Below are 212,710 nucleotides of genomic sequence, written 5' to 3'. Positions count from 1 at the left end.
CTAATTGCAAGGAGAGCTTTGGGGAAAGGTCCGCTACACTGTAATTCAATGGAGGTCGATTAAGGTTAATCGTCTGTTCAATAGCCGGAAGGTCAGTTTTTGTGTTGTTTGAATGACACAAACGACTGGACGTCGCTATTGTTGATCGGGGGTTAATTGCTCGTTATTACAGCTCGAGGATACGACCTTCCGTTTCACAGTTCATGACTTACTTTTCTTTTTGATGAACCCGCTTTAGTCTGACGCTCCTTGTCCTCGTTTTGCTCTCGTATAAATAGACCAGCTTTGTGAATATATTTAGAATATGTTTCAAGGGCGGTCAGCTCCTCAATTTTCCTCAAAGTTTATTGTCTTATTAGACTAGAAATCTCTTCTTACCTTTTTCATGTTCTTTATCAAACAATTTTTATTCCAGTCAAAGCAATTGAGAACAAACAAAAAAGTGCAGACTTTACGACCGATAAGGTTAGTAAAACCCTTGGAAAGGAGAATCCGGATTGTGCTATGCGGGATGATCACAGTTATACTCAAATATTACCGAATTAGTTTTTTAATGATATAAAGGAACCAGCAGTGAATTAACTCATTAAATTCCATTGACGTATTTACACGTCTTTTGCCAGACATTAAATCTGAGGGACTCATTTACAGATTTCTTTTCAAATATTAGGATAAAGAACTGTCTCAAAATTGTTTTCCAGATACAGTAGATAGATAGATAGATCTAACAGCCTGTTAATACTCGATCTTGATAGATAGATAGATAACTTGGGATTGAATAGAGATTCTTTGAATATACATAAAATATGTTTTCGGGTTGAATGATTTAAGATATCTTGTCATAACAGGTGTATGTTCTTAACTATTACGTTACACATTTTGCCAAGCAGCACTTTGAAATTCAAGGTGGCAAAAATAACTACAGCAGACACTGGTGCAAAAACAAAAAACAAGTCTCAGGAAGAATACTAAAATGCCTCCTTATGAAAAAGTACCTACTGAAATGCATGTATGTAAATATATTTGAAAAATACTCTTTTATGCTGGATAGTATTTTGCTAAATTGTCACAATGGTCAAAAACAAAACAAAAACAGCGCTTTTACAGTGGTAGATGCTAGTGGTGGGAAAATGAAGCTTCACGAAGCACTCTAAATTTAAAGATAAAGGCTGGTGCAGTGGAAATGTATTCAATTTCCACTGCATCTATATATCAAGAGCGCCATCTAGGAGTCAAAAATATAGCTTCATTTGTTGAGGACAAAACTAAGCTAACTAGTGCGAAGCTAGCTATTGTACAGTCAGCTAGCTAATGTAGCGCTTGCTCTTCGGTTCTTCCCACTTCAACTGCTTGTTTTCTACTATATATATCTACTATACCCACTTTATCCATCATCCCCCCCAACTTTAAAAAAAAAACAACCAAAACCACCTAGCTTGTGAGAAAGCTAGTATAGCATGTTTGTATTGATTCAGGCTAATTGTTGAGTATCTGAGGGATGATGTGTCTGACACGGTGCAAGGCAAAAACAACAAAATGTATGAAAATGGAATTATCCAGGCAGGTTGGCATCGACCCTTACTAATTGGGACAATGACAACGAGCAGCACGCCCGTTTACATCCTGGGTCGACTTTATTCAAAGGAACCGAAGAACAAATAACCGAAAAAGACAGGGATCAGGTGCAGGAATCAAAACAGGCTTTATGAAAAGATTATGAACTCAATATGTTCTTGAAGTCAATAAAAATCAATCCACCGGGCTCCCCTAAACAAATGAATATGCCAAATATCACGGCGCCTTCCGTAGCCGGGCCCCCAGTGTGACTGATGACTAAAGTACACAAATGTGACACAAAATACACATTTTCAATCTGTGTAGGAGCTCTCCGAGTTATCGCTCTCCTGGCATCAGCGCTCTGCACATTGTTGTTGTTGTTGTTGTTATTCCGGTGTGTTCCTCTCTCGGGAAGCGCGTTGTCTATTTCCTGGTGCTTTTGGGCTTTTCTTTTTCCAGGGGAGGGATTGCAAAATCAAAATGCTCTTGAGCTCTTTTGTCTTATGTGCTTATCAAGATAAAATTTATCAGTATGTTTCAGGTGAATATAAGTACAGAAAACAAATGTTATATTCAGTAGGTGTTTTATTTCATTGTTTAAAAAGACAGATTCTCCCCCATACTTGAATGGTTTGACCCAACTTGTCACATGCCTCCACTCGTTACCTGTCAGGTTACTGATTTATTTTTATGAATAGATCTCTAGTGTAATCCCAAAAGAGGACGCTTTAAGATTATTATCGTTCTGTGGGTGAATATGTATTTGTTTATATCAGGTCTGACACTTTATTTTGATGATTTTTTTTTTGTCAACAAATATTGATTAATAACTAAGTTCTTTATTTTTGATAACAGATTTCTTCTATGATCCAAATGAGGACACTTTAGCTTGATTACTGTTTTGTGAACCAGTACAATAAAGTTTGAAAGGTTCTAAAGTTTTATAAATCAGACACTAATGACATTTTAATTTCTTTTTTGTTTTTTTAATCCTAAAATCCTTTGCACTGGTTAAGGGGTACTTGGCTGAAAACATAGGTGGTTCATGAGAACCACTGTACTTTACTATCCTATCCTATACTATACTATACTATACTATACTATACTATACAGTATAAATTTTCACGTAATAACCTGAACATTTTGTGTTGCACATATTAAACGTAATACTATTCCTTTCTGGAACATATCTATATTCTTTCCATGCTTTTTGTGGTGAACTTTAATTCAAACACAGTCCCGGATCTTTTTATTTCTCACCTTAGTGCAAAGTCTCACAAGGCTTCAACAGAGACATATGGAATGCCCTTTTGTTTGACTCTCCCGAGATTCGCCGCCCGGCTTGTCATTCTCGGCTAGCGAGGATGAATCCTTTCCATCGGAGGGTCTCCGGAGACACCTGAGGCGTCTTGAACTTTGCCTTACGCACTTTGAATAGATGGAGTCGGAGGTCGATTGCCGTCGCGCCTCAACCCAGATCGACCGAGTGAGATCATCCGCCGCTCCTTGGAGCGTTTGACAGCAGGATAACAGACAATATTTCTTCTCAAAGCGCTGACAATAAGAGCAAGTGCAGATTTGAGGTCCCGCTTGGAAAAAGCCTCTGGCGTTGCTGGCTTTCCCATTGGAGGAAGGCCAAAATCCGTCGTTGCTCACTGCCTGCATGCATCTTGAGGAACACTCCCATCAGCTGCTTTGCTCAGGGAAAATCTGCTGGCTTTTGGAGAACTCCTCTCAACTATTCCAAATGTTTGAGGATTTTCAACAATGCTATCATGCCGCCGCAGATGTGGAACTGCTGAGGATCTCCAAGTTTGCAGAATGTTGAAGAATCCCTTTCTTGAGTCTTTTTTTTCACAAAGAACAGAAGCATATTTCACAGCCACTGCAATACTTTTTAATGACTTGGTATAATTATTTTGTCGGCTTCTTTTGCTCTTGTTAAATGTTTATCAAGTGACTTTTTTTTTCTCCCCCCACTCGGATGGCCACCGAATTATGCCGCAAATGGAATAAATTAACAGCATCTTATTCAAGGGCACGGCCCAATTTGGACTGTGCACATTTCATTCCAGTCTAGACAATTTTTTTAATCTCCTAAAGCTGAAAATGAAATTGGGAGTTTTATAAAACTCAAACAAGAATCGTTAAGTAGCCTAAAAATGACTTCAAAGTTAAAATCAATAACGTGCCACATAGAGATAATTAGATTGCGCAAAATTAAATTCAAAGTAGCACGCGGCGTCGGTGCGACTTTTTAATGATCCATTATGTGTCTTTTTCGGGCGCGGTCACAAAGGCCGCGACGGGTCAGAAGATAATTTGACACGACGCGGCGCTTCGCTTGATCCGACGTCTGACCCGAGAAGACATAATTACCGTGACTACGCGCGAGCGTTCCTCCAATCGCTCTCAGCCATTAGCCAAACTCAACTGGCTTTTAAATGCCAGTCGTGGGCAATTTGATGACATTTTCCGAAGAAGACCTGTAAAAGCAACCCAGCCAACATATCAATTAGTAGCTGAAATTCAACGGTAATAAGATTTTTTTTTTTTTTTTCCAATTTGTCTCTAAGTGAATTAAGTGTAGTTTGAGCCATCTGATCTTTTTCATAATGCATGTTTTTCCTCTTCCTGAACTTCTGACTTAATTCCCCCAGAATTGTTTTTTATAACGCCGTATAAACTTTTAAGAATGAGGATAAAACACAGGAGACTTTGTTCCTGTCTTACTGATATTGTGCTATCACTTTGCTGTCGTTAAATGGGCAACGTACAGAATCTTGGCAGAGGATGAAGACTATGTCTTCCATTACGGTTGTGTCTCTGTGTGTTAGTTCACAATTTGTGTTCTAATCGCCACTGTTACCCCAAGATGTCATGTTCATTTTTTGCAAACATATTTGCAGTGTACCAACGTGAAATTATATGTGCCAATGTACTAACTGACCCACAAACAACAAATATGGCCGCCCCGGAGAAGTTCCACCCCCCATATAATATCATTTAATGAAAACTAGACCTATGATTATATTTTAAACATACTGTTGGTCATTAAGCAAACATTCATTTGCAAGTTTTTGAAATTTAAAATCATTTATTCTTTTTAAGGGAAAACGCTGTAAGATGGCTAACGGTAGCACGCAAGGTGTTTTTTTTGTTTTCAGTAAACTTTCATGTTGTGCTAGCTAGCTAGCTTGCGCTCCATATCAGGCTTTAGAAAGCTTTTCATTTTTCATTTAAAATCACCACCATACGCTGGCTAATGGCAGCGCTTTTTTTCACTTTTAGTAAACATTTACTCCATTCGCGTCACCTATGTTATGCTAGCTAGTGGCAAGCTAACAAACAAGGATTTCCAGCATCCAAGTTTGCAAGCTAACCTTTGTGGTTGTACTTTGTTTCCCTTTTGTGGTCCTGTGTTGAACTTTCTATTGTTGAGTTGTTTTTTTTTCCACGCGTTGTGCGCTATTCATAAAAAACTCTTTTTGTCATTTACACATTTGCTTCTGCGAGTCTTGCGAGGCTTTTAGTTCGTCACGGTCATGACAAAATAATGCCAGCTAAAACATGCACAAACTCTTCCTCTCTGACAACAATTTGCTATGGCACAATTGAGTTGAATGCGACGTTTGTTTCTTTCTAACAGTCAATTTGTTATTACCGTTTACGTGTGTTACCCCACCATTTGTGCTCAAATACCAGTCGCTTATTTCGATTCGATCTAGCCATGTGTCCAATGTGGTATTTTCGAAAAGAAGCAAACGGAGAGACCTGCACTAAAATGCTATCCTAACAAAATAAATTTAGGAAAACAAACGCCGAAATGATTGAAGTAGAATCCCCAACTATTATAATGTACATCCCAAGGCACCGCTTCATCCAGCTGCCATCTGCAGCTCCAATCTGCTCAGGCCAGCAGTATAGAAAGTGTATCAAGGCACAAGACCTCTCACCACTGAGGCTCAGTGACTCTCGGCACTGTGAAATAAGTGCAGTTCATTAAGGTGGAGGGGGGGGGGGGCGTTCTCCTGAAGCACACACCCCAGCGGACATGAGCCAGCTCCTTTCAAAAGAATTCAAAGATAAGGAAAAGCTGAGAGAGGAGGCCTCCTCCACACCTTTTCCCTGCTGCTGGCGTGGAAAGGCAAAAGAACCGGGAGTGATGCGGCGCATGAAAATAATGCGGGCGCAAACGGTGAAGGACATCTTCAAAAGGATTGAGGAGCAGGAGAAGGGGAGCTGGATGAACTTCAGCCGAATGACTGACTGCTTTTCGATAGATTCCGACCAAATGGCGCCGTTGGAAGAGAAATCTGGTGGAAAATGTCTTTTTGTTCAACAGCTGGCCCTCAACGTGGAGCGGCGTGACGACGAATGGAGCGCATGATCACTTTTTTTTTTTTTTAACTAGTCAGAAGGACATTACATTTCTCTCGAGGGATAAAAACAAATCAGATTCAAATTATTGTATATACTATATCAAACTATAGTTCTATTTAAATATGATGCATTTTTTTACAATCAGGATTGTATGAGAGATAAAATAAGGATTGGATCTTTTTTTATTTAATTTCAGAGATTTTGATGCACTTGGTTGTTTTTTACAGCTTTAGACTAACCTGTAACCTGTGCAAACGCTGTAAAAGGTAGTCAACAGTTGTTAAAAGTTGATATATATATATATATATATATATATATATTAATCTTATTTATAGTCGGTGTGGCAAGTGGGGGGTGCGACAGGTTTTCTCTTGATTTAGTGTCCAATTCACCTGCCATGCATGTTTTTGAAATGTGGGAGGAAGCTGGAGTGCCAATAGAAAACCCATGCAGGCTTGGGGAGAACATGCAAACTCCACAAAGGAAGGCTGGAGGGAGTGAGCGTTAGGGTTAACCCGCTGCATTACCGAGCCGTCCTCCCTTATTTCCATACACTTCAATTACAATTTTAAATCTTTTGTTTGCATCTCTGTCGAATATCTGTAATTTTTTTTTTTTTTTCCCAATAAGTCAAAACTAATCTCGCAAAAAACGCCTTGTGAAAACACATCACATATATTGGTATTTCAGGTGCCCGGGTCAATAATTCCCCATCCCTATTGAAATAATAATTATTAGTCCATGATGCAGAAGCTGATGGCCTCATTTTCCATCAAGAGGAGCTTGTGCCAGGAAGGCTTCTTCTTAATATTCAACAGCACACCACAACCGTTCTTGGAAAATAATCACAATTGGGACTAATTTCCTCCCCGGAATGCATATAATGTGATTTTCCTTATCAACATTTTTCCCTCTCACACCGTGGTGGTGTGAGCATGATTGGTTATTACTGGCGTATGCTTGAAACAAAATGTTGCTATGGCCGCGCTGAAGGAAGTCAAACCTTCTGTTTTCGTTTTGTGGAATAGATGAAAACATTATTAGGTCATCTATCCATAATTTAATAATCCATAATTTAATACACCATCCAGAGGGGCGAAAGTATCACGAAGCTTCGTTTTGCTGTCAATGGTTTCAAAGTAAGGTCGAGGCTTCAAAATAGGGTTTCAAACTTAAGTAGGTTTTCAAAGTTGAGTTTTAAAACATGATTAAGGCTTCAAGGTCCGGGTTCAAATAGTGGTACACAAACGAAGCTTCGTGAAGCACTTGCGATATTTTTGACTCCTTTCGATGACACTCTTGAGTTGAAGATGCAATGAAAATTTAATACAACATCCAGAGGGGTGAAAATCTCACAAGTGCTTCATGAAGCTTCGTTTCGCTATCAGCGGTTTCAAACTAAGGTCGGGGCTTCAAAATAGGGTTTAAAACTCAAATTTGGGTTTCAAAGTAGCGGTCGATGTAGTCAGCACATTAAAGTGTACTTTCATTAGAATTATTTGGTTCAATATTTTTTTTCATGGAGCTAATTTAAGACAATTATTGATTATATTATTCATTATATAATGTCTGACCTGTTAAGACATAATTACTGTGATTTAGCATAAGCAATCCTCGAATCGCCCTCAGCTATTAACCAAACTAAACTGGCTCATAAATGCCATTTGTGGACAATTTGATGACATTTTCACGAGATGACCTTTAAATACAAGCCAGCGCAATGAATTAGTTAGTTTAAAAGAAGGTTTTCAAACTAGGTCTAGGGTTTGAAAGTAAAAAAAATAAAATAAAGTAATAGTCACGTCTGTTAGCATTAAGCTAGCAGAGATGAGTTTAAGTGATTTCTTTGAATATTTTTGTTTATGTAAGCAACATTAGTTGAATTATTGTTTGTTTGTTTAACTATCTTTTTCAGAGATTAAATATTATTTTGGAAAACCCTTATTAAATTTGCTTTAGTTGTTTTTTTTGTGGAGGCTAGAAGCGATTAGTGAGCTCTAGAAACGAGAACAAAACAAACAGAGGAATCGCATGGCATTTATTTCCATTCTGCTTATCAGCGTCTGCACTATTGGATGAAAAGCCCCAATCAGCTGTACAAAATCAAACCTCTTGGCATTTCATTTCCGTCCCGTATTCAGAAAGCCACATTGTCTCTGCCACCAAGATAATATTCAATCAAAGGCACCCCCCCCCCCCCTTTTTTTTTTGACCATGCCGGTTGATCTCTAATCACAAGCGCCACGAATGAATCAAACCAATCAGACATGCATCAACACGACACGTTGTTTCGGCCCCGTCGAAATAATCGTTTGCTCCTCGCAGCGTGAAAAGAGAAATTTTACTGCTGTATGCTATGATTACAGCATCTAATATAAGCAATATCCAAAAGTGGAATGTAATAAGCGCTCATTGTTTCAGAGTCAATCACCTCCGCCTTTTTCTAATTTCCTCCTCTTCATTTCATCTTTTTATCTTATCTAGAATTACAGATTCTGATTCAAGTCATTACTCGCGGCAAAACTTAAACGAGGCGCTATTAATGAATCTATAGATTAAATATGATTTTTGAACTCAAATTCCCATGAAATATACAAGAACTAAAATACAGGGCGGCTGAAATTTTTCCTCCGCTACACTAGAGATGTCTGACAGGCGTGTTGATGCTTTGTATCAGTGCGTCTTGCGGGTAAGTATTACATCTGGCCGTCTTTGCCAAAGAGAGATTTATGGTGTAAATATAAACTTTGATATTTTATTTCATTGCGGAAAGTCAAGGCCGAGCAAACATTGAAAGCCCGAAATTGTTGTTGAAAGTTTTGTGTCTTCACTAAAGCTCGGTGGGCTAGTGTTCAAGGATATGCTTTGTTTCCTGACAAAGAATTCTCAAAGTGAGAGGACAAGTTTCCAAAATTAAGAAGTATATCATAGATGCAACGATGAATCAGTAACTGATTGAAAATCAGATGTTTTGATGATTATTTTTGATCATAGATTATTCGTTGAGAGACCTATAATTAGGGGTGCTCCGAAAAAACGTTTCCACTTCCGATACGATATCGATATTGCTTCCTTGAGTACTGTCCGATATTGATTTGATACGATATCAGCAGAGATGATTTTTTTGAATGAAACAATAGAACAATAGGTAGCAACAATTGATTGAGTAAATGGGCCATTTGTTCCAATTTTTTGCGTTGCATACGTTCAAGCTCAGGCGTGAGAACCCTGTGAAATAAATCAATAAATAAATAATAAAAAAAAAGAGATTTCACATCTAGAACGGTATAATCGGATACTTTTTTTAAAATTATTTTTTCATGCTGATATTAATGTAGGATTGGTTCAACACTGCAGAAGTATGGTGCCGATGGGCAGAACTGAACCGAGAAGTGATAAGGTCTGAGAATTGATTTTATGAGAAGACTTCAGGAAAAATTGCCTGAAACTATGAATCTGCTTTGGTCAATTGGTTCAACATTTGTATTTCACACCAATGAAAAACATTAAATGATTAAAAAAAGGTATTACAAGTCTTTGAAACAAAAGTTTTTTTTTTCAATGACTTTACATTAATTCCAAGCTTTTTCGTTAGAAGCTTTGTTTGAAATATTTGGTGAAAATGTGATTAATCTCAACCGATTTGTGATTAATCGCAAGTGATTAATTAATTGAAATGTTTAATTATTTTACAGAATTTGGGATGTGATTAATTTTGTGATTAATTAGTTTAAAATAATTGTATCACTTTACAGAACTAACATTTCTTCAATTAATCGGAATTTATTCTGCCTTATGCTCAAGCGATTGCGCGGCAAGTTTGAATAAAGGGAGCGCTCGTTTTTTACTTCGGCAGCTTACGTGGAAAACACACAATTTACTGTGATCGGCCAAGCGCAGAAGGGCGCGCGTTTTCCAATTCTCTATCCGCGAGGACGCCAAATTGAATCTACGGCAGACACCAAATAATGAGGCGGCGCGAGCCGTCCGCTCGATGAAGCGCCGAGCTGTCCTTCGGCCGCCGTCCAACCAAGAGGAGAAGATAACTTGCTCATGCATAAGAAAAGGAAGTTGGAAGCGTACTGTGAAGGGATAAGAGGAAACATGGGAATGGCGGAATCGGGCCCATTGTCTGGCAGCCAAGGAGCAAAATGAGCTGCGCTATTTGGACAGTTGCATGACAATAAGAAGAGCGCCGCCATTCGCACGCTCAATAACGGTGGGAAATATATATCCTCAGAATAATCATCTTTTTTACCTTCGATTTGCTCCTCAAAAGTTTTCTATCTTTTCATGCTTCCCCGAAAAAAATCATAAAATACTGTATAACTGCAGCATATCAGGCAGGATCGAAATGAGATTTGAATTTTTGGTCATATTGCGTCAAATGGCAAGCGGTATTCCAACGTTTCACGTTTTTATGAACAACTTGAGGCAATAAACCCTGCGCGTGTATTCGGCAATACTCGGGCAAGATATTTTGTGCTTGTTTATTGACTGTGAAAGAAAGCACCACGGGGCCAAGGAAAATATGATGAAATGGTGTTATTATGCTGCTTGATTTTATTTGGGGCTGATTTATTAACAGGATGTATTGCGCTGACATTGCCTGACTTTTGACGAGCAGAATGTGCCCTGAGTTGTGATAAACGCTTGAAACAAAACAAAAAAAACAGGATTATTTCAATGATTGAATTTTAATTTTTGAATAGTTGATGCATCTAACACTGAATAGCATGTTTTAACAACATTAAGAAAAGTTCTTAATTTATAGCGTAGAAATTGCAATTAGAATTCCTTTACTGATTCGGTCCTGAACATGTCAAAATAGGCAAATTGATGACTATTTATTTCCAAATTATTGTAAAAAAAAAAAAAAAAAAAAATCTTCATTTTAATAATACAAAAAATGGCAGCAACAAAATGGCAATACAAAAAATGGCAGCAACAAAAATTAAATATCTATTTTGCAACTGATTATCAAAAATAATGATTGATAAATCGACTACACAATTATTAACTTCTTCAATGCAAAAGACATTTTTTTTTTTGTTTAAGAGTCCAAACATACGATCCCAGGTACTTATTTATATTTTTTTTTTTTAAAGTTCGGGTTAAGGAGAGTCTAAAATTGACTGGTCATATTATTATATCATCAGAATAATGAGTTCAAGACTAGAGTAATCGATTACTTTAAGTAATTAAGTATTAAATCACTAATTTATACATGAAACGAATTGATTACTTAGGTACTTAAGTAACTAATTCAACTGATTTCTTTGGTATTTGAACACCTAAAATAATCAAAAAGTTAGCATTTACTTTAATACTTTTAGTACCCAAATAAATGATCAATTACTTTGGTACTTTTAGTACCTAAAGTAAGTAATCAATTAGACCTTTTTGTACTTCAAGTATTTTTTTTTCTGCAAGTATTTCATTTTTAACTTGCCTGCTTTAGCAAAATACTTGAAAGGTTTTACAAAAAAAATATGTATTTAGTACCTAGTTTTTAATATATGGAGGAAAAAAAAAAGTAGGAATATGTTTCTGGCATTGAATGAGTTTTTTTCCCCTCTCTTTTTTTCCTTCTTTGCAAGAAAAGAGTTCAAGATGACCTTTTGTGAGGTGATGCTCTGATTTTGTCGTCATTACCTGCTCCAGGCTGTTATTTGCTGCATTGTGCCGCTCAAAATGTGACACGAAATTACTTGCAATTCCCTTCTGCCCTCTCATCAACTCAAGCACAGAAGTAGTGTGTGTGTGTGTGTGTGTGCGTGTGTGTGCGTGCGTGTATTCGCCAAGGACCAAAAAATAGATAAGTCATCTTCTCCGGTAGAAAAGATTGACATTAAAGGGAATGGAGCGTTGTTTCTGAAGATAAATGGAACTCCGCTAGCAACGTTAATGCCTCATTTGCAAAAGTCATTTGAAACGACTGTTGGATTTTGAACGCTTTTGACAGCGCAGATCTAATGTTTAGGTGTGGCCAACACGCCCGCCCCACTTAATATGGCGGATTACTTAAATGAATATGACAGCTGCATTTGACATCTTAGTAGAGTTGATTTGCTTGTGATTGTCGCCCTGAGGTATTGCGCAATCGCACGAAGCGTCAGATAAGGTGTAGTGAGCAGGAAGGATTTCGAAAAACGTTTTTTTTTTCTCAACTAAACACTAACCAAAACACTGAATTGACAAGTTAAATTCTATCATAAAATAATCTGCCTGTCATTTTTTTGTGTGAATTCAGCCATTGATTTCATTGTTTTCTATGTGAGTGAGTCAAATGAATTGTTTATGTTAGCGCGCTAGCGCTAGCCATAGCTTGTAGTTGCTAATCGTTATTGTTTGGAGTGGGACTCACTCCTATCCTAGATTCGAATTTCTACTCATTATGAAATCATGATATAATCATTATTTATTTATTTTTAAAGAGTCCAGCATTCAGTTCCAGGTATTTTTTGTACAATTCTTTCATTCTTTTAAGTTACTACTTTACAATTACTTCCAGTAATGAATTAATCAATTGATTACTTGAGTACTTAAATTACTTTTGATAAATTAATGGAAAAGTGTAAAATTTTTGGTCATTAAGTATAAAAGTAAATTATTAGTTTAGGTAATTAAGTACAAAAGTAATCAATTCCTTTTGGTACTTCAGTAATTAGTACTTTACTGTAGGTGCTATCTTACTTGCTTATTTTATTAGATCAAGTAATCAAAGTACTTCTATGATTAGTTATTTAGGTACTAAAGTAATTGAATACTATTCAAGTATGAGAAAATTGACTGATTTCAGATTTAATTACCTAAAGTAATTGAAAACATTTACTACTTAATTTTTCTACCAGCCATGTTTAAATTCCAAATACTTGAATATTTTTTTGAATGGAGAGGCAATGTCAGGGCTCTTAAATGAAAAGATTGTGGCTTGATTGACTTTGAAGTTCCTGTTGAAAATTATTTGTTATTTACCAGCTCATGGATTTAGTAGCTAAGTAGCACATGAAGGAAATATACATTTTTATAGTGCTGCAATATTGTTGCATTGTTATTCATTTTAGATTTTCGGCATACAATTAAAATCTGAGTAATTGAAAAGCGGGGAATCAGTTAATGAGCACACATAAAGGTTTATATAGAAGCATGCTTCTCCACAAAAACATTTTTTATGTGTTTTTAAATAAGGAAATTGGCACCATAATTTTTAACATTAAAAGATAGTAAAGACAATCAAAACGCATAAAATAATAGACACAAAGAAGACTTTCACCTCTACTTTAAGTGCTTTTACAATGATACATAACAGGGTTATTGTTTGTGCACTTGTGTTGCTGCACCACTTGTGTTCAAATATCTGTTCCATAATACTGCTATAGATGCTATTTTTTAGCCCGTCTGCGGGATTTTTTTTCCGCTGCTAGTCCTAATTTATTTGCACATTAGCCTCTCTTGTTCAAACAGTTTCGTGTAAATGTAAATTCTGTCATCAAGTGGCAAAGCTATTAAAAAAACTTGGCGCGCAAGTCCCCTGTGATTCATGACACGTCGTCATCTGTGATTTATGAGCGCGGCGCCTCGTTCGGGCTAATGGCAGCCACATTTCTGCTCGTCCCTTCACCGACGCGGCCATCCCAGCCGTGGATTCGGAATTAGGGGAAGGCCAAAAGAAAGGAAAAGAAATGATAGACAGAAAGGTTTTTAATGGTCTCGACAGCGCGGAACGCTTCGCTCGTTGACACTTCCCGCTCGTTTTAAATTGGAAGAGAAAAGACTGATGAAAAGTGCCCGTGTTCCAATTAAGCATGTGTGATTTTTTTTCCCAAAATTGGTGTTTCAAATGATATTTCTGGCTTGAATTGGAGGACAAACTACCGTATTTTCCGCACTATAAGGCACACCTAAAAGACCATGCACCTTTAGATAGTGCATTAAAGGCGAGTTTTCCATTTTGGGGGCCGAAAAATAAAAGAACGCAATCCCAGCCACTACTGTAGCTTCTATTCTATGCGCCTTGTAATGCGGTGCGCCCTATCCATCACTTTTCAATCCGGTGTGCCTTATAGTTTAAAAAATACGGTAAGATGTTGTTTTCATGTGATTGCACAGCATTTACTCTCCCAAAAAAAAAATGCGGTGATACCTTGAGTGACAGGTTTAATTCATTCATTAATTCATGATAAAATCAAAATCACAGCTAAATTTAAAAATAATTGCACATTTACACCAAGTATTTTATTTAGTCAGAGTTGTCTGGACCCGCATGTATTTGGATCATTTAGCATCCATTGATCCCGTCATTAGCACGTTAAGTGCGCCGTCGGTGTTGGCATCTGGCATGATTGATGAGTTGCGCCAGTGGAGGATTCGCGAGCTACTTACTTTTTCACGCATGGCCATCTTTGTTCTTTCTCTGGAACCTCATCGACTTGGTTATACGCTAAAGCAAATACGGAAATGAGTCCAATTCAACTTTAGTTCTCCTAACTGTGGAGAGCTACTGATGTCATTTTGATATAAGTCTGAGATAGAGTTTGGATTTTTTTAAAATCCAATCAAAAGGCATATTTTGGAATAAATATTTATTTTTTGACTAAGAGTATTGTAATGGAAGAAAAAAAATCATAATTGGAACTCCTGATGTGCCATTTTGCAGTAAAATGCACATAAGGAAATACAAAAAAAAATCCACACTAAGCCACGGTATTATATATATATATTTTTTTAGTATTTTAAGCCCCACTTAAAATGCTTTAACTTTACAAAAAATTGACAGTGTACCTAATCAGGTGCACCTTATGTATGGATGTCAAATTGAAGTTTAATAGTGTGACTCATTTGCTGTATTTTTTTTGCGTGTGTCTTATAACCTGGTGTGTTGTGTATATAGAAATTTAGAAAAATATAAAAAAAAAATGTAAACTGCCCCTTATAATCTGCTTATAGTAAAAAAAAAGTTGTATTTTTTGCAGGGGATAAAGAATATATACTTATTGTTTGACTGTGCATCTACATGTGTTGCTCCACCGTTTGTGTGCCAATATTCCTTTCATTAAGCGTTATTGCACTGCCAATTTCATGCTCACAACAACAACAAAAAACCTCACGCTTTGTGACAGTTTTTGTCATCTTCACAACAGCACCATTCACCATTTTTTTTAAACCCCCAATCTCCTAAACATGCATTTTAAGCACAAATGTCCCCATCATCGGCAAGAGTGATTTTTTTTATTTTTTTTAAAGATCTATTTTTGGCCGGAAGCACAATCTGTAAAATGTTTTATTCATGTCAGCAAAGCTATATGTGAGCTGAGATGAGTGAAAATGAAACGGTTGAGGATGTGTCAAGCAGTCAGGAGCTTGATGAAACCATCAAGATGCGACGACAATGAGTCTGAGCTTCAAATGTCCTCCTCTTGCATCGCATTTCTCTTAAACCAAGTGAATTTCATTCCCCTGTACCTGTGCAGGTGTCATGACGATAAAGTGACCTTCTGACCTTCTTCGGAACTTCTAAATTTATAGCAAATTTTTGCAATTTTTCTTGAAAAAGTGTAATAGCCTGCCTCATATGACTGCAGTTTGAAATCAAAGTAATATATATTCAACTTGAATGCGTGGCATAATTCATCTTAGAAAACGAAATGCATTATGGAAAGGCAAGCTTGTGTCTATGATAAAAAAAAAAAAGCATCAAAAGCCATTCGGAATAAAGTCAAAAGCCACCGATAAGGGAATTATTAGGATGCGTTTACGCGCAGCAGTAAATACTTTTCCTATTTTTTTGCACAGTGTGCAGAAGACACAGAACGGCTGCATATATTAGCGCGCTCATTATTACAGCGCCCTGAGACAAAGGCTGCATGTAATTGAATATCATCCAGCCACTCGCTGCCTCAAATTGCCTTTACGATGACCGCCAATGCAAATGATGCATTCAGGTTCAACTGGCCGATGAATTAGGTTAACAGATGTCTGCAACAGGACAATGTCCTCTCTTTGGCTTGTTTTTTGGTTTTAATCGAGAGCAGTTTTTTTTTTTTTTTTCAGTTTTTAGCCAAGGACCCCCTATCTGGAAAAAACTTAACAAAATAAAGATTGCAAAGTCACAATTAACTAATTTAGCAAAAAAGTTGCTTCATATTACAATTTATTTGCTCTTAATTTGAAAAGAAACTCATGTATTCTTCCTCTTATGGCATTAAAAATTGATTGAATTTTCACCTTTGCGTTTGAGTTACATATGTATTTTTTACAATTCAAATATTAATAACACCTTGTTTGAAATTTTGATACGCTATATATGCTCCAATTTGAAGCTATTTAAAGGGAGTATATTTCAAGGAATATAAACTGTAAATTTTCCGAAAAGAGAGATTTCATAAAGTAAATCCAGAAACTGTTTTTAAATCGACAAAACCATATATTTTTATAATATATCAAATTAATAATTACCGGTATATAATTTTAAACTCTTGATTTGCCTTGGCACTGATCTGAATTGTCTTTTAATGTAATCAAGCGGATTTTTTTTCCTATTCTTCAGATAGTACTTTCCACAAATCATCTTCATTCTTGATTTCTGATTATCTATTAAAAAAGTTTGACTGACTTAACTGTTTAGTTGACATTCCCATTAGCGCAGCTCCATCTAGTGGATGCGTATTGCAGAACACAACCCTAGCTACTACTGTAGCTTCTATTCTTTACGCCTTATAATGCAGTGTGCCCTATATATGAAAAACGTTTTATAATAGGACATTCATTGAAGGCGCACCTTGGAGCGCGGAAAATACGTGAAATATAATTGAAAAAGAATCAGAAAAAGGTTTGGAAGCAACTTCACATGATCTCAAACGCATTGAGAGGTGCAGAAATTCAAGCTATTAAATGCACAGTTGAAATTTCAGGCAATTTGATGCACTTATTTTCGTTTTTTTTCAGTTTAAGACTAATCTATAACCTGTATAAACTGTAAAAAAAAAAAAAAGCAGTTAAAAGTTGATTTATATTAATTGATTTTGATTGTTTATTTTTGTTGTTGTTAATTTTAAATAGGATGCAGTATTTGTGCGGTGTTTGACGTTGGGTTTTACTGTAAACCTCAAGTGGAAGTTTCATGAAATCAGTTCAAGCCCGACAAATGTTCATATCTTAAATTTAACTCGTATGTCAAGGTACCACTGTAACATTTTACCTTTTGACACAACGTCTTCCAACAATCGACCTTACCAATAAGGAATGCGGCCATGCCTATGGCATCATGTTGCCGAAAAATGCCTCGGATGATTTGAAATTGCGGGAATAAATCCTACCTCTTAGGTGGGTTCACGCTCGGGTGTCTGTCTGTCTGTCTTCCTGCCTGGGAGCAAAGTTTAAGAGTCATTGCAGGATTCTTCCTTCGAGCACGTTGACTGACTGCCTGAACCAAGCAAATGATTTGACTCGCACGGAAGAAAGCTGGACTCTGATGAATATAAATCATCTGCGCCCGTGCATATTGTGTGACTTGACGAACAACTGAGCTGCCGGAAAAAAAAAAACAAAAAAAGTTGAACTCCTCGGTGATGAATGAGAGCGCCGGGACGCAGGCTTAAACGCATGAAAGATGTATGGTAGCCTAAAGTCCATGTCAGAATGTCAGAGGAACCTTTAATGAGCTTTAAAAAAATAAAAGAATACTTTTGTGAAGCACACCGTACGGATAACAAGGCCAAGCTATTTGAAGATATTTTAGATATTTTATCTATATTTTAGAGATTCTTGCCATCGTGCATACATGGTACCAATGCGGGACCTTTTTCATGATTTCTCTGCGAAATCAAAGGAGAAAGCATTGGAAAAAAAAAAATGAAATTCCACGCTGATTGGATAATCATGTTAAAGTTCAAACTACAACCATGCCGCAAATTCGAAACTGTTGCAGCTTGGCGTACTATATGATTACGACGCATATGTTCATGGGTACCAGGTTGGACAGACACACACTCATTATAATCGATGGATGTTAAACCTATGTGTTATATTGCATTTCCTGCGATTTTTGATTCAAGCGCTGTAGTTGAGCTAAAAAGTACCCCTGTACTCATATTTTGAGGTAAGCCGATAATGTATAATTTTTTGGCAATTTTCTGACATCAATAGAACCCTGCTAACAAAATTGTTTCTGTGTAAAAATGGTAGAAAAGTCGCAGATATCCCTTTTTTTTTTGGGGGGGGGGGTTAATAATTGATTAATAACTACATTATAACTTTGCATGACTCGTTGACTGGAATCAATCTCTCGTTTTGTCTTTAAATATCCATAAGTAGTCCGCCTATTCTTTACAGTTGTTAAATTGCTAGCTTTCCATCGCAAAGCGAAGTCTACGCTCTCATTGATCAAGCTCGTCTGTTTTGAAAATGAAAGCGAAGGGAACACGCAAATATAATCCACCCTCGAAGCAGCAACACACAGTGACTCATCTTCACACAGCAACAGCATTTATTCATTTTACATGTGAATATTTTTAGCCTGTTCCATCCATATGGATTTTTTGCTCACATGCGTGAGTCAAAAGCACTCACTCATTCCACTGTATGCATGCATGAAAGTGTAATGAGAAGCGTCTTGAAAAAAATATGAGTCTTCGCAAGAAGTTCCGAATGTAACACAAAGAATATTCCAGTAAGGTGCATTCAAATTCTTTGGCGGTTCTTTGCTTTTGGAGGAGAAAAAAAATCAGTGTAATCATAAAATAGTAGAAAACTCTGTCGGCAATCTGGGGCAAAACTCTTTCCCCAATCTCTTGGGGTAGTACTTTTTAGTTGTGCGTGAGATTTTAACATTGCAATTCTATTTTCAAATTAAGAGCAAACAAATTGGAACATGAAGCAACTTCTTGCTGAATTGTTACGACTCCTTTGTAAAATGTTGGTGTGTGTTTAAGTTTCAAACAAGGGAGCGTTGTTATTCATTAGTGGCATAGTTTTTCTGCAGTACATGAGTTAGCTTCAGGACATGCTGAACAAAACATACCTAGAGAAGCCAAAATGTCATGAATCAGACAAAGCACTCTGTTTTAAATGTTATTTTGTTCATATTCAAAAATGCTATACACAGGTTATGGGGTGGTTGGCTGAAAAAATGTGTCATTTGGAAAAAAACGGTTAAGAATCACCGCCTTAATCAACCAAAAACCAATTGCTAGAAAATTGTCACTAATAACAATGGGCATATATATAACATTTAACAAAATGCACTCATATATTGTCTTGCAGTTCCTATAACACAATTAAACAAAACGAAATTGCTTCATGTTCTAATTAATTTTCTCTCAATTTGAAAAGAAAAATGCAGTTGCAGTCACAGCATTGCTTTAACGGTAACCCTAACCATAGGGAGGAGCTTTGTGAAAAACGCTGTCAAATTTTAATATTCTAAATTGGCCACGCGAGTGCAAAGGACCTGTCCACACTTTTTTTTTTTTTTCCCTCTTTGCTCTTCCGCCTCCTCAGCATGATGCGCGTGCACTCGTGGCCGACAATGAGGCACTCTACTAACTAGGACTCAATCCATGGCTCGTTTACGACGTGATCGTCAAACACGTATTCAAAAACGAACCCCTGCTTTCAAGAGCACAAAATTCCATCTTCACGATTCTAAGACGGACGATCGCAGCTGGCCAAATTTGCAAAGGAAGTCATCCCGGGCCCGCGCTAAAGCCTCCTCGTCGACGTACGCCACGGGCCTCCTGGCCGTCACCACGTACTGCACCTTCCTCGGGCTCCAGCCCAGCACGTACATGAGCAGGCCGCATACGGCGGCCGTGGAGCGCCCCACGCCGGCGTTACAGTGGACGTACACGGTGTGTCCGTTCTCCAGGAGACCGTGGAGTAAGAAGACGGCCTGGGGAAGCATCCGGATCCGACCTGCGCCACCGCACAAAAATTACTTAATGACGTATACGTTCGTGCTGTGTTAGTTGGTCAGTTAGCCGCATTAGCCTGCTAGCATGTCAGTCTTCGCTACCTCTGGCAAATTGGGTAACAGTATTCCACACAGACAAAAGAAGCTTTTAATTGCGGCTTTGTTTTTGTCGAACTTGTCAAATAAAACTATAAATTGCGGTAATTACCTTATTGCGCTTCTGAATTATGACGTACTTTTGAGTCAAGGCACTGCTATTTTGCTGATTATGATTTTTTTTTAAATTTTCTATTTTGGTCTCATTCTAAGTTACGTTCGGTGTAATTGCGCTAGCTACCACTAGATGGCGGCACACTCATTTTAGAAATGTCAAAGAAGGAGAAGAATGAAACAAGAAGTACTTAATTTTAGTTTGTTAAAAATAATAATAATCATGGATTTTTTTAAAAAAACAATTTTATTTATTTTATTGCTTTGTATTGTTTATTTTTAGTCAGCAAACAAAATAATACTTATATATGTATTTATGTTTTCAAATTACATAATTAGCATTTTATTTTTAACTAAAGGAAGAAACTTGGAAAATCAACAAACCCATCAATAAATATTTTTCATAATTGATTTAATGTTTAAAGTCCTAATGCTCAGAATTTTAGCCTTTTTACTAGAAATATTTCAGATTTTGCTGTTGTTGTGTTGAATTAACGTAAGATCCACTTTGACATTTTTGCTGATCTTTTGTGGGGCATTACAAACCAGCAACTGAATCATCAATCACCCCCCCCCCCCCCCCCAAAAAAAAAAGAGGAAAAATCTGATTATTCAACCATTGATTAATCAAATAATTGCTAGTTTTGTCCATGAACTCTCTTTGGGCATTATTATTGATGTGTTTCATAAGTTTGTTAGTTTGGGTAAAAAAAAAAAAAAATGGATATAAGATGGATTTACCTAACCCGGGTTAGCGGAGGGGGTATTTCTGTACCCCAAGCGCTCCACTTACCCTCAGTGCTCATGTCAGGCGTGGGCAGCCACACGTACACCAGGCCGCAACGCTTGTACAAATGCATCATGGCGTCCGGCGTCATGTCTTGGCCGAGGTTCCGCCGGCAGCCGTGGCAGTTGCTGATCACGTCCCCCTCCGTCTGGAAGTTCATGACCGCGCTGATACCGAGGTCGTGCTTCATCTTGACGCTCACGTGTTCCGCCAGTCGAGGGCAGCTGCCCAGCCAAAGCCTCGGTAGCACTCTGGAGGCCGCAGACCTGGATGAGTTCCCAACGGACTCTCCGAGTCAACGTCCGAGTTCATTGTTCGCGACGCACCGTCACGCGGCTTTTGAAGAGATTTTTTTTAAACCGCAATTTGCTGTTTTCAGACTCTATAAGCAACATACCGTGTTATGTGTTGTCGAACCATAAAAACATGGAGGGATTGTCAAGGAAGACACAGAATGCTACAAAAGATCACTCATTACTAACTGTGGCCTTTGGAACTTGATTTGTCGAGACGGGCGAGGAACGATACTTGGGATCGGTATCGGGCTGATAACAGGCTCATTTTTTAGATATCCAAAAGGGGGTGTCCTTGTTATAACTTTTTCACTTTTGATATGAGACCAACATTGCAGCCCAGAGTATTGTCTGATACCAATATCAATACGAAAAGATATCAGCAGGAACATGACATCACTTTGTTTACCTTCTATTTTAATGATAAAATGTTGGAAGAATGTCTAGTCTGGATGGGCCTATCAGAAATTCTGAATGTAATCTGATACAATCCATTTTAAGTTAATTTTTTTTACTTTTTTTAAAAATGTTTTTAATTCATGTCATTGTGTTAAATTAAATTCTAAATTTCTGAATTATTAGGCGTGTCCTGATACAACCTATTCACCTCTGATTGACATTGCAAGCTAGAAGAATTATACAGGATTTCATTTGTTGTTATTGTTTGTTTTTTTGAAACGGTACAAGAGGCTTGATCAAGTGATACTATTCAAGAAAAATAGTAACAGTAAATATGAGCGAATATGAGAAATTTATCAGACAGAGTCCGGGAATGGACCGCTTGTGCTAATATCGGTTTTGGATGTACATCGATATAATCCAAAAACTGAATAGTTTTACTTGGTATCGGTCTAAAAATTTGATATTGAATCAGTCACCTTTCAAATGAAACCTCGTATGATCCTGGCTGGTCGGAGCAAAAACTTGTTACAAGAATACACCAAATTTTGCTTTCTTTGTGACCCATAAAAGAAGAGAGCGAGGTTTGTTGTGACACATTTTTGCTTTTTCCAAGGACGAAGGGGTTAGAATCACCAAGTGGACAATCTTGCGTCCCGTTTCTGACAGCAAACTATTCCCGGAAAATTGAAACGAGCAAGGTCGAAATCGAAAGGACACCAGAGGCTAAAGAGGCCAACTGAGTCTTTTTTGTTAGGAGTTAAAACTCACTCGCTGTCATAAAAGTACGCCTATGACAGCTTTGTAGGATGAGAAAATTGTCCGGTTCAACCAGCCGTTGAGAAAAATTGATGAAACGTCCCAGACGATGACTTCCTCACTTCAGCTGTTTGAGTTACGCCGCAGATAAAGCCAGCGGCAATTAGCTGAGTATTTAAAAAAAAAAAAAAATGGAGTTACTACTTGCCTAGCGCCATTCAAGGCCCATTAAATCCTCCTCTGGGCACTCGTATATGTTACATATTCATTCAAACAGGAAAATATTTGATGGTTTTACCGGGGATATTTGCCAGATAAATTATTCGAATGGCGCCGCGGTTGCTTAGTAACATCCAGCCATCCTTGTGCAGCGATGTTAAACGGTTTCAATGGACTCGCGAGGCGTTCTCCAGCGGGCGGGGAACTCTAGAACTTGCAGTTAGTTGGGCTATTTTGTTTCTTAATATGTTGGTGGTCTCCAAACAATAAGCAAAGAATTTGCATTTGGAGTTTTCACTTGGTGCCGAGGAACCGCGTCGAAGCGAGGCATTAAATCAGAACCCGCCAGTTGGACGGGCTGTCAAGTTGCGTTTGCTTGATGGAAGCTTTTCAATTCGCCGCTGGACTTTTATTTTATTACCTGGAGAAGTGCATGGCATTCTCACCCGCCACGCTAAAGTAGAAATTGGTGGTGTGCTTCATCTCATCCGTGTGGCCCGTTTCTTCAATCCAGTGGCCTATGGGGTGGCAGTAGACGCCATCCACCATGTTTTGCTCGTCGTAGGTGCATGTTCTGTCGTGGTGGGGACCGTTCCCTGCGCACAAGGACATGCAGAGTCTCGATTAGGAGTCGACAATCGATATTTGGAGTCAATGACTTAATGTAAAAGATGAAAAAAAGCATACAATGTTATATATATATATATATATATATATATATATATATATATATATATATATATATATATATATATGAGTACCGTATCGCCTCTCTCAATTCAGTCTCAGCACTTTGCTGCCATCGTGTGGTCAAAGGTTAAAATTACACCAGCTCAAGTTCCATCACATTTATTTGGTTTAAAAATGTGTTGTAGCCATGCGGTGAATATTGAAGTTTTTTTTTTTTTTATGTCGTGTACCTTCCCAAACATAATCGCCGCCCGTTCTTCGGATGAACTTGAACCACATCGTATCTTTAAAGGGAGCATTCAGCCGGACGTCACCGAGCCACAGAGCCGGTTCCCGGGTTGACACCGAGCTCCGGCACGATCTCATCCGAACCGCTTTGCTCGGATCCCAGTGGCCCATTTCCTCGCGCGAACCCAAAATAAACAGCTCGACGTCCGGCGAATCCGCAGTGACGATGACGCCGAATCGGAACAACATGCTCGACACGGCCATGTTGTCATTTAAAACGTAAACGCTTGCAGCTCTTAAAATAAACAATATATATTCGGGAGCGTGTTAACGGAAGTAAAGATCGGTTGAATAAAACAAGAAGCTCCCAACAGTATCGCCACCTGCTGGTATCTTTGTGGAAAAACACTAACTTTATACTGTATGTTTTTGAAACCTTTAGTAGTTTCTCAACAGTTTTACGCCAATTACTTCTTAAAAATAATTTCTTAACCCTCCAAATCACGACAACATTGAAATACATTCAGTAGGCATTTTCCAAAAAGTTAATTTACTGTTGTAAGCCAAAGTAACGTTGTCTAATTTGAGCTTTAAGTGTGCTTGAATATGCGACAACACAAAACTTCAAAATGCACATAAAAACATGTTTGAAAAGTTCAACTGTTTTTAACATGTAATTAAGTGATTACAACGTGAAATTCTAAATATATTAATTTGCAGTATTGTTCTTTTAGAAATGTACTTTTTCGTTTCAAATATATAAATGACGAAAACCATGTTACTAAGGTGATTAGTTAAAAGACAAGCAATTCACACCAGCAATCAACCTTTATTTTTAGGTATTACAACCACAATTCAAACTTTTCGATAACATGGGTTTCCTGACTTCAGGCTAAAATAGAGAAATTGCTCATTGGATGCATATATGGAAGTCTCAATACCACCCAAAATGAAAATTCTATGCTCTAGTAGAACAACAGTGATGATGACATAAAAATAATGCTGTCATTTGCATAGCTTATTCAGGAAACTCAAAGAGGAAAAAATAATAATTTTAATGCGGTGAGTGGGTAAAGTGTCAAAAAAAAAAAAAAGTCTTGCTGCATTGTGCCTGGTCTTATTTATTTGATGATACTGCTGTCAATTTGACCGGGGTCCAAATATGTGTACGGCACGACAAGGTTTGCGTTTCTGGCCTGGATGACTTGACTAAGGCTGGACAACTCTGCTTGAAAGTCCGTCATCATCTGCTTGACTTCAGGCTCTTGGAAACGTTCCTCGGGATAGGAACCCAGCAATACCTGTCAGCAATGCAAAACAACATCTGAACTCATTTACGGTCTTTTCATGAACTTGACATATGGTCACAATGACTTGTTAGGAATTTAATCCAAATGTCTTATGTGGTGCTCACACTTTTTTTTTTTTTTTTTAAGGATCCAAATCTAATGATTCGCAAATATGGGTACATGAGATTTGAACAGTGTTTTTGCAGGCATCAGCAAATCTAATTTTATGCTTTTTAACTGCCTGGTTGGAAGAGTATGTCATTGTTCTTTTCAAATTGAGAGCAAATTAATTGGAACACGAAGCAACTCATTGCTCAAAAATGTTCTCTCCTTTTCATGACATTAACACATTAAATTACAGTAGATTTGAATCTCATGTACCTTTGTGTTGTCTTGTACCCATATTTGAAAACCACTGATCTACAAAATAAAATAAATTTAAAAAATCACGTGTATAAAATGAGATGCGCATTTCCACTCTAAAGCAGGCACTCCAAGAATTGAAGAGATATATTTTTTGGGTGTCACTATTGCTAGCTAGCTAACTACAAGTCATAATTACACTAAATACGTTAGAAATTTTTATAAAAATGAACTGGAGCAAAGCAGATTTTTATGCTACTTCCCTACAATTGAGCCCGACAAAATGACTGCTCATTTTATTTTTCAAACATTCATTTTACAGGGGCTTTAACAACGCTCAACTTACAGTATCGGAGTAGTCCAGTGTAAGCACATATAGAAGGGCTGCCGTCTTGACCGTCTCGCCGATATTCGGTAGCGTCTCCAAAACCGTCTCCATGCTAGCCTGTCCTTTGACGGTTGGAGACGGCTTGCGCAACAATATGGAACCGTTGGCGATGAACGTCTGGTAGTCAAACTTAGAAAAAAAAAAAAAAAAAATGAAAGAAACGACTCCGTGGGAACTTTGAATACCGTTATTTTACCTGTCCATTATTGACAGCAGAATGTTGAGCTGAAACTGTGAAGATCACCATGGTGATAAACTTCACCACTTCGTCAACATTTTGGAAGGTCTCCGGACATCCTGTGGCAACAGTGCCAGGTAAAAAAAAAACAAAAAAAACACAGGGTCGTATCTATTCACTAGCGATGGGTAAATGAAGCTTCGTGAAGCACTATTGGTATTATTTGAGTCCTCTAGGTGTCAATTTTCATTTAAAAATGGTGTGGAAATTTATCATTTTTCGACTGCACAAGTTCCTATCTTTAAACTGGTGCTTCTCAATTATTTTTCTGCACATCCCCCTCAGGGAACGAGAAACAATTGCATTCATTGGCAATTGTATAAGCATACCATAACAAAAGAAAAAAAAGCCATTTATATAATTGTTCATCAAATGTTTACTTTTTACAGGGTTTATACAGGTTACATCTTATTCTGAATCTGAAAAAAAAATAGCATTAAGTGCATCAAAGAGCCCCCCGGGAAAAAAATATCTCAAACATTATTCAAACGAAAAACATTTTGACCAACTGAGATGTTTGATGCTCAAAAAAATGAAATGAATAACCAACAATCAATGTCAATCGATCTGCAACATTAAAGCCAATAAATTAAACATTTTAACCTGAAGAAAATGGTAAAAAAAAGATTATTTTCGAAATCACATCAAGGATTGATTTGATTTAGAAAAAAAGATTATGTTGAGTGTAATTGAAAATGTTTATAACTTCCGCACAGACTTTAACAATGAAAGCGCTACTGCACCACCTGGTGCTGTAGATGTGTAATTACACTCCACAGCCAAAGCAAAGCCTGGTTCCCAATGCCCCCCCTTGCCCCACCATTACCCCCGACCACCAAAAGGAGTAAAAAAAAAAATATATATATCCCAAGTGTTTCATGAAGCTTCATTTTCTCATCACTACTATTGAAATAAGGACAAATAAAATGACATTCAAACCTGAGGCCTTATTCCCCAAAAAGCAGCGAGTGAATATCTCTTGGATCCAAGCTTGCAACTCAGAATCTTTGAGCACCTCGCTGTCGGAAGGATAAAAGTGTCCCACTACCGCCCTGACGAATCTGCCAAGTGACAGCAAACCATTTAGCTAGCTCCAATCACCGAACGTCAATGACGTTTGATGTCGAAATAAAAAACAACCTGTTGATGATGTCCCATATTTTCAGGCCGTCATCTCTGTAGTAGAAGTTGGGGATGGATTCCACACCTCGAGCGCCAATGTCATCCGGGATACAGAGCGAGGCGTACGTTAGCTCGTTTTGCTCTCGGCTCATTAGCTCCAGCGTGCCCGCGATTCCAAGTGAGCTCTGGTCGGAGACGATTGCGGACAAATCCTTGGAGTGAGATGCGGAAAACCAGAAAGCCAAAAACGGAGCGAGTCATACCCATGCGAAGGATCCATAAGGTCCCAGTAAAACTTCACGAGCTTGAGCATCAATGTGTAGAATCCATCGGAAATGAGGGAAAAGCAACTGCGCAGAAAACCTCAAATTATCTTCAAATGAAATTAATATTCACAAAAGGCTATTGAAAATCGGTCACATTTTACAGACAAAAAGCAAGTGGATTTTGAGTTATGTAAGATCTCTCAACCTGGCACCAGTATTTCCTTGGTATCAATATCAAAATCACAAATTTCACACAACTTGTGAAAAGTGGGAGATATTAAGTGGACCAAAGCATTTTTTTTAAATCATATACTTCAGCACAGTACTGTATTTTCAAACATTTAGTTGTCTATATTGTTTAAATATGACATACATTAAAAAAAAATCAAATTTAGAGGGTGCTGGGATTCAATTGTCAGGTGCTTGAGCACCCTTAAAAATGGTCTCGAACCTTTAGCTATACCTTGTAAATGGGATGGATTACAGAGGTGTTCCGAAGAAGACTCATAAGCCAGGCCTCAGACAATAAGTGTGTGTTCTTAAGGTGGGACACGGCCTGGTGAGTCATCATATTAGCATTTTTCACGAAGATCTTAGCAAGGAGCCAGTCCGCCTCCGAGTCACTGGGCAGGAAAATTGGGTTCTCTTCCGAGGGTTGTTGTTGGACCTACCAAAACGTTGAACAACATGGTGGAAAAAAAAGGACGGCGATCGATCCATTGTGAATTTTTACACAGTGAAGCACCTGTATTGCAATGGGCATCAGTTTTTTCTCAGGGTTCAAGTACAACAGACAGAGAGGAGCAGGCACTTCCAGATGTTGACCTTGATAAAGCCTCCCTGGTATTCCGCTCAAAGTCTTCTGGTCAAGGAGGAATAGATTCCCTTTCTGCGTGACAGTGAGATGTTACACGACATAAATTTTCATTGTGAAAGCAAGTTTATCTTTACAGATACCTTCATTTCATTGTCCAGAGTGCTTCCGTTCTCCAGGAATGGCTTTACCATTTCCTCGGTGACCGGGAAATTCTGAGGAAGTTCTGAACAGCGTTTGATCAAACAGGGGTTAACGCCGTTCAGGAACTGGAACCCATAAAAGTCGTCTTCTTTCCAGTGCTCGGAAACGTACTCTGGAAGAATTGTAATTGTTGACTTACCATCAGGAATTTTTATTTTCAAATTAAGAGCAAAGTATTTGGAACATGAAACAACTTATTTTTAAATCGTCTTTTAGTATCTCCTTACTAAGCAGTGCCTTGACTTACCTGTTATATTTGTCTTACTTTTCAAATTAAGAGCAAACCATTTGGAACATGAAACAACTTATTTTTAAATGGCCTTATAGTATCTCCTTACTAAGCAGTGCCTTTTCTTACCTGTTATATTTGTCTTCCTGGTCCAGAAGATTCTTTTCATGTCTTCAAAGCTTGGCCAACTTTCTTTAGATCCAAGCATCCCCTTCAGCAGTAGTTCTAAAAGTCTGAAGTGGAGTATTTGAATGTAGTATATAAAGTCGGGAAGTTTTTTTGTTTTTTTTTCCTGAAACGTACCCAGTATACAAGGCCTTCTTCGACTCGATGATCCTCGACATTGACATGCGAGCTTCGGGCGGGACGCTTTGTATCGTGAAGTCGCTGTGGTGAGGAAGTCCCTCTCTGATTGAGGCCCATCTAGAAACAACAGAATCGTATTTCAAACCGTATTAAAATGTCATACCCTGAGGAAGAACTTACCGGAACTTAGACTTTTTAGAAGCAAGCTCATTTTTGCGGTGCTCTATCAACAATGGGTGCTCCTCTTCAAAAGCCTTCAAGGCTGTGGTGGGTTTAAAAAAAGAAAAAACAGGTGTGTATATATATATATATATATATATATATATATATATATATATGTGTGTGTGCCAGATAACAAAAACAAAAGAAACCAATAATATACCTTTAAAACTATTAGGTGCCAGCTATGTTCATAGTTTATATTACTTTGTTATTTGAAAAAACACGTACGATATTTTCCGCACTATGAGGCGCACCCAAGACTTATTTTTTTTTTTAAAAGCTGACTGTGCGCCTTATAATCCAGTGCGCTTTATCGTGTGCTGACTGCATAAACTGCTGACTTCTCTGATCATTGAGTTGATGTTCCCTTGAGCACAGCTCCATCTAGTGGATACATAACAGAATGCAACTACAGCCCCAGCCACCGCTATAGCTTTGACCCCTTATAATCCGGTGCGCCTTATACGAAATTTAACAAACAAAAAAATAGGGCGTTCGTCGAAGGTGCGCCTTAAAATCCGATGCGTAAAATACGGTACATAGGATTGATTATCTGGATTCTGAAAGACGTATAAATACGTCTTTGGGATTGAAGGAGTTTAGGAGAAAGGCAAACCTTTTCCTCCTCGGAGCTCCACCACCTCGTTATTGGAAATCCATTGGTAACATGGGAAAAGAAGAGTCTGTCCTTCTGGGGTGGTCACGGCGATTTTGGAGCAAAACCAATCTTGATCGGGGAGGAGAAAACGTGGGCATTTTTCTACCTTCACCAGGAGAAGTTTCCCCAGGGCAGAACTGGTTTTGATGGTGACCGTCTCAGACTAGAATTAAAGAAATGGACGTAAAAAATATAACAGTTAAGATGAGGCATTTTCTTGACATTACACACTTTGAATAACGTGCTTTTGAAGGTTTTTTTTTTCCTGATTTGCATGAAGGTAGCACAAGCCAAGTGTTATACAAATAATGCAGGGAATTATTTACTTATTTGACTTTTTAAGACACTACTTTTTTTTAACAATTTTATCATAAAATTGTGTGAAATTTATTACAAGAATCAACATATTGCAAATCTGAAAAATTCAATAAAAACACTAAGGTTAAAGATATTTCAAGTTATATGATGGATTAAGCTTCCTTGACCCCTGGCACTTGGAAAAAAAAACATATTCTATCTCTATCGAAAATACCGTATTTTCCACACTATAAGGTGCACCTAAAAGCCTCATTAAAAAAAAAAAAAAGCTGATGGTGCGCCTTATAATCAGGTGCGCCTTATATGTGGATCAATATTGAGATTGGTAGATTGACATTGAGTTATTATGCTATTGAGAGTTTAGTTATTGTTTGAGTTATTATTTTTATTACTTTGAGTATTACTATATTGTGATTGAAAAAGTTTTAAAATATGTCATTAAATGAGGGTGCGCCTTATAATCCGCTGCGGCTTATAGTGCGGAAAATACAGTACAGTACTTAGATGTGAACAGAAATTCATTTCAGGTCATAAATCGTCATTCACATCATTATGCTGACTAATATGTTTTGATGTACATTTTTAGTGTATCGTGTAATTGCATGTTTCTAAACTTTTGACTGGTTCTGCACCTCCCACACGCACACATTTTTGATGGTTCGACTTACCAGGCCAATCATAAAGTGGACGTTATTTACTTCTGTTTTCTGGCTCTGCCCTTCACTTCCGACCAAGGTGATGAAAATGCGGTGAAATGTTCCGGCGAAGAACTTTCCATCCGTCGTTACGTTCAGCTGGTATTCTGCCATGGTCGCTCAGTCGTCCAATGAAGGGAGTCCTCCAAACCTAGCTTAATGTTTGAAGTAATTTGGGACGTGCTTCCAGTTGTCTTCTTAAAACTGAAGACGTTCTTGCCTTTTTAAGCTTTACCGACTCGCAAATGGCTGAAAATATGCAGTATGTAAAACTTACCGCATAGGAGGATTTTATTATCAAATGAAGACGAGTTAAACGGACGTTTTCAATAAGCAAAATACATGCTGATGCTATGTATGTAAATTAAGTCGTAACTTGTCAAAACAGTCTTCAGCCAAGAACATATCGTCCCATTCAAAAATATTGAAACAGTCGGCGCGAAATAAAACTATTCCTTTATTGTTGCAGTAAACCAATAGAGATGTGATGATTTCTTCAAGTCTAATTTATTCAGCAGGTCCAGAAGTTAGAATGTGTGACATCATCAGTTGTCACTAATGCCAAAATGCATTTGTATAAAACTTAACAAACTAAAGGCATACAACGTCTTGCAAAGGAGTCAGTAAAACACAGGATATCAAAAAGTTGCATGTTCTAATTAATTTGCTTTTAATTCGAAAATAAATTTAATCAAAAAGCATTACATTCTTGCAGGAAACTTGCTCAAATCGTATGTGCCTTCAAGTAACCCCCCCCAGGGGTTCTTGTTGCCCCGGTTGAAAACCACTGCTCTAAACAACAAAAGCAGTATAAAAAAGCCCCAAAATAAAATAATGAAGGAGCTCATACGTTGCAAGCTTTTACACTGTCTGTCTCCGGATTTAAACCCAATAGAACATGCATTTTACGTGCTATCATAAATAACCTTTCTATGACTTGACCTAGTTAGAACGGTATTCAAGGCAAACACTAAAAACCAAACTTTATTGGGACGTATTCGACTTTGGAAACGAAAGGTTTACAGTCTGAAAGATTGATCTTGACGATTTTCACAATTCCGTAACCTTTTCGGTTGTATGGATCGCAACGAGCTACTGTTAGTTATGAAACTTACGCCATCTAGTGGAAGAGCCTTTAATAATTTTTTCTATTACTATCTACCAACAGTATTATCTGGAGTAAGTAGAAAACCATTTCCACACCTTTAAAGAAAATTGGTTAGGAACAACAACGGCAAGCGCTGATAAAATCAGGAAAAAAAAAGTGTTTTTTGCAGGCATTTCCTACAATTCCCAAGCTGTTTGGTTGAGCCCAATTACCAACACCAACTTAAAAGGGAAACGGCATCCAGAAAGAATCCCTAATTTACTTAATAATGCTGCTGTCTATTTGGCTGGGGTCCAAATATGCGTACGGCACGACAAGCCCGCCGTTTCTGGCCTTGATGTCCTGACTCAGGCTCGATAACTCTCCTTGAAACGACTTCATCATCTGCTTGACTTCAGGTTCTTGGAATCGTTCCTCGGGATAAGAACCCAGAGGCACCTGCCAATAGAAAAATGCATGAGATATAAAAGTTCAAAAGAAGTGAGCGTTTAGGCTGAAAATGTCCAAATTTGGCAAGCCGTAGCCCCTAGCTCGAATGATCTCAATTTCAGATTTAGTCTTGCACCATTGCCATCAAGTACAGCAAATGTAATCAAAAACCAAATCGGGGGATTCGACACGAAATGACCAAGTTTTCTTTGAAACGGTAACTTACCGAATCCGAGTAGTTCTGCGTGAGCACATATAGAAGGATTGCCGTCTTGGCCATCTCGTCAAGGTTTGGGAGCGTCTCCAAAATGCTTTTCATGCTGGACTGTCCTTTGGTGGTTGGAGACGGCTTGCGCAACAGTAAAGGACTGTTGGGGACGAACATCTGGTAGTCAAACTGAAGAATCAAAAGAATTCATTGAAACTCATGCGAAATGTTCACGATCCAAGAAATACCACTGAGGGTTTTTTTTTTTTTTGGTTCCAGATCTGATATTAATGGCGTTCACACCAGAAAACTCAAAACAACCGTTGCATTGTATCTGCGAATATTCTTTGAAGTCTAATTAGAACTGTTGTATTACCTGTCCGTTATTAACGGCACCGTGTTGAGCTGAAACCGTGAAGATCACCATGGTGATAAACTTGACCACTTCCTCAACACTTTGAAAGTTCTCTGGACATCCTGTGACAAAAATTTGAGAAAAATCAACAACGTAGCGGCACTGCACTGATACTGGACCGACAAATTCAAAGGGGTTTAATACCTGAGGATTTACGTCCTAAAAAGAAGCGCGCGAATATCTCGCTGATCCATCCTTGTAGCTCCGAATCTTTGACTACGTCATTATTTGAATGATAGTAGTGTCCCACCACAGCTTTCACAAATCTGTAAAGCAAAAATAATTCAGGATCCGTCTTTTGGATGACTTGGATCCACTCCTGTCAATTATGATGGTGAAAAAAATCATCCACCTGTGGATAATGTCCCATAATTTAAGGCCATCATCTCTGTAGTAGAAGTTAGGGATGGACTCCAGTCCTCGAGCGCGAATGTTGTCCGGAATACAGAGTGATCTGTATGTGAGTTCGGCGTGCGCCCGCGACATTAGCTCGATGGTGCCGTCGCGTCCAAGTGTACTCTAGTCAAGCAGAGTACAAGGCCCGCATGAAAGAGCAAATAACTGGAGAACTGTAGCTAGTCAAACATACTATTGAAAACGAGCCAGAAGGTCCCAACAAAGTGTCACGACCCTGAATGTTGACATGAAGAATCCACCGGAAGTGAGGGATCAGCAACTATACAGGAGAGGGAAAATCGCCACTGTTAGGGATCATTTGAATAGATCAAAGGCAGCCTAGAACCAGTCATAGTTCGGGCCCCGCCTATCCACAATTTTTGTCTCTATGGTCACAAGGACACTAAAGACAGTGTCACATTTTTACAAGAAATGAGTCGCCGTCACAGTCATTGTTGTGGGTTCAGTTCCCACTTGGTTGTGGTTTGAATTTAAGCGCAAATGGTTGTTTGCCTTCAGCGACCAGACCTCTACGTCGTCTGTTTTTCGACTGAGGTTGACCCAGCTCCCTGAAACCCTCCGCAGGATTGAAAGGTCGGTTGGTGTGTTGGTTGATTGTTTTGGATGAATGACTTTCCCTCATAGGATGCCTGGTTTCATCCGAGGATCAGACACAATCTCTTGAAGACTCTAAAGTTTAGAGACTCTAAAGTTTAGAGTCTTCAAGAGAATCAATGATTCTCCGTTTAGGGTCTAAACGGAGTCATTGATTCTATTCCTCGGTGATACTCTAGAATCACTGATCTTACCCCCGGAGACGAACCAGCTGAGATAGCTGATTGGGGTTTCTTTGGCAGGGTGTTCTAGGTATGTCTCAACAGAAGGAGACCTCAAGGCAGACCTGGAGAAACTGTCTTAGTCGGCCCGGGAACACCTTGGTGTCCCCGTTGTAAAACCAGCAAAGGCTTCTACGCTCGGACCCAAAATGACATCGGCTCAAAGAGACGGATGGATGATTGAAGTACCGGGTTCCGGCTGACCCTAAAATCCCTTGTGCTTCCGGGTATACTCGTGCTATTTTCTGTCAGGGAAGTAACAGTCCATCTTGAGGGCGCTCAAGAATTCCTATGCAAGCGATACCTTGTAAATGGGATGAATGAGAGGGAAATTGCGAAGAAGGCTCATGGCGCAGACTTCAGAGAGAAAGTGAGTGTTCTTCAGGTGGGAGATGGCCTGATGAGTCATCATATCTGCGTTTTTCACCATTATCTTGGCAAGTAGCCAGTCCATCTCTGGATCACTCGGCAGGAAAATTGGGTTTTCCTTTGACGGTTGTTGATGCACCTAACCAAGACATTGGAGAAGAGATTGCCAATCATCACTCAATTGTGAATTGACCGCTGGCACTTTGGTTCTGTAAAATACCTGTATCGCAAGTGGGATCAGTTTTTTCTCAGGGTTCAAGTACAATAGACAGAGAGGAGCAGGAACTTCCAGATGATGACCGTGGTACAGGTTTCCTGTTATTCCACTCAAGATCTTCTGGTCATAGAGGAACATATTCCCTCTCTGTGGGACGGTGAGACGTTATGTTCCAGTTAAGAATTTGGAATAGAATGGAATATCTGCTGGGCATAACTAAGGCGGGGCTTCATAGATACCTTGAATTCATTATGCAGAGGCATACCGATCTCCAGGTATGGCTTTACCATTTCCTCGGTGACCGGGAAATTTGGAGGAAGTTCCGAACAACGTTTGATCAAACCGGGGTTGATGCCGTTCAAAAACTGGGACCCATAAAAGTCGTCTTCTTTCCAGTGGTTGGAAACATACTCTGAAGCAATGATGAACGAAGGCAAATATGTATACAACTAAGTTAGAATGCACTTAAGTAGAGCTTCAAAGTTTTGTGGTTCTCCGGGGGGCTAATGAAGACAACTTTACGTACCTGATATTTCGGTCTTTCTGTCAGTGAAGAGTTTTTGCAGGTCTTCAATTGTTTGCCAGCTTTTCTCAGATCCAAGAATGCCCTTCCACTTGAGTTCTACAGCCCTAAGGTGCAACAAGATTGAAATATGTTTCAAAGTTAGGACACGATATTAAATCTTTATTTACTTACCCCGAAGATAAAGCGGACTTAGATTCTTGAAGTCTGGACTTTGACATCCGGGCTTCAGCGGGGACACTTGATAAGGTAAAGTTGTTGTGGTGAGGAAGTCTGTCATTGGTTGAGGCCCACCTAGAAAAAGATAGCGTCATCTTTTAGACCACAGGAAAATGTCTTCATCCTTACATCCTTTGGAAGAACTTACTGAAAATTACACTTTTTAGACGCCAGCTCATTTTTGCGGTGCTCGATCAGCAACGGGTGGTGGTCTTCAAAAGCCTTTGTGGCTGGGAGAAACACACACAAAAAAAGACAAATTCGTTCAATTCAAATAAAATCCGTAGTAATAGATACTGTGTATACATTTTCACGGCACTATCAACCAAACCTTTTCCTCCTCGTAGCTCCACGATCTCATTATTGGAAAGCCATTGGTAACACGGAAAAAGTAGCGCCTCTCCCTCTGGGGTGGTCACCACGATTTTGGTGCAGAACCACTCGTCGTCATTGAGCAAAAAACGGGGGTTCTTCTCGACCTTTAACAGCAGGAGTTTCCCCAGAGATGCACTGGTTTTGATGGTGTAAGTCTCACTCTGGAATCCAAGACACGAGAGCGAAAATTTAACGCAGTGGAGGCCGAAAAAAAACACACAATGTTCAATGAATTTACTTAATAGCTATTAGAGATAAACAGATTTTTTTTTTTCAGTGCTGATACTGTTAAAAATTATAAGTCAAGGAAGTTGATAACTAGCGAGGTGACTCCAGGCATTTTGATCAGTTTCGAGTTATTTTACTGACCACTGTGTGCAGAAGCAATTCTGTCTTGCAAGTGTACAATGCATGCACAAAATTTCAGATGGTTTTGACTCACCGTCCCAGTTTTGAAGTCAATCCCCCAGTTGTCCAAGTCTGTCTTATCGCTCTGCCCTTCACTTCCGATCAAGGTGACAAGTATGTGGTCAAAAGTACCCGCATCTTCCCTTCCACCGGTGGTTACTTCCAGCTTGTACTCAGCCATGGTTGCTCAGTCGCAAATCTGATGAACGTCTTCAAAGTTGACTTTGAAATATGTTTGTGGTTTTTCCAGAATTTCCAGGTGTCTTCTGAACCTGTCAGTGACTTCTCATTGAGGCTGAGGTAGGAAGAACCTAAGTTCTAGCGTGACGTGTTTTTTTTTTTTTTTGGTGGCTTAAAAAAAAAGTATGTTCCCTGAGCAAGCCAAAACACGTTTGTATGTCATCAAGCTCGAGTTGCCACATACGAGGAGCACTATATAATCGACAATCAGCCCTCGGGGACATAGTTTACTGTTTGTGCAGGCAAGTACATGAAAAACCTGTTTAACATGTTTTAGCCCTCAGTTTGTGAGCTGGAGCAGATTTTAGGTGAGGCACAGATCGTACCCTTGACTCATTTCATAATCTGACACATGGGCATGCTTGTATACCACCGGGAAAGCTCAGAAGACATTTTAAATTGCATTCATGGCCATTTTTCCACTTTCGTTAATATTTAGTTCAAAGCTTTTTTTAAAAAAAATAATACAGATCTCAGGGATCAGAATAAGAAAGAGAACAAAAATTCAAGATCAACCAACATTAAAACTTTATTGACCAGAAAAATATCATGCTCGTATCAAGGATGAGGTTAAATAGCCACGCTGTTTTAGATTTCTTTGGGGTTTAAATACGGATAAGGCAGTTGAAGCTCCTCATTCCTCTTTTCGATGGAATCGCCCAGTATGGATAACTCTGCTTGAAAATCCTCAATCATCCTCAAGACTGCAGGCTCACTAAAACGTTGAGGGCCCCCAATAATGTGACAGAAACACCCAAAAAAAGTCTTAGATGAGTTGAAGAAGTTGATTTTAACTAAAGTGGTCCTTTGCTGCCATCTTGTGGCAAGTATAGGCAGTCATAGTACTGCAAATACATCGGGGTGATATTTTGTTTGATCTAAAATATGTTTAAATATGTTTTTGTAGCAACACACTAATAATAGAAGTCATGTTTGGACCGAGGACTTAATCATAAGCAAACACACAATAGTTTTAACAAAAAGTCCCATCGGAATTATTTTTTTATTAATTCCACTGACCAAAAATGTTAAATGCATTTGCTAATATTACAACACAATCCTGATAACCATTCAATCAACAATACTCAGCCCAACATACATAGTTGCACACATTACAGTAAACGTCTGATTCATAATTGTGCTGTGCGTCACACAAAAATATAGTATAGTGCAGGTTTAGCAGTAATACAACTCTGTGAAATTTCTTACCACAAAATAAAGGAGTCACTCATTGGCAGTAAGGCATTATTTCATGAAAGCAATAAAGTGTACTAACACTGTGCACGAAAAAAATCGGAAAATTGTACAAATTAACTTGACATGGAATTTTGTGAGTGGTGCTTTTTCTTCGGTTGTTTTTAGTGACCGTTCTTGTGGTAATTACGCAGTAGTATTTGTGCGCCGCAAATATTGTGTTTCAGCCATTTTAGTGCGTCACAGTTTTGCTATTGGAGTGCATTTCAAGTGTAGTGCTTTTTAATCTTCTAAAAATCTTCTGAAGATAGATCTCTTCTACTGGCAAAAGCCCATGGGAAGGCGCACCGGCTCAGTCCGGTGCACCACTGTGTTGTACGGGCACTTTCTCAGGTGGTTTGACATGCTGGGAACGTCTGTGAAGCCCCACGTCCGCACCGGGCTGAACGCGGTACTGAAGCGCCAAACCTGGAGACAAACAGAAACTTTATTCGTATGAAGGACAAAAACATCAATTTTTTGATAAGCTACATCATGCGTGTCCCAACTCCAGTCCTGGAGGGCCGGTATCCTGCATGTTTTCCGGTTTTCGCACCCCGGCACACCTGATTCAAATGATTAGCTTATTTGCTAATTCGCTAGAAAATGATCCTAATCTTTTGAATCAGGTGCGTTTGAAAGACAGGGTTCGAAAACATCCGGGATACCGGCCCTCGAGGACTGGAGTTCAACTCCTGTGATATACACGGTATTTGATACGAATAACGAGATAATCAACAGTTAAGATGATTAAAATGATCGTTATTTGCAGCCTAATTAATAGCTATAAAGTGGAAAATTCTTAGTCTGAGATGAATAATTCTCACAAGTCAAATTTCTGAGATAAACGCAAGACTCCCGCCGACCCTTTCTTCCCTGGCGGAAATTCTCTTCCGTACCGCCGCGATTGAATAATGCTGAAGTTCAGAGTTCAGACTCACTTTGTGTTTAACCCGCCACGATACGGTCCTGCGATCGGCAGAGCGTTGCCTCCTCTCCCACCGCAGCTCCACGATGCCTCTGGACTGGAGGAGACCGGCGCACACCCGCCTCATGGTCCGAGACACCAAAGACAGCTGGCACAGGCTGAAGCTGTCCAGCAAGCCGGCTATGAGCGACAGGATCTCGGCTGGTAGTCCGCTCAACATGTCCGACCGGGAATCCGTGGAGCGTTTGGTCCCGGGGTGAGGCTGCACCCCGAAGGACCTCAGGAGCCTGCTGTGGACCACCTTGGCCCCCGGGGAGTTGGGGTAAAACCTCCGCTGCGAGAAGCTGCAACCGTAAAAAGCGAGCGGGCAGCGCTGCTCCATCCAGCCGTTGAGCCCGTCGTGGATGTCGCCGTGGACGTTGCAGGAATGCCAGGAAAACTCGTCCCGCCGGAAGGACTGGGCGCACGCAAAGGGGAACATGTGCTGTTCGCAATCGCATTCGGGGATGTAGCAGTAACCCGGGCGCGGCGCGTCCTTCAGAGAGTTCAGAACCTCCTGGAGCCGGGGGGTATGGTAGGGGCTGGGGCAAGAGATCCACGGGGAGGCGTGGACGCTGGGGGATGTCGAACCCACCACGCCGGCCATGGAGCCGGTGACCAGCACGGCCGCCGGGAACGGGAAGGTCTGCGTGCTGGAGTGGACGCGGCCGCCGTCGGCGCCGAGCGTATCCGAGATGCTCCTGTGATCTCTAGACTTCTTCGCGGAAAAGACCAGGGCGGCCATGATCAGGTTGATTTCTCCAAGTCTCCTTTGGTCGTCGTCCTGTTCCAAATCTGACGTGTCCACTGCTTTGTCCTCCGTCTCGATCCGTAGTCCCTGATCTCGCAGCGCCGCAAAGTCCTCTTGCGCAACTACTTCCACGCAACCGTTAACCGGCAAGCTCGTTTCTACTCCCTCATTTCTTCTACTTGTCTGCTGCTGAGCGCCTTGGGCGTGGCTTTCGGCTTCATTAGCACCGCAAAGCAGGTCCGAAAGAGAAGCGACTTGCGCTACCATCTCCACGCAGCCGTTTGTCCACATACTGGTTTCTTTCGTCGCCTCGTTTTGACGCTCTGCTAGTCTGTCCAATCTGCTCGCCTGCTTGGCCGCTTCTGCTCTCACACCTTCAGCTTCAGATGAGTTTGCGCCGTTAACCAGCTCCAAAGCGGAGGCTAAGCTCCTCGCTGCCTCCATAGTGGCCTTGAATAATTCGACGTGGTTCTGCTGGTTAAGTCCTTGCATCTCTTTGAGTCGCTCTCGCTCAACCCCGACTGCCGATTCTGGCACGACGCTCTGCAGGGTAGGTGCCACGCTCATAAACCTGAGGGACTCAAGTAGGGTGCACTGGTCCTGAAGGCCGAGGGCAAAGTACAGCTGATCGCTCTCCTCCGCACCTTGGCGCAAGCACTCATACGGGGAGTTCGTGCAGCTGACCGGCCAGCGGTTCCACTCCATGGTACAACAGACTACCCCGGCCGGACATACTTTCAAGTGCGCTGACATCTGGTGGCGAGCCAGGGAGGCAGGGCAGCCATAGGCGCTGTTCAGGCACGGCACCTTCAGCCGCGGGCACAGGAGTTGGTGCTCCTCGGTTTTGCACTGGTGAAACACTGCGCCGCACTCTTGAGGGCAGCCGGTGAGTTCGCAGGAAATGCCTCGCTGAGGTCGTTCCCTGCATCTGAGGTCAACGCAGGACAAGCAGTGACCATGCTCCTTGTCCATGCTGGTGACTTCCAGTAAGTAAAGCAGAAATTCCATGGACGGTTAAGGCTTCTGAGGAGAGAAAAAGAAAGTATTTGATGGTGTAGCCTGCTTTGCAGATATTATTTCGTCACTTGCGGCGGCCCCATGGGTGGATAGAGTAACAAACCTGCAACGTTTCAAGATTCAGTACACTTTTCTGTAATTAAAGACTAGTTTTTAACTGTAATATGGTTGACAGCATGTTAAAATTAAACAATAATGAATTGTAGTTGATGCCTCAAAAATCTCTTCTCACTGAGCAAGTTACCAACAGTAGAAAAAGCCTCAAATACCAGACCAAAAAAAAAAAGACAAGGCCTGTTACATCGTGTTCCTGAACTTTTTTTTTTTCCTAAGACAGAGTCAAGAGCGATGTAATAGATTAAAGATGCTGAGTTGTGCCAAGAGTCATCACAAGCCATTGTATGTAAATGCGTTTTCTATAATTACTGCCTGTACTTGAAATATTTTTTCAAGTACAGAGGTTGACTCAATACCTCAACATTAACCAGTCTTTACTTTTCTTTATTAACGCAACTACTTGTGATAATACACAAGTACAGGAAAAGCCAAACATTACTTCACATTACATACATTCACCTAAATAATCCACAACGGCGATCGCCATCTAACTTTTGCCGCTTGCTTGTTAAAAATGAAGCAAACATTTTGTTAATTACCTGACGCAACCAACCCCAAACTTCTTAAAAATACTTTTGACATGACTGTTGTAGCTAACATCGGCTAACAACAGTAGCATTGTGGAAAGTTAGCGATATTGAAAATAAATAAATAAACAAGACATCTATTTACTGACAACGCGAAGAGTTGCTCACCTTTTTCTTTGCAAAACTTTACGTTCGAATGGGCAAGAATAAACAGAACTGTGCGCGTAGTTCGAAGGATGAAGAATAAATACACAGCACTATCCCCACTTCCGACTTTTGAGCGAGTCGGGTCACGTGACCGACACTTCAGCCTAGCATCTGAAATCCAGCAAAAGTCCACTCAAAACTTTTTTATTAAACCTACTCGACCATAAATTCAAGTCCGCACGCGTTCGTGGTGACTGATAATCGTTTTGGTATTTTTGTGCTGTACGGTTAGTTTTGTCAGCATGTTGATCGTCACCTCCAGCTATAATGACACGTCTACGGAGCCGCCATATTTGTCGGGGCAAAGACGTATTTGTTTAGACAGTTAACTTTTTTTTGGTTTTGTGTGTGCGTGTGTGTGGCTTAGACGTCATAACAAAGGCATTTAACTTTCAACCACTCAAAATATTCAGTGGCATCAGACCTATCTATACATATCTAGATTTGAAAAAAAAAAAAAAACGCATATCCCCTTTATGGACAATAAAAGCATAATTATGCTAATAGAAAAACTAACTATGTTGTACTCATTCATATAAAAACAAAATATTTGTGGATCATTTCGGATGACATAGTTAGAGCATTGCATATATGAACAAGTTATAGCAACAGAATGTATTTATGCGTGCCCATTTTTTTTGACAAGGACAGTTTTTCATTCACCATGACACATCACCATGTTTGGGAAAAAAAAATAGCTCTGCTTTTGAAATGTCATCACAAAGGCACTTATGCTTTTGTTTTCACATTCAAATGCTCAAAAATTCAGTGACATCAGACCTATCTATACATATCTACATTTAAAAAAACGCTAAATGCTTAACGTTTTTTTGCTTAGCGTTTTTGGACAATAATAGCAGAATTATGCTAATACAAAACGAACTGTTTGTGACTATCTACATATGCTATATATGAATTTTATAATTTATACAATTGATTTTATACAATTATACATTTATATAATATATACTTTTTAGATGAATTTTATTTTATTTTTTATAATTTTTTAAAATAAAGATTGATAAGTCCCACGGACTAGTATACAAGCTTGAAAAATCCGCATTCAATAACATTCATTTTCAGTTATCCAGCCATCATCCATCAATCATTCATCCATCCATTTTCTACAGCCGCTTATCCTCACAAGGGTCGCAGGTTTGCTGGTGCCTATCCAGCAAATATATTTCAAATAATAGTACGAACTGGCAAAAAAAACAAAAAACAAAAACAAAAAAACCCCTTCAAGCATCAATGCAAAAACACACGGACATACTCCTCTTGCAATCCATATTGTGTTTATTGAATAAAATAGAGCTATAATATAAATATATAATAGCTAGATATAATAATATAAAGACTAGATTGTGGTGCCCTTTTGAATTTTGGCCTCCTTTCCAGATGCTGTGGAATTATGCTTTGTTAGAATAGGAAATAAAAAAAGAGTATTTTAAGCAATGTACCATTTTGTAATGAATACTATGCATCTAAATGAAAATGTTTTACATTGTATCATTTTTATTTTAATTAGTGTTTAAACACTAAAGTAGCTTCTTAAAAAAATCATGCAATGCTCTACAATGCACACGCGAGGTCAGTGTTGTGTCATGATTCGCAGGCGTGGATTTCTGAACGCATCCCTTAAAAGTAAGCCATATTTTGATCAATTTGGAAAGTTTTTTTTTACTTCTATGTATGGACACTGGGTGGCGCAATAACACCGCAATCTGCTGTCCTTGGTGCTGAAACCCTCTTGACTCCCCCACAGCATAAGCTGTCACCATTCAAACCCCTCAAGTCAAACTTAGGATGCAACATGTCAATCATACTGCTGACGTCATTATAATTGCTCAACGTATTAGTGTCACGATGAAACTGTTTTATATTAAGATGTGTTGTCTTTTTTTCCTTGCAGATATGTTAATGGGATGGGTGAGAGACCTCTGTGGAGAAAGATGTGCGAGAGAAGACGCAAAGATCGAGAGAGGGGGTTAGAGGAAGAGAGACAGGGAAAGTAGAGAGAGTGCAGGGGGGGGGGGGGGGCGAGAGAGCGAGAAAGAGAGAGAGAGCGAGAGCTAAGACCAGCGCAAGAGCAACACACGCTCAAGAAGACGAGCGAAGGAGGCGCCCGGCATGTCTCGTGGATTCAGGTAAGTTTCATGACATTCACATTCGGGGTACATCCATTGTACATGCATGGAAAGGCACATTTCTGTTTTGGGGGGGGGGCGCCTCATGTACGGCGGAGAAAGGAGCCGACGAGATGCGACGTGACATTTCCACGGACGGTCTTTTGCTGCTCGCATTGTCCACAGTGCTGGAATCCCGCTTGAGTGTCAATGGGGGAGTCCGCACCTCCTTTTCCAAATTCTCAGCTCTAAATGTGACGTGTAGTGTTTTACTCAAAACAACCGGAGGACAGATACAGGTGAGAATCCTGAATCAGTGGAATTGTGTTTGAATCAACACCAAGGCGCCTTTATTTTGAAATGTATGAATTATTGAACCTCTACAACTTTTGGAGATATATACACATGCATATTTTCATGCAAGTGGTATATATGTACATATATACAGTAATGCAAAAAATATAAATGAATAAAAATGATTGCATTTAGTCTGTTAATGTAGTTAAAAATGTTCTCACCCAAACCCTTTCCTAAATAATGTTCAGCTTCTTTGTCTGCGTTCAGCATATTTGAGACGCATTTCATCTTGCGGTATCCTGTACAGCAGCGTTTCTCAAATGGTAGTACGAGTACCTCTACAGGGGGTGCGAGAGATTTTAGCGGGGTTGATGCAGGCATCGGAAAATCTAATATAACGCTTTTAATACTGTGACAGGAACATTGTAGTTCTTTTCAAATTAAGAGCAAATGAATTGGAACATTAAGTAACTTAGTGCTAAACTGTTACAGTGACTCTTTGCCAAATGATGTATGCCTTTATTTTGGTATTTTTACGACTAACGCAGATTGTCATCAGTGATTTAATTTTTTTGGAAAACAAGTCGGATTGTTTTGTTTCTTTCTAAAAGTTGCTGGATGAAATACGGCAAGAGATACCACTATAAATTTCGGTGAAAGAGACATGGGTGGCAGAGCACCGTTTTAAGTGTTTTTTTTTGTTGTTGTTTTTTTTAGTTTTCATCCAAAAATGCTTCGTTCTGGTTTAAGGGTACTTTAAGGAAAAAACAAATTGAATATAGGTTTTTTCTTGTCATTACAGAAATAAATTGTTATTTTGTGTGTGGAGGGGGTGAATTGAGAGGATTTAAAGGGGGGAAAATGTTAATAATTTTATATTCATCTGAAACATTAACACAGGAGCATCAATACCTTAAAAAATGCAACCAGAAGAAAAAGCTATAAAACATAGTGCTGATTTTTTTTTTGTCTAAAGCACACATCAACTCATTCAATCCCAAAGATGTGTTTTATGTATTTGAGTTTTATTATTTTTTCAAGTAATTGAAGGAAGGAGGGTAGTAAGTAATTGATTACTTTGGGTAGTTAAGTACTAAAGTTATCAAGTATCTGGGTATGCAAGTATTAAAAGAAGAATTATATTTCGTCTGAAGTACTGAAGTAATTGATTATTTTAGCTAAAACTGATCAATTACTAAGGTGGTTCATTTGTTGACGGATTCATGCCATGCATTTTTAGACAGTCTTTCAGCCAAACCAAAACAAAATTTTTTTTGGGACGTCGAGACACTTAAAAAAGGTCCAAATATGTCTTCGAGGTAGAATGAGTTCACGTGAAATGACTTTGACAACGAGAGCACCACAGCACCCCCCGGTGCCTTGGATGTGCAGTTACACTTCACACGGCATAGGCAAAGCCTGTTCCCTGCGTTCATCAAAGAAGAAAAGCGTTTGAGAAGGACAGATCCACGCCGTCTTGTTTACGCTTGGATTTGTTCCGACTTTGACAAGCCGTTGCTCTTCCCGTCAAGGTGCGTGGACACGCGGCGCAGACGCGGCGTCCTCAGGTGGCTGGGATAAACGCTGACGTGACGGCAGCTGCTATGCGCGCCCCCTCGCCGCAACCCCGCTAAAGATGGCTGCCCTGGCGCTGCTCCTGCTCCCCGCCTTGCTCTCCCGCCTCCCCGCGCCCTGCCAGGCCGCCGGCATCCACGAGCGGGCGGCCGTGCCTCGCGCCGCCTCCCGCTCGGTGGCCCGCATGGACGGCGACGTCATCATCGGCGCCCTGTTCTCCGTGCACCACCAGCCGTCGGCGGAGAAGGTGGCCGAGCGCAAGTGCGGCGACGTCCGCGAGCAGTACGGCATCCAGCGGGTGGAGGCCATGTTCCACACCCTGGACCGCATCAACGCCGACCAGCAGCTGCTGCCCAACATCAGCCTGGGCTGCGAGATCCGAGACTCGTGCTGGCACTCCTCGGTGGCTCTGGAGCAGAGCATCGAGTTCATCCGCGACTCGCTCATCTCCATCCGGGACGACGGCTCCAAGTGGTGCGTGGACGGCCAGTCCCACTCCGGCCAGCCGCCGCCCACCAAGAAGCCCATCGCCGGCGTCATCGGGCCGGGATCCAGCTCGGTGGCCATCCAGGTGCAGAACCTGCTGCAGCTCTTCAACATCCCGCAGATCGCATACTCGGCCACCAGCATCGACCTCAGCGACAAGACGCTCTTCAAGTACTTCCTGAGGGTGGTGCCCTCCGACACCCTCCAGGCCCGAGCCATGCTGGACATTGTGCAGCGCTACAATTGGACCTACGTGTCTGCTGTGCACACTGAAGGTAAGACCGTCCATCTGGCTCCTTCGTGACCGGTCATCAAGAGGTCTTGATGTGGTGCATGTTTTCAAAATTCCCTTGGGGATGATGTGAAGCTTGGCTTAGAGGCGTGCTGGAGCACTATTTTTTTTCTTTTCAAAATGAGAGCAAATTAGGTGGAGTATGAAGCACCTTATTACTCATTTTCCTCCTTTACCAAGCATTTTATCCTTTTGTTTTATTATTCTATAATACGTTGCGCATTGTCATGAGCGATGCAATTTTTTTTTGCAGATGAGACAGAAATGAATGATGTTATTCTCAGAATGCTCACTAAGTCAAAATTGTGACGTTCCATTCAGATTTCTGGGAATAAAATCAACATTCTGACTTTAATGCAAGAATTTTCACTTTAAAGTCTGAGTGGTCAGAATTCAAACTTTATTGTGTGAATTTTGAGACACCCAGTCAGAGATAAAAATGAGAATCATGCCAATTTTTTTTTGTCTTCACTGGCCCCAATCATATTTCGTTTGCACCTAAAAGTTGAACAAGATCCACATTTCTTGAAGATGACTCTCAGGTGACCTTTACTTAGAAATAATTAGGTGCCACACTCCAACTCGCAGATGAAGCTCATTGAAGAATATCACGGCATTGAATCAAACCAGGAAAATAATCATAAAAACCAACCCTATTTGCACATTCATGAGAAATAATCACAGTTTAGCTTTATGACTCTGGACAATAATGAAGGCTTTCTCTGGGAAATTATAAATGCAGCTTGGTTGCCCTAGCAACTGTCGGCTGTGAGCCGGCTGTGAAAAATGCAAGTGAAGTACCTGCGCGGATGCTGATGCACTCGACCGGGCTGTCTCCTAAAATGCCCCCCAGCAACCCTCGGATTTAAATAATGCCATGTAAAGATTTGCATTTACCGTATTGTCCACACTATGAGGCCCACCTAAAATCCTTCCATTTTCTCTAAAGCTGGCATGAGTTTTCGTTTTTAAGGAACAAAAAATGAAATAATTGCAGGGTAAGTTCTTCAATTTTAAGTTCTGCGTCTCAGTTATGAATGAATTTTTTATCAGCACTCTTTTGATAAGATATTCTGTATATAATCCAATTTTGAAGCAAATTATATGAGGACAAGGCATAAAAACACACGTTTTTGTAAAAGAAAGCGCAATTTTTATAAAATAATCCAGAAACAGTTTTCAAATCAACCACACAATATATTTTAACCTTCAGTTAAGTTTAATATTTAATTGATAATATTTAATCGGTCTAGATTGATCTTCACAATCTTTTCTACTTTCTTCCCATTATTCAGATAATACTTTCCACAAATCATCTTTATTCTTCATTTTTGATTGTTTATTAATAAAATTTGATTGACTTATCTGATTGTCTAGTTAACATTCCTTTTAGCGCAGCTCTATCTCGTGAATGCATAACGCAACTCCAGCAACTACTGTAGCTTCTATTCTATGCGCCTTATAATGCGGTGCACCGTATATGAAAGCAGTTGTAAAATGGGCCTTATAATACGATGCACATTATCGTGCAGAAAATACGGTAAACGCTTGGCGAGTGACGGCGGACCATTCAGAAACAAGCAAAATCTTGACGTTACTCCCGTGTTTTTCATCAGCGGGATTTGTCCTGTTAATTTCTTCATGCCACGACACGCACGTTTGATTGGAAACGTGCGCGCGTATAATCCGCCGTTACGGCTTTGTGGTCAATCCAGACCGTGGCACGGCGGTCCACGTGGATGGAGAAGATTTAAAAGCGAGGAGAGGGAAGAAAAAAAAAAAACAGCTTTGCTGGGTTACTTGATTGGGATGCTGTGCCACAGAGCAGTCAAAGCCCGCCTTGCCTTTGATTGCAGTGGCTAAAATCCCCGACACTCATTATCACAGGATCACGTCGGGAATAACAACACTGAGCCAGAGGCCTTTTTATACGGAGGCGGGCATGTATCCATACATTATAATTAGGGATGGGCATTACATTACATTTCTTTGTTCAATAAGATTAACATTGAGTGGAAAATTAGGTGACGAACAATGTAACATCATGAGATATAGCAATTACACTATAACATATTTTTTATGGTATTTAATTCAAACATGTTCTCATAAACTCTTGAACTCACTCAAATTGACGACTAATTGGCAAAATTTCCTCTGAAATGTGTTTCTTGCAAGAGACACAAAATGCAAAAGTAGATTATTTAATCAGAAGTGCTTTTTGCTTGTGCAATCATCTCTTTAAAATGAGTTTTTTCTTGTTAAATTATTTTACGTTTCGAACGATAAACTGCAGCAGATTAGACGCCGCACCAACAAAAATTGCACAGCAAATGTAGTTTTTGTCATGTATAGATTGCACCAGACTATAAATCCCAGGTTGTAACATCAGATATTTACAAAGAAAGATGGTATATGGAAGTTTTATCTACTTATTTCTTACTTTTTTTCCAAATTGCCTGATTACAGCAACATCATGCCTTCCAACTCAGAACGATCATGCCTACACATTTAGAAATAAGAACAGCAACAACATAACATAAAAACAACACACTCTGATTGTAAAAATACTGCACCAACACAACAATGATATGCCCGATTATGTTTACTAGTGGAGAGTGTCACCTTGGTGGCGAGTGTAATCGCAGTTCAAGTTCAAAATCAATACTTTGATAGTGTCTTATGCTGTCTTCTTTTGTTTACCAGGAGAGTTCGACCTGGTGGGTAGTGAAAAAAACTGCAGATAAGACACGCTAGACTATAAGATACAGGGTTCAAAGCATGAGAAAAAAGTAGTAATTTATATTCTGAAATTTATGATGCACAATTTTCATCCAAAAAAAAAATCAACTGATGGCTTATCCATTCAAATGGATGTATCAACACTTTTTTCAAATAACAAGAACTATTAAATTCAGAGTAAAATGTGACTTTTCCTTGCATTTTTTTTTTAACTGAAATCACGAGAATTGCAATGCAGTGTTCAAACCAAAACATTGCAAGCATCAAAGATGAAGATAATATGTAGTATTATAACGCAAAGAAAATCCTGTGGCGTACCACAGGAGTCAACACTCGGTCCACTCTGCATAAACGTTAAAATAACTTTATTTAATTTTTTTTTTACCATACTCACTGTTTTTAAATCTCACTTTCTTACATTTATGGCTATCATTCTAGTGACTCTTTGCAGACAGATTTCACTGTAACTGCAGTTTAACTTTCTATGTTATACATCCTGCTAAAATATTCTCAGAATCCATTTGTAAAATGTAATAAGTCCACTGTGAAAGTATTTCAGAGGATCTCCCTGAATCACAAATTTTCCCTTGCCGGTGAGTCTGCAAAGTGTCCATGGTGATGAATGGGGACTCACAATACACCCAATTTATTTTTTTTTTTTTCTTTTTACAAAGTCAATACACGCCTAACGTGTTGTTGCGTTCCACAGGGAACTACGGCGAGAGCGGCATGGAGGCCTTCAAGGAGCTGGCCTCCCAGGAGGGTTTGTGCATCGCCCACTCGGACAAGATCTACAGCAACGCCGGCGAGAAGCAGTTCGACCGCCTCTTGAGGAAGCTGCGCGAGCGGCTGCCCAAAGCGCGCGTGGTGGTGTGCTTCTGCGAGGGCATGACCGTTCGCGGCCTCCTCATGGCTATGCGGCGCCTGGGCGTGTATGACGAGTTCCTCCTCGTCGGCAGGTAAATCCCCTTCGCTCCGGACGGCGCACGCCGTCAAAATCCTGATGCGCGTGTCGCCACGGCAACAAACAATTCACTGCGTGGAAATAGCATCGGGCATACTTAATCGATGATGCAAAGTAAAATAATACCAGGAGTCTGTCTTCGCCATGTTTGCGCCATCTATTATTTTTTTGTGGTTTTATACTGGCTACATTCTTCAGGGCTCTATAGAAGGTCCTTGGATTTCGAAAAGTAGAGTTCCACAGGGTTTGAACTCTGCGTTTTTGTCCAGTGCAGTCCTTCTCAAATAGTGGGGAAGGTGCATGAAGGATTGACATCATGTTTTTTTTTCAAGGAACTTTGCATACTTGGTTATTTTTTCAGTTTTCGACTGCCGTATTTTCCGCACTATAAGTCGTATATAAAAATCTTGAATTTTCTCAAAAGTGGACAGTGCGCCTTATAATAAAGGGCGCCTTATACAGAGCATAAACTGTCAGTTTTCATTTATGGGAGACAAAAAAAAACTTAATTGCCATGTAAATCCTTCATTTTTTTAACCGTGCATTTCAGATATGAATATATTTTTTTACAGTTAAAATTTTTATAACACCCTGTTTGAAATTTTGATACGCTATATATGCTGCAATTTTGAATACATTTATCTGGGCGCAAAAAACGCAAGTTTTTGGAAAAGAAAGTACAATTTTCAATCAACAAAACAATATATTTTTTGTTTTTTGTTTGCAGTATGATTAATAAAATAAATTTAATATGAAATTGAATCAAAATCTGCCTTTTAAACTCATCTTGGCATCGATCCAAAACGTCTTTCAACATAACCAAGAGTTTTTTTTTTCCATTATTCAGATAGTACTTTCCACAAATCATCATTATTCTTCATTTCTGATTGAAAAATTTGACTGACTCATCTGATCGTTTTGTTGAAATTCCCTTTAGCGCAGCGCCATCTAGCGGATGCATAACGCAAAGCCCAGCCACCACTGTAGCTTCTATTCTATGCGCCTTATAATCCGGTTTTGGATACTGTATTTATTGGAAAGGTTGCGGCTTTCATCCAGGAGAGCATTTTTTTCTAGAACATATCCACAAGGAGGGATAAAAGGCGGGAGGGATGAGTGCTGCTATTCTATCTCTCCGTTTATGTTGTACTGTATGACTTATATTTAATTCATCCCCGTATGTTTAAGTTGCCGGCACGGGGAAGGCACTTATTCTTTTCCAATGCGGCTTTTAAATTATCCATAGCGACGACACTCTCGGGTTATGAGAGATTCATCTTTTTCTTCCGCGTCCATCGGAGATGGGGTGAGAGTGGATGAGCCGGGGGGGCCGGGAAGTAGGTCTATAGTTTAGCTTTTTGCGGATGGTCTCCACGGATGGGTGACATGCTCGCTTCTGGGTCACAGAAAAAGAGAGAATAACGGAGGAGGTCTGAGCCAAAGCATATGACGAGCTGCGCGTGCACGTCATGAACAAACGAGTGGAGCGGTACGTTCGCTTTTGAATGTCACTGATTCCATCGCTAAAGCTAAAACGAAAACCGGATGGATTAAGAAGTGTTCCTGAAGAAACATGGGTAAAGGAGAGCAGGCTGGCTCTTGAAGATTCGAAAATATTTTGGCATTCGCCTGAAAATCCTATCCAATAATCGGGTGTTTGAATAAAACTATAAAAATAATTCCACTCAATAACAATTTACATACTGTCCAGATTATCTTACTCTCTAGAAACATAAGTAAGATTTTAAACATTTTTTTGTATTGATCTTGATTTGATTTATTGAATATATAAACACAATACAAAGGGAAATGGAAAAAATAAACTAAAACATGAACAATAGATATAGCAGATCATTACTTTACATTTTCAAAAGTTCTCCATTTTTTCAACTTTTTTCAACGTTTATGAGAAGAAGAAATGTCACACCAGTAGCGATTTTTGCTAGCTAAAGCAGCACATTTAAGTAAGGCTGGTTTGTGAAAAAGTGATCAGTTGGAACGGCAACTGTGTGATTTGATATTAAACTGGCTTTAAAAAGTGGGGCATTTGAGTGGCGCTAGTCGCTAACGCTGCTAACATTCAGCGCTGCAAGCCGCTAACTTCGGAGACACTGGCATCAGGTGCCATATAGTTCAATGTCAGTCTAATTGAGTCAAATGGTATCCTTAATTAGCATAATGAGTTATTAAACTTAAATTCGGGATAACATAGTTTTGTTGACACACTGCTGGGATCTACTCCAAAATAAAAGTATACCGAGGCAATAATGTCTCTATTTCATTTGGGAAGAGACGTTTTATTTTGAAGTTGGCCTTCTTACCACGTTGGTGACGTGTTACCGTCATGCATAGCATAACACTTGGTGCACAATTAGCTTGACTTCGGACAACGTGTACTAAATTTTTTGATCATGAGGGCCTTGGGAGAGGTTTTCTTCTCCTAGTTTTACAGTTTCCCTTCTGCTTCTAAACAAAATGGAAGCTATGGAGCTTGTGCTGACAAAGCAGTTACGACCTTAATAGACCAGGAACAAAGATCCTCATCCTCTTTTTTTTTTATTGCCGGTGGGAGACATGAAATTTTGGCTTAAAAGAAGCAGCCTGCAGAATAAGCTGCGTGAAAAGCGTTTTTGGAGAGCTTTTGTTTTCGCCGGCGGGCGCCGGGATGCTCTTCAGACGAGAGCCAGGTGTGCCAGGTGCTCGACCCACACGCATTGAGCGCCAGACCCGCAGACCGCTCTCAGCACCACGCTTTGCATCCACTCCGCTGCGGAGTGTCTCTTGTCTTTTACCTCTCTGGGATGTCACTCAGGATTTTGGCTCTGGTAGACTAGTTTCTGTTTCTGTGATGTGAACTAATAGTGCAGTTAGCAATATGGCCAACTGCTTGGCTAGCACATATCCGTCATATTTCTGCGGTTCTGTTTGAATCTCCAGCTGCCTTTGACATTGAAAAAAACAACCATTTATACAATCCATTAGGTGTGTTTGTTTTAGTGAAATTTAAATTGCTGGTCAATGATTTAGAACGGATTAATTGGATCTACATTATACCCTATGGGAACTATTGCTTTGGTGTTCACACCTTTCAGTTTTAATCACTTTTTGGAATGGTTTTATCATGAGAAGGGGATTCTAATGCATACGGAGGATTCACTTCAGATTATAAGAATAACATAATACCGGTTTTAAAGGACATGCTTTTAGCAAATGTATTATATGATGCTGAATGAACACCTGGTTGGCTCATTGTTGTTATAATCGTAGTTTTTTTTTTTTTCCCACAGCATATTAAAAGCATTTGGGCCATTGAATTTCTGCAGCTCGGGTGATAACATGCTTTTCATATCCTGACTACTCTAATTGGCAGAGCACACATGGCCATTGACCTTCATTACATAACAACAGGGTGACAAAAAAAGAACCTTTTACAACACCACTCACATCCAGCTGGTGGTTTTTGTTTGCTTTATTTGCTTTCTTTCATTCTTGGTTTTCCTCAGGTTTTTCACTCGATTTATATAAAAGCAAATCACCACTAGGTAATCGTAGTACATTTTAGATTTACTGTAGTTACGATTTTTACTACTATCGTATTTTTTGCACTATAAAGCGCAATAGATTATCAGGCGCACCTTCAATGAATGGGCTATTTCAAAACTGTTTTCATAAATATAGCGCACCGCATTATAAGGCACATGGAAGAGAAGCTACAGTAGTAGTTGACATTTTTTTTTTTTTTTACAAAAACCTTTCCCATATAAATTATTAAAATTAAAAACTATAAAATAGTTATTAAAAGTTTAATCGTAAAAAATCCATTTATAACTGAAATGTAGAGGTAAAATTTTAATAATTTACATGGCGATTAAGCGATTTTAATTTTTCATCCCCCTCAAAATGAAAACTTGTGGTTTATGCACTGTAAAAGGCGCACCACATTATAAAGTGCACTCTCAGCTTTTGAGAAAATCAGAGGCTTTTAGGTTCGCCATATAGTGCGAAAAATACGTTATGTGTGTGACAAGACAGATACATTGATGGACAGATACTGGCAGTCTTTGACAAAACTTTATCCACAGATTATTACAATATCATCAACATTATTACAAAAAAAGTGGTGTTCCACAGGGCTCTTTACTCGGGCCACTCGATATAAATGCTAGAATGGCTTGTTATTTTATATAGGAAAGATCAAAGGGAAAGCATTGAAGGAAGCCACCAGGATGCTGAAATTTCACCCAGATGGTGACAACATTTCCAAAGTCAATATGGCACGACCACTTAGTTACACACTACCGTTGGCTAAAATATTTGTGAGAATTATGTGAAAAGAAATGACGCCAAAAAGGTGACAGTTGGATCGAACCATTCCGATAGAATAATGCAAAGGAATAGTCCACTGAATATAAAATTATTTCTATGCTTTCAGCATGTTTTCCTCAAATATTTTCCTACTTTATTTTTTTTTCAGGGTTTTTGCATGGAAGCTACTTTTAAAATGTATTTTAACTCTACCCATTTTCAGCGCCACTATTTTCATTCATCTCCCTTTTTTGTCCTTTTTCTCTTTCCCCTCTTCTTTTTTTCCTACCTAACTTCACGATTAACACCAACTATCCCACATAGTGTGCCGCTCACTAATGTGCGATGAGTCCATCCTCCCCGCGTACTATTCTTAAATATTCATTTGCCACCTACTCAATTATCTCAGCACGTTGGCAAGCGATTCCGGAGCCGCTTCTTCTCTCAGTCGACGCACCTCCTACCAGTCGATGGGCATTTGTTATCATCCCCCTGGCTGGTGCGCCTGAGTGACGGCACCGTGTCAAACCCCGCTTTCCCTTCTAATGCCCGCTCCGAGGCGCTTATTACCAAACGTCATTTACATAAGCTGCTTTCCCACATGTAACACTAATTTCAGCACGTGCGGGATCTCCTTCTCCTTCTTCTTCCGCTTATGACAAAAGAACGTTCTCGTTGTACCTCTTTGTGGAGCGTTGACACCACACACCATTGGAAGTGGCGTAAGCGGCGTTTCGTTGGCGCAATGAAAGCTGCCAACGCGTATTGTGCGTTTGTCAGGACGCAGCCGGGTTTTCGCTCTGAGCTTGAATACATGAAATATTCCAAAGCGAGAGAGAGAGAGCGAGCGAGCGTTAGCATGACACATTTAGCTGCCTCGTTCTCCGCCATCTCCCAGGCTTTCATCTCCTCACCATCTCAGCGAGGAGCGAGCGGAGGATGTGGAATTGTGCCGAGCGCTTTGGCGAACGGACGCTGCTATCATGCCCGAATCGAATACCCGTTTAGATAACAAAATACCAGTTGGAGTCTTTTTTTTACTGGTAGCCCTCGTGCACGGTTCGCCAACATTTTTGAACTGATCATGTTTAGATTTCAGATGTAGTAAATATGTAAATCAACTGTATTATGTAATGTACACGTAATACGCACCTGTGTATAGGACGCACCCTTAATTTCTTGGTGAAATCCTGGTATGTTCGATGTTACCGTGTATTATCAATATCTTGCCATTCTTAATTGAGTCAGCTGGAGACATCATAATCTTTACATGATCTTCTTGGTTTTAGTAATATTTCTGTGTGTGAACAAGGATGAACTTGGATGTTGGTTCAGTCTGCTCGCTTCTTTTAATGAAAATAATGCTGTAACATCCTCAGCTAACACGAGCCGCTGTTAGCTTCAACAGGCACTAGCTGCTAACAGCCAACTGACATCAGCCTTTTGCTTATCCCTTTACGGCAATTATTATAAGTAAAAATGCGACCGATATAAAAATGCGCATCTGTGCATTAAAACTCAGCTTACGTGGCTGACAGATGGATCTTTCTCGAAAGGTGTCGAATCTAATTTTGAAGTTACTGTCTATCGGATGCATCTTCATTGTTGGGGACAAAAAAGTATGTCTTATATTTGAGGAATTTTGGTATATGAATAATTGTTTGTAAAATTCCTAGAAAATTACAATATTCTCTCACTTGTAAGCTATTTGCAGACCATGTCTGCGAACTACTCCTGTGATCCTCAGGGGCTACCTAATGCCCACAGGGACCACGTTGATGACCCCTGCCCTAGCGACATCCTTTCGCATGCTTACCCATTGAAAACGTACCCAGCAATAATATTTTTCATGGAAATTGTGTACCTTGCCCTAGTTTTTCTATACCAGATACTTTTTCTTCGGCGGATCCCATCAAGTTCAATATCTTGTTTTGTGTGCAGCCTTGAATAAAAGCAGCTTTTCGGGCTTTGTTTGCGCTGCCATCGCCATGGAGATGTTGTTTAGGCTCATGACAGAGGGCTGGTGGGTTTGTCTGGCGGCGGATCTGTCACTCAGTCTGTCAGCGGTGCCGCAAAAATATGGCTGACGTGTGGGAAACAAAAACAACAGAGAGACTGTAATTAGATATAAGGGCACAAAGGCAGCCGTTCGGAAGTTCGCTCCTCACGTGAATACAGTGTTTGAATATTAATGACGTACCCCCTGATGTTAATTGTATCAGCAACGCCCTCGTTTTAAATAGTGCAGTTGTCACGTTTTCGCAAATAAATGCCTCTTACCTTTTTGCTAATAAAAACAGCAGCACCTCCCGGGGCCTTGAAGCGGTCCTTCGGACCAATTCAAGTTCAGTGATTTAGCGCAGCCTGCGTAGTAATAGCATTTATAAAAATTAAAGGCCTTGCCCCTCATAAATTCTCGCTCCCAGCCACTGTTTCGGGCGAGTTACTTTTGCAAGATAGAAAGTTTTCCCCCCCATGGTAACGCTATCCTCAGTTGACATTTAATAAAAGAAAAGTTTTTCCATTAGCTACCTGAACTTTTATCTTAACTCTCACGCGCGGCAATTAGAAAAGCCACCCTTAATGCCCCCCTCTCACCAAATCCCTTCCCTTTCCTCTTTTTAAACTAACTTCCTGTTGGTCCTCCAGGGAGGAGCGCATGTGATTAAATCTCTGGCCTGCCAATTAATTCATGGCTTCATAAATATACAAACGTGCAAAGCAACTGAAAGGAGACCATCGGTTGGGGATTTGCGTCGCCGTTGAATTTTCAGAGACACGCCTCTTCGGTTGACGATCGTAAGCTAATCAACTCAATAACCGCGGGGCGATTTGAAGGCTATTCCTGCCTTCGATAGGGAATTTACTTGCAAAGATAAAACCGTATTTAATGATTCAGGTAGTCGTTGGAAATGAGGGGGAATAAAATGGGATTCAGATCGTATTGCTAAGATTAGCACAAGCCTTGGGCTTGTTTTCTCATCCTACGATGACCCAATCATTTTTACGGATTTTTATTTTTTTTCCCCGCTACACTTGCGATCACAATGTTGCTAAGGGGAATGAAAGTCAACAATACGAGAGGATGGAGCCGCCAATATGGAGCAAATCATTTTTGATGTTTTGAAATATCTTCAAATGTATTTACAAGTATTTTTGAATGTATTTACAAATAGCTTGATGTAGTTTCAAACGTGTTTGGAAAAATTCTCAGTTTCAAACTTATTTTCAAATACTTTTGGACGTATTTCCAAATAATTTTGGATACTTTCAACTTATTTTCAAACATGTCCTAATGCAAACATAACTTTTTTCCCCAATATGACCCAGAGAAAAAAATGCTATGCTTTTAGCATTTAGCTTACATATATTTGCAAATGTATGTGCAAGTATTTTTCAAATGTTTGCAGGCTAAATGCAAACTTTTTTTTTTTTTTTCGGTATGCCTGCCTCGCATAATGGAAAAAATGTTACGTTTGTAGCATTTAGTTTCCAAATATATTCAAACAAATTTGCACCAATACAGTATTTTCAAACATTTCTGAATGAACTTGTAGGCTAAATGCTAACAACATAGCATTTTTTTAATCACACCATGGAGTGTCCATGCACGAAACCTTGTAGTATGGGAAAAATATGTTCAGACATATTTGCAAGCACATTGAAACATATTTGAAGTGCAACTGAGTGTAACAACAAACAAAAGCAACTAATCTTAAACCTTGTGGAATATTTTGACCATTTTTGAGTGATTTTTTTTCCACATCATTCTCTCAGTATATTAGCCAAGGGATGGTAATAAGAGGTCGTGCCATATTGAAATTTGACACTTTGTCACTATCTGGGGGGGGCACACGCAGGTGGACGATTTCGAGGTTTTAAAAAGCAAGTGGTAGCTTGTTGGAACTATGTTGATGTTAGAGTGAAAAGCTTCATTTAGTCAGGCTAAAACAACTGTTTAGTATAAAAATAGTGACTTTATGAGGAAGGAAGAATTTTCAGGTCTTCAAACTTTTTACTCTGGTTGCTTTTAAAGGGCTCCTCCCGTCACCGATAGTGTTGACCAGTTTGGCGGAACCCCCAAATCCAAGGGGCGTTGAAGTTGCGCCGCGCATGGAATGCTCGGTCGCAGCCCACTGAGCTCTGCCTACTCCGGCGCCTCTTTAGAAAGAGTGATCGGGGCCATTAGGGTGTCATGGTAAATGTCTCCAAGCGCACTTAATCGCTTCACAATATGTCCTCGCCAAGCCTGGGCGGAGACGCCGCTTATTTATCACGCGAGTCCAGCCCATCGATCGGAATGATAAGCGAGGACAATAAACGTACTGGATCATGCTCAGGGTTGGCAAAAGGACTCCGATTCTGTTCTCAAGCCCGAGTGCAGATACTAGGAGAAGTCATTGTTTCGACTTTGCTGAGCTATAAATCTCAATGCTTACGCTTGGTGAAAACTTTGTTTTGATGTCCTCGGAGTTGAAGCTGTCCTTCACTGCGATAAAACGATTACAAACGGGTCTTTTAGGACCGTGCTGTACATGTCCTGGGCTGCTACAAGTTGCAAAACCAATCAGCTCTGCTTCAATCTAGTTATAAAGGTTCTCCATAGGTATTTTTCCGCGGATATTGTACCGTAATGGGTCCTTTGATAATGCGACGTGACGCTGAAGTGCGGTGAAATTAGATTTTGTCCCGCAATAGATGTCCCCCCAGCGGTCCAAAAAGAAGTGATGAGTTTCTGCCCCCGCTACACTGAGTTCAGAACCATCCTAAGAGAGCAAAGTGAGAAGATGTCATTTTTGCCTGGGAACACATTCATGTCTCCGGTGCCTCCTGAATTATTTGTGCAGTGCCCAGTTGCTTTTTTTTTTTTCCTCCGCTGTTTCTCCTCTATGCCTAAAAAAAGGAAATCCGTCTCCATTTTTCACGTCAACGGCCCAATAGGAACATATGCAGACTAACTAAATAACTGCATTACCTTTGATCCTACTGTGGTTATAGGACAAGTTTTTATATGTATAGAGATCTTCTTGTAGAAAATCTATTCAAGACAATGTAATATATATATATATATATATATATATATATATATATATATATATATATATATATATATATATATATATATATATATATATATATATACACATACATACATATATATACATGTGTATATATAGAATAGAGTAATGTAAATAGTATGATGTAAAATGAAATGAATATTAGTTGAATTATTTGTCTTCATGATATAAGTATAAGTTGCACACACTTGAAGGAGCTGCAATAAATTAATCAAGTTGCAAAAACGTTATTTTAGCTTATTATTAAGGCTGTTTTCCTTTTTCAAAGAATATATTACAAAAATCGAAGGTGTTTTGTGCGGTTGCTTGAACAAATGACTGGGATTTCCATTCATTTCAGTAAAATGATTTGAGCGATTTAAGTTAAAAACATGGTGACAGAATAAAATCAAGTCGGATCTCGGAGCACCATTTGATTGCATGAGCTCGCTCGATTAATTCCGAAGGCTCTCGGTAGATAACGTTGACGATTTAACACATAAGGCTAAATTTAATTGGTCACAAAAAAAACAAAAAAAAACTCGGCATACACATACATGTAGGAGAAGCGGTGTAGCCAAGAGAAACCTTATAAAATGATTAGAATCGACTCTTGGGAATAAATTAGAGCAAGCCTTTTTGGCCCTGACCGCCCAGCGCTGCCTTATAAGGAGATAACAAGACAGGAAGCCCATCAGCCAGAAGCACCTGGAAGTGCCTCCTGCCACCAGATACATGCTCCATTTCAGCCCTGAAGGGCCTAATCACGCTCCATCACTCAGCTAGTATTGTCTCACATTTGATTGTGTCTCCTCTCCTTTGATGGACACTAATTGTGTCCAGAAAGGTCGGCCCTACACCAACACACACACACACACAGACGTGTCCTTTTCTGTCGCCCTCAACACCCTGTGCGCGTGTGTGGGATAATTGCTTCCACGGTGAGTCATGCCTAATTGGCGTGTAGATGTCAGCGGCGCAGGTATTAAGGTTGCGTCGCACCACCGCCGCTCGGGAGATCGAGCGGAGCTCAGAGCGCTTGTTTGTCTTTTATTCGCCCCTGTCCTGTTGGCTGGTGTTTGTCTTCATGCCCGCCGGCAGAATGCACATCAAAATGAGCTTGTTAGCTAGGGTACAAGCTGTTGGGGGCTTGCAAAGTCAATAGTTGCGGAGATGCTGTCACCCTACTTGGGATGTATGTCCATTTTCAAATTGACACTGGCTGCTCTTCATTTTTTAATGAACACAAGATGCATTTCTGGGGAAAAAAAAATAATTATTTCTTTGTCAGGTAAATAGCTCTTTGACGTCTATATCCGTCACTGGCAGTGAATGTGTTAAAAGGGCCGAAAGGCTCTTAGCGAGAGCGACCTCCTGACACCTGAAGTCCTGAAGAATAACAGAAATCAGTGCTTTAAAATAACTAGCATGAGAACTTTTCAAGTAACTGTTAGCAATAAAACAATGTTAATTTAAGTCTCAGTTACCGTAAGAGTGATTTCAGTTTTTTGCTAATTTTGATCAAAGCACATGTTTGCGAGATATGCCACAGTTTTTTCTCTTAGTAGGTGGATTATCAAAACTCTCCATACATTTGTACCTGGTCGAGCCCTAAATTTTAGAGGCCTTTATGGCCCTCGGGTCAAAAGGTTTTCCCACCCCTGAGATAAGCGGGAAAGATGATGACTGGATTTATGTTTCGTGGCCGGCCGGCATGAATGAGGCTAGGCGGCCATCATGAGAGGTGCGGCTTCAGTAAACAAGACATTTCACTTTCTGGTTTGAGATATCGGTTCCTCAAAACTCATATTCAATAAGAAATTTAATCGCAAATGTGCCAAATGTAATTTATTTGCACATATTTCACTGTGAAAAGTTTAAAATGGCACGATATGGGAACAGTTATTAGGTACAGCTAGCCTTCAATGCCTTCATTTCCGATGATATGGTCACTTTTGCGTGCCTCGTTGTTTACAGCGAGTGCACAAAAAGACAGAATTACTTGTTGGGGGAAATTGGCTTTAGAAGCATGAGAGCCAGTGTGTAGAAAGGGGCTTCACATTGGCATGACCATTTTTAGAGTGCCGCGTTGCCATGGCGACGACCCACTGGCATGTATTGTTTCTATCATTGGCTCTTAGTGGTTGTTTGAACCTGAAGCTCTGACACAGACGCTACATGGAGTAACCTCCATTTTTGTTTTTCAAGTCAGTTGAGCGGGGCGTGGTTTCATTGCATTCAATGGACGTGCCTAGAATATATATTTTTATTTTATTAATTGTATAAATTGTTGCTTCTTCACTCAATAAGTGTTTTTTGCTTTAAGATCATCCATCCATCTGTCCATCCATATGTCCATCCAGCAGCTGTCCTTAGTTGAAATTGGGCCGAAAGTGAGTTTATCATTTGTACCCACGCCGCCATCCATCTTTGTTTTTTTTTTTTTTAATTCAGTACCTTAACAAAGTACTAGCTCAGTGTCTTCCCGTGTCTGGATACAGCGACGGATGGGCCGACCGCGACGAGGTGGTGGAGGGCTACGAGCAGGAAGCCAAGGGAGGAATCACCATGAAGCTGCAGTCCGCCGTGGTCAAGACCTTCGACGATTATTACCTGAAGCTACGACTGGACACCAACACCAGGAATCCCTGGTTCGCTGAATTCTGGCAATACCGCTTCCAGTGCCGTCTGCCCGGCCATTCTCAAGAGAATAAGAACTACAAGAAAGTCTGCTCCGGTGAGCGAAAGCCATTGGCGATTTTTATTTTTCTTGTAAAGAACCCTCCAAAATTCCACTGATTAGCTGTAGTAATTTTAGATGATAAGAAGAGTGCTACTGCTAGTTGACAACTCTTTGTGCAGTCACAATTGAATTTGGTGAGAGGTGTGTCCAGCTCCCAATAGGGCAGTACCTTCAATATTAGCATCGAGAAATTAGATTAAAAAAATGGCAACATGGTATGTTTGGAGTAGTAGGGAATAAATGATTGTTCCAAAAAAATGTCACTTCAGGTTGACTCGTTTGACGAATGTAGTAGTTTAAAGTGCAAAAATAGATAGAAAAACAAAGCTAATTTCTGTTTTTTTTCTCCTTCATTATTCCTTCTCTTTGCCCTCAAAAGGTGATCATGGTAAATTTTGTTATTGTTTAACAATAGTCACAAATTATTGAACCACGCCGATTGACTTTAAAGATTCTCCTCTACTTCCCCATTTCATTTTTTTTAGACCTTCAAGGTGGTAAGTAAAGTATTGTACACACTTGTGGTCATCAGAGGCGCACACTGCACTTTGTAAACACTTGATATGTCAAGTTGCGACACCAAACACACCGTTGGATCACTGTAGCCAATGAGATTGCACCTTTTGTTTTCCAATAACGTGCATGCTGACCTAAAGGAGAACCACTTTTTTTTTGCATTTTTTTTTTTCGACCTTTTCTTGTAAATTACAAATCTACCACTTTGGATGCATGCACCACTGTCACACATTTCCGGTTTTAACAAAGAAAAACGTCTCAACCGATGCTCCGTCTTGTTTTTTTGTCCCCCGAACAGGAAACGAGGGCCTGCATGAAAATTACGTTCAGGACAGCAAAATGGGCTTCGTCATCAACGCCATCTACGCTATGGCGCACGGTCTCCACGACATGCACAGTGAGCTGTGCCCGGGTCAGACGGGTCTTTGCGAGGCCATGGACCCCATCGACGGCAGCAAGCTTCTTGACTACCTGCTCAAGACGTCCTTCAGAGGTGTCTCCGGCGAGGACATTTATTTTGACCAAAATGGAGACACTCCTGGACGGTAAGGAGTCAGAGCAGAAGGAAAAAGCCGAAGAAGATTTTTAGATGATATAGAGTATGTGCAGTTAAACAATGTAAAATCAAGAGAGTTGAAGTTAACTCACGGCGTTCCTCAAGGCTCTGTGCTTGGTCCTAGACTATTTATACTGTAACAATGGTATTTATTGTGTTTCCACGGTTCTTAAAGTATTATTTGCAAAAGAAAACTTTGTATTGCTCTGGAGAAAACCTCAGGTAGCTTTTGAGGACTGTGGAAAAAGAATTTAAATTTAAAGTCAAATCAAAATGACTGTTAATTCAGTTGAAACAGAAGAAATGACACAAATACAGTAAATTTCTTAAAGTTGTAATGAAAATTTAGGATGGAAATCACATATAGAAACATACTGAAAGAAATATATCTAAAATTATAGGTGTCAAGATTCAATAATTTTATTGTCATATGCATAGTACTACCACACAATGAAATCCTTGTTCTGTTCACTTCCTGAGCAGATGACATTCCGTAACCGAGCGAATAATAAAGTAGGCAATAACAAAAAAACAGTAATAGAGCAATAAGGGCAGTAATAATGAACCTGTATCTTGTTTAGAAAAAGAATGTCCTTAATAATCAATCATAGTATGCATCATATTCATCCTGGATACTGCAATACTTGACATACTTTGTGGATATGAGGTAGTGCTCACAAAACAAACACTCAGTCAATACCACAAGTTTTTAACCGTTTCAATTATACAGAACCAACTAATCAATTGTTTATCAATTAAACGCTCTTAAATTGCGCAATTTAGTTGAAATTAAAACAGCACAATTAATGTACAAAGCCTGCAATAATCCATCTTGCCTAAATGTTGCCCAAAAGTGCTAAATTAGGGAGGGTAATTAAATAAATAATAATCGAAGACAAGAATAAACATAAAGCAGATTTTTTTTTCATGCTCATGTATTTTAATTTGGGGTTTCTGCTGGTGTGAACACACAATTCGGTGTGTGCCATTTGGGATTTTAGCAAATTAGGCCCTTGGTGGTTCTCTGTGTTTATTGCACTCATATAGAAAATATTGAGCTAGGAAGGGTGTAATTCATTTAGACCAGAACGGATTCACAGAAGGGGGCCGCTTTCATCTGTCTTCAGCCGAGCGGACAGCGTTTGACAGTCAAAAAGCTCCGGCGTGTCATTCCTTTGTCAGCTGAAGGTTAGGCGGTTAGCCGGCGAAATGAGCCCGCATCACGCGCTAGCGTGACTTGTTGCCGTGACGCCGGGCCCGCTTTTTAAGTGGCTTCAGATAAGAAAAGCGGGATGGAATTGTTATCAATAAATTAGCTGTCTGTCAGAGACTCCCGCCAAGCCGCCATTGTCGCCGTTTCAGGTACGACATTATGAATCTGCAGAACGTGGAGGACGGCCGCTACGATTATATTAACGTGGGCTCCTGGCACGAGGGCATCCTGAGCATCGATGACAACAAGCTGTGGATGAACAGCAGTGACATGGTGCGCTCAGTCTGCAGTGACCCCTGTTCCAAAGGACAAATCAAGGTATGTTTTACTTTTTTTTAACTTTGCAACAAGCCTGATTAAAGCAAAATGTCAAGGGAAAAAAAAAATCAATAGTCATTAGTGCTAGTAAATTGTTTGAAACTAAATAAGAGTGTTTTTGAGCTAACAGGCCAGGAGTTGGTTACTCATTCTGCTGTAACACTTTTTCTTTTTTTGGGGAGGAATAAAATTGCCCTTCAGGAGTAGTACTCTATTTACTGAAAGACTTATTTGTTTTTAAGACATTAAACAAAGAAAACTGTGAGCCAAGTATGGTAGACTGCTACAGGAGAGCTAGCAGCAAACAAGCTAGCTAGATAGCCTGCTATGTGTTTATGTGTTATTGTTAGCTATACAAAATGGATGGATGCTAGCTTGAAGATACAGTGTATGGGTTTTAGTGGCATCTAATACTGAACCAAGGTATTCGAGCAAGCTTACTTACTATGTCAGATATTTACGCAAATAGATTGTATAGAGAAGTTTTATACCTTTAAAAAAAATATTCAAAATGTTTTCATTTAACAGTGACAACATATAAACGCATAATATCACAAGTTTTTATCGTTAGGTTTTTATCATGTTCCACTTAATTTGCTCTTGATTTGAAAACAAAAATGTGCTGTTGCTTTCATGGCAACTAAAACTATTCAGATGCTTGTAGAAACCCTGTTAAAATCTCACACAACCTTTGAAGTGACTTCACATTGCGCCAGGGGTACATGTTCCTTCATTTGTCAAAATACAGCACAAGTGTACCTAAATGTAAATTTTAACACATTATTTTGGTACAGTTTTTAATATTTGTGTGCAATACATTTTCTGTTGGGAAATACCAAATTGTCCTTAGGTGTGATTGGGTGTGTGAATGGTTGATTGTCTCTGTGTGACACTGCCTGAAGCCAACTGGGATAGGCACCAGCAAGCCTGTGACTCTTGTGGGGATTAGTGGGTCTTAATAATGGATGGATATTTTAATTTGATCAAGAAAGACTTTTTTTTTCCTCTTTAAGTGCATAGTAAACTTTCAAATTTTTCTAGATTTACACTGGCTAAAAATGTTAGCATTGCCTTGAGCTTGAGGTTGGTACTTTATTAGTTAGATGGTCCTATCTAAAACATTTGAGAACCACAAGTGTAGACCACGACCAACTGCTATTTTTTTCCCTTGATGGGTGATAAATCTTTTTTTTATTGGAGGTGCAATTACACAAAGGGAGGATTATTAGACCAGCGTTTGAGGAAATATGGTAAAACCGATTGGCGATACCCCAAACTCCCAACAAATGTGCATGCTTGTACGCAATGTGTCATTGGACAAAGAGAAACAAGCAGAGTCACTTTAGCAGCCAAGGATGCATTGGATGATTCCCAAGAAGAACAAAAGCGATGACTCACTTGCCAAAACAAAAAAGGCCCTGCTCGTTCTAGCGGCGACAAAGGTGCCAATGGAAATAATACAAGCGTAGGATTATGTATGCTGGAAACTACGGAAGGGGGACCACTTCAATGTAGTCTTTGAACTTAAGCAGTTCTTGAGTGGATTGCACTTTGTCATTAGCATGGATGGTGTTTCCTGTCATGAATAGTATTAGCATTGACCCTTGAGTAGTGTTTTGTCCAATCGTTTGATCTTTACACCAAAGGGAAAGCATTGGAAAAAGACACTTGGAAGCTGAAATTTCACCAAGATGATGACAACATGTCATTAGCATGGATGGTGTTTCCTGTCATGAATAGTATTCGCATTAACCCTTGAGCAGTGTTTTGTCCAATCGTTTGATCTTTACACCAAAGGGAAAGCATTGGAAAAAGACACTTGGAAGCTGAAATTTCACCAAGATGATGACAACATGTCATTTGCTCATTTTGGGGTACTTTTCTCCCACATCATTCTTGCAATATTTTAGAAGTGGATTGCACACTCCTGGCGTGTGATAACTAAGTGGTCGCAGCATTTTAAACTTTGACATACTGTCACAATATGGGTGAAATTTCAGCTGCCAAGTGCCTTCTTCCATTGCTACAAAAAGGGTTATTCACTGCCAGCCAAGTTAAAATGGATATTTGACGTCAAAGGCCGTCATTGGCAGCGAATGAGTTTAAAATGCATCTGTATATATAAATGAAACATGTTCCCAGATATACACAGAGTGTGCCATCTCCAAAATTCAATTATCACTGTCATATCCAAAGAATCGTATTTATTTAAAGACCTGTTTTCTACCCAGTTTTGGGACCTGCCCTGATTTTTCCCTCATTTTGGGTCTGATTGTTTTGAGTCAAGCTTTACACTAAGTTGCCCTGAGGGAGGATGCATCCTCCCTTCACTTTGTATCCTGACCCACTTATCACCCTGCTTTGCATATCACAGCGCCGCTAACAGCTGGCGCGGGCGCCGAATGCAGAAAAAGCCGACGTCCTTGTCCTATAAACGGCGTGGCGACAATCGTCAACTTGATGAATTAGGACGGCGTGACGCGAGCCGGCCGCCGGCCTGTTTTTTTTTGCGTTCGCAGGTGATCAGGAAGGGCGAAGTGAGCTGCTGCTGGATCTGCACCACCTGTAAGGAGAATGAGATCGTCTTGGACGAGTTCACCTGCAAGGCTTGCGAACTGGGATGGTGGCCCGCTGATGACTTGGCAGGTGAGAGAAGCGAGCAAAATTATAACAGTAATCGTTTCTGTCATATGTTATTTATTTATTTATTTATTTTTCCTTCTAAGTGTGTGAGAGGTTTTTTTTTTTGTCTGATTCTAAGAGTCTTAGATTCTGTTTTTGTTTGTCAAATGTTTTTGGGTGAGTGTCTGATGTTTTTTGTGAGAGTTTTTTGGATCTGAGAGAGGGTTTTAGACTCCGGTGTTGTTGGCAGTGTGAGAGTTTTGGGGATGTTTTTGTGAGTGTCAAAGATATGTATTGAATTAGGATTAAATGTAGGATTAAATTGCGAATGTGAGAGGTTTTGTTGTGAGAGTATTTTATATGAGATTTTTGTTATCAGAATTTTTTTCAGGCATTTTTTGTTATTGCCATTTCTTTGGTATGAGGTATGTGGAGAATGTTGGAGAATGTGAGATGATTTGGGGCGAATGTGAGAGGTTTTGTTTTTTCTGCCAATTTTATTGTTTTGATAGTTTTCGTTTGTAGTTTGTTTATTTTTTTTAGTTAATGTGAGAGTTGTCTTAAAGAGAGAGATTTTTTGTTTTATACGTTTTTGGGTGCATTTGAAAGGCTTCTTTGTTTGTTAGAGTTTTTGGGGTGATTGTGATTAATTTTTTACAATCAGTTTTTGTGAGATTTTTTTATTTTCATGTGTTTTTCTATGAGGTTGTCTTGGTGCTGAGGAGAAGTTTTCTCAGAGTTTATTCGGGTAGATAAAAACTTTTTTTTTTTCTCGTCAGAGGTTGTTTTGTTGGTGTGTTTTTTTTTTAATGAGTGTAAGGGGGTAATAATTAAAGATTTGTTTTGTGCATGTAAGGATTCTTATATGGTGAAAGTGAGTTCTTTTTGTTTGTGATACTTTTTTGGGGAATGAGATTTAATTTTCCAGTCAGGGGTTATCTTTGCCATGTGAACCGTTATTAAGGTGTGAAGTTTTTTTTTTTTTTTTTTTTGGTGAACGCGAGAGAGGTAAATGAAGTTTATTTAGTTCCATCCGGAACCGTTTTAAACCCCGTTTTGCATTCCAGGCTGCCAGCCGCTGCCTCTGAAGTATCTGGACTGGGCGGACGTGGAATCAATGGTGGCGGTGGCCTTCTCCTGCGTGGGCATCCTCATCACCTCTTTCGTCACCTTCATCTTCATCCAGTACCGCGACACCCCCGTGGTCAAATCCTCGAGCCGAGAGCTGTGCTACATCATCCTGGCGGGCATCTTCCTGGGATACATCTGCCCCTTCACGCTGATCGCCAGGCCCAGCGTGCCCTCCTGCTACCTGCAGCGCCTCCTGGTGGGCCTGTCGTCGGCCATGTGCTACTCGGCCCTGGTGACCAAGACCAATCGCATCGCTCGCATCCTGGCCGGCAGCAAGAAGAAGATCTGCACCCGCAAGCCGCGCTTCATGAGCGCCTGGGCTCAGGTCATCATCGCCTTTATGCTCATTAGCGTCCAGCTCACCTTGGAGGTCACGCTCATCATCCTGGAGCCGCCCGAACCGGTCAAGTCCTACCCCAGCATCCGCGAGGTCTACCTCATCTGCAACACCAGCAACCTGGGCATGGTGGCGCCGCTGGGCTACAACGGCCTCCTCATCATGAGCTGCACCTACTACGCCTTCAAGACGCGCAACGTCCCGGCCAATTTCAACGAAGCCAAATACATCGCCTTCACCATGTATACCACCTGCATCATCTGGCTGGCCTTCGTGCCGATCTACTTCGGCTCCAACTACAAAATCATCACCACCTCCTTCTCCGTCAGCCTCAGCGTCACCGTGGCGCTGGGCTGCATGTTCACGCCCAAGATGTACATTATCATCGCCAAGCCCGAGAGGAACGTCCGAAGCGCCTTCACCACGTCTGACGTGGTGCGGATGCACGTCGGCGACGGCAAGTCGGCCGCCGCCTGCGGCACCAACAGCTTCCTCAACATGTTCCGCAGGAAGAAACCCGCATCCGGCAACGCCAAGTGAGTCCGCTTTTATCTTGTTGACTCTACTGCTTTTCTAATTCGTGTGGTGCCTTGAGATACAAGTGTACAAGAACTGCATTTTACAAAATGTGCGTGTCACTGCAACACAATTTAGCAATAAGGTGCTTCATGTTTCAATTCATTTGCCATTAATTAAAAAAAAAGTTTTTTTCAGGCATTATCGTCATTTACCGTAAATTTCAGACTATAAGCCACACCCGCACCTACAAAAATATAACAAAATCTATTTGTGTCATGTATACGCTGCAACAAACTATAAGATGCAGGTTGCAACATGACATATTTATGCAGATGGTACACGGACCTTTTCTTTTTTTTTAACATATTTGTTGTCATTTGAAACATTTATTTCAAACTGCCTGGATACAGCAACATCATGCAAACTATTTACCGTATTTTCTGCACTATATGACGCACCTAAAAGCCTTAATTTTTTTTTTTTAAAGCTGACGGTGCGCCTTATAATCCGGTGCGCCTTATATATAGAAAAAGATTTCAAATATGTCATTAATTGAGGATGCGTCTTATAATCCGGTGCGTCTTATAATGCGGAAAATAGTAGTTCTTTACCTTCTATTTGTTAATTTCTTTTAATAAAGAGTAACATGCAGTAGACCAAATTCAACTCATATCTCAAGGCGCTACTGTAATGATGAACACTCAAATGCTGCTGCACGTTGCATTTGTGCCTCCCAAAATGCATCACTTGAGTGTTCATGGATGATTTCACATGTGTACTGTATTTTTCGGTGTTGTACCATGCTAATCAAAATCCATACAAGGATTTCAAAAACCAAACCGGTCGATGCGACATTGATGCTGAGTCGGTTAAGCTGGATTTGAACTCTCTGTCTGACGTGTTTCAAGAATTTACACAAACATACAAATTGCGCACGTCAACTAGCCAATGATTTCGAAGTCTTAAGACTCACCTTTTTGAGATTCACAGCAGTGACACAAGGACAGTTTTGTGAAGTAAGGAATTGGGGCGCAGTTAAATGTTTTCATGTTGTCTCTCACCCCTGCTGCAGTACGTCGTCCTCTTAATAACCCCTTAAAATAAGCGGGCTGTCGGCAAACGTCCATGTGTCTCACTTCTCTGAGGGCTGCGCTGGTGACTCTCATAGCTAACGGCTACCAGCTTGTTATCTTGTGAGCTAGTGGAAGACATCGCCAGTTTGGTGGACGCAAATGGATCAACGCTGGGCATTGTGGCCTTTCTCACAACACTTAGCAACAAACTAAACTTCATCTTGGGTGTCAAGTAGCGGGCCACAAAATATCATCCTGCGGGCCACAAATGGCCCCTGGACGGCGGTTTTGAGACCAGAGGTGCCATATTGCGATGCAGCCCTACAAGAAGGAGACAGCACCCCCTGCTGCTTTCTTTTGACCACAAATGAAGCGCATATTTGACTTAGGGCAGCTTGAACACCTCTGACTAATCACACTAACCTCCCAGGCAGAGCTAGTCGACCGAATGCATTCATTTTAGCCGACTCATTAAGTCTGTGTATCATTGTGCTTTCCATTTTTAATCGGTGATTGGGGGTAAAAAAACAAAAAAACAGTCATTTTGCTTTGTCTACAAAATGACCGATTTTTCATATTTTAATTTAGGCTCGGAATATATCGGGTTGAAGTTTCAGAATGAACCTAAAATGAACTATTACGGAAGTGTGGAGCTACCTATGTGAAGTAAACATTTTTGACGGGTAAATTTGTGCAAATACCTTCAAACCAAATGTATTTAAACATGTTCTAATCAATGTTCAAATGTTCCTGCAAATACATCTGATCATATTTGTAGACCTAAGGCTAAAATCATAGTATTTTCTCCCATAATACCATAATTTGTTGACAAGCATACCGTGTAGCATTATGGGAAAAACATACTTTAGCATTGAGCTAACAAGTACATTCAAACATATTTTCAAATGTTTTCAGACTTATTTCCAAATGCTTTCGAACATATTTTCAAATGCGTATTAATGTACTTGCAAATACGTCCAAACATACTTTGAAGCTAAATGCTACAAACATAGCATTTGTTCCCATAATGCCATGGGGTGTTGACGAGCACACCCTGTAGCATTTAGTTTACAAATAAGTAAACACGTTTGAGCATAATTTCATTATTTACAAGTACCTGTACGTTTTTGATAATACATTCAAACATAATTTCAAATACGGTCAAATGTACTTGCAAATACATCCAAAAATACTTTAAAGCTAAATGCTACAAACATAGCATTTGTTGCCATCATGCCACAAGGTGTTAATGGGAATAACCCGTAGCATTGAGCTTACAAGTAAGTAAATATTTGGAATTGCAGTTTTCAAATATCTTTGAGCGTATTTTCAGTATTTGCAAGTACAGTACGTTCAAACATATTTTTCCCATAATGCCAAGGGGTGTTGACAAGCATACCTCAAAGCGTTTAGCTTACAAGTAAGGAAATCTGCGATTGCCATTTTCAAATGTGTTTGGGTGTAATTTCAGTATTTGCGAGTACGTTCAAACATATTTGATATCTGTTCAAACAAATTTGAAAATGTCCTCAAACTTATTTTCAAGGAAGTATGTTTGAAAACATATTTTTGAACATATTTTCATGAAGTACAAGAATGTATTTGAAAATTTATATCCCTTCAAACAAGTTTGCCAGTCTAAAATGTTTACGCCATGTCGGCAGCTATAAACTTCTTTTATAAACTTTTCCCAGCTTCAATCGATTTGTTTTAGGCAGATAAAAACGAATATAAGCAAAAATGAATCAATCTACTTTTCACTTGTTGATTTTTGTTTTCCCCTTTTGAAAATGGAGAGACACAAAACCGATATCATGAGCGCAGAAGTGGAGCGAGGCAACGGGGAGCTCATAATGCTGCGCGCCGCACATTATGAATCATCCGAGCTCCTAAATGTCAGCCATGTTGTCTTGTTGCTTTTCCGGAGCGAGCGGCCGCCTTGTTTCCCTCCCCCGAGATGGTAACTTGAGTCTTTGTCTCGTTCGTAGTTCTAACGGCAAGTCTGTGTCATGGTCTGAATCAGGTGCAAGACACCCTCCGAGCGGGGGCAATGTGTGGCACAGACTGTCTGTGCATGTGAGGAAACAGGAAGCCGGCCTGAATCAGACGGCGGTCATCAGGCCCCTAACTAACACCCCCGACCCCCGCAGTTGTCAGCCCCCCGCCGCCACCGCCGCCCGCGACCTTGGCACAGACCCCCGCCCGCCCCCGCAAGAGCCGCCGCCCCCGTCGTCCGCGGGCCCCTTAGTGGAAACGCACCGCTCGCACGCCCCCTCCGGCGAGCCGCCCGTCTTCTCCGAGCCCCCTTTGTCGGCGCCCCTCGAAGAGGGGGCGCCCCCGGATGAGCAGCTGGAACTTTTGCACGATTACATGTATGATGCCAAGGAGGAGGGGGCGGAGGGGCGCAGACTGGGCCTGGAGGACACCCCGGCCCTGTCCCCGCCGTCCCCCTTCAGGGACTCGGTTTGTTCGGAGGATTCCCCGCCGGGGTCTCCCTCCATGGAATTTATCCTGGGGGGTTCCCACTACACCGCCCAAGCCCTCCGAGACTTTGCGCACAGCTCCTCGACACTGTGAGAGCGAAAAAAAAACAAAACAAAAAAGGTGCACAACATTTTACGAGCTTTGATTACTCTTCTTTGTTTCTTGATGCCGCCATTTTGCTTGCTTGTGTTTGTCGTTAGACGTACATTGGAGACGCGTGGAAGAACATGGCTGTGTTCGGAATCTCTCCCCTTTCACTTGGAAGTGCCATCATGGATTTATTTATTTTATTTTTTACATTTACAAATACTTGTTTAGTGGGCAAAATAGTCTTTTTTTTCACTCATTCTGGACAATCACGGTTTTAACTGATTTTAATCAAACTAATAAACTCCACAAATTATTTTTAAGGTTTTATTCACTCCGAAATTTTGTGCAAAATGTTTAGAAAACCAAGAAGTATAAATAAGTTAAATGGCTATTCAAAGCTTGTGCATAACCTGCTTAAATCTTTCATTTTCTCTGCCCATTCCAAAAAAAAAAGACTAGTTAATCAAACTAATGACCCCCCCCCCAAAATATTTAAAGGTGTTATTTATTCCAAAATAAATCCTAAATACAAATGAATTCAGTTTTTACAAAGTAGAATTGAAATTGGACCTCAAACTACTAAATCATTCATTGCCGGCTACGTATTAACTCGTTCTTTGGTAATACAACCCTTGACTACCATCCACGAGTTAAATTGTTGAATTCGTACACTGCAGTTGACAAACAGCAATATCAAAAACATAAAATTGTGATTGAGTTCAGGGAAAATGATTTGTGCTACAAAGTCAAATATAACTGAACTGTCGTTTGTCGGTTATTTGTTTGCATACCACAAGAGGGAGCCCACTTCCCATAGACTTTGAGTATCGCTAAAGTGATCAGGGAGTTACCAATGAGTGATTCCCAACACAGCCCATGTCTGAAGGGCTGTCAGCAAACAACAACAACAGTGCCAAATCTCTTCATCTTGTCATGCCAAATTCCATAAGGTACTTTGCAAAGGTATTGGGACACCTCCCTAAAATTCAAGTAGGACATTTATTTATTCTATTTTGCACCTAACCCTTGTGTGATATTTTGGCCAATCCCCTGATCTTTACATCAAAGGCTTTTTACATCATAGGTAAGGTTTTGAAAGCAGATGCCAGGGAGCTGAAATTTCACCCAGATGGTGACATCACGTCAAAGTTCGAAAGTTATACGTTTAATTAGCACTCCTGCTATCACTTGGGTTTAATACAGCGAGTAGAATTTGGAAGAATTTGTCCAAAAAATGGACAGAATTCGAGTGGAGTCAAAATGACTATTTGTTGAAATGGGGTCCCGACTAGATTGTGGTAAAATTGCTGAAACATTATCCCAATTTGGTGGTGGCCTCAGACTTTTGCATCGTACTGTAGATAAAACAAAAAACATTGCTAACAAAAAAATCCTATACGGTACAAAAAAACAAAAGAAAAACAGCACAAGACAGTCCAGATATGCACTTTTTTTTGCCTTTTTTTTATGTTTCATTTTAGGTATCATAGTTTACCTCATTTTAATATACAGAGACATTTTTTTTTTCTTAAAAGTGCAGTAAGCTGCTTATTTCTCTGCATCTCGCAAGTGTGACTGGCATCAACACAACCACTAGCCTCTGTAGGTGGACATAAGACGTGCCAACGAAGGTTGCTAGAACACTTCACAGGACGTAATTCTGCTTTCGACACGTGGCTACTTTTTTTTTTTTTCTTTTCCGCTGTGTCGTCGCAATGCAAAAAAAAAAAAAAAAAAATCCACACAGTACTCGTATTTGTAATACTGTTACGCCATCTCTTGGTTTTTCACACAGGTGGTATGTTTGTAATACAGATACATGTTTCTATATTTAGAATGTTCACGGTCTTTACGGAAAAGAAATCTGAATTTTTATTAAGCTTACTTGTATCTTTTCAGTAAGAGTACCCGCAATGGCTAGTTGCTTCTTGTTATGACATATTGACTTCCACCTTAAGTTTCTTCTACTTTTATCAATAAGAATGCGCATAAAGTATAAGACTATACAGTACATGGTGACGGTGTATTGTATTTCCAAATATGTTTTCCAGTCTATGATAGTGATGGTTTTTATGTCTAAAAAGTATAAACAGGGTGTTGAGCAATTCTAGGAGGAGCCAGGCCTTCATGTTTTGGACACGTTGGATAAGGCTGTACAATAAAAAAAAAGGTTTCTATGGAAATGTTATTGGACAGTTTATTTAATATTTGCTGCATATATGCTTTGAGGGGTTGTTTTTCTTTCTCCTTACCAGAGGATTAACGAGAGGTATTCTTTTAACAACTTTACTCAAAAGTCTTTTTCAATTTTTTTTTTTAATTAGAATGTCTAAAAAATACATTCTGACTGATATTGTGTTGTTTTGTGGAATTTTTTTTTAAGCAGCAAAATCCATTTTGGTATCTGCGATCGGCTGCAAATGACATCACAGTTGTGACATTCACAAGCAGAGCCCTGATTGGTCATCTGCTGTGATGTCATTTTCAGTTGACAGCAAGTGGCAAAATGGACGCCATGGCAGAAAGTGACACATTTGATTGCACCATGGTTGTTGTGTTTTGGAAGGATTTTTATAATTTTTTATTATGTAAAATTTACTTTGTGCCAGACGATAAACAAATCATCACTATATTTGAGTCTAAGAACCCCAAAAAATGTGACTAATAATTGTATTAATTTATGTCTCGTTAGGAAAGTTGTAAATTTAATTAGTAAATGCATTTATATTATTTAAATTAATTAAAACTATACTATGCCGTGAAAACATCAAAGCTGACCGTTAATGTGTTTCTAAATGCTCATTTTTGACGTTTTGTGTTTACCAAACGAACAACACCGCATTGTTTTATAACACACACAAAAAGTTGCATGGCACTTCCGGGTCACGTGAGTCCCCCGCGGGAGGAGAGAAAAAAAAAGGCGGAGGAAATTGTCATTTCTGCTTTGTGGACCAGCCCGGTCCGTTCCAGCCCACTTTTCTTTTCCCCCTTCTCATGCGCGAGGTAGAACTCATGACACACTCACACACACTTCACTAAAAGTTGGGTCGAAGTGTAGTCGGTGGACGAGCATGGCCGGCGGTTCGGTGTCGGAGTGCAAGGAGTATTTGTTCAAGGTTCTGGTGATCGGGGAGCTCGGCGTGGGCAAGACGAGCATCATCAAGCGCTATGTGCACCAGCTCTTCTCCCAGCACTACCGAGCCACAATCGGCGTGGATTTCGCCCTCAAGGTCCTCAACTGGGACAGCAAGACGCTCGTCCGACTGCAGCTCTGGGATATCGCAGGTAACACACAAGTAGGAAAATCCATTTAAAAATAAAAATAAAAAGGAATCTCTGGTTTTCGACAAATTTGGAAACTTTCCCACAGTGTGTTCTCGTAATTGTCAGTGGAATGTAGGTCACGTTGTTATTATTATCCACTCAAGCACAAGAGGCCGGTCCACCTTCATGGGGCCCTTACATATTTTTGATTGATTTCATTATCAGCGTTTTCGTCAACATGTTTTCGGTATTGGTCATTCAAAAATCAAATGACAATCAGGATACAAACAGGAAAAAAAATGATAATCCACCAATACCCTGAAATGCAGTCAAGAATCTAGAGAGCAGGTGTCAGAAAAAAGACGGCATGGTTTGAAAAAAAAAAAAAGCCTCACTATATTACATTGTCATGGAAACAACAACAACAAAAAAGTATCTTCCTTATAGTCATATAAAAAAAAAAAACGAAAAAAAAAAAACACCTTGCCATACATCACAGGTGTCAAACTCAAGGCTCGGGGGCCAAATACCAAACTTTCATGTTGTCTTCAACTTTTAAAATTTGCACCCATTTTTTTCCTTCCAATCTCTCTTTTGAACTGTTTTTACTAGCCTCTGATTTCAATTCTAGCTAAGTGTGTGACAAACACACTTCAAATCAATTTGATCTGCAGTCATTCCGGCTTTCTGACAAAACTATAACAACAATGTGGCCCGCGATAAAAATGAGTTTGACACCCCTGGCCGAGAGAAATCATCTGACATTACATAGGCAAGCATGTGAGCCGCCAGAAATGCTCCCGCTTTCAAGGGATGCGCCATGTTGCTTCAATCAAATAGCTAATCAATCAATTTGTCATACTAGACATGATTACAAATCATGCGGTTCTGCTTTTGACCCGCTAAATACATAATCAAATCATTTTCCATACAGCGCGGTATTGATTTCGAAAGCTGTTCCGCGAGAAACTTTTGCCTTGCAGTTTTTATTTGCACATTGCTGCTTTCCATTTGCACTGTAACCCGTCGCCATGGCAACTAATCTGCTAACATTCTCCAGCGCCGGGATAAACATAAGATATGAGACAAGGGTTAAAAAAAAAACAAAAAAAACTGATAAACTCTTCTGTTAAGTTAGCATCTTTGAAGGCTAATGTTTGGTGGCCCCCGAAGTGCGAATCACAAACATAAACTATGCAAACAAAGAGATAATACCAAAAAAAAAGATGAAATGCTAAATAAAACATCACTTTTATCTTTTGTAATGTGATTTAGTTTTTTTTTGTTTACTACAAAGCTTTGTTTGTGAGTCCTGATTTGATTTTTTTTTTTCTTTTGTAATATTTTTTTGTTTTCTTCTAATTTTATTTAACCTGCTTTTTGTTTGTGTTTTTTTTTTATCTTTTGTAGCATGATTTTTTTTTTGTAATATTGTGTGGTAGTTTTCTGTTTGTTTTTTATTCCTACTTTATAGTTGTGTCCTGTCTTTTGTAACACATTTTTGTTTTTGTTCATTCTAATTTTCTTTTGCCTTTTTTTGTTTAAGATCTTATGTAATGGGATTTTGTTTTTGTTTACAATTTTTCTTAATTTGTGATTCCTGTTTTGCAGTGTATAACATTTGAGTTATTTTTGTTTCCTTCCAATTTTCTTTTGCCACTTTTTTCTTTGTGATTTTTTAAAAAATTTTGCCATTGTGTTTTGTCTTGTCATTCGTGTGAGTTATTATTATTATTTTTTTAATTGTTCCTTTTTTTTAGAGTCGACTGTATAGCGTCATTTCATGATGACGCACAAAGATAGCTTCTGTTTATCATGAGACCTTATCATTTTTCCTTTTATCTCTTATCTTGAATGAATTGAGTGGGGAAAACCATGATAAAGACAACTGATCTCGAGGAATGCGTTGCGGGAGGTTAGCCAGTGTAAAGTGTTGGTTTGATGGTTAGCAGAACTGATTTCGTACAAATCGTGTTAAGTGTAAGGAGCTTGTGAAGTGAAGAAACTCAGAATGGGAGATTTCAAGTCAGTAGAATCTTTCAGTTGTGCTACTTTTCTGTTCTTTTTTAATGACTACAACAATGGCCCCAAAGTGAGACTCAAATAAGCAGGAAGGTGCCGTAAAGGAGAATAAATTCAAGGTTTGCACATGATGCAATATGTCATTAAGTCCCGTTTTCTGGCTATTTAAGGAGAGGAGGTATTAACATCCACGTTCATCGTTACTGGTCATCACGCGTTGGAAGGAATGATAGTAATCATCTTGAGGCCTCAAAATGTCAAGCCCCTTTTATCCCTCAATTGATACTCTGGCTTGAATAGAATTGCTATTAGCTAGGTCAAAGGAGACGTAATAGTGCACCTGTAAGACTCCATTCAAAGACATGTGTCATACTTTGTCTCCATCACAAAGCACAGCCAGGAAATGTTAACCTTCTTGGTCTGCCTTTCATGCTAAAAGGTGTCTTTAACATTTATGTAATTTAGGGATGGGAAAATGAAGCATATGTGGTATTTCTTTAAGCCCTGATCCAAATCAGGTTTTGTGATGTTTTGTGAGGAAAAGAATAAAAAAAAAAGCTTGTCAAAACATGACAACTTTCAATATGCCATGCTGCCGTCCCTTCAAAATGCTTGCAAACGGGAGTTCAAAAGGTACACCCTATAGGTGTCAAATTTAGCCCATGTCGGTCTCATTTACTGCCATTCAAAATTGGAAATATCATCAATCTTTGACAAATCTAAAAACCTGATGTTTTGTCATGCATTTCCCCCGATTTTTCCATCAGTCATTTCAACGGTAACTCGTGAACAGGACGCAGTAGACATTTTTGTGTTCCAAAGTCATAATACTGTAATTGCATTGACATTTGCGCGAAAGCAACTTTGAAGACTAACGTTAGCATTGACACTCATGCCGATACAACTTTTTGTTAGTTTGGACAGCATGCTAATTGCGCTAACGGAGCACTAAATTTTAACATTGACCCAAAAGTTACAGCTCAACACAACATGCGCGGCATCCCTGCTGGTCTCCCCAGAACCTAGCTCTGAAGTAGGCGATCCATGGTTGCCATGGAAATGACAGATGACCGGCATCAATAATTAAAAGTGTTTATTTTAAGACCAAATCATGACTTTTTGTAGCTTGAAATCCAGTCCCTAGTCTTCAGTTCTACCTTCATCTCGTCTGAAACGTAGTGTGTACACTGAGTTATCGCTGGAATTTCACACATAACGTCAGGTCAGGTCAACTGAAAGTATGCATGGAGCAAGAGCACGTTAGCTGTTAGCGGGTCGTTGCTCAAGGCTCTGCTAATCTGTAAGATCACATTGTGGTCATGTGCCCTCAACTACCTCCATGACTACAACATTTATTATTGTTAGCGCTATATTTTTGGAAGTTTGCCATTTATGTACATTTCATACATACAGTATACATATATCTCCTTTCAATGTTTTTCTTTCATTAACATCTCTATAAAGATCAATATGGTAGAAAAGTGACGTCCATCGTGGGCTCAGAGTTAGCCTGACATCTGTTACGGAAACAAGGAGGTTCCACAAGCTTCTGCCCATCATAGGCAATCCGGTGCATCAACAGTACTGCACCATCTCCAGGCACAGGGTGCAGCTTCGGTGACAGGCTGCTGTCATTGCCCTTCTCCTTTGACAGACTGAGGAAATCGTTCCCCCCGCATGCCATGCTACGCTTTTTAATTCCATCCGAGGAGGGAAATGCTAATATTACGTTGCCTCAAGTCCCTACTGTACTGTCAACATTAGCTGTCAGCATTCCAGGCAACACAGCATGTCTTATGTGTTATTCCAAAGAAATTTTGACTTTTATTTTTTATATGTAAAATAGAAATGGATAGATATGTTGTCTATCTGTCATCATTTTATGCGTCTCGTTGGCTTGAATTTTCTGGCTAAAAAACAAAATGATCAAACAATCATAGTATCAAATAATCATGTCAAATAACCCATTGAGAACAGTTGTGTTAAATATTTGTTATTGTCAAATGTTTTCTTTGTTGTGGTGATTTATTGTGTGTATGTAGGGTGGCAGCACACACAGGTGCACATCGTCACTGTAAGGTTCAAACAAGCTAGAACATTGAATACATCACAAACAGGAGGAAGACAACAAGGTTTTCTTTCCTGCAAGGAGAGCGGACTTACTAACTCGCTAGCTCGCCATCTTTTTGTCCAACCAGCTAGCTAGCTAGCTTGCTAATTACTGTAATAGCAGGTATTATTGTAAAGTCAATGTGACTTTATATAATAAATCAGACTTCAAAAAGCAAAATCCGAATGGCAAAAACGCTAGGTTTTTTTTTAGTCAATATTTCTGGGGAGTGTAATTCATGTGAGTTTGTGAAATTTAATTAAAGCTTCTCTGCTGTTCTGTATTCTGTATTTGTATTCTGTATTTGTTTTCAATGTGTTTTTGTACATATGTATCGTTAAGGTGAAAGTGATAGTATTGATAAGAGCTGGATTAAGTTAGTCTTGCTCGAACGGGAGGTCCAGGTGACTGGATTCATCTATGGTGGGATCCGTGAGATGTACTACAGCATTACTACTGCTGCTGCTGCTGCTGTTGCTATATGGCCGCGTCTGGCTTTGACAGTTTCCATGGCAACATGCACACCCACTCAATGGCAACAAGTACCAGTGTAGAGGAACTATGGATAATGATAACATCGTCTCGCTATCTCCCACGCACAAAAAATAACATCACTCCCCGTTAGTATTAATGATGTTGGCGACATGTGACCAGCTGTATATGTGTCATTTTCCGTCTAATGTAGTGTGTGCGCTGTGCTGACATGCTCACACTGTCTGTATCTGTGCTAATTACGTTAGGGGCATATGACACTTGTTAGCGCGTTTAGCTGATCGAACTTTGTTTATTCAGTACAACAATGCGCTAACTGTTTGAATGCAGACCTCCACCACAGTTCGACTGTTAAAACTTTTAAAAAGAATGTTTTTATCTGAACGGTGGAATAGTGGCCGACAGGCTACTTCCTGATTCACAAGCTTACTAACAAATTGACTGACCAACTGATTTGCTACCTAGATAACTGAGTTGATAGCTAGCTAGTTGGACAGACAGACAGTTTTATTGACTGTTAAAACTTTTTAAAGAATGTGTGTATCTGAATTGTGGCATAATAGCTAACAGGCTACTTCCTGATTCACAAACGAACTAACAAATTGAATAGCTAGCCAGCCAGCAAGCTAGCTAGCTTGTTAGACAGACAGACAGACATTTACGATCTCTCGCTAGCCAATTCACAAACTCAGTTGATACTTTAACTAACTAACTAACTAATTCAGCTTGGCGATAGTGAGCCAGATAGCTTTGTAACGAATTATCTAGATAGATAAGATAGATACCCAAGTAACTGTATAGCTAGCTAACAATAGCTTGACTTAAGCAACAGAAAATAGCTTTCAAACGAAGTTACTAGGCAGATAGCTCAATCTGACACATCAGTTTACAAAGTAGCTAGCTAGATTGATTTCCATATAACCAACGACAAACTAGCAACATTTTGGGGGGACTGGATTGGAACTTCATTGAATATCAATTAGTTTTATGGGGGAAAATGTATTTTGGCTATAAGTAAATATAGTAAAGTCAAAAACAAAGTCAAGAGCTTGGTCGCAGTGCTACAGAAGGCTTTGAGTCAAGATACCACTGCGCATGTCAAAATATCAGCAACACATTTTATTTGAATAAAACCTTGATTGTGGGCGCACATTACAAGAGAGCATGCTTCATGTCCTTTGTTGTGATAAAACGTTTGTGACTGGTGCTGTGTCAATACATCCCGTAAGTCATTAGCCCGTGCGGCTAGCACTCGTGCGTGTACGCCACCGCGTCGATATAATCGCTCGATGCGAGTCTTCAGAGACGTTCTCTGGAGGAGGAATGTCCGACTGCCTGACAGCCTCGCTCTGATATTGATTGAGCGTTAACGACTGCATGTGTCACAAAATCAAAGCGGGCCTCCATCGCGGTTACTCATTTTTAGTTACTGCTGGTTTTATGTTTTCTTCAAAAAATTAAACAGATTTTTCCAAGCGAATTGTTTTTTTTTTTTTTTAGTTTCAGCAGCGGTGAGCTTTGCATTTGGACTTAAGGTACTTGACTAAAACTCCTGCCAAATTCCATCACTCACATCGCTAGTTATAGAAATCCTCAGTATTATACAAAAAAAAATAACACAAATTATCTGTAGCATTTCAGCATATTGTTGTTTTAATGAAAAATTGAGCCTTGAACTTTTTTGCTTCATGAGATACGGAAATGGTATCCATCAGTGGTTTACGCCACTGTGCCGAGTCTCCTGTGCATTCACCTGAGGTTACACGGGCTAAAATTAGCTCGCCAATTATGAGCAATTAGCGTCAGGCCTTTAGGCCCCACAGTGGATTCTCTCCCAAACACCCTGCTCTGCGTCACACCACTTTATACACTCGCCGGCACGGCCGCTAAGTACCTGCATCCAAGTGGAAGTTGATGGCTTAGTCACTTCCATGACACAGAGTGTCAATTCAAGTTTTTGGAAAGTTAAAACACTTTCCAAGAGTATGCAAAATGAGGTGGATAAAACTTAAAGTAAAAAAAAAAAAACATATTTAAACTGTTGTTTTTTAGTTTCCCAAGTAGTCAGTACGAGTAGTAGTAGTAGTCAGTGCCAGTCAAAAGTTTTGGAAACACATCCTTCAAAGCACAATTTATTTATATGATACAGCATCTTCCACATCATATATCTGACTGAGGAAAAGTTTAAAACACAATTAAATTGTCCTTAACACATTGGGAGGTTGAGCGATAGAAGCTATTGAAATTTGATAATGCACATACATAAACTATAAGTCATTTCAGTTCATAACGCATCATCCACATCATTAAACTGACCACTATGAACAAAAGGTTATCGCAGTTTATAACTTAGTGTCTGAGCAATCGTTTGGAAACGCCTTCTAATTAATACGGTATCAAACAGCAAAGTGGTCAAGATATTAAAGCTATTCTCTTGAAAATCCACAGCTGTGGACTGAAACTCATTCCATGTCATAAAGCATCATCCACATCGCAAATCTGACAGAGGAAAAGCTGGGAAACACTTTCAAATTCAAAAAGTTTCAAACATGTCAGGGATTTAAGAGAGAGAATGAAGCTTGATAATGCACAACTGTAAACTAGAAGCCATTCCAGTTCTTAACTCATCATCCACATCATTAAGAAGAATAAGAAAAAGTTGGGAAACAACTATCTTGTGTGGTGTCAAGCAGATTAGGAGTAAGCATGTAACTCGTGAAAACACAGTGCTGTCAACTGAAAGTCATTGCAGATCATAAAACATCATCCACGTCGAAATGTTCCACCAAATTCGAAAATTCGGAAAACTCAAGCTACAACATCACTGCTGTAAACCGATAGTAAATCCAAGTCATAAAGTTTCAGCTACATCAAAGCTGAATGAGAAAATGTCAAGTTATCTGTGCAAAAGGTTCATACTTTGAAGTATCGAAATTTTAAAGCAGTCTCGTTGATGAACATGTTTTGTTTACCACATATATCAAAGAATTCCAAGGTAGGGCCTACCATGACCGATGACCATGTAGCAGACCTTTTAGCCACCTCATTTGCTTGTGCTAATTCCATTGTGATGTATCGCCTCAGATGTTCTCACAGACAGCCTTTATAGAGAGAAACCGCTTATTATGACGGCAGATTACTTTTCCGCACGGATTAGGCCCCCGGCACACGAAGAAAAGTGGGTCACCATTTTTCGGCTGAGCGAGGAAGCGTATGACTGGAGTTCCTCAACATTCCTCCGAATTCCCATTTCGCAGGTCAGGAACGCTTCGGGAACATGACGCGGGTGTACTACAAGGAAGCGGTCGGGGCCTTCGTGGTCTTCGACGTGACCCGGGGCTCCACGTTCGAGGCCGTGTCCAAGTGGAAGCAGGACTTGGACAGCAAGGTGAAGCTGGCCAACGGCGGCCCCATCCCCTCGGTACTGCTGGCCAACAAGTGCGACCAGAAAAAGGAGGGCTACAACAACAGCACGCTCATGGACAACTTCTGCAAGGAGACGGGATTCCTGGGATGGTTCGAGACCTCCGCCAAGGTGTGTCATCCGCGTTCCAGTTTCACGCCTTCTACTAAATGCAGTTAGGGCTGGTCAGGAAATCAAATTAATTCGATTAATAGTCAACTTTTTTCCTGCATTTTTTAACGGTAAAAATTTGATATTTTGTTGAGAGTTAAATATTTTAATACCAGCCATTTTTAGTTACTTTGATAGCTTAACACTTGAGAGATTGAATGCCAGGACTCTTAAAAAAAAGCAAAAGAAACAAACAAAAAAACCAAAATGTAAAATTACGTCTTTGGGATTGAATGAGTCAATGTGATGACTAAATTTTTCGCATACTATCAATACTTTTAAAAGCACATTTTCTTTTCCACTTGTAATGAAGGCTTACGTAACGATCAATCAATCATGGCTCAGTTTTTGTGCATCACATGACCAACAGGTGAACCATGATTGGTTCTTAACCTTGAGCACAGACAATGTCATTTTCAGTCAACAGCAAGTAGAAGATTTTGTTTTTAATAGTACATGTTTTAATCATTTAGTAAGATTCTAATTTTGTTATCAAATAAGAAAGAATAAGAACTTTTTACTTCTAAAAATGATTATAAATCGACTAACGTTTTAAGCAGTTATAGACAAGCAATAAATGATGAGTTCACATTAAAACTAGTTTGAAATCAGTGTTCATAATTTTTGTTGGATTTTTTTCTGCAGCATTTTATATATACATATATATAAATCCAACCTTAGTAAATGATTCTTGGGTTTATTTCTTCCATTCAAATCAATTAAAATCTAATCGTCCAGAATTATCAAAGAAAATCGAGAACTTTGAGATGTAATCGCCATCTGGGTGAAATTTCAGCTCCCTCAGCTGTCTTGTCAGTGCTTTCCATGTACATCTCTGCGTCCCAATACTTTTGCCGCTTTGCTGTAACTACGTAGTCGTTAAAATGCCGATTTGACTTCCCCTCTTGGGAAAGGCAAGTTCTCTGGCAGAAGAAGCCGAGCCCGCTTCCTCTTTCCGTATGTTGCAACCGCGCCTTTACGAAACTCAAGTACATTTTCAAAAATACTTCAAGATGCTATCACATGACGGCGATTGAGGGACGCCGCCCAGCTAATAGGGTCATAGGTCATCTGAAAGATTGTATGCTGTTGATTTTTTTTCTTTAATTATATATAATGAGGATTCTGCTTGTATTGTCCGTTTGAATGTTTTTCTCTTCACATGTGGACACAATTAGTTGTTGGAAGCTTTTTTCGCAGCTTTTTTTTTTCCCCTTTTGCAACTGTGGCACGCCACAATGTTTTTTTCTCAACTTTTGTTAGCCTCGGTGTTGTTCAGCTCTCGACTGAGAGTTTCATTATACTGTAGATGCTCTTTATAGGACATTAGTGAACCCACGCATATAATGGCGGCATTGTTGTTGTGAAATATTCTTTAGCTACAGTATATGACAAGTGAAGTTTACTTTTCTTGGAAAGAGAATGCTCGAAAGCGCATTTGTTTTCTGGGCCTTCCGTGGCAGCTTACCCAATTCAATTCGGCTCTAAATATTATCGTGTGACTATTATCCAATTGATCAAATTAATATTGATTATAAATTTTAAGACAGTTTCATTTGTCCATCCAGGGTGGTGAGCACATTTGCCTCACATGAGGAGGCCGCGGGTTCAATTCCGGCTCCTCGTCAATTCCTGCTTCCTGTTTGATGTTTGCATGTTCACCCCGTGCCCGTGCATGGAGGTGAGATGAGGACTTTGGGGCTGGGAGCTGCAGCATTGCTTAAAATGATTAATTATTATTATTATAACTTTCATGTTTTACATAAAATACATAACGTTCAATTTTATACAACAAACATCTTGTTTTTTTTTGTCTTTCGAACTTGATTTGGTCGGATCAGCCAATCAGAGAACAGACAAGTCCTGATGTCATAATGGTTGAGCTCATTGGCTGTTGAAGGGTGCATCGGAAGTTTCATTGGCTATAGAAAGAATTATATTCTGCTCCTAATAGGACGGGCCAGATAAGGTTGGCATAACAACAGATGGAAGCTGAAATCTGATTGGGGAAAAAAAAACAAAACAATAGACACACACATACTGAAAGTACTGCGGCCAGATGCAAGAAAATGAAGACAATGTGGAACAAATATTCTAAGAATGTTAAAAAAAAAAAAGGCTCAGCGCAAGACAGTTGTTTTACTCTGTTGAGCGTCTCGCCACTTTCTCGTCTTGTATACACCCCCACGCAGCCTTAACTCGCCGTCATGTGAACGGCGGCGGGTTGTCGTGGGCGTTCGTCTTTGTGCGTGACACGGCGACCAATCGCTTGCGTCGGAACGCCGCTACGTTCGTCCGCTGCTTGTCATGAGGGGAAGTGAGCAAGCCATTTCAGTCAGGAGGTTGCTCTCTGCTTCTCCCGTGCAAAAAAAAAAAAAAAAAATGTCGATCATATGACTACTGCAGTCACATGCTTCGCATTGATCACGACTGTGAGCTTTGAACAGCAGATTGGACTCCAGTCACAAGTTTTCATTCATAAACAATGATTGACTTGTCTTCGTGAACTATCTTTTTTTTTTTTTGAAAGATGCACGGTGCTATAAAGGGGCAGGGAAAAGGCCATTAATATTCATTACCTCTTCAACCTACAGTGTGACAGCTTCTGGCTCCAGTGTGAAGGACAAAAAAAAAAATGTCTGTTTTCACTTTGTCTCAGTTGGCCTCAGGCTGCCTGAGAAAATCATTTGCCAGCTGTTGCCCAAACAACGCTTCGTGCAAAGATGTGTGTGTGTGTGTGTGTGTGTGTGTGTGTGTGTGTGTGTGTGTGTGCAGTGGACTAACAGTGCAATACGGTTGCCTGGGCCGTGAGGGCTTTCCTTGACACATAATAAATTGTTCATATTTGTCAGCATGATATGGTCATTAGCGACCTCATCGGACACGATTGCGCAATCTTGTTTTCATTCAGGTAAATATCATCAACCCCTGTCTGCATAAGATGGCATATTTACATTTTTTGTCACTCTTCTATATGACCTTAAGATGACCCACTTGAAGACTTTTTAATCAGCCGTCTTCTATTTTTTTTAAGCAAATTTGAGATATCAGTGCCATATGGTGGCAGTGAACTCAATAAGACTCACTTCACAATAAGCAGAATTTAGAATGGTGTATGTATAGAGGTGCTATGATTCATCTATTTTAACCCCTGTGGGAAATTTTGACCCAAATCAGGCTTTTTGATGTTTTTGATGTGTGATATCAAAGGAAAAGCATCCAAAAAACACTAGGAGGCTAAATTTATTGCATAGGTTGCCAAAACATGCCACACTGCCCTCCCTTCTAAATGCTTGCAAATGGTAGGTCGAGAGGTACACCATATGGGTTTCAAATTTAGCCCATGTCAGGCTCATTTACTGCCATTCAAAATTGGAAATATTGTCAATTTTGTCATGCATTTCCCCCAATTTTAGCATTAATCCTTTCAACGGCAACTTGCGAATGGGGCGCGATAGCAGCCTTTGTGTTAACACTTCAAAACCATCGGGTGGCGCTAGCGGCCAATTTAGGACATTTGCAAGCCTTACATTTAAAGTTGCGGCCAAAACAAATCCAGAAAAATCCCTAGCTACGCCCCTGCACATAACAAAATCAACCACTGACGTTTCGCTCCTCCCGCAGGACAACGTCAACGTGGACGAGGCGGCCAAATTCCTGGTGGAGAACATCCTGGCCAATGACAAGGGCTTGCCGTACGAGGAGAGCAACGGAGACCGCATCAAACTGGACCAGGAGACTGTGGCGGCAGAGAGCAAGCCCGGCTGCTGCTAACATTCAATACAACCACACTAAAAGTCACACAGGTCCAGAAACACGCCCCTTTAAGTCCAAGCTAGGGCGGGAATGTTTTGGGAAAGCTCCAGGAGGACTGAGTCAGTTTTTTTTTGTTTTTTTTCTCTTGATAGTCGCTTTCCCTACAGCAAAGTCTCTATCAGCCACCTTCAAACCACTTTATTTGTTTAGTTGCCTGTTTATTCCATCACTAACAATCAATCCTAGCCCCTTAAATACTTGAAGTTAGCTTAGCGCTGGACTTTACCAGGGGACAGAGGCTGTGACTATTTTTTATTTATTTTTTTTTTTTTTAATTACCATTAAGTTAGACAACCTCCAGATCCTTCCTGCCTTTTACTTGCGTTTGTGTGAAACGCTCCACTTTTGAGTGTTTGCCTCTGTGTACGCAGAAGGGCTATAAAGCTTTTTTTTTTTTTTTTTTTTTTAGTATTTTAAATTGCACTCTTGCTGATGTCGCTCTGCATTCAATTTGACTACTGCGCCACACTTAGGCAGTAACAGTGTTCTTGTGCAGTTTGCACGGCTGTAAAAGTGATTTGTACAGCAGCTCTGACATATTTTGCTGTATTTTCTCACATAAACGCCTCTACAATTGAATAAATAAATGCCACAGGAGCGCTATTTGAGGAAATACAGATTTTTATGGTTTTTTTACTCCAACAATACTCATTGTTTTGAACACTCAAGGACAAAGTGGAGGGTTGGATACGAATATATCTGATTTGGAGTGAAAAAATAAAATAATGCATAGGGGCTCATGCCTTATTTCATGTTTGAGAGTAAAACAAAAAACATGTTCCTCTGTATGTTTTGCATAAAGAACTTTCAAGTTTACATGTGGTGAGGATAATAAACATTTTTATTGATGTATATTGACTGCTGGTATTGGTGAATGGTTCTCATGCTGTCTAGATTAAATTGTATTTATCGTGTGTTGTGCCTCAGTGTGGATTTGTTGGTTGTAATTTTGCAGGCTCAAATAGTGATTGCAGTTATGAAACTTACGCAACAGATTTTTATCCCATATAGTTTTCAAACAAACACCAAAAAATCAATCAAGAACACACTTGTTTAATTTAAGATACAATTAAAATAGTCAAACATAAAACGTAAAATAGCAGAGCCATAGACAGCGGTTTGTTTGAAATGATGTTAAATATTAATAATGTTTTAATGTATTTATTGTTTTTTTATGAATGAAAAAAATGACCCTGTATTAATTTTATGAATACTACTTTTTTTTTTTGTAAAAGGTTTCGTAAGAATTATGAGCCACGCTCACAACAGACGTTACTTTTAAAGGCTTCGCTTGCGTAGCCATGGCAACGTACCAAACATTTCAGCTAGCAACCGGAAAAGCTCGCAACACGCACCTGTGGCTTCCCGGCTCGTTAGAAAATGAAGACTATTGTTACTTTGAAGCTCGATTAAAACGTTAAAAATGCATTATGTCTGCGACGCAAACAGAAAACGGGTCCATATTCATTAAGGCATCTTTTGCCGGTTGGCGCACAAAGTAAGTTTGGCTTCATGTTGCGTTCACTTGCCGTTAGTCACTTGTCAACAAACTACGTCTCAAAATTCAAATTGGCGTTGGATTGAAACGTCCATTCGGTTCAGAAAAATGATGCTTGTGTTCTCTCGAAACAACTTTTCAGGGTAGGGTGCTGACAAAGAAGAACGGGGAATTTATTTTGACACGCAATGTCAAAATCCCAGTTGAAGAAAAAGGAGTCTACTTCCAGCAAAGTATCCGACGTCCAGGCAGAGTGAGTTTGCATTAACACGTTTTTAACAAGCTTAAGAAGTTAAAATACTTTTTTTAAATCTATTTTTTGTGTGTGAATTAATATATTTGTTGGAGAACTGTAATGCGTTAAAACTAAGGTGTGCTTTTACTACAAGCCCTGGCCAAAATAAATAAATAAATAAATATGGCAGCACATCACAGACATCACACAAAACTAAAGTCATTTCAAATGGCAAATTTCTGGCTTTAAGAAACTCTCAAAGAACTCAAGGGGAAACACGATGTGGTTGTGCAAAAAAATAAATAAAAATAAAATGGAATCACTCAAGTCAGAGGAAAAAATGAGGGAATTTCCATTAGCAAAATGTAACACTTGCATCCAATTAGATGTGATTGTTAGTCTGCAGTGAAACTGAAATGATCACACCTTGTAAAGCTGTTGCACCAAGTGGACTGACATGAGTCATGGCTCCAACACGAGACGTCAATTGCAACAAAAGGGAGGATTAGCAAACATCTTAAATAATTTAAGTCATCCCGCATTGTTGCAAAAGATATTGTCTGGTCACAGTCAGCTATCTCTAAAATCTCAAAACAAGTATAAACAACATGGGAAGGGTCTATAAATATAAGCATAATCGTAGACCAAGAAAGACATCAAAGCGTCAAGGCAGAATGACTTGAAGACAGAAAATTCACTGCAAATGAGGGAGGAAACTGGAGTCAATGTCTGACTAAACTGTAAGAAAAAAATAAAAGGATTCACATACAGGAAAGCTAAACGAAAGTCATCATTAACGTCTAAACAGAAAAAAAAACAAGGTTACAATTCAAAAGTTTTATTGTCATATGTATAGTAAGTATTATTATACCACACAATGAAATTCTCATTCCTTTCATTTCCCCGAGTAGCAATAAATAAATAGCAATAAGAATAGCAATAAAACAGAAACAATGGTGCTAATAAGAATAGTGCAAATATCATGTAATGCAAAATATTATTTATGCATGTAGTAAAAGGCCGATTAGTGCGTGCGAGATTTGTTGAGAATCAATAAAAAGCAATCATGCATGAATAATAATTCAGTGATGAATCGATAATCTGCATTGGCCAAAGAGATGATGCTGGATCTTTTTATTTGCCGCCATTACGATAAGATTTATTTATTTCTGCAAATTTCCACAGTTATAGATTGATACGCGGCCTCATGTCAGGGAACAGCATTGGAAAGATGGCTCTCATTATCGCATGTTTATGTTGACATTTTGGACACTTTTCTTATCCCATCAATTGAAAAAGGGCGTTTGGGGAGGATGAAATCATTTTTCAGGATGACAATGCATTTTGCCGTAAAGCAAAAGCTGCGGAAACATTCCTTGAAGAAAGACACATAAGATTAATGTCATGGCCTGCAAATAGTCCAGATCTCGATCCAATTGAAAATCTGTGGTGGACGTTGAAGAAAATGGTCCGGGGTTAGACAAGGCTCCAACCTGCAAAAAAAACTAGTCCGGAAAAACAAATTGTCCTTTTGGATTTCTTTTATTTGAAGCTTCAAATACACAAGTTTAGCAGAACGGCAAAGCGGTCTTCAAAAGTGTGTGTAGGGCTGAGCAAAAGTAAAGATTCTTCTTCACAAACTCCAACTGCTGTAGCACAGAGTCAAACTTGCATCCTCTCCCAATTCCAGAGTATGCCCCGCACCCGTCGCTTCCCCCGACAGCCTGGAGGACGTTTGGCCCCAGTGGAACGACGGAGATGTCTACAAGGAAAAATGGGACTCAGGCAAAGAAGATCCCAAGAAGCCTCCTCCTCCAAATGTAAAGATTGTCCGAGCGAAGCCGAGCACGAATCAAATAATGACGTTAGTATTCATTTACGTTTTTCTGTTTCAGCTGTTCTTTGAGGATCCAGAGGGGAAAATTAGCCTTCCGCCTTCTTTGAATGTGCAGTACTGGAAGCGCCCTGCAGAGTTTCTTGTCAACATGGTAAATCTTATCTTCTATATAGCTAATATGCAAAGCAGTTTTCCCTAATTTATGCAGATGATGTAATCTAGATGTTAAAAAATAGGCAGCGTACTTGCAGGCCTATAGATCAGACTGGACATCTGTAAGGCTAAATTTTATTGTCTTAACATCTTCATGCAATATGCAATCACTGAACATCTGGTTGTTATTGTTTTAGCTAATGCTAAACAAAAGAATGAAGCAATATCAACGTTCAACAACTTAATTATTTTTTACGGCGTTTACATGGGTCACGGCTTAGTCTGAAACAGAAAAAAACGTTGAAAACCATGTGCAGCAAAGTGATTTTTGTTGTTCCAGTTACAGAAGACTGAAAGGTATTCATTTGACTCTTTCTGCTGTCTTTTCGCATAAACACACAATCATAAACTTGTTGAAACACGGATGGTCCGCAACGTTGGTTATATATGGCAAAATGAACTCCAGTTGCATTGTGAAGAGAAGGAAAAACAATTACTTTGAGCGCATTCAACTTTACCTTGGCGAGGCGTTCACCGACCACTCAGAATGTGGGAAATCTTAAATACACTTTAATGAACGCCCGACAAATAAAGTATACTGTATACGACCACAAGAAAATATGACGTTCAGGAAGATGAGCTTTATTCCGTCTTGCGATGGTTTTTACGTTGTTGGCGCGTCTTCGAAAATACCGTAATTTTGACCGCAAAATTACGAGTGCGTTTTATATTTGGGGAATTACGCTAACATTTTGAGTGAGGAATGTTTTCAAGCCGCGAAAAAAGTCAACTTTTTCACGACAGGGCCCCTTTAAATCCCCTGACATGAAGTCAAAAGCTTCTTTTTGAACCTTTGTTTGTCTGCGTCACTGGATCTGCGGCAGGCCTGATGAGGACAAGTGCTTTACAGAACGGATAAATGGAAATGACTCCCCCCTCTTTCCCTCGAAATAGACGCCCGGCACTCTACGCACTTTCGCAAACAAACTCCCTCAGCCTCTACATGAGGAAACATGGAAACATGGTCTTTATGGTCCCACAATGACGTTTTAATTGCAACGCTTTTCACTTCCACATCCCTCAGCGCAGGATTGAGCCATTTCTGGAGGCCTTTTCCTTTTTGATTTATTTATTTTTCCCCCCCCCCACTTCTTTGAATTAGTCATTGCCAGATCGCAATCTGCCTTTTCACTCCTGCCGTCAATAGAGTTTAATTAAATCCCCGCGACGGGCGGGGGGGGGGGGGGGAGCCGAGGCCAATCGCTTTCCGCTCTTCATCTGTCATTTCGAAAGCGTATTTTATCATCCGAAGCGTCGAGGGCGTCTCCCGCGCGCAAAACACGACCACCCTTGACCCCCCCCCCCCATCCCCCGCTTGATCCCTGCCGCCATCGGCGAACACAATTCGTTAATATTTAATTAGTCGTTCGGTGGAGTCTATTAAGGTACTTGTGGTGTGCGTGGCAGTCAGGGGAGGATCACGGTGAGGCGAAGACCGGCAAAGAACCCCCGGGGACGTGTTAAGTAGGACACACATTGGTGTCGACTTGAAAAAGGTTACCTGTGACTGCTGCGCGGCTCCGTTTTGGAACGGATGCGCTCATTCCCGTCCCTGTGTTTTATTTTAGGTGCCGACGGTCGTTGAGAATACACAGAGTTTTGACCTGGTGTCCTCCAACCACCATGTGCTCTGCAGTGAGGTGAGGAGAGAAATTTAGATGGTTGATGCGTGGTTGGCCATGATTAAAAATGCTGAATTGGAATTCAAGCACTAAAAAGGCCTTGAATTAAAGGAGTTGAAGTGTTTTTTGAAGGGGCCACAACTCACAAATTTGTTTTCCAAATCTGTGATTGAATATGGGATATTTATTGTTGGAAATTTATTTGGGAAATTGATGAATTTTTGGTAAATTCTGGTAAAGATACATGAGATACACAATGTTTTGTTTACAGTGTCGTTGGGAATAAAAAAATGACATTTTGTGGGGATTTTTGGTTGGTTGGAGTTTATAGCAAGTTGAAAATCTTTCCCGAGTTGAACAAATGAGATGCGTGATTTATATTTCGTATGCGAGCGTTGTAAATGTGTGATGTTGACCGTGCCATTGGAATGAATGATATTTCAAAAGAAACGTGAAATGTCACGTTCTGTTGTTCTCAAGATGATGAGATGGATCATCAGTGAAATCTACATCGTTTGGAAAATGTTTCACCACCCCGAAGCTTCGGACCCACACGGCTGGAAACCTTGGGAGCACATCTACTCGCTTTGCAAGACGGGCAAAGGTCACGTGCCGCTTTTCAACCACTATGGGAAATACCTGGTTCGACTCTTTTGGATGGTGAGTGCCGCGAATATGAACCCTGAATAATACCGATGTATTTTTTTTTTTAGTATTTTGCCTACATTATACCAATGCATTCAAAATTTAAATAAGTAAACCATTTTTATTCTTAGGTTCCATGGTTTCTATTATTATGTCTGTATTATGTTATTGCAAATAAATTGATTGTGAACCCCGGGACACACAGGAGACAGCGTGGAGTAGAGACAACGGTTTATTAAAACAAAAAGCACGCACCGCGTGGGTTTCTAACAAAGTTACTTCAAAGTACGACAAAAAGATGATAAGGGGACTCAACGTACAACCAAAAGAGACTATGCAAAAGAGCAAGTAGCTTACTAAGACTTGGCGGGCAGAACAACAAAGTAACAAAGTAAAGTGCTGACCAACTGGCAGACCGGAGGCAAGGAGGAAAAGTAGCAAATAAAACACTCGGCAAAGGCGCTAGGAATCAAGAGAACGAGGAACTGGCATGTACACGAAAGGGCTACAGACGCAATAATCCGGCGACGCCCTCCAGCTCTGACCGCACCTAAAGTCTCCTGATTGGAATGAGGAGCAGGTGTGCGGCCAATGGTTCAGCTCCCCAATCTGCAAACAGGACAACACATTAGGGACGCAGGATGTGACACATTATGGTTTTATTTTGTCCATTCAGCATTTTTTTTTGCCCCATTTTACGCCATGGTATTTTAGGGAATAATGTGTGTGTATTAGTATAATGTAGTGTAATGTAACGTATATGTATGTATATATATTCTGTGTTTAAAAGTTTTTGTTTAGCCTACATTATACTAATGCATTAAAAAAATTATGTATAAAAAAAATGATATAAAATCCACATTCTCACTGCCATTCTCTTTTTATCACCCCGTTATTCACAACTCCTCCAACTCCTGTTATCATGGAGCTTTGGATCAAAAGAGTAAGGAGAGGCCTTTTGGAAGTCAAGTATAGATTACTCCACATTCAGTTGCCCCCAATTCAACCCTCTCCTGGTTAAGCACAGCCTGCATGCTGGAGAAGATTTCACAGAATTGCTTTATTTTATGTTGTGGGTTTTTATTCCATTTGCGCACTGGATTCTCACATTTGTAGTAGTGTGACAAGAGCAGTATAGACTTGCATCACGTATGGTTGGGGCGGGAGACAGGTGCAGCTGTGATCAGGTCATTAACGGCCGTCTGTGCGGCGCTCCCCTCTAATGCGGTGTGCTTCGCCGCTCCAGACAGGTCCTGACATCACACTGTGTGCAAAAACACAAACTCGCTCTTTGTTTGTTTGTTTTTCAAGCAGATGAGTGTTGGGGAAGAAAAAAAACAAAACAGTATTTGCTGAATGTGCGTTCAGGGTTGCTGGAGGAAGATAATAGTGGATGATAGCATGCCGTTCGACAAAGACCACAATCTGCTGCTGCCGGCGTCCAGCTGTCGGACGGAGCTGTGGCCCATGCTGTTGGCCAAGGCGCTCATCAAAATTATTAACACGAGGCCGCTCAGCGAGGATGTCAACAGAAAGTGAGTGCCGTCGTTTCAGTGTTTTGCGCCGGCATTTGCAGGCACGAGGGGCCATTCCGGGGTCGGAGGTTAGCTGTCGGGTAGGCAAGATGAATGGAACCTTTTGAACCCGATTTGATTTCCGCATTGATGAAGGAGAAGGATAATAATCCGCGAGGGCATCCGGAGCTTGTTTCGAATGTATCCGATCCCCGACATACCCCATTCCTTGGTGACGCTGTACTGTCATTTTTAAAAAAAAAAAATAGTACTGCCTGTTGACACACTTTTCAAGCTTGTTTAAAAATGTTATGTTAAAAAAGTGGACGTTTGTTTTTAGTCCATATCTTTCCATTCCTACTTCACTAAGCTCCAAAGAAGTTATCAATGTGTCCGTGAGAAATAATCAGGTGTGTCATGGGATATTATCCAGTTTCACATTTTTTTTTGTATTACATTTTTGGCTTTGAGAGCACCGTTATTTTCCGGTGCATCAGGCGAATCTTCAATGACTGCTTCGCATTATAAGGCGCATAGAATAGAAGCTACAGTAGTGGCTTGGGTTGCGTTATGCATCCACTATATGGAGCTGCGGCAAAAGTAATGTCAACAAAATAACCAGATCAGGCAAACTTTATTAATTAATTTATTAATTAAGTATTATTTGAAGAAAGGGGGGAAAATACCTCAAATTAGGGGTACTAATGTGCTAGAAATACCCTTGTGTGTTGTTCAAGTTTACCAGCCTTCGACTTTGTCTTTCGAAAATGAAGACTTGTGTTTTTCAGTCCAGTAATAGCAAGAATGTATCTACAATGTAATTTAAAGGTACATTTTAACGTAAAGAATATCGGTGTTTCTATAGTTCTAAGTTCGACATTTGGAAATCTTGACAAAAATCCTCGCTAATCAAATGTTTCTGGCATTAACAGCTAAAATGATCAAATAAATAAATTGAGCTGTGAATCGTACACACAAAGGCAGCATGGCTTGTATTTTCTTTCGCGGATACAATTTTTTATCACCGGTTTTCTATATTCACACTTGGTCAATTAGTGTGCCGATCCGTACATGTGGCGCATGCAGTGTGCACAAATATCCGATAATTTGTGATGATGTTGTTGTGGATTTATACTGTATGTACTCGTTTATTTTCATCTTGATTAGTTGAAAATACGAATATTCCTCAGCAGTTATTTAAATGAAAGATCTCATGGGCCATGTTTTGCTGACTGGACCAGGCCTTGTTGTGACCTCATTCTCATCCTGGCGGAATGTCAGTGACAGAGCACCGTGGCGGTAGAAGAAGCGGCGTGTTCCGCTGTCCACTCAAGGGTGACCGATGAATGAATCTTTAATCCAAAACTGAAAACAAATGGACCGCCACGCTTGTTGAAGCCATCGTAAGGCGTCGTGGTGGTGGTGGTTTATTTTTTATTTTTTTTTTTTGGTCTCCTGGGGAAAATCGTATTTTTAAGATGAATTGGTGAACTTGTGTAGTGGATTCATTTCTTTGAGTGCCATGACTGGAGAGCAGACGCGCACAACAATTCCCAACAGGGCCAATTAGAGCTTATTGGGCCATCTGTTCGGACAGAAACGCACTCGCCGTCAGACGCTGTGGTCCATGAGAGTGCTTGAAAGTCCTCAAAATGCTAGCATGTTAACGTTGCTCCTTCCAGGTTTGATGGGAAAAAAAAAAGATGAATGAAGTGAGTCATAAGTGGAGTGAATTTTGTCTATCTTAAGAAATTGAGGAAAATGCATACTGCATCTTGAGTTTTATTCGCAATTTTGTATGAAATGACATGTCTCGTGTTTGTTAATTGTGGCATGTAACATTAGCCATATGCATATATTAAAAACAAAACAAAACTAATATTACAGCCATATTGAGAATCCCCACGAAATCGGCTGAGCGTCTGGCCGACTTCAGCATTTTGCCCGTTCTCCTAGAATTACAGTATACTTAAGATGCATTATTTATTTTTTTCTTTCTGACAATGCGATTTTTTTTTTTTTTTTTTTTTTTTTTTCATGTCAAAATCACAGAAAGGGGTATTCATATTTGGTTGTTTGTGGCATTATTATTTATTTTCACATTTTTCCCTGTCAAGAGCCCAGAAAACAATATTAAGATTTCACTGTGTGGCATTAATATTATTTATTCTCATGTTTTCCCACCATCAGATCCCAGAAAAAAAAAAAAAAAAAAGTTTATGTGGGGCATTAATATTTTTATTTATTTTCATTTTTTCCCCAGTCAAGATCCCAGATCATATTGTGTGTCATTCTGGAAAACAATAAACGTTCACATTAAGACATTTCTGCGACTGCACAGAATGGATTAATGTCACTGTCATAATTCCTTTAAAATGTTGTTCATGGACGTTAAAAATGATATTTGTTCAGATTTAATTTGTATTCTAATCATCTCGCATTGCTGCACCTGCGCTTGTTTTCTCTCAGTAAAATGGCGCAGCTGTCCGACGAGATAGGAGAGTTCAATTTCATCCACCATCTTACCGGCTGGATCCCGGAAATTAGTCCCATAAAGTAAGACTCCAGTGCACTGTTCCATATACTATACATTAAAAAACAAAACAAAAACAAAAAACGCACACACACACTGTGGTGATTCTTTAACCTCCTCCCAGCTACATCTGCCGAAGAAAAACGTGGGATTTCTTACAAAGCAGCATCCCGGAATTCATGCACAAGACTGCAAAAGTGCCTCAGAAGAAGCATCAGCCGCATTCCAGGAGGAGTTCTGCCCTAAGTGAACACAAGAGCCATCGGGACGCGGACAAAGGTCATTTGACAAACTCGTTTCGTTTTTTTTTACGCATGAATAATTTGTCAGCGCTGAGTGTTGTCCTTACACTGTCTTTTTTTTTTTTTTTAAACGGGTGTACGTGAAGTCAAGAGGTAGATGAGTTTTAACAGGGTTTCTGCAGGTTCTCAGCAAATCTAATAAGGCAGGAATAGGGCGGTTTTCAAATTAAGAGCAAATCAATTGGAACACGAAGCCACCCATTTCTAAATTAGGTTGTGTGTTTTAGATTTTTGAGTTAAACATGATGTTACACAATATGCTTTGCGCGTTTTAGGATGTCCGTGGCTGAATAAATATTTCACATCATCTACCTTCTGCTTCCATAATTGAACCACTGTGGGGCGTGACAATGAATATTTGATTGACTAAATCCGGCTTCAACCTTCTCAGTGTCGCTTTGCTGATTAACGGCGGGACGCAGGAACTTTTTTTATTTGAAGCGCCACCATGTTTTTTTTTTTTCAACCCATGTATTATGGAGCGCAGGGGCGTATCCGTCCTTGTACAGCGGACTATAAATAAACCGGCAGAGGGAGCAGCGGCAGGGCAGCGGAGGCACCCGAGCCGAGTGTGCTCCTCACGACGGCAACGTCAAGATAATTGTCTCGTAATTACTTGAAAGCATGTGGGATGCAAATCCGACGGTCTGACGTGCGTCCATCCTGACCTCAGGAAGTAGATGACCATATAAGGCTGCTCTCTTCGTATTGAACCCACATTAAACCCAGAAATTGCAAGACGGTGTGCAAGTCCTTTTTAATGCACTTCCTACAGTATATTAAACAAGCAGCGCTCCCCATCATGGTTCTCCATTGGCCTTTTAAATGGACTCTCTATGTCCCCGAGCTATTTTTTTTTTAATCTTCTGTCATAGACTTTGAGATATGGCAGGTCCAATTGGAGATAACCTACACACTGTTGGACCTTGACACAGAAACGAGTGGGCACATGAATTTTTGGTCAATGTCTCTTTCCTCATTATTGTTTTTGTACATTTCCCAGGAAGCCCCAAATTGGTGGCCTGTGCAAGTTTCTACCCCAATCAACTGCGTGATGATCCTTATGTGTACACAAAAATGGTATGCAGTCTTTTTTGTCTATGGTGCTAGTCAGAAGTTTGAAAACCACGATTGAAATGGTCTCAAGCACATTAAGAGGGAAGGAATTCAAGATATTACCCCTTGAAAATATATAGCTGTGATTTGACAACCAGGTCATAAAATTTGTAGTTTTATTCACCAAATAATCCAGTCAATATTTCTCCATAAAATCAACAACGCAAGTATAGAGCTACAAGTAAAGAAAAAGGATTGAAGGGTGTTTCCAAACTTTTGACTAGCGTTTTTTTTTGTCTTCTCATTGTTAGGTGATAAAATGAAAGGTCGCTTTTTGCTTTCAAGGGTTTTTTGCTGCAGTATTTTTTTGACAGAATTTTTTTTTTCTTGGAAATTTTAAGATGTGAGCATTTTAAAAAATACAATTAGAAGTAATCTGAACTCCTAAAATAATGTATTTGTATGGACTTAAAACACACACACACAATTTAATTTGCATAAATCATACATATTTTCTCATGTTCTTTTGTTTGCATACAATTTCACGATTTTGAACGCTAATAACTTGTAAAATGTCTGCCTTTTTTTTTTTGTTTTTGTCAAAGTAAATACATCTAAAATTTCACCTAAATTCAAGCCTTATTTTGAATGAATTGGCACCTTTCTGGCGAAAAGAGCGTTTTCATTATTTTGGTCTTTGAAGCTATTCTCGCTATTGATTGAAAGTGACATGCTCAGGGCTCAATAACAGCCAATCGCAGTTTAACATCACATGACCAACCAGTGAGCCGCGATTGGTCATGTTCAGGCGACGGCAAATGCAAAAATTCATTTTAAAACGGTAACTGCATGTAAAAAATAATCTGGTTATCAAATATATTACAGAAAAAAATATCATGTTCGAACGTTAAATAAGTGGACAGCCCCTTTAACTCATTCACTGCCAGCCAAGCTCCGACGTCTATATCCGTCAATGGCAGTGAATGAGTTATTTTCTCTTCCTTAAGACTTTTAAATGATCAATTTTGACTTTTTCTTTTTTTAAATGATGAATTTGGACTTTTTCTTTTTTGCCGCCACCCAGGCCGATACCTCGGAGGCTCTCCGCCGCTACAACCTGTGTCAGCGCCTCAGCCACGTGGTCCTGCTGACCCAGACCCGAAAGTGCCCTTTGGAGTTACCGTACCAGCCTCCGCCCGAGCCGCAATGGAAGCTGATCCGCAAGAAACGCGAGAAGCCCGTGATCACCGACGAACCGCAGAGTAAGCGGAAGGGAGCCGGAACAGAAGGCGTACATCAAACCGTTTTGTGAAAATTGCGCGATGCGGTGTCGGTGAATGTCAAGGATAAATACGAGGCGGGAGCGGAGCAAATTCTAAATCCGGCGGCGATGCGCCTGAGAGGTCACAAAGTGTTGGAAGATAGCCACGATATTTCAAAGGCGCCCGTGTCTGACATCGCTCATTCAAGAAAGGAGATAACGAGTGGGCGCACTGTGTGTTTTGTGTTTCCCCTTATCGCAGTTCTCCCCTTGCCCCAACCGGAGGAATTCATCAGCATCGCCAGCCCCTTCATCGAACAGCGCGTCAAGGTCCCCCCGACCCCCTCCCCAGAACGGTGCGTGCGCCCTCAAACTCTTTCCGTGGATCAATCATATCTGCCATCTTATTCATTGAGCCGCGCCGTAAACACAAATGCGACTCATCCTGCTGCGAACGTCTCGGCGTATGATGCGCCTGCGTCACCGCGTCCCCAACGCATGATATGCGCGTCTTTACGTCAGAGTGGACAGGCTGAGCGTTCCCAAGAAGCAGATCTACACGCCCCCCCTGGAGACCGTCCCCGAGGGAGCGGAGGACGAAGGTCGCGAGGCCGTCGATCCCGACGCCGCCGAAAGCGACGTTAACTGCGAAAGCGTCGTGGAGGAGGCCGAGGTAATTCTGTTCGATCGATACCACTTGTTTCAGTTCGATACTTATTCAAGTAATCATCAATACACAGTTCTGAAACCTATACTAGTTTTTATAAACGGTGTCCTGATCCAATATTGATAAAATCAGTCAAAATATTATATCGGTTTTTCCCTGCTTATCCTCTTGAGACCCTGTTCATTCGTGTCCACTTCTGTGTCCATTTTGTCTCACTAAGACGGCAAAGTTAGTCGCATCACACCCAAACATATGAGACATCATTGAAAAGGCCAGGATGTCCTCCAGCGAGCACATCCAATATAAAGACCAAACCAAATGTCCACTACAATGGACACAAATGAATACGCTGTGTCTCAGGAGGATAAACATGCAGTCCATTCCTTGGATTGTTTCGATATTGGTATCAGACAGGACGCTAGAGCCCATATCTGCATTGTATCAGACGTTAAAAATTTTGGGACACTCTAGTTTTGACCTATATAAGATTTTTAACACTTTTAAAAATGTGTTTCTTTGACACATTCTGATTTGCTGATGTGTCCCAACTGCTACAATTTCGGGTCAACTACTGCAAAGGAGGATTTGAGATTATGTAGCTCTTAAGTAGTGGTGGCTGGTATCATGAACATCTATCAGTATCGATACCTTAAAGTAAGGCTGGTATTGGCTGTCAGCCATCCCTATTTTTTCTCTTCTATTCCCTTGTTTGTTGTTGCTTACACCCATAGTCATATATACGGTTTAAGCTTCTAAGTGTCTTTTCAAAAGCAGAAGATTGATTGTGCAACATCTGTATTATTTCTCGCGTTTCTGTAGAAAAATGGTGTCTAATAACGATGCACATCCGTTTAAAAAATGTTTTGCAAAGGAGCCACTATAACACACGTTGTTTCATGTTCCAATTGATTTGCTCTCAATCTGAAAGGGCAAAAGTCCCGTCGCAGCGTTTGATTAGGTTTGCCGATACATGCAGAAACCCAATTAAATTCTCACAAACCTCTTCACATTTGATAACCACTGGATTAAATCTTTAGTTTTGAGGCCGCGCGCGTCGATTCTTCTTCTGGCGTCCGCACGCAGCTCATCCTGTAGGCTTTCTGTGTCAGTGACAACAAGGCAGCCATCACCCAGTCTCAAAGTCACTTCTGTTGTCCTCCAGCCAGGCCACTCGTGACCAGGGGCACATTTGCACCAAAGCGAGAGCCGGCAATAGATGGAATACGAGGGCGGCGGGTTCACAACAACAACAACAACAACAGCGAAACCGACAAGGATAGCGCGGAATAAGGAGCACAGCGCTACAGCTAATGAAAGGCAGAGCGAATGAAAAATGGGGAGAAGAAGCAGCCGAGCAGGAAACCGCAATGTGGAAATAGGATCTCTGTCGCGAGGCGGGTCGCGCTGGCGAGAGAGAGGTGGCGTATCGTGCAGATGGAGACTGGAAAGGAGAGGGAAAAAAGAAAGCAGTGCAATTAGAGGGTGAGCCATTAGTGTCTCTATGTCTCCTGAGGGCGGGGGTGCGTCGGGAGGGGGGTGGGCTTTATTATTACACATCGCTCTCAACATGCAAAGGAATAGTTTAGCTGAATCGTCCTCTTGTGTAACTGGGACCAGTTATAGCAAGGTTACACCAGGGCAGCATGGGCACAAGCTGTCGTTTAGTGAGCGCGCGTGTGTGTGAGCGTGCGAGCGCCACCAGTGCACACGGCGGCTCGCGCATCCGCTGTCATCAATGTGAGAAGTCGTTTTTGCTGCTTTGACCCCCTCCCTCTGTTTCTGTCAACTCTTGCCAAACGAATCAACATCTGCGCTCAATACCCACCCGCCCCCCCGTCAGGATTAAAAAATAAAAGATGCCGTTGTCACATGACACTCCTAATACCCCCCCAATGGTTCTTTTCCCCAGTGTTTAATGTGCCTTAAAGAATTAGGCCCCTTATGCAAGCTTGCCGCCTTAACCGACTATTCTTGGAATGTGGTTAATCACCGAAGGTCTTCTGCGCTGTTCCATTTCCTGCACGGGCCTTCCGGGTCCAAATAGGTAAAGGTTTGATTTTGCGTTATTTCTTTCATTCAAGACCCACGGAAACATCGGTGGAGTGGAGCAAAACACAACATAGAGAGAAAGTCACTCAGGGAGAAGAGACTTAACTCTGCTGGCTTTTGTCAAATAAAGCTCCAAGAAGTCTGGGATTAAAGAAATAGTCTTGCTTCCAGTTTTCCATCCAGGACTGTGATTTGCTCGCAAAAAATAGCTTTCTAATCAGGAGCCAGCAGATTAAAAATCCAAAAGTCTTGCATGGGAGAGCCGTCACGAAAGACCGGCAGACTGTGAGGGGACGCTAATGTTAAACGTTTGTTTGGATTCGCTAAGTCGGAGGTCCACAATTTAACTTTTTCTTGATAAATAGCAACATTGTGTTTGTGAAATATGAATCAAGCGGAAAAATCCTCTCAACAGTTTGCGACCAATCCTGACTTAGTTTTTTTAATGTCACATGACCAAACTGAGAAAACTCAGCTGTGATTCGTCACTAACTGAGCCCTGAGCAACTGTAATTTTATTTTTAGGTGGCATGTGGCAAAATGGCCGGCCCCTGAAATCGCTTTAAAAAAATGAGTGGACTTTTTTTCCTCCCTAATAGGTATTTCAATAGGTCAGTCATATGTGGGTTTTCACTACCGTATTTTCTGCACTATAAGGCACACCTAAAACCTGTCAAAACCTGACACTGCGTCTTTTAATCTGATGCACCATTTACAGCACATAAATCGCAATTTTTCGTTTTTGGAGTAGATAAAACACAAATCACCATGTAAATTTGTAGATTTTCACCTCTGCATTTCAGTTATAAATGTATTTTTTACAAATATTGTTCCAACACCCTGTTTTAAATTTTGATATTCTATATATGCTCAAATAATGAAGCAATTTATTCGGGGACAAGGTGCAAAAATCCAGAAAATGTTTTTAAATCAACAAAACAATATATTTTAAGTTGCTGGTTGCAAATTGATAAATTATATGACTCATCCTATCCTTTTAACCTCTTGATTCATCTTAGCATGGACCTAAACTGTCTTTTAGTGTAATCAAGAGGTGTTTTTTTTTCCCGGTTCTTCGGATAGTACTTTCCCACAAATGATCTTTATTCGTAATTTTTGGTTGAAAAGTTTGACTTATCTGATTGTTTTGTTGACATTCCCTTTAGCGCCGCTCCATCTAGTGGATGCATAACGCAACTGCAACCACCACTATAGCTTCCATTCTATGCGCTTTAGATTGCGGTGCGCCTTATATATGAAAACAGTTTTAAATAGGCCATTCGTTGAAGGTGCACTTTATAATGCGTCTTATCGTGCGGAAAATATGGTATTCGCGTCATTGTTATGTTTTATGTCGGCAGCGGGCTTGCTTTCGATTCATTCTTATGTGGCGCTGAATTTGACATAGAAGCATGTGTTGGAGAGGAGGTTAAGTGTGCCTTGTAATCACGAGGTTTCTGTTTGAGTCCCCCCTCCACCCTGCTTATTCAAATAAGGGGTGACTCACATATACACACACAACGTCGCACACACACGTTGTGAGTCATCAGTCTTGCCCAGGAAGCTTGAGTTTTTCGTAAAGAGCTGAATAAACTGCCGGGCGTCCGCGAGGTGTGCTACTCTGCACTTCTGAAGAGGAACAATTGGGATAATAGATGATGTGGATATTTCGAGGAAACAGTCAACTTCCTGTGCTTGAGTCTTGCTTTTTGACAAAATAATATTGCCATTCTTTTTTTTAAGAGTCGTCACGTGAGATACAAGTTGAATTCAAATATGTGTAGTTTGTATCTCTCAGTGATATGACAATTTGTTTCAGCCTCCTCGCATATAGAAGAAAATAATATCAGTGTTTTAAAATCAGATTCAACAGCACTCTGATGGTGTGGTTTGTGAAAATCAACAGTAATAATTTAACTACTGTATATAATAGAATGTTTTGTGACTGTGAGATGCAGTTATATTAATGTATTTTCTGCAGTTCAGTTATTTTGATAATTGATTTTTTTTTTTATTGATTGATGAATTGTAAAAAAAAAAAAAAGGGAATTTGCCTTGATTAAAAATACAAAACACATTTTCCGATTGACATTGCATAAAAAGTATTTTTCACGATTCGGTTGCCGGTTTGGTTTGTAAGTCCAGGAAATCGGTCAAAATGTTGGTTTGTTTTTCAAAGTGCAAACAGATGTTTGCAAACGCCTTTGACTTAACAATGCGAATCAACCTACTTTCATACAGGACAAAATAAATGTGAAAACATTACAAGGCTTTTCGGTAATTCGTCGATTATCAAAAATAAATATTTTTGTTCTTCTTGTTCATCAATTAATCCTTGCACTTCTAGAATACAAGAGCAGTGTTATGTTCCAATAGCAATCGCTTCTATTCACTTCCATTGACGGCTATAGACACCAAAAAGTCAATTTGAACTGGGCTGCAAGCGAATAAGTAAAAGGCTTGACTTAAGTTCAAGATTAGGCCAGCAGGTCTAAAAAAAACAAAAAAACTATGCAGAAACACTCAAGACACAATACGATTGAATTTGCTAATGACTAATTAGCGAAATTGAATGATTTGTCAGGCAAACGAACATGAAACGGGAGCAGCTGAGTAATCCGCCCCCCCGAACCGAATTAACATGCCAAACAACAACATAATAACTCCTCATCTGTTAGTGACAGTCAGAGTAAATTAGCGGGAAGGATTCCCTGGTGGTGTGGCGGAGCGGCAGCAGGGGAGGAGCAGCCCTTGTCACATTAAACCCTGTCTGCTGTCCTGTGGTGAACAGTGGGGACGGCGTACCGCCGCAGCTGTCACCGAGTCACTGGAGGAAGTCTGCGGCGGGTCTCTGGGGTGCGCTTCTGGATGCTTTTACAACTCAACTGCTCACTCTTTTTTTTCTCCCTCTCTCTCTGTCCCTTCAGGTTCCCGCAGAGGACAAGAAGAAGGACGATGACGCTGTCTCCGTTGGTAAATGTTTTTGCCAAGCGTCCACCTTGATTTGAGAGGATGAGTAACACAAACGCGATAGATTTTAGGTTACTGGCAAGGTAACGTGAGGCTTAAGACCGTTGTGGCGTTTACCGCAATATACACTGCTAGTAAAAGCTGTTTTTTGTTTTTTTTTTTAATAAAAAACAGCACCGGGAAATGGGAGTACAAAGCCAAGCCAGCGTTTTTCTGAGGTCGTATCAGTTGTACCAATTACACGCCATTGATTATGTTCCGACTTTTTACAGCCAAGTGCGCCCTAACCACCTCAATTACAATCAAAACGCCTTTATTCAATCGCCCAAGGAAATGACAAGTCAGGAAAGTAGCAAGTTTAGCGCCCAACACTTTTCACCCTTGAGTATTAAATCGGGTGACAAGTTTGAATTTTTGGTTTCCTTGGACTAGAATCGCCCACTTTTTTTTTACCGCATCCATTTCCTTCTGCACGCCTCTTTTTGTTGGAAGAGACACTTGCAACGAGACCGTGCTTGAAATGATGCCTTTGGACAGCCGGCCGCTTTTCTCTGCCCTCGTTCAGTTGCTTAGTAACACCTGCAGTTTGAGTGAACCAACAGCCATTCCTCAGCATCAGAGAGCCCGTATGAGCATTTGTCTCACTGCGTCGGGCGTGTGTATGTGTGTGTGTGCGCGCGCGCGCATATGTCCGTACGCCTCGGACTCCAGATGCCTTGAGTTCAAGTGGGAGGTGCTGAGTGGGAGGAAGAGTGCCATTAGGTGGGAGTTGGGCCAATTCTGGTCGCTCTTTAAGATAATGATTTGACAATAACTCACTATGAGTCACCAAAGGGAAGGTAGTATATCGGCTGAGGTTTCACAGGATATTTTGCATGAAAATCACATTCATTTTGTGGGACGAGCGGTTTCATTATGAGAGGTTCTGTGGTTTTATCTTTAGTGCACGCAATAGTGTACTAACAGTATCTTGAGCGACCTTTAATTTGAGCTTTTGGCAAAAATGTGGGATCCGGTTCATGGCACCAATTGAGAAGTTCAGAGGAGATGTACACTGGGCTTACGTCCACTTAGCTTCAACAGTTGCAATATTGTGCTTACAGTAACTACTAAGGGATTGTATATTCTCCTAAGTTTACATACTTCTAATTAGTAGTTCTAAAATGGGGGTGGATGAAGAATTTTAGTGGTATCAGAAAATCTAGTAGTACATTTTTGTTTTTGACTTAAGAGCAAATTAATTGGAACTTGAAGCAACATTTTGCTAACTAGTATTCTAGTGACTCCTTTTGCAAAACAGATGTTATTATTATTATTAAAGAGGTTTAGACAAGACAATTACTATACTATTGATGCATCTGGTGAAATGATAGATGTACCGTATGGTACAAGCACTCTTTTATTTTTTTTTTTAAACCAAAAATGTTTTGCGTTGGTTTGGGGGTAGTTGGCTGAAATATATTTCATGCGATACATCTTTGGGAAATTGTCCGAGGCATGGGTGTCAAACTCATTTTTGTGGTGGGCCTAATTGTACTTACAGTTTCTGTCATTTTATACAAATCGGACGCTAAAAACTTTTCAAAAGGGGTATTGGTAACAAAAAAGAAAATGTGTAAATGTTGAAGAAAACTTGCATAATGAGCTTAGGCCTGAATGTATTTGGAAAAGTAGTGCCAAGAAGTTGTTATACGAATAAAATGTCACCTCGTGTGTTTTGTCTGTTTTCAGACGTGCCGAAAAGTGAAATAAAAGAAGCCATTGTCAAACCCATCCTCCCAGAAACTTGGGTGGAGCTGGAGGACTTCCCAAAATGTTTCTGGTAACACAAACACACACTGACGCAAAATATGTTAAAAAAAAAGGACCTTTGGAAAAAAGATGTCCCTCTTCCTAGTCGTATGTTGGTGTTCCATAACCCGGAAGCATACCAACACCAAGCCTTCAAGACTCTTCTGAAGGTACATTGTGGAAAATGATGAATTCATTTTTGTAGCCTTTTCCCAACCGTTCATTCATTCATTTAGTGTCTTCAATTCAATTCATTCACTGAGACCAGTTCAAAAAAATCTTTCAAAGCTGTGAATGGAGCCAAAAAGTTAGTCAATCTAGTATTTCCATACACAGCAAGGTCCTATCTTCCGCTGTCAGTGTTGTGGAAGAGTGTTTGCATATCCGCTTGGATAGGAAGGCTTCTGCTTGCCATTCCAAACACGTCCGCCTCACCCCCCCACCTCCTCCCTCGTCGTCTCCTTTATCACCATGCTTGCTGCCCCCTCTCCTTGTATTTTGCTTTGTCTTGTCTATCTCGCCCGACTTACTCCGCTCTCCCGGCCTTCTTCAAGCCTCTCTTCCATTAAGCCAAGCCCCTATCGGTTGATCTATCATCTCCTCCCCGCGGCTCCCGGCGCTTCTTTTCTCCTCCTCGTCTGCCGCCTTCCTCCTGATAAGTCGCCCCGCGTGTCCTGACGTGCGTGTGCGTCTCCCAGTGCACGTACGCGCGAGGGACTTACTACCTGTGCGTGGACAGCCTGACTCCGTCGCAGATCCTCATCAGTTTCTCTGGCCTGCTTCGCTGGGGAGAAGTAGACAAATGTAAGGAGACACGCCTGCGTCTAACACACATAAAAATACGTTTGAAAGGTCAGAACCTTTAGTTTGAGTTCATCTATACAATGGTGCCATGACATGTGTTTTTCAAGAAATGTTTGTTTCCATACCAAAAAATAACCCCCCCCCAAAAAAAATCCACCTTTTGTAGTCAAAAAACACTGAAATTAACCTTTAAATTTTGCCAATAAAAGCAAATTATCATTGATGCTGCACAGCTTTAAGAAAAGTAAAACAAAAAACAAAGTCCTCTCGAAAGACAGACCCACACTCAGTCATATATTCTTGATCCTCTGCAAAGAAACATTAAATAAAAAGGTCATATTTCTTTCATAATTAAATTACTTTTCCACTTGCAGAAAATGAAATGCTTTTATTTTTGTCCTGATTACATGTGGTGTTATTTTCAGTTGACAGCAAGTGACATTTTGTGTTTTTAAAGATATTAATGTTCCAAAAAAAAAAACCTATTAGCTAGACAAATCTAAATTTTTTAGTGATGAAACTGGTGGGATAGGTTTGGTATTAGTATTTAGTAAAGTTAGTGCCATACTGATGAGTTGAGAGGTCTTAATAATTAGTTTGAAGTTATTTTTATGTCAGTTATTACCATTAAAAACACATTTTTCACTTACCGTCGCCCAAAAACGACATCACATGTGCTCAAGTGACCACCAATCACCTCTCACCATATTCTGAATAACGTGTGTATGTTTGTACCCTTTTTTGGCCCCTTTCAGCCAATGACAATTCAGCCGCTTCCTGCCCCGCCCTTCTCCAGGCCGCTCCCTTCCACTGGAAGAGCAGACAGTGTCAGCCGCCCATAGTCAGCATCGAGACCACCTCCTCCAAAGCCACCGTGCTCCAACTTCCCGCGGGGTAAGGACATGTTCTGTGTTCACGCGCTCCACCTGGGACCACCTTGTGAAGAAAAAACAAAAACAAAACTGAAGTATTGACGTCACGAGCACTCTTATAACCTCAAAAGTCGAGCATTTTCATGTACTCCTGTGTTCTTTGGGGCAGGAGTTCTCAAATGGGGGTACATGAAGGTACTTCAGGGGGCATTTACTAGTAAATTTAATGCAGCGAGGGGAACGGTACATTACTTTTCAAATTAAGAGCAAATTAATTGGAATGGGAAGCAACTTCATTGCTAAATTGTTTCATGTTAACTCCTTTGCAAAAAGTTGAATGCTTTTTTTTTTTTTGCCGTTGGAACATTGAAGGTACTACAGGTACTAGTAAATTTAATGCAGCGAGGGGAACGGTACATTACTTTTCAAATTAAGAGCAAATTAATTGGAATGGGAAGCAACTTCATTGCTAAATTGTTTAACGTTAACTCCTTTGCAAAAAGTTGAACGCTTTTATTTTTTGCCGATGGAACATTGAAGGTACTACTGGTACTAGTAAATTTAGTGCAGTGAGGGGAACGGTACATTACTTTTCAAATTAAGAGCAAATTAATTGGAATGGGAAGCAACTTCATTGCTAAATTGTTTAACGTTAACTTCTTTGCAAAAAGTTGCATGCTTTTATTTTGTTGGGTTTTATATGGATGCGTGTTGTCGTTTGTGATGCAGCTTGATGGCAGACGAGCCTGAAATTATACAGTACATTTGCTGGAGTTGCTAAAAGTAATACCGCCACAAAGTTTAAAAATGCTTGTAATTTAATGGCATAGTTTTGAATGCTGCGACTAGAACAGTATAGTTTTTTTAATTTTCAAATTAAGAGCAAATTAATTGGCACGTTGTGTCAGGGATGTAATTTTACGGCCAAAAATGAAATGTAGAAACACTAGCACAATGTCAAAAACAGGGATATAAATAAAGGGAAATAAAAAATAAAGATATTTTAATATTTAAAAATATTCCACATCATATTCCAAAAAATCTGTCCCGCGGGCCATATGTTTGACACCCCAATCCACTCCAACGGCAATTCTCCTCCTACCGTTGCTTTTCCACATTCACGCTTGCGCATAATAATCTCGAATTAGCTCATCTTTCTGACACCAGGCTGCTAAATTTAGCTCTTTAATTCCAAACAGCGTGATGGCGTTTCTTGAACGTATGCCTTTTCTTTACGTCGCACGACGGAGAGCTTTTCGTCTTAAAAAAAAATGGGAAATACTGACGCTTTTATTATTTTCGACATAGAAGAATGCGCGCCGACTGTCAAGGATGTAAGTAGTAGCAAAAGGCACTAGTCCAAGTGTGTATTTATGGCCGGAGCAGAAGGGCCAATTTCTGGAGCCAGGTGCTTGGCTCACATATATAGTAAGGCTCTCTTTTTATGACGTCCATCTGCCCGTTTCACACACTGAGCGCTTATTTTCCTTCATTCAAAGCAGCTCATCTGTATGCGCTTCACTATGTTCCAATTAATTTGCCATTTGTCGTTCGGACATGCTGTCCTGCCTTGATCGTTTTAGACCAATCAAGGCTCTCCTTTGTAAACTCTTGGGGTTTTTTTTCTTTCGTTTTCGCCTTCTTCGGGCATCGTCTCGATTTTGGATGCGTGTGTAGAGGCAGGCGAGGGGTTAGTATGCGATATGGTTGAATTATGTAAAGCTAATGGAGCCGTGGAGATAGCGTTGCGCTTTTCCGCAGGTCTGACCAGACCGTGAACTCGGCAGGCTGCTACCAGATGCGTTTCAAGTCACCGCGCGACCTCCAAAATGAAACGCGGCTTAACTTCATGTTGGGAAGGCAGCAGGCCTTCACACATTATTCTTACGCATATAACTTTGTTATACTCTCGTATAGATTTCTTCATTTACGTGCTATGAACGGCCGCGTTTTTCGACTGATTTTCAATGTTCCAACCTTTCACTTTTTTTCCTTTTTTTTTTTAATGTGCTGCTACTTTTTTGTGTAGCCAAAATTTTCTGACCAATTCTCACCCGTCTGATTTGAATATATTAAAAAATCTGGCAGGTGAGCATACTTTTTTTTTTTTTAATCCCGAATTTATGGATTTCTACAAAATATCACATTTTTTACCTCAAATTTCATCGTCCAATCCCAGCGGCACATTAGTTTCTATCATTTTTCAATTTGCAAAAAAGTGATTGTTCAATTCACCTTCATAGTTATGTACTCTTTACCCAAATTTACCATTTTTACCGATAAAATACCCACAAAAATGTAAAAAAAAAATATATATATGTGTGTATATATATATATATATATATATATATATATATATATATATATATATATATATATATATACCAATGTAGTTTCAACTGCTAAACTGTTCAGCATTTTCCTACCAACGCAAAAAAAAATTCTGCTTACCAAAAATTCTATTCAATTTTACAATAGCCACAATATTCATCCTTTAATTCCTTTTTTCAACCAACTCAAATCGTTCCCACTGTTGTAAACTGTTCACCTGACATATTTGTCCTTGAAAAACATGCAAATAATATTTATGTATTTATATGTTGTTTTTCCCCATAATTTCGACATTTTTCGACCAATTAATATTGAAACTTCAACATTTTGTACTCGTTCCATGTCATTTTATATCTTTCCATAGCCCTCAATGTCATTCCATATCACTCGATATGTTTACCAAACATTCCACAATATGAGAATTCCATTCTTGAGCTTCCATCTTATTGTTCCTCACGAAAGATGATGCAGAAACACATAAATCCAACTTAGAACTTCGTAAGCAATTAGGCACGGGAATTTTGGGAATTTTCACGCCGGTCATTAGCCCCAATCCACCGTCAGATTTTTCCATTGACCAGAGGACCAACCACCAAATGTGCCACGAGGTTTTGCGCACACCAACAAATGATTATATTTTTGCAACAAATCCCAATTGCATGTTTTCTCTCCCACCTCCAGGCGCCATGTTTTGTCCTTCCACATGTACGCAGAGCTGGGCTACCATGTGCACCTGTTCAGCAAAACTCCTTTCTCCTTCGGGGAGGAGGACGCCATTATGTCACTCTGTACCAAGGTGAATCACGCTAGCTCATTTTCATGACCTCCCCCTACACATTTCACTACCGCGATCGCAAAATATACCAGGATCAGCGTAAACGTTTAGGAATTATGGTGGAGTAAAATTGAAAGTATTTTTCTCTGTTATGAGGCAGGTTTTTAGGTGATTATCTTTCATGAGAACGCCGCGTGTTTGTTTCTGTTCTCTTTATCTCATTTTTTTCAACCATTTGCCCTTGAATCATCCATGGAACAAAATTAAATGAAATCCCTCGATCGAATGAAATATACTCAGCCGATGAATAGCGTTGACGTCAGCATTGAAAGGATGAACACGTAAAGTCAACCAATTAATACTTTTGTTAGAAAAATAACAGAATCACGATTTCGCGAGAAAGTGGCAAAACTTTCGTCAAAAGTCACTTTTAATTCTTGAGAAGCTGGTGCTGTTAGCTAGCGCAGCTTTAGTTTACGGGTTCATCATGTTTGTTTCTCTGCCCAGTCCCATAAAAAAAAAAAAAAAAAGTAGCTGACGTCAGGTGGCACTCCTCGAAAGGGTTACTATTGACGTACTTTCACGTCAACGGCACTCAAAAGTGTTACTATATCTTTCTGAGAGCCGCCCTTTTCATTTTTGTCCGCTTAAGTAGACATTGGTTTTTGATCTTCATCTTTTGACTCATTTGAGATTCTCTAAAGCACGGGTGTCAAAGTTGAGGCCCGGGGGCCAGATCCGGCCCGCCACCTCACTTTTTGTGGCCCTTGAAATGCTGATTTCACTTCAGGTTTCTGACTAAAATACCAAAATTGCAAGTTGTCTTTAAGTTTTAAAAATTTGGGGGAAGAAAAACAAACATTTTCTTATTCTATTGAACAGTTTTTGCCGACTTCTGATATCAAATCTTGGTAAATGTGTGATCAACACACTTAAAATGTATTTGAAATCACAGTCACTCCGGCCCTCTGACAGAAACACTATAATGCGGTCCAAAATAAAAATGTTTCCAGTGTCGTCTCGTGCGATTAATTTTGCAGTCTTTCTGAGTCCAAATGGACACAACATTGGACACAAATGGATGCTAATCTTTTCAAAAATGTCATCTTGCAGCCGCTTGAAAGTGGCTCAGGATCTTCACCCAGCCTCTTCATGTCACTGTTCCCAAACCGCTCCAAAACATTTGATAAGAAATAGAATGGATATTTTTTAGCTTGAGCAGGTATTCCGCAGACCTTACTGTTTTGCATACAAACAAAAAAATCACGTTAGCAATCCGCGCTCGTGAATCGATTTGTATTTTTTTCACAGTCCAGCGGTATGCGATACGCTTTGTGAGTGCAGAATATTAATATTCTTCTTCTTATTTTCTCAACGCAGGAGAGTCTCCGCTTCATCGAGAAAGCAAAGGTTATCATGCGTCCCCTGGCCAAAGTGGCGGCCTCCTTTCACGACCGGCATGGGCAAAAGCCTCAAACGAGACGCAACCTGGAGGAAGCGCTCAGTCCCAAACAAAGCCCGCTGGAAAACTGGCACGTCCGAAAGGTTACATTATTTTTCTGGAAACGCTACATGCCGCATCATCTCCCCTGGTATGTGAACGCGTGTGCGCGGGGGCCCTCAGGTGTTCAGCTCGGCCGTCTATCATATGCTGCGCGATGCCCTGGGCAGGGAAATGACCCCGAGGGAGCGCTTTGCCGTACTGGTCCTCACCGCTGACCCTTCTCTGCTGGCGAGGGCACGCAAGCGCTACTCCCCTGCATGTAACATGTCATTTCTGTCTTCCTTTTACTAGTACGCGTCATGGACGCCAAACGGAATTTTGTAATCGTTCAGTCCGCTTAGCAGTATGATGCCGATTCCATCGCTAAAATATGTTATTTATAATATTCGTCGATTCAAGTGAGCATAGGAGAGGCCTTGACAGCCTTGCATTTTGCCGATGATTAATATTGTCCAATGAGATATATTTGTAATATTTAGCCACTTTCAGCATCATACAGTTAAAACTTTTGTCTTAGCTATTTTTTCACGTACAGTTATTTTCTTAGAAAGTTTTCCTCTTGATGCCTCACCTTTTTTCCGGGTCGGTCATCTGACGTTCGTAAGCTGAGCTGTGATTGGTTGCTATCTGTTCCCTGAGCGCGTGTGATTTCGTCTTGAGGTGACATCAGTTGGCAACATTTTTTTTTTTCGTAGAGAGCATGTCAACCCCAAATTTTCGGTAATAAACATTAATTCTGTGCAGCTTTACAAGTAGACACATCGATTGTGACTGGTATTTGATTTGGGGAACATTAAAAAAAAGCAACAAAAAAGGCAAAAACATTTTTTATTAAAAAAAATATATAAATATATAATAAATATATAATATATCTTTGGCAGGGAGGCGGCAATTTCGTCACTTTTTCCTCTATTGAAAATATCCACAGTTGCTCAGGTAACGGCCAATCACTGCTCCCCTATCTTTTTGAGTTTGGTCATGTGACATTTGCAAGCTGGGCTGTAATTGGTGGATATCTGAGCCCAGAGGAACTGTGATGTCATTTGCAGTCAACAGCTGGTTGCAAAATAAAAACATGGATATGAGGGATTTTTCCTGCTTGATTCATATGTTATGAATTTGTATTATTTAGTATTTATTATTATTATTATTATTATTATTTTTATTGGTTGACTTCCTTCCCAAAGGTCTTACATGTGGAAAAATACATGAAAATACAAATTATTTATAAACATAATATTCACTTTTTACTGCTGAAAATGGCTAAATTCATTTGTTATCCTTTTAAGACTAATTTTTGCGAGTTGTGTTGTTTTTTTAGTATTTTTTTTTAGTGTTTAGATGAAGTATATATATATATATACACACACACATACATATTCTCAAAGCATGAATTAGTCTTCATTGTCCCTGCACTGCTGTTCCCTAAAAGCGTGTCAGGAGTCCAAGCTCCCGGAAACGTGGATGGACAGGGAGGCGACAGAGGAGGAGGTCAAGGCGGCCGTCGTCCTGCAGGCCGCCTTCAGGGGACGCTTGGTGCGAGCGGTCTGCAAAGCCTCCAAAGTTGGTAAATTCACACTTGACTTGAAATCCCAAAGTCCTTTTGGCCACTTCCGCTCTTGCTCGTTTCTCGTTGGGAATGCGGCGCAGCGGCGCCCGTGCCGTCACGAGGAGAATCCGACGCACTGTCCGAACGCATAAAAGCAAGCGCTCGGCGCCGTCTGCTTCCTCCGCTCGCAGTTTGATCCGGCCCGGTGGCATGTATTGAGCCTCTGAGCAGAGGATGAGACTGCCACTCTTTCTAATACATTGTGACAGGCCGCGGGTCGCCGTTGCGTTAATACATACGCGTAAGCCCACCACAAGTCAAACACGCACACAAAACATCCCCGCAGTGGTTGTGGGTGGGCTGAAGACTGGGCTGTATTTCCCTTTGATATTCCTCTATAGTGTGTCATTTTCCCGTCGAGGTAAAGGTGCCGATTTCAGTCACTTTTCTTCCTTATGGCTGAAGGGGTCGTACACGGAATAAAATGCAAAGGCCAGATGAACACAGCGACCGTACGTTCGAGGCTCGTTTGCATAAATCAGGTTCGATTGAATTTTTTCTGGGTTTTTCTTTTTTTTTTTTTCCCCCTACCTTCGTTTGGAACGGGTACCGATTTGACTGAGATTCACTTTGCAAATCCCACTGCTGCATTTGCATGCATGAGCCAATGGAAGAAACGTTTCATGAAAAATGTAGTGGAACCTTTAAACGGGAACAAAATCCATTCGGTGACTCTGTCTAATTTCAAACCAAAGAAAAAAAAAAAAACGAATGAAAGTACACCAAAAATGTTCTTCTCCCTAATAATATTAACCATAATAGGTCCAGTGCGCTCGTCTGAAAAGGTGATGTGTTTGTTGAGTATAATTTAAGCAGCAAAATCCATTTCCATCCAAGCGGCTGTCCTGTGATTGGTTGTTACCTGAACGACTCTAATGTCATTTTCAGTCGTGTTTTAAGTGGCGTAGCGAACAAATGTATGCTATCATTTTTTTTTTTTTTTTAATTTATTTGAAAAAGTGGGTAGCTCGATGGCGCAGTGGTTAGAACATCCGCCTCACAGTTTATGGACCCGAATTGTAATCCACCTGGCTCCGGCCTTCCTGTGTGGGTTTGCATGTTGTCCCCGAGCCTATGTGGGTTTTCTCCGGGCACTCCCACCCTCCAAAAACATGCATGCCAGGTGTTTTGGACATACTAAATTGTCCTTAGGCGTGATTGGGTGCGTGAATGTTTGTTTGTCTCGATTTGCCCTGCGATTGGCTGGCCACTGCAGATAGTTAACACCTTTTTTTTCAGTTTATTTTTTACATTACTTGATAAGATCGACTATTTAAAATTACGAACTGAGGCAGGACGCATCCAGCCCGCAGACTATACTTTTGCCCGCTTCCTCTTTAGACGCTCACAGAGCAAAAAAAATTTTCATTTGACTTTTGCGGCGTGTTTTCGAAGGTTCCGCCGTGCTGCTTTCCTAATTGTCGTTCAGCGTATTCATTAGTCAAACACGCAGCTGTTAGGCCGCCACTTAATTTGAGAACGTATTCATTAAAAGAAGCAATCAGCCTTTTCCACAGTAGAACAACTCTTTCCCGGTTGACATCCGCGCGTCGGCTTTTTTTTTTATTTTTCCCATGTTATTTTCTTTTTCGCCGCACTGGCTCTTCCCATCTCTTCCTATCTACCCTCTGGTGATAAATATAGTAGGTCTTCATCTCTCAGTGGCCTGCCTTGGCCCCAATGTATCACTTTCAGCGAAAAAAAAAAAAAAAAGCCAACCGCATGCTCATTAGCTTGACAAAACAACGCGACACCTGTGCATGCGCTATACAAGTCGACACAATTTGCCAGCGTTACATGACGATACAGTAAGAACACGCCGCTCTTCCCCCTCTCGCTCGCCGAGGCAAAATAAGCTTTCCGCCGGAAAGTAGGTCAACCCCAATAAATGTTTCATGTATTGGCAATGTGCATTGTCTTTCATCTTTAATGCTACTTTGCTGCCGTGTTGACGCGCTCCTCGTGTCGTGCAGGCACCAAGGAGAGCTACCGTGCGTCCGCAATGCTTTTGGACATGTGGTCAAAGGTGGAAAGCGACATGGAGAAACACGCTTACTCCCTGCTCCGGTAAATGAAGCTTACATCTTCGTCACAGATTTTTTTTTTTTTTTGCCTTTAAACCGGCAACCAGACAGCCCTGCCGCTCCGAACAATCTGCGCGATATATTTGATATGGTTTCATCCTTTTGAGCTTCTCCGCGCACCCGGTATTGGCTCCCTCTCCTGGTTGTGGCAGCCAGGCGGGGAGTATTTTCCACATTGTGTTCCATCTTTTTTCCCAGCGGTACCATCTGCTGTTTATCCTTACGTCGTTCCAACGAGCTCGCAGCGTCTGCCGTATGACCCAGCGCCTGGGGAAGTATGTTTGTGCATGAGCGTTGAGGGCCTGGACATTGTGTCTTTCAACTTTTATGATTTGAGCGGAATCTCCCAAGCTGGAGCGTAATCTGTTCTCTTGATTTGTTCGCCCCCCCCCCCCCAAAACGCAAACACACACTCGGGAATAGAAGTAGTATTAATATTTTTCTGAGTCAAGATTTCGGCATAAGCTGGAGCCTGTCTCAGGCTGTCAATCATTATTATTCTTTTTTTATAATCGACAAAATTATAAGTGAGTAGTAAGTGGGTATCACTACTCCGATACCACTTATTTGTATCTTGTCTATGTACGAATATTCAGACCCTAATACATTTTGCCAATGCTAACGGTTAGCTATCATGATTAGCATTAATGCACAACAATATTTCATGCGTAAACTTGAGTGTCCATAACTTTCAGATCGTTTCAATGAATATCGCAAGGCAGACACGCCATTGGCTAGTACGCCATGCTGTCTATTTTTAACTCATTCACTGCCATTGAGGATCGTTCCAAAATGTTCCTATGCTAACCAGTTAGCTATCATAATTAGCATTAGTGCTCTGGTAATTAAGATCAGCAAACACAAGTGTGTTGTTCTCACAATGTTATATCTACATTACATATGTAATAGTGACACTTACAGATGTTGCTTCAATATTGTGAATAAATCTGAGTGGCGCCACCTGTTTTTTTTTTTTTTACAATGAGGTCAATAACTTCCTGTTCTTTCTCTTCTTTGTGTACGACTTCTTGACAAGCAGACTGTACACATTTCATGCGTTACCTGCTGGTTAAATTTTCAACACCTGAAATTGAGGCACACTAGATTGTAATCACATATATTCTCAAATAATACAGCCCTAGTGCTGTATTCGACCACTAGGTGGTGCACCCAAACAAGTAATTGAGCCCTACTTCAAGATGGTCTCACTCCACTCCAATGATCACAAACATTTCATATGACCTTTTCTCCCCGATCGGTCCGTGTAGCTAACGGTGGTGCAAACACCATTCCGACTGAGCGTCAAGCGTCATTTTTTTTGTCGACTTCTTATAAAGTCGAAAGACGTACCCGACTTGGTCAACTTACCCCCTCCAGCGCTAATCACAAAACATTTTTAAGACATTCTAAACAGTCTTTTTTTTCGGAAATTCTTAATTGTTTTTCGCGTTGAACGTTTTCTTGAACGTGTTTAAAATTTACTTTGCAACACAAAATAAGATGGATGAATCTTCTCTACTAATCTCCTGTGCAGGTACATGTTTGAGCTCTCAGGCAGGGAAACTCCCATCTACCCATGTCAACTGGATGAATGGACCAAAGTGGTCTTCACCGACTACTCCGTCAACCTCCCGGAAAAAGCCAACTCCTGGATCTTGGTCTTTCGGTCGGGACTCATTTATCATGGTTTTCCATATCTGAGTGCGCGTGGTTCCTTTTGAATGCAATGACTTACTGTATGTTCTCCATTTTGTATTTGTTTGAAGAGAGGTGTTCTTTTTCACCAAGGAAACGCTGCTGTTGCCAAACGTCTACAGTCCAGTTCCTTATTCCCGACTGCACGTCATGAATAACGACACGGGCGAAGAGCTGAGCAAGCTCATCACCAGAGTGCCGCCGCTTCTTTACCAACCCAATGAGGTTCGATCAGTTCTGCCTAGAACTCATTGGCGGTCCTCGCTTTACAATTCCACTGACACAATAAAGTACCGTACAGTCATTTTTACATTGGCGTCAGAATATCATGACGCTGCACAAAAGCAATCTTTCCATTTTTCATTCGAGTCATGGTGTATAAGAGTTTATGGGATATAAGACGCTTTTCTCAGTTTTAACACCAGTCAAAAGTTTGGAAACGCCTCCTCATTCACATGAGCTTCAAGGAAGTCGAGCTAAATTGCCTTTAATTCAAAGTCATTTCATAATCCACATCGTAACTGTTTGAATAACAATTTTAAATATTGGTATATGATTCTACACTTATTGGAGCATTTTCAGCCAAGTACCCCCAAACCAGCGCAAAGCATTTTAGGAATGGGGGGGGGGTCCAGCGCAATCCCATCCGTGTCTGATTTATTGAACTTTGAATCTGCAGTATTTTATTCAGCGACCAAAGGATAGATTGTGTAACAATCCAATTTTTCAAACGTTTTCTTTGTCTCCCGCTGCAGTTCGGTTACACTTTTGTCGCCGAGGTTCTCACCCCCGAATCGCCACCCATAAACCCCAAGTGGACGTTGCGCCTGACCGCCACTCAAGAGCCTCTCCCGAAATTGTCCCATGAGCTTCCACTCAACACCTTTGCCATCCAGGAATTCCAGGATTACTACATTCCCAACAATAACGATGTTATATGTGGGTAAGACCAAGAAACACAGACGATTTAAAAAAAATTTTTTGCAAGTCTATCTGAAATAGTGTTATACATAGATGCCGATTGTGTGTTTTGTTTTTCTTCCGTTCGGCAGCTACACCGTGAAAGTGAGCGAGCCGCTGCTAGGCACCGTTCACTTCCAGACGTCCAGCCGCTACGTCAAGATCCGGCTGTCAATCCTGGAGAAAGAGACGGTAGTGGCCAGCGCCGTCGGCCAAGGCCACGTCATCATACCCGTCGCCAACTTCCTGCCCAATGAAGAGCCGGAGGAGGAAGAGGAAGAGGAGGAGGAGGAAGTGGAGGAAGAGGAGGAGGAGGAGGAGGAAGCGGAGCTATTAGGTTGGGGACTTATTATTTGGGAGCTATTTATTCATTTATTATATATATTATTGACATTGTTGGTTTATGACTACCGAACTCGATTTTCACGAATCAAAAAGATTCAAGAATTTTCGCGCTTCATTTTGGCCATACGAATTTAATTCATTCAATCCCAAAGATTTATTTTTACATATAAGTATCCGGGGAGTCAATCCCGGGTATTTACATGTTTTACTTTATTTTTAGGCTGTGTTAAGAATTAGGAAACAAATTAATTAAGTACCAATGTAATTGATTGCTATGTTTTTATGTACTAAAGTAATCTTTTTTTATTTTTACGCGTTAGTCCAAAAAAGTGGCGAAAAGTGCTCTGTATATTAAGAATTAAGAAACGAAAGAATTAAGTACCAAGGCAATCGATTACTTTGTTTTTAAGTACTAAGTAATCTTTTTTTTGTCTTTTTTAAAGTGTGAGTCTAAAAAAAGTAGCTGAAAATGCTTGATATACTAAGTACTAAAGTAATCGATTACTCGAAGTACTAAAAGGATCAAAGTAATTGTCCACTTGCAATTATTTTAGACATTTAGGCACTGAAGTACTCAATTACTTAAAGTCATTTAGTAGGTAAATAAGTACTAAAGTAATTGATTACTTCAGGCACAAAAGTACCTACTAAATTACCTACATGGTTACGTCTATACTTTTAGTACCTAATTAATCACTTTTTTTAGATAATTTTGTAGCTTTTTTTTTTTTTCACACTTTCTGTCAGTGAAACTTCTGCAACCCTTTAATTTGCTTTCCTCTTCCCGGCGCGATAACGCGACACGACGTTTTGTCTTTTTATTTTCCTCCGACCCGGGCCTTCGCTCTCCTCGTTACAGCACCCAATGGCGCAGCGGAGGAGAACCAGCTCACGCCCCCGGCCCAGGAGGACGAGATCAAGGCGTTGGACGACAGCGAGGAAGAAGACGAGGAGAGCGTCGCGTCGGGGAAATCGGACAGCGAAGTTGACCACTCGCCGCCGCCGCCGCCCACCAGGCCGCCGGTAACGCCGCTCCTCCTCCTTCCCGCTTGCGTCCACAGTCTTTTTTTATTTTTTTTTTACCGCCAGATACTCATAGCACCTTACTTTCAGGCTAACACGCATGAACTTAGCCATCCACCCACTCAAATTCTCACACGAGGAGAGCAGCAGAAAGCAGAGGGACGCTTTTGTCGCTTGACTTAGGGAGCAGTCGTCTGCCCACTCGTCCATTAACTAGCACACGGCGCCTTCCAATCGCGCAGAGGCGCTAATGAAGAACGAGCGGCCGCGTGGACGCTAATGAGACGGATCATGTCCAAACCAGTGAAGCATCAGCAGGCGGGAGTGGACGCATATTGATTAGTCCTTAAGACCACTGATCAATTAGAGCAGACGTCTGTGATTAAGGCGATGTTACGCTCCGCGGCTAGAGGTTTTGCCATTGGCGGTTTGAGCTGCTTTAAAGAAGAAGAAAAAAAGTGTATTTACAGGTGATGCTCATTTAAATACCATGTCCTCACAGTAAGCGAAGAATAAAATATCCTCTGTGTGATACCTTTATTTGTATCGTGCATTTTTTTTTTTGCACGGACTTATCCACCTTTTTTGTACGTGTGACAGGATTACAGGTATTTGCTGAGGGCAGAGGTGCTGTATCACAGCTGGGAATTGGATGAGTCCCAGGCGGCTTTTGCCCATCTGCTCAGTTTCAAAGAAACCCAAGGTATCTACAGTACAGTAAGCGTGTTCTAAATCTCACCTCACACGTGAGAAATACTGTGCGCACACACACACACACACTTGCACGTAATAAAAAAGCCAGTTGGAGTGTTCACATTTATTAACCCTCGCGCAGTTTGATGTTTGCTGAACAATCAGCCCTCAATGGCTCCCATTTTAAATGTTATACAATAATCATCTATCTAACTATCTATCTATCTATCTATCTATCTATCTATCTATCTATCTATCTATCTATCTATCTATCTATCTATCTATCTATCTATCTATCTATCTATCTATCTATCTATCTATCTATCTATCTATCTATCTATCTATCTATCTATCAAGATCGAGCATTAACAGGCTGTTAGATCTATCTATCTATCTATCTATCTATCTATCTATCTATCTATCTATCTATCTATCTATCTATCTATCTATCTATCTATCTATCTATCTATCTATCTATCTATCTATCTATCTATCAAGATCGAGCATTAACAGGCTGTTAGATCTATCTATCTATCTATCTATCTATCTATCTATATCTATCTATCTATCTATCTATCTATCTATCTATCTATCTATCTATCTATCTATCTATCTAATTCATTCATTCAAAACAACAGCTCAAAAGGCATTTTTCAAGGCAACAGAGAATGTTGCAAAAAATTTCCAAGTGTAATAACAGATGATTATATTAAGGCCTTCGGTAGGTCAATAATTCACGACATGAATAATTCATCATAGATTTTACTGCATTTTCACGCAATTAGTTTTTTCCCAAAAAAATCATAGTATAACCTCTAGGGACCATTAAAATGGTGCCGTTATTAAAGTGTTTCAATAACTACTGCAATTTCTTTGTTTTGCTTCCACCACATCAAATCTTTTCAGTAATATCAGATCTAACCATAGGTGATAAATGTGTTATTTTTGGTTTTTTTCCCTTCTAATTTTATACTGTTTTTGTCACTATACTCACTGTTTTGATTTTCAAGGAAAAAACACAAAATAAGTTTCAAAATTGATTAATTGAGATGATTGTATTATAGCCTTTGGTCAGTCAATAATCCTTTACATCGCTGTAAGCTTTTAGTTCACTTTTATTTTTGGAGCAACGACAGTTTTTAGTGCCGGAAATGGCCAAATGATAAAATTATCCCTTTAAATTTCAGTGCTGAGTATTAACGGAAAAGCCGACCAGCCGGTCACATTTATCGTCACTCTGTGGAGCAACACTCCCATCAAATGGTCACACTTAATTACTAGAGTGCTCAATAAGCTCCAAATTAAGAGGAGCGCTGGCCAAGAGTGTCATCACTCTATTCATAAAAGAAAGTAAAAAAAAAACGTAGTCACGGGCAGAAGTATTTTACATGACGAGAATTCTTGTTGTTGGCAAGGAATGAGTTGAGATTTTTTTTATTATTGTCATAATAAATTGTGATGATAGCCATAAATTTAAAAAAGGGACCTTACCTGGCCGGTCAGTAAAATAAACAATTTATCAATTATCTTTCTACGTTGGGGTGAACCGGACACGCTACGCCACTCACTCAGTTCTGTATAAGCAATGCAGCTAATTTATTAAGCTCTAAACGTATACTTTAATCTTTGCCGGAGTGAGAATCCTGTCGGCTTCTTCCGATGTCTGCAAGTCTCACTCAAATCACCCTCGCGGTGGATGTCTTAATGAGTTTTACACTAGCGAAAAGCATCAGCCAGGTGAACGTCAATGCACAGGAGGACGCTGTTAATTTGCCACTTTGATGATTTTTCTCTGCCCGTTCTTGCATTTATGAGTAGCTCCTACGTGAGTATATACAATGAAAGAATCTTCTCCTATGGTTCTCCAACTGGCTTGAGGAAGTGGGTCAACGGGAAGTCAAATGAAGTTTGCTCCTCTTGCCCCCCCCACCCCTTTCCCTGGTGCCCAGGGAAATATCTCAGCAGGAAAGTGAATTAATTTCAGCCAGTTAAGCCACGTCTCAACGGCGAGGCTGTGCCCTTGATCATGCTCCATGGATAGCTCACGCCATGGCGCACTTTGAAATCCCGCCTTTTAACAAGGCAAATAGTGGAGCGTGCATGTTTAATGTGCAGCTGCCTGCAATCCCTGCTATATATATATATATATATATATATATATATATATATATATATACTGCTAAAACCTTGGGTGCTCAGCACATAAACAAGGCAGCTTTGTTTTCATTAACGAGGTCTGTGTACCTGGGACTGTATATCAAGCTTTATCGTATATGGCTTTTATTATCACCAAATGGCATTGTGCTGAATTTCCAAATGGATTCAATGAGAGTAAGTTGGTGGCCGCGCTAAATGATGGATTGGTAGGAAGGAGGGTTTTTTTTCTGTACATTTGAGCAAGAAAGTGCAACAGTGCCACCTAGCTAAAGAGTGCGTGCACAACACACACACACTGATGCTCACAGTAGCGTTACGACGGGTCGACGCAAATGGGCAAAATGCTGATTCGCTTCCATTTCGTTCTAATTGAAAAGCACTCACTTTATTCTTCCAACATGCTTTTTGTGGGGCTTGGGGGTGGGCTCATTTTCCCTGCCGTGCATGCATCGACAGTAAAAATCCATAAAACTTGCTTTTATGGCTATGCACACACTAGAATCTTGTATGAATCTGATTTTTTTTCCCCCTCAAATAAATGCCAGCACGAGGAGAATTTTGCAACTCTAGACAGAAAAAACGTAAAGTGAACATTGATAAGCTTTGAATGAATAATGAGGCAGATAAGCTAATCATCATCCACCATAAAACTTGTATTAGCTCAAAAACATTTTCAAAGTATTTGCCAAAGTAGTCGAGGGACGTAAATTGCGAGACAAATTTGGGGCATTTGATTGAACGTAGTTAGTGTTGTTATTGTTGTTTTGTTTCCCCCATTTTTAAATGTTTACTTCCAAGTGCGACATATTCTCCGGAAACTAAGCCTATTTATTCGTGTCCATTGTAGTAGACATTTTTGCCATTGAAGCTTTCCTACCAAGTCCTAGTGTCCTCACTAGGACCGCCTGTCCTTTCAAATTATGTCTCACGAGTTTGGGTGGGTGCGATTAACTTTGGTGTCTTGTTGAGACAAAATGTTGTAAAAAAGTGCACATAAATGTATAGGATGGTTACATTGTGGGGCTCCATAGACGCTAAAAGGCAAGGGGATAAGGTTGCACATGGACATCGAATGTATGATAAAGCCAAAATAAAAGTACTCAACCTTTGATGACGTGTGATGGACGTAATGTTGCGATGCAATACTGCAGTCTAGTGGCTACTATGGGAACTGCTACAGAGTCTTGTATGTTTCTGCAACCTTTGTTGTGAATTAGAACTATACAAATAACATTCTACATAATGTTTCATTGTTTATTATAAGAAAAAAAAAACGTTGTGCAGTTAATCCCCCCATCCCCCCCCCCCCCCCCCCCCCACACACACACACACACACACACACACACACACAATTGTTCCAAAGAAAACTTTTAGAACGCAATTTTGTTCAATTTGATTTTCAAGGTTGTCTAAAATATCATTGTCTTTGCAAAATGCAGTATTTTTTCCGGACGAATTGGAATCCATCCCCGCTATGTCTGGTAGCGACGAACAGAACACAGAAACAACCAAAGTCATCCGAAAAGTTGAAGATGACAAGGCGACTGCCACCGGCGCTTCTGTCCAGAAGGAAGACATGGTAATGTATTGCAGCTGCCTGTAAATATTAAAAAAAAACAAATCTAAACTAAACTTATATTCAAGAGTGCCTTTTATCTAATGTCTCTTTATGGTAAACCTAAAGCAAACATCTAACGTCTAACATGATAGCAATAGTTCTAAGTTCATTTCATGTAGATTTTTTTTCTTTCTGCAAATGCAGTATGTTATTAGGTTCACGGTTGAATTTATATCATCCAAATGTTTGGAATAAAGCGGGTCTCTCGTAACATTTAAAGATAAATAAAAAAAAAAGAAAAAAGATTCAAGGAAAAGCACATATTTCGACTCATGGCATTTTGGGGTGAAAAACAGTGAAACAAAAACATTAAAACAGGGTGATGTGCCATTGATATGGGTTTTAACAAACTTTGGAATTATTTTATGATGCATCACCAGAAGATAACATCTGATTTTGTGTGTCATCTGCAAGAAAATTGCATCATTAATTTAACACACAACAAAAAAAGCATTTGATGTTATCGACGATTGACTAAAACACAATCCAGCGATGAGTTCTTTCATGTTGTAGTTCATTTGCTCTTAATTTAAAAAGAAAACTGCTCTTTCTGCCAGTGTTAAAAAGCATTAAGTTAGATTTGCTGTTACCTGTTAAAATCTCACCAACGATCCACCGTGCCTTCACGTGCCCCCCATTTGATTTTAGATTGCTTTAGCGGCATCGTATCTTAGGTGAAAATCGGAATACCCGCGGAATCATATCACTCTGTTAACCACAAATCAAATAAAAAGTCAAACTTTTCAGTTTTTGCGGATGTTTGACAGAGGCCATTTAAGAACCTTGCAAAGCAAATTCCGGGATTTGTGTCAAAATACATGGTGGGTATTTAAAAGTGGTGAAGGTTCGGCTAAAGAACTATGTAGGACTGAATTGGGAATTCAATAAGATGTGCTTCTTGTTTGCTAAACAGCTAATCCAAAATGCAATCAAATTTCCAAGGCAAATTTTCCACCGCGCATTTCCATTTGTTTTCTTTCATTAGCAGGGCAGCGTTGTTGGAAGCTGCCGATGCCACGATCCGCGAATAAATTAATTCAACAATGACATATTATATTCAGCCAGCTCGGCGCAACGAAATAAAAAATTCAAATCCGGGCTGAGTCGCTCATCGAAAGAGACAGACTCCTCATGCGTTAGCAGTGCGGTGACCTTCATGTGTTTTGGCCGGCCTGTTATTTATTTTTGTTCTTATTTTGTTTCTTTGCGCAGGTCCTTGACCTGACAAAGGCCAACTACACGCTGCATGTGGTTGTCGACGAGAGCCAAGCCGAGAACATCGTGGTGAAGAAGGATGTCGAGCGGATAGAGCAAATCAAGGCTATTAAAAGAGCCTGGGAGGCGGCGGAACCGGGCCGCGCTGCCAAGGTAACGGAGTGGCTGCGTGTCTCGGAGGGAGGCAAAAGTATTGGGACACGCCACCTTAATTCACCCCTGTAGCGCATCTCAGTTTTTGTCATGGATTCATTATGGAGTAGTCAGGGGATGCGATGGCTTTGTGTCCCAATACTTTTGCCCGCTTCGCTCTTGTTCGGGCCACGCCGCCTTAATTCACCCCTGTAGCACCTCTCGGTTTTTGTTACTATTCAATACGGAGTGGGCAGTAGGGTATGCTGTGGTTCTGTGTCCCAATACTTTTGTCCGCTTCGCTCTTGTTCCGACCTGTTATGACTTTCATTCCGTCTTATAAAGGCGTGGCAGTTGCGTCTCAACTGGCTCCGTCAGTTTTACCTTAGCGAAGATGGCGACGCTCCAACTCCACCACCAGAGCCAGACCCCATCGAGTCAGGTATTTTCGACCAAAACACGGCGCCCGCATACTTTGGCCTCACGTGATGTTTGTTCTCCAGAAGAAGACAGCTCCAGCCCCGTTCCTCCCGAACTTCCCAGTATACCGATTGAGGAGCTCCTAACCATCGTTGTTCCTCCCTTGGACTACACACCGTTCATCAGGTGGCTCTCTCTGCGCTAAACATGTTTCCTTTTGATAGCAGGAAGTTAGCTTTAGCTGCTAGCGTGGCACCGCAAAGTGATTGGTATGGCCTCGTGTCAAGAGCGTCGCTTCACTTAATTTTTCTCAAATAATTCTCCCCCTACGCTCTGTAACAACTTTTGTTTGGTTAGCCGGCGAAATTGTGACATGGATTTGGCACGAGCTATGCTAATAACACACAAATAATCTTCCTGCGGATTTAGCCGCCAGTTTCAGACCTAGAACATCAATCAATCGTCAGATTGTTTGTTTTGTTTTTTTTTATACAAAGGTCAATGCTGATATATGTCAAAATTCCAAATAAGCTCTGATAACCACTCCATCTCTAGCCATTTTCAAAACAAACATGGTGGAGCAGCATTTAACTGTTATGCTGCAGGCATAACAGTACTCGAGATGCCAAGTAAAATCATACTCAAATGTAAATGATTTTAAATCCAGATTTAAAATTGTGATATCGCTCAACATCTATGAAGCATTTTTGAATTTCACTATACATTTACTAGCTCCTTTATTTTTAGATGTCCTTATAGCTGTTGTTTGCAATTCTATTCAAATTTTGTCAATTCAATATGAATAAGCTACCGTATTTTTCGCACTATAAGCCTTAATTATTTTTAAAAAGCTGATGGCGCGCCCTATAATCAGGTGCGCCTTATATATGGATCAATATTGAGATTGGGATTGGTAGATGGGGATGAAGTGATAAAGTAAGCTTTACCTGTTTCTTTTATGTGTTTACAATTGAAAAAGGTTGCTCATATTCACATTGAGTTATGCTATTTGAGTTAGTTTTGTTATTACTTTGAGTATTACTATATTTTGATTGAAAAAGTTTGAAAATATGTCATTAATTGAGGGTGCGCCTTATAATGCTGTGCGCCTTATATATGGAAAGGTTTAAAAATGTCATTAATTGAAGGTGCGCCTTGTAATCCGGTGCGCCTTATAGTGCGAAAATACGGTACTTTTGTAGCACGTGCTATTCAAACAAATCTTCGAGTGCCTCGTTGTCTGCAGTGAGTGTGCGCTCATCATGCAAAGCGAAGGGGCAAAAAAAAAAAAAACATTTGTATGAGAGCCATTGAACATTCTCCCATTATATGCATGCATGCATTGCCCAAGTTGTTTCTCGACTATGCTGTCAAATATCCAAAGTGTCAAGTCAGCGACAGTCCAAAGAAAGTATCTCCATCCCAGAGGGCATTTTTTTTTTTTTTTTGGTCTCATGTCATCAGCGCCGCCTTCGGCCCAGCTCGCCTTCCCTCGCCCAGGCCATCCCCCGGCCGTGACAAATGAGCCGGAATTTGGGTCTCTTAATCAAAAAGCTATTTCAGAACCCCCGTTGAGCTCTTCTGTCACTCCCCCTCGCCGAGCATATGCGTGTGTGTGTGTGTGTGTACAGCTGTTAATGGCTGCCGACAATGTGGACTGCAATTTACTCTCAAGGCATAACCACACACACACACACACACACAGAAAGAGGCTATGCTGGCCGCTGCTCATTAACTCTTACTTCAGTAGCACAGCTACTTGCTTCCCCTCGTCATTAACTCCAGAAAAAGCCAAACACTTTTTTTTTTTTTTTTCCTTCCCTTCATCTATGTTTGCACCTCAGATGGCCACTTGTACTTTTCTTCTCCCTCCAACTCAAAACTTTTGCAAACTGCCTCCATTTCTGGCTCCGGCTTCCTCTTGTTCTCCTCGTCTTATCACACACAGGCAGGCGCAGACAACACACTTTTTTTTTTTTTTTTTTGGTGCCATTTGACAGCGGCATTACAATGAAGCCTTAAAGCAGGAATTCTCACACCCGCGTCATTTTGGATTTATGGCCGAGCGCGTGAGATAAAGGCCGGATTGTGAGTCCCACAATTTCCCCTCTGCACATCTCTGGCCTATCAGGCAAGTGGAGAATATTGTAAGCTTTAGTATTGAAGTGAAAAAAATCATACTAGGTCAATAATATAGAAAAATAATGTCATAACAGATTTAAAACAAACCAGAAATACACACGCCTCTTAATTTACAATTTTATACAGAATATGGAGTTTCATGCTTAATTCCTGGATTTAAATAACTCTTTTTACTCCTTTCTTTGCGTACTGGAAATGATTTAGATTTTTTTTTCATATCTATTCCATAGTTATTCCATAAATTAGCACCTTTAACAGACACGCATTTGCTTTCTGTGTGTACTTACCGTATTTTAGTTGCGCCCTCAGACTACAACATCCCTCTCATAAAAAATCAAGATATTAATGCCTAAAAGTGGCATGCCAGGTCATAAATCCTCATCCACATCATAATGCCGAGTAAAATGCTGTTATCTGTACAAAGGTTTCTAAGATATAAATATTTTATTTGAGGCTTATTCTTTTTTTGCAAATATTTCTTCACAATTTAAACGACTTAAGTGTTAATATACATTTCAGGACATATGAAAATATTGAAAAAATAAATTGATTTCCGAACTTTTGACTAGTGCAGTACAAATTCCATGAAAACTATGGTAGCTTGAATGGTCAGCAAAATCGCTTTTAAAATTAACTGAAAATGTAAACAGTGAACAGTTCCCTGATGTCAAGAAGTGAACGTGACCTCGGACGTGACCATGCCATCAGGTTAATTAATAATAAATAAATAAATAAATATACCCGGCCGATAATCGGATGTTCCCTGATGTCATTTGCTTTTGGTTACATGTTTTGAAATCATTGTGGACTCCCTCCATTTTCTTTTATGTGGAGCAGCACCACCCTGTGTCGAAAATAAGAAGTGCATTGCATGCAAACAAGCATAACGTCAGTGACTTGTTCTGATTTCCATATTTTTCGAACTACAAGTCGCAACTTTTTTCAAAAGATGTGAATTAAAATATCAACATGATGTATAATTTGAATAGATCTCGTATAAACTTGTGACATGTAAATTTGATGTGTGTTTATGTATATATGTATATATTTTTATATACTGCGTGTGTGTATATGTGTGTGTTAACTGCAGTTTTCTGTCGGTGTTATTTTGAAAATATCCATCCATCCATCCATCCATTCAAGTTTTTTGTTCAATTTTTACGGCTGTGGTTTATACACAGGTATGGCTTACAGTCGGAAAAATAAGGTATTCAAAAAAACAAAACAAACATTGATAATTCCTCTTCTAACTCGGCGACATACAGTATTAACATTTTCCGTGTGTAATCCACGCAGAAGGACAAACGCCAGCCCGATCATGTTGGACCCCGAGATGGAGGACATCCAGCGGAAGGAGCGCTTGGAAAGGATCCAGGCCTACCAGTCGGAACGCGACCTGCTTGTAGAGGAACGCGAGCGCAAAGCCGCCACCAGGAGGGAACGAATGCAAGGCATTCTGTCGCAATACGAAGACCAGCAGGTCTCCTCGCCGGCGTCCGATGGCGACTAGCGGCGCATCCTTTTCGGTCATTCCGACTCCAAACTCCTCACGCTGTGTGTCGGCATCCTTTCCAGGCGGAGCTGGCGGAAGGGCAGCAGAAATTCCTCGAGATGTGCACGCAGCAGAATGACGATTCCAAAGACGATCGTAAATCGGTTAACAGTCGCGTAAAAAGGAGGGAGGGCGAAGCCTAGCGGGCGATTGCCAAACAAAATCTCACCGCGAGCGGGTCTCTGAACCCAGACGACGCAGCTCAGGGCTTTACTGTATGTTTGGCCGCGCTAGCTTGCTAATATGCTAATCCGTCTCTTGGGTGTGGACGGCATCGTAGCATCATAGGGAAAGAGCTTAAGTGACTGAAGCCATATTCAAGAGCGGCAGCTACTATGTGCCAAAGTAATACAACTTATGGACCTCATTAAGTCGACTAAGATTTGCATCTTCGTGAATCCCGTGCTCCCTCGTTTATTGCTGATAAGAGCATAATGGGAATGCAGAACAAATTGCTTCTTCCTGTGGCTTTTGGCCTGGAAATGCAAGATAGTAGTTTTTTTAGTTTGTGAGTCAATTCAACCTCAGCATTACTTTGTTTTACCTGTAGTGTATCTGACAGATGAAATGTAGACAAATGTGGATGAAACAGTCTTCTATAACAGTAGTTCAGGCAGTTAAAATAAGAATCGACATCCACCATTTGAGCATCACGTAAACACTGATAATGCCATCCAGTGGACATGATTGCTAATTGCATTTTCATCCCCTGCATTAAACATGGTAGTGTTTTACAGCCTCGGGTTGAACTCCTTAGCTGATTGTTTTCGTGTTACACTTTTATTACTGTGTTGTGTTTCAATTGTAATGTAGCTCTAGACCCACAGACATGGTGTTAACTTTTAAGTGTAAGTAGTAAAACAGAAAAAAAAAATGGTATGAGTGCAGACCGTAGTAGACCAGTGAATGATAAATGACGGACCAGAACAAAAAGTTGTCAAATGTCGCGCCTTTTAGTGTTAGTGGAAATTTGAGCAATAAAAGAACAAAAAAAAAAAACGGATCACAAAAAATAATGATGTAAACTGGCATTAGATATGTTCATAAATGAAAATTGTGTAGGAGAGTTAGATTTTTTTTTTTCTTAATATATACCCCTAATTTTCGGACTTTTAGGCGCATCTTAAATAGGAGTTCAAACTCAAAATCAATACAACACATTTGCTTTACCACTGAATTGTCTCGTCGTGGCTCACCCAAAAAAACAAATAAATAAATAATTTACAAAAAAGCCTCCAGATAGGCCACACGGGACCATAAGCCACAGTGCTCATATAATGATAAAAAAAAGTTGCGGCTTATGGTCCGAAAATTATGGTATATAAATAATATTGCTATTTTTTGACTGGTTTGACTTAAAAAGAAAATTTGCAAGAACATAAATAAAATCTGTGAGAGTGAAGCCGCTGTAAGTGAACCGCAATGTTACGAGGGAACACTGTAACTTGATTACGGCATTAAACGCTGTGAGGTGACAGTTCGAAACTAATGTGCAATTGTGTCACTTATTTTTTGCATGAATATAAGACAAAGAAAAAAAAATCTAACAGTGTTATGTACTTTGGGGGCTCACCTGTATCGCAACTATTTAAATTAGAAATTGAACAAAAATATTGGTTACACAAGTAGTTGCTAATTTTTGATGCTAGCAGCTCGTGAAGTGGAAAAAATCTTTTATGATGTGAACATGAAATTTCTATCCAGATTTCTTTCTGTTCCGCTAACTATCAAGCTTGTGTTCCAGGTAATAGCTAGCTAAATAATGATCTAGCCAGGCATCCAGCTAGCTAAATAGCTAGACTAATTCACAGATATCTAGGTTTATAGTAGTGATGGAAAAATGAAGCTGAATGAAGTACTTGTGTTTTTTTTTCTCTAGATAGTGCTCTTGGTTGCCATCTAGAGGAGTAAAAAAAATATAAGTGCTTCATTAGCTTAAAGCTAACCACTTAGCTTCTCGGTGCCTTCAAATAAGTCTGGTAAAAGTAATCACTCATCATTATCAACCTCTTCCAATCATTCATTGTGTTGACATTTTTTGTCCAACCAAATCTCACATAGAAAAGTAAATTGTATCTATTGTATTTAAGACCACAGGGACACATTCAGCACTATGTTCACATAATAACATTCCGTAAACCATTTGCTTTCTTGAAGGTCACTGTATTGACATGATGGCCCAAAGGCATGCTGGGTACACACAACTACCCGCCAGCTTCTAATCGATTGACTGGTTGATTCATATGTATATATATATATATATATATATTTGTGCCAAAGAAAGTCGCCATTTTTCTAGACTAAAGAAAGAAGGTAACTTACGTGGATATTTTAAAGTTTTGATATGCATATTAAGTGTTGATTAGTTGTATTCAGTCTTGCTGCTTTTCTAAGGTTGAAAATGAGGTAATGGTGCCATCTAGCGGTTATAAATATTAATAACTTGTCAGAGTGACGCTCGGAATGAACAGATGTTTCTATTCTGGCTATGATGTAATTGTGGTGCATTGAAGTCATCTCCAGTAATTGCACTTATTCAAAGAAAACATCGACACATTATCTGAGTGGCGTTCTTATTCCAGTACAAAGGCACAAAGATGTTATTCTGCTTCTGTTATGGACAAAAATGGCGGAATGTGTTCATCAGGCCCCTTCCCGCTTGATGTGTATTCCGCTCCACTCTGTCAGGCCTCATTGATTCCGCCGCCGTTTTCTTCCCCATCCTGCCACTGAGCATTGCATTGCCTCTGCACTGCTGCTTCGTTCCCCACTATGTTTTTTTTTTCTTTTTCATCTAAAATTGTGTGTTTCCTCCCCACAGGGTACACGCGGAGCAGCGGCTGTCGTTGGACAGATTATCCTTGCGCCGTAATTGGCTGTATTAATGGAGAGGCTGCTTCATAATTGGCGGCTGTTTGCTGGACGCAAAGATGAGGGACAAAAGGATCGTGCAACCTTGAAGGTACTGTACATGCCAAGTAATAAGAAAATATTGGATTCTTCAATGGAGCCACGTAGTAGCGTGATGCAATTAAGGGGAACTGGATACACATTCCCTGAATGATGCGGGGACGGCGGTGGCTCTTTAATTCACTTTTCATTTGGGAGATAATAATTCAAGACCGGCTTAATCGATTTATTTCCACATGCGCGACGGCAAAGGACGATCTACCTTTGCCGGCTTTCCACGAAGGCTCCCCATTGCCTTCAGACGCTCGTTAATCATACCCTAATGTCTCAGATGGTTCACTTTTATATGGACTTATGCTTTTTCCATGCTTGTTTGCTTCCGTCATGAGATTGGAAACCTTTAAGCCATTCACTTGTGGCCCGGTTAAACTAGATCTTTGATGTCTTTGGCCGTCAATGGCAGTGAATGAGTTAGAGAGGCCGCGGGAGGGCGCAAAACCTTTCCGACATCTAAAGTGAGGGTAAAACTGCACATAAAATGTGTTTAAATAATCCTCTTATTTGTGAAAGTAAAGCCAAACTTAAAGGTCACCTGATATTTTATATTTTCCACAGTTCAATGCCATACATGTTGGGCAATAAACTGGTGTGCAAGCCGATAATTCAGCAAAAAACTAATTTTGTCACAAATAAGCCACACCAGTTTGTAAGATCAGATAATTATGTAGAAAGATGGTATATGCCATTTTTATACAATTTATATAAACTGTATTTCTAATACTTTTTTTTAACAGCCACTGATTCACAAATCGTAGTTTTTCCATAAATTGATGCCATCAGCAGATAAACACAATTGCTTTTTTGGTGGATTGCCCCCTGGTGGCTAGTAATGAAACTACACATAAGCTACAATGGACTGCAGGGCTCAAATCATGAGAAAAAAGTTGCAGCTCAAGGTCTGAAATTTATGGTATGTGCACATAAATGATCAAATCAAATAAGATATAGTTTCTCATTATATAAGAGGATTTAAAAAAAAATTGTATTGGCATTCCTCACCAGGAAGTCAAACGTCTCGTTGACTGAAGGCGCGCTTCATGACATAGTTCGCAACTTGTCAGGTCACAAAACAGCGCTGGAGCCTATCCCAGCGGAGTGAATGAAGAGGCCAAAAACAAAGCATCTTACTGACATCAAAACGAACAAAGAAAAACACAGTAACACCCGTTCCTCCTCTCAAATCGGTCCCCTCAGAAAACCACAACTCATAGCAACAGTTCCACCCCTTGATTATCTGGCTGTATGCTTACTAAAACATGTTCGCCATTTGGACATTTTCTACAGTCAAACCTTTTATCTAATAAATAAAACGTTGCTGTTTACTTGGCCAATTCTGCTAAACACACCAAACTAGGGTGAAAATCTTGCTCCATTGGACTTTTATCCCTTTTGGGAGTAAGCAGTGGCCTTCAAGCCTGCAAGAGATCAATGATCACACACCCTGACACACTCGGGGTGAAATGGGGTTGATACAAGGTGCTTTTACCCCCCCCTCCCGCTCAATATGCCGCAGCGTTGGCCCCTCTTTGTACACGCCACCCCGCTGCGAGCGAATATACCGAGAGGTCAGCCCTCAGAGGCCGCCTCTGCTGTTAGAAGACGGAAAAGCAAGACCTTTGAAAGAGGAAAACCCCGTCGCTATCTGTGCTTAAGACCAGCCGAAGACCTAACCTTTACGGCGATGGAACACAATCACCAGGGAGGAGAAGCTGAGGCTGACAGACTGACAAGCCAGCGTTTTGCTCTTGTAATCCCAAGCCCACATTACCCTCTTGTCACACCCTCCGCGGCGCACACTTTACGAGCGTCTGCCCGCGCTGGAGGCTGAACGCCATGGCAGACGTACTAACTTGATTCTCCAAAGCTATTGGCTATCGGTCTCCCTTAATCGCCTCTCATTGACTTGACTGTCCCTGCCTTGTCGCTTGGCCGACCTCCAGCGGCGCTCTCAAACGGAGACGGGATTCGTAACAAAATGTGCTTACTCGGTCCTGAAATCAGCCTAGATTGCAATGGCCATTCGGGATTTGTAAGTAGTACCAGGTCCAAAATTTGTCCTGGAGCGCGACAGTCATTCGGGGTTTTTCATGCCCGTTTTTGCAATCACTTTCCCAAACAAGGCCAAAATTGGGTCCAAGATTTAGTCTGAAATGGAATGACCATTTGGGATTTTCCGCAATTTTCCAATGGAGGGTTTTAAGCGGACATGTGCAAACTTAGAACCTGGAATGCAGCGTTCTTTGGGGAGTTTCCTGAATATCCCAATGGCCAACATGCCTGTTTCTGCACCAATTTTGAGGCTAAAATTGGGTCTAAAATATGTCTTAGAATGGAAATCCAATTAGATTTTACTGATATTCCCAATGGTCAATGCGCCTGTAACGCGTTAATGTGAGGTTTATACGCGCTGGTGCGATGGTTCCGAAATTCTGAAATGGAACGGCCATCAGGATCTTCCAGACAAATGGGAAGCATTTTTTTTTTTTAGTCCAAAATTTGGTCTGGAATGAACGGACCAATGGAGGTTTTCAAGAATTTTCAATGGCTAACAAAAAGCAGTTGTGAGAGATTTGTAAGAAGGGAATTAAAGTGTCCAAAATTCAACCTGGAATGGATAGGCCGTTTGGGATTTTCCAGGATTTCCCAATGGCCAACGTACCTGTTTGTAGAACCCTTTGCGGGAAGTTTGCAAGCAGTGCTTACCGGGTCCAAATCTGATATAGAATCGAACAGTTGTTAGAGATTTCGGGGCCATTTCGTAAAAATGATCTGTAGAAAACCCCAGATTGGGAGTAGGGGAGTAATTTTTTTTTTGGGGGGGGGGCACAGATTAGTTTTCCTGTACTCCTCTTGACGTACGTCTCCCGAGGTCCGCCCCCTTGACTACCTATCATTCGTGAAGATAAGCCTACTCTGAAGGTCAAACGGCATCGATATTCGCGCGCCGTATTCCTACGTCTTCGGGGATGTGCGTAAACTGCAGCGCGGCTCCCGGCAGGAGACGGTGTCAAACGTTGACAGCTGTCCTTCATGTTCTTTCAAGATGTAAGGGGGTAGGCTTATGTGATTTTGTCTTAAATGACAAGTGTCCTCTGCGCACGGAGGCCTGTCTGTCTCATTCAAATCAACCCAGATGGCAGCCGTCCAAAACGGCCGGGCGTGTGATGTCACGGTGGCGGCAAAAAAAAAAAAAAAACGGTCTCGCCGTGATAACAGCGACTTCTCTGCAGCTGATCCTCTTTGCAGTTTTTCCCTCGCAGTTGTAGTTTCTTCAGATGAGGTCGCGCGGAGATAAAGAGGGAACGTGATGAAGCATCCCGACATCGCGTTTGTTCAAATCACGACTTAATTGCTTTTGTGTTGGAGACGACTAAATTAATTCGGCGATTGCCGTTTACACACCAGAGCCCAGGGAATGTCAGCTCGCCGCTTCCTCCCGCCGGATTGGTTTGCGCACTAGCAACTCTGGGAGGATTATTGCGCCGCTTAATTTACCATCCCGGGCCTCGGGGGCCGCAATAGCTGCTCATTGTGGTTTTTTTTCTGCGCGCCTTTGTGGAGGTGGAGAAAGAGGAATTGAAGCTTCGTGATTTTTGGATTTGTGTGATGGATTTCGGGGAGTTTCGTTGAGATGTAGGGCTGCAAACAACGGTGATTCCGGTAACCCGTTATTTCGTGGAATAATCGGTGAATCGATATTTGGAAATGTTTCGCGATACTTTATTCAAAAATGGAATATTTTGTTTTATATTGAGAGCGGAGAATTTTTCTTTGTATTTTGTGGTCAATAACGTAATGAGAGGCTCTCACATTTTTCAGTGATGTACCACCTGTGATTTTTTTTTTCCAGGAAAGTATTCCCTAACCAGCATAGCACAGCATTTTTGGTGGAAAAACAAACAAAAATAACAAAAACAAAACTATAGATTCGCACATTAGTTCAGTTTACACGCTTCTTTTATATAAAATGATCCCGGAGCAACTTCAGCTAATACGAGCTGCTGTTAGCTGCAACAGGATTTGACGTCCACCGTCTAGCTTGTCCCGTTACGCTAATTAATGTAAGTAAGAAAAATGCACATCTGTGCATCAAAACTTAGCTTTTTTGGCTGACGGTTCAATCTTCCTTGAATGGTGTTGAATCTAAAAAACCCAGTTTACAGTTTATAGAACGCACCCATACTAAGTGCGTCTTAATTACAGTATTTATCACATGGTGCGTTCTCCACAAGAATTGCTTTCAGTGACAATGACCTTGAACGATAAAGACAAAAGTAGAGAAAGGATTCCGCTAAGCTCATGTCGGACACGGTCACGGTGAAGCGCTCATTTGATAAACCGCGAACAGATTCCGAGCTGAAACCTCAACGAAGCCCGTGAGGGATATCATCGATAACCTGTACTGTGCTCACCATCGATTATTGCAATCCCGGATAGCGGGACAGCCGATTTCTTTGTCGGCTTATAAGAGCATCGGCGCCATTTGGAGGATTTCCCATAAATCCTGGTGAATATCCCGGGAAACGGCCCCGCACGTCTTTAAGAATCATTCCGTCCTGGGCTTCTGTCGTAGCCGTGGCGACGCTGGCACCGCCCTTTCCTCGAACAGCGCCGTCCATCTGCTCCGCGATACGAGCGGGTCAGATTATCGCCTTATCGGTACGGGCGCCAGCTGCGACGCCCCGAGCGCAGTCGAGCAGATGCGTGGCAGTTTTGCCCGAAGCTATTTGACGAAACGCATCCGCATAGTCACTTTGGAGTTTTTTTTTTTACCTTTCGCAACAGATGCTCCCTTCTGGACTTTGTGCTGTTATTTCCCTCGCTGCTTTTCTTGCTTCCCGGCTTTTGTGTATCCGTACGTAAGAGTCGTGCGTTACCTCAATTTACGAATGTGCGGTTACGAAATGCCTCTTTGGAAAATTATTGCCTCTAGTTAAACAAAATTCAGGATACGGAAGGCGAAATTGTTGATCTGCAATAATAAGAAACGATACACCATTGTTCACTCGAACAAGACTGTAATACATCACAACCCCCGATGATTTGAATATGTATTTGTCCATAAATGATGTTTACTGGGAGTTTTCATTTTTACATGCTTCACCCATACTTTCTACTAACGGTACACACTATAGAACTTAGACATAGAAGTGATTAGCGATTAGCTATGGCTAACATTGTACATTCACATAAAAACGCTAGCGTGTCTGATGTTAGCGACGATAGCACATCTTTTGCATTTTGCAGAACACAGAGGAAGTACTTTGCATGACCTTAAACTAAACATGCTCAAAACTATACAAAAATACATATTATTGCTCCTGTGGATGTGTAAATGATGCCTGAAAATGAAAAACACAACAAAACAACAAAAACTGCAATTAAAACACCTTAAGTTCTCTATGTACATGCTCCACCATAACAGCGCCATCTCAAGGCAATCAAATGAACTGCATTATTATAATTTAAAGGGTTTCAAAGCGTTTTTTTTTGGGGGGGGGGGGGGGGGGGAGGTAATGGATTAGGCACGCCTCTATGTATGAATTTCGTATGCAGAGGTACCACCTTTTTCACTTGCTCCTGTCTAGTCAATTATTGTATACATGCCACATTTCCGAGTGAATGTTTGACCTTTTTACGTCTTCTGCAGTCGTTCATCTTTGAATTTTGCCAGGCTGCCCAAGGGATCTTGTGTATTGATTTATGCTACAACATCATCTGTCTACAGATTCATGATTATTGTTATCGTTTGTGAGCATTAGATCTGACAGCCTTAGAGATTTTAGACCCAAGGATTTTACACAAGTTGTGAAAGTTTTTTTTTTTTTTACAGAATGGTCCATCTGGATATTTTATACCCTTAGAGGTAATGTGCCTTATGTGAATGGGCAATCCCATCCATAGGCAAGCGCCACTTGAAACGCAGCTACGTGAAGTCCAAGCCACACTGTAGAAAGTTGACTATGTTTTTACATGAATAAATAGGAATACATGGATGGAAATTAAACCGTTAAAAAAATCGATTCATTCATCAAAATGATAGTTAATAGCAGCCCTGAAGTTATCTTGGACTGTTTTATTTTTAATAGAGCACAAGAACGTAGCATTTCAATAGGGGTGTGTAGACTTTTTATATGCTCCGTTGGTCTCACTGTCGATTCCGTTTCATTGCACCGTAGAACACGTCGATTCCCGAATGATGATTGTCGCATTAATAATCTGATGACAGCTTTATCTTTGTTTTTTTTTTTTTATTTTATTCCTCCAGCAACAAGTCCTCATCCCTTTCACCCCCTGCCATCAATATTCATGAACGCTCGCCGGGATATCGGCAGTAGGATGCTCCCTGTTTTCGTGGGATGTTAACAGATATGTCACAGGGCTTCTTCATCACTCATTTACTTGCATGTTGCAATTGTGACAACGGCGTGCCGAGCGCCGACTCCCCGGCAATGCCTCATTAATTTACAATCCCCCAGGCGCCATTGAAGGTTTTGTGTCTGTCTTTTACGTTTTTTTTTTGTTTTTTTTAACGGCGGCACGCTCTTGTCGCTACGGATCGTCATCTCCTCGCTCCGTTTGTCCGCAAGCGTCTTGTTTACGGTCGGCGCGTGGCAGCAGGTCCTCTCTGGCTTGTTAGTGCTTGAAATCAAGCACTTGGTGGCTTGCCACATCCTCGCGGGCCTGTACAGTAGGTGTCGCACTCAGGTGCGCCGCAACTCGCTTGATTTAACTACAGCTGTGAGTGACGACAGAAAAACCCCGGGCCTTCTGTTCCCGCCGCGCCGCACTTCGACTCGGCGTAACCTCACCCGCCGTGACCTCCCGGTGTTTCTTCGCCACTTTCCCCAGACAGCGCTCCGTTGCTAAGGGGGTCATACGTGTCTGCGACTATGATGTGGAGCTTTGACACGGTGGCGCCGGGGATGCATCAGTCAGGAGCGTTTAGCCTCTGTTGATGGTAGTTTTCAGTGGCTGAATAAGGCCACTGTGTAACATTGGGGCAAAGGCTAGTATATGAAGTACAAACATTTATTGTCAATCATCTTTGCCAGTGGTTTTTAAATGGGGGTACGTGAAGGCGATTCAGGGGGTATGTGAGATAATAGGATTTCCGCAGGTATCGCCTAATCACATTTTAATGCGTTGGACTGCCGCGATGGGAACTCTCCAAATTGAGAGCAAATTGATTGGAGCTTGAAGCAACCTTTTGCTGAATTGGGTTGTAATTAGTCCTGTTGAAGAGTTTTCAATGCCTTCATTTTGGTAGTGGTGGTTTATACCGATGTGCGTTTTTCAGCTGTTTTTGCTGAAATACACCTAGAGAAATCACTAACGATGTACTTCTAGACTTTCATGAATTAGACATGGATTTTCCAGCACTCAGCACTCTGTTAGTATGCCTGTATTTACACCCCTAACCCTGGCTTCACCCAAAAATATTCAACCTCTACTTTGCAGAAATGTACATTTTACAGAGGAGGTGCTTGCAACATGACTAGCAAAAAGTGAGGGAGGACTAAACTGTCATTTTTCAATGTTTTCTGAAAAACAAGGAAAAAAAACGTATTAGAACAGTTTTTTTTCATTGTAACAGAAAAACAACTAAGAAAAAGGAGTCAATTTCTTCCAGAAACAATGACAAATGATATAGGCAGGTATGCTACAGCATGTCGTCAATATGTCGTATTTCGCAACAAAAATATGTTTCCAGACAACATACAAATTTTCAGACATTGATCGCAACTTCTTCAAGCTGTTCAGCAATGCGCTCGCAGCCTCTCTATGTTTGGATTCTGTCTTAATTGGCCACCTAAAAACCTGGCTGTTTTCACCACTGGCGTTCAAGTCATTCTTAGCAAACGGAGCGGGCGTCACACGAACGCACCCCCATCTAATTCCGCTCGGCATCTTTGCCATGTCCACGTTCATCCCGCCTAACCTCTGCCCCTGGAATTAGTACTGGATTAGCCCGCTGTTCATGCGCATAATGGAACTCCATGTTCCCTATTTGCATATTTTCCCCGAGTTATTGCGCGCAATTGTAATCCGCCGAGCGAAAGGATGCTCGTCACTGATAAGGCATGCAGATGCCCGCCGAAGATTAGCCGACTGCATGATAGAATCCGACCATAACGTGCCGAAAACGGCCGGCGGTGACATGGACTCCACTGACAGTGAGTGGACAGTGAAATTGGCAGCATTCTGGCAGCCGCTAGCGTCATATCAATCACGCATTATGTAGGTGTGAAGTGGGAGTGAGTTCCGCGTGGAGGAGGAGGCGGCAGCTGGATTCACATGAATTAATGACCAGATTCGGGAGCTTCTGCAGCTCCAATCCTATCGTAAATGAATAGTCGTATTTAGGGAGCGTTCACACGACACAGGAAATGGAGTCAAACAGAATCACAGAATGCAGTCAGTGGGGCAATCGTTGCCTGTTTATTTTGGCCTGTTTTCTCTCAATCTACTTTTTCATTGACAATCGCACCCTGTTTTTGCGGTTCAGTGCAAAACGATCCAGTACAATATACAGTACCCTACGATACACGTGTCAAACCCCGAGCCTGGAGGGCCGGTATCCTGCGTGTTTTTCAAGCTTTTCTCCCCAAAAACCTGATTCTAATGATAAGCTCTGCAGGAGCTTGAAAATGATCTAAATCATTGAATTTACGAGGGTGCCCAAGCGCGTCCCCCGAGAACATCGGCTTGTTTTCGATGTAACACTCCACCAATGCACTTGATTCCAATTGTCAGGCTTCTGCAAAGCTTGAGGGGGAGCTGATCAGTTGACTCAGGTGTATTGTCGCAGGGTTACATCGAAAACAAGCCGGATAGGTTCTCTCAGAACCGGAATGTTCTCCACGGAGTCTCCAAACCTGATTCGGGGAAACAGATTTTCTGTTGAATTGTGTAGCCGTACAGCCGGCCTGTTGTGTAATCATTTTTATAATTGGACCCTAATATATATGACAGACTAAAAGGCTTGTCAGATCACCTTATAAATGTATTTGGCCCTTTTCCAAGCACTTCTCTGGCTCCACGATGGAATTGTAAATCAGCCTGGCGTACAGTATCAGGTCAAAGGAAAATGTTTTTGGCATTGACTAAGTCTGGACTCCAAAAAATGGACTTGAGTTTAGATCAGTCCCGACTTGATCTAAACCCCTCGGTCTTCCTCGGTATCAGTCTCTTCCTGCCTTGGTCTTCATCGTGACTGGGTATCAATGCCTTGAAAAAATGAGGTCTCAACGTGTTCTTCACCTCTTTTGGTCTTCGTCTTGACTTAGGACGTGGTTTTGTTTTGGCATATATGTTCGTTGGATGCCCCACGAGCGGATAACGAACAAATCAATACCCTGCACCAAAACGTAATCGTCTCGGATTATCTTTCTGATAATCAGTCCTTTCGGAAGAGCGGTGACAGTTAAAACTGCCTGATTTTTGGTGTGTGCCAGGCCAAGGTCATGGGAAGGGTTTTTGCTAGGCCACCACCTAAACTGACCAAAGAATGACCAATCAGGACCGGTCATAAAACGTGAGGTTTTTCCTTTTTTGGCTTTTTACCAAAGATGCTGCGACCATGCGTGTCCTCAGCAGGGGATCTTATCAAAGCATCCAAACACGGCGCTCAGACCCGTCCACGTAATGCAGCAAGATGAATGGCCCGTCCACAACACAATGGCGCTAAATTAAATCACTGATGTAACACTCATCCGCCGAACGGTCCTCCCCTTTCTCGCGTGGTCCTCACGCACATGCAAGGACCTCTTTGTTCCGCCGCCTAATATATTCTCCGTACGGCATCGGAATCGAGGCGATACGTATGGTCAATTTCAGTTCGTTATGGAAATGAGTCCCTGACCCAAGCGAATAAAGAACTAGCTTGGTTTCTTTTCATGTTTCAGTCGCCTCAAAGCAACCTTCACTTGCATGTACAGGTAGACAAAAGGAAATTGCAGCATTGCCATTTATGGCACTGGTGCATGAGATCAGGTGTTAGAGCACGGAGCTGTTACTTCCACCAGGGTGGCCTCTCGCATCCCGCGGTGCAAGGGGGACACCTGCTCATTGTGGGTGACCTGATGGATGTCAGGTGTGAGATGCCTCAGGTGCGTTATCTCTGACCTCACAAGAAATAAAATTGAACACAGCTGTACCCGAGTTCTCCACTTAACTCAACCGTGACCTTTCAGGGAATTTTTTAGCCCCCCCCTCGGAGGACTAAAAACTTGACAGAAAATGTGATGGAACACAAACCAATTCTCAATGTGCTTTGTTTTTAGCCTTGACTGGGCCGAACTGCACCAGTTTTTGAGCTTGAGTTTTTCTGGCATCTTCAACGTCTTTTAATGGTCTCGAGTTGGTCAAAATTCCTTAAATTATTGACAGTCTTATCCTTTTATTTGGCTGTGCTTTGGTTTTGACAATCTCAACCTTCTTTCCTCCTTGTCTTTGCTTGGCTCCTTGACCAAGGACCTGAAAACCCCAAATTCTTGATCCCAACAGTCTGAGCATACTTGAACATTTTAGTTATTTGGTCTCAAACCCTCAGTCTTGGTCTGGATATGGTTTCAGCCTGCCATAGTCTTAGTCTTGACTATATTGAGATTTGCTCTCAAACTGGTCTTTCTACTGGGTCTTGCGCCCACAAACAAGGTCATGATCCCGACAGTCTAAACCTGCCTTGAGATTTGTCCCTACTTAATCTCAAACCCTTAAAGTCTTGGGCTTGACTTGGTGCTACACACTTAAACTCAAGATCCGAACAGTCGCTGTTTTGAGTTTTGTCCTTGATCTCAAACCCTCAAAGTCTTGGCCCTGGTTTGGTCTTAAAACCTCAAGATCACAATCCTGACTTTCTTAACCTGCCTTAGGCTTTGTCATAACTTTGTCTCAAACCCTCAAAGGTTTGGTCTTGATTCTGTCCTTCACCCTTAAACTCCTGACCCCAACAATCTCATCTTGCCTTGAGGTTTGTCTTTGCTTGGTTTCACACCTTCAACATCTTGGTCTTGAAGCTCATGAGCCCAACAGTCTCAACCTGCCTGAGGCTGTGTCATTACTTGCTTTCAAACCCCCAAGGGTTTGGTCTTGACTCAGTCCTACACCCTTGCTTGGTCTCAATCCCTCAATGTCTTGGATCTCGACATAGTTTTAACCCTCTGTGAGATTAGTCTTGAATTGCTCCCAAATCTTTGTTTTGAATTTTTCTGGTACCCTAAAATGTACTGGTCTTGACTTGGTATCAGTCAAAACTTTCAGCTTGCCTCAGTCTTGCGTTTTTTTAATTTCTTTTTTTTTGTCCATTAAACTTTTTTTTTTCCAATTGTCGAGTATTTACATGTTTAAAAATCCCACAATTGAGGCTACATTTTGTAGTTCTCTGACCGGGTCTTTAAGGTCTTGGTACTACTTGAGTGGGGGCTGTGGCGTGATGTCCCGGTCCACTTCACCGGAGCATCACAGGAATCAACGGGTGCAATAGAGCCCAACCCAAATGCGGAGCATACGTGAGGGTGAATGGACTGACAGAGGGAGTGGCGTTGGAAGCGAAAAAAAAAAAAAAAAACGAGAGTGGGAGGGGTGGGAGTAGAGACAAGGTGGCGGGATTCTGCGTCCGAGTGATGCGCATGCGTACGGGAAGCAGAATGGAGAGAGAGCGAGAGAGAGAGAGAGAGAAGGGGAGGGGGCAAGTGGAGGAGGTTGAGCCGAGCCGCGGAGAGACGCAGTGGGGCCACGGTCCGAGTACATCGCCGCACCGAACGACCGACGCATCAGCATCTCTGCAGCTTCTTCCCTTTTCCCTCCTCCCCGTTTTTTTTTCCCCCTCAACCGATCGAGAAGACTGTGTGGCTCCAGCCTTGCAGCATGGAGAGCTCGCAGAAAAACACGCTCTAAAAACGTGAGATTTACCGGGTGGAGAGAGAGAGAGAGAGAGAGAGACTACGTGTGCATGTAAGTGCCCCCCCCCCCCCCCGCCCCCCCACCCCCACCCTCTCCTTCCACTTCCACTCATGCCCAACGTGTGCTCCCCTCCTTCCGCAGTGACCAAAAATGAAGAAGTTCAACATCAGGAAGGTGTTGGACGGCTTGAAAGAGGCGTCCTCCTCCTCCTCGTCCTCCTCCGCCCCCTCCTCCTCCAACCCCTTGGTCCAAGTGGGTCCGCAGGAGAACCATCTGGTCCACGAGCACCTCCAGTCCGAGCATTTCCAGCTCTGTAAGGTAAAAGAAGAACGTTGGGGTGGAAAGGGGGGGGGGGGGGGGGTGTCATCACCATGCAATGATCACCTGCGGGGTGGACGTTGTGGGCGTGGGAAGGGGGAGGAGGGCGGATGAGTTAACAGCAGTTGCTTTGAGGTTTTGCGCGTTTCAAAGATTTTCACGCCGTGGCGTCAAATTCTCTTGGCCGATGTGCTTTACGTTCCCGACTCATGCCACAGGAAATTAAACGCCGTGTTAATTCCCCTTGAGGTCCCCCCCCCACACACACACACACACGCATACTTGTCCCCTTTGGCCTCCGCTCATTTACATAAAAGCACTGGATCGGGGCCCCCGTGTTGTTTTTTGCAACCGGCGTGCACACGTTCTCGGCGTGAACTGTCATATTACAGGGGATGGACCACGCTGATCTCCTCTTGCATAATCAGCTTGCTTTGGATTAGCGGAATGGTGGGGAATGGGATATCAGTGGAACATAGTGCGGATGTGTGTTTGTTGCCCCGTTGATTGGTTTTCGCGCTGGAGGTGGCGGCCTGAAGCCAGTTGTTAGTGGAATTAAGCAAAAAAAAAAGCCTTGCCCCTTGCCCTCCCCTCCGGCATCCACAATAACAGCATGTGGATGGGGTTAATAATGCAGCATGCGCCCCGCACGCTCTGTGCTTGCTCGTTCTCTATATCCTGCGGTGTGAAGTCAGGAGGTACACTTGTTTAATGTTGACACGATGGTTTTGGTGTCTGAAGTGGAGACCAACGAGCGTGAAGTCAACGTTATACTCCGAATTCCCCTAAAACTTAACAACATAAAGGCGCACAGCGTCACGCGAAGGAGTCATTATAACGCACATTTGCACGAAGTTGCTTCATGTTCCAATTCATTTGCTCTTAATTTGAAAAGAAAAGTGTTCGTGCTCACGGCATTGAAATGCCTCTAACTAGATTTGCTGATACCTGCAGAGGCCCTGATAAAAATATAACGAATCCCGTTTGAAGACTTTGGAAACTTATGAGAACATATGGTCTTCTGATGGGTACTATCAGTACAGTAGTGTGAGAATTTAAGATAAAATGACCTGTTACTTCAGAACATTTCAGTTGGTGCATTGGTTTGCCGCACACCACATTTTTGCTCGCGTTTTAGTTGAGTGACCTTGTAAGGTCGACGCAATCACGATTTAGCAACGAGTGCCTTCGTGTTACAGTTACTTTGCTCTTGATTTGAAAAGGAAATGGCACTGTTCCTGTCATACCAAGCTCTAGAAAACCTCTTAAAATCACATGTACCCCCTGAATTGCATTCACATACCCTATTGGTACACCCATTTGAGATTAGGATGAATGTTTTTTATTTATGTATTTTCTTAGTCTTCATCTACTATCATAGCATCTTGGCAAATAGAAGTTGAATATTTTTTGGAGCGTTTTTTTTTTTTATCCCCCCCATCAAGCACATTATGCATGTCCATTCTGTAAATGAAAAGACATTACATTGCGTTTGTGAATGAAGAGCTCAATGTTTACATTGTGGGTGTAGTGTACTGTATACGCGAACGGGCAGACAGATGTTTGCGCTGTGTCTGTGAATGGCCAAATGAACATTTACATTACGCACACGTGAATGGATAGCCAGATATTTACACGATGTGTCCGTGAATGGACGGATTCTGCAAATGTTTGCATCATGTGAGTATGTGAATTGTTTGTGTGCATTCTGGGTGTATGGGAATAATTAGATTGGCTTTGGCTGCATGTGAATTATGATAGGCGAATGAGCAGGCAGAGGATGTTTTTGTTACTAAATCAGTGGAAAAAGTAACAGAAGTATAAACAGATACAATGTCATACAATACAGATATTGTTGAATGGATACATATCAAGCAATGTGAATGGCAACACTTGCCATTCATTTGTGCAGGTAGGTGTACCTAATGCGGTGGCCGGGGTGCACAATTCGCACCGCGGCGAGATTGCGAGGACGGCAGGTGTCTATGCTGCACTGGGCTCTTCTTACGTAACATCCTTTTACCGTCTGCCACTGAGCAAACAAACACAGCCTTCTGCCAGATGACTGATGTCATAAAGCCACAATTGCACACCTACAGAGTACCGGAGTTGGGTAAAAACAACAAAAAAAAAAAACAAGTCAAAATCTCTGCGTTTGTTGCTGATTTCCTGTTATCTCCAGACTTAATCACGACTTCATGTGGGAGGCGGTGACGAAGGGAAAAAAGGTTTAAAAAAACGAGCGATAGAGGAGGAATCTCAAAATAGGACCGTGATTATAAAAGTATTCTATTCGAAATAGCGCTGCCAAAATATAACTGTGACAGAAAGTAATTTGGCTGTTTTGGGAATTATTTTCTCACTCCATATTCTACAATGCAGGAAAGCGTTTTTATTTATATATATATATATATATATATATATATATATATATATATATATATATATATATATATATATATATAATATTTATATCCACATTGTTTGAGCTCAGTTAAGTCTACTTGCTTAATGTTAACACATAATATGAAACACCATAAACAGGCTAATGTAAATTAGCATAAATGTGATGGCAATTCATTATAATCCAGCAAATGCTTTTTTACACACTCAACAGAAAATCGTACAATAGTTGTTCACTAGTACTACAAATTCGATTGTCCCTACACATTCAAACAGCGCTGTGAGAAAACCGAGTGATTCCAAACACAGCGTTTGACTTTTCCACTTTCACCTCCATCTGCCGTGTTTGTTTACCCTTTACCAGGTGCGCAAAATCATTTCCCAAAGTCACACGGCAGCTGTCAAATGCTAATTGAAACTCTCCCGTCTCCGCGCAGACCGTTCGCCATGGCTTCCCGTACCAGCCGTCGTCCATGGCGTTCGACCCCGTGCAGAAGATCCTGGCCATCGGGACGCAGAGCGGAGCGCTCAGATTGTATCCTTTCCAAGCGGCCCTTGTCCAAAATCGTGACGGGCGCGGCTTGATATCGAGAATCCCGCCATTTTCCCGGAAACAGCCTGAAGGTAAGTGACCAACGCCTTGTTCAAAAACTTCGAGGTTTAGACGAGTGTTTGCGTACTTTACATGCTGATCTGTATGTATGCTTAAATGCTAAGCGTGCATGGGAGTAACCGCTAAAAAAGTTAGCAAACGTATGAGCAGAACGCCGTGGCAAACGGCGACGACAGCTTGCAAACAAACGCCACCGCGGGGAGTCGTTCGGCTTCAGAGGACGCCGCCGAGCTCGCCGCTGTCAGGCTGCTTTTACAGGTCCTCCGTGTGTTCCCTCGCCTGTCCAACAACCCGCGCCAGCTCATTAGCGTGACCGAGAGCTGACGGCTTGGCCGTTTGCTCGCTGGCAGCCCGCGCCCGCTCACCTGCGATGTGAAGGTTAGGAAATCAACCCGAGGACAGCTGAAAAAGACAGCGTCAAGTTTATGTATGGCATCCTGAATTATAAAAGTGTCTTACACTGGCCAACAGATCACAAAAACTTAGGTGAAGCGGCAGTAAAACAGGCCAAAATTCAGATCTCATGTTGGCCTGGGGCAAAGCACTAATTGCTTTATATGCATGGAGGATTGTGTCAGTTATAGGAGGGTGTGCACACTTATGCAAATGAAGTGATAGAATTTATATGAAAGATCCATGCTGGGAAATCGTTCAAAATGAATCCTCGTTTTTGAGCATCACAAAAAAACCTGGCATGGGTGTGAACTAGACACACTAGACTTTTCCTATAGCCTATAAGGATGAAGGAATCCAGTTTTCAATGGCCTTGTACGAAAGAAGGAGCGAAGAAGCTTCGTGGAGATTAGCGGGACACGAAGCGAGCAGGACGCTCCTGCGTGCCGTCAGTAGCTGAAGATCGGCGCCTGTGAAATAGAATCGAGGGACGCATCTGGAGTTTGACTGATCGCTAGCTCAGACAAAAAGTCTTATCAGAGTCAAGGTCAAGTGGGAGTCGTGCGTCTCTTCTTTGTCTGCTCATTTGATGGCGGCGATAGCAGCGCAGTGCGCACAAATGGAGCCGGAATGGAGACTTCATAATTTTTTGTTATTTTTTTTGGAGGGCCAATCGGTTTTTCGTGTCTGTGTGTTGCCATGTTAATGTAATCTGCCCAGTACCTCCAGAATCAGTACGACTGAAATCAGATTAGTCATGGGAGTTTTTCTGTGCTTTATGATTTAAGTTGTTGTGGCTGATATGCAGAAATTGGCCACCGGGGGCAGTACAACAGTCTTGCAGACAAACGAAGACTTTCACAAGTCAAGACGAGTCAATACGCTGCATTAATAATATTGACTGATATGGATTATTCATATATATATATATATATATATATATATATATATATATACATATATAGATAGATAGATATGGAATTCAAGCATGAAGTGTAATTGCGTATCCATGGCACAAGGTGGTGCAGCGTCGCTCTCATTGTCAAAATCAAACATTTTATTTTTATTGATTGAATATTTCTGATCAAACAGTTCAGTTGATCAAAGATTTTTCTGGTCTAAATAAGGATTGACTTTTTTATATTTCAGGCACTTTGATGCATGGGAGTTGTTTTTTTTCAGTTTCAGATTATTCTGTAACCTGTATAAACCTTGCAAAAAGTAAATATTAGTTGAAAGTTGATTAGTATTGCTTATTAGTTATTAATTTTTTGGATGGAATCAATATTTATAGTTACTGTGGTGAGTGGTGGGAGCACAAAATGTTTTCTCCTTCCTTTGCAAAAAGGAATTGAAAAGCACAATTTCAAATACAGTATTCCCTTCTATTATGTGTTTTTGTCTATTTTTCATATTGGCGGTTTCTATAATTGCCAGATGGCGATACTGGAGGGTGGATTCATGTGACGTCTCAAAGTCTCAGGTATCAAATGCACTGGGTTGGAGCGCATCATTTTTGGATGTTCCACTTGAGGTCTGGCAGAGTTTAGCTGATGAGAAAACTGGCTGGTGCACACTTTTCTCCAAGGGCTCTTTTTTTTTTTTTGTGCTGTAATTGTGTACATGCGCAAGTGTCCTGGCTGCCAGGATATTTGGCAAAAGCGTTCTAAAGCTCCCCCCTGCAGAGAATTACAGGAAGTGGCAGATCAAGGGCCTCGGGCTGGCACTGTGGCACAGCACTGAGATTTATAGCAGGGACGGGAGGTGAGGATGTGCGCGTATTATCCGAGGTGAGCGGTTGAGCCCCCCCCGGAGCCCTAAAACCCATCGGCCCTCCTGTGATCCCGTCCCAGAAGTGTCCCGTATTTGATGACCGGCGCTCCGGAAAGCGAGGAGCTTGTCCCATCGCCGTTGTGTGAAGGAGGGAAAGGACGGCCACCCGGACCGACACAACGATCGGCGGGCGCTCGGGCCGCTGCTCGGTTTGTTTTCATAACGTGTGGACTTTTGGTATGGAAGTGATGTTAAAAATAGATGGAACAATTGGTTTGCTGAGATGAAATATGCGCGACGTTGCGCAGCTATCCATCCACTAGAGTGAAGAGTGAAACTTAATGGGGATTACGCCGGCTTTCTGAATGGATAAACATGTTTATATTATGAGTGTGTGACTGGATTGCCATGTTTAAAAAAAAAAAAAGGCTATGAAAGGGCAGAGAAATGATTGGATTGTGAATGAAAATGAAAATTCTGCCCCATTCCAGCAATATTCCGGTGAATCACGACATTATTGGGGATTTTTTGGGCGATTTTTTTTTGGTGTCTATGGAAAAATCTGAATGCCAGTAATACAATTGCACTTTACATCATTTTTTTTCAAGGGTCTTTTCCAATGTCATTTTTTTTTTAAGTCACAAGCAATAAATGAATCTAATTTACAATCAACAATACCAATTGTTCTAAATATTTTTGAAGTATTGGTTAGGCTCCCACTAAAATACAGGAAAATACAATAAACACTACAATATATAAAACTAAACCAATGAAATTAACTAATTCACTTCCATTGACAGCTTTAGACATCAAAATCAAGTACATTTTCCTCAAACATTGTTTTTTATGCACCCTCGCAAGTCTACGATTGATAATGCGTTTTTGGGATATGAATTAAGATGCAAAATCCCCCCGTTTTCATCCATCTCCATTTTTTCGCTTCCTATTGATTGAAAATGACATCAGTATCTCAAGGCTCACCAGTTATCTGTGTTTGATCATGTGACATTTGATGATTGGGCGTTATGTTAGCCCTGAGCAACGATAATATAATTTATAGTTGTTACCTCAGCTCCTTGTTAGATCCTCTGTACGGCACTTATACTAGTCATGCTTTGCTGACAGTGAAAAAATGGTTCGCGTTTATTCTGTTGCTTAACGGATGCTAATTAGATGCTAATTAGCATTAGCGGAAGGCGTTGCAGACCCTGACCTCTCACCACCAAGCAGGATGCGCGCGTGCGCTGTATGTGTGTGTGTTTTAGCAGCGACTTAATCAAAGCATCTTTCATGCTTTTCCCCAGTTCCGCCGCCTCTCACAAGCGCAAAACAAATTGTGCTGCATCAGTGCCGCAACAATTTAGCCGCCGTCGCTGACAGGCCGGTCCGCTTAAGTCTTTTAAACTCGGGCAAGGCAGCCAAATCGAATGGGCGTCTGCGAGATGCACTCGGCGTTCCGCTTGGCGTCCACGAGGGGCCCCGGCCGCGCGCGAGCTTAAGCCAGACGTATGACTTTGGAAATCTACTTCCCAGGCTCTTAATGAAAAGATTCCGAAGAGGATTAGCCTTAATGTGAGGGAACGTTGCGCACCCGCTCGCTCCGTCGTCGGTCTTCACGTGAGTCATCGTAATTCGGGATGCCACACGTCCTCGCCGCTCACCATGACTACTTGATGAGGGCCGCCGCTTAATACTCAATAAAGATTGTTCCGGAACTTGTTGTTGACTTTTCTAATTTTAACAATGAAAAGACATGTATTTACGTTTTTTTTCCCCACTACTTTGTGTATCTAAGTTACGAATTAATCTTATATTAGTACAAAATAAATTAATTTAGTACGTCAGGTACTCAATTACTTGAAGCTTTCAAATTGAGAAGGGTCCACAGACATGCATTGTGTGTGTATGTGTGTGTGAGATGATAGCGGCAACTGTGAGGTCAGCAACCCGCGCATTAATTGTTCCCAATAGACGGAAGCGAACGCTCAATTGGCTCCATGTAAATACAAACGGTCATGTGGGCGCACGTACGTATATACACCCTCATTTTTATAATGCAGTTTTAAAATATGATGGAAAGAATTACATGTTGTGTATAAAATACCACCAATTTAGATTTTTGTACATGCTAATATAAAGTACAAAATGCAATATACAGGCTAATGAAAAGCACTGATGTTAGCGGTTGTATGACCATTTAAGCTAGCCGAAGGAATTTGGGTCATATTTTTAGATCCATTACTGGTTTATTTTTCACCCAACTGTTTTTTGAGTGCAGAAAATGCTTTCAGAAAAGTCATTTAATGCTTTGAATGCTGTAAAAAAAATAGTACTTTTTTTTCAAACTAAGAGCAAATTAATTGGAAAATGCAGCAATTTTCTTATGGTGACCCTTTTGCAAAATTGTCTCTCATATGCTTTTGTTTTATTACTGTTTTTTTTCTCAATTCCCCAAATAAAAGATTGTTAAATGATCTATCTTCCGGAGTTTCTGAATAAAAATAATAAAAACTAAAACAGATCGCTCATAATTTATCTTCAGGAGTGAAAACCACTGGTTTCAGTAACAGGTATTTGAACACAAAAGGTGCATCAACACATGTAGACAGACAATTAACTGTAAAAATACTTTTTGGCGTTCTTTATTTTTCATCTCCTTGAACAAATATGATCAATGCATTCCTTAAGTGGTTTAGGTAAGACTTTTGTCCTTTAATGACTTTTATACTGCTCCCTGGTGGCCAAGTCTCATAAATCAGAAGAATAGCCATACACCGTAGCACTTTGGCAACAATGTAAAAACTATAGCGAAAGCGAAAAAGTTGCGGAAATGGTAGCGCGGCAGGTTACAGGGTCGGCCATCTTCTCTCGTGGACGTCGTCCACAGGGTAGCACCCAAAGGACGAAAAGGTCGCAGTCAGTTGAGAATTTATGAACACCGCTTCTGTTTCAAAGTCAATCGGACCACTTGTGCGGCCCGCTCCCCCGCCTATCGATTAGGGCTCACGCTCGATATCCTCCTGTACGGTCATGGTGCGAACCGCGCCGCCACTTCTTCGCTGTCACTATAGCAGCCTCCCTGTGTCGTCTTTTTTTTTTTTTTTTTTTTTATTGATTTGATATCTGTGAGGCTTGAACTCTCCCATGAGGATTTAACAGCTCAAAACAATGCTCTTTTATTTGTCTGGCTGTTTGCACAATTGGAGTGGAAATTTACATCTGTTTCTTGAAGTGGTTATTACCGCATAGTTTCAGAAAAGCTCCTCAAGGTCATAGTGTCCCTACAGGACTATTTGTCTTTTTATGTCCCGCCCCCTGTCTCTGATTGGTTGTTTTCCCCTTAGGCAAGTTTGAGGAATAAAATTGTTTTGTTTTTTTTCTTTATAACAGATTATGTGATACTGTCACATACTGACAATTGTCATTCGGAAAACAAAACCAAAAGCCAACAAAATGACACAGGAGACAGAATTACATTCACTCGAAGTCCTTAAGATTTAAACTGAAAATAAAGTGATAAAAATGAAAATAAAATGACATCGCAGTTGCTCCGCTCTCACCGGTTTCTGGGTTTCGTCATGTGACATTCAGAACCTAAGCTGTGATTGGCCGTTACATGAGCTCTGAGCGTCTGTAATGTCATTTTCAATTGTTAGTCACCTTACCAACTCGTCGGTGCGTCACTAGTTCTTTGCAGAGGATGAAGGATTTAACGTTTGTGTTTAGTCTGTTGCTTAAGGGGTTATAGCACGACCAATCGTGGCTCGGTTTTTGAATGTCACATGACCTAACCCAGAAAACCGTCGAGCTGATTGGTTGTTCCCAGAACTACAAAATGGCCGCCCTCTTGAAATGGAAAACTACATGTGAATTATACAATTGTATAAAAAATATGACTTTGTGAAACAAATATTAGAAATGGAATGTCGATCAAGGTTTCCGATCAATCAGCAGAGACGTTCTCGCTGGCCACTGAGGAGTATCCATCGGTAACCCGCTTGTCCGGTCAACATAGCTGCTTCGCATTACGCCAGCTCTTTAAATCAGCGTCAGGCTAATCATACACGACAGCGACGCAGAACTTCAGTGCGCCGAATCAATAAAAATGCAACCTTTAATTACCTTGGCTATGCACACAGACAGTAGTGACATCTGAGCCTCACGTTTGGAAAGACAAATCCTAGGGAGGCTGCGAGTCTGCTTTCACACAATGACCTCGCGGAAAGATGAGAAAACACGCCATATAGTAGTCATGTTGACACATTGTTTTTTTTTTTGTTGACGCATGTATGAGGATTTTTTTTTTTCTAAGCTTATGCTATGCCCTTGTTCAGGCATGGCCGAAGACTCGCTTTTGTCTGTCTGTCTTTCTGTCTGTCTGTCTGTCTCTGTGTCTATCTCGCTCTCTCTAGTAGCTAGCTAGCCAGCTCGCTAGCTATATAACTTGACAAAAACTTTGGATTTATTATTCTTTTTTAAGGCTGTCCAAAATAGGATGAATAGGACAATATAACCATTAATCATAACACATGAACATTACTATTAATCATAAAACATTTCAAGTTTTTCATTTATTGAAAAAAAAAAAATCAGCTCATTTGTATCCTTGCAGATTAAATTAAATCCACCTGTTCTGGCACACGGCCGTTTGACACCCAAGATCTAACGATATCTAGCTAGCTAGCTTTCATCTGTCTATCTTGTCTAACTAGCTAGCTAGCTAGCTTCCATGTATCTATCTATCCTATCTATTTAGCTAGATAGCTTCCATCTATATATTTAGCTAGCTATCTAGCTTCCATCTATATATCTACATCTAGCTAGCTAGCTAGCTTTTATCAGCTCTATCGATCGATCGATGGACATCTGCATCACAGTTTTCATGTTTTTTTGGCAATATTATCTACTTGCATTACAAATTACTGTGGGACTATAACCCAAAGCTACTAAATAACTAAATCATTTCTTTAAGGCATAGAATGTTATAAAACGGGGAGGCAAAATGGGTTGATGGATCATTTTGATCCGTTTCATAAAAATAAGTCATCTGCTTTTTTTTGGTTCAGTTATTGCTCCTGGTTGTGCAATTCTGAATCTCAAGAGCCAGTCAAATTCGAAGCTAACTTTAATTGGAAAAAATGGTCAATTAGCAGACCGACGTGCCACGGTTTTTACATAAGAATGTGATGAAAACCCTCATTATTTGCTACAAGTGTAAACATAAAACTGAAACCACCCAGCGACTTTTCGGCTGTACAGAAACACAAGAAAACGAATCGCAGCCAATTAAAGTGAAACATAACGTACGACACAGGAGTCATCTTTCACAATCAATCAAACGTCTTCTCATTCTGGCGATTGACTTATCAATCCATCCTCTAATTGTCTCGGCATTCATTAAAACGACACAGCTAATTAGCGACAGGCCTCGTTAGCCTGCGTCATTAAGATAGAAACGAGCCATTCTTTGCTCGTCGCTGTTTGTGTTTTTTTTTTTTCCTTCTCTTTTTCAGCCGAATATTTTGGGGCGGGATCTGTGCTGTTGTTGCTATGCTACAATGGTCAAATTTTCATGACTTCTGGTGGCAGTCCAACTTTTGGTCCACAGAGCCGAGGCTAATCGAAAATCGAGAATGTACTCTGCAATTAGCATTAGCGCCCAAGCGAAGCATTAGCTTTTTTTCGGCAACCGTTCTCCATGCTCCCGAAGTAGCTCCCGACTCGAATTTTCCGCCCCTGTGCTTCAATTTCTTCCGGAATATTCTCTGGAAGCTCGCGCCGCCGTGCGCTTACCTTCTTTTGCTCAGGGCTTGCTATTACTTTTCCTCGTGTTCCTCTAAACAACTCCAGCTGGAGAATATTAGCGTCTACTTCTGCAGTCGCTAACAAGTCTGGACAGCCGGCCTGGCCATGTGGATAATGTTGCTCTCGGGCATTCTGAGTCGAACACACTGGCGCTTGATATTTGAATGATTTTTTTTATTTCCTTTTGTTTCCTTTTTATTTTTTTCGCTCCTTTTGTTTTGTTTTTTTAACTTCACCAAATAGCCTCCAGTGCCCACAAGTATTCTAGTCGTATTAGCATGTCTGTGTGCGCTACCTAAGGAATTTATATGAAGGTTATCGTAGCACAAAAAAAAATGTATTTTATTGCTGCTTATATTTTAATTTAAATCAGACCATTTGGAGCAAGGGTGACTTAAGGGCCGCTTCATTTATTTATGTTTATTTATTGTTTTACTGCAATTTATTTAATCAAACAAGCAACTATATTTGTTTATATATTTAATAATTATTGTTTAAATACTGTTATTAATATAATTTAATATTATTTAATTATATTATCATTATTTATTTTCATGATTATTCAATGAAGTTTGCCTTTGCAGCGCAATGCAAACGAGGGAGAATAAACAGGCCTTGCCCTCCGGCCCGGTGGCTGCCAACCTGAACCCATGGCATTTTGTTGTGAACTTTACTTGAGTGCGTCCAAGTGGCCTTTTGCTGGCTCGGCTGTGGCGGAGGCTGTGATTGGAGCCCTGATTTGGCACTTAGCGCCGCCTGTCAAATAGAGCGAGGCTCGTCTTGACGTGCACCCTCGTCCCTGCTGGTTCAACCCCTTCATACACACACACACACACACACACACACACACACACGCGCGCACTCGGCTGGCTGCCCTCAAATCTGCCATCATGCCAAGACCCCTGTAGGGAAGACACTCATGTGTCCCATGACGGCGTGACTCAGCCTTTAATGCCTTGCCACATGGCGGACATACACACAGCCCCTCCCCCACCGCAGCCTGTTGGTATTTCTGTGTGTTTGTGTGCAATATATGCATATGAGTGTGTTTACATCCAAGCACAAGACCAGCCGGGGGGGCTGTTTGAGCCTTTCTGTCCGATCCAAGCGCGGCGCGGCTGTGATGTGAAGGAGGTCGGAATGGACCGGGGGGGCGATGAGCTAAAGGTTTCAGCAAGACAATTGCGCAGTTGGAGACGTATGGAGGAAAGTTTCTTTGTGACAAGGGATTGTTATTCATGTTTGTTCTCCGACAAAGTGTTTAGTTTTGTTTTGCTTTTGGTGGGATTCCGCAGTCCTCTTCATAGTCTGATCGACTATATATACATACATTTATACATATACATATATTTTTAACAATACTACTTGACTAGATTTGTAATTTAATTTTAAACAATTTAATTTATTTTCGCCTGTCATGTTTCAGTATTTCTGGAAAACAGGAAAAAAACATTCTTCAAACACACTTTGTTTTGTTTTTAAAATATACTTAATTACATGTTGGATCAAACGGAGGGAAATACCATAAAATAGATAATACTGCATGATTAAAAAAAACAGAAAGCTTGAAAAATCACTTAGACAATTATGCTATGTGACGGACATTACCTGCAGCTGAAAAGTAAAGTGTGGAGAGTCTCTGTCGCCAAACTTCATTTGCGGTTTTGCAACAAAAATGACTTTTTTCTTTTGGCATTGTTTTCATGCGGCTTCGGCGTCCTTGAAAATCCGGCAACGCTTATTGTAAGACGCATCCCGAGTTCGTCACCTGCCGCGGCAAAACCCAAAAGCGAACGCAAGCAACAGGGGGGCTGCGACTTGAGAAAAACCAAGAGGAGAAAAAGAATTTACACAGTAGGAAAGGAACCGTCTGTATATGGAGAGCAGCCAAAAGCGATGGTCGCCATTCCGCCGTGTGACTCAGTGTTATGTGGGGGCGGAGTTTGCAGAATTTGGAAGTCGGGCTAATTTGCTCCAAATCCGAGTGGAAACCGAGCCACGTCTGGAGCCGAAGCCTCGCGTGACTCATAACAAGGGCGGCCTGGGAACGCGGAGGGATAACCTTGCAGCTTTGATTTCGCAGCTAATTTGTTTGATAAGCCACAAGCCCCGGCTATCTCGCGGATGTGAACGATGAGCGCGGCGGCGGCGGCGAGAGGTCTCGGCTAGCCGCGCCACCGGCCCCCCCGTTAAGTCTTGATTGGCCCGATTTCTCTTGCTGGCCATGCTCTCGCTTTCGCATGTAATTGCCCGTTGCGTCGATCGCTGACGAAACGTTGAGCGAGCGCATTAAAACCCTCGCCGGGCGACGACGTTAGCGTCCGGAGGGCTAACCGCTTTTGTGTTAGCCGCTCTCTCAACTGGCTGAGACACGCTGTAATGCGATGCTCTTACACGGCGCGGCAAAATGATTTTCTGCGGTCTCACTCATAAATTGACATTGCGGAGACACTCCGTATCACGCTGTGTCCCCGGCTCCGCACGCTCATCAGCAGCTGGTCCCACTGCTCATTTTTAGACACTGTTGCTGCAGTGGCATGAATTTTTAATGGCTGAAACCATTGTAGCAAGCTGTGTGTGTCTGCATGTTGACTGTAGGTGCCTTTGAGTGTTCAGGTAAAAGTCATTTCCACCATGCAGGGAAACGGTTGCGTCGTGTCAGCACATTGCGAGCGAGTGTCCGTTTCCATTTGTGTTTGGACGGAGCTTTTTTTTGTTTGCTGGCGAAGATTGGACGCTGATGCCGGGCGACAGCTCTTTGCCTCTTGACGCGAATCCCCGAAAATGATTTTTGAATAAGACCTGTGGGGCGTCCGTTCCCAGAGGTCTCAGTGTTAATGCTTCCGCGGCGTTTCTTCCAAATGAATTTGACGCTTGTTGGCCCGATCCAAATAATGTTAAACAACTCCGATGATACGCTGAGTCAGACCGAGACTCTTCTGCTTTAAATTCAAACTTCGGTCATTTCCACACCGTCTCGATTATGGAATCAATTTCCATGCTAAATACGTACCAAGGCCGCACCGTAATATAAGGTCCATGCTCAAACATACCGTGGGCAATAAATGGTAACATACTGTACATAATCTTCTCTGAATGGTTGATCTCCGCTAGTGTATGTTCTATACATAATAAGGAATGTTCTATGATTAGTCTAACACTGCTAGCGTACATTCTATACGTACTAGCTATACTTGATAAAAGGTGCATGCGAAAACATACAATCGACAATAAATGGTAATGTTGTCTGAATGGTTTATCGCTCCCAACTGTATGCCATACAAAATGTTCTCTCATTAGTTTAACGCTGTTAGCGTACACGCTATGTGTACTAGCTATAAGTAATTAAAGGTACATGCCATTACCAAAAAATGGTAACGTTCGCAATGTTCTCCAGATGTTACTGTACATAATACTTATTCTCTGATTTTTTTATTTATTTATTTATTTTTAATCGCTGACAGCATACATACTGCATATATTACGTAATGTTCTCTGATTGGTTTGTCACTACTAGCCTTATTTGCACCTTTTGCAAGTAGAAAAGACACACAGTACAGAGTTTGACATTTTCTGGCCTTTTTTTTTTTGGCATTGCAAATTTCCATCGTGATTGAGGTCCCAACGCATCTCCGTCTTTGCTCTTGTAACTAATAAGCAATTGTCTCTTCGCAATTCTCAATGTTGTCCATCACGGCCAGACTGGAAGCGTTGAAACTCTTATCTGCCGACACATTATCTATGTGATGGAACTCGGCAAAAGGATTGGAAGTCAAACATAGCAGAAAATTGCAAATAAATTGAATGCATCAGTGAGCGCCCCGCATTTGCATCTCTATCTCGTTTTATTTGCTGATGACACAGCGAAACGCACGCGTCTCAGCTTGTGAGCTAAAAGTCGACAAAGGATTTTAAACGTCCTTTTCAGTCATTAATGCGCGGATATATTTCAGTTGAGATGTTCCGCAAGATTATGAACTGCAGTTAGCCGAGGAGCATGAACATGTCATGTCGTTCTGTGTCACTAATATTTAATGCTAGCAGTTTACTCACGGGGGCAAAGGGCATGCAAAATTAGATGAGGAATTAAATAGGCAGAGCAAAACAAGATTGATGATACAGATTGATGGAACTCAATTTATATATCCAATCAACGTTGCGTATAGAAATAAATTTACTGAGATGTTTGCATTAATGGACGTATCATTGACACGTTCAAATTTGTTTGTTTTCCTAATTTTTCTTTGCATCGTCATGAACATTGAATGGGCCCCAGGTGTCTAAAGTTTCTGTTTTTTGTCATTCATCGTAATCTTTTCAACGAACATAACAAGCCGGGGAAGGGCATCCTCATTTTAATTCTTTACTGCTAATTTTTTATACTACCAGTTTACGAACTGATAAGAATCTTTCTAGACATGTATATAAAATGCCTGTCTAGGTATCTCGCTGTGTAGTTAGCGAAGTAGCTAACTCACTGGCTATCCAGCTAACTAGATAGCTAGCTAAATTGATAGCTTGATGTCTTGGTGTTGAAATTGATATGGAAATTGATAGTCACCGAGATTTATGGTTTATTTTCATCCTATCTTACTAATTAGTATGCTAGCAGTTTATGAACGGAGAAAATATTTAAATAGGTATTTCATCAGCCTATCTAGCTGTCTATTCAGTTATCTAGCTAACTTACTCGCTGGCCAGCTAAATAGATATCTGACTAATGATGTCTAATTAGCTAAATGGACAGCTAATTCAATAGATATATAAATTAATGGCTAACCATCTTGGTAACTATTTAGCTATCTCACTAGCTAAACTAGCTATCCAGCTAAATGGATGTAAGGCTAAATCAATAACCAGCTAGATGTCTAGATAGTTATATGGCTAGATAAATTTGTCACTACACTACAGAGTTATGGCTAACCATCTAGATAGCTAGCTGTTTCCAAAAATTGTGATCTAACTGGTCAAAGTTTGTATATATGCCTAATCCAGGTGGACTGTAACATTAAGTAGTTTGTTTGGATCATTTGCTACCTCACTGCAAAGTTACTAAAAATTTGTTCAGGATGTTTGTGTGTAATCATTCAATCCAACAAATCAAACACTAAGACAGTTTTTAGGGCAGATGTTTGGATTGGTGAAAATATGAATTTATATCTTGCATGCAGATTGAAAGTGCTATCAGGGGTGTCAATGGAAAACAAAGCGGATTAGCTAAGAAAATGTCTTAAGGCCAGGGTATATCCCACGCTCTCCGCACGGCTTGTAAAGACCCAAGCAAAGGGGTCAATCTTTTTGACTTATGTAACCGCCTTTGTAGCAGCGCCAATGCCGACCCCTCCCCCATTACAGGCTGCATGTGGCGTTTTCAGCGATTACGCCTCTCTCCTACGCATCCTCTCTCATTTTTAGTCTTAACCAAACCGTCCTAATCCTCAGCATCGCCAGCTCACGCCCAGATGGACGGGCGTCGCCGTCATTTTGACGTTCCCTCAGCCCTGACTGACTCCCGCATCGATGCACAAATGGCTTGGCGCCATCATTCCCGACCGTAAAAACAGAACGTTTCACAGGTCGTAAGTCAGGCTAATGCAACTAGTCAAAGTACATCGCCTCCGTGGAGCTCGGTTCCTGCAGTGCAGCGGCGAGGTAACTTGAATTTGCGCCTGGGTTCGAACCTGTCCATGAAAGGGTCTCCACTCTAGTGTTTGTGACAGGGGTGATGCAGAACCTGACCTTTATCCATTAGGTCCACTGTCAGTCAAGTATTACAACTGATTGGCACTTTACAGGTACATGTCCTTGAAAGAGGATCACCAGCACTTTTAGTGGTCGGCTCACTGACAACCTTTCTGTCGGCGGCCAAGCGTGGCTAAGCTGCAAAGATTTGTTTGATAGCAGCGCCAGGGGCTACGCGCGTACACAAGGATACACACACAGGATACTGAGTACCGATGAAATATGATGAGGCATAGATGTTATGCTTTGGTTTGTTTACAAGAACGTCGGCCCCCTAAATCTTTGTCGGACATATTTTTTTTTCCCAGTTATGCCCCTCGCACATTCTTTGAGCATGCATACATGTATTAAAACATTTTTTTAAACTCCTACAACTTGCTTTTTAAAGTAACTGTTTGCTAACTGCTAAGCCGATCATCGAAGTCAAATCACATTTTTCTATTGCGCCCCATTCGCGGGTTGCCGTTGAAAGGGTTCATGCAAAAAACGGGGGAAATGCATGATAAAACATCGGGTTTTCATTATGTCCAAAATTGACATTATTTCCAATTTTCAGTGACAGTAAATGAGCCCGACATGGGCTAAATTGGACACATATAGAGTGTACCTCTCTACTTCCCATTTGCCAGCATTTAGAAGCGACTGCAGCTTGGCATATTAAAAGTCGTCATGTTTTGACAAGCTACGTATGCAATATTTTAGCCTCCAAGTGTTTGTTTGTATGTTTTTCCTTTGATATCACACATCAAAAACATTAAAAAGCCAGAGTTGGGTCAAAATTTTCACCTAAGTTTTCGACCAAACCATACAATGTTCTTACAAATTAGGCTTGCTTAATGCTAACTTTAAATGTGAAATGCCATTAACAGGCCAACGTAAATTAGCTTGGTTGTTGCGGTGTTGCTAAGGGGCTCATTTTCTCGATTTTTGCATGGGTTGACTATTTTTGTTTTTTTCATTGTCAAAGCTGCCGAGTGACTTTGAACGCAGCGCCGCGTCTGTCACTGGATTCATTTCCTACCCCGCGGAGCCATGCATGATCTCACAGTGCGACGATGTTAAAAGGTTAATTTGGCACAATGATCCATTCTCCATCAAATATTTCCCCGCCTGGCATTTTGAGTGGGTAATACAGAAAGCCATCTAAATGCACACGTTGGCTCCCGATCCCCACTTTTAATTATTCATAGACACAAGGAAACCCAGTCGCAAACTTCTTCCTTGACTTCACTCACTTCCTCTCTCACTCTCGTTGGCAGTCGAGTCATGATGTTGTAAATTATGCTCCCATTCTTTTTTCTTATGTTTATTCAGATATACAGCTGTTTTTCCAGAGACATAAAGGCAGTAAGCTTTGTATTCTTGTATCGGAAATATAAATCAGTTCTTTCTCGGAATTCCATTTTCTGCATCGTTAGTTAAGATGGGATAGAATTTATCTTTATTGTCATTACACCTGTACAAGTACAGTGGACCCCCTCGTTACGGCACCCCTGGCTTAGGTTTTTTTCATGCTAGAAAGTGGAATACTAGGTTTTTTTTTTGTCCCCTCTTAGGACATTTTTCCTGCTATACCGCATCAACAACTGTCATGACCTGTGGGGCTGGCTGTGTTTATGTTGTTTTGCCTCCCTCTTCAGGCGTTTTTAGTAATTGCTCTTATTTTCTGTTCTCGTCAAACTGCCCGCCCTGCAACGCGTCACTAAGATGCTGATCTGCTCCACAAGGTCAGAACTTGCCCGGCCATCTTGTGTGTTATGAAAATCTGACTCTAAAAAGATTTATCCTTGCTCACAGCTTGAATTTATACTTTCTTGCTCTTCCCTCCTCTCGTCTCGTTCTCTTTCACCTCTCCTGTCACATTTTGAGACGTCATCATTTTGGCGCGGCCACTAGCTGTTTTGCCGACTCAACATCTTCCCTCGTCGTTTTCTTTCGTGACCCGCTCTCTCTATTCAGTCAGCGAATCTCCATATCGCCTTATCGCGGTTTCACTTTCTTCTATTTAATTCGTTAATCAACCGTGATTTGGTGGAATCGATTTTGGGATATTTCGTTTGAATTGGCCACCATTTTACGATACGATACTGACTAAGTAGGCAGTACTCCAGGAAGCAAAGGGGGGTTACGATATTTGAAAACAAATAACGCTTGCCCCCCTCATCACCATCGGCCCCCTCCCGTCAGAAAATTTCATTTATAAAGCCGTAGGTGGAGAACAACCTCACGTTTTCATGTTGATCTTTACGGGTCACCGAATGCAACTTAAATATAGTCTTGTGTAACATTTAATTACTATTCATGAGCGAGAACAGCCAAGTGATTCACATCATCGTTAAGGGCAAATGTGAGTCATACACTGGGAAACTCATTTATACGCAATGTTTAATAATATATTAAAGCCGCAAGCACGGGTGAAGTGTCCTCTCACCCGTTTTCCTCGGCTAATCCTTGAAACGATCATCAAATCGGAGGAGAAAAACGCTTGGTCATTTTGTAAAGGTGTAACAATTAAGTGACAATTAGTTCACAAAAACAAGATTTCCATTTTCGTCACTTTGTTTCGCTATGTACAAAAAAACAAAAACAACAAAAAAACTTCTGAAATTTCTCCAATCCATTTGGGCTGAATTGGGCTAACTCTAACTCTGAAGTTAGTGCATTTTGTGCACGGCATTTTGAAATCATATTCTATTTTTTGAATGAAATTAAATCAAATCAATCGACGCAATAATCGTCAGATTATTTCTTTTTTTTAATATGAAGAATAATTTCTAGCAGCCCCTCTCATCATCATATCAAAAACAAGAAAATGTGTTAGCAGCGTTTCCCAAAATGAGCACAGAAGCCGTTGAAATGCTCGTCAGCCGCACACCGCTTAAATTGTTTGTCTGCGTGATGAATCAAACGTGTCTGGGGAAATTATTTATACGAGGCCCGCGCCGAGCAAATAAATCCGAATTTCGTGTGCGGCTGCCTTCGGCCTCATTTGTATGCGCCCCGCCGCCGTCGCATGACAACAAGCCCGCGTCTTCTTCTGCACGTGCCGCGCGGATATTCATGAGTGCGGCGCAGACGTCGTTGCTCTTTTGGCGCGCCGTTTATTGATGGCTATGCAAAACAGTCTCGTGCCTCATCGGGAGCGAACGCAGTCACACGAGCGGGTCGCGTGGCCCTTTAAGAACTTGTCAGTCTGTACCCGCAGAGTATTGTTAGCTTGCCAGCTAGTATCCCGCTGTAGTCATTGTTCCCGCTGTTGCTAGGCGACGGCTGCAAGCTTGGTTAAAGCTCAACTTGCAGCATTTCAACTTTCACTGACATCAGCATGAATACTGTAGACTCGCCGACCGATACATCAATCCATTAACGGGCGAGCGTGAAGGGTGGCAAAAAGTCCTTGCGCTTGAAATTGTCAGCAAAAAAAAAAAAATCTGCAAATGCAACTGCTTACTTAGCACATTAATTAGCTATCGCATTGAAATGAAGAAAATTAAAATACAAAAAATATTAAACACAAATTACATTAGCAAACCGCTAGCTAGCATTAGCTTGACTTTCATGCTATCACAACAACCATATCTTTGCTAACATCATGCAAATACTATTACAATTGGTAAAGACAAAAAAAAAATGTTGTTGAGTTAGCTAACATTAGATTTGTGTTTTATTTTTGCTATCCAAACAAAAGTTTTCTCATGTCTTTGCTTAATGTGGTGATTTGACCGGCAAAAAAACACAAAACAAAACTAAATTAGCCAATATGGGAATAACAAATGGTAAAAAAAACACATGTAGTTAAGGAGATTATTTGCTAGTTAGTTAGCTTGACTTTTATGCTAAAACGTGTCGTTCCCATACTTTTGCTGTCATGTTGTGGCCTGACTAACTAAATAAATAAAGATTAAAGTAGCAAATACAATAAGTGGCCAAAAAAATCATGTTGAGGACATTCGCTTGACCCTTATGCCAAAACAAATTGTTCTCAGACCTTTGCTAATGTTGTGACTTGACTAACTAAAAGAGCAAAAAATGATACTAGCAAATACGGTAATAAAAATGACCCCCCCCCCAATGTTTTGAAGAAAAATTGTACCCTAGATTTGGTCCTTCCTGTAAAATCTTTTGAATGCCTTTATGTGTTGAGTAACAACAAATTAGCTTCTTTGTATTCTGCGTATCGACACGAAGCTAATTTTGCTAACATAGCAACTTGATCCAATCCATGTTTTGTGGAACTTAAAATATCCCTCTCATTATGGTTATTACTTTTTGGGGGGTAGTTAGGCTGACTTCAGCGAACTTACTTGAGCGAAATCAGAAGTGCTTCATTTGATTTTCGCTAAATAGAAAACCGGATGTTGAAATAGCAACCCAAGCAGTGTATATATAAAATCCCGGGCACGCGGGAAATCACCCGAATGTCCGCGTTATCACTCCGGTCCTGATTGTCAAGTAAAAGTTTGATCTATCAAGATTCCACATGGCATTTAAAGATCAAAACAGTGCCTGAGTTGATGTCATTTGCCCCGTGAGAGTCGAGCAGCAAAAAAGCTAAACGCCTTCCTGCTCTGAGTGAGCTCTGCAGTGTTGTGTTGGAGGAGTGGATGAGACTCCCTCAGCAGCTTTCAAATTGGACGTAAACATCTGCAGGCCATCCATGCGTGTGTGTTTGTGTATTGGTTGGGGGGGGGGTGGAGGTCAAGGTGGAGGAGGATGTCTGTTTTGTGCTCTTAGAACACTCATTACTGCATTAAATCGCCTCCTGGACTTGATTTCTTTTTCCTTTCTTTTCTGCATTTCTTTTGCCTCGCTACTGTCTTTGAGTCCGGTCCAGAGCAGTCTGTGCCCGCAGGCTCGTCCCCCCTCTCCCGCTCCCCTTGTTTTACCCACCCCCTCCCTGGCAGGCTGATGCATGAGTGGCTCTCTTTGACGTCACTTCAGTGCCAGCGTCATCGCGGCTTCCAGGCTCGCTCTCGCTTTCTCCCCGTCTCTAAAGAGATTCCAAGCAACAAGGTAGTCACCCCCCCCCCCCCCCCCTTTACACCGATTTTTTTTTTTTTTTGCTGCCTTTTGTTTGCCTGTCATATTTCCCTATGGAGGGGAATTGTAAAGAATTGCAATTTCACCATCGATGGTCATTAGGGCCTGACCGATTGTTTTAAATTCTTCAATATTTATTTCTATTTTTGGACACGTTACAGAATAAGACAAAGACAATTCCATTTAGTCAGCCCCACCTGAAAAAAGGTTGATTTTTGCAGATTTTTCTTTTCGCATTTGACTTGATTAAATCCTAAAGACATATTTTCCCTTTTTTTTTTTAAGACGGAAAATTCCATTTAAATCCGATCCCTAGTACTTATTTTCCAGGTGTTTGGCTAATAAGAGGTCTAAAAATGCATGGCACTAAATGAATTAATAATGGATTACTTAAGGTAAATATTAATTAAGGCTCATTTGGTAATTCAGTCCAAAAGTCATGGATTACTTTGGGTAATGAAGTCCTAAGTACTAAAAAATTCCACACAATTCTGGGACCTGTTGTGTAGTAGCTGTCTAAATGAATTAAGTAATAGAGTAATCGATTACTTAAGGTAATTCAGTACTAAACTCAAAGTTGTACAGTACAGTATTAAGTACTAAAAAATTGACACACACTTGTGGGAAAAAATAGTACCTGTCTTGTGCTAAATTAATTGATAAAGTAATCGATTACTCATGGTAATTGTGTACCAAGGCATTTTAGGTAATTCAACACTAAAGTCATTGATTACTTTAGGTAATGAAGTACCAAGTACTAAAATATTACGCACAATTGTGGGAAAATATAGTACCTGTCTCGTGCTAAATGAAGTAATAAAGTAATCCATTACTCAAGGTAATTTAGTACCAAGGCACTTTAGGTAATTCAGTATGAAAGTCATTGATTATTTAGGTAATTAAGTACTAAGTACACAGTTGTGGGGGAAGTAATAGTTTCTGGGATGGAACCTTTGTGAATTGGGATTGAAAGAGTTAACTCATTCACTGCCATCACGAGTTAACTTTATTTTATTTTTTATATACATTAGGGTTAAGGTTTGCATTTTATGTTGCACATGAAAAAAAAGAATTAGAAAATAATTAGAAAAAGAATTAGAGAAAAAATAATTAAAAATAATTTGAGAAAAAATATAAACTTCTCAAAGTAGCTAAATAAGCGTAGGATAACCCATTGAAATACTAAATGATGACGTAATGTCATTTTCGGCTTGTAATCACTTTATTATTTTTTTTTATTTATTTGCTTTATGGGAGCTTTTTGCAGCCTTTTTGAAGGCAAACGGAGTGTCCTTCATTGGACACTCTTGACTTGGACTTCTTGAGCTGATCTCAAGAAGCTTCCTAGCAGTTTTTGACAAAAAAAAAAAAAAAAAAAGACAAGCATGTGACTAGATGTGAAAATGGCACGCCATTTTTTTTTTTTGGTCTCCTTGCTGATTCAGTCCAGCCTGTCCACAGTTTAGCGGCGCGACAGGCCAGCGAGAGATGAGAAAACGCTCCTGTCAGCAAGTGTTACACACGCAGCCGGCCCGGTCCCGTGCGGCCGCACGGAGAGGCGCTCGCTAACGCTTTAAGAATTGCTCGGCGTGTAATCTCGCTCAGGTTTTTTATTTTTAGCCCCGCAGCTGACACGCATTCTTTATCTGCCTTTGTTTCACTTTGATATCCATCCGTCGGGGCACGATGGGGCTGCTTTCTATTTTTGAATCCGTTTTTGGGCTATTTTTATTGAGGCGACCTCTCGAGCATGGAAAATGAAATATTTCAACTTTCAAGTGTGGAAAATTGAACAGTTATTCTGAATGACTTTGGTTCATGCTGGAGATAAATAGTACATTGAGATTCATTGAGTCTATAACTGTCGAATGTGTTAACTTTGACGTATAGTTACGTCTTTGGCACTTAAATAACCTGATTACAAGTTTAAAAAGAAAAACGTTTTTTTTTGGTTTGTTTTTTTTGGTTGTGCAAAAATGCTAAACACAAATAGTACATTAAGATTCAGTCCATAACTGTCTTGAAGTAAATGAATTAACTCATTGACGTATAATTACGTCTTTGGCATTAAAATAACCTGATTATGCGGGGGGACTTTTTTTTTTTTTTTTTTTTAAAGGACTACTGTATTTGAATTGGTGTGAAGGGAATCATATATTAGGTTGTTATCATTATGTTCTTAGTTCATTGTTACCCATCTATGCAATCCTAGTTCATCTTGACCCTGTCCTTAGATAGAACTGTTGACGCACGAAAGTGTGAGCCGGGACCTTGGCCCAGCTGCCGGTGGCGCCCGGCTGGCTCTTTTGTTGTGTCTTGTAATCTGCTATGCTTCTATTCAATAAAAGCCGGGGGGAACGGCTGGGCAAGTGGAAAAACGCGTTGGAAGACCCACGAGTTACATTTGCCCAAGCGGTTTTTCCCTATGTCCGGCATAGAAAAGTCAATCTTGGCTGGTCTGAGTTACTCTTTTTGCTGTTTAAGCAGCTAGGCTTGTCCTAGTCTTCTTTTCTGAGATTTCTCTGACAATTGGCAGTGCAAAAATGCTAAACAAAAAAATTACTAGTCAATAACTGCCTTAAATTGAATGATTTTAACTCATTTAATGCCAAAGATGTAAATATATATTTTTGGCATAAAAAAAAAATTCTTGGTCAAAATTGACTGTAAAAAAATAGAGATTTTTTGATTTGGCAGCGCAAAAAATGCGAAACATAAATAATACATTAAGATTCAATGAGTCCATAACTGTCTTGAATTCAATGAGTTAAGTCATTGAATGCCAAAGATGTATAATTACTAACCTGATTATGGTTCAATGATTTTTTGAAGCATTTCAATTGTCAGTGCAAAAATGTTCAACACAAACAGTACATTAAGATTCATTGAATCCATAACTGTTTTGAATAGAATGAGTTAACTCACTGACATATAATTACGTCTTTGGCATTAAAAAAAACCCGATTATGGGCCAAAAAAATGACTTTTTGGAAAAAAAGTAATGTAGTTGAATCAGCAGTTAAAAAATGTTAAAGCACATTAAGATTCATTGAATCCACACCTGTCTTGAGTGATTTAATGCCAAAGACCTAATTATCCGTCTTTACGGAGTCCTGACCTTCAATTCCAGGTACTTATTTACACGTTTTTCCCGAAACACATGTATAAAGGAAGGTCTGAAAATACTGACATTGATCGAGCTGATGTCTTTCCAAACTTCAAGTGTTCAAGTGTACCTAATATAATGCCCGGTGAAGTGCAGAGCTGGCGACGCTTTAAATATTAATAAGCGGCTGCATTGGCGCTCTATATAGTTAATGTAGCGCATTACAATCCATATGCGAGCCAATATTTTGGTGTGTAGTTAAAGCACACACAGGCGCGCTTGCACATTATGATGAGCAACGTTGTCATCCGCTGGGCGTACCCCCCCGTCTGCCCCCCCAGCTATGACAAATGGCCTCCCTTTACTGCGTCCTGGGAGTGAATGAATGAATATAATCAGCCAGCTCACCCGTGCACCTACACACAGCTTCTAATTATCCTCCATACTTTTTTTTTTCCTTCTTTTTGCCGCTCTGACTTTTCCCTCCGCTGAAATCTTCCACTTGGTTGATTGTATTTATTCCATTACCTTAAAGCCCCCCCCCCCCCACGGGAGTCTTTTTAGTCCAACAAACGTGTTCATTATTGCATTTTTAGGAAAATGTATGCACCAAACAGCGGATGAGGAACACGCCGCACGTGACCTTCAAATGCTGAGACTTTTGTCCTACGCCTGCACACACCTCCACACACACACAGAAAAAAACACTTTTTCCTAATGTATTGCCACAATTTCCTTGACGGTAAATCCTCCAGGTTCGGTCGTCCCGGCGTGGAGTGTTACTGCCAACACGAGAGCGGCGCGGCCGTCATCCAGCTGCAGTTTCTCATCAACGAGGTAGGAAATAAACTGCTTTATTACTCAAGTGACTGCAGTTTGATAATCAAGGTTGCAAAGGTACAAATTCACTTGTGCTCATAAGTTTACAAAGCCCAAGGGTAAGTAAACTTAGGAGGACGACTGACATTTTTTTCAGGAGGTACAAAAAATATACACCAGCAACTCGCTGAATGTCCACTGATGCTCAGCGTATTGCTAGCATGGCTAGCTTTAGCGCTACATGAAATTATCGCAGATTATATCTTTCAGATACACCAGCGCTTCGTGAAATATTATTTCTCCTCAATAAATATGATCACTGTAAATCAAGTTTTGGCATACGTTGTTTTCTGCATGACACAATATTATACTGCCCCCGGTGGCGGAGGAAGTCACAACGGAAAGAAGAGCACACTAAAATGAATTCAGTCATTCAATATTTCGTCATTTATCACTGGGGTTTCGTTCCAAAAAAATATGCGCAATTATTGAATGTGGAGTAGAGGTTGATTGGATATCTTTGGCCATGTTTTGTTGTATGTATATTTTTTCGTTTTTTAAAACTTATTTTACACTAAGTCTAATTCTTATTATACTGAATATGCTTTTATTATGCAGACCGTACCATTTTCTTCAGTGTTAAAATTCTTTCAAAATTCAAAACTTTGTAGCAATAGCGTTATAGCAAGACGCTTTAGTTTTTATTAAAAGGCAAAAAGACAAAAAAATTTGTTCCTTACATTGATGATCCATGTCAAGATTCTCTATAGGGTTTAAATCTGACCTTTATTGTCATACACTAGTGTAAACTTATTGACAGAAAAAAAGACATTTCCATGAGTGCAATAAGTACTTAGTTTAATTTATGATAGTTTGAAAGCAATAAAAAGCAGTAGCAGTATTTCATCAACACATCCTAAGTGTTATTGGACAGATTTATCACCGGAACGTAAATCTGCCTTTCTACAGCCGTCACGGTGTGCTGTACATTTAAAAATCTTTAGACTTGTCCAGAATTTAATATTTTGAGCTGGGACATAATTTGATCACACTTTTCTCTCACGGCCATACTTTTCCTTGCGACAAATTATGGCTTATCACCGAAGCAATTCAAGCCGTCAATATTACCTTCGTGCAAAACATGGTGCAGTCCATGGAGAGATCAAGTAATATTTGGCGCCAACAGAATTTCCTTAAGGCCTCGAGCGGTTTTATCTACAATATGATTTCAATAAAGGTTTAATGTGCTTGATTTTGTTAACTACCGTCTTGGCAATATTATTCTCATTAGTTTCTAATTAATCCAATTTGGGGGTTTAAATCCTATATATATATATATATATATATATATATATATATATATAAATTTTAATCACCCTGGGAATGCCTACAAAATAAAAAAATAAAAAAATAATAAAAAAGAAATAATAAAGAAATAATAAAAAATAAAAAACAAAACAAATCAAAAAAATAAAAAAAACAAAACAAACAAACATCCCTTTGTGATTGAATGAGTTAAAGGCCGCCGAGTCCCGCACTTGCGTGAAACTAAGCACGATTGCTTTTTGTTAACGTTCAACCCTTTTCCGTGCGCAGTATTTAGGCATGACAAAAATTTCACTGCAGCCTATCATTAGTGTTTTATTTCGTCTTTCTGGAGCCTGCATACACAGTGTGTGTGTGTGAATGTGACTCAGCAGCCCAAGCCAATCCCTCTGGGGGATGGGAACGATTTTTAGTGCCTCCTACACATATTTTTATATACATCACGGCTAACCGGGAGAGGGCTGGCTGACTCATGCCTGTGCGAAAGATGGGTTGGGACTTTTTATGTGCCTGACCACAATGTTTTTTTTTTTCTCACAGGGGGCGCTTGTGAGCGCCCTGGCCGACGACACGGTGCACCTGTGGAACCTGAGGCAGAAGAGACCGGCTATCCTGCACTCGCTCAAGTTCAGCAGAGAGAGGTAAGAGATATGCAGGAAAGCGGAGGATATTTTTTTAATCATAAGTTCCCATGTCCTTGCGCTGTCGGAGCCAAAAATGCAATTTACGATGCATGAATTATGAATTCCAACTCGGGGGCGGCACGGCTCGGTGGTAGAGTGGTCGTCTCCCAGCCAAAAGGCCGTGAGTTCGATCCCCCGTCCGTCAAGACCATGTCTAAGTGTCCTTGAGCAAGACACTGAACCCCCAGTTGCTCCTGATGCTGCCTCATCAGTAGGTAAATGACCAGCTAGTGTAAAGCGCTTTGAGTACCTAAGGTGAAAAAGCGCTATATAAGTCAAAGTCCAAGTCCTTGTGCTTCCATAGAAAACCTAACAAAATAAAAGCATACATTTGCACAATCTAACAATATGTTGCTTCATGTTCCAATTCATTTGCTCTTAAATTGAAAACTTTCCTGTTTCTGTCACAGCAATTAAAATCCATGAAATTACGTTTGTTAATACCTGGGAAAGCCCCTGTTAAAATCCCCCGCACCCCCTGAAGTGCCTTCACGTACCCCGAGTGTTACCCGAGTGAGAACCGCTGCCCTTAAAATCACAACACGGTAGAGTAGAAAGCATTCTCAGTCACACACCGGTACGATTTCGAGGTAATGTCGTACCTTAATCCTGAAACCGTATTATTTGGACCAGAGTGTAATGGGGGTTTTTCGGTAATCTCCAGCCCCAGTGGCTCATCGCTAAGCAGTGACAGGCGCAGAATCGATGGCGTCAGTGCCCATGGCTTATCTTTCAGGTGACTGAGTTCATCTGATACGGCTGAGATAGTTTGTAGCATGCAGAGCAGGCTCCTTATTTTTCCATTTTACCGAAGGCTGGGTAATAAAATGAATTAATTCGATTAGTTCTCAAGGATTTGAGCATTAGCTTCATCGTGAAATTTTGTAAAAGTGGCAGGAAGCTATTTAGACATTTTCCATCAAAGGGAAAGCATTGAAGGAATACGTCAGGGAGCTGAAATTTCACCCAGATGGTGACAACATGTCAAAGTTCAACATGGTATGACCACACAATTCTTTGGCTAAAATGCTGCAAGAATGATGTAGAAAATATGGTGACCTAACATTTCAGAAAAATATGAAAGCAAAGCACCCATATGTATAATCATAAGATCGGCAACACGCGTAGACCTCAAGGAACTCCGACAAACTGTCTCCTCCAATCACTGACGCCGCGGTCACCCATCGGAACCAATCGGATCAAAAGTACTGAAAAGTCGCGGGACGGGTTAAGTGTCAGAAGCGGTGATCTGACGCAGCGCTGACATGACGGACAGGTGGCCGCCAGCGACTTTTACGGGGCGGCTGGCGTCCGTACGGAGGCGCTTGACTGCCTCTGACATTTAGTAAGCGTCGCCACCACCCCGAGACACGCCGGCGAGGGACGTCTCGCTTCGAGGTGCTCGGCAAAGTCGCTTGAGACGTCGGTCTTCGGAAAATGACGGGGAGACGGTTGTTAGCATGAAAAAAACTCATCGTATTGAGCAACAAACATGTTGCACACCGCTTTACACATGTCGGTTATTTTATTCGAGTTATTTTCCACACGATAAGGCGCACCCGATTATAAGGCGCATAGAATAGAAGCTGTCGGTAAGGCACTTAAATACTGAAATGATATGACTCTATCCCCTACTTTTATTTGTGGTGAGGCCTTCAAATAGTTGTGGTTCATGGGTCATCTTTTATTTGCAGTGAGGCTTTTAAATCAGGAGCTAATGAATCTAGCAATTTATTTTTCTTGAATTTGCAAAAAGGCATTAAAATACCTTTGGTTAAACATTATTATAATGAAATGATATGGAGTATATGAGTAGTCGTCATTCCTTGCTTTTATTTGTGGTGAGGCCTTCAAATGGACGATGGTCCAGTGATTTGAGGATTTTTTTTTTTTTTTTTTTGGAGATCTTTATTTGGGGTGAGGTTTCCAAATACTTTAAGTGAACATCGGTTCCAGGGATTAGTTCCTTTTTGCTAACTCTTTGAACAGTATAAAATTAGTTGTCTTCGTGTGTGTTTTTGTTTTTACTGAGGCTTCTATTTAGAGTGAGGTATTTAGAGCCATCAAATGTTTTAGTAGCATTCCATAAGAATGCAGAAACTTTTCACCGAGTTACTCTCGTTACATCACATCCATCCCCGCAACCTCGTTTACCGCAGACAGAAGCTTCCTTCTTCCGAATTTGAGTGGGACGGGCGAGCGCAGCGTTGCAGAAAGCCCCCCGGCCCGGACGTCCGTTCATTTTGGGATGACCCAAAACGAGGCGAGAAGGGAGGGGGAGGCGGAGCTGAGACAGACTGGGCCCGGGCCAGACAGCGGTGAGTCAGTCTGTGGGTTGCGCTGTCGGCGACGCCGGCGAGAGGAAGAGAGAAATCCTGCCGAGTCACTGTGGCGTAGGATGCTCCAGTCGCCTCCCGGCCCGGCTGCAGATGTCCACGTCGTCTTGGACGCGGGCTGACGTGATGGCAGATAATAAGGGAGGGACCTTTGGGTCGGCGCGCGCCCAAAGAGTCCGGCACTTTCTCATTTGCGAGGATGTCGCAAAACCGCTATCACGGTCAAATACGCTTTTCCAGGCTTCGTCACAGTATCCAAAAACTTACATAATGTCTTAATTATAATATATATAAAATAAACACAAATATAAATATATATTTACTTTCAACCCCTCAAATGTTCAGTGGCATCAGGCCTATACATAATTTTTTTTTTGGAGGGGGGGGGTTCCTATGCCCCCTTATGTACAAATATTGTAAAAATGCCATAACAGCATGAGTAACAATGCTGTATATTTTTATATTTATGAAATTGAAATAGGAATATTTACTACGTCATAATTAGAGTATTATGTTTTTTGCATGATGGGAGTCCAGGCTAAGCCAATTATCAAAGTCTTAGCCCTAACCCTAACCCTAGCACCACCCAATATAAAAAAATTCTATTGCGAATTGCCGTTGAAAGGATTAATGCAAAAAATCAGGGGAAATGCATGAGAAAACTTTGGATGTTCAATATGTCCAAAATTGACAATATTTCCAATTTTGAATGGCAGTAAATGAGCCTGACATGGGCTAAATTTCACACTTGTAGGGTGTACCTCTCAACCTCCTGTTTGCAAGCATTTTCGACAATCTATGCAATAGAAATATAAAATATGTACTATTCTAATTTCCAGGCCAGTTGATGTCGAATCTCTTCTATATTTAAAAGCCTGACCTTAATGCTTCAAAAGAAACAACATATTTCCCTTATATAATTTCGTTTGTGTTGTTATGTTACAAAAAAAAGTCATGACCAAAATAGTCAACACAAATAAATAATATTGGTCAAAGTAAAAAAAAAAATCTGTTCTTTAGTTTTGAATCATCTTCAAATGTTTCCTAGCTCTCCTTAACTAGATACCTGATTTATTTGTGCAGTATGTCATTTCCTTTCCGCTTCTGGGAAAGCTGTGCATGGGGAGGGCGCAATCTGCCATCTCATTAGATTCTTGTGAACTGAAACCCCGCTAGGAGATTTGGGCTCAGCGGCATCTCGGATTAAGGCACTCCTTTGGGCTGGAGATTTGCCACTACTATACACTTCGGGTTGCTGGTTTAGTGCCCGAAACGACGTGTTAAACCTAGCATGCTACTCATGATAGACACGCCTACCGAATTGCATGTTGATAAGGGAAACCGGCTGACCTTGTAAAGTTGTTTTATGTCCAGCAGCTACAAATGGGAAGAAAGTAAATAAAGTTAAGACGCCCTTTGCCTCGGGCCTAATTATAAAGCATTATCGTCTGTTTGGCCTTTTGCGAGTTCCCTTCTAACTCACGGCAATTAAGGTCAAGCTTGCAAACTGCTGACGCGCTCGCTAAGTTGGCGTGCGTCGCGCCGGTCCTGGGTGGATCATCCATCAAGCCAAGCTGTGCCGTTAGGAACCATGACAATTAACGCCCAGTGAGCCGGCTCCCTCTCGCTCCGCATCATGTGACCGGTTGCGCCGTTGTGTTGGTGGCAGGCGCCCGCCATTTCCAAACGAGCCGCAAAACCGTTAGCTGCCAATTAGCGTGAGCATTCCAAACATTGGAGGGACTCGTTTGAAAATAGGAGACCAGAACATTTAATAGATGCTCACAGGCACATTCATGTAAATAGGAGGAAAGCTAATGCTAATTGCATGGAGAAAACTAGTAACTTTGAGTAATTTAATAGCACATGTTATGTTTTTGCTTTGTTGGAAAATAACAAACAAATGTGTCACTTTAAAGATGGCCAATTTAGCTGCTAATTGTACAATTCGTTAGTTAAATATGCTCCTTCCTTAGATGAAAGATTTAGACACGGTTTCTGATTTCTGAAATTATGCTAACACCATGCTAATTTAGCCGCTAATGGTTCCAGCTTTTAACCACTGTTCGCACAGTCAAATGACCAGCTCTAAGCTAGCGTTCCACAGTGAGTAAATATTTTTGTTTGTCAAAACAGTGTTCGCATGCTCTTTTCATCTCTATTCGCATGACAACTTGTGTGGCAGTACATTTTTGTTGCTGCTAATTATTAGCAAAATGCGAGTTTGGTAAAATCTCCCAAGTACCTTTCTATTAGAAATAACGTCCAAATATTTTTTTTACAGTAGTTTGAAAATAGACCCAGAGATAAAAGCAACATCAAAGCATCAACCTTGAAATATTAAGGAAGCCAGATGAGCAAGGTCACGCATTATTATTCCTGGGATGGTCTGGAGCTGAAACGGGAAGATGGATGAAAGAGCAAAATGATGAAAAAGGGATGAAAAGATGAACGGATCACCACTTTTGAGGAGGACGGAAGGGTTTGTAGCCTCTCATTAAACTCCAATCTGGGAGGAGACTCCAAACCGACGGACGACTCAATAATCTTCTCGGCGTTCAGCGCGATATGTCAGGAACGTCCGTCTTCAGGCTTTCTGTCCTGTAACTCTTTGTGTGTTATTTTTTTTTTCTTCTCCATTTGCAGGATAACCTTCTGCCATCTCCCTTTCCAAAGTAAGTGGCTGTACATCGGCACGGAACGAGGAAACATCCACATCGTCAACGTGGAGTCCTTCATGCTCTCAGGCTACGTCATCATGTGGAACAAAGCCATTGAACTGTGAGTTTTAGCTTCGTACGTTTTAATGTCCAGAATCTTGAAAAAAACATGAACATCCGTCCGTGGCATTGAAAGAGTTCATCAATGCCAAAAAAAAAAAAAGACTTAAAACATGCCATCAGTGTCTGATTTATTAAACTTGAGAACCTTTTAAATTTCATTTGTAATGGTTCACAAAATAAATCAAAATCAACATAAAGTGTCCTCTTGTGGATCATAGTAGAGATCTGTTATCAAAAAGAAATAACATATTTATTAATACATAGTTGTCCACAAAAAATAATCAACATAAAGTGTCAAACCTGTTCTCAAAAAGAAATAATTATAAATAAATATTTGTCCACAGAAAAATACCGAGCATTACATTACATTAGATACGTAAGTGTTCAAAAAAAATCAATCATGAACTTGACAGGTAACGAGAGATCTCACATGACAAATTGGGTCGAACCATTCTAGTGTAGGGTAGAATCTGGCTTTTCAAAATAATAAAATTGACTAACATACTGACATAAAATTTGTTTGAACTTATATTTTGCTGAAACATTTCATTAATTCACATGAGCATACATCCATGGTATCAACGAAATATTGCATTTCTGATTCGGCTGGTAAGTTTAATTAAAAAATGGATTATATTTGCTGATAACTGCAGAAACCTTGTTAAAATGAGGCAATATATATTTGGATACAAACGGTGCGGCAACACATGTAGACACAGGCACAAATTGGCCATCTCAGCAGGAAGAAAACCACTATGCCCTTTTCCTTGAAAAAAATAAAATTTCCAAAATGTTATTTGTTCACATACAAACTGCATGCAAACATCCATCTAACCAAAAACAGTGCACGATTAAGCAGTGCAAAACGCCGGCGTAATATTCAAAGTGACTCGGCTCAATATGCAAAGTCAATAGCAACTCAAGTCATATTGCTAGCGTGGCAGGACGCGGCCTATCGACGGAACTAAGTGCTGCGAGGGATGCTGCGTAATCACTATTTTACATTTTCGCCATCTTATTATCGGTTCGATGGAATTTTAGATCAGCACAAAAAAAAAATACAAATAAAGATTCTCTCTAGGTATGCGGCCAAATGTTCCCCATAGCGCCTTCAATGGATCTGTCAGCCTGACAGGCTCCATTTTATTTCCCCGCTGTAGAGACTTAAATTATTCACCGGAGCGTTTTGCTTCACACGTTGCCCCCCTCCTGTGCGCGCGTGGCAGAGCGGGTGCGCGCGCACCGCCGGGGACGGGCAGAAGAGGGTCGGAACAGGTGTCCGCCAAGATCACCGGACGCTACACGCAGACGTCTGAGCTGCGGGGAGACCGGGCGATCGGGGGAGGGGCTCGCCGTTTGGGGAAAGGTCGGACATGGACGCAGGGGTGGGGTGATGGAAGAAGCCAGCACACGCAGTGATAAGAGAGCTTTTCCCGTCACAGCGGGAGCGGTAGATGGCGGATGATGAGATAGAAAGGGGCCGATAAGGGCCGCTGCCTTTAAGGACACGCGGTAACTTGGGACTTCTCTTTGACAAATTGCTTTTTAACGACGGCGATGGTGTTCAATATGCATGCGCCATTACGATTACATTAGAATGTACTTAGGGCTAAACTCGCCCCAACGCTTGCTGGAGGTCCGCTGACAAAAGATGAGGAGCTTAAAAGTTTGAGGAGTTAACCAGTTTACAAGTTTTTGGAGTTTTTTACATTTTTATGACACTGCGGTATGGTGGCAGTGAACTTTGAGGACAATAATCCTCTGATGGCTTAACGCTTGCACGTGACGGAAAACGTGGCAGTGTAGGCACAAGCAATGAAGATTTTTTTTAGGCTGATGCCGATATTTGGTAGAATTTTTTTTTTCCCAATTAATCAACCAATAAAATTATAAAGTTATGTTGAGGCATCCCCCACGAGGCATCAGTTCGATTTTCACTTTTCATGGGCCAGCCTGCTACTTACTTCCTGTGAGAAGTCGGAGTCAAAAGTAAATTTACTGTATTGTAGAAAAACTAAACAAAATACCGTATTTTCCGGACTATAAGTCGCATCAGCAAATATTGAGGATAAAAAAAAACGTTTGTCACGGAAAAAAACCATCAGATTTATGCAGAAAAATGATAAATGGTAGTTTTATACCTTTTTTTTTGTCATTTTTATTCAAAACCTTTTTTAATCATAAGAAATGTTACCAGCTAATCGCTAGCAACAGCATCATCTTTTGTTGACATTTTCACCTTGATTTGAGTCACTAAAACAATTGACCACGATGACTGTAAATGCACACATGCTTGAGCCCCAACAGATTGTAGTTGAGTCAAGGCACTTCCAAGATATTTGTGTTTTGATTACAGGAGTTGATATGTTAGCATATTAGCTTAGCACACAACCGCTAAATGTTTACGATAATGCTATTTTGGGGTCGAGGCACTTCCTGGATTTCCACATTTTGAATACATGAGACGAGTTGACATGTTAGCGTGTTAGTTTAGCACACAGGCATCACATGTTTACGCTGATGCTTTTTGGGTGTCTGGAATGTGCCTGAACAAAAACTTTTATAATACTGACAGCTTTTTCTTGTTAGCCTAGCATAGCTTAGTTTTTTGTATTCATTCGCACATACACTATAATATAAATATGAGGTGCGGTAATTATAAATCGAGGAGCTGTTTTACTAAAGTATACCCACAAGCTTTGTTCATCCGTTTATAAAATTCTCCAGCCTTTTACACACATGGTGTGAACATCTGTTTCTTCACATATGGACGATTTGTCCATTCAGTAATCATGAAATGGTTTGTTTTGAAAGGTGTAAGGATGAGCTGTTCTTCTTCTTTCTCTTTACCGTATATGGCAGCAGCGACTGCTCCTTTTTATCTCTATTGAAGCCCGTCACGTCATTCTCCGTTAAATCGCGTTATTAATTAGTTGCAACAGTTCAAAGGCATCCAGACGGGCTCATGGTAGCATTGTTTGCTTTTGGCTTGAGGCAGTGAGACTCTTGACTCTTGTGCTGCCGCACTCTTAAAGTGTTTGGCTCGTGTGCGTTTGGGGAGTTGATTCGAGGCGATGGTCAGCGGGCACACAAGTGGGCCAGGAGTGGCAAAAACATTCAGAGCGTAGCGTGACGCATATTGCACTTGAATGCCTTGGCTTTCGGCCTCTCGAGAAATGAGTTTTCCTAGGCCACGAATTAGCATGTTATGGGCACGCTATACCGTTGCGGCCACATTTCTATTGGCGTCTTCGTTGGCACCAGATATGTCAGTTGTCTGTTTGAAAAGTGTTGTTTTTTTCAATTTGAGCAAAAAAAAAAAAAAGCACACCATGAAAACGGTGATGCGGTGAACATCTGGTGTTGCCGCCGGGCCGATGACATCAAAAGCCCCAACGACAACAGCTTGTTTGCAGCATGGTTGTTACATGTGCAGCGTGTGGCCTCACGTCACCTCGGTAGAGCCGGTTGTTTTTTTTAAGGGATCTTATTTTAAGCTAATTTCTAAAACTAATGCAACTTTGTAGAGCACAATTTTTACAAATTACACAGTGCTTTTCAGCTACAATTACAAGAAGGCATTGAAAATCATTCCATGAAACATAATTAACTCATCCGGTGCCATTGACGATTTTAGACGTCAAAAAACACTTTTGCTGATCCATTTTTAACTAGATGGGGAGTAAATTCATGTTTATTTTCTGTCTAGATTTAAAATGATCAGGATTGAAGGTTGTCTCAAATCTGTCACGTTCTGTCGGGATTTCTTTTCTGGTGGGTTTATTTAGTTTCAGTTCAATTCAGTGTGATTTGTTACCCCGGTTTTCCACGTTTTCCAGCCAATCCGCTTCGCTCGTCTCTCGTTCCCTTTTAGGTTTTGCGCGTTTCCTAATTGTGCATGTATTTAAACCCCAGTGTTTGTCCAGCTATTTGTCAGGTTATTGTCTTTTCCTCGCTGTCATACCATCCGAGTTCACCATCTTCCACATCCCTATATACATTATTAACACACAATGAAATCTGTATAATATAGTGTCTTGAAAACACCCAACTCTTTGTTCATATTTTGCGTGTTAACGCTAACGCACAACAATGTAAATATTTTTCTTCCATTCAGACACTTAATGTAAACATGTCTGCCTTTTAAACAATGTATGAGTTAAACTGCTGTATTGATTTTTATTGACTGTACCGTGAAAAATGTAATCCGTGAGGCACCATGAGATTTATACTCAAAATGTCAAATTGAAAATCTAAGAAAAAAACAAAGAGAGAAAACGAAGCATATGGCACAATCAGATCAGTTGCATTTGTAATTCCGCGAGGGGCTAATTGATTGTTATGGGTGTATGTTTCACAAAGCGGGTGTTTAGATGTGCCGTAATTGTTGTGGTATGCGTGTGTATGTGCGGCACATGTGTGAACGCTGTGAAGTGAAACAAGATGAAGCATAAAAAAGAAAAAAAGCTGCAGAAGCGCAGCTTCAGTAATAATAAGCCTCCAATCATCCTGCGCTATCAGCCTAAATTTAGATGCGGCTGAACGATGCTGGCATTTCAGACACATGTTTTCCCTTCCTTTCCAAGAATCCAGTGCTCTTATCCCGGATGCTGATGCTTGCGTTGTGATGTGAACGTTGAAAAAGTAACAAAACAGCAGTACGTCTCTTTTTTCAAATTAAGAACAAACTAATTGGAACATAAGGTAACATTTTCAAAATAGGTTACAGTGATCGCTTTTCAGAACATTTTATGACTTTATTTTGTTAACTATTAGAGCATACAATCAAGATTCAAGATCTAGCATCCATTTTTCTCATCGTAGGTATATGCTATATTCTTTTTGTATTTTGAAGTCTCCTCTTTACTTTTTTTAATCATTCAAAATCTTCAAGGTTGCTGAAACTCTTTTCTGAGGTTCTCCTTTGACTTACTTTGGATTGAATTGTGATGCATTATAATGAGCATAACAAATGCGCAAAACAATACTAATTGTAATAATTTACAGTTGTACATGGCAATATTTTCTTTTTTTGTACAAAGTGTCCATTTTAAAGGGTATCCTCGGCATTTTGTCGACGTGTCAGACATTTTGCTGTCTCTGACCTTCGCACGAGCCCCTCATCCATCACTGGGGGGCCGCTTTGCTAAGCTTGTACAAAAAGTCTGTCCAAGTACAAACAAGAAAGTTTTTTTTTTTTTTTCCCTGACATTCCAATGGTAACAGCATCCACTTGAGGACCGCACATCTTCACAGACACACCACAAGGATGTCTTTGAACGCAGCCTGATTGACAGCTCCGTCCTCGCCCGTCATGACCTCACCCCGCTCCCCCCCCTCACCTCGAGCGAGTCCAGAGTCAATTACGGATGGAGACGTTCGTCTCTCACGTCTCCTTTCTCTTTTGTGTCTCCCCCTAAGGTCCTCCAAGGCTCATCCTGGACCAGTCGTCCACATCAGTGACAACCCCATGGATGAGGGGAAGGTAAAGGACACTATTAAGCACCGCTTAGCACCCCAGGGTCCAAATGGAGATTGAAATGGTGGCGATAATGCATTTCAAATTCATTTTTCACCCGTGAGAAATATACTTTTTGGACAACGTTTTAGCCGCGGTGAGATGTGAAAAGAGCCAATCGGAAACTAATTTAGCGTTTTTGTGTTTTTCCTGAATTTTGTATGAATAGATCAGTATTCGATGTTAAGATATCGATGGAATTGTTTGGTAAACAAAACATTGTTCAAACGCGATGTTTGAGCATTTAGATTCTTTGAAATAAGCATCTTTTGACCAAATACCAGCTTGCTATTTTCTCAGTTTTATGATATGGATGACCTTTATGATCTGGAAAGATTTATGAGTCGTTTTGAAGAGTTCATAGTTTGCATTTCCTGACCACCGTGTTTGAGAATAAACCAATTTGATGTGAACGATATCAAAATGTCATAAAGATCAAATATGTATACTTAGATTGAGTAACTGACTGGATTTTGATTCACTGATTTTCATAATTAATTTAAAAAAGATGGCAACACGAGTTGCCAAAGCGGTCCAAGCTGAGCCTCGATTTTTGGGAAAGTCGATCTGAGATCCCGCCCATTAAAAGGTGGACTCAAATTAAACGTTTCGCATCTTTCCAAAAGATAAAAGATGAGGCCTTTAAACGTTTAATCCCAAACGCCGGGCCTCTGCGGGATGATTCGCCGATTGCATCAGCACGACTCGGATGCACATCAATTAAATGAAAACGCAACCCATTATTCCACTCGTGAACGTCGAATCAGCCGAGGCCGCGGTTTAAACCAAACACCGATTGTGTCTTCAAAGTCATCTTTTTTTTTCTTGCATCACTTATCTTGATTCAGCTGACTAGGGATCAGCATAATAACTGAGCGTTAATAATAAAAACGTTGGAGCAAAAATTTTTGATTGGCAAACTTATTTGAACGCACTTTAAAGAAGTTCAACTATACTTGTAGGCTATAACAACATTTTTTTTTTCGCTATAGGGTATGCGGCATTATGGGAAAAAATGCCAAATGGAAAAACAATATTTGCTGACTCAATTTTCAAAACTACTGGTATAGTGTATACAATATTTTGCTGGTCCAGCTTTGACCACTAGTTGGCGTCCTGGGCCTCCCCACGTCATCGTCATTATTAATGCCGAACCGAACTGTAACTGTCAGTCTTTCGCCCTATTATTTTTGTTTTTTTTAAACCCACTTTTCCGTCATTACTGTCATAACCAAAGGTGGGCATTTAACTAAATATTTGCAGGTCCGTCATTTACCACTAGTGGGCGTCCTGGGCCTCCTCTGTCATGGACATTTTTTCATGCTAAATCAAATTGTTATGGTTAGTCCTTCGGCCTATCGTTTTTTTTGTTTTTTAACCCACTTTTCTGTCACCGCTGTGTTGCCACCAGGAGTGGCCATTTTACCATTTTTTTCTGTTTTGTAATCGCTCTTCGGGGCCCCGGGCCACCTTCCGTCATTGCCATTTTTTCAAGGTGAACCAAACTGTAATCAAACTGTACTTGTTTGTTTTTGATATCCACTTTTCCGTCGTCACTTTGCCATCACCAGAGATGCGCAGTTTACACATTTTTCTTTGTCCGTCATTTGTTGTTTTTCTTCCAAGCGACATGCTCACCTCTCTGATGTTGTGACAAATACATTAATGAACGAAAATCAATTTTCATCTTTTATTATTTTTTTGTTGTTGTTTTTATTTGATTAGAGACGGACTCTGTGACCCTGTGTTAAACACTAATTGAAGTCTGGAAGAGTGACACAAAGGCATTATTGCACATATGGAAATGGAAACACATCCCTCACGGCAACCTTTATATGATGATGTCGTCCCTTGTGTCGCCTGCATTCTTACCTGATCCGCTATAATGTGGCACATGAACGTCAAATCCATCACCTTTTTTTTTTTATCCCCTTTAATATCTTCCTTCTCTCCGTCTGTCATCTCCACTCGTCTCCTGGACGTCCGTTTCCCTCCTCAGCTGATAATTGGATTTGAGTCCGGGATCGTGGTCCTCTGGGATCTCAAATCAAAGAAGGCCGACTATCGCTACACTTATGATGAGGTAGGCAGTCTTTTATTTCCCCGCCTCCCTTCCGGTATCTTTTAATGCTGGCTGGAATTGAAATTACCTATTCATGAACAAATAAGCCGCGCCGTGGTTTACTCCGACAGCAGCTCGCTTTCAGAAAATAAATAAGCGCTTCAATAACTGTGAAAGTGATGAGTGTACAAAAAAACTCTGAAGGGTGGAAACTGGATTTAATAACTATTTTTCACAACGAGATTTGGGGGATATTATCGCTGCGAGCATCCATATTTTTAATTTTTGAAACTTTCTAATGGAGGCCAAGGACTGTTTTGGAGGGTCGTTTTCAGCAAGGTGCAAATCCAAAAACATAAGTGTCTGTTTACAATTTTCAGGTATTCAAAATGTATCCGAAGTTTTATTTACTCAAAGATCAAAACTACGCAAATATGCTCTCAGTTTAATTTGTTTCGTAAACCAGCCTTGTAACAAAAAAAAAGTTTGGACACCCCCGAACTGGACGTTTAACAGTAACACCCCCAACTATGGATGCTATCTTGTTCGCTTGTTAATGGTGTTAGCATCTAGCTAGCAGAAGGCCGAATTGTATAGTTGTTTGATACACATCGTGTGATTCTATTTGTTTTATGTTTAGTTTGACAGAAACCTGCTTGATGAGATGGAGAACTTAATGTATGCTACGTTAGCATGTAGCGGCTAGGTAGCCTCCCACCATCTTATTCCTAATGGTTTAGTGTTTATGTTTGTGTTTATGTTTAGTTTGACAGAAACCTGCTTGATGAGACAGAGAACTTAATGTATGCTACGTTAGCATGTAGCGGCTAGGTAGCCTCCCACCATCTTATTCCTAATGGTTTAGAGTTTATGTTTGTGTTTATGTTTAGTTTGACAGAAACCTGCTTGATGAGACAGAGAACTTAATATATGCTACGTTAGCATGTAGCGGCTAAGTACCCTCCCACCATCTTATTCCTAATGGTTTAGTGTTTATGTTTGTGTTTATGTTTAGTTTGACAGAAACCTGCAAAACGAGACAATTGAGGACATAATGTATGCTACGTTAGCATGTAGCGGTAGCCATCCACCATCTTATTCTAATGGGGAAATATGGGCACATGTCAAACGATGTACCTGTAACTAATTGAAGCAACGTGTCTTTATTTATTTTATTAGCGCAAGCAGGGTAGATTATGTGAGAGCACTCTGGCATGTTTTCTCCAGAGTCCGGTTCGCAGCTTGCATATTGATGTCGTAACATGGTTTTGTGGGTCTCAACTTTGCGGCGCACTCAGCTGCTCCCGCGGTTGTGTTTCCCGGCGGGCGGCGGAAGAGAGGCTCTATAAATAAAAGAAAACACAATAAAACTGAGCCGGTGTCATGATGCCCTGTGGACTTGTGTCAGACCTTATTGGCTTGCTTGCAAAATTGTATTCCTACTCACGCATTTGCAATATTTGTCGGTGATGTTACTTCAGCCAAGTGCAAGCGGGGCGGGGGAGCTCGCGTTTTCAAAAGTTTATTTATTTTTTTATTTGCTTAGTTTATGTGCACGATGACCCAAAAATGAAGCTTTTTTTTATTTTTACTATAATCTGTGATTTGAGCCAAGAATGAGCCATTATTACATTCTATTCTATTCTATTTGAACACAAATGGTTTGGCAACACATGTAGATGCACACATATGACAATATGTATCAATAAAGATGACCGATATTACGGCATGAGTTTTTTAATTGATGATTGATGATAAATAATCCACAATGTGATTCTGAGAGAGCCTAAAAATCCCTCAGAGAAGCTGTAATAAAAATCCCGGCAAACATTTAACCTGCAAATGCTCATCACATACAATAAAGATGTGTTTAATGGTTCATATTTTTTTCATATATTTTTTTAATCACACTCAGAGGGATTTATCAAGAAAAACAGGTTCCACCCTGTTCCGCTATTGAGGAATAAAAAAGATAGATTTAATTAGAGACATCTCAAGACAGAATTATACCAAGAGGGAGTGATCATGTTCATCATGGCAGGAAGAATCATCATTGGCTAATAATGGAAATAGCAGCAGACATCTCAGACGAGCCATCAGCTATGAATAGTTCAAGTGGGTCTGGAACATAAAAATGTATTCAGGAGAAGAAGACATGCTGGAACCAAGTATGCATTCATAGGAAAGGAAGATTTGTGTGTATGTGTGCGCACAAGCGTGCCCTTGATTTATACTACATGGTGGGGACCAAATCCTGGGTTTGACTGTCTTTGTGGGGACCTTTTGGACTTGCGGGGACCATTTCGGTGGACTCCACACGTTTTTAACGGACAAGAATCACTTATAGGTTTGAGTTTAATTTTGGTTGCGGTTCAGGTTAGGGAATCTGTTCTGATGGTGAGGTTTAGAGGCTAGGAAATGCATTTTGTCAATGGCAAGTCCCCACTATGACCAAATATGATCTTTTTAGAATAAAATCTTCCAAAACTAGTCGATTTGAAGTTGAATATGCAAAAATTTTGGTCTGAAAAAAGTGGTATCGTTAATCCTGACTGACAAGCATTTCATAGGACTTTGTCCAAAAATAATACGATAATTGTTAAGGGGAATATTTTTTTCTTTTTTTTTTTGTTCCCAACCTTGACTGTTTTTTATTCATTGCATTTTATTCTTTTGTGGTAGAATGGCATGCACAAATAATTAAGTATAAATAGTAACAAGCAGTTTTTTTTTTGCTCAAACCAGTCTCTCGAAAGCTCCTGCGGTACGCGGACGGTAATTGCGCGTAGCTTTTCCTCGTCCTCATTAATTTGCCGCGCGGCCTTGTCCGCAACAATAACAAAGGAAAGGTCATTGCGCAATCAGAGCTGCAATGCACTGCCGCGATGCGTCGCGGCGATACGCCGTCTGCCATTGTCCTTGACGTCCTTTTCCGAGGGGGACAAATAGAAGTTTTCAAACAGATAGCCCGTTCCGACGAGGTGTAGTGGCGTGGCCCAATAAATAACCTCCAGACATTCCAGAGAGGGCCGAGGAAAGAACCGAGAAGGGTGCATTTGTTTGTTTCTTCTTTAATTAATTTTGGGGCCCCTCTGATTTGTGGAGAGGTCTTCCGAGGAGCCAAGATAAGCTCCCTGGGGGTGTTTTCAATAAGACCGCGGGAGCATTGTGAGGATATTAGCTTATCTGAAAAGGGAGGCGGGGGATAGTAACCGGCAAGCAGGCGAATCCGCTCCTTTTTCCGGTGCGGCGTCCGTTATTATCACGGCCCAAGAGCGGAGACCACCAACGGGCCAGATTTGGCATAATCTCATTATCTTCCACGTGTTGCTACATTCGTGTTCACTGCGGTTTTTGTCAATCGCTGATAAATGGGGAAATGGGCCGCGCAACACGTGCAAACGAGCACTTTTGCGCGATAACGCGTACAAATATATAAATTGAACGCAAATATTCCTTTGAGTCTTTCTCGCTTTGTTTTCCGCGAATACGAGCTGTTCCCGGAGGAAATAATGCAAAAGCCAATTCATTCTTTCATCGCAGACTCTTAAATGTCACCGTCATAAAACCTTGATGAAGTGCACACAGTGTTCTAATTAGCATTTGAACTAACTGCCATACAATCTGGAATACAAGTTAATCACTCTTAACGAAACTAAAGTATAACAAAGTAAAGCGCTGACACATTTTTTTTTCCATGCAAAATGTTCTTCTTTTTTTCAAATATGGAAGAGAGACAAGCCTTTTTGATGGCGTAACACCCTGACCCCCGCCTGTTGTTTCCTAGGCGATCCACTCGGTTGCCTGGCATCATGAAGGCAAGCAGTTCGTGTGCAGTCACTCAGACGGCACGCTGACCATATGGAACGTGAGAGGCCAGGGCAAGCCCGTACAGACAATCACCCCCCATGGTAAGTGCGCATATTGCTCACACCATCAAACTTCTTTTGACTCTTCTTGTTCCTTTGACTCTTCTCGTTCGGACACTTTTATTGACTCGCGCTTTTCTGCTCACAAGTCTCATGAGTTTTATTTCCGGCTCTTTTGATAGACTCTTCCTTTTCTGAGTCTTTTTCTGAATTCCTCTATCTATGACGTCATTCTTCTCATGAGTCTTATTTCCAGCTTTTCTGGTAGACTCTTCCTTTTCTGGGTCTTTTTCTGACTTCTGACCTCTTTTTCTGACTCCGTTCTTCTTCTGACTTCCATTTCTGGCTCCACTTCCTCCTCTAACTCTTCCTCATTTTTTCCTATTCTGACTATTCTTGCTTTTCTTTTGACGTCTTTTCACTCTTCTTCCGATACTTACTTTTCTAACTCTTCTTCTGACTCTTCCTTTTCTGGCTCATCCTCGTTCACTGACGTTTCATTCTCCTTCTGACTTCCATTTCTGACCCCACTTCTAACTTTTCCTCTTCTCACCATTCTTTTTTTGACCTCTTTTCACTCATCTTCGGATGCTTCCTTTTCTGACTTTTCCTTTTTTGACTCCTTTTCGAGCTCTTCTTCTCTCTCTGACTTCTGATTCTTCTGACTTCCATTTCTGACCCAATTTCTTCTTCTAACTCTTCCTCTTCTCACTGTTCTTGTCACTTGTCACTTCTTCTTTGCCTTCCTACTATTCTTTTGACTTCTTTTCACTCTATTTCTGATGCTTACTTTTCTGATTCTTCTTCTGACTCTTCCTTTTCTGGCTCTTCCTCTTTCACTGATTTTTCATTCTACTTCTGACTTCCATTTTTGACCCCACTTCTTCCTCTAACTCTTCCTCTTCTTGTTCTTTTTACTTCTCCCTTTCATCATTGTCTTCTTCTAACTTTTACTTGATCTTTTGACTTCTGACTCTTCTTCTTAAGTAGTTTTTATTCACTGATTACTTCCTCAAACGCCTAACCAACACTGTCTTTGCACATTGTATATGCAGTTCACTTGTACCCAGTAGCTAGCAGCTCCATGCTAACAACGCTTCCCTTTTTGTCAAGCAGCCCAGCAATGGTGGCAAGTGATTAAGTATAAATACCTTGTTACCTAACTTGAGTAGATTCTTCAAGTATCTGTAACGTTTTTTTAAGAATGCCATTATTGTCCCTAGATTTTACTAAATACCTTCCTTCGCAAATGGTCATCCCTTCGGCGATAGAAAGGAATATTGTCACTTCACCTGTGTGTTTTGTATTCCTCCGTGCCTGCTATCTTCGCTCGCACACATTAGTGTTGCTGCTACATTTGTTTTTGTCCCGCCGCATCCCACATCACGCTTGCTTTTTAGCCCTCTGAACACTTTTGACACCTTCAAGCTGAAGGATTTTAGCCCTGTGTTGTTTTTTTTTTTTTTTAATTACTTGTTTCTCCTCTGACGATGCTCATATAATCACTTTGGTATTTCATGTGCAATTATGCAAATTCCTTTGACGGGTTTAAGCCTGGCTTAGCCATCTTTTAATTGTCTTTCACTGTAGAACTAGTTAGGAACCATCCGTCTACATTATTACTGTTATTATTATTACTCAGACCCTTTAATCACCTCGTAATTAACATTACTTCAATCATGTTTTTTTCATTATTTTATTATGTGCCGTGGTTTGCATAAACAAGAGTGTCGGTAGGAGTGGAAAAGCAGGGAAGTGGTCCACAGATGGATTGTGTTTTGTGTTCTATTTCAGGAAAACAGCCCAAGGATGGAAAGAAGCCAGAGCCGTGTAAACCCATTCTCAAAGTGGAATACAAAACTACCAGGGTTGGGTAAGACGGTGACAAAAGTTGTTTTGAAATAATCCTCATTAGTTTCTTGGAAGATGATAGCCACACTGATGAGAAAATTAAAAGTCCGCAAGAGTTTCATCATAATGTACAGAAAATGAAGGCACAATTTATTTTTTTGCTAGAATAAATACTCTAATATTTTAGACAAAGGTTCACGGCAATGAATGGTTGTAACTTTTTACAGGAAAATTTACACTTTTGTCCACAGTTTAGCAAAACAATATTACAATAAAAACTACTTTGAAGTCGTAAATTGAAAATAACAAAATGTTTGTTTTACCAACAGTTATTATAATACAGCCAATAATAATAAATAATAATAATATAAACAAACATGGTGATGTTACATATTAAAAGAAGTCAGTTTCACCAGACTAACATTGTAAAAATGGATACGATTTTACAAGAATTCATAATGTTCCTTTTTGTTGTATTATGTTGTTGTTGAAATGTTTTCAATTTTATGACAAATTTGTGATCTCCAAATCTCATTGTTTGTTTGCACTTTTTCCTGTGTTCATAAATTAAGAACAAAATGTTCACTTTACCAACAGAAATATAATAATAAAATGATAAAATAAAAATAATAACTACAATTAATAAAAAGGCATAAGAAATACTAAATAATACATTAAAATCATGAAAAAAAACTGTCGTAATATTACAAGAAGTTGTAAAGTTACTTTTATGTAGATTGTAATGTGTGAAAAATTGCGCAATTTATGACCATTCCCTAATTTACAAGGCCTGTTTTTGTTGTAAGTACTTTTGGAAGTACTCATTGTTAGAAAAAACTTGGAATATTCTGCTTTACTTTTTTCAAGCTATAGTACTACTACTACTACTAGATGAATCGTTCAGAAATAATTTAAAAAACAAACTCTTAACTTTATTTACATAAATGTCAAGCACAAAGGTAGACTGGAGAAAACTCATGAAAAATATAACCTGAAGGTAACATACGGCAGATGTGCGCTGCTGTTTTGGTTAGCAATCTGGTTCAATTGGGATCACTATCGGGATATGAATTGAGGTCATTACAGTTCCTATTTTTTTAAGTTTATTTTGTTTACGTTACTCCAGGGAGCCCTTCATTATCCTGTCCGGCGGTCTATCCTATGACACGGCGGGCCGGCGGCCGTGCCTGACGGTCATGCACGGCAAGAGCACGGCCGTCCTGGAAATGGACTACCCCATCGTCGACTTCCTCACCCTGTGCGAGACGCCGTACCCCAACGGTGAGTCCGTCCGCCCCTTTTTTTTTTTTCATCCTTCCCGATGCTCGGACGCCGTTTTCCGCGTCTGTTCGGCGCTGCGATAAATTTGGAATTTCCCAAGGGGATGTATGGAAATCGCTCTCTCGCCTCGTCTTCGTTCGCGCACAATAGCCCCTGCGTCTAAATAGAATAAGCATATTTTCCACGTGTTGAGGCGCTGAAACAAGTGGATGTGAACGCAGCGTAATCTGCCGCGAAAGAGCCTGGCTTTGGCACACGCATCTGCGGGATGGATTAGCCGGCACATTATGTAACCGCGGCGACTTCATTATGTCACTGGCAGCCAGCTGATCTCATCTGCTAATAGACATCACTGAGGATTATTACGTTGTATGAATCTGTGTGTCTGGCTGGCACATTGATATGGAGATGGCGGATGTGCTCAAGTGCGATGAAGGCACAAACGCACCAGAAAAGACAATCAGCCACAGCTAATGTTGTTTTTTTTTCCCTGTTTTGCTGATTTCTACCTTGATGCTAATTTATGTAATGATCATTAACTCATAATACACAATATAATATAAACTCATAATACACAATGTAATATAATAAATATAATACACAATAATATGCTAAATGAAGTAAGGACTAAAGTAATCAATTTAGGTAATTAAGTCCTAAAATAATTGATTACTTTCCGCAATCAAGTACAAATGTATTTGATTGCTTGAGGTTATCAAGTACTCAAGTAATTAACAAGAGTTAATCAAGTACTAAAGTCATTGATAACTTTAAGTTATTAAGTACGAAAGTAATGGAGAACTTTTTAGGATTAGATTTCATGAGGTACTTAGGTACTAAAAGTGATGGAGAACTTTTGTACTTAAGTACAATGAGTAATCTAACACTAAAGTAATTGATTAGTTTAGGTACAAAAGTATTCAATTACTCTAGACATCGTTGTTCATTGCGTTCGGTACTTAGGTACTAAAATTAATCAATTACTTTAGGTTCTGAAGTACTAAAGTAATCAAAATACAAGCGGTAACTGATTACTTTGGTAACCGAGTGCCTAAAGTAAGTAGCTTAAGTATTTTTTGTACTAATAAGTACAGAAGTAATCTAATGTAATCAATAGTGGTGATTTTTATTGCGACCTGAACAGCTTTTTATTAGGATTTTACAATATTTTGTAGTAACCTCCAGAAAATATCAATACCTGCCCTGACGAGCAGCCAAATCCCATTTCTATATTCAGAAACAAAACAAGAGCAATATGTTGTAACTTAGCATTTTTTAAAGCGGTTGCTTGCGAATCATTTACGTGATGCATTCACAATTCATCGGATGTGCTCTGGGAACGGTAGTACCGTAAGAAAAACCACACAGGCATGGGGAGAACACGAAAACTTAATTCAGGTAGGCCAGAGCGAACCCACGACTTCTGCACATAATTGTGCTATTTTAAACCTCGCAGACTTTCAGGAACCTTACGCTGTGGTGGTCCTTCTGGAGAAGGACTTAGTGGTGATCGACCTTGCACAAAACGGGTGAGTCCTCGCCGTCGCAGAAATTCGGGAATTTACCATTTACTTACGATGCTTTTTCTGGCTGGTCTCAAACAGTTACCCCATCTTCGAGAACCCCTACCCGCTGACCATCCACGAGTCCCCGGTGACCTGCTGCGAGTACTTCGCCGACTGTCCCGTGGACCTCATACCAGCACTTTACTCGGTTGGCTCGCGGCAGAAACGTCAGGGCTACAGCAAAAAGGTACTGCATTCAAACAACGTCTACTCAACCCCCAAAAAGCGAATTACCATCTTATATTCTTTTATTACTTTTGTACAAACTCAATTATAGCGACGAAAACCAAACAGTAGACGACAATCCTTTCCTGCTGCCGTGCTGATATTTTATTACTCCTGTTGTTCCCAAACAGAATGACTCAGATGCAAACGAGACACCTTTTATAGTGGAGGGAAAATAAATACACAGTTAGGTGCCAGTCACGATAAAACGCTGAGAGCGCACCTCTTCCTCCATTAACGAGGCCGAACGGAACAATGGCATCACGGTTCATTTTTTTTATTTGACGTCCAGTGGCCGATGGTGTTATAAAGGTGCCAAAATTAGTGCAAATCATTTCGCCTCAGTGCTGTCAACAATTTCATAACTTGCCTCTGATGAATAGAACGAGTGTTAGCATAGCTGTTAGCATTTTCACGATTCATCAATCGCCACCAACAATTTGTGTTGGACAAACCTAATAAATCGTTAGCTTAGCAATAATTAGCATATTAGCATTTTACTCACTTCCTGCAAAGATAATTTTTATATCAGTGTATTATATAATAACAGTGATTTGTAGTGTTTAAAACGTGCAAAAAAATGATCATTTTTGTGTTATAAACATTTTCAGTAGACTGAATGTTGTTGAAAAGCTGTGAAGTTGAAAGAAAAAATTGAATGTTGTATTATTTGTTTTCAACACACATGTTAAGATGTCTCAGTGGTTGAAAACAGTTAAATTTGACATACAGTATTTTGTTGACGCCACAATTGCGCCAAAGGTCTGATTGTATCGTAGACACAGATCTGGCGGCTTCTTGTGGCATGTTAGTGCGCTTCAGAAAGAGAGAAAAAATTACAAATAATGATAAAGAGGATAACCGAAAAGGTACATTTGGGAGTTGCGAGTTGTAAGGAACACTATGCGGTAAAGTATAAAGACGGAGTAAAACCGCCATCCGAAAGAATGCTAGCATAACATTGCAAGATGCTAGCTAACATTGAAGCCATTCTCTCCAATTAAAACATGGTCTCAATGACCCGCCCAAGCACAATTCGCTTCTCGTGTCACGGGTTCACATTTTATCCGTTCTCACTCAAATGATATCCAACTGCAGGGAAAGGTAGGGGGTGTGATTCACACATAAAGAACACCGTGAGTCATCCCGATGGCCTTTTTGTACGTGTCAACGTCTCGACAGCAGTGCGGAGGCGCGCGCTTATCCGACTACGCGACATCAACCGTGAATACGTGCTTCTATTGACAAGTCATCGATGCTAATGGCTTGCATGTATGTTTGCCTCGTTCCAGGAATGGCCCATAAGTGGAGGCAACTGGGGTCAAGGCACGCAAAGCTACCCGGAGATCATCATCACCGGGTAAGGGAACCCAGTCACGCTCAGCGACTTTTCTCAGCTCATAAGGTATTCTCGTCCGCTTTCGTCTCGCTCTTTAAGTGTGCGTCCGCTCGCAGAATGTTCAGCAGCTCCCCGCTGCACTCAGACAAATTGGCCAGAGAACAAAAAACACCCAATGAAGAGAGAGAAAAAAATACGAGAAATACAATTGTCTTGTCTATGCGATCGACTAGTCCGGTACAGAGAGCTTATAAATATTGCATGTATACAATTTCAATCTTTCCTTCCACAGCAATTTACAGTGTTGATAACATCATATGCAGTACGCAGTATACATATTTTCTAAATGAGTTTTCTTTCATATCTCACTTTTTCAGGCATGCTGATGGAACGGTGAAGTTTTGGGATGCCTCTGCAAGTGAGTTTTGTTTTGCTGTCAACTCTTTTCATGCCAGCCATTAAAAACAGAAAAGAAAGAGAGAGAGAGAGGACCTGGGAGACAATTTGAAGCTTTTCTGACAAATCGCAGTTTTTTTTTTCCAAATCCTATATATATATATATATATATATATATATATATATATATATATATATATATATATATAGGTTCTAAAAATGACTTGCATTGAATGTGTTGAGCGCAGTCCCTAAGCATTTGCACTTTTTTCGTCTGAGCTACTTTTGTCATGTTGTGATGTGCATTGGAAGTGACCCGACGCTCCCGTTTGCCTCAGTAATGCTCCAGGTGCTCTACAAGCTGAAAACGGCCAAGGTGTTTGACAGGAGCCGCTCCAAAGAGGACAGGGGCAGCACGGAAGCGTCCGACGAGGACCCCTTCGCCATCCAGCTGATGGCCTGGTGCGCCGAGAGCCGAATGCTGTGCGTGGCCGGCGTGTCGGCCAACATTATCGTCTACCGCTTCAGCAAACTTGAGGTTACCACTGAGGTGGTTCAGGTGCGGCTCTTTCTTTTTATTTTGATACGTTAAGGGGCCAAAATCATATTTTTGGGGGTTTACGGAATTTCATTCACCAAATATTAGAATCGGCAATAAAAAAAAACAAACCTCGCTCTATAGGGTGTTGTCTTGTGGCCAGGAAGTGATTCTCAAACCTATACTCTAAAAGTCCCGACCCCCAAAAAGTTCTGAACCTTTTGCGTCCACCAAAATAGGCCCAAAAGTGCAAGAAGTCCGCACAAGCTAAGTAAAACCTGGAACTCGGTCCCCATCGTGCAGCAAAAAGCAGGGGTACACACATGCACACATGTGGATGACAATATGGTTGCCATGCCAACAGACGGAGCAGCAAGGAGGCAAAGCTAGATAATCATTATAATCTACCATGATGGTGGCATACGGGGGCGTGGTGACTCACTGTTTAGCGACTTAAAGCCAAGCGCTGTTTAATCTCGCGCAGCCTCGCGCCGGTTTTTGCGGTTGTGTATTTGTAGCACGTTTGTCAATCTAAACGATGCTCACTTGTCAATCATAGTACAGTACGTGGGTGCCCGTACTAATGTGTTATCTTCCTGCCAGGTGCGATGAGTTGGATAATCCAGATATTCCCGATAAACAACAAAACATCAAAGTGATATTTTCACATTGATAATACACCCCCAAACTATTATTTAGCTTTTAGAGGTGCGAATGCAGTACGAACTGAACGACATCGAGTCACCTGAGGGAGGAAGTGGGGAGCACACGTCGGCGTACCCCACCCCGGGTGCCTCGCCGCAGACGAGCGGGCCGCCTTCACACCCGTCCACCAGCAGCAACAACTCCGATAGCGGCAACACGCCCTGCCTCAAGTAAGCCGTCGCGCCTCCTTGACTTCACCTAGTCTGATTTATTATTTTTGACTTTTGTATTTTTCTTTATTTTTACAGGGTCCGTAGTACGCCACTAAAGCAATCTGCAGGTTACCAGGTGGACTTGGTGGTCCAGTTGGTCTGGGTGAGCGGGGAACCTCCTCAGCAGATCACCAGCCTGGCACTCAATTCGTCTTACGGCCTGTAAGTCAACGCACCACGGTCAAATGCAAACAGGTTATCTCACAAAGATATCTGATCTAATGAAGATATCTATCTATCTATCTATCTATCTATCTATCTATCTATCTATCTATCTATCTATCTATCTATCTATCTATCTATCTATCTATCTATCTATCTATCTATCTATCCATCCATCCATCCATCCATCCATCCATCCATCCATCCATCCATCCATCCATCCATCCATCCATCCATCCATCCATCCATCCATCCATCCATCAGCCTGCTAGCCATCAACCTAATAACTCGCAAGCTATTTTTAGCTAGCCATCTAGCAAACCAGCTAGCTAGCTAAGTAGATAGCTAACTATCGAGCTGACTATATCTTGCTAGCTAGCTAGCAATCTCGCTAATTATCTAGCTATCCAGGTAACAAGCTAGCTGACTATTGCCTATCTCTGTCTTATTCTATTCTATTCTATTCTATTCTATTTCCTATGTAGAGGAGCTGGACCTCTAAACTCTCTTTGTCCTTTTTTTTTCTTTTTACGTCCTTCCTTCTCAGAGTGGTGTTTGGCAACGTTAATGGTGTTGCAGTCGTGGACTACATCCAGAAGACTGTGGTGTTGAACCTGGGGACGCTTGAGCTGTACGGGTCCAACGATCCATATCAGAGACAACCGCGCTCACCCAGAAAGTCTCGACAGCCCTCCGGAGGTATCTTGGATTTTTATTTTCCCCCTCTTTTCATGAAACAGCCGTGTAACTTTTCTTTTAAAAGTCTGCTAGCTTCATGCTAACACATCATTGGAAATGCTATACGCTAAGGAATTGTTTAAGCAGTTGTTTATTTGTTTTCTTTGGGATATAACCTTTAAGCAGTGGATATCAGAGCACAAAATATTGAGAAACATTTTAGAAATATACACCAATAATCACAATTCTTTATCTTCTGTAAAGAATGACTAAGAGTACTTCCTGACCGAGGATCTGAGAGTGTCTTCAATTACAGTGGAGTTGCAATATATCCCATTTTATATGGCCAAAGAGCAGAAAGAGCTAATGTTTGGAATATTACATCAAAAAATAAACACAACGCATCAGCAATGGCCTTTTTTTATGAAGGCTGGAGCAAAAGAAATGTTCGAATCAGAATTCCTATTCAAATCCTTTCGTTTTTATCGCGTGCGAGAACCAAATTTCTTTTCCGGGAGCACCATTCGCCTGGAGGTTACAATAAAAACAACCCCGAATGGGCCCTGACCTGTGAAACGATGCGGTTATGGAGATTCATAACATCATATGGCGCCATCACTGCAAAGAAGAACAAATGTGCAGGTTTTGCATGGGCACACTGCCACCTCGTGTTGGCAAGTCATAGTGCACGTCAAGATTGATGGATGAAGTCTTAACGCGTGCGTGTGTACATCCTTCCGCAAAACCCATGGCGCTCACGCACACTCGTGTGCTGCAGAGCATCTGGTGTCAGTGAGTGGTGAGCAGCGGGCTGGCACCTGTCGCAGCTTGGCCAACGCGAGCAGTAATCAGACGTCCAGCTGTGCTTCCTGGTGCCAACGCGCTGCTGCCTGCTTGGCCTTCTGCCTCGCTGGAGCTGCAACACACACGCAAAGATAAAGACACATTATAGGGATACTAACGCGTGCTTGAGTGAATAAAGGGCGGAAAGATTTTCAACAGTAATTTGTGGGGGGTTTTATGTCATGATGGCAATATGTGATTTTCCATTTTTCTTTGACTTATTGTGATATGGTTTGGATGACTTATTTTGAATTAATCACAAATCGTCGAAGCGTTCCGCTGAATATTCGACTGGTATGAATTCGAAGGTTATGTTGAAATGAGTTGAGGAGCTTCATTTAGACAAAAGGAGTGCTTTGTCATCTCTTTGTTTATATTTAAAGGTCATGGTGATTATTAATACAAGTGAAACCCAAGTAATAATTGGAGCCTGTGTTTGTTTTCAAATATAGGGAAAACATTGGCCTATTTTTCTTTTTTTTTTTTAAACGAATACTTCAACTTTTCACTTTTTTACATGTCTCAAAGCATATTTTTAATGAAGAACTTTTCTGGATTGCATGTTTTTTTTTTTTTTAACTTTGATGAGGTTCATTTTTTGGCTTAACATGTCTTAAAAAGTTAAATGAAAATTAAAGTAAATAGATCTGCATCGTTCTATCATAAAAAAATGTCCAAATGACAGAAACTTTACTGTCTTTTGTTTTAATATATAATTGTTAGCAGAACCTCTTACCAGAACTTTTAAATCGATCGATCAAACATTCATAAAATTATACTGTATATACTGTAATATATAATATATGTTTATTGAAATGCTGAATACTGGCATCAATAATTGGCCTGGCCAGTACACTAGTGGCATTTAAAGATATTTATCATTAAATATATTTATCATGGCTATTCCTGGAGTTGGCCATCGGGGGGCAGTATTCAGCAATTAAACATACACAAACAAAGAAGACTTTCACAGCTACTCCCGACTTAGTAAGCTGTAGTGCGACTGTTATTGTTTTTCGTTGATGATAAAGAATTTACTATGCTGAGAGTGTTTTTGCTGAGTGGCGCCATCTTGCTTTCAGGACTGTGTGACATCAACGAGGGTTCGGCCACGTCAGAGGACCGCTGCAAATCTCCCACTTCAGGTACCATGTCCCTTAGCGTCGATTTTCCAAATCTCAATGGAAGGCAAACACGACTCAAATCTAGCACATGATGAAAAATTCCCTCTATTTGAAACCACGGCTCACAAAACTGCAACTTTATATCCCGCCCGCATAAAATTACCATTCCATCCCACAAATTTAACGCTCGGCTTTAATATCGCCCCGTTTGAAGCTTTTTGTGACCAATTCCATTCGCGCGTGCGTTTGGATTTTTTTTTTTTTTTCCTCACATATTATGCAGAGCTCAATAGACAGGAATAAATGGCTTTCTTTGCCAAAACTGTGCACTGGACTGGAACCGCGGCCATCCAGTCGAGGTGATGCAAAGTGATGAAATAATTATAACCGGAGTGCGGTGACGACGCATTCTGCCGGGGGAGACGTATTAAACTAGTCAGAGCATTAAAGTCGCATAAACTTGGGGAAAAACTCTTTGAAATGTCTTTTGATTTTTCCCATCTACGTACATGACAGTGTTATATTATTAATACCGAGTATTATATTACGGCCATTTTCCGGGCCCTCTATTACCTTAATACTTGATAAATAAATAAGTAAACAAAGACTTTTGAAAATGTGTTTTTATCCCTTTATATTTTAATATGTCATTTTCACATATCTGGCATAATACTTGTCAACTATAAAACTCCATTGTGTATATTTGCTTTGTTTTGCCCTTTTAGAGTTCGATAATTTTAAATTGGGAATAACTTTGCATCCGTAAATGCAAAAAGTGACCTTTAATTTGTGTTTAAAATGTTGAAATTAAGTCTAGAAATGCAATTTGGCATTATTTACTGAAAACTGTAGTCATCTTATTACCAACTTAAAAAATAAATGAATGAACATATAATAGGGATGGAAATTGCCAATTTATTGCTTATTCTGCTATGTTGTTTTTAGCAGGTAATAGTGATGGACAAAAGAAGCTTCATGAAGCTTCATTTTCCAATTACGAGCAGGCAGGATAAAAAGTATAAATGTGTAGACGAAAATGGACCTGAGCAGCAAATATTACATTCATACTAATCATATCCTCCTGAGACCCAGCCCATTCATCCGTGTCCACTATAGTGGACATTTATTTTTGCTTTTTTTTTTGTCGATATCTTTTGACACATTGGAGCTACCTTACTAAGTCCTAGCGTGCTCAATAGAGGACGTCATGGTCTTTCCCAAGATGTCTCATGTGTTTGTAATTAACTTTGCTCTCTTGCTGAGACAAAATGGACACAACAGTGGACACAAGTGAATAGGCGGAGTCTCAGAAGGATATAGAAATTTCACCGGAAACCTGAATATAATATCGCATTTTTGAATAGTGTATTTTCAAAATTAAGATAAACGATGTCTAACTTTCAACTTCCTTGACTTCTCCCTCATTGACACTGTCCAAAGTGTTGATGACAAACAGCAATCTCCAGCATTTCTACAACGGAGGTGGTAGAGGAGGTAAGAGGCCAAAAATTTTCCTGAGGGTATGCAAGGCAGGACAACCAAGGTCCACATTTGTCCCCCCAAACCCACCAAGCCTCCTCCTGTCTCTGTCCTCCATGTCTCCATCGCAGGAATCGATTAGCTTGAACTATCGCTAGCTCCAATTTAGGATAGCCTCTGTGTGTTTGTCGTCTCTTTGTGTATTTTTTATTTTTTTTTTGCATCAAATTGCTCAAGTCTTGTTTAAAACAATAAAGGAGACGTCATAGCACAGAAGCAGAGGCTAATCCTCACGCGGACACGTTAGCATTGCATGCTACTTGTATGTAGCACGAGCGGCAAGCGTATGTATATGTGCCTGCGTCTGTCACGTGTCTATCCCCAGCGTCCTGGACACACCTGTCCTTTATTTGTCCATCGTGTACGATAATATCACAGAGTGGAGCCACGGTCTAATAGCTACATTGTAAAAAACAAAAAAATGCTCAATTTTTACAGTAAAATACCGGCAATGAGGTTGCAGGAAAAGTACCGCTAAATTACGGGAATACATTTTTTTACATTTACGGTAAAAAAATTGTATTGATACTGTTGATTTTACACAGAACATCTTGTAATTGTAAAATCAACAGTATCGTTACGTAACGTACCATTTAAAGTACCGTTGAAATATGGTAACACATTTTCTACTTTTACGGTTATTTTACACAGTATGTTTTGGAATTATATACTTAGCAGGATCAAGAAAATGTTTCACAGTGAATGTGTTGAACCGTGAATTTAGAAAATGTGTTACCGTAATTTAATATTACTTTTCGGTGCTTTTCTAAAAAAAAATGTATCGATACTGTTGAATTTAGACAGTACATTTTAGAATTGTAAAATCAACACTGTCAATATAATTTTTATAACCTTAAATGTAGAAAATGTCCCCATAATGTAACGGTACTTTTCTGGTAACCTTGTTGCCGGTATTTTACTGTAAAAACAACATTTTTTGTTGTTTTTTACAGTGTTGAATCAACAGTATGAAAAAAATGTTCTAAAGTTATACAGAAAATGTGTTGCCCTTATTTAACAGTCCTTTTCGGTACTTTCCTAAAAAATTGACACTGTTGATTTTACTCAGTACATTTTGTAATAGTAAAATCAACAGTATCAATAAAATTCTTTGACCAAAAAAAATGTATCGATGCTGTTGATTTTACATAGTATATTTTGTAATTGTATACTTGTAACGGTTACCTTAGTTTTATTTTTTTTTAACAGTGTAACTTGTCTTTTGGGCTATTTGTGTGTGTGTGTGTGTGTTTTGACTAAAAATTTGTGTTAGCTTAGCTATGTGTAATGGCAACAATTTGGATTTGATTCTTTTCCAGTTGGTTGCATTGCTCTGTGTGCGGAGGATCTAAGGAATGCTTGCTAGCATAATGCTAACATAAGATGACGAACAGAAATTAGCATAGATGTGAGGGTGATTGAAAAAAATTTTGTATTTTCTCTCCTTTTTGGAGACCGCTAGTGGAACATAGTTGGATGGGACAAGTGGGAGGTTGCCATTGGCAACAGTTGGGGACCTTCTCTGCTTCTTCTTCTTCTTCTTCTTGTGCTTAATTTCGCTACCTTTCTCAGTGTTGCTGAGTATGTCCCGCTTTAATAAAAACAATACAGCTTGGGGCATCTTTGCGTCTAATGCTGATTTTTTTTTTTTTTTTTACTCTGAGCAACAAGATGGAAGCATTAGTGAGACAGCTCTAAAGGGGAATCTTTATTCGACACGTTTAAAAATCTTGCTGAAACGGTGTCGACGGCCGTTGTTGTCCACTGTGTGTTTCCATGTTTTGTTGGGCACCGTCCCCGGCCGGCGCATGCTTGCTCGAGCGCCTTGCGACGTCTTCGGAGTCGGGCCCCTTCTTTCTGTCACGGCATGCCCCCCCCCCCGCGCTCCCGGAGGTCACGCAGCCTCCCGGGAGCTTTGCATGGCATCGTGTTGTGAGCTTGGACGTGTGTTTTGTAAAGAGGGATGTTCTCTTTTTTCCAGCAAAGATGTCACGGAAATTAAGCTTGCCTACTGAGCTAAAGCCAGACTTGGGTAAGCCTTGACTCCGTGTCGCCAAAGCAACATGTATGACATGCCATGTAGTCCGGCCTCCAAATTGAGGCGGATGAAATATCGTATTGTACAGTACGCGGGCGCTCCCACTTGTTTGACTGTTGGTGGGCGCGGTCCGCTACTGCGGAGATCAGTAGCGCTAAGCTTAAATCTGCACCCTCTAGAAACGCTCTTCTTCTGCTTTCTACGCTGTCTTTCTCCATGTGCTGTCTTTTATTAGCATCTCGAAGAAGAATATATATTTTCAGTATATATTTGGTGGATTTCTGAGTCTTCTCCACTCCCATTTCTATGCCAGTGCTGTGCGGAGCTGAGGAACGCTGGAGCTCAGCTTGCCATTAGCAGTGCTCGTGTTGCTGCACTTAGGCATTCGATCAACGTTTGCTCCGTTTTGCTACGGTTACTCGGAGACGTCAAAGATCAATTCCAAAAAGTCGCCATTCAGATGGATTTGTGCTTACTTCAGATCAGATTTTAAAAAAGGAGTTTCGATTTTCATTTGTCTATTTAAAAATAGGGATTTTTTCAAGTTTACAGTGCAGAAAAAAGTCAGTCAATGGTTTGGTCCATAAAACGGACAAAAAAAAATATTGTTTTGTTAACGTTTTTTGTAAAGTAAAAGCAAACATTTATTATTCCAACGCAAATATTTCTTAAATGCAGTATCCCAGAAACCGGTTGAGAGGCTGAATTCCATGATTTGGAATTTGTTTTATCAATTAGTTGTTTTAGCTTGAGTTTAAATGTTTCCCAGTTCCTATGGTTTGTTAAATAAATGAATAGATAAATATTTTTTAGAAATGACTTTATTGTCATTGTATAGCTTTGTATACAAGGAAATTGGGAGCGCTGCTCCAATTGGTGCATATTAAATCTATATAAATATATAAATAAATCAATCCATGCAATGGTGGCAGATAATGTGAACGGAGTATTTTATATTCTTGAATTTTTGGTGCATGAGACCCTTAGATGTATATGAATGTGAAATTAAAAAAATAAGAAAATCGCCATGCACTTCCCGTACAGGTAAACGAAAGAATCAGAAGGTTCCCAGACGCGATTAAAAACAAGCACGCGCACAGGCCGTGCGGAGTTTTGCCGTCGACACGCGTGTAGCGCTCTGCCGGCGCGGGTTCTTTACCTCCCTGTGTTTTCCCCCCACTGTCCTCTTGTCCGTATGCCCGGCGCGGGGCGCCAACCCGCTAGACCACCGGGACAATTCCTTCAGCCGCTCGCGCTCCTCCAGCGTCACCAGCATCGACAAGGAGGCCAAAGAAGCCGCGCTCTCCTTCCACTTCTGCGAGAGCTACGCCCGCAAGGGCGACGGCGCCCCCCAGCCGTGCCTGTTCGCGGGCACCTCGCTGGGCACCGTGCTGGCTCTGGCGCTCGCGCTGCCCCCGCCCGGAGAGCGGCGGCAACTGCAGCCCGTTTTCCTTTCGCCGGCAGGTGAGAGGGATCCGCCCGAGGCCGCTTGTATTTTCGCTTCCCCTAACGGCCGCCCTTTCAGGCATGTTGATCCGACTCAAGGGAAGCATCCTGCGCTTGGCTTTTCTGGACGCGGCCGCTTGCGTCTTGCCCCCCGCCTTCGAGCCTTGGTTCGAACCCAACGCGTCGGCCGACGGCGAAGAACGGGAGAAGGTCCGCAAGCGTCGGCCCGTGTCGATTTCGCCGTCGGGCTCGCAGGATCTTAACGAGAGCCACTACGCCGTGATGTGCTCAGAGAAGCAGGCCAAGGTCCTGTCGCTGCCCAGCCAGACCTGCATCTACAAGCACAGCATCACCGAGGCCTCCTTCCTATTACGCGCCGACGTGGTCCAGATGAACCGGGGCGCGTGCCTGGCCTGCTTCTGCGCAAACGGTCACATCATGACCCTCAGGTGGGCGGGGCGCCTTTCGGCCGACGCGCTGTCGCCGGCGGGACTCTCAACCAGATCTCCTTGCGTTCCCTCCGTGCAGTCTCCCGGGGCTCAGACCCCTCATGGATGTAAACTACCTGCCCCTAACAGACATGAGGATAGCAAGGACTTTCTGCTTCACCAACTTGGGCCAGGCCATGTACATGTGCTCCCCCACCGAAATACAGAGGATCACGTACAGCCAGGACACCTGCGAGAACTTGCAGGTAGGTCGCGGCTCATTTTCGCCACCCTCGCAAAGCGGGGCTTCGCCGCGGCCGTTCCCCAAACGTAAGAACGTGTCGTGCTCGCGTTTGTTTCAGGAAATGCTCGGCGAGTTGTTTATGCCGGTGGAGACGCCCGAGGCCCCCAACAGGGGTTTCTTCAAGGGTCTTTTTGGGGGAGGGGCGCAGTCCCTGGACAGAGAAGAGCTATGTACGTCACACTCGCGCCGGCGTTTTTCTTGACCTCGTCCCGCGCTGACGCTGGCTCTCCCGCAACGCAGTCGGCGAAGAAGTCGCCGGGCGAGCGTCCCGGAGCCTGGCCCAGCACATCCCGGGCCCGGGCGGACTGGAGGGCGTGAAGGGGGCGGCATCCGGCGTGGTGGGCGACCTGGCCCGCGCCCGGATAGCCCTGGACGAGAGGGGGCAGAAGCTGGGCGAGCTGGAGGAGAGGACGGCGGCCATGATGGCGAGCGCAGACTCCTTTTCCAAGCACGCCCACGAGGTAATCAAACTGTCTTTCGCTACCGCGCTAACCGATAGATGCTAACTACCGACATCGTATCACTGAACGTGGATAGATCCTTACGTAGACACGATCTACTATAGATAAATTCTATTAGCGGGATTATCATTCCAAAGTTCATGTTTCTATATTTTTTTTAATCCAGCATGTCATCCTTCACATGCAAAAATGTGAGCAAAAATTTCAAATGCCCGGTTGTAGTTTAAAGTATGAGGCCACATCATAACGCTGACACTATGTGGCCACTAGAGGCCAGTATTGGTTCACTTTTTTTTCTCACGTTTTTTTTCTTTTTTTTCTTGCAGATGATGCTGAAGTGCAAAGACAAAAAATGGTACCAGTTCTGATGGGCGCCGGCAACGTTCGCCTTGGTCATGACGGCGACCTGCTGCTCTTTTCCGTTCGGCCATCTTCTTCAAGCCTTTTTCTTCTCCATGAGACACTTGGGATTTTCTTCCCTTAGCACAATATCCCATACTGTTCTTACCTCACTCTCTTGTTGAGGGGGAAGACACAGGGAGCAAGTACATTATTTATGTGTGTGTGTGTGCGCGTGCGCGTGTGTGCGTTTCCCACTTTCTTGCCCTTTTTTTGTTTATCACTCGCAACTCGGACTTTCCATTCTCATTTTGCCAAACCGTCTTTGGACTGATGTCACTATTTAAACTTGGACTAATAGCTAACACTTGGGAATATTGTTGAGATGTACGAAAAAAAATATATGTCACGATAAATCCATCCAGATGTAAATGTTGTTATGACAAAAAGGAGAGGCACACAGGAAGTGACACTGCAGTGACGCCTTCTCTATGCAGAGAGATTTTTTTTTTTTTTTTTTTTTTTGCATCTTGCTCCACTTTCAGACTCTGATATCCTTCCTGACGATATGTATTCTATTTTCTCATCCCCTCCCCCGTTGTATTTATTCCAGATTGTTTGGTTTCACGGCTTTTGTCAATATGACTGGAAAAGCTCTTATTTTTCTATGGTTGTGAAAGTTTGGTGATATTTTTGTTAAGGACCTTTGTTTTTGCGCGTGTGTGGCTTTGGTCTCACGTTTGGGTTCTCCTTATGAAAAGGGCTGGAATCTTCTAGGAGGGCCAGGATCAACAAGGCATAAATGTAGTATAATCTTCGGAAACTCGTCCCACATTCATCTCTAGTGTTCAAATGCTGCTAGGATCATTGACGTTTCCATGTGGTTTTTTTTTTTCGTTTTCAATGATGTGTACTCCTGTCAAAAGAATGAAAACATTCAATAACCTTTATTTTTGAAAATTCCCGTCATTGTATGGTGTCAGGAAACATTATCCCCCACCAGAAGGAAATTTATTGTCTGACGCCAAAGATGTGTGTTAAGATTGAGGCAAATTTTTCACTCATCATAAAAGGCGAAAACGCTAACGTCAGTATTGTATTTCAGCAATTATATTTTCTTATATTTTAGCTAAGCTGATTAATAGATATTTTGAGGGTTATGAGAATGCATCTAGGTTTGACAAAAGCCAGAAAGTTGTGAGTAATTAATTTCGGTAATAACAAAAATTAGGTAAATAACAAAAATAATACATACAAAATGCGTGTATATTTTTCACCGAGTCTCCTTTGTAACTTTCCAGTATCGATTGCACGCACAAAATAGACAAACTACTGCAAACCTTCTTCACAGGAAGCTCATTTAAAGTATTAGCTAGCACTCGGGATAGGCGAATACCGATACCGGGTATCGACATTGGGCTGATACTGGCCTTATTTCAAGGTAGTGAGCGCTCATTAATAATGTGTTAAGTATCAAAAGTACCAGCGGAATCGCCGAGTACTCAAAAGCGGGCATAAAAAAAAGTGACATCGAATTTCTCAAAATAGCACGGGGTATTCAAGGACCACCGCCAGCAAAAAAAGATTTCAAAACGTAGACGAAAATTAAATGAAACCTACAACTCTAAAATTCCACTAGATGACGCCAGAGTTAAATCTTCCCCTTATTTGAAACGATATCCGTTCCTTTGGTTCTTTCGGTGACTGTTACGTTTCATTAACCAATTTCCAAGGAAAAATACATTCGAGTATTTTTTTTTTCCAGTATCCCCCATCACGAAATACAAACACGAATGAGAGAGACAAGATAGTTCCCTCCCCACCATCAGCATCGTCGTCACGTCGACAGTTGTGAGAGGGTTGCAGTATTTTTCTCATGGTAGCCGAGTTTTTCTTGTACAGTTTTATGCAACTTTCACATGGATGTTTATGGACCTTACGGATCTGCTGCCACACATATGAGAATTTCAGACATTCTGTAGATAGAATTTAACTGTGCAATGGGAAATATATAAATAAAAGTGCAAACTATACCAAACTTGGGAGTTTGACTTTTAGACGCTAGATGGCAGCCAACACAAGCAAAAAAAATACACTTTTTTTTTTGGCCGAGGCAGATTTTTCTGACTTCTTTTACTTTGAACATTAAGTAACACAATGAAAAAAGAAAAAAAAAAGAAAAGAGGTGACCCCTTTTCAAACGCTTGACCTTGTGAGCCCAAGCGTGATAAAATCCACAAGATACTCACAGTAGGCGAAGAGTGGGACGTTAGGGCCATGCCAAACCCGCTCCATAGCGAGCACATGACATACCAGCGATCCTGTTGCCATGGCGACAGCAACATAGCATGACCAGCACCGTGGAGGACCCGGCGGGGGATCCTGCCGCCTACGTCTTGGAGGAGGTACTGTAGGAGGCTCAGGAAATGTTCCACGTGATATTTATATTACTTAAATGTTGAGGCGCTTGAGTTATTAAATGTATTTGTTTATCCCTTTGTTTGTTTCTCCCTCCTCTCCTATCATGTTTCTTGCTTAACCAGCTCCCAAGAAAATGAATGGGGTTGTTTCGGTCCAATCAGATTTTAGCTTCAGTGCGTTGCCAGGTGAACATAATCTACTTCATCTCATTATGCGCAGGTGCACAGGTAACTCTGTACGACGCTTTGGACATTATGGACGTGTTTCAAAATTCTTTTTATGAATTTTTTACTAAAGGGGAGAGAAAAAGGACATTATTTAGCGAGGTCAACGTTTGTTTGCTGACTTGTTTCAACCCCGAAAATGATTTTTAATTCGACACGACAACTTGTAAACTTGGAGGAGATAACGCAGCTGAGGACCAAAAAACGATAAAAATCACCTCTGGTGAGTGCTGTTTTTTTTCTGTATTTCGTTTAAAGTTTGTATTTTTGTTATGTTGTTAGATGAGAAATGTTTGACCAATTATTTATTCGTGCAATAATAGGTTTGGGTTTGTTTGGAGGTGGTGCAAAAAGGATGTCGAACATCCGGGTAGTTTGTCACGCGAGCAACATTGATTTTTGCTTATTTTGCAATAAATAGATAAAAGAACTTCAAACATCCACCAGCCAGACATTCTCAGTAAAAATATATACGTGCATTATTGGTTAATTTTTTTCCCCTCATTTTGTCACGTCGTGTGCAAAATTTTAGTGTTCCATCGCTAGATCACGATTCAGTTATTGTACAGTTTTTTTTTACTCGCAATTTTTCTTCATTTTATGCCAGACTAGTTAGAATATGGCAGTTTTATTCAATAAAAAATACGTACTGCATGGATTTTAACTTACAACAAAATCTATTACAGTATAGGTTTACTTTGCTAGTTTTCCTCTTAAGTCGAACCAGACAAAAACGAATCAATTTTACGTTTATTTTTTTTTAATGAACGGAACAAACAAACAAAAGTGGAAAATGAGTTGAATCTTTGCCTTAATTCGGTTACTGCGGGTATTTTTTTGCTAAAGTAAACCTCATGATAAACGAGGGAACACTATCTCTAATATTAAGGGATTTTGAAAAGTAAATGTAATTGTAATTGGATAAATACAAAGTCATAATTTTTTTCACAAATTGTAATGTTACGACAATGAGGTCTTATTGCAAGACAAAAAACCCATTAGAAAAGTTAGATTTTGATGTCAATATTTTCTGTGAATACATTTTAAATAATACAAGAACAAAAGCTGGACATTTTGATAGTGCAGATGTACATTTCTGAAAAGAAAAAAAAAACCTAAAATTGTAGTCATAGAAATGTAGTTATGAGAGAAGCATGTTTTGTTCCCCA

At 40.7% G+C, this 212,710-nt stretch overlaps 8 protein-coding genes across 17 annotated transcripts; 4 read left to right on the top strand and 4 right to left on the bottom strand.

The window, feature by feature from the left end:
- Nucleotides 1-18,409: 18,409 nt before the first annotated feature.
- epm2a (EPM2A glucan phosphatase, laforin) lies at nt 18,410-23,778 on the bottom strand. 2 transcript variants are annotated; one of them, XM_088402753.1, is made up of 4 exons: nt 23,440-23,778; nt 22,941-23,115; nt 20,856-21,115; nt 18,410-19,854 (listed from the first exon to the last, which is right to left on the bottom strand). In XM_088402753.1, the coding sequence occupies exons 1-4, from the start codon at nt 23,699-23,701 to the stop codon at nt 19,577-19,579; spliced, it is 975 nt and encodes a 324-aa protein (XP_088258879.1). In that variant the 5' UTR covers nt 23,702-23,778; the 3' UTR covers nt 18,410-19,576. The 2 variants fall into 2 exon arrangements, with proteins under 2 accessions (XP_088258879.1, XP_088258880.1); XM_088402754.1 differs by having other exon boundaries at nt 20,856-21,100.
- A 780-nt stretch (nt 23,779-24,558) lies between these two features.
- LOC148406953 (hydroperoxide isomerase ALOXE3-like) lies at nt 24,559-30,663 on the bottom strand. Its single transcript, XM_088403514.1, has 14 exons — nt 30,523-30,663; nt 29,495-29,699; nt 28,837-28,918; nt 28,654-28,773; nt 28,480-28,583; nt 28,061-28,233; nt 27,849-27,992; nt 27,567-27,770; nt 27,101-27,187; nt 26,856-27,022; nt 26,655-26,776; nt 25,674-25,774; nt 25,436-25,606; nt 24,559-24,738 (listed from the first exon to the last, which is right to left on the bottom strand). Exons 1-14 carry the CDS (start codon nt 30,661-30,663, stop codon nt 24,559-24,561), a joined length of 2,001 nt encoding a protein of 666 aa, XP_088259640.1.
- Nucleotides 30,664-31,506: 843 nt separating this feature from the next.
- LOC148406952 (hydroperoxide isomerase ALOXE3-like) lies at nt 31,507-36,374 on the bottom strand. The gene is made up of 14 exons (XM_088403313.1): nt 36,087-36,374; nt 35,601-35,805; nt 35,418-35,499; nt 35,225-35,344; nt 35,054-35,157; nt 34,767-34,939; nt 34,531-34,674; nt 34,246-34,449; nt 33,299-33,385; nt 33,062-33,228; nt 32,854-32,975; nt 32,671-32,771; nt 32,313-32,483; nt 31,507-32,095 (listed from the first exon to the last, which is right to left on the bottom strand). The coding sequence occupies exons 1-14, from the start codon at nt 36,231-36,233 to the stop codon at nt 31,916-31,918; spliced, it is 2,007 nt and encodes a 668-aa protein (XP_088259439.1). The 5' UTR covers nt 36,234-36,374; the 3' UTR covers nt 31,507-31,915.
- Nucleotides 36,375-37,276: 902 nt separating this feature from the next.
- On the bottom strand, nt 37,277-41,295 carry fbxo30b (F-box protein 30b). The gene is made up of 3 exons (XM_088402864.1): nt 41,073-41,295; nt 38,467-40,266; nt 37,277-37,954 (listed from the first exon to the last, which is right to left on the bottom strand). The coding sequence occupies exons 2-3, from the start codon at nt 40,249-40,251 to the stop codon at nt 37,805-37,807; spliced, it is 1,935 nt and encodes a 644-aa protein (XP_088258990.1). The 5' UTR covers nt 40,252-40,266; nt 41,073-41,295; the 3' UTR covers nt 37,277-37,804.
- A 1,857-nt stretch (nt 41,296-43,152) lies between these two features.
- On the top strand, nt 43,153-74,907 carry LOC148406950 (metabotropic glutamate receptor 1-like). Of its 3 annotated transcripts, none has more exons than XM_088402860.1 (9): nt 43,153-43,258; nt 45,067-45,870; nt 49,336-49,585; nt 61,454-61,689; nt 62,510-62,756; nt 64,130-64,298; nt 66,818-66,944; nt 67,988-68,924; nt 71,969-74,907. In XM_088402860.1, exons 2-9 carry the CDS (start codon nt 45,171-45,173, stop codon nt 72,555-72,557), a joined length of 3,255 nt encoding a protein of 1,084 aa, XP_088258986.1. In that variant the 5' UTR covers nt 43,153-43,258; nt 45,067-45,170; the 3' UTR covers nt 72,558-74,907. The 3 variants fall into 3 exon arrangements, with proteins under 3 accessions (XP_088258986.1, XP_088258989.1, XP_088258988.1); XM_088402863.1 differs by having other exon boundaries at nt 72,004-72,263; XM_088402862.1 differs by lacking the exon at nt 43,153-43,258 and adding an exon at nt 43,510-43,536.
- A 146-nt stretch (nt 74,908-75,053) lies between these two features.
- Nucleotides 75,054-88,746, top strand: rab32a (RAB32a, member RAS oncogene family). The gene is made up of 3 exons (XM_088402865.1): nt 75,054-75,839; nt 83,700-83,977; nt 87,641-88,746. The coding sequence occupies exons 1-3, from the start codon at nt 75,626-75,628 to the stop codon at nt 87,788-87,790; spliced, it is 642 nt and encodes a 213-aa protein (XP_088258991.1). The 5' UTR covers nt 75,054-75,625; the 3' UTR covers nt 87,791-88,746.
- A 425-nt stretch (nt 88,747-89,171) lies between these two features.
- adgb (androglobin) lies at nt 89,172-133,530 on the top strand. Of its 4 annotated transcripts, none has more exons than XM_088404143.1 (35): nt 89,172-89,330; nt 89,473-89,583; nt 91,256-91,385; nt 91,461-91,553; nt 93,184-93,255; nt 93,718-93,897; nt 95,251-95,417; nt 97,866-97,952; nt 98,054-98,208; nt 99,235-99,311; nt 100,372-100,549; nt 100,811-100,904; nt 101,071-101,221; nt 106,192-106,237; nt 107,966-108,056; nt 108,132-108,195; nt 108,724-108,829; nt 109,585-109,723; nt 112,714-112,828; nt 114,188-114,352; nt 114,432-114,570; nt 115,744-115,878; nt 117,894-117,987; nt 119,539-119,670; nt 119,771-119,924; nt 120,455-120,642; nt 120,752-120,996; nt 121,864-122,027; nt 122,628-122,730; nt 126,317-126,456; nt 127,708-127,863; nt 128,188-128,284; nt 128,349-128,448; nt 131,701-131,884; nt 131,980-133,530. In XM_088404143.1, the coding sequence occupies exons 2-35, from the start codon at nt 89,519-89,521 to the stop codon at nt 132,097-132,099; spliced, it is 4,326 nt and encodes a 1,441-aa protein (XP_088260269.1). In that variant the 5' UTR covers nt 89,172-89,330; nt 89,473-89,518; the 3' UTR covers nt 132,100-133,530. The 4 variants fall into 4 exon arrangements, with proteins under 4 accessions (XP_088260269.1, XP_088260268.1, XP_088260265.1 ...); XM_088404142.1 differs by having other exon boundaries at nt 128,346-128,448; nt 131,704-131,884; XM_088404139.1 differs by having other exon boundaries at nt 128,346-128,448.
- A 13,075-nt stretch (nt 133,531-146,605) lies between these two features.
- On the top strand, nt 146,606-210,934 carry stxbp5a (syntaxin binding protein 5a (tomosyn)). Of its 4 annotated transcripts, none has more exons than XM_088403298.1 (28): nt 146,623-146,831; nt 146,975-147,151; nt 149,992-150,089; nt 172,782-172,863; nt 174,712-174,812; nt 179,837-179,971; nt 185,395-185,458; nt 187,491-187,574; nt 191,341-191,464; nt 193,217-193,295; nt 194,400-194,554; nt 196,011-196,083; nt 196,159-196,306; nt 197,637-197,704; nt 198,061-198,101; nt 198,418-198,638; nt 199,317-199,492; nt 199,571-199,696; nt 200,244-200,395; nt 202,300-202,362; nt 203,782-203,835; nt 205,862-205,912; nt 207,101-207,382; nt 207,444-207,813; nt 207,893-208,058; nt 208,155-208,266; nt 208,337-208,557; nt 208,884-210,934. In XM_088403298.1, exons 2-28 carry the CDS (start codon nt 146,984-146,986, stop codon nt 208,923-208,925), a joined length of 3,456 nt encoding a protein of 1,151 aa, XP_088259424.1. In that variant the 5' UTR covers nt 146,623-146,831; nt 146,975-146,983; the 3' UTR covers nt 208,926-210,934. The 4 variants fall into 4 exon arrangements, 3 of the variants coding, with proteins under 3 accessions (XP_088259424.1, XP_088259423.1, XP_088259425.1); XM_088403297.1 differs by having other exon boundaries at nt 146,623-146,884; XM_088403299.1 differs by lacking the exon at nt 205,862-205,912 and having other exon boundaries at nt 146,623-146,884.
- The last annotated feature ends 1,776 nt before the right edge of the window (nt 210,935-212,710 follow it).

The sequence above is a fragment of the Hippichthys cyanospilos genome, chromosome 20, assembly GCF_059441005.1.
Source record: "Hippichthys cyanospilos isolate Australia breed blue-spotted pipefish chromosome 20, RoL_Hcya_1.0, whole genome shotgun sequence".
Taxonomy (NCBI): domain Eukaryota; kingdom Metazoa; phylum Chordata; class Actinopteri; order Syngnathiformes; family Syngnathidae; genus Hippichthys; species Hippichthys cyanospilos.
Note: the sequence above shows the minus strand (reverse complement) of the source record. Positions and strands in the feature narration are given on the sequence as shown.

Excerpts from the sequence above, each read along its gene's own strand:
- rab32a (XM_088402865.1), top strand. The coding sequence starts at position 75,626 with ATGGCCGGCGGTTCGGTGTCGGAGTGCAAGGAGTATTTGTTCAAGGTT. Across the intron at positions 75,840-83,699 it reads GCAGCTCTGGGATATCGCAG|GTCAGGAACGCTTCGGGAAC; the intron begins GTAACACACAAG and ends CCCATTTCGCAG. Across the intron at positions 83,978-87,640 it reads GGTTCGAGACCTCCGCCAAG|GACAACGTCAACGTGGACGA; the intron begins GTGTGTCATCCG and ends CTCCTCCCGCAG.
- adgb (XM_088404139.1), top strand. The coding sequence starts at position 89,519 with ATGTCAAAATCCCAGTTGAAGAAAAAGGAGTCTACTTCCAGCAAAGTA. Across the intron at positions 95,418-97,865 it reads AGCGAGGATGTCAACAGAAA|TAAAATGGCGCAGCTGTCCG; the intron begins GTGAGTGCCGTC and ends GTTTTCTCTCAG. Across the intron at positions 108,057-108,131 it reads GACTTCCCAAAATGTTTCTG|TCGTATGTTGGTGTTCCATA; the intron begins GTAACACAAACA and ends CCCTCTTCCTAG.
- epm2a (XM_088402753.1), bottom strand. The coding sequence starts at position 23,701 with ATGGCCGTGTCGAGCATGTTGTTCCGATTCGGCGTCATCGTCACTGCG. Across the intron at positions 21,116-22,940 it reads AATGCCATGCACTTCTCCAG|GTCTGCGGCCTCCAGAGTGC; the intron begins GTAATAAAATAA and ends GAACTCATCCAG. Across the intron at positions 19,855-20,855 it reads GCCTGACATGAGCACTGAGG|GTCGGATCCGGATGCTTCCC; the intron begins GTAAGTGGAGCG and ends GCGGTGGCGCAG.
- fbxo30b (XM_088402864.1), bottom strand. The coding sequence starts at position 40,251 with ATGGAATTTCTGCTTTACTTACTGGAAGTCACCAGCATGGACAAGGAG. Across the intron at positions 37,955-38,466 it reads CGTGGCGGGTTAAACACAAA|GTTTGGCGCTTCAGTACCGC; the intron begins GTGAGTCTGAAC and ends GTTTGTCTCCAG.
- LOC148406952 (XM_088403313.1), bottom strand. The coding sequence starts at position 36,233 with ATGGCTGAGTACAAGCTGGAAGTAACCACCGGTGGAAGGGAAGATGCG. Across the intron at positions 33,229-33,298 it reads CTTCTGGCTCGTTTTCAATA|AGTACACTTGGACGCGACGG; the intron begins GTATGTTTGACT and ends CTGCTTGACTAG. Across the intron at positions 32,484-32,670 it reads GTGCCGTTAATAACGGACAG|TTTGACTACCAGATGTTCGT; the intron begins GTAATACAACAG and ends TTGATTCTTCAG.
- LOC148406953 (XM_088403514.1), bottom strand. The coding sequence starts at position 30,663 with ATGGCAGAATACCAGCTGAACGTAACGACGGATGGAAAGTTCTTCGCC. Across the intron at positions 28,234-28,479 it reads CAGGAAGACAAATATAACAG|AGTACGTTTCCGAGCACTGG; the intron begins GTAAGAAAAGGC and ends CAATTCTTCCAG. Across the intron at positions 27,771-27,848 it reads TGATGCCCATTGCAATACAG|GTCCAACAACAACCCTCGGA; the intron begins GTGCTTCACTGT and ends ACGTTTTGGTAG.
- stxbp5a (XM_088403298.1), top strand. The coding sequence starts at position 146,984 with ATGAAGAAGTTCAACATCAGGAAGGTGTTGGACGGCTTGAAAGAGGCG. Across the intron at positions 197,705-198,060 it reads CCGGAGATCATCATCACCGG|GCATGCTGATGGAACGGTGA; the intron begins GTAAGGGAACCC and ends TCACTTTTTCAG. Across the intron at positions 199,493-199,570 it reads GGCAACACGCCCTGCCTCAA|GGTCCGTAGTACGCCACTAA; the intron begins GTAAGCCGTCGC and ends TTATTTTTACAG.
- LOC148406950 (XM_088402860.1), top strand. The coding sequence starts at position 45,171 with ATGGCTGCCCTGGCGCTGCTCCTGCTCCCCGCCTTGCTCTCCCGCCTC. Across the intron at positions 64,299-66,817 it reads GTTCCAAAGGACAAATCAAG|GTGATCAGGAAGGGCGAAGT; the intron begins GTATGTTTTACT and ends TTGCGTTCGCAG. Across the intron at positions 66,945-67,987 it reads GCCCGCTGATGACTTGGCAG|GCTGCCAGCCGCTGCCTCTG; the intron begins GTGAGAGAAGCG and ends TTTGCATTCCAG.